At 46.3% G+C, this 288,358-nt stretch overlaps 1 protein-coding gene across 1 annotated transcript; it reads right to left on the bottom strand.

Moving 5' to 3' along the window:
• Positions 1-6,333: 6,333 nt before the first annotated feature.
• RPS6KA4 (ribosomal protein S6 kinase A4) lies at positions 6,334-200,080 on the bottom strand. The gene is made up of 17 exons (XM_086938128.1): positions 199,247-200,080; positions 110,015-110,086; positions 109,003-109,221; positions 107,819-107,934; positions 106,946-107,053; positions 106,363-106,443; positions 90,009-90,112; positions 89,475-89,625; positions 86,908-87,069; positions 85,339-85,461; positions 84,242-84,375; positions 70,778-70,871; positions 61,027-61,197; positions 60,229-60,420; positions 59,889-60,048; positions 59,549-59,712; positions 6,334-7,860 (listed from the first exon to the last, which is right to left on the bottom strand). The coding sequence occupies exons 1-17, from the start codon at positions 199,302-199,304 to the stop codon at positions 7,627-7,629; spliced, it is 2,343 nt and encodes a 780-aa protein (XP_086794254.1). The 5' UTR covers positions 199,305-200,080; the 3' UTR covers positions 6,334-7,626.
• Between the last annotated feature and the right edge of the window lie 88,278 nt (positions 200,081-288,358).

Genomic DNA, 288,358 nt, shown 5'->3' on the forward strand with positions numbered 1-288,358 from the left:
AGCACAAAATGAATATCACTAAATCTTTATTGCCCACAAAATGCCTTTACATTTAGCACAAAGTTTCTGTTTGTCTGTAAAATCTGTCAGTCTTCTAGAAAATGTCAGCCCATCTTCTGAAAATATCTAGGGAAGTACTCTACTAGAACATGAACAGGCCAGACCACAAGAGATACTCTCTGTGATGCCACTAGATAAGGGGTTCATTCAGTGCTTAATCTCAACCGGTGGTTTTCGGGACTCGGCATCGGCACTTAATCACAAACACCAGCACTTTTTATGAGCACCAGTTAAGGACACATTCATTTACAGGGAAATTAAGTGATTTGCCCAGAATCACAGGATGTTGAGCCAGCGGCGAGACTCGAGCCTTGTTCCCCAGCTCCGAAAGGGGCAGCTCTCTCCCCTCTTTCATGGTTAGTAGTTGGTTCTGTTTTAGACGGCGAGAGCCCCAGCACTTATTGTTTTCACAAATGAACCACTGTGGCCCCAGGTTCTCATCAAGAACCCGCAAAACAAAAACATCCTGTCCACACACAACACTATTAGAATATTCATGAATAAATATAAAAGGGCCTTGCCCTGCATCTATTTTACATACCGGCCCCACGCACTTGTCTCCCTACCTACAAATACGGCTTTTATGCACAAAACCCAAGCATTCACAAGTAAAAAAGTAAGACCACTCTTGCTTACAAGATATCGTCTTTCTACTGCTTTTGGGGTGCTCAGGTAGAGCTCCCTCTTGCCCTTCAGTTTTCTCCTATTTTGAAACCCAACAAGCCAGACAGCACTCTCTCTCTAAATGCAAGCCCTACATCCCTTTCCCAGAAACCTGTCCACGTCAACAGTGACTGTCCTGGGTGACAACATTTCTGCTTACTAGATGTACCCTGAGTGGCTTGAAAAGCCAGACCTAAAGCTTTTGTTCAGCCCTTTAAAAAAACAACAAAAAACTATGAGCTATTTTAGAAGGAAATTAATTTAGAGCACATTCTCAGAACACTAAGGGCCTGATTATGACTGGTGGAGCGGCTCCCTTGGGCGGGATGCTGAGCGGTACCCTTGGGTGGGATGCTGAGCGGTACCCTTGGGTGGGATGCTGAGCGGTACCCTTGGGTGGGATGCTGCTCTGCTGGATTACGACTGGCCCAGTGTTTCCACACCTGCAACTCTATAATGTGGCGACACCAACCAGATTTTACTGGCCAGGAAATCTGGCTGGCAAAATCACATGTCGATTGAGCGGCAAGTGTACCCGGTCCCTTCCAAGAGCATGGAGAGCATAGAATGTTCCCCCTGCACACTGACACCATCACTACAACGCACGGATGTCTCACTCGTAAACGAGGCCTAAGAGTGATATTGAACCTCTCAAAACTTGATTGGGACACAGCTACATTGCGGTCTGCTTTTTATGGGGCGTTTCAAGATCATCTCTTGTGTCTTTGAAACCATACTGAGTAACTCCATATCAGAGGGAGGTGCAGACTACTATATATTAAAGTAGTATGCAGTCACGCTGTAGGACTAAGCATCTCTTAATACATTATTGGCTAGGTTAGGCTTTCAATATTTGGAATGTTGTTCTATGTAACCTCTCAGTTGTCAAAGTTGAATTTGTTTGTTTGCTCGGAGTTTTGCATTTTCATTACCAAATGTTTTGTCCTTGGGTACGTCAACAAAGAGATTTAAACTGGGTAGGTCAACACCTGTTTGCCTCAGGAAAAGGGTCTGCCCTACGAGCTTTGCCAAGGCCTTAACCGGGGAGATCACAGACCAGAATCAAGACAAGATAACCCGTTACAGGCACTGTAGGCAAATGGTAGCCAGATCAAACATTTAATTTGAAGTGGTACTAGCTCTCTGAAGATGAAACATATAACATGAACTGGTACAAGCTCTCTGGAGATCAAACATATAATATGAACTGGCACAAGCTCTCAGAAGATCAAACCTTTAATATGAACTGGTACATACATGATGAAAAGCCTGGTAGAACCTTATCGGGCAGAACTGACCTGTGTTTTTATTTGAACTGAGAGGGCACAGAATACATGTCAAGTACTGAGGTGAGAACAAAGATGTTAACTGAGCAAAAGGCAAGTTGGCCAGTTTTGCTTCACCCTAATTTACAGGCACATGCATCAAAGGATTTTGCGATCGCAAACGGTGCGAATCGCAAAAATCGTTCGTTTGCGATTCCTTATTTTTCGCAATTAAGGAATTGCCAAAAGCAATATTGATGCATGTACCTGCTAGAGTCTAGCCTTAATTCCGAAAGGGTAATCTTGATGTGGTAATGCGATAAGTGCATTGGATTTTCACAGTAGCCCTGGCATTTAAAAGTTATCATATAGGCAGTGGTAAAACAAACAGGAGTGATGTGGTATTACAGCAGGTTTTAGAATGGATTTTGGCGCTGCCCATTGGTGCACCCCAGCAATAAAAACAGTACAAAAACATGCACAAGGATGTCCTAGTACTTATCGGCACTGTGTGACACAATATTAAGAGTGCTTCCGCTATGGATACTGACCTACAGAGTTGACCAAAAACAGTTTAATGCACAATCATGTAAATAAAGACAACCCCAGTGCTATGTTCATTAAGATGACCTCTGCAGTGAGATTGCGAGCTGGCAAGCTCCCCCCCCCCCCACATTTTTATTAAATATTTTTATTGTCATCATATCAGTAAACACAGAAAGCCTCTGGTCATGCAGCAGCATTTTCAACAGCAAAGCGATCTTGTTAGTGATCGTGAATTAGGTTGCTTACCGTTGGTTTTAATGAAGACATCAAGTGGTTTCTGCCTGCTTCTGAGTAGTGTTGTTTTATGGGTTTATGTTTTGCACTAGTAGTTGTGGCACAGCCTTAAGTCTGGTGGAATTACCACAAGCAGTCTAACAGTTGGGGAACAACAACATATGGCAAATTAAAGCAACATGGTAAACACCACCTAAAGTTTACTATGTGCATGCATCAATGCCTTGTGATGATTCAAGAACTTCAAAATTAGCAAAGTACTTTAAACAAGGGGCAGGGTGTGCAGTGTCTGTAGTTCATAGGATTGTTCTCCTGATTGTAGGCATCACAATTACCCTAGATTGGCTGAGGTGTCAGAATCACATGAATGCGAACGTGCACACGCCAGACTTCTCCTGCAGGTCCAGGCAGAGGAGACTGTCCTGGTCCTGTATCTAATTTATCTTGTTTGTGGCCACTGACAATCTGTTTTTGTTTAGGATTAGGGCTGGGCGTAGGCTGACTCATTGGGGAGAGGATTAGCCCATGTCTCAATCCAAAGTCATTCCTTTACTCTGATCACTACCACTTGTACAAGGAAGCAGAAGGGAATATTCTTACCTACATCTTTAAAACAAATTGCATGGAAAAAGTACATGGCACCCCCTGCACAGAGAGTGGCCTCTTAAGGCTTCATGTTATTATCAGCCAACTCAAGGATATTCATTTCATGTAGCTCAGAAGGATAAAAGGTGTAGTTAGCCTTGAGGGATTTAAACCCGTGAAGTTCATGTTGCATGCACAACTCTATACAGTGAACACATTAACCCCTCCCAGGCGCTCAGTACGAGCTCAGCTCGTCATGAGCCACGGTGGCCGTGTGCTCATGACAAGCTGAGCTCATCATAAAGGTCAGAACTCTCGCACGCGGGCTAATTCTCCCGCTGTGCTGAACATTCTAAAGAAACGGGTGTGGTCGTGACGAGCTCAGCTAGTCGTGAGCACACGGCCACAGTCGCTCATGATGAGCTGAGCTTGTCACGAGCATCGGGGCGCCGTGCGGGCCCACCGCCCCCCCAGCACAGCGGGGGAATTACCCCCGCAGCCAACGGGTTAAACCAGTGAACTATCATACCGGCTTTCAGTGGGTCACCAAAGTTGTTCTGTGCCCATACATCCCCTTGGTTACTCACAGGAGCAGCCACCATCGCCTTTTGACTACACTAATTGGTATATCGCTTGGCAATACAGATGAGCTCCCTTGGATGGCACAACGTCCACTGTACCATGTTATGTCACATCTCTGAGACCTGTCATTCATGGTGACCAGAAGATCTCAAAAAAGTGCTACTCAAAGGAAAGCTATCTTCTTCTTGGTGTTCTCTGCAATTACAGTTTGAATGACCATAAACATCCTTCCTCTTGGCCCTCCATTTACATTCTGCCAGTAACCAGGCGCTTTGGCCAGTGTTCAGCCTCCATTGACATGTTTGATGCCCATTGCTCGGCTTTCCAGATCGAGCAGAAATCTGAAAAAGGAGTAGCATGTGCCCAAGACAAACATTTTTCATCAGGTTCCAGTGACGGGCATAATAGTTCCTGAGCCTCAAGTGTTGTAGGCAGAAATCATTCACCTATTCTCTAGGGGTAGGTGACAATTCCCTCAAATTAAATAGTGATAAAAACAGAGATCTTTAAGTGTTCTACAGGTAGCCCGCCAACTCCATTACCTTGTGATATCTGGCCACTACCTAGCAATCCTACTCCACCCATTCACCGGCAGTCCAGAATCATGCCTTATACTTAGATGCAAATGTTTCACTCAATGTGCATGTAAACAAGCTATCCTCTACAGGTTTCCCCTGATGCGTCTTCTATGTAAAATCTCCCATTACTTCCACCTCGCTGCTGCCCGCTAGTAGTTGAATCCTCTATACTCGGCTGCCTGGATTATAGCACCGCCCTGTTTCTTGGGGCACACCCTGTTATTTGCTGACATGGCTACAATTCATTCAAACTGCGGCTACCAAGCTAGCTTAATTTCGTCCTAGGTTTTTCCCATCTTCTGACACACTGAACGTCTTTCAATGGCTTCTTATGCCCAAAAAGGTAAGCTTCAAATTGTTGTGCATGGTTCATAAAGTGATCCACCAGGCAGGATCAAAGTTCCTTCAAACTTTTTAAAGATAAACAGCAGTGTGCTAATTGAGCTCTAACACAAACTTCCTTGTCATACCTAAATTTAACAAAGTGCAGGTAGGCAGCAGAGTATTCCCAGTCCAGCCAGTTACACTGTAGAACTCCCTTCCTTCTGAGCTTGGCTGTACACTCTTTAATTGACTTGCACACTTTTTTCCTTCAAATTTGAATCAATAGGTTTACCCTTGGCACCAGGACCCATTTTTAAGGAAATGGTGTGGTTTACAAATGTCAATATTAGGGTCTGGGCAAACCAAGACTGCGGGTCAGCCATTCAGTAAATTGTCTTGCGAAGAAGGCTCCGGTGAACGCAAGTCCCATGACACAAAGGGTAACAGCACCATATGAAGCATTTTTTATCTGCTACTATTTCATCAGCAGATCTTTTAATCCACCCACTCATAATATTTTCCAATTGGCTCCATGTAAACCAAAGATCTTAAGTCTTATAAATGTGAGTGGTCTCACTTATTCATCAGCGTCTGTTTCAATATCTGCAAACTAAATACGCCAGAAAAAAGCAGGGGGGTTCGTCCTCCAGAAGTTCTCAACTTACATCTGCAGTGCCTTGACTCAATGAAATGCCTTCTCTAATGTGGAGATCATATTAAAGAGCCTGCAGGGACGTAATGCGAATTAATCTAATTTTCCCTCCCATACAGCTGCTTATCTGGGCCATTCAACATAGTATCCATTTATGGAAATGAAAGCAGAGATGGAAATCTCTTAAACTATTGATTGAACACATACAGTGAGGCTTGCGTTTTGTCTAAATTAAAGAATAGGGCAAGACAGGTCGGTATTGTCAGAGAGACACGGTTTCAGAAAACCGGTAGACAGTCTAGCTCTCAAGAGGAATAACATCGGTTTCGGAGGGCTTACTAATCAAGATGGGATTCCAGCATGTTAAAAGTCTTTGGAGCTTCAAGCTGCTTCCTCCAGAAATCCCAGCCTCTGAATCAACCCCAAATATCAAGAGAAAAATATATATGAAGCAAAGAAATGTGAATTTTGAGAAGAAGTGAATATTCTAAGTCTGTTCTTTGGTAGATTGAGGGAAAGCCCTTTTAAATCCTACGAGTGGGGTCTGACCATACCTTATTCTGTGTCAAACACAAGTGGTCTAATTACCAGCATCCTGCATGCCTCCCCAGCAAGTTATGGATCCTCAGAGTCCCCTGGCCCCGCTTGCAAATCAAAAATGATAACTACCTCCTGATTCCGGACTCTTCAGTTCTAAAACAGCCATTAAGCTCATGGAGAGCATTGAGGAGCTGGACCAGTCTTTGCCACACATACTGTTCTTCCCATAGACTATAATATGCATGGAACACCACAACCCTAGTCACACTAGCAAATGAATGCGCTGATATTTTTAACTGTAGCATTTTTTTTTGTTTCTTCGAACGTTCACAAAAAGCACCCTTTCCCGCATAAAAGGAAAGCAACAGTCTCTTTTACTAACTAAAATCAAACATTTACAGTGAACAATAAATAAGAAAACAGCAATGCCAACAGCATAACATTGAAGCTTAGGCAATGCAGGAAACTGCCTCCTGCTTGAACCTTAACTTCTCCACTGAGGTGATCAGATCCGTGGTAGCCAAAGCACCATCTTTGCTATTTGTTGCTGCCCGATCTTAAGCGATCCTTTGATATAAAAAACATTTTAATTTATGTGAATTGCCAATGGCATAAAAGTAAGCGTTACAATTAAAAAAACATTATTTTGAAATTAAAATATATTTTTACGTCTCTAAAAAATACGGCAGTTGAGAATTATATTGTTTTTACTCCCTTAAAAATCACTTACTCCTGGCTTTCACAAGAAAGACAGAAAGAGCTCACACTTCAAAAATATATCGGGGACCCTTACACCCCTGGGCCCTCCTTGCCGGCTCCCAACCCACATTGTTCATCAGCTATGTCTTCACCTGTAGCATTACTCCAGCACCATGACATGGTTAGGGGATGTGACACAACATGATTAATGTGGCACCACTGACATGGTGGTTTGGGGTGATGTGTAGGCTGAAAGGGGGGGGGTCAACCGTTATTTATTATCTACAAACTGGAAAAAGATGTTGGGAATTTGAAAAAACTGTAGACCCGGTGACACCGAATGCGATAATCAGCCAAACGTAACTTGACGTCAGAGCAGCTAGAAAAACACAAGACATTAGATAGACTTTCCTTGGCATCACATCCGAAGTCAGAGTTCTGTTGAAAGGCCAGGCCAGCAAGACCTAAAAGTACCTAAACAGCAAACCTCCTTTAAGCCTCCAATTGTTGGAGTATAACAGCCTCACCCAGACCCTTTTATAGCTTGGTCAGACCATATTAACTTAAAATGGCTCCTGACTTCCCACTCCTGGGTCTCTCACTTTGTTGGGCGAGAGATGTGTGAGCAGGGTGAGGAAGCTCATACAAAAAATAAAATTACCCCAATTCTATAACAAACTGCTGGCTGCAATTTACCCCTGCACCACACCAGCTCTCCCCACCCTCCCCCCCAAAAATGCAGCTTACTTTAAAACATCAAATTAAAAATAACAATACCAATAATTGTTCATGTCGGCAAGCAGCAGCTGCCATGGACGGCCTGTTCCTACCCGCCTCAAACAAAATGTCTGCTGGAGGAGGATAAACCAAAATAAATAGTGTTCAACAGAGGAAGCCGCTAGGAGGGTGGGAAGAGGCTTTCAGTCTTTTTCGGTAGTGCCTTGGACTTTGGTGAGCGAGTGGGTACGGGCTTGGAAGAGGAGGATGATGAGGAAGTAGAAGAAGAGCTGCCACTGGAACTGCGTCGAGTTTCCACGCCAGTGCTGGACATTTTTAACTTTCGGCGTTTGGCCAAGGGCGCGTTGTCCACACTCTTCAGAAAGAACCCTTCACGCTTCCCCTTGTTGAAGGCCTGCAGAGAGAGAAGATGAGACTGAGTGAGAGTGTTCAAGGAGAATGAACGTGGGAGAGGGAGTCAATGAGTATGAGAGCGAGCGGAAGACAGCATGGGGTGGAAAGTAATAGGAGTGTGCACCAGGAGGAAGAGCAGAGGAGTGTTGCACATGGAACATTAAGAGTGAAACAAAACATGGTAAATGAAGTTTATGTGGGTACATACAAGCAAGTGGGGACATAGAGATGTGAGTATGCACGTGTGAGTGTGTTAAACTAGGCACTTTGGAAGAGAAAATGACAGTTTTTGCACTGGTGGGCACAAGGCGGATGGAGAAAGCAAGCTTACTTATGCGGAGAGCACAGATCTAGAAAGCGAGGAGAGAACACAGGGAAAAAAAAGGGAAAGGGTATGCTAGGGATTATTGGATCAGCCCAGCCAACATGTTTTGCCCATTACTAGGATTTCATCAGGGATAAACTCCAGAAGAGTATCATTCAAAAATCATAATCCCTATGAATCCTCTAAATATCCAGAATTTAAAGTCATATTTTCTCTCCTTCAGAAAGTACCACCCGCTAATCCAACCAAAGGTATAGCATTTGCTACTTCCGGAGATGGTTGTTCAGTTTCAGAGAATATGTTTTGGATTTCAAATTTTAAAAACAATTGCAATTTCCTTAAGTAATCTTACATGCTACTTAAAGTATTATCAATATTTTTTAAAGAGGTTATCATTTTTAAAAGGGATATAAAAATATATAACTTTGGAAACCATCTTAGATAAGAATTTAGGATATAGCATTAAAATAACTGCATACATTTTTTAAAAGAAAGGTACGTTATTTTAGGAAAATGAGCATTTTAAAAAAGGATTTCGTGATGCACTTAAAAATAATGTAACATTTCTAAAACAAAAGCTGTGACCTTTAAAAAATATATTATTGTCCAATCTGTTTTAAATACTTGCGCCAATTTTTTTTTTTTTCAAAACCATTTTTATTATGAGTTCAAGCAAGTTTCAGCACAGCCCTCCACAGTCAGGAGGAGACTGTCAACGACAGATATGAAAAGACACAGCATTGACACAGCATTGAACCCAGTGTTATAGAATGAGACAGCCCTAACTACCCCTGCCCACCCAACCCCAAGAACACCATCCAACCCCTCCCGCAGCTACCCACCCCTTATCCCACCCTAACCCAGTGCACGTGATCACAGTTCAGCAACATGAGATGGCATACAAAGGTGGTGCCGGCCAGCAGCCTAGGGTGCGGGATCCACATCCAGTGGCAGTGCATCATCAATGTCCATGGGAGGGTCGAGGGTCAGGCCCCTGTAGTCCGCCCATCATTTCCAAATTTTGTAATGTTTGCGGGGACACCCCCGGGCTTCGAAAACAGGCTGCTCCAGACCCATGAGGAAGTCCAGGCCCGCCTTCCAGGCACTGAGTGGAGGGGGGGGGCGCTCGCTCTTCCAGGCCTGCGCCAGATCCCTCTTCGCCACCACAAGCCCCAGCAACAACAGATGGCGTTTGTAAATGTTGCCCCCAACGTTTTCTAGAACGTGAAGAAGGCCCAACCTAGGGGTACGAGGCAGGTCCCACCCCAATACCTCGGACAAGCAGTCCCAAACCCCCGCCCAGAATCGAGTCAGTCTCTCACAGGACCACACAGTAGGAAAAAGGGTGCCCCTTTCGGAACCACATCTCAGGCACTCCGGAGTTGCTATAAGGCCCGCCCGCCATAGACGGTCTCTAGTGTAATAAGCTCGGTGGAGGTATTTGAACTGGATGAAGCGGAGGCGGATAGCTATAGCAGCACCACGGGGAGATTCAAGGGCCTCGCGCCAGTCGTCTTCATCCAGGGCACCAACATCATTCTCCCACGAGGCCTTCAATGTCGAGAGGGAAGGGGAGCAGTGTGTGACAAGAGAACGGTATATCTGAGAGACCTTCTTGTCACCCAGGTCTCCCATAAAAAGTTTTGCCTCGATGGGACTAAAGTCAGGGAGTTGCTCCAAGCCCACCAGGCTAGGAGTAAGAGCGTGGCGAAATTGGAGGTAACGGAAGAACTGGGACCTGGGCATGTTAAATTCAGAACTGAGGTCCTGAAAGGACTTAAGGGTAGTGCCAGAGAGGACATGCCCGAGGGATGAGATCCCGATCGCGTCCCAGCCGTCGAACCCGGACCAAGACGCCAACGCCGGTAGCAGGCCATTACGCCACAACGGAGTCTCGGCCGTCAGCCTACCCCACCAACCCATACGGTGCAGGGCCCGCCGCCAGACCTCGAAAACCACCTGGGTGACCCGGGGAAGCAGTCGCCTCCGCCTGGCCGAGTACAGCAAGGTGTGGAGGGAGGCGTCACCCATCAGAGAGTGCTCCAGGGCATAGGCCGGATCACTGCGGTCCCCATACCACCACTCGTTAAGCACAAGGAGATGGGAGGCCTGATAGTAGGACAAAATGTCCGCGGTCGCCAAGCCGCCGCAGTATGTAGAGAGGAAGCATGTGCGTAGCGCCACCCTGGAGGCACCCCCAGCCCACAGAAACCGGCCCAGCACAGAGTCAACACTACGGAACCACTGCGGGTCAATCTTAAATGGATGATTCTGTAGTTGGTAGAGGAGACGGGGCAAGGCCACCGTCTTAAAGATGGCCGACCGGCCGTAGATGTTAAGAGGCATACGCGTCCATGTCTTGACGTCCATCTGGACCCGATCCCACACTGGCTGGACGTTCCGGTCCCATGCTACTGTGGGCGAGGCAGAGAGGAAAACACCCAGGTACTTCACACCCTCCACAGCCACCTGAAGGGATGCAGCCCAAGGACAGTTCACCGCGTCACCCCCCAGCACCCATAGGGTCGACTTGCGCGGGTTAAGGAAGAGCCCTGACGCCCGACCAAACTCTTGCATCAGTTCCAGGACACGAGGGCCCGTACGCTGCAGGTCGGTCAAGAAGAACAGCACGTCATCCGCATATAGAGCTATGCGGTCCGAATGATCCGCACCCCACACAAAGCCACGATAGAGCACATCATGGCATACCCTGGCGGCCAACGGCTCCATGGCCAGCGCGAAGAGGTAGGGGGAGAGCGGACACCCTTGACGCGTGCCCCTGGTCACCGGGAACCGAGCCGAAGCCGCCCCCGAGATACGCACCGAGGCAGTGACCTCAGTATAAAGCAACCTGACATAGGAGATGAAGACCGGGCCGAGGTTCAGCAGCGGTAAAAGAGTAAAAAGAAAGGTCCAGCTGACCGAATCAAAGGCACTGTCTATATCGGCCAACAGTAGCGCCGCCTGATCCTCCGAAGATCCGATCGCTTCTATCGCAGCCTGCACCCGCCGAATATTGTGCCTCGTTGCCCGGCGCGGCATAAAGCCTGCCTGATCTGGGTGAACAAGGGCCGAAATGTGTGGAAGCAAGCGGTTCGCGAGCGCCTTGGCCAGGAGCTTGGCTTCGAAGTTAATGAGGGATATGGGGCGATAAGATTCATGGCGATCAGGGGGCCTACCCGGCTTCTGGAACACCACGATTTCGGCATGGCGCCAATCCGGTGGGAGGCGGCCATGTTCTCGCGCCTGCTCCAGGGCCCGCAGGTAATGCGGCCCGAGCTGCAGATGGAATTTCTTATAGAATTCGCTGGGGAATCCGCTCGGCCCCGGCGCCTTGCCCACATTCAGTTGACCCAACGCGTCACCCAGCTCCTCAGCCGTCAGGGGAAGGACCAGGGCATCGCGCACTTCATCGGACACAGCAGGTGGGGGAACGGACGCGAGATAATCCGCGATATCGGCAGGGGAGAGAGTCTCCCGGGAGGCATATTGACGCCCATAATAGTGCGCAAAGCTCGTTGCAAGAGTTGCCGGGTCCGTGATCGCCACTCCTGCGTCATCAACAAGTCCCGGCAGTGTAAGAGGCTGCAAATTCTGTTGGCAAAGCCTATGGAGCATAGTGCAAGACTTGTCGCCCCACTGGTACACTCTGCTACGGGTGGCTAACCACGCCTGGCGAGCCTCGTCTAATAAGACCGAGGAGTAAGACTGCTGCGCCTGCAGGAGCAGCCGCAGCGCGACATCATCAGCCGCCTCTCTGTGGCGAGCCGCAAGGTCCTCTACCCGCGCTGCAGCAGCAACAATACTTTCTAGCCGAGACCGGCGAGCAGATGCACACCAAGCAATATCTATTCCCCGCAGGGTGGGCTTCATGGCCTCCCAGACGGTCACCGCGTCCACCCCCCCGGTAAGGTTGTCCTGCCAATAGTGGGCGATCGCGCCACGGAGATGCTGGGAGTAATCAGGGCGCTGCAGGTGCCACGTGGACATCCACCATCTGAAAGGTTGGCGTGCTTTGCACAAATCAATTTGGACTGCCACAGGGGAATGATCAGATAGCCCGCGAGGCCGGATCGCCGCCCCCCTCACCCTATCAAGGAAGGCCCTCGGTACAAACACACAATCCAGGCGCGAAAGGGAGCCATGGACAGCCGAAACATAGGTGTCTCTCGCCGCTCCGCATGCAAGTGCCTCCACACATCCACCCATCCCAGACCATCAATCATAGCCCCCAACCGTGTAGGGGAGGACACAGGCGCCACCCCGGGCCTCCTCTGCCGGTCCAAAGCCAAAGCCACGTCCACTACATCGTTCCAGTCACCACCAATCAGTGGCGTCACTAGGGGGGTGCGGGGGGTGCGGACCGCACCGGGTGACACCCTCAGATGGGGGTGACACCATCTGGTAACACAGCTCAGCTCGAAGGTCAGGGCGAGTGTGTCTTTCGTGTGTAATTAATTTAAACGTATCTTGTGTCGCACGCACAAATCATGCAGGGGCGTAACACAGGCGCCTCTGCGCGGGGGAGGGGGGGGCTGGGAGGGGGCTACACTCCATGGGCCCCTCTGCGACAGTGCGGCCCCGCAGCCAGTGGCGTGATATGAGCGCGGTCATGTTAAAAAAGAACCGGCGGAAGAAGCACCACCACCAGGGGCGCAGTGTAACACAGGGCCCACGCGCTCCAGGGGCACCTCCGCGGCTGCGCAGCCAGTGGCGCGAGTGAGCGCGCTGGTCGCATTCAAAAACAACGGCGGGAGGAGCACCACTGAACTGGATGCAAGAGCGTGCAGCAGCGGGTGCTGAGCGCGCTGCACGTGATGAGAGCCAGAAATAGGGTCGGCATGAATACGAGCTCTATGCTCGCTGTAGGAAAGATGCGGTCGTGCTGGATGGCAGCCTGGAGGATTGCCCCTTCGGGAGTTCAGGGAGCCGATCGGGCGAGGCCATGATCCCCCTCTACCCGCAAGGCTGAACGGAAAGATCATCAGGATCACACAAGTTTGAATTCATCAGTACGGTAATGCTCAGTAGAAAATAGCAAGAACAAAAAAAATGCCGGCAGATTACAAACAGGGAGAATCTAGCTTGGTATTGTTTAAACCTCCAAGTGGCTGAGAGTGGACGTTTTCGGTCGGTCAATTTAACTTTGCCAATCACTCAATGTGTGTTTCTTATATTAGGTTAAATGTGCACAAATGGGGGATAAAACTGCAGTATCAGTTTAATGCACCTTATTATCCCAAACCCAAATGACTCGCTAGACTCTGCTAGTGTCCCACATTATTTTAACTAACAGAGGAGATTCTGATGCTAGTCTGCCTTTTATACGATTTTCAGTCATGTGTTGTAGACATTTGATATTGTGTGATCGAAGGTAATTGAACAATTAAGGGAAGATTTTTATGTTGGCCATTTAGTACGACTTGGAGATTTCTAAAGACAGACGGCCAGTGAATGATGATTTATTGTTTGAACTTGCTATTGGTGATGTCAGGGCGCACTGATCACATATTTTGTTGTGCTTCTCCATTCCTACAAATCTGTGCTTGGGGACAGCGTGGGAAGCGAAACAGAGAGGGGGTTACACGATGATCTCTGTGCAGATAAACAAACCATTTCTTGGGGTGACGTATGGTTTACTGAGCTCAGTGACGTCTGCAGCCAACTGACCACATTTTCTGTCTGATACCTCTAGTAGCCCTGGATTTATAGCCAACAGCTCTCTGTATTTTCTGATTAGCAGTTTAACGTCTGTCATTGTAGCAGGTGACTGCAAGCCCTAGACCTTTTGGATAAAAGAAAAACAAACTGGCTGCAGGTGTTGTACTGGACATGAGGCCACGTGGCAGCTCTGATTTTCACAATTATGCAGCACCTCTGGCTGGTAGCTAACTTTGCTCACAACATAGCTACGTCGACCATCAACAAGCTGTCAGGGTGGAGATGGGGTGAATAATGCTGGCAAGGATGTGAAACCGAAAGGAACATGCGGTAGGGAAGTGTGACATCTCAGAGTAGGAGGGGAGAGTATCCATGCTATGTGTGATTGGGTGTTCTTGTGGCCCCGGGGTCCCAGAGTTACTTGAGCAAGAGGTGGTGTTGTTTCCAATGGGAGGATATGCACTGGTAAACCGGTGGTGATTAGTTTTAAAAAATCGAAGCTGGGGTCAGACTGGGAAAGGTAAGGAAATGGTGAGGAGGATTTTGTCTGCCCATGTATGCCTCTTAGGAGGTATGTGTGGCTGGGGCTGGAGGCTGCATTTTTATGTTAGGAATTTAAACTGCCTCAAAAAAATTATTTTCTATTGTGCAGTCGAAAGGCCTTAGGAAATGTGCCAAAAGGCAGCACTTTGTAAAGTCGAATGGGTTTAATATTCAGAGAGTGCAAGCGCTTCGGTGAACAACTGTAATTCAAGTTTGTTATTTGCCTACTATTACTGAGCGGCTTAAGTATTTCACCTTAGAAATACACAATTTGTCTCCTTGACTCTGAATGGTGTTGCTTTAACAAATGAAAACGGATTTGAGAGAAATTAAGGTGATGGGTCCCATGGATTAGTGGGCACATGCATCTACTCTAAAAGCCAGTGTTTGACATACTCTATGAGTTTGTGTTTGTCCTCATGGTCACACGTTTTAACTTCAGTGAGTCCACTCAGCCTTCATCCTTCTGAGGTTGATAAAATAAATACTGCTGAGCTGCATAACAATAAATGTTTGGGCACAGATTTGCTATTCTTTGAGACAATGCAACAGTGCATCAAAGTTGTTTCAATGTCTTGTTTCAAAGGGAGAGTAAAAGAATGTACTGTATCTACTACGATATGGTGTATGTTTTCTCTCTACCAGTGCTGGTGCACCTTAGAAAGCAGCCCAGCTTCCATTGGTGTTACAGGTACAGTGGCACGGGCCCACTGATCTCCGAGGAGCCACTGAACCCTGATTATTGTAGTATTTTATAATTCAATCAGTAGCCAGAGGGACATTTCCTTACTTGCACCAAGGCCCATGACACACTGGCGATACTACTCCTTATAGCAGCCATTTGTCAACGCACAAACCCTTAAGCCTTAGTGCAAGGGTGTGCGTTTTCTGAAACATAGGTTTTGTACTGGAAGGAAGGCTTCCAATACAAAAACAATGCTTTTAGGCTTGTTCCACTATGTATGTGTGCTGTACAATGCAGCTCACATGTAAAATAGGACAAATGAGGAGAATTTAAAAACCTTTCTCCTCGTTACACCTGTCTTGAGGAGGTGTAACATTTTGCCACAAACCCCTCTCTACCAATGATTTAGATAGGGATTTGCATCAAAGCCCATCAGTGGTCACATGGCAACGCCCCTGCACTAAACACAGAATGCCCCGTAGACGGAAAGTAACTCAAAGCAGCGCATTGCTCAACTTTGAGTTACTTTGGGATAGTATCCAATGCAAATTATGGATAGTTAATCACATTCTAATACTTTGTGAGGTTTGTGTCACAACCCCTATACATAGCATTATTAAATGTGGGCCCCTGTGGGTGGTGAACGATTAGCTTAAAAAAGATGTTATATTTAATAAAAGGACCCTTGTGCAAGGACATATTTGTTATTTACTAAACTGGCTCCTAATAGAGTTTGGATGGGAGCTTTCAGGCCTGCGGCATGAAGCAAGGCCAAGAAGGCTGCCAACTGCAAAATAAGGGTATTTTATGAGTTGGAAAGGACTCGCCGAATTCATAGGGTGGTTGAATTTGAGGACTATGTGTTATTTATTGACAATGATGCCTGCATGTATTTTTGGGGGAATGCGTACTACTTGCTGGAGTTTTTAGTATGAATTATACTTTATTTTATTTCTGGACTGCCAGGCCAGTTCGGAGAGGGGTGGGCATAAAAATTGATAAGCCCACGTCAAAAGGTAATTAAGGAGTTAACTGGAGATCAGATGGGAATGGGGCGACCGATAGGTACTGAGGGGCAGGCTGAGGACAAAGGAGGCATAGGTGGAGAGGACATTTTATGGAGGTGGACAGATAGGCTTGAAAGGACAAGGGTGGCTGTAGGTCCAAGTGGGTGGGTCTGCTCTATTAGTGAGGCAATGAGATTAGGCTGAAGGCAATATGTGTGGTGTGCAATTTCGTGAGCGTGCACCTGCCAAAGCATTATTTTACACATCAGACCCATCATTTCGAGTTACTCAGAACTCGCAGTTTCGGCAGAAAGAAAACATGATCATCTGACTAGGGAATTTGTTCTGATGGGGTAACCCCACCTTTGGTTGTTCTGGGGACGTATTCACCAGATCAAACATGGAGGAATATGTCTTCAGAAAAAGGCCAGAAATTGGTGAATTAGTGATGGAAACAGGTGTGGCAACCCCAGTTTTGATGTGAACTCTTCATTCTTTAGGGGCTATCTCGAAATCCATAGGTGATTTGGCAGCACAAAATTACCAATACTCATGCTTCCTGTACTTTCACGGTCAAAATGATCCCATCAGGATTTCCAATATTCTAGGAATTAGGGCCTAAGGAGAAAGTCTGTTGTGACTGAGGCATCTCCCCAAAGGCACAATAGACCTCATCTACAATATTTTGACACACAGCAGCGCAGCAAGCCCTCCTGCTGCTCTGTCGTGCATCAAAATAAAATGGCAGGAATGCTCTGTAACTACAAGATATGGCCCATTCCTGTCCTTCTCCCCTGCACCAGCGCACTACAGCAGGCATGCATCAGAGCAGACACCCTTACCTCATTTTGCAAGGGTGCCAGTGCTGAGGAGATATTTTTTTTTGTGCAGGAATGGACAACTTTGTGCACAAAAACAATCAACACGCATAGAAAGAGAAAACATACATATGTTCTCCTTGTTGTGCCTCCTTAGGCCTCTCCTGGGGAGGTGTAGGATTCTGACGCATTCCCAGCTTTACAAAATGTTGTAATTCTAGGAATGCATCAAGTTCCATGGATGTTGCGTGGGAACACGCAACATCCATGGAATGCCCCTTTCACGCAGACTTATGCGTGAAAGGTTAAACATATATACAAAGCCATGAAAGTCATGCAGGATGTCTTTACATGGCCTTGTAAATATGGGGAAGATGGTGCAGGCAGAGAGGGAGATGGTGCAGGCAGAGGGGAGAGAAGGTGCAGGCGGAGGGGAGATGATGCAGACAGAGGGAGAGATGATGCAGACAGAGGGAGAGATGGTGCAGGCAGAGGGGAGATGGTGCCGACAGAGGGGAGAGATGGTGCAGGCGGAGGGGAGATGGTGTAGGCAGAGGGAGAGATGGTGCAGGCGGAGGGGAGAGGGTGCAGGCAGAGGGAGAGATGGTGCAGGCAGAGGGGGAGATGGTGCAGGCGGAGGGTAGAGATGGTGCAGGCGGAGGGTAGAGATGGTGCAGGCGGAGGGAAGGATGGTGCAGACAGAGAGGGAGATGGTGCAGACAGAGAGGGAGATGGTGCAGACAGAGAGGGAGATGGTGCAGGCAGAGGGAGAGATGGTACAGGCAGAGGGAGAGATGGTACAGGCAGAGGGAGAGATGGTACAGGCAGAGGGAGAGATGGTGCAGGCAGAGGGTGAGATGGTGCAGGCGGAGGGGAGAGGGTGCAGGCAGAGGGAGAGATGGTGCAGGCTAAGGGAGAGATGGTGCAGGAAGGGGGTGAGATGGTGCAGGCGGAGGGGAGATGGTGCAGGCAGAGGGGAAATGGTGCAGGCAGAGGGTGAGATGGTCCATCCGGTAAGTTGTGAGGGGGTGACACCATGAGTTACCCGCACCGGGTGACACCAACCCTAGTGACGCCACTGCCACCAATCACAGCCAAGGAGTGGGGGAGTTCAGTCCATAAGGCAAACAATCGTTCAGCTAAGGCCCATTGCAGGGGGGGGGGGGGGCATACACACAGCCAAACACCACAGGCTCCGCACCAACCTTCCCTTGAACAAATACAAAACGTCCCTGGGGGTCGAGCCATTGACGCTCGTGAGTGTACGCCAGCCGTCTATGAATAAGAATGGCCACCCCCCTGGAGCCCCTAGTAAACCCGGCATGAAACACCTGATGAAAGCCAAAGCGCTGCAGACTCAGGGCCTTTGTACCTAGCATGTGCGTTTCTTGAAGAAGGAGCACATCCGCCAGGTCCCTCTTAGCCCAGCGAAGCACTGCCCCCCGTTTAATCTTGTCCAAGAGTCCCCGGACATTCCAGCTAAGAACATGCATGGAAGCGCCAGAAGACGCTAAGTGAGGGACATCAACCATTATCACAATGCACCCAACCCCACAATCCCCGGCCCCCGGCCCAGGCCCCAGACCCCACAGTTGCAAGATTCACGAGGACCACGTGCACCCCATAAAACAGGACCCCAAAACCCACAACCCCCGAAAAACAGACCCCCCTAACTAGCCACCCAACAGCCCAAGACCCCCAGTCCCCCACCCCTATACCTCAAGAAACAATGAAGTATCTGTCGCGGCATACGGTACTTCAGGCCCAAAACATAGCGCCGAAAGTCAGACATGCCAAAGGATCCCAAACAGCCCCCCTACCACCAACCAAGTACACTCCCAAAACCACCCCCCCAGACCCAACAGGAGGAGGCAGCCCTCAGAACATGCCCCAACCCCCCCCCCCCCCCAGCATAAGTCACAATCAAAAGCAGAGCATGATAAAGAGCATCAGTTCACATGAATCCCAAATATAAGCCAAAGAGCCAGGTAATACTGCACCAAGTCATGTCTGTACCGCCAACTGGCAGGCGGTCGCCGCAGCGGACGGCCACAGAAGAAAAGCAAGGATCAAAAAGTCGGTGAACAGTAGTCAGGGCCCCTTGCCAGAGTGATCCGTCTCCGGCTGTGTGTTCCCCAAGAGGGGGTCGCGGGACAAGGACCTCCGCCTCGAACGAGACTTGCGATGCCGCTTCCCATTGTTCGGTCGGTCGCTCCATTCCCGAGAAGAACTGCGTGAGGAACCGGAGTGCAGCCCCGGCTGGACATGTGGTCGAAGCCTGACTGTCTCGTCAGTCCAGGCGAAGACGGCCTCCGGGGAATCGAAAAAGTGGGTCTTCGAGTTGAAGATCACGCGGAGGCGGGCCGGGTAGAGCAGCGAGTATTGGATCTTCAGGCCCCGTAGCTTGGCCTTGGCCGCCAGAAAGGAATGTCTCTGCTGCTGGACCAGCTTGGTATAGTCCGGGAAGATCATAATTTTACAGTTATCAAACAGCAGGGTGTCTTTGAGCCGGGCCTCCCGGAGGATGACGTCCCTATCATGGTAGTTGAGGATCCGAGCAATGATCGGGCGAGGCCGCTCCCCAGCCGGCGGCTTTTGTGTCAAGGCGCGGTGGGCCATCGAGTGTTGGGCTTGGCAGTCTGCAAGTTGTTTTTCTTCAAAGAATTATTTCGAGTCATTAGATTTGATGTGACTTCTCTTGGTATATATTGCACTTGGGCACAGACTCTATCTTAGGTGTTTTTTTTCGCACAGTGAGTAAGAGTATGTATGAGGTGTGAACGAAAGATATGGTACAACAAGCTCAATGTACATTGACACAGTGGTAAGGAAGGAGATCTGCACAAGGCACACACTTCCGGTAAGGAGTGCCTGCACATGAGAATCTACAGCATTACAAGCTACAATTAGATGCTTATAGTTAAGTAGCATTTTCCATTCATAGCATGTCTGGCTATAGATAGACATGCTAAACACTATCTAGCAGTACTCTCCAGAAAGCAATGGCTAGTGTGTGGATGATATAGATTTTTGAAATAATGTTCTTAACACCATTTGGCAAATAAAAACCTGTTGACAGGCTACAATGTCCACCCAAAAGTACTTGGTATATATGTGTGAACTTCATTAGGTGGCTGCCTTAAAGATATCCTAGTGGGATGTTCCTTAGGAAGGCCACATGTAGGTGGAGTGCGCCCTATGTGGAGCGTGTAGAACCCAATTTGCCTTGTGGAACTAATCTGAACAACAATAGATAATCCACCTGGTTATGCCAGCCTTGGAGATGAGATGAACCCTGTGAGGCTTTGCAAAGGAGACAAAGAGCTGTTCTGACTTAACAAATTATTTGGTCCTGTCCATGTAGTAGATAAGGGTCTTCCAGACATCTAATTTGTGCAGGGGTCTTTCTGCAACAGAATCCGTCTGGAGTAAGAAGACCTGTAGCTCTATTGTTTGGTTAAGGGGGAGGGAAGGGTGGCAACACTTTAGGGAGGAACCTAGAATGAGTTTCAAGAACGGCCTAATCCCTGTGGGCCTCTATAAAGGGATCTTGTAGTGTGAGTGCTTTGCAGCTTGCTGATGCGCCTATGTGAAGTGATAGCTAAAAGGAAGGCTACCTTCCAAGAGAGGAACTGCAGTGGGCATGAATGCATAGGTTCCAAGGGTGGAAGCATGAGTCTTGTGAGGACTATGTTAAGGATCAAGACAGCAGCAGGAGGAGGTACTAGGGGGGTTTGAACCTTTGATGCCCTCCATACCAGTCCTGACCAATGGGATCCTGAACATGTGTTCTTTGTTCTGCATATAGGCCACTGTTGGACCCGGCCCATTAGGCAGGTTCACCCCTAGACTTTTTGCGTTTTCCTAGCCTATTTATGGAACCTGGTGTTGGTGATTTTAGGCCTCTGCGCACTTTTTCACTGTGGTACAGTGTAAAGTGCATGAGCTCTCTGTATGTGTGGTGAGTGACCTGCCCTCCCATAGGAATGAATGGGGAATATGTATGCCCATGGTAGTTCCTGATGCGTGGGGAGTGCAGGGGCGAGTTTGGTATGAGAGAACTCGTGAGAATGAATGCTGCAAAATGATGTATGCAGCATGACTGTGTCTAGTCTAGAAGTACTACTTTTGGAAGTTGGCATATTTGTGTAGGTTGTTGCTAGCGTGTGATTGGCTGGTGAGCCTGGCCCAGAGTGCATGGGCCTGCTTGTGGATTGACTGTCTGGTTTGAGGATGACAGGGGCTGGAGAGCCCAGGAGGTTGTCTGAAGTCAGCCCATGGATGAAAGGCAGCATCTGCTGCCAGGGAAGTGGGAGGAGATGGCACCTGATAGTGAAGGGCTCTTCCTGTGTAACTACAAAGCTGGCTCCACCTCCCGCTGGGCGACTGACACCTCTGTCCCTGATACTGAAGGGGACTTCCCTCTAAACCAGTCCAGCTGGTTCTCACACTGCCTGCTTCAAAGGACTTCAAAGAACTTCAAAGGTTTTGCACTGTATAAAAAGGGGTTGTATCCCCTTCCAAATTGTTCTTGTTTTCAACTTGAATCTGCCAGGGGCTGCTGCTGCTTGAGCTAAGGGGAATCCCTGGCTCTGCCCAGCCCCTGGGCACCTGATGGACTTTCCTGGACTCCTGGGGGACCCCTCTGCCTTGCTGGGCTGATGGGGGGGACTTTGCTTTGCCCCCTGGGACTCTCTGGACCTTTGTGCAGCATGGTGGAGCTGCATTTCTGGAAGGACCCTTTGTACTTTGTGTTCTAGCGCTTTGGGAGCGCTTTATTGCCCATAGCGCTTTCGAGCGCTTTATTTTTGATTATAGCGCTGAGGAGTGCTTTGCCAGCCTGGCGAGTGCCCACCTCGCTTATTTTTAAATTCCATTTAACCTCGGCTGCCCACGCCGTGATTGCTGCTGCCCGGGGGCCTGAAGGTGACCAGAGGCTGCGGGGAGAATCACGAAGGGGCCGCGACCTGATTGGTTGCTGCCTGGAGGCTCGTCGAAGAAGACGCGCTGTGATTGGCCGCTGCTGTGGGCCTGTTCTGGTGAGCTGCGCATCCATTGGAGGAAGTGCCGCCGCGTCATCGAAAGCTGTCCCGGGAGCCGCGCTGTGAGTGGCTGACCCCCGGGTGCTGCTGGAGGCTCGTCCCAGGGCCCGCGATGGGATTGGCTGGCTAGGCAGAAGATGAGGCCGGCCCGGGGAAGAAGGACGAGTGATGGCGGCTGGTCGGCAGGGCTCCTGTGAGCGGAGGGAGCCCTGCAGCGAGAGGAGCGGCCTGCAGACACGAGCGGAGGGGGCGCGAGGCACATTGCCGGTGCCTGCCCCCACCGCGAGGCTTCCCGACTGGAGGGAGAGCCAGAGGAGGAGAACCGGCGAGCGCCTGACCGACCGGTGAGTGGGGCCGGAGAAGGGGAGGGGCGCCGGGACACGTTGTCGGTGTCCGCCCCGCCCCCCGGTAGCGCGAGCTCGCGCTTCATGTCAGAGGGAAGCCATGAGGGCTTCATGGGCGGCCCCAGTTGGCAGTGGGTCGCCCCAACGTGAGTCAAGCCATGAGGGCTTCAAGGGCGGCCCCGGTTGGCAGTGGGTCGCCCCAACGTGTATGAGTCCAGAGAGGCTCTAGGGGGCCATTTCTTTTTGATTTACGAGCCCCGCAAGGCTCGAGGGCCCTTTTGTCGAAAAGACAGAGTCAGGGCGGCCCCAGTTGGCAGCGGGTCGCCCCAACGTTGTCCAGAGCCAGGAGAAGGCTCGAGGGGGCCTGTGTGGCTCCAGCATGGCGCAGTTTGCGCCCACGGGTCAGTAAGGACCCTGTCGCAGTTTATTTTATTGCGATGCCCAGGTGCCCAGCACTTTGTGGGCACCTGCCACGTTTAGGCTTTTTGTACTTTGGACTGGCGCTGCATGGCAGCGCGCCCTGACATTGGACACAGGGCATCCTTGCCCCAACAAGGCCAGTTGGCCTAGGGACTGCCACAGGTAGTGGCTTATGTAGTGTAGGCGCAATGTGATTTCTATGCTTTTAAATAGTAATTGCCTACTGTGTGTTTTTGCGCTATTGATTTATTAGGCACCTCTGAATGTTTATGCATTATGTGTCTTCCTTTCCATGCGCTGCACCTCTGAATGTTTAGTCATCATGTGTCTTCTTGCGCTGCACCCCTGAATGTATTTTATTGCATCATGTGCCCTATTCTTAACACCTCTGAATGTGTTACTGCATCATGTGTCTTCCTTTCCATGCGCTGCACCTCTGAATGGTTAGTCATCATGTGTCTTCTTGCGCTGCACCCCTGAATGTAGTTTATTGCATCATGTGCTCTATTCTTACTCCTCTGAATGTAGGTTATTGCATCATGGGTAATGTGTCCTTTTCCTAGACCCCTAAATGCTGAGTGATACTTAGGTGGTTGTCTTTTCTACTCCTCTGAATGTAGGTTTATTGCATCATGAGTAATGTATTCTTTCTTAGACCCCTAATGCTGTGTGATACTTAGGTGGTTCTTCTTTCTTAGTACAGGTGGTCCTAGTAAGGTCCTGGTTCCTGTTACCAGTGGTTACTGGTTGTTATCTTTGTGATTACCATTTTATGTTTTACTATTTCATTCTAGAAGTGATTTTATATTCTACATTTTATCTAGAAGTGCTATATCTGAATATGACAGTGGCCCTTGTGGCCCTGTCTTGTGTACATAATCCCTGTGAATATTGCCTGTGCCAGTTGGCACAATGTATATGTGTGATTTTATCTGATGTGTTTTTACAATACAAAAGTTATTTTTATAATAACCTTGTGTGGAGTCTCTTTTGTGGTGTGCCTAGTATGTTGTTGCTGTTGTGCGCTGGCGCAAATGCTTTACACATTGCCTCCGAGTTTAGCCTTACTGCTTGTGCCAAGCTACCAAGGGGGTGAGCAGAGGTTATCTTGGCGTGTGACTTCCTTGCCCTGACTAGAATGGTGGTTTCTGCCTGGCTTTGGCGTCAGCCTTAGCCTACCAGAAATAGCCAGTTCTAACATTGTTGGTCAGCGGTGCGGATTTTGGACTTGTGTTTGCGCAGTGCCATAGCGACAACTGGCTACATTACAAAACTCTGCAATTGTTTTTTTCAGATAGTCACATGTTTGGGATTATTGTTTTTGATTTTTTTCCTCAAGAGTGTCATTTTCAAATGTGTTTCTGCGCTTTATGTTTAGTGGCAGATGAGAGAAAGTGACAGGGCGGGACGCCATTAGAGGGGGGAGGTTCCCATAGATTAGGAATCCCTTGCTGGGTCCCGTGTCCAATCCCAAATCCTGTCCCTGTGTGGGTAGATGGAAGAGAGGGAGTGTGAGGAGAAATGACTAGCTCAGGAGGGTGGTTGTTCCCTGAGTGTAGTGTGTGTGTCTGGATTCCCCAGTGTGGTAGGATCCAGTGGTGGCAGCTTTAATGTGTCCAGTGTGTTAATTCCCATTCCCCGCTCCCAGAGTTTGGTACCTGTGTCACGTGTGGTCAGGTTGAGTGATCAGGGGTGGTAGTAACTGCCTTACCAGTCCGAGGGGGGGGGGGGGAGTGTGCGAATGAGTGATGTGCTGAACTGGAGGAGTTGGTGTGAGTTTTCTTTTTGTTAAAGAGCTTGCACGAGAGGTGTACCTCTGGTGGTGTGCAGGAGGTCCTGCAGAGGCACTGGACAGGAAGGTGGATGTCTGGCGGTGTGCTAGATGTCTTGCAGAGGCATTAGGGAGTGGTTCCAAAAGGAGTGGCTTGTGTATCTGATGATCCTGTAAAGGGGAAGAGGTTCATGTGTAACCCAGCTTGGTCCCAGTAGTATGGTAGGGGTGTAGGGGCTCACGCCTGTCTCAGTGGAGGCGGAGTGAGTGTGGGACGGTGTGTCCCACGTTGGCCTGAAACCCTATCTCAGGGCCTGGAGGGTTCCTTAAGGGAGCGCCAGGTCAGGGGCCTAAGCTGTACATAGGTCATTTGAGGAGGATCTTCCTGTGTCTAGAGGACGGGGAGTGTCTGTAACCAGAACTCCGGCGGTCCTAGTGTTGGGCAGTACCGCTCCTAAGTGGAGGGTGCAGAAGTCCTGGCTCGCTGAGCATTTGACCGTCTAGAGTGCTTGACCATTTGTGGGGCCTCTGGAGGTCGTTCCCCGAGGAGGGGGGAAAGCCAGGTTGGGGTGTGGCCTGACCTGGAAGGAGTAATGGAGGAAAATGTGTCGCTGATACGCCGCTGGCGTGTGCTCTGTCTAGCCTGAGACATACTGGAACTGGAAGGGGGTGCAGAGGGACGGTGTCCTTACTTCTGACCCCGGTGTAACCTGAGGGTTTAGATCTTAGGTTGGGAGATTAGGAAACTTCTAGGTCAAGAGGAATCTCTACCAAAGTGGATCAGCTGAAGAGACTGAGGGGGCTGCCCTTGCTGTGTGTTCTGGGGCTCACCTGCAGTTTGTTGTTTCCACCAAGGTAGAGGAAAGGGGGCTTTGCTGTGTGCTGTGTCCCCCCACCTGCTTGAAGAGGGACTGTGCTGTGTGCTTTGTACCTCAGAAGTGAAATAGTTTCCAGGTGGTAGACCAGTGATGGAGTGAGGTCCTGATCTGGTAGGAGAATTGTGTTCTGGTGAGTGCTTCTCTGTGAGGGTGCGGAAACCCAGAAGTAGAGGTAGGGTGGGGCATTCTCTCCCGTGACCTCTGGTCAGCCTGAGGGTATGGTCCCTAGGTTGTTGGATCAGTGGTAGTTGTAGCTACACTGAGAGAGAGAGTGGAGAATGGCTATTGTATGCCAGGGGTTACTACCCCCCACTCTGTGGATTAGTTAGGACCTGTGATTTGGATGGCCTATGGCCTGGTCTTGGCTGTGGATGACTAGTGTGGACTAGTGGGGTACCCTAGTTGAGTCAGAGAGTTATTATTTGGAGGAAACCATGTAGGTTCAGAGTGGCGAAAAACTGGACGGTGTCCCTGCTGTGCGAGGCCGTGTCCGTGGTTTTGTCGCCCAAAGCAGTGAAGCCCATCAGTGGTGTGATTGGTCTACCCTGCGTTTTGGCTGGAAGGGGGTTGTGTTGGACCCGGCCCATTAGGCAGGTTCACCGCTAGACTTTTTGCGTTTTCCTAGCCTATTTATGGAACCTGGTGTTGGTGATTTTAGGCCTCTGCGCACTTTTTCACTGTGGTACAGTGTAAAGTGCATGAGCTCTCTGTATGTGTGGTGAGTGACCTGCCCTCCCATAGGAATGAATGGGGAATATGTATGCCCATGGTAGTTCCTGATGCGTGGGGAGTGCAGGGGCGAGTTTGGTATGAGAGAACTCGTGAGAATGAATGCTGCAAAATGATGTATGCAGCATGACTGTGTCTAGTCTAGAAGTACTACTTTTGGAAGTTGGCATATTTGTGTAGGTTGTTGCTAGCGTGTGATTGGCTGGTGAGCCTGGCCCAGAGTGCATGGGCCTGCTTGTGGATTGACTGTCTGGTTTGAGGATGACAGGGGCTGGAGAGCCCAGGAGGTTGTCTGAAGTCAGCCCATGGATGAAAGGCAGCATCTGCTGCCAGGGAAGTGGGAGGAGATGGCACCTGATAGTGAAGGGCTGTTCCTGTGTTACTACAAAGCTGGCTCCACCTCCCGCTGGGCGACTGACACCTCTGTCCCTGATACTGAAGGGGACTTCCCTCTAAACCAGTCCAGCTGGTTCTCACACTGCCTGCTTCAAAGGACTTCAAAGAACTTCAAAGGTTTTGCACTGTATAAAAAGGGGTTGTATCCCCTTCCAAATTGTTCTTGTTTTCAACTTGAATCTGCCAGGGGCTGCTGCTGCTTGAGCTAAGGGGAATCCCTGGCTCTGCCCAGCCCCTGGGCACCTGATGGACTTTCCTGGACTTCTGGGGGACCCCTCTGCCTTGCTGGGCTGATGGGGGGGACTTTGCTTTGCCCCCTGGGACTCTCTGGACCTTTGTGCAGCATGGTGGAGCTGCATTTCTGGAAGGACCCTTTGTACTTTGTGTTCTAGCGCTTTGGGAGCGCTTTATTGCCCATAGCGCTTTCGAGCGCTTTATTTTTGATTATAGCGCTGAGGAGCGCTTTGCCAGCCTGGCGAGTGCCCACCTCGCTTATTTTTAAATTCCATTTAACCTCGGCTGCCCACGCCGTGATTGCTGCTGCCCGGGGGCCTGAAGGTGACCAGAGGCTGCGGGGAGAATCACGAAGGGGCCGCGACCTGATTGGTTGCTGCCTGGAGGCTCGTCGAAGAAGACGCGCTGTGATTGGCCGCTGCTGTGGGCCTGTTCTGGTGAGCTGCGCATCCATTGGAGGAAGTGCCGCCGCGTCATCGAAAGCTGTCCCGGGAGCCGCGCTGTGAGTGGCTGACCCCCGGGTGCTGCTGGAGGCTCGTCCCAGGGCCCGCGACGGGATTGGCTGGCTAGGCAGAAGATGAGGCCGGCCCGGGGAAGAAGGACGAGTGATGGCGGCTGGTCGGCAGGGCTCCCGTGAGCGGAGGGAGCCCTGCAGCGAGAGGAGCGGCCTGCAGACACGAGCGGAGGGGGCGCGAGGCACATTGCCGTGCCTGCCCCCACCGCGAGGCTTCCCGACTGGAGGGAGAGCCAGAGGAGGAGAACCGGCGAGCGCCTGACCGACCGGTGAGTGGGGCCGGAGAAGGGGAGGGGTGCCGGGACACGTTGTCGGTGTCCGCCCCGCCCCCCGGTAGCGCGAGCTCGCGCTTCATGTCAGAGGGAAGCCATGAGGGCTTCATGGGCGGCCCCAGTTGGCAGTGGGTCGCCCCAACGTGAGTCAAGCCATGAGGGCTTCAAGGGCGGCCCCGGTTGGCAGTGGGTCGCCCCAACGTGTATGAGTCCAGAGAGGCTCTAGGGGGCCATTTCTTTTTGATTTACGAGCCCCGCAAGGCTCGAGGGCCCTTTTGTCGAAAAGACAGAGTCAGGGCGGCCCCAGTTGGCAGCGGGTCGCCCCAACGTTGTCCAGAGCCAGGAGAAGGCTCGAGGGGGCCTGTGTGGCTCCAGCATGGCGCAGTTTGCGCCCACGGGTCAGTAAGGACCCTGTCGCAGTTTATTTTATTGCGATGCCCAGGTGCCCAGCACTTTGTGGGCACCTGCCACGTTTAGGCTTTTTGTACTTTGGACTGGCGCTGCATGGCAGCGCGCCCTGACATTGGACACAGGGCATCCTTGCCCCAACAAGGCCAGTTGGCCTAGGGACTGCCACAGGTAGTGGCTTATGTAGTGTAGGCGCAATGTGATTTCTATGCTTTTAAATAGTAATTGCCTACTGTGTGTTTTTGCGCTATTGATTTATTAGGCACCTCTGAATGTTTATGCATTATGTGTCTTCCTTTCCATGCGCTGCACCTCTGAATGTTTAGTCATCATGTGTCTTCTTGCGCTGCACCCCTGAATGTATTTTATTGCATCATGTGCCCTATTCTTAACACCTCTGAATGTGTTACTGCATCATGTGTCTTCCTTTCCATGCGCTGCACCTCTGAATGGTTAGTCATCATGTGTCTTCTTGCGCTGCACCCCTGAATGTAGTTTATTGCATCATGTGCTCTATTCTTACTCCTCTGAATGTAGGTTATTGCATCATGGGTAATGTGTCCTTTTCCTAGACCCCTAAATGCTGAGTGATACTTAGGTGGTTGTCTTTTCTACTCCTCTGAATGTAGGTTTATTGCATCATGAGTAATGTATTCTTTCTTAGACCCCTAATGCTGTGTGATACTTAGGTGGTTCTTCTTTCTTAGTACAGGTGGTCCTAGTAAGGTCCTGGTTCCTGTTACCAGTGGTTACTGGTTGTTATCTTTGTGATTACCATTTTATGTTTTACTATTTCATTCTAGAAGTGATTTTATATTCTACATTTTATCTAGAAGTGCTATATCTGAATATGACAGTGGCCCTTGTGGCCCTGTCTTGTGTACATAATCCCTGTGAATATTGCCTGTGCCAGTTGGCACAATGTATATGTGTGATTTTATCTGATGTGTTTTTACAATACAAAAGTTATTTTTATAATAACCTTGTGTGGAGTCTCTTTTGTGGTGTGCCTAGTATGTTGTTGCTGTTGTGCGCTGGCGCAAATGCTTTACACATTGCCTCCGAGTTTAGCCTTACTGCTTGTGCCAAGCTACCAAGGGGGTGAGCAGAGGTTATCTTGGCGTGTGACTTCCTTGCCCTGACTAGAATGGTGGTTTCTGCCTGGCTTTGGCGTCAGCCTTAGCCTACCAGAAATAGCCAGTTCTAACAGCCACTACTATGGCTAAATGTAGGTAGAGGTGCACGCAAGTCCCGCCTTTTACAAGTGTGTAAAGTAGGCATCAGGCTCTTGGACCATGGGTTTTAATGGATCAACGTTTTTTTTTTTAAATGCAGGAATGTATGAACCTCTCCCATTTTGCAGCATAACATGCCGATGATGTGGGCCGTTGGCCCTCCGTCAAGATGGACATACAATATTGTGGAAGTTGAAGGTACACAATATCTAGGACCTCAGGTGCAAATGACAAGACTAAGCAACTCAGGTTGACCTTGGTGTGAGGTCTAGCCTGAAGGGAAGCCTCCCATGAGGGTTGAGGGACAATTCTAAGAGTAGGGAGTACTATGGCTGTCTGACACATGCTGGCACTACTAGGATGAGGGTTAGTGACGTTTACCTGACATTCTTCACCACCAAGAGAAACAGCAGGAGGGGCAAAAAGCATAGGAAAATATCCCAGGCCAATTCATTCATAGTGCATTGCTCATGGACTCTGGATGTGGATTCTTGCTGGCGAAGTTTGGGCATTTCGCATTTTCCAGGGTAGCGAACAGGTCTGTCCATCAGGTTCTCGATGCTGAAAATACGTATGAAGGACATGGGGGTGGAGTTCCCACTCATGGATTTGTTGATGCATCTGGCTTACCAGGTCCACACAATCGTTGTTTGCCTCTGTGCCAGATGTAATGTGTAAAGGACATTTCTAAAGAGCTGCTTTCACTCCAGGGAGTATCATGGCGCTCACCCAACCCAGATGGAAGGGTTGGAGGGAAAAAGAATGAATTGCACACTACACCACATATTACACCAACGCCCTACAAGAAGCATCAGGTAGAGAGAAGACCCAGGTTTTTAGTGCCTTCCTGAAATGGATTTCTTGGGACAGTGATCGTAAAAAGGGTGGGAGCTTATTCCAAGCTTTGGAACCTAGCACAAAAAGGGATTTACCACCCCTTGTTACTAGCTTAAAACGAGGAATTGTGAGTAAGTTCTGACCAGCAGACCTCAGACAACGTGTGGGGTGATATCTTTTAAACCCATTGCATAGGTACTTTGGACCTTGCTGATGGAAAGCCCTAAAGGTAATTAAGAGAATCTTAAATAAGATTCTTTTACCTATTGGCAGCCAGTGGAGTGTATTAAGTGCTGCTGAGGCTGAAGGCCTGCGGGGCCAGCGTAGTACAAGGCGGGCCGCGGCATTTTGGACCATTTGTAACCTGTGTAAAACAGTTTTGTTAGCTCCAGCGTATAAGCCGTTGCAGTAGTCCAACCTGGAGTTTATTAAAGCCACTGCAACTGTTTTTCTGGCCGATAGCGGAAGAAGATCGAAGAACTTCCTCAAGGCTTTTATAATCTGGAAGCACGTCCCAGCTACAGCCACTGCTTGATGTTTAAAAGACAGCTGGTCGTCAAATTTGATGCCCAAGTTGCGAGCAGATGTAATTGTGTTGGGAGGGGCTTCTGCATCCACAGGCCAACACATTTTTGGGGAGAACAAATTATGACTCCCGAATGGCAAGATTTCTGTTTTACCAGCATTACATTTTAAATGATTGTTGGTCATCCATTTAAAAGTTGCTGTTAGACATTCCTTGAGATCTTACTCGGCGCCCTGCCGTTCCCTGTCCAACACCAGGATGAGCTGGGTGTCGTCAGCATATGATATTGAACTGATTTGGAATGATGCGATCAGTTCCACTAGGGGTACCATGTACAGGTTAAAAAGTACAGGACTTAAACTCGAGCCCTGAGGGACCCCTGAGCTGACGACCTTTGCTTCAGACTGGTATTGACCCAGCACTGTGACTTGACGTCTATTGCTAAGGAAATTCTTGAGCCAAGCCAAGACCTGTCCCCCTACCCCTGCGGCAGCCAACCGTTCCACTAAGATGTTATGCGAGACCGTATCGAAGGCTGCCGACAGGTCGAGTAGGATTAGGACAGCCTTCTTTCCCTGGTCCATGGCTGCTCGTAGGGTCTCTGCTGTAAAAAGCTGTGATATGAATATTGTAGTGAAGTGCTCTGTGCCAGATCCTCTGAGCAAGATAGAAGAGCTGAGAAGTGTGTAATACATGGCAGTTATGTTGTCTGTCCTGATCAGGAATATCTTGCCCCGAATTATCTGCAGATGCAAGATGGCTGTCCGGGCTCGATGAAAGGCAGGCAGATTCAAGTAGTTGATATAGCAAACTGGGAGGACCACGTTCCTTGGACTGTGAACTGGTTGAGATGCAGACTACATCCAGTGACTTTGGCAGGGAGGTAGTAGCGAGAAAGGTCGGTAGCTGCTGAGTTTGCTTGGGTCAGCTGATAGTTTCTTCAGGAGAGTGTTGACTTCTGCGTGTTTCCAGTTGACCGGGAAGGTTGCGCATTTGATGGATGAGTTGATGATGGATGTAAGCAGGGAGCAGATCGACGAGCCTCTTAAGTTGTAGATGTGGTGGGGGCATAAGGGCTACTTAGTGGTGAACCATGGAAGGGGGCCCCCTCTGGCAGATGCTGTGGGTACAGGGGGTATAGTTGTGGTGATGTGGAAACTTTCTTCTGACTGACACCTTGTCCTGCAGATTCCTCACCGTATCACTCCCAAAGAAGTACTGTCCTAGGAGTTGGGATTCGGAAGAGCCAATTAACTAGGGAGATCGTTTAACACAGCCCTGCCAAAGTACCAATCACTGTGCTCCTGAGGGGGTGAGGTAGTAATGGTTGACAAAAGTGTGTAAGAACGACTATGAAAGCACACAGCAAATATAGGCTACTGCAATGCCTGTGTAGAGAGGTATGGAAGGAGCTGTGGCCCTAGTATAGTGGAAATGAATGCTATACAAGCCAATGGTATAACCAGTACCAGTACAGTCTATACAGAAGGAAATTGAGCCACACAACTGTGCATCGGCTCGATGTGAGACGCCATGAGGGAAGTTTATCACAAGATTCAAATCCCCCTGCGAAACAATGAATGGAGTGGAAAGAACCAAGTACACCAAAACGTTTTACAAACATGCCACAAGATGCAAGCTAAAAAACAGGTAGTCTGGATGACACATGAAGGCTGAGAGAGCAGCCAAATAGTCTTTAATAGTCAATACTGCTAGACCCTACTAGTCAAGCAAGAGAACTAATCGTAGGATGTGAGAAAGGAGCTATTGAAAAGGATTTAGACTTCCCAACTCACACGACAGAACAAATGTGTTATAGAAATGCAATTAAATTGAACTTGTAGTAGGTTTCCTGGCAGTCAAGATGATATTTGCAACTTCAGGCAGAAAACAAAGGGCTCTGTAGGAAAATGGATTATTTGGGTGAACACATGCCCACCTCAAGGGATAAGGCCACAACATGATAAATACTACACAAATTAAATAATATAAACCTGTGTTTAAATCCTTGGTAATGTGACACAAAGCAATCCGGTTTCAAACAAGGGCAATGTGTAAAGTATTTAGGCAGTGCATATGCAATAAAAAATAAAAAAAATCACAAAACACAATAAAACATTTTTTATATAAGGAGAAAATGTTCTATGAGTAAATATGACCACAATGATAAAAATCCAATAAGAGGAACAAGAGATATGATTTTTTAAAGATTTAAGTGAAAATAGCACCAAAAAATGCAAACAACCAATGATAGTCTAAGGTAGGGGTAGACCGGAACCCTAGGTGCGATTTGAGGTCAACAGTGATGGAAACCAGGTTGGCTACAAGTGGTCTGGGCCCGGTGAAAGTCTGGAAGCCAAACAGTTGGAAAAGGTTTTCAAGTCCCAACACAGAAGATTTAGTCACTTTTTGAGCATAAAAATCCTCCTTTAGCATGCCACCTCTGAAGGTAGACACCTCTGTTGAACTGAAAGATAGATAATTGAAGCAGGTTGGTACCACTGGAACTCAGGTGCTTGGGTTATTTCTCAATTAAATCTTTCAAGCCCCAATGCCTAATGGGAACTAGTCATTTTTTCAGCCATGCTGGGAGACTTGAGAGTGACCAGGCTGAAATCAATTTGACGCAGTGAAACTGCCGGTCGGATAGTTTACCGACCTGTCCTCCTAAAGCTCTGGAGAAAAAGCTTTTTTTTTAAATTTCAAAACTTTCTTCTGGTGCCCAAACAACCACAGAAGTATACTTCTTAGTTCCCCGGGACCTCATGGGAGCGCACTTGGAGACTCACATGGTATTAGGCAGAGGCCAACAGCAAAGTCCAGTTCAGATCCAGCTCCCAATGTTCATCTCAGTGCTTCAGGTAAAAGGCCTCCGTCAGCTGGTTGTATTCCTGTAGGCACATAAGAGGTCAGCCAACCGACCCTTAGAGTATACTTCTTTGTTCTGGGTACAAGTGGGGGGCAGGTCAAGACCTTCCGGCTCCTCTCAGCTCACACACAGCAGGTCCATCCCTCTTCTGAACTTCCGCAGGTCCAGAAAGTATTCTGAAGAGTGTTCTGAGGATGCTACATTTATTGACACATGCTGACAAGTGTGCAAGAGGGGAAACCCTCCCTGCTGGTGGGTGCCCGGTTACAAAACCACAAGGTATCAACAGGTTCAAACTGATTTTTCAGAAAATAACACTTTTAAACAAATTATTATCCGGCTCTTGGATGTTTTAATGTTCATTCATTGCATTATAAAGCATGCAATATCCATCATGATTGGCCATCCAAAATTCAATCAATAACATATTTATAAACCCAATGCATTTCGAGTCATGCCTCGACCCTTCATCAGGGGTTACTCAATGGGTTCTAGAAAATTAAATGAAAACTGGTGACTGTACATCATGCAGTCCGGATTACAATAGCCAAAAGAAACTGTCAAAAAAACTCCAAAAGGCTCAGTGGCGAAATTCCGTGTGCCCCGTAAAGTAGAAAAACGTTCAAGTGCTCAGTGAAAACGCCGAAAAGGCTTTGATGCCAGTGCTCGAAAAGTGCATGTGCAACTTTATAGTAAAAACCGCAATTATGTGCAGAGATCATACAGTGGCCTTTAAAAGTGTCTGTTATTAATTAAGGTAGTGTACAGCGAGGCTCTCGAGCTAATATAAAAGCAGAATGAATGAAGTGATCCGTGCTGATACTATGTTGCAGAACGAAACCAGGATAAATGCGGATGTGCTAAACAATAGTACATGTGCGCAACGTTTTCTGCCAGATTGGCATTATAGAACCTGTACATCGTGGTCACGTGCAAACTTGTTAAATGAGCGTAAAAACTACATTAGTAAATCTAGAGCTTACCGGGATCACTCCAGATTTAGAATCGTGAAACACAGTAATGGGTGTATGACGCGGTTACGCGTCCACGTTATAACGTAATTCTGATGCCTTAAAGGCGCAGTACATAGTGGTGCTGTGAACCGAGTGAATGAAATAAAGTTTTTAAAAAAATTAAAAAAAATTAAAAAGAGAAGAAGGTGAGTGTATAGCGTGATACTGAGTTCACGTTATTACGTGATAGGCATGGTGTAAAACAATATAAGTGAGGATACATGGAGAAAAGGTACTTTAAAAAGAATGTGCTTAAGGAAAGACTGCAGAGCAGTTAAATAAAGGTGATTAATTGAGCATGTGAACATGTCGTGAACCTTAGTGATATATACACATTTACAGAGCTGGCATTTTAAGTACTTGCTCAGGATAACCACGGTGTTTGAATTTATCAGTGAATTTTTTCATAAAGACATTGGTTTCTTCAGGATCGGATGTGATTCTTTTCAGTCTAATGAATTGGGAATACGGCAAGTGTTTCTTAAGTGCGCTTTGATGAAAACTTCGAAAATGCAGAGTTATTACTATCAGTTGCTTTTGTGGGGACACTTGTTTTGATTGTACCTGAATCAATTTGGATCAATACATCCAAAAAAGCAATGCTGTTTTTCTCGATCTGATGAGTGAATTTGACATGATCATGGATGAGATTCAGCTCACGAATGTTGTTTTATAAACACCTCCTTTCCAAATGATTAAAATTTAATCTATGTAACGTTTGAATAAAATTAGATGTTCGGTCCATTAATTGTTCTGAAGAATGTGGTCAGATTCCAATTTGGCCATAAAAATGTTGGCGTACGAAGGGGATCCGGCAAAGCCCATCGAAGTTCCATTGTTTTGGGCATAAAATTCACCATTCCATTCGAAGTAGCAATGAACCAGTGTAAAGTGAAGGAGCTCTAGTAGCAGTACTTTTTCTGCTCTGATCTGGTCATGTTTCAATAAAGCCCATTCAATGGCCTCTAAGCCATCTAAATTTGGTATGGAAGTATAGAGAGCAGTGACATCGATGGTACATAAGTGCCAATTTTCAATGCCGTCCGTGTTTAATTCATGTAGTAGATTCAATAATGATGTAGTGTCTTGAATGTAAGTCTCTAATTGATGCACAATCGGTTGTAAAAAGCGGTCCAAATATCTTCCAATAGGTTCTGATAATGATCCACATGACAACACTATGGGACGGAAAGGAGGTTTTTCAATGCTCTTATGAATTTTGGGATGCTACATTTATGAATTTTGGGATGCTACATTTATGCCTGGCAGAAGTAGCCAGCTTGCCTTCCTCAGATTGCCCTGTCCATCCAGCAGGAGGAAAACAAGTACCTAAAACGACTATTATGCCTCCCCGTTTCTGCTTCAACTGAGATTACTCACAGAGAGTTAGGCCTAAATTACGTTACAGATTTGATTGCATTGCGTCCCCTGTCCCTATGGCGGTCCATATGGGCTAAAGAAGAAACCAGGTTTACCCAGGAAGTAATTATGGATTGTATTAAACTTGATCGTCACTCGAAAATCCCCTGGCTAAAACACATTCAATTTTGGTATAAGACCCTCTTTGGTCAGGACATTTTTAAAGATATATTAACAGAATCAGTTTTAACAAAGCGTGACCTCAAATCCACTTACCTGGACCATGTAAAAGGGACCAGAATGAAGGAGTATGCAATGCAAAGTACGTTTAAATTATACATGGAATACAATCTTAGCACAGGTCTCTCCTCCTATCTCACATTTGTCAGTATTAATTCCCATCGCTTTGTTCTAGCTCGCCTGAGGCTGGGAATAGTTCACCATTTAGTGGCTTTCCCTACAGTAAAAAAACCTGGGATATGTCTGTGTCCATGCGATGGGAAATCCAAACAGAGCATCTGCCACTTTTTACTTTTTTGTAATTTTTATACTGGTTTTAGAAAGTTTTATCTGAAGCAATTATTCTTAAATCATAACATGTGCAATACAAGAGCCGCAATGCAATTGATGTTTGACTTGGCTTCCCCGGATGTGTGTTATCGTGTGGCCACTTATATCCTAAAATGTATGTGGCAAAGGAAATCAATTATAATATGACTTCTTTCCCCCCCGAATATTCCCCTGGCTGCTACATTTTATGTCACGAATGTGTCCTATCCTGTCTATGATTTATTGTTCGAGTTACATTGTTTACATATGTATCTATTTGCAATGCACTCTATACTGCATATTTGCACCTGCCGAAAGTACTTTATGGTAATGATTGTCTCCCGGTTTTTGCACTTTGCACTGGCGTTTTGCACAAACCTTTATCGTAAAACAAATTGCTGCTAAAATGTTTAAAGTGATCAAACAGACTTCGCACTTTATTCTTAATTCTGCATATTTGCACATGTCAATAGCACTTTATGCATATGATAGGTCTCTTGAATTTTGCACTTTACATTTGCGTCTTTTGCACTAACTCTTTCTATAATAACTGCTGCTAAAACGTATATAGTGACCAAATTTAACTTTGTACTCAAATGAGACACACCTTGTATTACAATTGAACTAAAACAAGACTGGTGTATGGATTTCGATGTAATTTTAACTGTTTCATTATCTATAACTCACATAAATATGAATTTGAAACTGTATTTATGTATGTTGCTACATGGTTGTACTTGTACAAACCGAATAAAGCATTTTGAAATGAAATGAATAAAATTAGATGTTCGGTCCATTAATTGTTCTGAAGAATGTGGTCAGATTCCAATTTGGCCATAAAAATTTTGGCGTACGAAGGGGATCCGGCAAAGCCCATCGAAGTTCCATTGTTTTGGGCATAAAATTCACCATTCCATTCGAAGTAGCAATGAACCAGTGTAAAGTGAAGGAGCTCTAGTAGCAGTACTTTTTCTGCTCTGATCTGGTCATGTTTCAATAAAGCCCATTCAATGGCCTCTAAGCCATTTAAATTTGGTATGGAAGTATAGAGAGCAGTGACATCAATAGTACATAAGTGCCAATTTTCAATGCCGTCCGTGTTTAATTCATGTAGTAGATTCAATAATGATGTAGTGTCTTGAATGTAAGTCTCTAATTGATGCACAATCGGTTGTAAAAAGCGGTCCAAATATCTTCCAATAGGTTCTGATAATGATCCACATGACAACACTATGGGACGGAAAGGAGGTTTTTCAATGCTCTTATGAATTTTGGGATGCTACATTTATGCCTGGCAGAAGTAGCCAGCTTGCCTTGCCAGCTTGCCTTTTTACAAAAAATCCTACAGTGACCCTCACTCTCTAAATTCAAAATGGGGAACCTCTTCTCCCTTTGAGCAGAGTCTGTTTACTCACCTGGACACCTGGAGGGTCACGGCTTCACAATAGGAAGGGACAGCAGGGTGGGCTAGTTCCCTTGAATTTGGTAAAGCTATCCCAAGACACTGCACCAGCCTTAATGTGGCAGCCATACTGGCAGGGGTCAGTGTACTTGCATCATCTAATGCTGAGAAAGACTGATTGTAGGTCATATATCCGCAATGCAAAAGGTCAGCACGATTGGTCCAAGCAATCAGAAATCAGCCAGGCTCGCCAGAGACATAACAAACAGCTTTAAAGAAGTTTGGGGTAGTCAAATTGTTCCCTGTAATATGCCTGCATGGCCCCAGACCAAAGCTCTTGAAGTAACAAAGCAGGTAAATGCTCTGCTCTCCAACAGAAGACCAAAGTTACAGCCTCCACTACACTCAATCAACACACTCTGCTGGCTAGCTAGAGCCAGCATTCAAAAGAGCGGACATGAGAGTTGTCCAGGACAGGAAATGCTACCTTTTAGCTACTACTGTTTCAGTTCTTTGGCCAGAGGTGAGAGAAGATTAATGGGCGGGAGAGGGATGGAGAAGCACTAGCCCAGACAAAGGAGCTTGGAATGGAAGCTAACTTGAGGAAGGTATATATAAAAGTGTTTTTCACAAGGCTCACAGGTCAGACAAGATTGAACAATTGAGAACTACCATATCAGAGCCATGCTGCGGTCCTAGTCAAAATAATGGGAGCAGGGTTAAGTTTCCTTTAATTAAATTGAATCTTTTTTCCCACCTGGAATGTCATTCACTGCTAATAATGAAAATGGAAGTTCTGGGAGAATATTCTAGAAAGTCAAAAGGATACTGCGTTATATGACCTAGAAAGATCAAGTGACTCTGGGATCCAAAGAAATATAGGGCCTAAATGGGGGTACGAGGGCAGCAAGCCAATTCACTCATGCGCTGTTTAGGCCAAGTGTTTCACTACTCACCCTTGCATGTGGGGGTAGCTACAACCAGATTACGGCTCATCCAAATGGGGCTAGTCTGCCTTTGACAGCCTGAGAGGGACTTATGTATTAACCACAGCTCAAACTTGTCTTGATTGCTCTCCCTCATCCTTCCTCTTTCATAAGGTGCATTTGTTTAGCAGTAGACCACATTAAATAACCAAGATGACATGATGTATGGCTATTGCTTTTGTCACCAATTCCCATTCTTGCCCTATTGCCCGTCTTGCCTGCCTGGCGCATGTTGCTGTATGGATAACTGGGCCTTCTCTGATTACACCCCCTACTTTATTTTGTGAAGAAGAACACAGCATCCCACTGCTCCGGTCACTAAGCTGGTTGGTCTTTATTATAACTGCATGTTTATCTCTCAAATACCCTCACCGATCACACCACCTGGTGCTGTATACCATAGCATGGTAACCGCACCTTGGTGGGCATCACGCATGACATGACAACTCTTCCAAAAACAAACAAAACACACCCTACACTGTGTAACTGGCTATCTGTGCTGGTAAGCGCTACAGCACCCCATGTAAAAGGTAGAAAATTCTATACAAACACTACAATACAATACGATTATGCCCCCTACCTTGTGGGCAGCAAGGTTGACTTTTTGGTGACGTATGGAATATTTAAATCAGGTTTTTCTACCAGTCAAAAGGGTGATTTTTATATGCTCTGTGCATCATGGTTCAAATGGCTACAGTCAAGCTACATAGGGTAGGCCTAAAGCCATGTTTTTACCGCCCCTGTAGTGGATAGCACAATAGCTGCTGCAGTGCAAAAGTGGCATTTAACTTTCCATGCTGTTGGTATGCTTCTGCACTTACTAAGGCCGTGTGGATAGTTAAATGTGCAATCAGGTTTTAAGCCAATTTCGAAATGTTTTAGGGGTTCGAGCACCTCCAATGGGCATAGGATAGCAGTGTCCCAGTAGTACGTGAGTCCCAAATAAAAGTAACGAACTGGGGTTGATCACCCGAAAAGGAGTCACTTTGCAACAGATTCTAGATGAAAATTTTCAATATCCATGCATGCAGATGCAGCATTCAGGAATTATGGTGGAGAGCTAACCATTCTGCTGAAAGAGCAAGCTGACCCTTTGGGGACAGGGAAAATGTAAGTCGCGTGCACTGGATGAAAAGTGGAGCGCTTGGCTGTAGAGATTAAGAGAGTAAAAACGACGGCCCATTGAGAAAAGCCGTTTTTTAGGACGCCCACATAAGAGACAGCGTTCCCGCATCACTAGTATATTGAAAGATGATGTAAGTTTCTATTCGGTTAAAATCAGGAAAAAGACACGGACAATAATAACACTCTAGGAAGGCAATCTGATAAGAACGCGGCAGGATGCGAACAGAATATCGTTTCCAAAAAAGATCGACAAACGCAGCGAGAACATAAAAAGAAATACAGTCAATGTAAGGCTCAAGCAATCAGCGTTGAGTCAAATTTTTAAAAAAGGATTGAAAGATACAGTTCTGTGGGACATAAGAATAGGAGAGAAAAAAATGTTTTGGTCTTGATAAAGATGGGTTTATAAGCATGATACCATCGAAACGCGTCAACGCTGGGTTGGACACAATTCAAGGACTAACCAATCCTAGACGTATGTTGATGGAATTGAAACATCTATTAGGAGGTTTTTAGAATCCGCTTTGAATGTGTATTTGTATTTGACAAGGGGTTAAGTCATACTGTTGTGTTGTCTCTTCTTTTTATGCTGGTCATAATTAGAAATTGTTAAATCAATCATTGTATAAAGAATTATTCTCATTGCGTCACAATAGGAATAGTGGTGGGAAGGAAAATTGTGTTTTTATAAGGAGTGTACTAGGAAATGTTTTTAATTGTGTATAACATGGATTTATAAAAATGTTTCAACTTTTGAATAAATGTATACATAGTTCTACTACATTGAATGAAAGAATTGATTATTGGGTTTTTGTTTGACTATTGTAACCAGATTTCAGTTGGGTCAATGGAATTGTTTTCAGCGACAGGGAAAATGTGCCAGAAAGCCATTAAATTGGCATACCCGATCCTTTGTTCCGAGAGCGATCAGAATCAACGGTATACCTTATCCACCCACCCCTGCAGCTGAAACTTCCACAGAAGCTGGATGGATTGGTAGGAATGTGTGCACAGAACTAGAGACCAGTGGAACCAGAAGGCATCCCCCAGAAAATAATTCAGAGGAATGGTATGGCACAAAACTGGGGACATTGCTGCGCCGTGGCAAACAGATCCATGTATCGACTCCCAAATCTAAAAAGCTCACCACAATCACTTCAGGGTATAGTTCCTACTTGTGGCCCTACAGTGAGAGGTGACCGAGCATCCATTCTCACAGTGAAAAAACCTTCAAGGTGAGCATCTACAAAACAATTCCCCGCTGCTGCGCCCACTGCCAAAGGTGAACTGCCTCCCAACACAGAGTTCACAGCCCCAAACCAACCTGTCTGATGAAAGGCCTTCATAGTACGGCCACCAGTAGCTTCGCAGCTCCAGCGCCATATATGTGCAGGCACTGCTGGGAGTACCACCTAAGACTTCATGCCATCAAAATGGGGACCAATGCCCAGTGAGGTGGTGTCTATAACCATGGTAGCCTGGGCCTGTGGCGGTCTGAAGGGACAACACAACGAAAGATTGAAGGGGTCGATATCCGGATAAGGTGTCTGGAAGATCAGTACCTGATCCAGATGCTCCCCTGATGTTGCAGCCGCAGTGTTCTCAGGCACCACTGAAGGGGTTCTCAGTTACCATCTGGCTTGAATCAGCAATAAGATACACAAGGCTTGAAAACACATCAGACGTAAGACCTTCAGTGCTGGGACCTGCTTCTCAGAGAGAAGAAACAGAATCATCTCCCAAATATCTATCACCCTCTGAGGAGGAGGAAAAACAGGAGGGTCATGCTCAAAACTGCTACCTTGAGGGTTAACCAATGCATTGGGGAGAGGTGATATTTATAATATATGGATTCCTGGCAACTGCAGTTCATATGCCTCAACTGCCAGCACATTTGTAACTATGCGTGATATAATCATCAGTCCAAAACGAGCGGAAAAAGAACTGATTATGCGTGACCCCACTGCAAACTTCGGGTAACGTCTGGGGGTGTGGAGGATTGGCTAATGGAAGTAGGCTCCTTGGAGGTCCAGGGACTCCAGCACTGAGGACCAGCAGAACTTGCCTCAGGGACAGCATCCTCAACTTTTCCTCTTGAATGAACAGTTCATATAGACAAAGGTCTAGGATGGGATCACGCCCTTCTCTGAGATAAGCAGGCAAAGGAAATACAGAAATGGGAGAACTCTGCCCTCCAGTGGAAGATGGAGGCATAAAGCAGGGAGGTGCTTGAGGCAGCAGAGCTGCAAGAATAAATAGGGCACTAGATCTTCTGATGGGTATGGCATCCCCTAGATCCAAACCAACCCCAAAGGCAGGTGCAATATTTCTGTCAAAATAACAGATTATGTTTCAGAAGAGGGCGTTATGAACTCTGTGGTGGACAAGGAGCTTTCTGAAGGAGGACCAGAGGGGTAAGTTATGTCCACGTAAGGTGCGGCATCCAGGGAAGTTGCGTTCTGTAAATCGAGCATTAAGCCAGCATCAATATTTTAAGGAGGTTATCAGCCTTTGAGTCTTCATCTCCTGTGAAACTATATACCTTATCAGGCATAGCAATGGCCTCGGGGTTGGATACAAATAGTTCTTCCATCTATTTGACTTTTCGGGCTCTAGGAAGAGGCGCTGCCAAAGGCAGGTTATCCAAACTTGCTTTCAACTCTTAAACTTAAAAAAGCATTATTCTGGTGGCTTAAATTAGCGGAACCGATGGCTCTGAGACTGGTGTCACGTGTGGCACTGACCAGACAGGTGATTGCACCTTGGGAGGCCTGTTTTTGGATGCCAAAGCAGGAGTCCACAGAGGAGAGGCGTCAGGCACAATTGGAGTCTCCAGAATCACCACTTGATTGGGCTCCTCCTGGGGTTATGGTCAGAGTGAACCAGTGAAGTCCAGCATTGCCAGACAGAAGGCCTCATCCTGCGCCCGCTGGCGGATGGAAACGGAAACTCCTGACACTTTTATAAACATTAGCATTTGAGGGAGGTTCTGAAATCAAGCCTCCGACCACTTGCTTGAGGAAGAGGGTAATTTCTTCTTCTTATGGTGCTTTGTGACAGAAGATCTTATTGGAAATCCTTCCCTATCAGGAGTCTCACCTAAAGGTGAAGCGGACTACTTTGATGTATTCCTGAAGGCGTTGGCCGGAACCAGCACTGCCTCCCACTTCCCGATAACCATTTTGAGCATCAATGAGTTGGAGATATAGACTGCACCTGTGACAATTTTAAAACCTAAAACCTTAGAAGACATTTGATCTAGTCTCTATCTAAGCACTGATAAATAAATGTGGTCAGTAAGCAGCAAGACAGCTTTTTTTTTTTGAGTTCAAATCTTTTTTATTGAGCAAAAAACAAAGATGATAACGGCCATAATGCATCAGTAGATTTACATTCGTATTGGAGTGACGCCGTGGTCAAGCATGGATCAATGCATATAGAACAATACATACAGGAACGGAAAATAAAGCATAATGAAAACAAGAAGGTAACATCAGACCGAATCTGTAAGTGAGATGAGATGAATGAATAAAGAAATGGATAAGCAAATAAATAAATAAATGAGCACGGTAAACAATAGAATATGCCATCATTGCAATCTTCACGGTTGTGCACAGTTCCGTAGAGCTCTCCATCCAAATCTTATCAGATAATACCAGGTATACTTGTCATCCCTGCACATTGTATCTAAGTCTGGTAAGTCCATATGGGCAGGATATAACCAGTACAATTCGTGCGTCTAGCACCCCCACATTTACTAAGTGTTAATCTCATTGATGGTGTATCATGATGGATCGAAGGTAAAGGAGGCCTGGTCTAAAGAAGACCATAGTTTTTTGTTGGTAACCTGCCATGGTGATGAGTGAAGAGCAGGATTGTCAGTGCCCCTAATGCTGGATAGCCATTCCCTCCAGGCATTAAAAGAGACCTCAGATGTTGATTTCCAATTGCATAGGACTGCCTTGCATGCTAGTGTTAGCAGGAGATCCAGGAGCTGACGGTCATGATCACCCTTTAGTAGTGGGTCTAAAGCCCCCAGGATAATGTAGATGAATTCCCTTGTAGGGTGTATGTCAAACGTGTGCCCAATGTAGTCAAAGATTTTAGTCCAATATGTTTGGAGCATGGGGCAGTTAAATAACATGTGTGGAAGGTCCCCAATACCCGAGGAGCAGTTCCAGCAATTCGGTGTATCTCGTAGGCCAACCTTAAATAATCGTTGTGGGGTCCAGAAAGCACTGTTAAGAATCATATATTTGGTCTGTGATAGTATCGGCGAGACCTTATGTGTGAGTGCTGATGCATGTATCCTGACCCAGTCTATGCTTATGCCAGTGTTATTTGGTTCTGATTCCCATTTTGCTTCGTTACGCCTCATCGATTTGTTGGGTGTTGGTGCAAGAAGTTTATATATTTTTGAGACAAAATGTCCAGAGGATTGAAAGTGAGGGAGCATAGATTTCAGCCAAGGCGTCGCTAGTTTGAACGTTCTGCTGGATAAGGCTGACTTTAGCTTCAGGAATGAGTAAAAGTCAATCGGTAATAGGGAGTGTCTAGCCTGCAGAGTCGAGAATGGTAGTGGCATGTTATTTTCGTGTAGGTCTGCAATCACATTAACACCTTTATCAGACCAGTGGTCCCATATTATGGGCGATCCGCCAATTTTGATTGACGGGTTACGCCATAAAGAAGCAGATGATGAATTATGGATTTGTAGACCAGTTTTGTGAGCGCGGTCTAACCGCAAGAGAGCTCTCTTGGTATTAAGTATGATGTATTTAGAATTCGTAAGGTGTGAGAGATCCATTGTGAGCACAGCAGAGAGCGGGGCCTTTCCGATAATGGATCTCTCAATGTCAATCCATAAGGGCGTATAAGTAGGGTCTTCAGTAAACCAGGAAGCTCCTTGTCTGCAGAGAAAGGTGGTTTGGTAGTTTCTGAAATTTGGTAAACCTAAGCCCCCTTTAAGCTTTGGCAATTGCAGTTTCTTCATGGCAATTCTTGGTTTCTTCCCTTTCCACAGGAAGTCCGTTAACGACTTCTCAACTTTATGTAGAAAATCCTCTGAAAAGGTCATGGGGAGCATACATGCCATATAATTTACCAAGGGACTGATCATCATTTTTAATGTTTCCGCCCTACCCCACCATGAGAGAAACTTTGGGGACCAGCCATCTAATAGTTTCTGTATTTATTTTGTAGAGTATCTCCTCATTAATTTTTATGGTGGTTACCAAATCCCTTTCAAATTCCAGACCTAAGTATTTAAAACTCTTCGGCTGCCAGGTCAGCCCGTAATCGCCCAGGATGTTTTTAGCACACAGATTATTTAACGACTTCACCTTAGTTTTATCCTTGTTCAGGGAGTACCCAGATACACTTGAGAATTCTTCGATTGTGGAGAGTAACGCCGGTATAGCCTTATCAGCTCTTTCAATCATGACCAATACGTCATCAGCATAGGCCGTGAGTTTGATTGTACAGTCTGCAAACTGAACTCCTGCAATTTCAGGATTTTCCCTAATATAGTACAAAAAGGGTTCAATTGCCAGGAGGAATAAGGACGGGGACAATGGGCAACCCTGCCTAGTGCCTTGTTCTAGACTAAAGGGGGAGGAAAAGGCGCCACCAGCCCGCACTCTAGCAGAGGGACAGGCGTAGAGGGACATGACTAACCTAGTGAATAGGGGACTCAGGTCGAACTTGTGTAGTACAGCATTTAAATAAGTCCAGTCAACTTTGTCAAACGCTTTTTCAGCGTCTAGTGTGATAGCCACGGTGGGCGTTGATAAGAACTTCGCTTTTTCAATAACGTGAGCCAGAATTCTCGTGTTATCGCTCGAAAGCCTGTTCTTCAGGAATCCCGCTTGCGAGGGATGTATTAGGGTCGGCAGAACCTTCTGGATGCGTTTTGCTAAAATCGATGCCAGGAGCTTACAATCTAAATTTATCAGTGAGATAGGCCTGTAATTTTTGGGTAGTTTATGATCTTTGCCTTCCTTGGGTATTACAGCAATTACGGCTTCAGCCATAGTTCCCTTGACCTCTCCTGTGGTGCTAATTTCTTGAAAAACTTCTAATAGAGGAGTTGCAAGAATATGGGCAAAAGTCTTATAAAATGGTGCAGTTTAGCCATCAGGGCCAGGGGCTTGCCCTTTTTCAAGGCATTTGATCGCGCTAACCACCTCCGATTCAGAGATCGGTTCATTTAAAGCTTCCCTTTCTGCGGTCGTAGGTGTTGGTAGTGTGCAGTTTGAGAGATACTTCTCCATTTTTTCACTGTCAACGTGTACGTTCCTAGCATAGAGTTTTTCATAAACGTCTTTGAAAATGATCGCAATCTTAGTGGGATCAGACTTAGGAGTGCCATCGCCATCGATTAAGTAATGGTGTTCTTCTGAATTTTAAATTTAAGATAAGCCGCTAACCCCTTCCCTGCTTTGTTCGAGTCGCAGATTTTAAAACGCTTCTTCCTGTCCAGCCAAATTCCTGCTTTCTCACTGATAAGTTTATTATAGGTGTATTTTTGAATGGACTGTTCATTTAGGACTGCAGGGTTCCTACTCATCAGGTATTTGTGCTGAAGTTTCGAAATGTCCTCTTCTAACTTCAACAAGGCCGCAGTGCGGTTTTTATTAATAGCAGAGGATATTTTTATAATAAGTCCCCTTATAGTGGATTTCAGTGCCTCCCAACGGATGGTGTCTGAAGTGTCCCCTCTCTAATTGGACAATAAAAAGTCTCTAATGGCGGTATCAAGGGTTTCTTTGTGTTTCGTGTCATTAAGAATAGTATCATTAAATCGCCACATAGATTGACGGGTAGATGGTTTAAGATTAGATCGTGTAAGGGAGACGCATGAGTGGTCAGAGACTAATCTGGGAGCAATGTCCGCGTCCTCAACTCTTGCCACTGCGTTTTTAGATATGAGTATATAGTCGATTCTCGAGAACGAGTCATGTGGCGGGGAGTAGAAGGAGTAGTCTCTGCCATCAGGATGCAGTAAGCGCCACGTGTCCACCATATGGAATCTGTTGCATAGTTTCATGAATGCCTTATGGGCTTTGCCTGGGCGAAAGACGCATTTAGAGTCCCTTTCCAATACAGGGTCATATGGGAGATTGAAATCGCCTGCCAAAATATGGAGTGCTGTGTCAGGAATGGAGATGATCTGCTTCGAGAGGCCTACCCAGAAGGACGGATCATGTGTATTTGGGGCATAAACAGTTGTGATAAAGAACTCAGTGTCATCTTTGCGTAATTTCGCCGAAATCCATCTCCCTTTCGTGTCTGTAGTAGTAGAGACTACGTCCACATTCGCATTCTTGGCCACTAGCATCACCACCCCATTCTTTTTTGAGATTGCTTTAGAGCCTATCACTTCGGTGTAATATTTGTTACGTAATGTGTGAAATAGCTTCGCCTCTAGTTTTGTCTCCTGCAGTAAGGCTATATCTCCACGCTGCCTACGTAGATAATCAAGTACCTTTTGACGTTTAACTGGCTGATTGAGACCTTTCACATTTAACAATAATATTCGAAGATTAGCTATAGTTGTTGTCCCTATTGGAGTGTCCATTACAGGAGCCATCAATTATACAATAAGTGATACCGTCTCATGACCCATGCGTATGCGCAAAAGTTGGATCGAGAAGAGGGTCTCATACCTTTGTCAAAGCCAGTAGAGTCATATCTCGCCTTGAATACAGGGTTAGTACCCTTTGTAGGGGATCGGCGGACAGAGTTTAAGCTCCGACAGTTTCAACCATGATTCAATAAGTTCAAGAAAAACCGGAAAGTTCAAGAAAAACAGGAACTGAGAACAGCACATCAGCTGGCATCTAATATGCTCTGATGACGTCACACCTGGTGTACTGCGTTTGCGACAAACAGCACAGTGTCACCTACATACGCAGGAGAGTTATTGTTGGGCAAAGGTTTACTGCCCAGCCTGACGACAGAGGGATATGTATAAGGTGAGAAATCTGCAAAAAGATTATTCCATCAGACGAATATTTTTCAGACACTTTCAGAAGCATGTGGTACACCTTTCAATACTTAAGCATATTTTTGAAATATGTTTTCCATACATTTCAAAATATACACTGTTTAAAAAAATTAATGTATTGCATTTAAAATAATGGCATGCCATTTAAGTCAACAGGTTTATCAAAAAAGAGGTTACGTCCTTTATGGGGGCAGGGTGAGACTTGGAATAATTGCGACAAAAAAGGTTAACCTGCCACCAGTTTGATAGGCTGTTATTCATTCCAACAGTCTACGTAGCAATGCATTTAGTCATTGTACAATGTTTAACATTTAGCAATTCTACATATGGAAAAATGGTGTGAAACTGAGAAGACAATTCAGGTCCTGCGAAGAGGCATGCAATTGAAGTTGGGAAAATAAGGGTAGCAAATCAATCCCGTTTAACCTAACCCAAACGCTGAGCTCCTCACTCCAGCGCTGAATGTTACGCAAACAATAGTTGAATCTCAAACCACGACAAAGGTTTACACAAATAACAAACCCTTGAATTGGACTACAAACCAGACTAGCTGATGACCAACATAATTGGGAACTATTAAGGACACTGAGTGAATGCAGTAAAATCTTGGTGATAATAGAAGTCTACAAAGAAATTCAAAATGCAATTTTGTACGCTCGTGCAGAGGGAAAGCAAGCTCCATTATTCACAGATTACACCGTGTACTTATCAGCCCTGATGAAAATCCCTAATATCGCTATGGGATTGGAAACGCGCCAGCTTTTGCTTTAAATCCACAAGGGTGTATGAATCAATCCATAGTTCTGGAGAGGGTCTAAGCATTGTATAAACCACCCCACAGAAACCTAGATATTCACCCCTGGATGTTTTCTCTGTTTACATTTTTTGCCAGTAAAAGATGGTTTACAGAGAGCGGTTTTGTCGAACTAAAAATCTAGAATTGTACTGGTTTATTCTTTTTTACGCACTGTATCTTTTTTGTTTGACTTAGTTGTATGTTGGTCACAATTATTTGTACAGTCACATTTATTTGTATACTTTACATGTCACCGCTATTCTATTCAAATGTTGAGAGGTGTATCTTTGAATGCCTTATGTTTTTCAAAAAATGAAATGAGCGCATAAAATTGATATGATTAAATGCTAAACGTTAAGCATGTACAATGACTAAATGCATTGCTATGTAGTCTGTTGGAATAAATAACAGCCTATCAAACTGGTGGCAGGGTAACCTTTTTCGTTGCATTCAAGTCAACAGAGCACAAATAAAAATTATAAAATTGCCCAATAAAAATGTATGTAGTTCCAAACTTCGTCTAAATGGAAACCCTTGAACATAATTTTAATAAATGCCAAAATGTATTGCCTTCTCAGATGTGCAACTGAACTTATTTCCACTCTAGTTTATTCTCCACCGGGAAAATGTACTTCTCTGTAGAGAAAGAAAGTGTTACTTGCCTTGAAGGTATCTGTTTGTAGCGTGTAGATTCACATGCTTTGTATACTCCTGCCATCTAGTGTTGAGCTCCGACATTACACGCTGTTTTTCTTCAATGAGGCTTAGAGTCACGAGATGCAGTGGGACTCCTCCCTTAGTGTTACAATGCACATGGGCACCAATCCACCCTACGATTATGTTATGCTCAGTTGGTGAAAATTGAGTGTTGAAGTATGTGCCTTGCTACATGTCCTGAAAAAAATCATGTAAATTTGTTGTAAGAAACAAGTGCTGTCACTACCAACTCCCCGGGATTGAGAGTTATTGCATATGAATATAGATGCTACGAATAGATGCTTACAGTCTAAGTAACATTATCTGTTGGCAGAATGTGTGGCTGTAGATCTACATGCTTAGCATGGACTATAAAGCAGTTTCCTCTTTGCTGTGGCTAAGGGGCAGATGATGCAGATGTTCGGAACAAAATTCTTATTACAGCCATAGCCTGTTGAAAATAAATATGTCCACACAACGTTTTGTGAATGTGTGTGGAGTGAGCAGGAAGAGGTTTTGCAGATATATGTGAAAGGAAATGTTCCCTAAAAGACCCATAGTGGCTCCCTATTTGTGTAGAGTGAGCCCTAGGAGTACAGGGAATACACCGTCACCCATGCATAAGCGGTCTGAATGCTTTTAGCAACCCACCTTGCAATGCTTGCCTTTGAGACAGTTTGGCCTTTAAAAGGTTTAGCAAATGTTAAGAAGAGTTGATTGGTCCTTCGGAAAGGTTTAGTCCTACCAATGTAGTACAAAAAAGCACTCTTAAAATCTTGGGTATGTAACGCTCTTTCTGCTACGGTATCTGGTTGTGGAAAGAAAACAGGCAGCTCAATAGTTTGATTGATATGAAAAAGTGACATCACCTTGGGGTTTGTCCTAAGGACCACTCTATCCCTGTGAAGTGTATAAATGCCTCTGTGTTAGTAACAGCCTGCAGCTCACTAATTCATCAGAATGAAGTTACTGCTACAAGGAAAGCAGCATTCCATGAAAGGAACTGCAAGGAACATGAGTGAAGTGGTTAAAAAGAGGGCCCCCATCAGTCATGTTAGTACAACATTAAGGTTCCAAGCAGGTGGTGTCCTTGGGGGTATACCCCTCTTAAGTCCCTCCATGAACGCCTTTACTAAAAGATTGCGGAAAAAGTGATACATGTTCCATGTCATCGATGTACGCAGTTATAGCTGCTAAGTGAAGAGGTGCACGCTACACCTGCTATGCTGACGTGGAAAAGGTATGAACATATATCCTGAATGGAAACCATTTATGAACTGTTTCCATTTGGCTGAGTAAGAGGCCATAATAATGGCCTACGTGCTCCTTGTAGGATGGTCATACAATCCTCTGGGAGCTGTAAATATCCATATTTTCAGTCCTTAGGTGCCATATTGCGAGATTGAGAGGTCTGGGTGCTCAATTTGACCAGGTTGCTGAGTGAGAAGGTCCTGCCTGCTTGGGAGTTTGTGTGGGCCGACAGTCCGACCACTCTAAAAGCAAGGAATACTTGTGGGACACCCCCGCGCCGCACGGCCACCAGCTGCTGCGTGTGCCCCCAGTGCCTGCCTCTGCCTCAGCGCCGTCCTCGCTGCTGCCTTGAGCGCTCCCCTTTGGTTTTTGCCCGTTTTGCCGGAAAATTGTGCTTGTTTTATTTCTGTGCCCGAGATCGCGTTTCCACTGTTTTTTCCCCGTTTTGTCCTGTATTATTGCCTGTTTTTTCTGTGACGTTTTTCTCCTCGTGTATTTGACCTCCATTGTGCCTGTCTCCTTCCTGCTTGCCCGCCTACCTCGCCGCTCTCCCTCCCCGCTTCCCGCCACCGCCATTAGCCCCGCCCCTTTTTCTTCTGTACCCTCCCCGCTCCCGCCTCCCAGCTGCTCCGCCCACCCGCGCACTTCGCCTTAAATGGCGACCGTGCGAACGCGCAGCGGTCACGCGCAGCGGGCGCGCCGATTGTGCGCCGAAGGCGCGCCAAAGGTAAGCCCGTCTGCGCCCGTCCGCGACCGGATCGCGTCCAGCGCCAGGACCCCTGGCCCCCGAAGACCCCGACCTACCCGCCTGACGTACTCCGCCGCCACCCTCAACGCACTCAACACCGGCCGACTCCCAGAATGCCACCTAGCCGCTCCACGAGGTACCCACGGACCTTTCAGCTGCCACACCTGCAAGTTCTCCTGCACCCGGACCAGCCTCGCACCAGCACCCGCCAAGTCGAACACCAGCAGCACCCACCTCAAGTGCATCCTGCTCAACACCCGCTCCGTCCACAGACACGCCATCGAACTCTGGAACCTCCTAGACGCCACAGCCCCTGACGTTGCCTTCCTCACGGAGACCTGGATGAACGCCTCTTCAGCTCCCGACATCGCCATCGCTATCCCAGAGGGCTACAAGATCGTTCGGAGGGACCGAAACGCCAACCAGATGGGAGGAGGCATCGCCATCGTCCACAGGAGCACCATCCGTCTCACGACCAGCACCGACAACACCCTGACCAGCGCCGAACACCTGCATTTCCAGATCCACACCAACCCGAACACCACCCTCAGAGGCACCCTGATCTACCGACCCCCGGGACCACGCACCCCATTCAGCGAGGACATCGCCGACTTCGTCAGCCCGCATGCCCTCCCCTCCGCTGACTACATCCTCCTGGGAGACCTCAACTTTCACCTGGAGAACAACAACGACCGCAACACCAGCACCCTGCTCGACAACCTCGCCAACCTGGGACTCAAGCAACTGGTGTCCACCCCCACCCACCTCGCCGGACACACACTCGACGCAGTCTTCTCTTCCAGCACAGACATCGACTTCAGCCACGCCACAGAGCTTCAATGGACGGACCACAGCTGCGTCCACTTCACCTTCAAGAGAACGACGACCCACCACCACCAGAAACAGGCCGCCCGCAGAAGCTGGAACAAGATCACAGCAGACCAGCTCGCCACCTCCCTGAGCCAGCACCCTCCTGCCAGCTCAGCGAACCCCAGCCAGGCCGCAGACAACCTCACGAAGTGGATCAGCAACTGCGCAGACGAACTCGCCCCACTGAGGACCCCGCCTAGCAGACCCGGCAGCAAGAAGGCCCCATGGTTCACCGTCGAACTCAAGAGCTCCAAGAAGAACTGCCGAGCCCTCGAGAAAGTCTGGAAAAGGGAACCGACACCAGACAACAGGACCTCCTTCAAACTTGCCACCCGGAAACACCACCAGCTGATCCGCGCCGCCAAGAAAACAGCTTTCAAGGACCGGTTGGACAACAACGCACACAACTGCAAGGAACTCTTCAACATCGTGAAAGAGCTTTCCAACCCCAGCGCAGGAAACAACGACATCACCCCATCGCAAGACCTCTGCAACTCCCTCGCTTCATACTTCCACAACAAGATCGCGGACATACACAACAGCTTCAACAACCAACCAACGCACACCATGACCGAACAACCACCCCCCACCACCACCCTCCACGCCTGGACCCCGATCAGCACCGAAGACACCATCCGCACGATGAACTCCATCCACTCCGGATCACCGACCGACCCCTGCCCTCACCACGTCTTCAACAAGGCCGACGCTGTCATCGCACCCCACCTGCGAGACATCATCAACACCTCCTTCGACTCCGCCATCTTCCCTGAAAGCTGGAAACACGCCGAGCTCAGCGCTCTTCTCAAGAAACCAACAGCGGACCCCACCGACCTCAAGAATTACCGCCCCATCTCGCTCCTCCCGTTTCCAGCCAAAGTCATCGAGAAGACCGTCAACAAGCAGATGGCCGCCTTCCTCGAGACGAACGGATCCCTCGACCCCTCACAGTCCGGCTTCCGAGCCAACCACAGCACCGAGACCGCCCTCATCGCCGCCACCGATGACATCCGAGCCCTGATGGACAATGGAGAAACAGCGGCCCTCATCCTCCTAGACCTCTCCGCGGCATTCGACACGGTCTGCCACCGCACCCTAGTACGGCGCCTCAGCAACATCGGCATCCAGGACAAGGCGCTGGAATGGATCGTCTCCTTCCTCGACGGAAGAACACAGAGAGTCCGCCTACCACCGTACAAGTCAGAGGCCTCCGAAGTCATCTGCGGCGTCCCCCAAGGATCATCTCTGAGCCCCACCCTCTTCAACGTCTACATGAGCCCCCTCGCGGCCATCGTACGCAAACACAACCTCAGCATAATCTCCTACGCCGACGACACCCAGCTGATCCTCTCCCTGACCAACGACCCCGCCGCCGCCAGAGCCAACCTGCACGAAGGGATGAAAGAGGTAGCCGAGTGGATGACGACCAGCCGCCTGAAACTGAACTCGGACAAGACGGAGGTCCTCATCCTGGGCTCCTCACCCTCCGCCTGGGACGACTCCTGGTGGCCTCCCGCCCTGGGCACCGCACCCAAACCGACAGACCATGCACGAAACCTGGGCGTCATCCTGGACTCCTCCCTCTCCATGACCAGGCAGGTCAACAACGTCTCCTCGGCGTGCTTCAACATCCTACGCATGCTAAGGAAGATCTTCTGGTGGATCCCCACCGAGACCAGAAAGACCGTCACCCAGGCCCTCGTCACCAGCCGACTGGACTACGGCAACGCCCTCTACGCCGGTACCACCGCCAAGCTCCAGAAGAGACTCCAGCGGATCCAGAACGCCTCAGCCAGACTCATCCTCGACATCCCACGAACCAGTCACATCTCCGAACATCTGAGAGACCTTCACTGGCTCCCCGTCAACAAAAGAATCACCTTCCGCCTCCTCACCCACGCACACAAAGCCCTACACGACCAAGGCCCGAGCTACCTCAACAGCCGAGTCAACTTCTACGCTCCCAAACGCCACCTCCGATCAGCCAACCACGCCCTCGCCGCCGTCCCCCGCATCCGTAGAGCGACTACAGGAGGAAGGTCCTTCTCCTACCTGGCCGCCAAGACCTGGAACTCCCTCCCGACCGACCTGCGCCTGACCCAAGACCACCTCTCCTTCAGGAAGAAGCTGAAGACCTGGCTGTTCGAGCAGTAGCGGCACCCCCCCCCCCCCCCCCCCAGCGCCTTGAGACCCTACGGGTATGTAGCGCGCTTTATAAGTGTCAATGATTGATTGATTGATTGATTGAATACCAGGACTGCCTGGACCGAAATGGGGCTACAAGGATAAGGGTGGCTGACACCTCCCTCATGTTATTGATTACATATAGACTGAGTGGGAGAGCTGGAAAAAATAGTCAAATATACCTAACCAATTCATTCATAAATCATTGCCCATGGAGTTTCAGCTTGAGTACCTGGAGGCAAAGCTTTGGCATTTTGCATTTTCTGGGGTGGTGAATAGGTCAGTGAGTGGAGTCCCCCACTAATAGAAGTACTTTCAGAGTACTTTCTGGTGGAGTTCTTACTTGTGGACATGTTGATGTGTCCTGCAAAATTGTTGTTGACTCTTGGGAGGTGTTCTGCCAAAAGATGAACATGACAGCAAGCTTCCCAATGCCAAAACGTGTGTGCCAATACTGAAAGGAGGGCAGAGTGTTTTGCATAACTTATGGATAGAGTACATGGCTATCATGTTGTCTCTGCACACAAGTACCACCTTGGGAGTAGAAGGTCTACTCCATACAACTATAATGACCTGGGCTTGGAAACTGGTCTCACGTCACTAAGCAGAATACTTTTCAGTTCAGATTTAAAATCTCTCTCTTTTAATATATATGTTATTAAAGCATGATGTAGTAGCACACTGTCATTTACAGACAGCACATTTCCCACTGAAATGGCCACAAACATTCCCACTAACATGCAGTTATACTGATAAAACTATATAACGTCAACACAATGGGTGGAAATTGGGTTTCAGCAAAAATATTCATAATTTCTCACATCACTGAGTAACGTGTTCTGATTTGTTTCGATAATAAAATCTTTGTTTCCATCACACAGTATTACAAAACATTTACGGAAATATTTGTACAGTTCACTTACAGGCTATGTAAATATTGTTTTAGAAAAAAACTCTGAAATCCTACAGCCTTTCATTTCCCACTCATTGTACCACATGATTGTCAGACTGTTCACTTTACAAAATCTCCATCTCTGCAGTCAGAGAAAGAAAAGTATACACCAAGCTTCAGGATAAAAGAAGCAGCAAAGCGTACAAGATATAAGCTGGCATTTGACCTCGGTCTTTGAACCACAGCAAATGTGACAAGATAAAAACAAGATAGAAAGGTGTCTTTATTGCTCATTTACTTTTTGACTCGCCAGAATGGGCCAGTAGGCCCCTAAAAATAGCTCACCCTGATCAAATCGAACTCGCGAGCGGGTGAGTATATTTCTCGAGGCCTGAAAAACGAAAAATAGCAAGTAGATTCCCTCTCCTCACTAATGTAGGGGCACTGGTTGTAAGGCACCTTCTGGAGCAAGGCTGAGACTGCTTCTTGCAAGACGGTGTGCTGTGCTTACAAGAGGATGTGTTATGTAGCTGGTATATTGGGTGGGGTGGTATGCAATTTGAGGCAGTAGCCTTGCTAAACTACTGCTACAACTCACTGACCTGTGTGATTTCCATCAAACTGTGTTGGGAATCTGATATTCCACTCCCCCTCGACAGGTATTTTACGTTTTACTCTTGTGAGTATCTTTAAGGAGTAGAAATAAATATATACACAATACAATACCCAATTAGTAGCGTTTCTTTTTAGATATGTATATTGCCACAATTCAGCCTCATGAGCTCATGCGGGGGAAGGGACGCTTATTGCCAGACTTTCTCAAAGCTACTCCCTTGCCAGTGGAGATAGGCTATATCAGATTGGGAATTGTATTGTGTATATATATTTCTACTCATTTAGGATATTCACCTGATAGCCATTCACCAATAGGAGTAGTACTAGGGCTCAGTTGGTGGCCCTGACGAAAAGTCTTGGGTTAATGGCTTGAAACATGTAGACATTTGAAATACATACACAAACAATTGTCTTTCGATTGCTATTTTAACCATACTAGCTAGAGGTCTGACTAAATCATTTTTTCCAGGTATTTTTAACTGTAGTTTCTCAATAGATAAGACGCTCCCACTCTTATACCTCCCGACTCTTCACAGTAGATGATCAAAAGTGCTCTAACATATTAGTCGGTCGCAACATGGCCTGCTCCGCAGCAGGACAGGAAGACCCTATAATGAAACATGCCACCAAGGGAAATCTCGGTGGGTAAGGGTTATTTTAAGATAACGTTCTGCTTTCTATCTAAAAAAAAAAAAGAGAGTGGAAAGACAGTCAAAACTACACGAACGGAATCTCGTAGTTTGTTACAGTACGCATAGGAGGCAGCGTCCTCTGTTTCCTGACCTCTGCCGCCACCTAATCGTGATTAATGTTTATTGAGGACCACCATTTTCTCCCAGCAATTCATGTTGTAGTGAGAGAGCAAACCTACGAAGTTGGCTATTCGCGACTGGGTAATTCGACCTACTACAGACTCTCTTTCCCTCAGCGTTTCCTTGTCTGGGGTGCGGTGAGGAAGACATCCCCGGTTGCCTGGACGGACACCAGCTTCCTTGCTGTATTAACAACTAGAGTGTAAGGGAGGGCTTGGCCTCTAGTTTACAGAGTCACTAGGAGAAGCCTGATCTGGCCCTTCCACACTGAGTGTACCTAACTTTGCCCAAACTGAGTTCTTAGAATTCTGACGCCCTTTTAAGCAACCCCTTAAGCATTGGTAAATACTAGATTTTGTGCTCAGTTAGTGAAATGGTTTCCATAGGAAGTCATTCTCCTTTTGTTTGGTGTGCATCTCCATCTTATGGTGATGAGCCGCCCTATAAAGTACTGAATGATTCACAGTAGAATCATCAGGGGTGAAGGCTTGATGGCAAAGGGTTCAAGGTCTGGGCCATCTGGTGGATTACATTATAGTCTATCCCACTCCTGCCTCCACAGGATGGTCATATGGGGCTCCCTCCCCACTGTGGATGCTGAAGTCATAATAAGAGCGGGCTGACCCTTCTGGAGAATGTGGAGTTAGTGGAGAATAGGAATGTAGTGGAGGAAAGTGACTGGGTGAAAGCGGCAATGCCATAGGGCTTGTGGCCTGGGCATGTGCTTTTCCAGGACCGGGCACTGAGGTTCCAGGACGGTAATTTCTTCCTCGAAGGAGAGTCTTCACTTTTTGGGCATTGGGAGCAATGTGCTGGAGATTTTCCCCAGGGGCTTTGAAGAAATCATGCCAGTGGCAGGATGAATGAAAATATTCTGTTTTGCATCCAGTTTCGCTTCCAGCCTTTCAAGGATTGGTGCTTTGGAAACACCCCATATCGCCATTTAAGGTCTGGTCATGGGCGTCGATTGTTGTTTTGGCAGCAACTTCGGCATGAAGCTAGGTCCCTGTGGACCTTAATAGGTGGGGAGGCATGAGAATCCTTCACTCTGTACCCCCTCAGAGGTTCTGGCAGGCAGTCTGTGGGATGTTCATTGGCTGGAACCCTGAAAGACCCTGCCTCTTCTGTCTCTGCATCAAGGGGATCTGGTTCAGCAAAAACATCCAGCACCTCAGCAGTTGACTACTGATGCATTCGAGGTGAGCCCTAGAAGACGCTAGGTGCAAAACCATGGATCTTCTTCCACCTAAGTAAGGGACAGGACTCACATGCTCAAGTGAGAGGAAAAGACTGCAAACGCCTTGGTTGTCAGTTTAAGGATACTTGGTACTTCACTATTGGCAAAAACAGAAGGTCGTTCATTTTATTACTCTGTATTTGCCCCCATCCCCCAAGTTTCTACGTCTAACTGAAGGAGTCCATGACAGAGGCCTTGATTCTGAATTCTGTTTCTGTAAAACAGAACTCTAGCGATGGTCTCAACCCTTTCAGTGCCCTGGAAAGTCCACTATCCACCCCTGGGTGTAGATTTGCTCACCAGAAAATATATGTGCGGTTACATCTATCTATTGTTGTAAAACTACCTTTTATGCAATTCAAAAGTGGAGTTACACTTAAGTAAAAAAAAGGTTATTTACATCTGCACGTTAAACTTTCACTCAGAAATAGCTTTGAGACGTTAGACTAATATTATGATAATATTAACATTTGCAGAGGTGCTGGTAATTCTGGTTCTAGAATCCAAATTCCAAAAAGGAGTAGCTTTAGGATTCCAGGGCATGAGTTCATCATAAACAAAACTAGTTCTCACAAGAGCTCTAGAGGGAGCTACTGAGGGACATTCGCCCACTCACAAAAGAAGGCATGATCTACATTGGAACCTAGAGTCCAGCGATACAGAGTGACTATTCACAGGTGCTCATTAATGAGCATGCCGTTTTCATGGAGTCCTCAGTATCAAATTTTCATTTACTATTTTCACTTTTGAGCATACTTGCTTCCTTTTTGGAGGCAGTCCTCGTAACACTGTCTTACTCATTATTTTTCCCTTCTTGCTAGGAAGTTCTTAACACTGACCCACATTTCTCTCGGTTTGACCACTCTCCTCGTGCTCTACTGAAGTAAGCATGCTGTCCCCTGCCCTCGATGCTTGGGCCTCATTCACTATTTCACTCCGACCCCTTCGCTCACTGTGCTCTTTACATCAGTTCCCCATAGGCTTTGGTTGTCTGTTTACAATGTATCCATTGTGTCATGGCTGTTCCGACGATAAACCTACTACTCTCTTCTACCATAAATATAGTGAGGAGCTCCAAGTCACTAAGCTTTAGCTAGGAATCTTTTCTGCCTCACTTTTAGTTTTTCCTTTGTTTGACCATTTTGTTTACACACAAGGTTTTTTGTGTGCAGACCTTTAAGTGCTAAAGAAGAGTTGGTCTGGTCCTAAGTGCAGCCAGCCCCAATGGTGCGGAGGATAAGACCATGTCGTCCTTACAGCTCAAGGGGTTAAAAACCTACAACTTACTCCAGATTTTGGAACACACTTGTGGTGGGACCGCTCCACACTATGGTGGATTGAGGATATTAGTTCAATGTTCATATAACTCTTATGTCACATATGTACCGAAGGTTCAAACTCATTGACCAAGTGACCAAACCCCACAAACGAGGACATGATTCAGACGAGTGCGGGATGAGAGGGTAGGAGCAGATAAGAGTACATGAGGCAAAGGGCAGAAGCTAGTTGTAGGTAAAGATTTGTATAATGGTCAGTGGGGTTGGGAAGGTTGAGAAAGGAGTACAAAGTAAGTTGGGAGAAGGAACAGAATGTGGGTCATGTATGCAGATTGCATTAAAGCTCCTAGCTTACCATGAAGGTTGCATTGACGAAGCTGCGAACGGTGGGACCTGTGGACTCCAAGACGTCCGGGGTCATGAGGGGGGTCGAGGACAGAGTGCTGCCGTCCTGCAGCCACTCATTGTAGCGCAGGCTTGACATCTTGAGCCTCTTGGAGGGGTCTACCGTGAGCAGTCCTAGTGAGGGAAGAGAGGAAGCTGGTGAGAAATTATATGGTTGATGGTGGGACAGCAGAAGACAGGAATGAGAGAAATGAGGAGACAGAAACATGGACACTCGAATGGAAAGTGCTTATGAGACACAGAGGAGAATGCAGAGAGAAGAATCCGCTGAGCACAAATTTCCATCACACCTCGCACTAGCTCCTTGGCAGCATCAGACACATGTTTCCACGCCTCGCCTTCCAGTGAGAACTCGCCTTCCCGGATCTTTTTCATGATGTCAGAGGCATGGATGAGCAGCGTGCCCTTCTGGGTGCTCTGGAAAGGGACTTGCCCTGAAAGCATGGTGTACTAAGGAAAGAGAAAGAAATAACATTATAACCCGTTGTTGATGGAGTCGATTTGACCAAGCCTTGTGCCAACAGTTGCCTAAGACGGCCTCATCAACCCACCATGACCTTCCCGCTCCATAACTGTCTCTCAGGTCCACTGCCCGCAAACAAGACCCGCCCTAACAACGGAGCTGCGTACCAGTATGACCCCTAAGCTCCAGAGGTCGCAGGACTCGTCATACCCCTCCTCCTTCAGCAGCTCCGGGGCAGCATACTGCAGAGTAAAGCATGGCGTCTGCATGGGCTGACTGTTCTGAGGCCTCAGACGGGCAAATCCAAAATCAATTACTTTCACAGGGGACTCTTCGCTCTCATCTGCAAACAGAACGTTCTGAAAGGCAAAGCACAGCAATTATATATACAACCTGGGCAGCTATAATTTGCATAGTAGATTCTTGGCTCTCACTGGGAAACAGAACACCTGACAAGCAAAAACCTGAATCACATAAAACAATAGGTCTTTATCCCAGCCTCTCTCAGGTTTACAATACGGAATGGCCAGTCTGACGAGCTGCCAATATAACCCTCACTGCTCCTTAGGATAATGCTCTATACCCTTCATTTTAAACAATGTTTTAATATGTAAAAATTTATATTATAGATCATTCCAACACTTATTTGATAGATGAAATATGTAAAATTCTGAGATGCCCCTAGGAGCATTGTCTCGTAAAAACAAAACAAACAAAATACAACAATAGTAAAAAATAAAAATAGAGATAAGTGTTTCGCAAGGGCAAGCACAATCACAAGTGAAAGAACCAGCAAGTTATCTTCTACATGTAGGTACCTTCCTGGAGATTCCATAGCCTTTGTTCCTAGACACTCTTCCAGTAAGTATTGTTTGGCATAGAATACAGAATCCACCATGAAGTTGTTTGAAGTGCAATGGGAACCTCTACACATGACACTGCCATGACCGCACGTGCTCTCTTACCTCTGGCTTCAAGTCCCGGTGTACAACCCCAGCGTCATGCATGAAGCTGACCGCAGACACCAGACTGCGCATGATCCCGCTCGCCTCCGACTCGCTGAAATGCTTCTTCTTTTTGATTCGATCCAGGAGCTCGCCACCCCTTAGCAGCTCCATCACAAGGTAGGTGTGAAACTGGAGGAGTGGTGGAGGGCAGAAGAGCCAGGATGAAATAGTTTGGAAAGAAGAAGGCCAAATGAAGAGGAAGAGAGGGAGTAAGCGGAGGGGAGGGCAGTAGGAGGAGATGCAGACAGAGAACACTAGAGTGAATATTTATTGGTCATTACAGTGATGATAAATGCTGTCTGGTCATAACAGTCTGAATTTTGCCTGATTGTTACACAAAATGTAAATATTGCCCAGTCAAGAAGCAATGCCTCAACATGAATGTATACTGCAGAATATGACAAATACCAGGTTGTTCAAATCAAAGAGTAAAGATTGTAGAATATCTTAGCAGACAAATGCTAAAAAGAAGATTCATCATAGAAACAAAACATGGGAGACACACCATACAAGCATTTGATCAAAAATCACAAACATTCCACACTAGCATAAAATTCCACGATGTCATCCGAATGACGCGGGATGGTTAGCATGTAGCTACGGTGTTAGGAAAGGTTGAAGTTACTTCTGAGGGGATTGAAAGATGGAGGTCCAGGATGGAAAGATGGGAGGACCAGGATGGAAAGATGGGAGGACCAGGATGGAAAGATGGGAGGACCAGGGTGGAAAGATGGGAGGACCAGGACGGAAAGATGGGAGGACCAGGACGGAAAGATGGGAGGACCAGGACGGAAAGATGGGAGGACCAGGACGGAAAGATGGGAGGACCAGGACGAAAAGATGGGAGGACCAGGACGAAAAGATGGGAGGACCAGGACGAAAAGATGGGAGGACCAGGACGAAAAGATGGGAGGACCAGGACGAAAAGATGGGAGGACCAGCATGGAAAGATGGGAGGACCAGCATGGAAAGATGGGAGGACCAGCATGGAAAGATGGGAGGACCAGCATGGAAAGATGGGAGGACCAGCATGGAAAGATGGGAGGACCAGCATGGAAAGATGGGAGGTCCAGCATGGAAAGATGGGAGGTCCAGCATGGAAAGATGGGAGGTCCAGCATGGAAAGATGGGAGGACCAGCATGGAAAGATGGGAGGACCAGCATGGAAAGATGGGAGGACCAGGATGGAAAGATGGAGGACCAGGATGGAAAGATGGAGGACCAGGATGGAACGGTGGAGGACCAGGATGGAACGGTGGAGGACCAGGATGGAACGGTGGAGGACCAGGATGGAACGGTGGAGGACCAGGATGGAACGGTGGAGGACCAGGATGGAAAGATGGAGGACCAGGATGGAAAGATGGAGGACCAGTATTGGAAGATGGAAGACCAGGAATGAAAGATGGAGGATCAGGAACGAAAGATGGAGACCAGGATTGACAGACGGAGGACCATGCAGATTAAGTAGACTCAGAGCTCAAAGGCACATGGAAATGCAAAATAACATGAGGTGCACAATGCTCTCTCAGATGCAAGATTGAAATGCTTGACAGTACTAGGAGGGCGGTATATGTTAGGGCCTTGTTGTTCCGTCTGAAACTTCTAGAGAAATCAGTCACTGGGGCAATGCAGTCTTTCTTTGAAGAACATTCCCTACACGCCAAAGGACAGGGAGCAGTAGGAATGGGAGAGTACAGGCTCTTCTCCTGGGCCTCTAATCACAATCTAATCACATCTGCAGCCACAACGGAAAAGTCTAGCTACCCCTGCCATTGGCTTCTGCCTACTATGCTTTTCTCTCTTTTCATCCGAAAGACTCAAATGCGTAACAGCTGCTTACCAGGACAGTTCAGACAACACTGCCTTCATAGGCAGCTTCTATGTTGCCATGAAAACATTCTATCGTTGCCATGTATACATTCAATCGAGAGGGAAAAACACACATGTAACTGTGCTAAGGACACACAAAGCAGAGGTTTTTCTCGGCTAGAGAGTGGGATTTAACCTTATTATTGTGTACACGGATAAGAGTGCATACACATAGGACATCGAGATGTTATATAGCAACAAATAAGCTTTCATAAAAAATATTAATGCCATAAAACCTATATTGTCTTACTGATAATAAAAGTAATTTATCTTTTATGATGCAACAACACTGCATGGACATCTTATTTACGGTGAGTAATACATGTACAATCTGAACTTTATATTGTACTCCACTTTACTTTCCATGTTCAGGCCATGACCATTTGACTTTGTACACCTCTGAAAGTCAAATCCTAAAGAGATGGCTCTTGGCACCTCAGCGAGTTCACAGCAGTACCTAGTTACTTTTTTGTAAGGACTGCAGCAAGACTGTTGACACAGATGATCTAATTGCCTTTAAGTCACACTGTGCTTAGGACTTAGCCTCACAACTTACCTTGTCAATCCTACCGCACAACTTTAATTCCTTAAACGTAACCTCAGAGCCCAGCTTCAGCGAACAGTACCATTCCTATACCCTTCTCTTGGTAATAACTCTTCTCAAAGTCTATCACTGGCAAAATAAATGAACTATTAGCTCTTACTTTACTAGGTAGAAACAACTTCTCTTCATGCAGCAAGCAGCAGACACGAATGGTTCTCTTCATTTTGATCTGCTTGAGAAATTTCAGAAACTACCTTCTCACGTAGTCAAACCACATGGATGTACTTTTCACAACTAGCAATGCATCATCGCTAGCTAATCTCTTATGTCAACAATTGCACCATCCCAGTATTCACCACTGCCATCGAGCTGTCCACCACACCATCAAAATCTTTACCCCTTCCTCTTCTACTGGTACTACCACATTAGACATAAAGAAATATCATTCTGTACATGGGTTAACCATCTAGCTACCCTGTATGTGGCCCGATATGGTAACAAATGTATTAGTGGTTTATGATCTCTTTTCCCTCAAAAAGGCTACCCCCCATGTCTCCGTAAATGTACCAAGGTTCAATGTACCGTCAACGCCTTTCTCACCACAAATGAAGGCCTACATTTCATCCTCTTCAAAATCTTACATGTGAAATGATATTCACATTCTTGCACCGCAGCACTTCACCAAACCAACGGGCATTGCCCTGCGCCAAATGTATAACAATTTTTAATGCCCAAGGTGCACATGATGACAATGTTATTAAAATCACCATCAATGCCATCAAATTCATGCCAGCACACTCCATACCACTCAGATGTCAACCATTTCTTTGACAATCCACCCTTTCTTTACCTGGCAGTAAAACAGGATATACATTTTATGCAGTGCTCATTCATGCCTAGATGAACAGCTGACCTTCATCGAATAGGGGCAAAGTATACAGAATGGACTCAACCATTTTCCACATTACTGGTGGGATCTACTTCCTACTTTCATCTGGCACTTCCCTCCACAATTTTCAAGCTTCAAGCACTAAATGCACTCTTGCAGGATCACAGTGCAAGATGATATCCCAAAGTAACTCACGCCCATCATGCCTTCAAAGATGTTATGCAAGGTGTTTCTGAAGTCCTCAGAGGCCAATGCGATCCAAATGGTACGAGCCTGAACAGGTACTCCGTGATCAAGTCACAAAGGACGAAACACACCCAAACAAAAACCATCTGGCTTATGTGCACTACAATTAAGGGGGGCAACTTTTCTGAAGCCTCTATTGCCTCCACCAGCCCTTCATTGCTCAGTCTACCAATACCAAACCATAAATGGTACTACCCACTTATTGAGATGTTCTTAACTTTATATGCCTTAGGTAAATTGGTTGCCAAATTTTCAGTGAACACATTTTGGAATAAACTTTCCACACCAACTAAAGTCATGCCATGTCCCAATAAATTAGTTGTTCTTTAACTCCTGAACACAATTCCAACTTCAATTATGCCTGATGTACGCATCCTGAACATGCTATCTACATTATTCTAGCCTTACATATAGTTTTATACCAAATACGGGAGGAAAAAACGATACCCGCCTTTTGATAGGTGTCACCAAACACCTCTGAGCCTTACCATCAAGAGGGCTAATGTCACATGCAACCTCCTTCAACCAGCAATCTTGTTGAGATATTTTTATGTGTCTCCACTAGCACTGTTGTCCCTCACCACCTTGCACCAGGGATGCTTCACGGCTTTCCCAACATCCACATGCAGGAACTACCCTTGATCGGCTCTCATCATTCCAACCCTTCACCCATCACACACTGCTCTTGCCAACGCTTGTTACCACCTTCCTTACACCATCAGCAAACTACCATAATCGGTGAATCATCATTTAGACACTCCCAGCCATACCAAGCTTACAAGTATTATTTAGTATTTGTATTTACAATTGACGAAATTACCTTTGGGGTTAACAGACTGCATATTTTGCTTCTCTACCCGTGTTATCATTGATCTATTTTCCTCCAACCTGTACTGACCCCAACCGGTTTTAGCTTCCTTCTTGCTTGTTGAGGAACATGCTGTTGGGAGATCGTGGTGACTGCTGCAGTGCTGACTCGCTCTTGCACTGCTCAGCTAGAAGAAACCCTAGTTTAGGGGGCTCCTCATAGAGACAGGCACAGGACAAATTCCCATAGACTCAGCACTCGGAAATTCCTGCTTAAAAAGAAGAGTGGATGTACCCTGCAAGCAAGCAGGTGGTTTAGTCAGGCAGCCTTCCAGAGCAGTAGAAATTCTTAGCTGCTGAAGGTTCCTAAATAGTAACGTTTGGTCGAACCCTGATAGAGTATCTAACACAGGTCTGTCTGTGCACAGGAGCTGAGGTGCAGGTCAACGTTCGAAGTGATGACTGCTTCAAGTTGGCACGAGGAGATGCGTTGATCTGTGACCTGGTGCCAGAGGACACTGGATGTCCTTGTGTAAACAAAAACTTTATATTGGTATACAAGACACTCTCTGTGGTCCAGCTGGAAGGTGAGAGGTCTACCAAACCATTATGCAGCAGTATACCCTGTTCCACGGGTCTAACATGGAAGTAGACACAGATGTTTTACTTAACACGGCCGTACTGCCTGTATAGTGGATATTAAGGAGGGCAGGCAGACTCCACTTCACCACAACAAGTGAATGCAGCTCCCAGATCATGCACATTGAGACAGATGGTCCCCTTGGAACTCCGTACAATTTCAAGCAACTTACATATTTCTTGTTGTGGTTTATGGCATGAGATACCCTGAGGGAGTGTCTTTGCGAACACCATTGACCCTCATAGGGATCTTCTTTCCTGCTGGATTATCTAGCACTGAGATAGCCAACAGAGGAATCTCCTTCAAATACACATATATGAAGGCAGTGTCAACAAACGTTATGCAACCCACCCTACCTCCACACCCTATCTTGCCAATACCTAGGGAACGGATACAAAGTTTTGCCAAACCCTTGAAGAACGCAATAGCTACTTTAGGTAAGCCCTTCAAGAAGGAGAGGGGATCCTGTCAAATCTTCTCTATGCCCACAGAAAGGTGTTTCAGGAGGTAAAAGTTATTGTTCTGCCCTTTTCAACTCTTCTCCTGGCACCCAATTTACAGCTAACTTATTTTGCTGAGAGACTACGGAAAAGAAAAACTTAGGTTCACAGCTCATTATGTGGCGTGCCATGTGAAGTCCTCAGGAACTAGGTGGCCCATATGCACAACGTGCAGGATAAAATGCATGTGGGTCACTGACTCATTGGTCTGACCAGACGGCAACCCTTACTGGTTATTAAGAGGATCAGGGAATTCCGATGCAGTTCCGGCCACAAGCCGGGTTGGCATCAACATACCCATGAAGACAGGCCAGACGTAGCAGAAAGAAGAGAGCTCACTCTGAGAATTCTTATGGCTAAGAGTGTCTGGTTTCAGGGTCAAATCTTTAATATGCAGTTTTGCACCGTATGGAAAACGAGAAAGATCTACCAGAGAGATTCAAAGCTTGTTGTTTACAAATGATTGCTAAGTAATAATGCAGAGCAGATTGCTTTAACTGAATGACTGTCTAATTTGCACTGTTCAAACCTCTCAATGGCAACTGACGGATCTTTCAGGCTGTAGAGAGGTTTGCAGCTAAGAGGAGATGCCAAATGATGAAGCATGCCACCTTGGTGGCTGTAGAGAGGTACATACAGTAACGAAAACTATTTTTGCATTTGGTGAGTTTGAAAACACTGCAGGGGTTGTAGTCACTGCCTTCAAATGCTCCTCTGAACTTACAGAAACACCTCTCTACGTTTCCTCTCCCGGTTACACCACCCATCAAAATACACTGTGCTCACTTGCTCATGTTTTAAACCTTCACATGGTCACTTCTCCCTAGAAGTCCAAGTTCCAGAAACCTCAAGCAAAAACAAGGAAGGACCTGCACCCTGCAGACTTCGGAGACAACCTAACATGTTCAAAACGTTCCCAAACACTACTCTATGTTCTCCTCGAGCAAAGGTTAAAGAGGCTCCAACAGAGCAGCCATCTTGGCACACTAGGTATACATCCCACACTCTAGTAGCCAGTCCAGGTTACCTTAAGGTAGTTGTGACCAGCGCCTGACAATTCTGCCCATTAAGAATTCAATGCTCCTGGGTAAACAAAGGAGTGTGCACCTGCCTACCTCCCACCTTCTCATTTTTAAGATTTGGGCCCCACAAGTTAATTTATTGATTAGGGTTAGGCAGCAGGCCGTGGTCAGAGTGCAGACACTACCAAAGTGGGAGGAAGTGACAGCCTCCTGTTCCACTGGGAGTTTATTAACTCCACTATGCTTCTAACAATCAGACAGGCCCAGATTCCATCACTAGCCAGAAAGATTCATATTTGTGTTAAATCCACATCTGACACCTAGATTATCTACACCACTGTGAACCCTGAAGCACAGCAAGCATTCAATGTAGGTTATTAAAAGTGATATGTTTTAAAGGACTTATGAAAGGCTATGTTGGCAGCAATTCTTCGAAGGTCAAATTAAAAGAATTTCCAGAGTCTAAGCCCCAATTTACTTACAAAGAATCAACCACATTTTTTAAAAACTAAGCACAGATAACAGCACTTGTGATGTCATCAAAGGGGTCTATGCCATCAATCACTGCTCGGAAGTACACAACACCTTACAAAGAAGTGTTGCTGAACAGGCAGCCAATGCAAGGGACAGCTGGCCTTAGTGACATGACCAAAAGTCCTGGTTTACTAATTACATTTTTGATATGTTTTGGTCTTCTTTAACTTCTTACCCAGAAGATCCAAGTACAATGCATGACCATTCTCGAGAGAAGAAAGAAGGCAGGCTCTTACCAAAGTGGCATGCAAAGAACTATGAATAAAAGGCAGGCTTCATTTTACAGCCGAGAATGGAGGGAACAGGATGAAGTTATGTTTTTAATGTAGGGGTCCAAGAGAGAGCTTGGTCTAAAAAAAACTAAAAGTTGCTCACTTTCATGACAGGAGAAATGTGCTCTCCCAATCATGTCGACCAAAGGCAAGATACACAAATAATGATCCTCCATTTTATTGGCATTTAACTTTAAAAGTTACTTGCCATCCATTATGGTTTATAACTCGGCGGTCAAAACTAATGACGAATTGAGTGTCATCACCAGAGACCATTGGGTATTTCTTCAGATCTGAGCTGCAGGTCTTGCTTACACGTGTATGCCAATGACACCAGCCAATCCTGTCGGTCCTTTTCCTAGTCACAGTTGTTGTTCTTAAACCCACATATAAGCTAGCACACAAGCTCACTAGGCTGCATCCAGTTGAAGCTAACTACAGTGGCTTCCCACAAGGTGCAGTACAATCTCCTTCAAGTAGACTTAGTTATATTTGGTTTCTGACAATGCGCCAAATGAGGGTTGTGCTGGAACCATCACCACAGACCAGAAAGGGGGCAGAATTGCATGCCTTCCGGACACACAACTCATAGCCCAGGAAGGTTAGTCTTTGCTAAAGCTCCCTCCCTATAGACTGCACATATATACTGCATCGCCAAATCACTCCAGGAACTCCAAGCGACTGTAAAATGCAACCTCGTTTGCCTGAAGTCAATGCCCACACTGGCACTGCAGCTGGAAACGTCATCTGTCTAAGTGCAGTACGGGGCATTTAAAAACTATGGGGCAGTGTGCCTTCATGGAGTCGGTGTCCTCGCTCCATGTGAAAGCTTGGGTGCCAGGAGTCTCTTACCTCACTGCTACATGTAATAAGCAATTGCAAAAACAACAGTTGTTGGACAGAATGCAGAACAATGTCATACATTCACCCCAGTACAGAGATCTGGGCCTAAATCCATCGTTTTTTGCACCCCACACCACCCCAGTTCAGACATAACCATATGCAAATCAGCCTTGACCCTGTGCCTCATGGGAACAGTCCAGCCCGAACTGCCAAGCCATGTCTTTCCTGGACCGGAATCAAGAATCCTAGGACCAGTTTCTGGCTATCAGCCATCTTCAGCCAGGATAGCTTGACTCCAGTGGTGTGGAAAGCATGGGACTCTCGTCTGAGCATACCCATCCCACTCGGGGTGACAAATGCAAAAACAACAGTTGATGGACAGAATGCAGAACAATGTCATACATTCAATCCAGTACAGAGATCTGGGCCTAAATCCATCGTTTTTTTCAACCCACACCACCCCACTTCAGACATAGCCATATGCAAATCAACCTTGACCCTGTGCCTCATGGGAACAGTCCAGCCCGAACTGCCAAGCCATGTCTTTCCTGGACCCGAATCAAGCATCCTAGGACCGGTCTCTGGCTATCGGCCGTCTTCAGCCAGGATAGCTTGACTCCAGTGGTGTGGAAAGCATGGGAATCTCGTCTGAGCATACCCATCCCACTCGGGGTGACAAATGCAAAAACAACAGTTGATGGACAGAATGCAGAACAATGTCATACATTCACCCCAGTACAGAGATCTGGGCCTAAATCCATCGTTTTTTTGCACCCCACACCACATTTGCATATGGCCATGTCTGAACTGGGATGGCAGAGTGGGCTAAAGAACGGTGATGAATTAAACCCAGATCTCTGGACTTGGTGTGAGTGTTTGATTGGTTCAGATGCTCGGTCCATCACCACCCCCTTTTGTACCGCTTTGTTCGCCATAAGTTGGCAGGGTATGCTCATACGTGAGTCCCTTGCTCACTTTGCCACTGGATTCAAGCAAGCCGGGCTGAAGACGGCTGAAATGCCAGAAACCGCTCCTCGGAAGCTTGTTTCCGGTCCAGGGAAGGCATGGCTTGGCAGTTCGGGCTGGACTGGTCCCATGAGGCACAGGGTCAGACTGATTTGCATATGGCCATGTCTGAATTGGGGTGGCAGAGTGGGCTAAAGAACGGTGATGGATTAAACCCAGATCTCTTGAATGGGTGTGAGTGTTTGATTGGTTCAGATGCTCCGTCCATCACCACCCCCTTTTGTACCACATGAAATAAGCAGGCAAGTGAAAGGCAAGTGCAAGCTTTATTGTAGAAAAGGAAGCAATCTTCTGCAAGCGGCTCCATGGAAAAGCTTCTGCAGACCAACTTACGATATCGTATACCAGCACTGAACGCCAAAATGACAGAATAATCAGATCCCTGCCACCAAGGAAGCAGGCTTCACAGCACACTGCCTAATCATTAGACAGATCATGAATGCTAGCTAGTCAGTCACTCATTACAGAACACGAGCATCACCTGGTCAGTAACATGCTGCAAGAGTGCAAGTCTTACCTGGTCTTTGTGCACCTCATGAAGTTTGACCACATTGGGATGCGCCTCACACAGCTTCAGGGCTGTAATTTCACGCTGCACATTCAGCTCCTTTCTGCAGAAGAGATAAAGAATTTAAGTGACCTAGAGACAATGCAGTATTCACCTTTCGACAACTGACTAACTCAAAATGTAAAGTTTTAGGCATCAAGAGTAGATGTGGTCACGGTGATACCAACCCGAAAACACCAGGATCCCCAACTTCCGACATCACCTTCAGATGATAGTTTCCCTTACACTCTGTAGTAACTCGGACAATGAATGTAAAAACATGACTGTTTACAATCCAATGTTTCCCTGCCTTCAGCTGGGAGGGGTTAGAGTCCAGGCTTACGGGTTAATCTACAAGAGGTGGAAGCTACATAACTGTTGTTAGAGGCAAGTAACCTTTGACTTTCACAGCTTCAAACATTATTAGATTCACATGAATTGCACCGACTTCAAAGCAATACACCCCTCTATGAAGATGGCTAAATTAAGAGTGGTAGCAAAGAGTTTATTTACCATAGCCTGGCCCAATATTGTCTCCTACCCTCCAGTACTTGCAAAGTAATGTTTAGTGGCTATAGGAACATGTGCCGGCTGTGCACACGTAGAGCAATCACAGCAATGAAACCAATGCAACTGTTTTCTTACAGGAGAATGAGTTCAGTCTTATGCATGTGATTTGGCAAACATAACTGAATGCAGTAAACAAGGCATCAGACTATACTTCTCTTGCTTGAAACACTGCTCATAAGTTGGGTGTAGGAGAGTAGGGTCTGCTATCCTATGGTCACCCCAATTTTTGCTTTTTGCTTCACTGGTTTTCGACTTACTGAGGCTGTGGGCCTGCTAATCAGACCCCCAGCCTGCTGCTCTCTCTCTAAATTTGTAATACATGTGCTATAGGTACATACCACAATTGGAAATGGACTCCTTGTCAGCCCCTGTACCATGCACTATAGGTGCTCAGGGCATAGGTGCCACCAAGGCCTACCAGGGGCTGAAGCATAGCTTTTGCCACCCCTGGCTGGTTCTTAAATTGACACAACTGGCTGATCACTCAGCTGGGGCCAGTGGGTGTAATCACCCCTTGCTTAGATATAGTATACCTATATCTAAACCTATATCTGGACACATATAAACCTGTGAGTCACTCCTATGGAAGGCCTTATCAATCCTGGAGGCAGAGTGCGTGGTTTTATGTGAGATGGAGCTCTGGCATGAGCTGAGCCTGTCTGCAGCTGTCGGGAACAACTCCCTAAGCTGATCCGGGATAATGCCATACCATCTACTATTAAGTGCCTTGTAGTCCTCGCGGTTATATAGCAACTTTGGTTTGGCTTTATCAAAGCATGTCGTGTAAGGTGTCATACGAATTGGAATACTACCCCCTCGCCAGTTCTGGCGACGGGGGTAGCATTCCACCCTTCTAGAGAGATAAGACATGTTACTTTACTGAAACGCGGTTGATTTAAAATGAGCCTCAGATCCACAAAATGGATGCCTCTGCCACAGACACGGGTCTGGCCTCCTGCTGCTAACCGAAACTCAGCAAATGGTGGCCTGGACAAAGGGTTTCCTGTCGCAGGGCGGTGTCAAACCACCCCAGACAGGAGATAGTGGATTGTAGCAGGGAGGTTTCAAAGAAACCAGACACTGCCTGGGGAGCACAAGGCTGCCCCTTGCATAATCCGGCCAAACCGGTTCTGGGGCATCCCAGCCCCAGTCCCAGCGCGGCCTGGATCAAAGGAAAGGGGTGTAACCACCCCCTTCCTGGGTCCCACCCATAGGAGGGGACCTAGCAGGATATCCAGCCCACCAGATTCGAATAAGAGTGGGATCAGTGCCAATGCAACTCAGATCATCCTGAAGAAACATAAGAAACGAATTCTGGACCCTTCGACCTACTACTCAACGTAGAAGACTGAAGAATCTCCCTTGTGGTCAAGGAGTGACCACCCTGTGCAAACAGGCAACATCCAGCCCTCGACTCTTGCTTTGTTGCAGTTCCCGCCGGAACTCGAGCGACAGAGATCGACGAGATCAAGCTTGCCTGCCTTCTCCCAGCCCGATCCACAGTCCCTGCAGAGCTGAGACCAGTGGAGGCGACCGGAAGCGTGGGGCACGCCATCTTGAAAAGGCCATGAGACGCTGACCGTGCAGCCCACGAGTGACCCTCGAAGCTGTACACCGGGGTTTGAGAAGCCCCAACTCTGAGCTACACTTGCACCAAAGCTACCCCCTCCACACTCGACGAGTGCTGCGTGGGGCCCTTCTGCTTGTGTTGGCTCGACGCGTTGGCCCGGTCACTTGCCAGCTGGCTTGTGGCCCCTGTGCCGACGAAAACTTGAAAACGACTTGCTTTCCTGGTTGCTCCAGGTCTGCACCAGCTCCTGTGAAAAGGAGCCCCCACTCTGACCCTCCTGGTCTGAGTGAGAAGCAATCTCCCAGTTCCGCGTGGATTGCTTTTGCCAAGTGCTGTTTGCTGCAATCTTGAAGCCGACGGTGCTGACGGCGAGAGCCTGCGTGGGACAGATCGTGACCTGCTCCTGGACGTCGCAGATGCCCCAGAGCCCACGTGACAACGGCGAGAAGCCTCTCGACAACCATCTGATTGCGCCCGACATTGCCTGGTTCCGTCCTGGTTCCACCCTGGTCACTGCTGAGTGACCCAGACTCTGTCCCCTCTGCTTTCAGATTCATCTCGACTTCAATCCACCCTTGGATCACACCGGAGACTTCTGCTTCCCATCGCCTGCAGCTTCTCCAGCTCCAAGCACCAAGATCCTGCGTGTCAAAACCCGACGCCACTTCGACCCTGTGCACCCACTTCCTGTGGGTGAGGTAACATTGCAACGCCGGTGTGCCCATGCTGGTACACACCTCTAGGGTCTGTGTCTTAAGTTTTGTTCCTCTAGGTTCAGCGGAAGTATCTTTAAACTAACTTTGTGTAACTTTTACGCACCATTGACTTTACATTGGTGCAAGCCGCACTTTACGTGCTGCACTCGAATTCCGTGGGCTACTCCCGACTTCAGCATTGCTAGTCCGGACTGCTCCCAGCGATTCTCTAGGCCCTAGGCCTAACCACTGTTCGATTGGTATCTCTTATACCACTTTCTTAATATATGGTTTGAGTGGCCACCCGCCCTCATCCATAATTGTGCAACTTTGTATGTTATACTGTGCTTTTGATTTAGCGCTTGTGCCCCTTTCCTCATAAAGAGTACTGGGGATTAATTTAGAAATAAACACATATATTTTTATAATATATACTTGTGTGGTGTCCTTTCATTTGGTATTACAGGATTGTATGTGGTAAAACAGCTCGCTTAACACGACCTCTTAAGTTAAGCCTTTAAGGCTGCTTAGTCCATGCTACCCCTAGGATAGCTTGTCTACAAGGTTGACTTACAACCAGACACCATAAGGGATTGTTTGGACTGATACAAAGTGGTTCCAGAATTGGAAACACTACATATCAGGCCAACTTACCACATTGGTGCGCAGCGGTGCGGATTTGAGCTTGCTGTTTGTTTTACCATTGCAATCTTTATATCAAATTGAAAGATCACATCAAGTACCTTAGGTACATATAAAATCAAAAGCTTAGCATATTAAGTTCTACTGAACTTAGTAGTTGTAGATTAAAGGGATTAGCACACCCTGACTACAACTCACTAGCAAGGTACAGTAGGAAAACACTTAGTGTAGGTAAGTGCACCACTTACACCTCACTAGCAGTCATGTCTGATACAGGTGGAGCCTCAGGCTCTGCCACTGTGATAGTTGACCCTACCAAGGGAACTTCCAGATATGACAACCTTAGCCACAAAGACTTGGGTGCCTTGTGCACAGCAAGGGGGCTAAAAAAGGGCAGAGGCCCTACCATTCCTTCCCTGATAGCTATCCTGGAAAAGGATGACTTAGATAAGGTGAGTCAGGCTCCCTTAGAGTCAGGAGAGGGACAGAATTCCCCTGAGAATAAGAATCTTCCAGAAGATGAAGAGGAGGAGGAAGAGGAAGGCTCAGATGTAGAAGAGCCCGAAGATCAGGATCAGAGGGTGACCCAGGTACAGATTGGCAGGCTTAACCAGGCCAACCTAGACCTACATGGGGGTGGAGAGGGCCAGCACCTCCCCAGATCCCATAACCTAATTCTCCCAGGCAACAGGAGGGTGAGATCTCCATCAGGGGACTCTCATATTTCTAGTGTCTCAAGAGAATCTCAAAGGGGAATGACTTCCCCCCAGAGGAAAGAGCATAGGGCCAGGATGAGGGCTGTCCAACTCCAGATAGAGAGGGAAGAGATGGCCTTGGCTCAAGCTAAACTTGCTTTAGCAAGAGAAAGAAAATTGCGTGGCTTAGATGCCACTGGTGGCAGCAAAGTTCCTAAAGAGAAAGACAGGGCCTATGATAATAGAACCCGGACAAAAATTGTGCCCCCCTACAAGGAAGGGGATGACATCCACAAATGGATGACTGCTCTTGAGAGGGCCTGCATGGTACAGCAGGTCCCTGAGGATCAGTGGGCAGCAATTTTATGGTACTCCTTTTCTGAGAAAGGGAGGGATAGGCTCCTCACTGTTAGACCTGAGGATGCCAAAACTACTCTGTCCTGAAGAGTGCTCTTATTGAAGGGTTTGGCCTAACCACTGAGCAATACAGGTTGTTGTTCAGAGACACCCAAAAAGCACAGACTCAGGACTGGACTGATTTTGTTGATTGTGCCACTAAGGCTCTGGAGGGTTGGCTGCAGGGAAGTAAAGTCTCAGACTATACAGGACTGTACAATCTTATAATGAGAGAGCAGATCCTTAATAACTGTCAGAACCAGCTGTTGCATCAATACCTTATTGACTCTGATTTGACCTCTCCCCAAGAATTGGGAAAGAAGGCAGACAAATGGGTCAGAACAAGGATTAAGCAGAAACCCCAGAACCATGGTGACCAGAAGAAAACAGACCAGAAGGGTGGGAATCAGAAAGATAAAGAAAAGGACCAGAAGTCTTCAGGCCCCCAAACTAGTAATAAGGAGGGGGGTTCCCAAAATGACAAAAAGAAAAAGAAGAATGATGGCCCAAAGAAACCTTGGTGTAATACCTGCAAATCAGTTTCACACTGGGGCAGTGAATGCACTAAGAAAAATCCAGTCCCCACCACTGCAGCTCCTAAAGCACCTGCACCCCCTAGTACAGTTAGCAGTGGTGGTACACAGCCAAAGGGTTTAGTAGGGTTGACCCTGGGTACTGAGGTGGAATCTGGCCTAGTCAGAATCCCCACACAGGCAGTTCTCCTATATGATGTGGACTTATCTTTGACCACTGCAGTGAGCCCCAGTAACCTGGGCAAATATAGGCAGACTCCCTTAATCAATGAGAAACTGGCTCAGGCCTACAGGGACACTTGTGCCAGTGTCACTATGGTGACACCGGACTTTGTGGACCCTGGTCAGATTGTACTAGGTGAAAGTTACCTAGTGACCAATGCAAGCAACTCCACTACTTCACATAGTGTGGCTGTTGTGAACTTCTCCTGGGGAGGGGTAGATGGCCTAAAGAAAGTTGTTGTAAGTGCAGACCTCCCAGTAGACTGTCTGTTAGGCAATGATCTTGAAAGCTCAGTTTGGTCAGAAGTGGAGTACAGGACTCATGCAGAAATGCTAGGGATTTCAGCTCATGTCCTTGCAGTGACAAGGTCTCAGGCTAAGAAGTGCCTTCCCGAACCAGTGGTGGATCTTGAAACATTAGACCAACCACAACCCAAGAGAAGGAACAAGAGGGTTAAGGCTGTGCCTTCCCACTTGCCCCAGGTTGAGGATCAGGTTTCACAGGAAACTGATTCTGCAGTCCAAGAGGAGACTGTCTCTGAGGAGCTTGAACCTGACCAGGTTGAGTTTCTGGGGACAGGGGGACCCTCAAGGGCCGACCTGGGGCAGGCCCAATTAGATTGCCCTTCACTTGAACCCCTCAGACAGCAAGCTGCTGCTGAGGCTGCAGGGAATGTTCAAGGTGCCCATAAAGTTTATTGGGATGAAGGACTCCTTTATTCAGAGGCTAGAGACCCCAAGCCTGGCACAACCAGGAGGTTGGTTATACCTTTGAAGTTTAGGGGTTTCCTTCTCACCTTGGCCCATGATATTCCCCTTGCAGGACACTTAGGCCAGAACAAGACTTGGGACAGGCTTGTTCCACACTTTCACTGGCCTCACATGTCAGAAAATGTCAAGGAGTTTTGTCGCTCCTGTTTCACTTGCCAAGCCAGTGGTAAGTCAGGTGGCACAACAAAGGCCCCCCCGATACCACTACCTGTGGTGGGGGTACCCTTTGAAAGAGTTGGAATAGATATTGTGGGTCCCATGGATCCTCGCACAGCATCTGGGCACATATTTATACTGGTGGTAGTGGATCATGCCACCAGGTACCCAGAGGCAATTCCCCTGAGGACCACCACAGCACCTGTGGTGGCAAAAGTCCTCATTGCAGTTTTCTCAAGAGTGGGCTTTCCAAAGGAGGTTCTTTCAGACAGAGGTACCAACTTCATGTCTGGATACTTAAAAGCAATGTGGAAAGAGTGTGGAGTAAACTATAAGTTTACCACACCCTACCATCCACAGTGCAATGGGCTTGTTGAAAGGTTCAACAAGACCCTAAAGGGAATGATAAAAGGTTTACCAGAGAAGCTTAATCGGAAATGGGACATCCTTTTACCCTGCTTGCTCTTTGCTTACAGAGAGGTCCCACAGAAGGGGGTTGGCTACAGCCCTTTTGAACTTTTGTTTGGCCACCCTGTGAGGGGTCCATTGTGTTTGGTGAAGGAAGGATGGGAGTTACCTCTCAAAAAGCCTAAGCTAGATATTGTGGACTATGTACTTGGTCTCCGCTCCAGGATGGCTGAGTATATGGAGAGAGCATCCAAAAACCTGGAGGCCAGTCAAGAATTACAGAAAGCTTGGCATGACCAAAAGGCTGTTCTGGTTGAGTTCCAGCCAGGGCAGAAGGTGTGGGTGTTGGACCCAGTGGGGCCAGCAGCTCTCCAGGACAAATGGACTGGACCCTACCCTATCATTGACAAAAAGGGAGAAGTCACCTATGTGGTTGACTTTGGCACCCCTAGGAGCCCCCACAGGGTGCTCCATGTAAACCGTTTGAAAGCATTTGTTGACAGGGAGGACATGAGTCTCCTCTTGGCCACAGATGGGGAACAGGAGGAAGAGAGTGACCCTCTCCCAGACCTGCTTTCCCAGAACCCTGATGATGGTTCAGTTGATGGAGTATCATTGCCAGGCAGCCTCACTGAGCAGCAACAGGTGGACTGCAGACAGGTGTTGCAGGCCCACAGGCATATGTTTTCACTCACACCCAGCCAGACTAATTGGTGCACCCATGAGGTGGACACTGGTGACAGTCTGCCTGTGAAGAATAAGATCTACAGGCAACCTGACCATGTCAGGGATTGTATAAAGGCTGAGGTGCAAAAGATGTTGGAGCTTGGAGTGATTGAGCCATCCGAGAGCCCATGGGCTAGCCCAGTGGTCCTTGTGCCAAAACCTCATACCAAAGATGGAAAGAGAGAAATGAGGTTTTGTGTGGACTACAGAGGTCTCAATGCTGTCACTAGGACAGATGCACATCCCATTCCAAGAGCAGATGAGCTCACTGATAAATTGGCTTCTGCCAAGTTTCTGAGCACATTTGATTTGACAGCTGGCTACTGGCAAATCAGACTAGCTGAAGAGTCAAAAGCTAAAACAGCATTCTCTACCCCTAGTGGACATTATCAGTTTGTGGTAATGCCCTTTGGTTTGAAGAATGCACCTGCCACCTTCCAAAGGATGGTGAACCAAGTCCTTGCTGGGTTGGATGACTTTTGCGCAGCATATCTAGATGATATTGCTGTCTTTAGCTCCACCTGGGTGGATCACCTGATCCACCTGAAGAAGGTTCTGGAGGCCCTGCAAAAGGCAGGCCTGACTATCAAGGCTACTAAGTGCCAGATAGGGCAGAGTAAGGTTGTGTACCTGGGCCACCTAGTAGGTGGGGGTCAGGTTCAACCATTGGAGAGCAAGATCCAGACCATACAGGACTGGGCTCCTCCAACTACCCAGACACAAGTCAGAGCCTTCTTGGGCCTGACTGGGTATTACAGAAAATTTGTAAAGAACTATGGGTCCATTGTGACACCATTGAATGACTTGACATCCAAGAAGATGCCCAAAAAGGTTCAGTGGACAGTTAGCTGTCAAAAGGCATTTGATGACCTGAAGAAGGCCATGTGCTCTGCACCTATCCTGAAGAGTCCTGACTACTCCAAACAGTTCATTGTACAGACAGATGCTTCTGAGTTGGGGGTGGGAGCTGTGCTTTCACAACTTAATCAAGATGGTCAAGACCAGCCCATTGCTTTTATTAGCAGAAGGCTGGCCCCCAGGGAGAAGCGTTGGTCAGCTATTGAGAGGGAGGCCTTTGCTGTGGTTTGGGCCCTGAAGAAGTTGAGGCCATACTTGTTTGGTACTCACTTCCTAATTCAGACAGACCATAAGCCCCTCTTGTGGCTAAATCAGATGAAGGGTGAAAATCCCAAACTGCTCAGGTGGTCCATTTCCCTACAGGGGATGGACTTTACAGTGGAGCACCGCCCAGGGACTGACCATGGTAATGCAGATGGTCTCTCCAGGTACTTCCACTTAGAACATGAAGACTTATCTGGTTAACCTCTTAAGTTAAGCCTTTAAGGCTGCTTAGTCCATGCTACCCCTAGGATAGCTTGTCTACAAGGTTGACTTACAACCAGACACCATAAGGGATTGTTTGGACTGATACAAAGTGGTTCCAGAATTGGAAACACTACATATCAGGCCAACTTCTCACATTGGGCTTCAAAATACACAAAACGCTGGGTGTCTTCCTGAACCCATTGGTCCTGGCAATGTAGTGGATACAGTGCTCCTTTTTTCTCACGACTGGATACAGTGCTCCTTTTTTCTCACGACTGGGGAATAATTTAGGAGGGTGGCAATGGGATGGGTTTGCATGACTAACCAATTTATATATGTTCTGTGTGTTGCCTTTTATGAGTGTCTTTTTGGCTTTTGAATAAAGAATTGAACTTGACTAACCGGTCTTCATACACCACGAAATAAGGCTGCTGCACTGCAAGAGCACAGAATCCCCTAAAGCTATGCAATTTGGACCTGCACATTAAATATCAGATGTTTGGGTGAGTACCTGATGGCCAAAGACAGTTGAGTCATTCTTGCACTGGTTTCATTTGTAGCTACATGTGGTAGGAAATTAGTACAAAATGTCATTATTGGAAATAAATGTATCACTATTCTTACTGATGAAGACTGTAATGTCAGGTAGAGATAAACCGCTTTTTCTAAAATTCTCTTCATCATTTGACCGATCAGTGCTTTATAGTAGGCCTGGATGGTGAACTCTGCTATGTTCGCAGAGTTTTAGCACTCCGCGGAGCTCGCTGAGTTCTGAAAAACATCCCTCTGCTGATTTTTTTGCTCGCTTGTGCCCGTCAACAGTAAGTTGGCGAGCACAAGTGAGGAAAATCCAACTCTAGATCGCTTCCCAGCGAGATTTCTCTATGCAGGTTGTCACGGCAGGTCACTACCGCTCGCATTGAGAAACCTTCCGTTCACGTTGAGGAAGCTGCTGCTCAAGTACAACTTCTATTTAGGCGGCAGAAAAAAGCAGCGCCCTCTTGCGCTGCGGGTGATGCCCTTCAGTCTGATTTTACAGCGTGGGACAAACACCCAGTGCTAAAAATCAACGTGAACGGCTCTAGGTAACACACTACGCCGCTCACGGTACTTTGCGTAGCTTGGCAGAGTTTTTTTGTAACTTCACAGAGTTCCGCTAACTCCACCGCTTACTTTATAGTGCCTGCGTTCCCTTTATTTTGTGGGGAAAAGGGGATGGGCGTAACAGAAGTCTTGATGATAATTCTGTTATGTACATCATGGTGGATACCAAAAAGCTGTAGCCATGTATGGAGCCCCAGCACCAGGCATGCAGTGATTAGTCTTTGGGCAATCTAGAACGTTGTGGGAAGCCTTGATGCATGGATTGAAAGTGAGGTGCAGCGAGACCTAAATTGCTCACCGTTTTGCTATTTTTGTGCCTGAAACACATTCTCGTAGGGATTATCAAGAGCTGTCACCAGCATGTGATAACTGTCAATGGTCAGTTTATTTGTTCAGACACACAACTTCAGGATGAAACTTCTTTAGTCAGCGAAATGGGCTTCCATAATTGAGGAAAAAAATGTAAAGTACTTTTCAGCCCATAAAAACGTTCTGTTGGTGCTGCAACCATCACAGTTGTGAAATGTAAAATAAACGACACTGCTCTTCATTTCAGCACTGGCATTGATTTGATGCAATATGCCCCAAAAGAAACAGCCAGTCAACTACTCTCATGGACATCTTTAAGACTTCTCAAGTTCTAAATGCCACTAAACAATGACTGATATGTAAATAAGTTATTGGACCTATACAATGCCACATCAGGATGTGAAATAACATCTAAAGTAACACAGACCGCAGTGTCAGAGTTGTGGTGTGCTGCACACAGAGGGTGATGAGGAATTATAGGCTTTATTCTTTATATCTTTAGATGTACAGGAATTATTTTTGAGGAGAACTGGAACTCAGTCCTTACTTTCAAATTCTGTGTAATTTGTTTTTCTGTGACTCAACAATACAGCAACATGGTAAACTCAAGTAAGGTATTTTTTGATATAACAATGGAGTTTTAGTGCAGTTCATTTTGAATGTATTAATTTAAAAGGTGCCAATACCATCTCGTTTAAACATCAATTTCAGATGTGCACTAATAGATACTGTACAGTTAAAATCAATGTTTACAGTACCTTTAGCTGTGTGTTGCAGGCATTGATCATGTTTTTTACAGTGTTCATAAACTGACAGCTTATATGTCTAGCACTCGTTTGTGCAGTGCCTAGGGTTGTGGTTATGTGATAATTTCGGAGTCACTAATTTGTGAGTCTTTGGGTGCATGCAACCAAGATCTTGAAGTGCCAGGAACAGCATTTCAGTTTACGCTTTAAATATGTGATGGCTCCTGGTCAATGCAGAAAACCTGAGACCCTGGTGCACAAATCTCTGTTTCGACCCCTGTTGATGCATGCGTCAAAAACACACCCATCCTCTGTCTCAATAGCCGTTACTCTTATCTGTGGCTTTTTAGGTAAATGCTGTAGGCTAGTCAATGTTTCTCCATTGCTGACAGGCACACCTCTTAAACAGGTCAACTGAATTAGCAATAACCTAAGGCCTGGCTGCTTCAGCCTCAAACCTTTTTCTTGACATCAGCAATCTTTTGCTCTTCTGTTCTAGAGGGAAGCTTGTGGATACACTACAGTTCACTGACTTTGTATGAGCTGGGTAATTGGTTGAAACCAGCACCCCTATCACCGAATGGAGGTGTGATCCTCAGATGAAAGGCAAAACCTATGCTTAACCTCAGCTATAACGACTTTGATATGGGTACAATCTTGATCAAGTCACCGCCTTTTTTGTAGAGGCTTTTGATGGTATAGTGTGAAGGGTGAAAGTGTCATACAAGAAACAGGAGCCCTCGGCACAGGCGTGCTATCTTGTGAATAGTAGAACAGTGTGAGCTTTTTCATTCCTGTAGGGTTATATCAAGAAACCGAAAAGCTGAACCTCAGTAGAGTCCGCCTCCTCTGAAGATACTTTGTGGTTCATGTCCTGGGAACATGGTTGGACCAAAAGATTATTTATTTTCTAAAGTTGAATTCTTGAGGTAAATTTTCAACACCAGCTGATCCTGCCCTCCACTCCCATTTGAGGGTGGAAGAAGGATCCTTTTTGAAGAAGAAAATCAGCTTTCCGCAGTGCAGTCATTTTGAGATCCATTTTTCAGCATGACTGAGATTCTAATCTAGCACACCGGACTTTCAGAATCAAACGCGCCCAGTCACTATGTCAGCCTCAAGGCCAATAGTTTTTATACAATATCAGCTTTTCAATCCTACACTGAATATATTTATCCCGTGAGGCTATCAGCACAGGAATTTGGCTTCATGGGTTTACTGGGTTCAAACCGAACTAGGAAACAGTTGTAATTTATCCGAGCAGACTCTGCTTCTTGAAATATGTCTGAATTCTCTGCTTTATATTTGGTGGTTGTTTCCTGTTGTATAGTTTAAAATCATTGCATAAAATGTCCAGCGGTGTTCTCTCTACATTTAGAGAGTCTGAACATAATAGAAACCGGACAACTGAGAATCATGGTGGACTATTGGATTATACAATTTACACATCTTTTAAATGTATTACTCCACAATTGAGGATAGCTCAATTTCAGAAAAAATCATAAAAAGGTATTTTGTTCCCCCTCGAAGTAGACAAAAGCAAAAAAATAAGCAACTGTCGACGACCTGTGCTACTGAGTCCGGAAGTTCAAAAGTTAAATCTTAGGAACTTTGGTCACTTCTCTGATGCATCTTCTCTGTCTCCCAGACCTTCTCATGCTTTCGAACCAGAAGCTAGGAAGATGGCGTGGTGAGCTATGGCTTTTGGATCAAGGTTATCTAGAGTCACTTCAACACTGATGAGCAACATAGAAAATATATGTTTAATAGCAAGATGCTATTCTGAGCAGGATAATGGCGAGCATTATTTTTGATAATTAAAGATAAGAAAAATACTGCAGATCAAACTCAGCAGTCGAATGACCAACTAATCCATGCTGTCAACAGCCCCAAAAGTGGGAATGCAAATGGTCTTCTGGCATACTTACAATTCTTCAAAATGTGTTGTTTAAAAAATAAAACCATGGACATGATTTCAAAGAGATGAGTTTCTATTGAAATGGGTATCTACTAAAAATTAAAGTGATACAGGAATCTCGACAACACACTGTAGGCAAAAAGATGATAATTTAGTAAGATTTAGCCTGCAAGGGAGTTGAGGGGGCCTTCATCCCTTAATTAGTATGTGCAACCCTTCTAGACAAAAGTCTTCGTTTGTTAGCTCAACCAATTATCACAGACAGTGAATAGCTATATATCGGTGCAAACTATTTATACATGTGGGGAAGATTTTAAGTCTCAGTAAAAAAAAAAAAAATGGCAGGGTGTGATTTCACAAAAAACTGTTTCCACTTTAAAGGTACACTGGAGCTTTATGAACAGACGAGAAAAGTAATACAAAAATTCTCTCTAAAGTAGAGCATGGGCTGTAACAGTAGGGACCTTCGAGCACTGAAGAGACCCTCAATGAAGTGATGATCACACTGGAACAGACCTCATTGCTACCATAGAGGCAGGGTGGAACAAGCGGCAAAAGCAGCAACCACACCCATCAGCATTCACGCTCACCGGTCAATCTGGGCCACCTGCTTGTGAATGCTCTTTCCACTGGTGTTGCACACTCACCTATTGCTGAGGATCTTGACAGCATACTCAGTGCCTGTAGAGCGATGCCGACACTTCCTGCAGACGGAGAAGCTGCCCTCACCCAGCGCAGGTTCCTTCATGTCCAGGTCATATTGCTGGAAAAAGGCAGAGTCCTGGGAGACAAACATTTAAAAGTCATCTGAGTAGTCCTCGTCATTTTGGGCCATATGGGGCAGGCGACCCAAGTGTAGCTATATTTTCTCTTCCTGCCTTTGAGCTCTTTTCCACCTTTGACAACATTTCTTGTGTGCATGGAAAGTCCCTGAAAAAATTGCTGAAGCGTGCTCTGCATAAGCACCAATGATTCCAAAATGGCTAATGTGATTCCAATTGGGATGAAGGACTACAGAAGAACCAGTCATTTAAGGCGGTAAATCAGATAAGTAATAGGAAAGTCAACCAATCATTCAGACTCCAATAACCATGGTAAAAGCCAGCCTCTCATAGGGAAGAGGCTTGTTGACAATCAAGAAAAGGAAGTGTCCTTTCTTATACTCAGTGGTGGAATACTCACCCTGATATATTACGGCACTCTGAAGCCTACTCCCCTGGCATTTATTCAAAGAGCCGCACACAGAGCCAATCAATGCTCAGTCTTTTTTCTAGCACACTTTCCAGCCACATAGTCCTGAGCTGCCATTTAGGCAAGCAGTTTTTTTGCATTAAGTGGAAAGACCCAGATGGTCACATTAGCCATTTTGGAATCATGGTGCTTATGGAAAGCCAGCTTCAGGTTTGCTTACAAAAGAAACCTTCCCCACCTTCACTGTGCTGGACTGTGGCACACTACAATGACAGGGTTCAAGTTCACTGATCAGGGACTATTTCCAAGTTGGATGCTACCAAAATGTAACTGCTTCTAACCTGGCCGATTTGAAACAGGATTGCTTCACCACTTTCTATGCATTTCTCTTTTTTCTAAATTCCTTTACTAACAACCTTTCACACACCCCGCGGTCTCATTTCAAATCCCTCACACATATGTCCCATTACCACCTCTCCTCATCCGATTCCCATGTCAACATTCTCTTTTCTTCCCTCTCAAGACTTTGTGGTCCCCTGATATGCTCAAATACCTTCATCATGGCGCTGCGAGCCACTGCCGCGCTGCCGGGGCGCTCAGAGTTCATCAGATCCATAATGTCAGTCATAACAGCATTGCAGGTGAAGAGCACAGAGGGGGCGATGAAGGAGTATCCCTGGAAGAGAAAGGGAGAGCTAATGAGCATTACAGGCAAACCTTTGTGTAGTTAAGAGCAAGCAGAGCGCAGTGCTAGGTGGGGGAGATACCTAAAGGAGTAGCATTGTTTAACAATTTGTTACTTGTTATCTTCCAATTTTTCTTCTAATGCCTAATATTTTGCCATAAATGCTTCCTGAACCTAAGACAGATTATTTGTATTTATGTAGTTGGGTGCATTATTGCTGAGCCCTGGAGGCTGTTGCGGTAAGGCGATTGCCCAAGGTCTGGCCTGCAATCAGAACTTTCACACCATTTCCTGGGCATTGCAATGGTGGCCCGTGAGATTTGGTGCCAGATTTCCATGTAGAGGACTTGTTTCATGTTGGCCCATGATAACATAGGTGGCGCCAACTCTGCAGTCGACTTCTTAATGTGGCGCTATTGTGTCATACTTTGTATACTCACTGAAGACTCATTTAAACGATTGTGCTTCTGAACCTATAGATTCTCGGTCTTGAAAAGTTATCACAGAAATATCTTCGGCTTGAAGTAGTTCTGGTTTAAAAGCGAAAAGCACAGACTGGATTTTATAAATGAAGGAGGAACCATTCTACATGAAATTAACGCATGAAGAATTGCCAATAAAGATATTATTTTTCAACACTCCTGCAAAAGGCATTACAGGGACTGAACACTTGAATGACACCAGACTGTGCGACTTACTTACACAATAGTTGGATGTTTCCTCTGTCATCTTGGTCTTATTTATGCTGGTCTTAATTTTTGTGATTAGCTTAAAAGTACATGGGAAGCGAACTCAGGGACTGCACCAGTTCATTTGACTGTGGAGTACACTGGGGATGTGATGCTGTAACCATTTTTGCCCATTTATACTATTGTGGAGTGCAAAATATACCAGCAGGAGTCACTGTACAAGGTTAGTTTGCATAATGTTAACAAACAGAGCACATCAAGGTTATTAAAGAGAGGCTCAGATCATTCTTGCAGTTAGTGCTCCATGCCTAAAATTTTCCTCAGTGGACATGATCGATACTGGAGCTGGAAGCCGGATATTTCGTACCTCACTTGGGTGCTAGATTTGTGGTGGTTTACAGTATTTTGAAGCCTCCTAGTCAAGCACCGATACATAGTAGGCATGAAAAAGAATATTTTTAGTGTTGGTGGCAACCATAGAAAGCCTGAGAGGGTTTTGCAGTTGACATCTCAAGAAGAGACACTGCAGTAGTAGACCCAGCTAAGGCAGTGTGTGCAGGGTAAAGGAGAAGTTCAAAACAAGTCTTTCTAGACGTAAAAGGAAATTAAGCAACTAGGAGGCCGATCAGGATGGCTATGGTCTTGGATCTCTAGGTTTGAGACGATAAACACAGATCACTCACTGTGACATTACTGTATATTCAATGCGAGACGATCTGCTCCATAATAAATGCACTGAAAATCTGACCTGGAAGACTCTGTCCATATTCGGGGGCGTCCCCGCAGGAGAGTAGATGGGGTCGAGGTTAGTAAATTCCTCTGCAAAGTTGCTAACATCCATCTCGCTACGAATTGCAGGTTTGAATGGCGCAGCCACTTTCTTTGCGGCCAGATCACTCCAGCTGAGTCCCTGCCAGTCACCAGAGGGTAGGAAAAAGACAATATTGCAATGTCTTCTTTGTAAGTGAGATAACACTTTAAGGTAGGTAAAACATCTTGGCATGAAATGAAAAACAGAAAGGGACAGTAGACAGATTACAATAATACTGGTGGTCGCGCAAATGAGTGAAAGAAAGTGAAAAGTATGATCGTAGAAAAAACAAAGAAATCAGAGTAAGTAAGAAAATAAGCAAAGAGCAGCCAAAAATTCATAAGAGAGACTGAAGCTGTAGAAGCCTGCCAAGAAACAAATGGCAACCAAAAACAAGAACTTCAGGCCAAAATTGAAAGCCTAGACAATAATATCAAATATGACTCCACCACCATGATAAAGGGTAGGCAAATATTGCCTAGGTTTGCAAAAGAAAGATAAGAATTTTGGAATGATGTCTTGTCCTTGGCAGCTTTACTCTGTATCAAAAGATTACATAAGTGGTAATGTTGGTACTTCATAAGCCAAGATATAGCATTCTCCTTCCTTCCTAGACATTAGCTCTTAACATCAGCACAGAACACGTCTTTGAGAGGACTACCAGAAATAACTTCACCAAATGTCTGCAGGAGATTCACAAAATAACTTGATAAGTGAGCAGACGTTATCTGTGGCTGAATGGCTAAAGTTGTCCTGCCAGCATACTGCATAATACAGGATTAACTTATAAATATTGCATCTGGTATGCAATAATGGGCTAATCGACTAAGTCAACGGATCGCCCCGGTCCTGACATAATCCAGATTCTAGCAGCTCCCATTCCCCTAAAACCAGTCCCAGCAACTTACCAAGTTAACAGCATGGCATCTGGCAACCAATTATGAATATATTCACTTGGAAATGCAGCCCTTCGTTGCAAAGAACAAAGCAAAGTGATTAAGAGGAACATATCTTAATTAGAGGGTGGCAGTACTATAACGCCATCAATTAAGTATGGGGCTGAATGGAAGACTGTTAAAAATTGTAACAGTTTAAGAATGGTTGCGGTATGAGAAAGAAGTAGCTGGAAATAAAAAAAACACAATGTGACATCCCAACTGAAAAAATAAGTGCTGGTGCAAGCACTAAATTTAGAGAAACCTATACAGTTCAATAGTGCACAAAGGTCACTTGGCTGTAACTGCAAAACTGCCCATGCCAACAGGTAAAAACAAGATCTTCCTAAGCTGTTTTTTTTTTTTTACAGATAAGGTAGGGCACAAACCCTCAGACATTGGTGTACTTTGCAAGGATCGAAGTCACAAATATTTCCAGGCAAGAGAGCCAGTCAAACTAGGAATGCATTACATTTTGTCGGGCAGAACAGCCGCAAACACTGAAACTTAAACCGTCTATTCTACCAATCGCTACAATACAGTTAAGGGTGGTGGAGAGGATGAAGGATAAAATAATGGAAGAAGAAAAAACATGCAGACAGAAACTGAGAGTTAAGAGGAAAGACATGGCTGAAAGAGAGGATGAAGGACATACATAGGAGAAAGAAAAGGGATATAAGAAATAGGGGAGGGGCAAAGAAGAGACAAAGAGAAATATAAAGAAACGGGCATACAAAGAGGAGAAAATAAGACCAAGGAAGGTTGATGGAAAGAGCAGAAATGTGAAAGACATAAAGACATGTGTGTAGAGGGCTGATAGAGCGGTAGATAGATACATGAAGAACATTTTTTCATAACTTCCACATACAGGATCTTGGCAACATTTCTTGGATAAAAGCATATTTTAAGTATAATATTGATTACGGCACATAGTAAATACAATATCTGTAAGACCTCAGCACCTTTGAAATCTGTAGAGCTCTAAGGCTCTGCGATATAAATAACAACAAGGAATAACAAATGTTTCGCTCTCTTTCAAGTCTACTTTTTTTGGCTGGAGTAGAGCATTTTTTGGAAAACAATTTACTGCGCTCGAGAAGCTGTGTAAATGCTCCTATAGACGAGAAGAGGGAACCGAAGAATTCAGAAACTCTGCCTCCCCAACTTTGCACAACAACTTGGTGAAACGGACACGAGTTTAAAGTGAGATATGAGAGCGAGGAACCTTGAGCAACTATCACACCACCCCACAAGACTAAGACCTTAACCCGACACAGAGCCATGTAGACACCTTCCCTTCTCAACTTTACTTAGAACAATAATTTCTACTATCCTAGTCTAGCACTTTCAACAACCCGCTTATGCTCAGAAAGAGGAAGGTACTTGTAATAATGTGCCCCTCAGGACTGTATTCTTCCTGGATTCAGTCTGCAAAACATTGCCCGTTGGTACAGATTATTTACTAGGAAGTGTGTCACACTGGAGAACTGAAGTGCTTCAAAGGGTTCATCATTTTACAACTTAACTCGATCATTCATCCCACCTCGCCTCCACCCCTACCATCCTCACCTTGAAAAAGGGATGATTCTTGATGTCTTCGGCCCCCCGAGGTCCCGATCCCAGCCGCTTCTTGGGGTCCTTGTTCAGCAGTTTTTGCAAGAGGTCCCGCGCAACAAGGCCAATCATGGAAGGGAATGGCGGATTACTCTTGAGGATGCGTCTGCATAGAGCAGAGAAACATAGGCTTAACTCTATGTCGGTTGGCAGCCGTCACAATAATACGAGAAACATAGTCCAGCTCAAAACTGGTTCTCAAAATTTGCAAGAAATCGTAATTTCTAGTGACTATGGGCTAAAGAGATATTAATGTTATATTGTACAAGTAATGAACCTTTTATACTAGACACTATAATCTATTGCAAGGTGAATAATTTAGTCCCTTACAGTGCAATCTACTGGGAGATGAAACCTTTATTGTCAGAGATTACATGCTATTGCTAGATGAGGTCTTTATTCCTTAGGACTTCGAAAAAAACTGGGAGACGCATAATTTGTTACTGGAGACAATTAAATAGAACAGACCCCTCTTTCTGCTTGCCTCACCTGGACACCTCGCTCTGCGTGTTCTTCTCGCCTTCCAACGTGAACGGGGATGCTCCTGTCAGCAGCTCAAACATCAGGATTCCCAAACTCCACCAATCTACAGACTTTAGACAAAGAAGACAGGAGTGTGAGGAAGGTATCTTCTCACCGGTACCACCCTACAGAGCATCCCTCAGCTGGTGGCAGCACACCAGTATAGGTTTTTATGTAATTACTAAAGTTGCACGGTCCCCTAGAGGATTAGATGGATCTAAGGCAAAGAGGGGAAGATGGTGCGCTACTTAGTTATTCAGAGTGCCGATATGCCATGGAAACTAGAGCACTTAGGGCTGTGTGACTATAATGAGAAGGTTTGTGATTTTCTGTGGTTCAGGGTGAGATAAACCGCTCTCCATTTCTCTGTGTACTTGTTCCTTCACCAAGTCACCCCCTTTGCATGCTTCTAGTCTGCTCCGTGGGCACGCTCAGTTTTGTATGCAATTCTTCTTGAGCAACTGACGTCATACAGTTATGCAAGGTCAGAGGAACTGGGCAGGGGGAAAAACAAGCAGGCCAAACCATTGGTTGGCATGGAAATACTTCTTCTGTCACTGGAGAGGGGGCTTTCCTTCCTTAAGTTGGCCTCCTGTCAAGTCACTGAAGGGAGATATAGGGATTTTGATTTTTAGCTCAATGAACGCGACAATTACAAATGGTCTCGGAGGATCTCCACGTTTACATGGATTGTGACCCTAGAGATGGACTCTGAGGTCAAGGAGTCGTGCAAAGTGCCATTCTCTTATACAGAGAGTGGTTTCTGCACTCTCTCTACTCAGGCTGTGGCAGACAGATAAAGGTGGCAGCATTAATCTATAGTTGGGTGTGCCTGTAACCTTCGGAGGGGGTGCTTACCGGCTTCCTACTTGTAAAGTGTGTTTAGTCTCCCCTACATGGGTACTTTTGGCCTCCATCATATCTGGGTTAACTTCACTGAATAAGAATGGATTGGTGAGCAATTGTGTTCAATGTAAACTGAGCTGGTATCTGCTCTGCCAGATATTCTAGCCCCCATGTGTACCTCCACAGTCCCTACTAAAGCTTAACGGGTTGGGGTAGGAACTAGCTCCTACATGTGTGCGCAGACTTTCCCTGCCCTGAGTGATTCTCCTGCAGCCAGGCCCCCCTTGCCTGGAGTTAGTAAACATTTTTTTCTGGGAATAGCAAACACAGGTACCAAGAGACAGGCCGGGAGAGCGGCAGGGTCTCCCCATCCAGCAATCACAGCGTGAATATGCAGGCAACATACCTTGGTTATTTTTAGGGGCACACAGGATTCAAAAGTAGCAGGTCCTCCTGACTGGATCAGACGGTCTATTGTGGAATCATAAAAAAATGGCCTCCTTGACAATGGGCTGTTCAATGTTTCACTCATCTCCTGAGAAGGGCCACACATAAGCACGGGTGAGGGAGCAGATACAGAAATGGAATCCCTTTAGACTCTAATTTTCCCAGTGAATAGGTTCTGGGATGGGAATCAAAATCTGTTTCTGTGGCAGATTTCCAAGTGAAAGGAATTTTCCAGTCTTCACAGAAGGAGCTGTGCTTCAGCTCACCAGCCAAAGTACTTTGCGGCATCCCAGCAAACAACCAGATATCTGCGAGGACATGTGGGAGGCGGCTGTGGAAGAGCAACCACCTTGAAGCACAGGGAGACTCAAGCTGCAGCTCAAGATAAGGAAACTTGCTGCACAGCAATGAGGGAAACAGAGGAAGCTCCTTATTGACAATGACCGTGAGATTGCTTCACCCGGACCCTTCCCTGGTGCATTGGGTGCCAGTGCTGCCTTCCAGTAACCATCTGTAGCTGCAGAGGTTTGCCCTGTTGCAGAATTTATCATTTGCCCCTGACCCCAAATTTGCAGTCTCCAGCTCTGCCCTTGCTTGTCCTATACCAGTAGCAAGCAGCACCGTTCCCGTGGGTGCCCTCCTATCAGAAACTCTTGACTTTAACCAGTGAGATCTAAGGTACGAGCTCCCACTCCTTTTGTGTGCCGTCTGACAGTATCAGGGTTTATTTGCACCGGACTGACCAGAGAACATTTGACATCAAATGCTGAAGCTAAATCACTGCAATACAATGAGTGTTACCATTTCTTTGGCTTCGAAAAGTCCGTCTATTCCAATGTCAACCTTTTTTTTTAGTGCTTAGTGTCTTGGCATCCTGCTCTAGGTCTTTGGGACTAGAACTCTGGTGCATAGGGTCATAGAGATTTTTGGTTTTCAGTGTTTCCCTGTGTAACTGGCAGAAGGTATTCTTCTTGTGGTTATTAAGTACTTTTCTTTTATAAAGTAAAGTACCGACTGGATATTGATTTTATTAGCTGGAATTACAGTATGCACTACATTCTGGGCGAGTAGTCCACCTCACGTCTGACTAAGCATTGCTATCCCAAGAAAGTCCAATGCAGAAGGAGAGGCAAGTTATCCAGTTTGGGGTTCAACAGTACTGTGGTCCCAAGACACGAGTGGTGAATGACTCCAACGGAGGCAGCTTAGCAAAGTACCCCTCGACTGCCCTGGGAACAGGGGCAGGCTTTCTGACATGGAGCACCACCATCTTTACACTTTTCGAAACGTTCACCACAAGTTTAACATAACTGTAAGATCTCAGAGTTTGGAATGTCTCTAAAGTGAAGAGGGTGGAGCTAGATGGAGGGTCCTGTCTGGAGTCGACCAAACAACCGAGTGCAGAGGTCACCTACTCTTTGCATCAAAGAGTGACCCATTTTTGACCAATGGGCAGAACAGTATCAGTGAAGTAAGATGTCAGACCACAATTCATCATTCAAACGTAGCAAAGTTCCTCTTTTGTGGGAGTAGGGAGAACTCTGGCTGTAGTAAGTACATTTTAATGTATGAGCATAAGAAAACTCTGACTTCACTAAAGGCTGACTTTGGTACCATAGAAGGTGCTTGGGAACTTTGAGACTCAACGGTTTTCCCTGGAAATATTCAGTCTAAGCACCTCTCCTTTTGTTTCTCATATATTAGCCTTTTGTATTCTGCTCTTGAAAGTAAGAAGATGCTCTGAAATTGTAATTATGGTGGATAGTTGTGTTCTATTAAAATATAAGATGAATTCCACATTACAAGTAGATAATTGGCTAAAGATTTACAGATATTTTTCATACTATTGCTCATCTTTTTAAGATCTGCACAGGAAAGCACAACCTCTTCAAGTTGGCTAAACAGTATACATGGCTCAAATCCTGCATATTCATATAAATGGTTCCATTTCCTGTATCTGCAAATAATCATCAAGATCGCAAAGTTGTTGTAATGCCACCAAATATGTATCTCTCAGAATCACAAAGAGTAGATTTGTTAGAAAAAATGGTCATTGGTTTTGAGGTTTGTTTCATCAGCTGGGGTTAGAAACTAAACGAAGAAAAACTAAAATAAATCAAAGCAGTTTAAAAAAGTGTAAAAAGAAACACAGAGTAGCATGTCCTGAATCTCAGAAGATAATATAAAAAGTCCAAAGAAAAATAAATATTTTAAAATGATCAAACGAAAAAGAAGTATATAAAGTTCTAGGGCAGATGTCAGGACTATGAGGCAGATGCACAAAGTCATTCCGCGGTCGCAAACCCGGTGATTTGCAAAATCACAGGGTTGTGACCACAACATTTTCTTGCTATGGATCACACCCATTTTGAGAGTCTCAAAAGCATTTCCGAATCACAAAAGGAGTTTACCGACCCATTTCAAATTGCACTTAGGAAATAGTATTAAACGGGTGTTCTGTTCTAATTATGATTTTGAATGGTATGTGTCAGCGAATTGCGATTAGAATTACGGTTGTAATCCATTGCAATGTTACAGACTCCTCAAAGGAGGTGATGACACATTTAGCAAAGGGAAGATGTCCACTGCCTACTCCTCCCGATGTGGTCTCAAACTGGATTGGCTTTTTAAAGCATTACCAGTTCTTTAAAGGACCATGGGCTGCTTTACAAAAATAAGTTTCCCATTTGGAAATGCAAACACAGGATGCTGGTCTGTTGTTCATTGCAGGCCACCATCACGGTGTTTGGAGAAAATCACAGTGGGTCCACAAATAGCAACCTGCAAAATTATTACTCATGTCATAGGTTGTTCTTTGACCCACTATGACTGGAGATTTTGTGATGTGACCATTTACTACATAAGTCACACTGTAAATATGAAGGCTGGTTGTAGAATGTCGATGTGCATTCTGAGACCACTTTCTGCATCCATTCCTTTTTACATTAAGCCCTACACTGCTAAGAGGAAAGAAAACGGTCACAATGTTCAGCCTTTTTTTTTTTAAATCATAAAGTATACTGAATACACTCCTTAGCCTTTTAGTTTGTGTACCGGTACAACCTCTGTGGTACTTTATTTTAAAACGACTTTATTCACATTTTTCAAACCGAGACTACAGCCGTACCACAGCACAGTATTTTTGTGAAAATGTGGGTGCTATTCAAACAGTTCCTCATTATTGATAAATGGTGCCATTTTTAGATTTTTCTCTCCACATACACCCTTTAGCTTAAACTAGCCCTATTGGACACCTTTCAAACAATTTACACTTCCAGTGAGATCTATAGATATTGCACCCAAGGTTCCCAAACGTGTTTGCAATTGTGAGGACAGCCTGGAGCTTTACATCGGATATCTCTATGGACCTAAACCTTTTCATACATCTAAGCAACATGGGTAGAATCAGGAACCAAGTTACATGTGAACCTGGCACTTGTGATTCTTTACATCCTTATGACGCGCTCTAATAATTGTCACCTATCCTTCCTGCACTGAAATATCTCAGCAGACAGTCATGCCCAAGAGTCTACCAGATAACCTACTATGTGCATTACCTGAGGTACAGAACAGCAGGGTTCCAAAACTAGGCAAACAGGAGTAGAACAATGGGCAATCCGGTCTTATGGGGGATAACCCAAGCCAGGCATTTGTTCACTTTTTAGGTGGGTCAAGAAGTCATTATAGAGTGTGTTGGTGCTCTTTAAAAACTAAGGCCAGGGTCCTCTTTTGCCTAGAATCCTATCCCTGTATTGCCCCCATAGTAAGTCAAGGGGCATAGGCACCAGCTACCCCTTGATCAACCCTGCCATTGCTAGTATACTGTGTGGTCTTCTTAAACTCAGCTTGGTCTTCAGGTAGTGACAAAAGGGGTCCAATCAGGCCCAGAATTACTTCAAGCCAAACAAGATGAAGTCCACTTGCCAATATGTTTGCCCTTTTCAATGTTAATGACATCATTCAGAATTGTAGTGTTTAATGCCCCACCCAAAAATCTCTTTTGCCTTATTCTTAATCCCCATTTCCCATAAACCAGTCTGTTTGGACATCCACATTTCTGTTGCTTCACTGTGCATGTGCTGCTCTAGCTATTCGCTTGGTCATTCCAATTTTCAGAGTGTCCTCTGCTGAGTCTATGTAGTACCTGTATTTCAACCACATTCACAGTTCCCATTTTCACCAGATCCTTCCTTCCCTCACCTCTCTCCTTTCTTCAGGGATACCATCACCTAGTCCCCAATGCTTACTTAAATGCTTCCTAGAAAGTGGCTTGCTGGCCCATGTTCAGGATGAAATAGTCTTAGGGCCTCATTACGAGTTCGACCTCCGTGGTGATGGTCCAACAACAACCACACTGCGGGCCAGCCCGCAGGATTACATGTGTGTCAGTCGAACCGCCACAGAACCACTGTGACTGCCAGGGATCCAGTCAGGCTGAGTAATATGCTGGCGGTGCCGCTGCTGCACTGCCAAGCAGATTACAAGTTGCCTCACCGCCACCCTTCCCATGGAAGTGAGCGCCATGAAAAGGGCGGTGGTGAGGCAACTAAGGGGGCCTTGTCAGGGCCCCCTGCCACTCCAGGGCCAGGGGGTGCATGCAGGGGGCACATGTTATGCCCCCTTGGAAATGCACCCCCAGTTCCTGCATGGTATGGAGTGCACAACATGGTGCATTCCATACCGTGCAGGAACATGCTGCAGAGATGTCACATCGGTGACTGTGTAAGGCTCTCCCATGAGTCTTAGACAGGCACTGCCATAACACCAAACAGCACCGCTCGCCCACCAAGGATTACCATTGTAATCTGGTGGGCAGTCGCACTACGGGCTTGGTGGTCCTCCTGTGTCAATCATGTGTTGTGCATTTAGTTTTTTTTTAAATTAGGGATCTCGTTAGTCCCTACTGCTCGAAGAACTCAAGATACATTCCGTTTTGAAATATTATAAAGAATGTTCTCCTCTACCATTATATAGCGCCATGTATCTGGGGAGATTTCAGAGTTTATCCTCCAGTCCCTCAGGAATGCCCACTACCCTCAACTCATTCTGCCTCTCGATGGCCCGCTCTCTGCCTTTGCTCCTCCTTCTCCAAAGAGAATATAGGAGGATGGAAGCTAGGTTAGTTTGTTTCACTTTCTCAGATTGTGTTCTCCAGCTGGCAAGCTTGCCATGCCGACACTGTCGTACTGACACCTTTATTAAGTCTTGATGAAAGAGGGCCACATTCATCCCAATCTCCAGCCTTTTCACCCATGGAGGTAGCGGTTTAGTTGATGGGTTTCAGAATCATATTTTAGAGCTACACAAACAAGCCAATGATGCACTTTATCTTCCCTTCACATATTAAAATTAAAATTCCAGATATTTTTCCTAGGTGTGGCCCGACTGAGATTAAGTATTCTTTCAGGCTAAAGTAGTGCGAGGTTTGGGAGCTCTGTGGTCTCACATCTTGGTATCTTTGCGACTAAACCCTGTCTTGACAACACACTTCTTGAGCAGTACCACTGCCTCCTTCTGTAGGACTTGTCAAAAGCCTTTTGTGGCTTGCTGAACTTAGATTTCGACACAAACTTTAAGCAAAGTTACAATTTATAGCACCCTCTTGTTTCAGGTAATCTTGTGCTGCTTTTGATGAAATAACCTAATTCTAGGTCAGGACTGGAGGCGAGGATTATGCCTTCTTTCTTCGCTTTATTCCATACAGCAGCCAACGAAGAGAAACAAGACTACTTTTCCCATGAACCACCGGGAAAAAGGTAGTCAACAAAAAACAACCAATTACAACCAAGCAAATGTCTCTGAGACCAATAAGGGCGCAGTAGGCCCAACATAGTCTGCTCTCAGTGTCCCCTTGTCCTCTTCGCTGCTGCGCTGCCGAGATGAGCGCTTTCTTTTTTTTCTTCACATTGGTTGTTGTTTAACTGTTTTTTTACTTAGCTTTTACTATTAGGTTGTTGTGGCGCCGCCGCGCGCTTGTATATTTGATTGATATACAATACTGTTATCGCCGCTGCGCTACTCGCGCTAGTCATTTTGCTTTGGTGGGTGTAATTTTTATATTTCAGCTTGTGGGTATAGGTGCCGTTCCGCTGTGTCGGCAGTCGTTGCTTGGTTTCGCCGCTATGGCGGTTTCTCTTGTTGCTGATGAGACGAGTGCATCTCTGTCAGGGGCCTCGGGAGCGTTCTCGCTCCTACGCGGCCGTCTGGTGGCTTGCGACCCTCCCGCCGGTAGGGGGTGTGGAAAGGTCTGGCTTACGGGGCGCGCATTCATTCCCTGAAGGGTTTGTGCGGGCTCCCGTAGCGAGCGCTGGCCTGAGGCAGAACACCTCGTTGGTGTCAATAGCACAACCGTTGCTCAGGTTATTGGCGGTCTGCGTCTACGCTCCGTGGCACTCAATGGAGTCCTGTATGGTGACATCGCTCGTGAGAGCCTTTAACTTCAGCGTGTTAACGCCTGTGGGCACTGGGCCCAGGCTTATTGTGCATTGCAAATATATCTTGTTTTTCACCAGACTCAGTGTGCCCAAGGGATTACCACCCCATTTCTAGAGCTTTGCTCTCCTTGTTTGGCTGACACCCAGCTCTGTTTAGCTGCTTTGTGACAGTCCGGTCTGACACCCAGGCTTGCTACTCTGCATCATGGAGTATGGATATGAGGATGACGAGTACCAGGGAGGTGACAACGCCCTGTCCGACCTAAAGTGGGACGATGAGTTTTAGGATGCTGTTGACCAGTCCATCTACAGGGCGGTGGGGGAGGCTATGTCCCCCCTAGAAGAGCGCCTTATGCAGAAGATTAATCAGGTGCTGGCGCGCCTTACTATGCCCCCTCTGGCGCCTATACCACATGGTCCGGTCCCAGCTCCACAAGTGCCGGTTCCAGATAACATTTCCCCCCCCCCCCCCCTCCTCCCCCGGCCTGGGATGGATGCGAACACATTCGAGAGTCTTGAGAAGGCCTTTTTGGCATCTCAGCCACCTCCTAAAGTTCCGGTACCGGCCTCCCAGGACACATCGGGCTCAGACGGCGCGACGCCGGGCCCTTCCCAACCCATTCCTGCTACCCCTCCTCCTGTTTCGGATATGTTTGATCCTGATCAAATCATACATCCACGTTCGTCTGAATGGTCCCCCGCGGATAGAGTATGTGGCGCTATGCATCCGTAAGCCTCTGGAAAAAGACACGTGTAATTGAATCAGGGTGGAGTGTCCCCGCCCCTCTTTAGATGACAAGGTCGCGCAAACCCCGGACATTGACCCTAGAATGGCAACATTTTTATAGAAACTTATCCATGATCCCAAGAAAGGGATCGACAGGTCATGGAGGGCCTGTCGAGATAAGCTCCTGGACGTGCTAGTCCCATTAACGAAGATTCTGGATAAGCTGAGGAGGCTAAATCTTCAGGCTCGCTCATCTCTCCTGATTGTCTTTCTGGCTGGGCTCAGCGAGCCATTGTGTTCTTAGGGAACGCGAACTGTGCATTATCCACCGAGCGCCGTCGCTCATTACTGATTAAAGTGGATCCCAAGTTGGGGGACTTGGCAGAATCAGAGGGAGGCCGTGTTGCTCAGGAGGGTCTCTTTGGTGACCCTGTCATAAAAGAGTTGGGCAAATTTGTCAACACCTTTACTTCTCTGGACAGGGCTCAGTCCACCATAAAGAAAGTCTTTCCCCGGGTTTTCAGAGGGGATGGTCGAGGTAGGGGCCTCTCGGCCGGCCGTGGTTCCAACCAACAATCAAGAGGTCAAGGCTCCTCCAGAGGTCAATACCAGGACCAAAGTCGATTAGGAAACTTTTATCCCACCAGGGGTCAAAGAGGAAAAGGATGAGGATACCGTGCAGCAGCGGCCTCTTCCTCTGGTGAGTGTTCTTCCTTCTTCCCTCTTAAAAATCGAGGGGCGGCTGCTGAATTTTTCCCAGGCATGGGCTTCAGTCACGGGGGATCAGTGGGTGCTTCAGACTGTCCGGGGATTCCACATAGAGTATCTGGATGCCCCCAAACAGCGAACCATATCCACCCCATAGTTTTTTCCTAACAAGATGCCATTCTGGTGGACGGGGAGGTCTCCTCTTCTGGAGAAAGGTGCTATAGTGCCTACTTCTCTGCACCCCCGGGGTTTTGTCAGCAATCTGTTTCTGGTGCACAAACCGGACAGGGGCAAACGCCCAGTCATCAATGTAGGAAGGTGGATACCCGACTATGGTTACCCCAGATTATTTTGCCTAGTGTTTAGCTGGTTTTTCGACTTAGTTGGCCTGGGATCCTGCTAATCAGGGCCCCAGGCTATCTGCTCTCACTTTAAAATGGACTCCATGTACCCTAGGTACATCTCCAAATGGATACTGGGTCACCTTATGAGCCCCTGTACAGTGTACTCTAGGTACCCAGGGCATAGGTGCATCCAAGGCCTACCAGGAGCTGCAGCATGTATTTGCCACCCCTGGCTGGCCACCCAAATTGACACAACTGGCTGATCACTCAGCTGGGGCAAGGTGGTGTAATCACCCCTTGCTTAGATATAGTATCCCTATATCTACCCTTATATCTAGACACATATACACCTATAAGTCACTCCTATGGCAGGCCTTAACAATCCTGGAGGCAGAGTGCTTGGTTTAATGTGAGCTGAGCCTGTCTGCAGCTTTCGGAACCATGTCCTTATAGCGGTTCTAGGATATTGCCATACAATATACTCTTAAGTGCATTATGAACCTTGCGGTTAAATGCTAACTCTGGTTTGGCTTTATCAAAACCTATCGAGTAAGGTGTCATACGATTTGGAATACTACCCCCTCGTCAGTTCTGGTGACGGGGGTAGCATTTCACCCTTCTCGAGGGAGAAAACATGTTGTTCCTACAATTCCCGGTTAAAGTTAACCAGAGCCTCAGCATCACAAAATGGATGCTGCTGCCACAGACACAAGTCTGACCTCCTGCTGCTGGGAGTCCTTCCAGCGAGGGAGGCTTGGACAATAGGTTTCCTGTCTTGGGAGGTGCTAGCACCACCCCAGACAGGCTCTTGTGTATTGGGGCAGGGGGGCTGAAAGAAATGAGACACTGCCTGGGGCACACAAGGTGTCCCATGCATGGTCCAGTTCAAAACGGTGCTGGGGCACTCCAGCCACAGCTCTGGCGCAAAACTGGACAAAGGGAAAGGAGGGACCTAGCAGGTAATCCAGCCCCTAGATTTGGTATATAGGTAGGAGCTGAGTCCCAAGACTTTAGATTTATCCTAACTGAAACTCTGAAACGAAACTCTGGACCTTCGACGATCTACTTTGCAAGAAGACGACTGAAGAATCTCCTTTGTGGTCAAGGAGTGACCACCCTGCACAAGCAGGCACCATCCAGCGATCAACGGCTTGCTTTGTCGACGCTCCCGCCGGACTTCCAGACATCCAACAGCCCCATCCACAGTCCCAGCAGAGCGGAGACCCGTGGAGGCGACGAGAGACGTGGGACCCGCCATCTTGAAAAGTCTGCGACTTGATAATTATGCAGCACCCGAGGCACCCTCGAAGCTGTGCATTGGGGATTGAGAAGCCCCAGCCCGAGCATCATCTGCACCGAAGATCAGCCCTGCACACTCCACAAGTTCTGCGTGGGGCCCTTCTGCATTTTTCTGCTCGACGCGTCTGCCCGGTCACTTGCTCGTTGGCTAGTGGCCATCTTGGCGACAAACCTTTGAATTTACACTGCTGGTCTGGTTGCTCCAGATTGGCCCTTCCTTCCCTCAAAAGAAGCAGCCCCTTAGACCTTGCTGGTCTGAGTAAGAAGCCAACTTCGTTTCCTGCGTGGGTTGCCTTTGCCAAGGCTTGTTGACTCCAATCCTGAAGCCGACACCGCCGACAGCGAGAGTCTTCGTGGGACAGTCCGTGCCTGACTCCTGGTCATCGCCGACGCCTCCTGGTCCACGTGGCTGCAGAGACAAGCTTCACGACAGCACCTGATTGCTTCACGACATCGCCTGGTTCCTTCCTGGTCACTGGCTAGTGACCCAGACTCTGTCCCCTCTGCTTTCAGGTCCTCTTCATCTTCGATCCACCCTTGGATCCACCCGGACACTTCTCTCCTGGTCGCCTGCAGCATCTTTCTTCCAGGCTCCATAGGATTAGACGACGAAACCCGACACACTTTGACACCCATGCACCCGCTTCCTGTGGGTGAGGTAACGCGAGTACTCCGGTGCTCCTGTGGGTATCAACTATCCAACTGTCTAGGTTTCAAGTAACTTTCACCGAGTCCAGTCAGAAGTGCCCTAAAAGAACTAGTTTCCATATTTTACGTTCCCATTCATTCTCTATGGTAACACGCATGTGTGTTTAGACACAGCACACGCATCCTGTGGGCCTCCTGCTTCCTAACTCTTGGTAGCTCAGTGTAGCCCCAGCGATTCCCTAGGCCTATTCTCTTTCCTTGTAGTGGTCCTTATACCACTATTTTAGTATATGGTTTAGCGTGCCCCTAGGGCCCTACTGTAATTTGTGCAACTTATTGTATTTTAATTGAATATCTTGTATTGTGCTTGTGCCTCTGACCTCATAAAGAGTTCAGAGGGTTTGTCTAGAAATAAATAACATATATATTTTATATATATCCTGTGTGGTGTCCTTTTATTTGGTATTAAATGGGTTACATATGGTAAAACAGCTGGCTTCAAATGCCCTCTTGAGTTTAGCCTAAGACTGCTTTGTCCATGCTACCACTAGGATAGCTGGTCTATAAGGTTGACTTTACAACCATCACCATAAGGGTTGTTTGGACTGGTGCAAGGTGCTCACTAGAATAGTGAACATCATATACCAGGCCAACTTCTCACAATCAACTTGAGCGAATTCAACGAGTGGCTCGTCTATCGCCACTTCAAGATGGAGGGTACTCCCCTCCTTCGAGACGTTCTTCGTCCAGCGGATTGGATGGTTCGCCTGGACTTGAAGGATGCTTATCTTGTAGTTCCTGTGTTTCCCCCCATCGGCGTTTCCTTCAGTTTCTTTGGTGCGGTCAACCGTACGAGTTCGCCTCGCTTCCGTTCGGCCTGTCTTCCGCCCCTTGATGTTTTACCAAGGTTCTCAAGCCGGTGGTAGAATGGCTCAGCGCGCGGGGAGTTCGGATGATTGTCTACCTCGACGATCTCCTCCTCATGGATGCATGCCCCAGGCAGCTTCTACATCATCTTCAGATGGTGGTGAATCTTCTTCAGAATCTGGGCTTTGTGATAAACGAGCCCAAGTCTATGCTCTCCCCTTCTCAGTGCATCATGTTTCTTGGTTTCGAGATCGACTCAAAGTCCTCCACTCTCAGCCTCCCGGCTCAGAAGATGGCGAAGATTTGTCACGAGCTTCGGAGGACGCTCTCTAAGGGTCAAGTCTCTCTCAGGGACTTCACGAGGGTAGTCGGCTTGCTGTCAGCATCTATTCAGGCGTTTTTACGGGGGCCCCTTCATTATCGGGCTCTGCAGCGTCTCAAGGCCCAGCATCTCTGGCCCGGCCGTCCCTATTCTCACAAGGTGTCCCTTTCTGTGGACGCTCAGGAAGAGATTTACTGGTGGCTTCAGCACATTGGAGGCCTGGAACGGCCGGGCTATTTTCGGGTCGGCTCCCAATTTAGTCATAGAATCGGACACGAGCACTCTGGGATGGGGGGCCAGGTGCGGCAATTTTTCTACCGGAGGACTCTGGTCTCCAGACGAACGCAGGTTACATATCAACTGCCTGGAGCTCATGGGGGGCTCATTCGCAGTTCTTTGTTAGACAAGAGATTCCATTCATTCTTCAGTCCTATTGAAAATAGACAACATTTCCGCGGTCTGTTACATCAACCACCTGGGTGGAACGCGGTCCAAGCCCCCTTCCGACCTCGCGGACAGTTTTTGGCAGTACTGCCTAGACCACCAGGTTTCCGTGACAGAGGAATACCTTCCGGGGAAAGACAACCAGGTGGCAGACTTCCAGTCATGTCGTTTTGCGGACTCCAGTCCGGGGAAACTCGACACAACAGTTTATCATTCACTGACCGAGCTTTAGGGTCCCTTTTCTGTAAACCTCTTTGCCTCCCGGCTGGACTTCTAGGTCCCCCGGTTCTTCAGTTGGAGGCCAGATCCCTTGGCGGAAGCGAATGATACGTTGCTGCAGGATTGGAGCCGGGAGGATGGTTATGCGTTCCCTCCCTTTGCAATGATCACTCTGGTAACTGCCCAGGTGCAGAGGCAGGAGGCGGACATTGTTCTCCTGTCCCCTCTTTGGAGGTCTCAAGTCTGGTTTCCGGTTCTTCTGGAACTTTCTTGGGATTCTCCAATCTTACTCCCCCTCTTTCCGACTCTCCTCCTCAATCAAGACGGGGTAGCTCATCCTCTAGTTCTGCAGAACTCCTTGCAGCTCATTGCATGGAGGATTTTCGGCACCGCTGGGAAATCCCTGCCATTTCGGCGAAGGCTGGCGAGCATATGTCGGGAGCATGGGCAGATAGCACAGTCAAGCGCTTCAGATGTGCTTGGGGCCCCTGGTCTCGTTGGTGTGTGCTAAGGGGTGTCAACCCTGTGGAAGCTGATGCAGTTTACATCCTGAATTTTTTGGCCCATTTAAAGGACAAAGGTTTGGCTTACAGATCAATCAATTCCTTTCGTTCTGCTATCTCTGCGGGCCACTTGTCCCTGGAAGGCTCTTCTGTTGGCGAGCATCCCCTGGTTTGCAAGCTTCTTTGGGGCATCCGATTGTCCTTACCACCGGAACTGCGTTATTCAGCGCTCTGGAATGTGAATCAGGTCCTCAATTTGTTCCTTTCCTGGAAACCAACCAGATTTTTGTCACGAAAACAGCTTTCGGCTAAGCTGGCAATGCTTTTGTGCCTAATTTCATGTCGACGAGTGACGGACATCAGGTCGTTGGACATTACGTCCAGGATGTTCTCCCCCTCTGGAGTTACTTTTACTCTCCATAGGCGTACTAAATGTAACACCAGGACCATTTCTTACCTGGAGTTTCCAGATGCTCCTAAGTTGTGTGTGGTAAGATGTTTGAAGGCTTATGAGGAGATGACGGAAGAGTTCAGCCCTCCTGGTGAGCAGCAATTGCTCATTGCTCTCAGGAAGCCCTTTAAAGCGGTCTCCTTTCCCACCATAGTCTGCTGGGTCAGGTGGGTCATGAGGAAGTGGGCATTAGTCTAAAGGACTTTGGCACCCATTCAGCTCGAGGAGCAATGGCCTCAAAAGCTTTTGGCTTGGGTGCGCGCCTGGAGGATATCCTAAACGCTGCTGATTGGTCTTCCGACTCCACTTTCAAGAGGTACTATTTTAAGCCTGTGCTAGACATGGCTCACCTCGTGGTGAGCAAGCTTTGAACTAGCATAATCCTCGCCTCCAGTCCAGACATAAAATGAAAAATTTCCTAGCTATCGTAACGGAAAGTTTCAATTCTTTTAAGGACTCAGAGGCGAGGATTATCCCGCCCTACGGATTGCTAGATGATTTCCCGCCCGTATGAAAGTAAGTAAGATATTGTGCTTCTTGGTTGGGTTTTGTTTCACCATTGTGCCTTGCACTGTGGTGTTTGGTTGTTTCATGACCCGTTTCTCATGTGTCATTTGCATATGCTGCGTTGTTGCCTATGCTTTATCAGCATTGGCATATGTTACCTTGTTGCCTATGATTTATCTCGGTCTTATGATAGCATACGATATGTCATGGGTGTTATCTGTATTTGACGTTCCTCTATTGTTACTCCTAGGTTCAGATGTGGGTAAACAAGACGCTTGAATTTGGATCTCTGATTGGCTGGGTGCTCAGAAAGAGGACAAGGGGGCGATTGCATGGTTTGGCTTCTAGAGTGGCTGGGTGTCAAGGACACTCAGCCATCATCATAAAAATAACTTTTTCTTGGCTCAAGGCCTAACCTCCTGTCTCAATGACAGCTCCACTGATTTTTCAAATTGAGGATGTAGAGCAGTTTCCCGCAATGTACCAGGAGGACCTTCTACATCAGGACACAAATGCGTTGTGTGCAGACATGACAATCTTGTATAGCCCTTGAAGCAGATGGCATTAGCGCATTTAGGGCATGCTATGGAGAACTTTGTGTTCCAGTGGTCTCTCAGTCAGGGTGAATTCATGCTTCAAGTATTTGCATGCAATTAAACTGACCTTGTCTAGTGCAAGTCTAAAGATAGACCCGGCTCTTGAAAATGATTCTGATTTAAATTAGAAATTTGATACGTTTGTGCAGACTTTTCTTCTGATGTTTACGGCTAAGGGTCAGTCCTATTGGTCAGTTAGAGATCTCTTCATCAGAAGGTTTCGGTCCCTTTGCCATTATCTAAAATATGTCCCAGTGTTTGCTCCGTGTTTTCAAGGTCTTAGAAATGAATTGAACATAAACATGGGACTGAGTTATTATGGTGTCATAAAACATAGGTTAAAACCCAGTGTAAATAGATCTAAGAGTATCGATTCTTTCGATTTCCAACCAAGAAAAGAAAGGAAGGAAGTAGTTTAAATAAAATGTGTGAACCCTTTTATAGGACGTGTTACTGCCAAGGTTTGATACAGAAAAATCTTTTGAGAATCAGACAATTTGAGACAAATACGGTATGTATGCACGCCTAGCTTGGAATGTGTAAATAAAGAGTTTATATTGTAACTAGTTTTATGTTGCTGTGGAACCTTCCCCATCATATTGAAACACAAGCCTCTGATATGTGCACAGAGAATTACTTTGCCTTCGGTTTTCTCTGAGGGCCATGTTGAGCAACGGGTTTGGGGTGTCTCCTAGAAGCTCAACAGTGGAGTGGGCTTAAAGGCTTCTGTGGTGAGAGTGGAACATTGTGAAAGGTGGACTTTGTGACTGTGAAGGCAGAGAGATAAACTGGGTACAAAAAAGTATAACTAGTCTCCATTCTACCTGTTCTTCGGCATAGTGTTGCAGGCGCTAGGGTACTTTATGAAATATGTTTGCATAGGGCTTTCCTGGGACCGCTCCTGCAACTGTGAAAACCAGAGCACTTCCCCCAGCCAAACCCTTCCTACTAGTACTCACCTTGCCATGCCCGGATCTGCCTCGGATGATCTCTGGGGCCATATATTCAATGGTGCCGCAGAAGGAGTACGTCCGTTCTTTCTGGAGAGACAAAGTTAGATAAAAGGGGGTCACGCTGTAGATTTAAGTATAGAACCCTGTATAGTTCACCCTCTAGAGAATGCCCTACTCTACAGACCATCTCCACTATGTTATTTTCACACTGACATTTGGTTGCATAGTACAGGCTGGGTGGGGCCTTACACTTTTCCTCATTCCTCACATCACTGGCCAGTAGCACTGCAAATAATTATTTACTGTTTATAGGCTTATAGGCTTACGGTTGCATTGGTCCCCCGGTGTCAAGAGCCTGTGTGCAACATTTGCCCCTAACACATGAGCAAACCAGATATGTTTTGTAAGAAATTATATCACTCTCTTTGCTCAACCCATTGGCCTTACAAACCTTAATAGTAACTTCACCCATTCACAAATGTCATTGACCTTACGGATATCTCACTCATTTCCTGTCTGCCTCTCAACTGTCTCCCCGAGTGCTCTGCTCACTGGTAAGCGTCAAGTGCTACTCCAGACAAACCCTCACCTCTTCGGTGATGAACTCTTTGCTGAGGCCGAAGTCAGTCAGCACGATGTGGCCATCGCTGTCCAGCAGAATGTTCTCCAGTTTGATGTCTCTGTAGATGATGCCAAGCTGAGGGGCGAATGAATACAGTCAGTATGATCTCAAAGAACCTCATATATACAGGAGTACTATCAACAAAGTCTGAGGGCTCTATCATTTGTTTCTTTAGTTGGGTTTGGTGTGGTGGTACCAGGTGCCCCAAGTGCTTGCATCTTGGTCTCTCATGGGTTTCCCAACACCCAGTTCCCCAATGTCTGTCGGTGCAAATTCCCCTACATGCCATAGTAGGTGGCTGAATGAGTGGGATCTGCGGGTCAGTCAGAGACAGGTTAAGACAGGATGACAAACCGGAGCCTACACACGAGCCCCCGCCTTCCACAACATCTTCCTGTGCCCAGAGACGCATCTTGTGAACCTGAAGCAATTCGAAAATGAATGCCACTTACAAATGGTTTGCGTGAGCTGATCACCTCAATACCACTATAGTCTCATTACAAATTAATATTATGGGGTTGTAAAGCCCAGAAGCCTTAGACAAGAGTCTGTAGTATTCAGCAAGAGAGTATAGGCAGAACTTGCTAACGTCTCCATCTCTGCAGCTCTCACTATAGACACTACCTGATGAACCTCTGAGCAAGGGCCTTCCCTCACAGCATTGCACAGGCATCAACGTGGCTATGGCGACTTAAGAGCATATAGTACAGACACCTCCAAATCTGAGACTGCTAGTTACACGTCCTAGCGTTTGCTGTTGCTCACACTTCCTATTGTCAAGGCTGTGTTCACACTTCTGGGAACGCTGCCCCCCCCCCCCCCAATCAGTCCTCTCCTCACCTTGTGCAGGAGTTCCAGTGCCAGGATGATCTCCCCGATATATATGCGGACCTCTTCCTCCGAGAAATGATCCCTCTGGTACAAGTGGGTGAACATCTCTCCCCCACTGACATAATCTGCAGGAGAAATAGAAGGGGGTGAGACAAGGTGTAACAGGAAAACTCGAAAACAACATTCTCCCCCATTGCACCCCTCAGCCCAATTACTCTCCAGAACCCCTTCTCTTATGTCAGCTCACTCATTTTCCGCAAACCCGGCATTCCGTCTGCCACAGTACTATGGAGCGCACTATTCTCTCCGTACCCTCTCTCTCCCCAAAAACCAACTCAATTATTTTAGATTTCAATTTCCAGCTCTTCTCTACTTCAACTGACTCTTTGCACATCGGAAAACCCGTTTTGCCCTTTGGCCCATCAAGCCACTTACAGAACTACTTCAATTCTTTCGTTTCCTTGCTCTCCAGATTTTCAAGAACTTCTTCCACTCTTCAGAACCCCATCTTCACTTTCAGCCTTTATTCCTTCTCTCAAAAACCCTCTTTACTTCCTCTGCTCTGTCAGCTCTCCAGTTTCCCTTCTAGTCCCCTGCACAACGATCTCCATAACCCACTTGATTCCTTCAGACTCTTCTAAATCAGATTCCCTTCTATTCTTTCCACCCATTGCTCTCAAAATCATGCTTTTTTATCCTCTGCTCTCCAGAAATCCTCCTTTCAATCTGCCCCATCCTGCCATCCATAATACCTCTTACACCCTGTGCCACACCATTCTCCAGAGTCCGTATTATTCAACAAATCCGCCTCCACATTAGCTCTGCAGAATCGATTTCACACTCTAGCCTCTAATATTCTCTAGAGATCACTCTTTGCCTTCTGCATCTCTCACTATCCAGAACCCAACTTATTCCCTCTGTTTCCTCCGCTTCCCAAGATCACTTGCATTTCAACTTCCTCAAGCTCTTTAGAGTCTTTTAGTTTCTCTTTCCCTCCGGCTTTCTAGAACCGCTTTCTATACTCTTCCCCGCTCATCCAAACCTGCAGAACACTTTTCCCTTTACTGCAGTCCATCTTCTACGACCCACCTTGATTGATCCTACCAATTGTTTTTCAGAAACCCCCTCTATTTGTCCACCCTTTTCCTGATCTTCAAATCCCACTCCATTTTTGTGTGCTCTTTTTGGCTCACCGAGGATGAGGTGCAGTTTGGAGTCTGTCTGGAAGGCATAGTGCAGTGTCACAAGGAAGGGAGAGGTGCGGATGTGCTCCAGCACAGCACGCTCCGTGCGGGTGTGCTCGGTGGTCTTGGCCTTCTGCACGATGGCTGCCTTCTTCAGCACCTTCATGGCATACAGCTTGCCTTGGTCATGACCACTAGTCTTCCTCACGAGAAACACCTTACCATAAGCTACAGAGAGTGGGGAACGGGGAAAATTAGGCAGAAAACCAAAAACACAACGGTGAAACTGCTTAAATTAAACTCAGTTATTAAAACTTTTTAAAATTTATTCTAAAAGAAGTACTGGGATTAGTTTCATAATGAAAGTCATGCATTGTAAGAATGTTAAGTTGATATATATTTTGTTGATCTCTGAAGAGGTCTAAATCAAAATCAAACTTTGTTGTTATCGGAAACTCAGCCACTTCTAATTACTCTGGCCCGCATGAGGGTCCATCTTTTGTGTGTCTAATCCTACACTACGAACAAGGACCAACCATATGCAAACCAGTTTGGGCTCGATCCCTAAAGGTTCAATTCAGCCCAAACTTCCAGAGAGCGTTCCTGCAGAATAGAAACCACAGACATATTTCGGCCTTACTAAGCTCATCAGTAGGACACCTCTTGTGTTCTTCTGGAAGTGGAAAATTAAAACACATACATGCCACGAGTCACACACCCCACACTCAAATACCACAAATTTGCTAGCGCCAGTGTCAATTGTGTCTGAAAAGACTGAACATAAAAAGCAACAATTCGATTCAAAGTGGACGTGAGGTATTCTTGGTGTTAAAGTTAGTTTAAATATTTACAGTGCAAATCGCCCATCTTTTACATAAAAGTGGTAAACACTAGTATAAACTAACTAAAAATAGCTAGAGAAAATCAGATACTCCAGGAGGGTTAAGTAAATGGAGCGTAAGCAAAAAGATCAACGAATGACGAGCACAATTGTACCCCTACATTACATTACAACACTCACCTCCGGTGCCCAGGATCTTCAGAAGCTCGAAGTTCTCCATGCCCACCTTCTCCTCATGCCCGGTGAGGTTTTCTAATGAGAGACAGAGAAATACAATTTAATGGCCAAGTGAGAGCCAGCAGGGCTGTGCCCCAGCACAGGGATGGCAACTGTCAATAAAAAGATAATACTGCAGATCAGACTGCAGTACTACTTAACCGGTCTTATCACAGCTCTCATAGACACTTCAGGGCACCAGGACCCCCCCACCCCACACTTAGCATGCATCCCGCAAATAACACACTAGACACCAGTGTTACATTGGGAAGAAACTGTCGCAGGTTTATTTTATTACATACAACCTTATGTAATCCAGACAGTCTTGTTACATTAAACTGCATCACTCATCAGGGGTTTTATGGCCCTTGATCACTTGTTGTATGTTACCACACTGTCCCACCAGGGCTTTAAGTGGGCCGGGTTCTGCCGGTGCTCAGCGCCGTCAGTTCTGAAAAGCATGTGCTGAGACTGGCCCCTATCGGGCTCTCCATTTTTGCCCTCACCCACAGGATGAAGAAAAAAACCAACTCTGCAGCAGTACCACTGCTTAAAGCCTCTGATGTAACTTCAAAGAGACTCGGTGTAGTTCTTTCAAGGACTCATTTCAGAACAGAAGCATTTTCAATATGCTATACTACGAAGCCATGGTCGTTGCTTATTTAAGTTATGCATCAAACAACCATTGACAAAGCCAATAGTACTGTTTTGTTGTAGGTGTACTGTTACTTATTGTATTTTATATCTGGAAACAATGACAGAAGCAGCAAATTACCTCTCAGCAGCAAACTATGCTAAGCATAGATTTTCAGCTTACTTTTTAAGCCACGCCCTAATTAGATCGGCCCCGCCCCTTTGAGAGACATCCAGTTGTTTTACCCATGCAACTTTCTTCTGCATCCCCCGTCAGAACAGATATGTTTTAAGATGTTCTGTTTTTTTAAAGAATTTTTAAATGTATATTAGAAAGTCTAGAAGTAGGGGGAACAGTGGTTCATGTAGTACCTTGTATAACTTCCCTTGTCTTAGCACTTTTCAAGCACTTTAAGAATTTTAATACTTGCAACATCGGATAAGTATCATTGTTTAGTAGTGTGTTTTAACAATTTTGTTTGCTACTTAAATTTTTCGGTTCTTTGTTCCGAGTTAATTCGGCTAAATTGTTGCTAGATAATCATCCTGAGTTCTGTCCTGGATTAGTGTGTCGATGCACTAGCACTTTATCTTGATATATTTGCACTTTTAGTATCATCTTGCATAAATCATCTGCTGTTAACACTGTTCTCTGTCCTCGACATAAGAAATATTTTAATTGCTTTTGTTAACTACTGCCTGTATATTGGATAATAATTGCACAAATGTATATGATTTTAGAAATCTTGGGTTAAGCTAAAAGGGTTGATTGAGGTATTAGGCCTGGATTAGGATTATGGTTTCTTCACGTCTGCATATTGTAGATGGCATGTGCACTTTATACGGCACTTTATAAAAATCCTGCCGCTGCTTTCATTTAATATTTATCCCCCATAGATAAGATTTTAGGGGTGTAACTCTTCGTGCTTTTTAATACTGTTTTTTATGAATCATGTTTTATAGTAATGTTATGTGGAATTCCTTGGAATTCCAAATCATAATAAAATGAATTGAATTGAATTGCATACATTCCTGATGAACAACCCTGGTGCAATAAAAAAAATTCATCCTACTTAAAGCCCTGAGTACCCCAGCACACATCTCATTACACAGCTTCAGCCTTCGGCATATCACTTTACTAGCTCACCTTTCGTATCTGTCTTGTTAAAGCAATATATTACCTGCTTCGTTTACATAATACATACATCATCTGTCTTATTACAGCCATGCATTACCTGTCTAGTTACTGCAATGTACTACCGGTCTTATTACAGCAGTGTAATTACGCCTTACAACAATTGTGCATGCCCGCCGTCTTATAGAAGTGCATAAACTGTCTCACTACAGAATTTCAAAACCGGTCTCATTAAAGAAGTTCAGACCTTGCGCAGTGCAGCACAGCATCTTTCTTCTTACACAGTAGTACACTGCTTCACCACACCATAGCACCAACAGCCGAATTACACAGCACTCGAAAGCTTGCCTCTGGAAACAGCAATCCACAAGTTCTCGTGTAACGCTCCTTGTTTCATTACAGCAAGTGTATCCCCTGTCTCCTTAAAACAGTACATCACCGGTTTCAGAAAGTGCTGTGTCACCTTTTTTTTCCAATTACATTTTTTTTTATATAGTGCGAACTTGAGCGGAGGGTACCAGTTGCGTTACACAAAGACGCACTCATTTTTAGGTCCAGCCTAGAGCAGCCCATGCGCCGCTTGCTCGACTTTTAGTAAGGGGGTTTCAAAGTGCTACCCACAAGCTTTTTCTGGCCAGAAGGTTGAGTGCATGCTCGCGTGCACGTGCTCAGCCGCCATCTGCCTTTCTCATCTTCTCATTAAGCCTTGTTTTACAGTTATGAGCCGTCATGGTTCATTAAGTGCTTTCGCCCCCAGCGCGCGCACACAACTCTCTCAGCCTGCTGCAGCCCCCATCTATGCATTCCACACGACCAATGCTTGTTTTTACAGTTACGAGCCGTCATGGCTTGGTAAGTGCTTTCGCGTGCAGCGCGCGCGCACACAACTCCCTCCGCCTCTCTCTCCCTCTGCAGCCCCCATCTGTGCATTCCGAGCAGCCAATGCTTATTTTCGGGGTTTTTTTTGTCACTGAATGCCCTAGACATAAATTAAATTATCGCCCCTGTCTAATTAAACTCATTGCAGATAAGACGCTTTCATGAGATCCCACGCTCCAGCTGATTTATTAACCTGGACAATGCTAATTTTGGATATGCATGCTCGTGGCTTTCGTCTCCTAAAGTAAAAATACTGGCGTGCTGCACGTGGGACTTGTAGCATGTTCTTGCACCATGGCCGGGTTATGGTCACAAAGGAGTTACTCGTGCGTTTTGTAAGTGGTGTGTCCAATTGTTCGACACTGTGATATAATACACCGTGTAGACTGCAAAACAGGCTCCAAAGAGCCACAAGACCTCCTCGCCAGTCTTCACAGAAACCCCCGGGTCTTACCGTCTCATAAAGCAGGAACAGGAACGTTTTGGTCGACTACTTGCCTGGGGCGAGCCAGCCACAAACACCCTCTCTTCACCAGGGGAATGCAGCCCATTAAATGGTTCACGTATTTTGCATGCTGAAAAGTCATGTCTTGTCTTGGTCTTCGCTTCTGTTCTGAATTAGAATGCAATCGTTTTCAGCTCACAGGTTTGAACTCTGACTTCATGCTGGTGTGTTTTACTGTCACACGCAGGCACTATGCATGAACAAGGACACCAGGGAGTCATAAAGAAAATTCTTATGATAAGGGGAATATCATTTTCCTCTTGGATTTTTTGATTTACAAAATGTGCCACCTGGAAAGCGCAGCCCCGCCTTTCCTACTCTCAGTGTGGAAAGAGAACACTGGGAGAGGGCATGTTGGCCCATATGGGACGGAAATTAATTCAGCTATACATACTGTACAGCGAAATATTAGATGCGATGTCACTGTCTTCTATCAGGGAATTTTTATAACGTGAATGTTAGCCAGGGCATGCCGGAAGCACAATTCTTGCCAGCTCTGCAACATGTAAATTGGATTGACACATTAGAGCACACTAGTGTGTCAATGCCACGCTGGGATGCTTGAAAAACTTTGTTTCCCCGCCGCAGCACAAGGCTTGAGTTGACTGGGTCTATAGCAGCCAGCTTAAACAGGCAGCCCCAGTATCTTGTCCGCATATGGCTTTTGGCAGACATTTCCAAGTAGGTTTAGGGTCCATCATTTCTACGAGAAAGCATGGGGTGGGCACATTCATTCCAGAAAGAGTACAGCCCTCATGGAGACACAGACACACACACACACACACACACACACACACACACACACATTTGGTGTGCACTGTAAACATGTTTTCAATCTACTTCACGCCGTACCCATGTATCCCTTTTGGCAGTGAAGAGGCAGTGCATCTTTCACAGTGGTCCTCCACTCTCTCTTGTGTGTATAGACTGCCAAAATGAAATTAAGCCCAGCAATACACGTTTTGTCAAACAAGCATATTAATTTACATTTACACATTTATTAAAACACTGCCTATACTAAAAGCAATATTCCCTTACAGCCATTTTAACGACTTGGGAAAATTAGACACAATTGCTTTTTCGGACTTACAAAGTACGTTAGAATAAAAAGTACATAATAAACTGGGGTCAAACTTACAAAGCCTAAAGAATGCATTTGTATATGTTATTTCTACCTACTTGCTATTCTTGTGGGTGCAAAGGGAAACAAGCATTGGCATAGCCAATATGTCTAGCTTTTGGGACCATAGAAGTATTTAATTATGCAGCACAATATCCTTGGTGCAACAACATCAACTGTTGCATGGCTAAACACTTATAAGGTCCCAAAGGCGAGACCTATTGGCTATGCCAATGCTTGTTAAGATTAAGTGATTTGCCAGGAATCACAGGATGTTGAGCGTCGTTGCCAAAAGTCAAACCTAGTTCCCCAGATTTGAGGGCAACCATCCTAACCGTTATGCCACATCCTGTGTCTACCACTGTACTGCAATACTAGCAATGTAATCCAGTAACGGATAACATAGGGAAAAGAGGGCCGAGGCAGCAACCAATCGCACGGACGACCTTCTGCAGCTCTTGTGGTAAATTACATAGTAGGCAAACTTAAATAACTTACTAACAATATGCACAGATTTAACGCCTAAAGCGTGCTCTAGTTCTGCAGCATGACCTATGATGTCCACGCGCAATCTAAACCCACAGACACGGTCAGAGAAACCCCCAAACACGTCATTTAGTACCGCCTATTTCATTATTATACAATACGCAGTATTTTGTAATCTTAAAAAAGGTAAACCTCTCTTGCAACTGTTAATAATAGGAAATTGTGTATTAAAAGTAGAAGTATGCACTGAAAACAATTACTATACTGGAGCGGAAAAAGCAAAATGAACAATTTACATTAATTAAAAAATCTGCAGACCTGAATCCATATTAACAGGTAGTACAGGGAGTCTCCATTGTTACATAATGAAAACTAGGTAAGGAGCTTTTTTTAAAAAAAAAAAAGTTGTATATCAATCTTTCACCAGTATTGTCGCAACAGTTCGCAACTCCTATTGTAAATAAGCAGCTGCACTGTAACAAGTGCTCAAGGTCGTAGCACCAGGGGAGGTGTTTGGGGGTGGGGCGGGGTTACACCCCCCAATAAATACATTTTCTGATAAATAGTTGTGTATAGGTGCTTTCAGTAGGGTACTGTGAGATGTCAGCCGGATTTCCCCGGGGGATTTTTACATACACACAGACATAAACGCCCCCACACACTCTGACTCTGTTTTGAATGTCCTCAGACGACTGGTTATTTGACAAAATATTGTGTTTACTCTTAGCACTCCAACCATTCCGCATTCCTCCCCCTTTCCACTGCCACTTAGGCCCCTCTTGTGCACCCTGTTTGTCCTATAATTGATTTAAACATTATATGAAAGTCTGACTGTCAGAAAATCTGAATCTCCCCCTCCCCCTGCCCCTCCCTCCCTCCCTCTCCCCTCCATCTTACTGACACACAGGGGCGGGTCTTCCGCTAAAGCGGTGGAGGCGGAGCGTTGCCCTACTGCTTTCGGAGCGGTGCAGAGGAAAAATAAAATAATACTGTGGCGTAATCATTTTATTTTTCCTGTTCCTAGGTGCGGTGAGGGCGGGGCTGGCCAGAGCAGGGGCAGGGAGGTGAGCACACTTAGTGGACAGGACTGTTTGGCCAGCTGTCTTGGCCGACCAAACAGCCCTGTGCACTTTACATCTTCCCCACCAGGCTTCATTACACAGCCTGGTGGGGGAACATACCAACACTTCCTGTCCCCGTCTGAGCGCCAAACTATGGCGCTCAAACCAATCACAACGCTGCATGCAGTGTTGTGATTGCTGGGGAGCCTGTGTGTTTCCTTCTGCGACGGGGAGAGGCAGCGGCTGGTGGCACAAGGAGAAGGTAAGTTTTCTTTTATTTATTTATTTTCTACCCAACCCCCCCCCCCCCACACCCCCCCTTCCCTCCCTCCCACCCCTCCTCCCTCCCCCCGCCACCGTTCCCTACCGGCCGCCACTGCTGACACAGCTATACTATACCGCTGCAAATGCCGCAGTATGATCGGTATCGGGCCAGTCGATATCTACTCAGGAGATTCACAGCTAGTACCACACATCAATGTGTCAGCCCACATATCACTAGGCCATCTTCCCCCAGCAGCTGCCTGGAGAGATCACAGCACGCTAATAATGAACTAGTGTTCCCTCAGCTCAAAGAAGCTGCCTGCAATGGCCGACAGGCTGCCACAAAAGCCACATTTAAGACCATGAACCCCCTCAATGCTTATTTACTTCATTCTGATCCACAGGAAATGATTTAATTTCAAAACGCTCTTATTCCAGCAACACGGTATGCAAAGAGTGCCTTATGTTCCTGATGAATATAGAATGCTTGAACTCTGCTCGTTAATTAGAACTCTGTTCTGAAGCTAGTGTCAAACTCTGGGGAATCAACTGACAGGCTGCTGAAGGTAGCACGTGAGGCTTGTTTCCTCATATAATAAAGAATGAGGTTTGAGAATTCGTAGCAAATGTGTTCTCATTTTAGGTTTCTGGGGCAATACCTGTAAACCCCTCCCTTTGTACATTTACCACTGCCGCCTCTATGCTTCAAAAGCTCATATCCCAGCAACATGGCATTTAGGTGTACCTTGCATTTCTCAAGATATAGAATTCTGGTACTTTAGCTATTCATTAGAACTCTGTGGTGAAGTTAAAATAGAGGAAACACCTCAGGGACTTCGGCTGCTGCTGGAAGCAGGTTTCACTCAGTAAGTCAGAATTTTTCTCAAATGAATGAAAAAGAGATGTGTTAATTTATGGAACATGTGCCCTTGTTTTAGCCCCCAGAGCACTAACCATAATTTTCAGGAGTTAATTCTGAGAAAAAACCTTTGTCAAAGAAAGTTTATCCGTTCCCAGCAGAGGGTTAGCATTTTCCAGGAAGAAGTATTCTTAGAGCTCATCACAATACCTAGAATTAGTGTGGTGCTGCCAATAAATAGTTTATATTGTGACTGAAATCTGACATCATTCTTTTCCATGTGCACTGGGATCCTCAGAACCAGACATTCCTAAAATGTCAGAGCGTTGTTACAAAAAAATAAATCAATCAAAACAGATATGCTCCTTATAAACGTCTACCTAAATAGTACCACACAAACATTACCTGATAATAAAGGGAATCCTCCCTAACATTTTAATGGTCTTGTTTACATTAGCAATATTATCCAAGAAGGAGGGCACTCCTAGGTTGTCATTGACTTTGCAGGAAGATGGCCCTCTGCGGTGCCTCTGGCGTCTTGCTCCACCCAAGTCAAGAAGTACCTAGGAGTGCTCGCCTAAGTGGTTACAATTCGAATCCAATTGAGGGAGAGCACACTCCAAAGGAAAACAAAGTAGAAAAAGTGCCAATTAAAATTTGTTTCTAATTTTATGTGACACTTTCTGAACTTTTCTGTTTTCCTTTTGTGTGTGCTCTTCCCCATTTGAATTTGTGGTTTGCTTCTGCTAGGTTTGCAGAGTGCTTTAGGCAGTTGAGTACCGGAAGAATGAGAGCTTCCTTTTGGCCACAGCTGTCCACATTGTATATCCCTTGGATAGTGTTGCTCTGCTGTGGCCCGCGCAGTGAAGTGCGGTGGGAGGGAGGGGAGGGAGGGGGGGGGGTTCTATGGATGCCGATGAGAGCAAATTAATGTAATTTTCCCTCACCATTGACCGTCGAAAAAATGTATAGGCAGTCAATATATCGATTATAAGCAAATGTTTAGGATGTCCTTATATTTAATGTGCAATAAATTAACTTTGAAGCCAGAACAGGTTAACACAGGTAGAGGTACCTAACGAAAGAAACAAAAGTTAGTAGGAGAAATAAAACGAAAAATGTAACGTCTACGGGCAACTTTTTGAGAAGAATGTCTTACTACTCAAGGGATCAAATATATATTTATTTAAAATATTAGATTGTCTGCAAACAGTTTCCAGCATCTTGCTTAAAACATCTATTTCATTTAAATGAAAGATCCAAATATCTATATGTATCAAAATGGTAATTCAAAAGTAAGGCGGTATGGGGGTGTGACAGGGAGGTGAGATGCGTTGGCCATCATTCCCTTGAGCCCGACCGTTTGCCCCTGCTTCCATACCCAAGCAAGGGCAGAAAATGTCATCAAAAACACCCCCTGCGAGTGCAGGATCCTCCCCTGAGGGCCAGCAGCATGATGATCCAGAGTGCTTTATTCAGTCGACAGCGCAGACTTCAGCAGCAGCAGGCCACTGGCCGGAGGGCTACGAGGGGAGCCATGGGGCTGGCCAAGGTGACATTACCTCCGGAGAGAGGGGAGAGGCAACCGGCTGCACAGCGATCCTCAAAGAAGAACTGGGGATTTCTGCAACAGCTGAGGTGGTCGCTGGATTCAGAGTACCCAGGCCACGAGGAAAATGCGAGAGGAGACATGATGGCCTATAGCCGGCCGCCTAAATCTGGTACAGAGGGTAACTTTGTACTGACTTTGCTGCCCTGCAGGAACTGTGGGGGATACTGTGAAGCCGTGGGAGCATTGAGGGGTTGAGGAGTGGCTCTAAGAGCACAGCAGGCCTACTTTTCATAGACCGTTAGAGTGTGTGAATGTCCATGGTGGATTACACCCCAAAGAACAGGCCTGTAGCCTACAGAAAACATGGCACTGACCTAACAGACAGTCTACAAACATTTTAAACAGAACTGCTGAATGAGCTTCGACAGGACTTCGCTGCTGACTTTACCGCGAAAATGACGGAGCTGCTCATGGAAATGGATGCATGTGGGCCAGCAAATACTAAACACAGAAAGTCACTTGGAGACCGTGCCAACAACCCAAACTGATATGGCGGACAGATGCGCAGCAGTGGAGACCAATCTAACACTAGCAGTTAAACTTGAGGACTTGGAGAATCGCTTCAGACAAGAGAACCTATGGCTCTGGGGACTCAGTGAAGAAATTCCAGATGCGAACCTAGAAACATTTGTGATGGGCATGTTATCCTCGCTGCTAGGTGACTGACATTACAAGTTCATCATATGGGACCTAAAATGAACTCTCAGCAACAGAGACGTGCTGATTAAATTCGGTTACTTCTCGGAAAAAGAGGAAATCCTTCAACATGCCAGGAAAGGAGAACAGCTGAGCATAAAAAGAATACTTGTGTGATCTATCAAGATATCTCGCAGTTCACACTTCAGCATCAAGAAGAGTTCCTCCTGAACACATAAAAGCTCTGGGAAGATGGTGTCCGCTATCGATGGACCTACCATAGCCTCTTATTTGAAATTAGTGGCCAGTGACATACTTGTACAGAGGTACGGAAAGTGTTGGCCCAGCGGGGTCTCCACCTGGATAATATGCCGGACACTGCACCGGTATGGGCCGCAGCACGAGGGGAGGCTCTCTGGAAACTGAGAGCCCCTTGCGATGGCCGCGGCCCTTGCTTGTGAGACAGACAAAATAACCAACAGGAGTGACTGTATTATACTATCCTGTGCCTTGTGCTGCCTAAGGGGTCGGCTTCAAGAATGCATATGTTGACCCAGGGGATCAAGAACAGCTCCAACGTCCTTGTTGTCTGAAGGCCCACCTCATGGACCTGAATTAGACCTTTTGCTGGGAAGATGGCAGTGACTGCACTGCTACATGAGAACCTAGAGTTGCCCAAAAGGTCAACTTGTCACAGTCATACTGGCCCAGGGGGTCCAATAGCTGCTCAGACGACACAACTATAAGGTGTATGGGGTCTGGAGGGGGAACCCCTCCAAGCCTTGACAGGAGGTGGCAGTTGTGCCCTAGTGGATAGCTTTAGAGTGTAATCATCAAAGCCAACCAGGTTGAGTTGACAATGGGGCTTGATGGGAATGGTTGGGAAGCCCTGGTCCTCTCTGGTGGGCCGACTGGGTCTTTAGTGTGTAACCACTGAAGCTAACTGAGTAAGTGGACGATGAGGCTTGAAGGGTGAGGGGTGGAACCGGGTACTCCCGTTGGTGGACTGACTGATCTGGGCGGCCCAGACAGATACCGAGCATGGAAGCTGGCACGAGGAGGGGGACCTTTCTGCCCCCATATCGATCTGTGGATCAGGAAATTTACTTCAGTCTAGTTCTGACACAGTTCTAGTTTACTGCTCATCTAAATCTCTGTTCTTGTAAGTGGGGGGAGGGGTAATAGTGTCCATTACACCACTACACACACCTACCAAGTTGGGTGCCATATGGTAAACACTTAGAACCTGTGCTCCAGATATAATCTGACTACAGGAGACCCAGCACCTTTGGAACACCAAGGGAAGTTTAAACATACTATATATCCCATATCATACCACTCATTAGCATCCACTAAGCACAGAGAGGCATAGTGATCGATGTACAGCACAATCTATCAAAGACGGCCAAGTTGCAATACTGGTTCGTGCCTTAGAAGAAAGTCCCATTACGATGGCAATGGTGTACGCCCTCAACACAGCACAAGACTCCTTTCACTGAAGTAGTTCTTATGGGGGACTTTAACATTGTTTAGGAACCCCTGCAGAGACCTAGACATACAGGTGCCTTCTCCAAATGCCTACAGCAAGCCTTGGAGGATCTGGAGAGAGAAACACTAGGAGTCACCTGGCTTTACATTTTACTCCCTTGTCCACCGGACTTAGTTCGTAGTGATTATATACTTTTAAGTAACCAAGCCGCACCAGGACACACCCATGGACCCTTCACCTGCCAATCCTGCAAGTTCTGCTGCATCAGGACCCACACAAAATCCACAAACTAAAAAACAGAGCTCCAACACTAACCACCTAAAGTGCATCCTGCTCAACACCCGCTCAGTCCACAGACAATCCATTGAACTCTGGAACCTACTCGACACCACATCGCCGGACGTCGCCTTCCTTACAGAAACATGGATGAACGCCTCATCAGCACCAGACATCGCCATAGCCATCCCGGACGCCTACAAGATCATCCGAAAAGATCGCACCAACCAAACAGGAGGAGGCATCGCCATCGTCCATAAGAACACCATCCGCATCACGACCAGTTCCGACGATAAACTCGCTTCCGCCGAACACCTTCACTTCCAGATTCACACCAACCCCAAAACCACACTCAGAGGCACCCTCATCTACAGACCACCAGGACCCCGCACACAATTCAGCGAAGACATCACTGACTTCATCAGCCCACATGCCCTCCCCTTCGAGAACTACATTCTACTGGGAGACCTCAACTTCCACCTGGAAAAGAAAAACAACAGCAACACCACCACCCTCCTAGACTACCTGGCCAATCTCGGACTCAAACAACTTGTTGACACCCCCACCCACCTTGCCGGACACACGCTCGACCCTATCTTCACCTCCAGCAAGCATATCTCCTTCGATCACACCACAGCTCTCCATTGGACGGACCACAGCTGCGTTCACTTCAACTACAATAAGACCACGACCCACAACCCCCCACAACCTATTCCTCGAAGAAACTGGAACAAAATCACCACCGACCAGCTCTTCACATCGCTTCACCAAAACCCCCCTGCCAAATCATTGGACCCAAACCAAGCAGCCACCAACCTCACACAATGGATCACCCACAGCGCCGACGAACTAGCACCCCTGAAAAACCATCTAAATCAAGCAAGGTAGCAAAAAAGCCCCCTGGTTCAACGATGACCTTAAGAAATCCATGAAGCACTGCCGTACTCTCGAGAAAACCTGGAGAAAAAACCCAACCACTGACAACTTAGCCACCTTCAAGAACGCCACCCGCAAACACCACCAACTGATCCGATCCACCAAGAAATCAGCATTCAAGGATCGACTTGACAACAATGCCCAAAACAGCAAGGAACTATTCAACATAGTCAAAGAATTTACTAACCCCACCGCCGGCACCAACGACATCACTCCCTCCCAAGACCTCTGCGACTCTCTATCCTCATTCTTCCACAACAAAATTGCCGAAATACATAACAGCTTTGAAAACCAGTCCGAAGACCAGCCCACTCCACCCACCCCGAACCAAAACCGCACTCTAACAACCTTTGCGACTGGAACCCAATCACCACCGAAGACACCATCCGCCTGATGAACTCCATCCACTCAGGATCGGCAACCGACCCATGTCCCCACCACATTTTCAACAAAGCAGACTCCATCATCGCTCCCCACCTCCGCGATGTCATCAACTGCTCCTTCAACTCCGCTACCTTCCCGGAAAACTGGAACCATGCCGAACTCAGCGCCCTTCTGAAGAAACCCATAGCAGACCCCACCGAACTTAAGAACTACCGCCCCATCTCGCTTCTCCCATTCCCCGCCAAAGTCATTGAGAAAGCCGTCAATAGTCAACTCGCCGCCTTCCTTGAATCCAACAAATCCCTCGACCCTTCACAGTCCAGCTTCCGAGCCAAACACAGCACCGAAACCACCCTCATCGCAGCAGACGACATCCGAACACTACTGGACAACGGAGAAACAGTTGCCCTCATCCTACTTGACCTCTCCGCAGCCTTCGACACAGTCTGTCATATCACCCTCATATAACGCCTTAGCAATGTCGGAATACAAGGAAAAGCATTGGACTGGATCATCTCGTTCCTCGCCGGAAGAACCCAGAGAGTCCACCTCCCCCTTTTAAATCAGAGGCCACCGAAGTCATCTGCGGCGTACCACAAGGTTCATCACTCAGTCCCACCCTCTTCAACGTGTACATGAGTCCCCTCACATCAATCGCGAGCCAACACAACCTCAACATCATCTCTTACGCAGACGACACCCAGCTGATCCTCTCCCTCGCCAAAGACCCAAACACCGCCAAAACCAATTTACACGAAGGAATGAAAGAAGTAGCCGAGTGGATGAAGAACAGCCGTCTAAAACTAAACTCGGACAAAACGGAAGTCCTCATCTTAGGGTCATCCCCCTCTGCCTGGGACGACTCATGGTTTCCACCGGCCCTGGGAACCGCACCCATACCTACGGACCACGCACTTAACCTGGGCTTCATCCTGGACTCCTCCCTCTCAATGACAAGACAAGTCAACGCCGTCTCATCATCATGCTTCAACATCCTACGCATGCTCAAAAAAATATTCAGTTGGATCCCCACCGAAAGAAGAAAGACGGTCACCCACGCACTGGTCACAAGCCGACTGGATTACGGAAACACCCTCTACGCCGGAACCACAACCAAACTACAGAAAAAACTCCAACGCATCCAAAACGCCTCAGCCAGACTCATTTTGGACATCCCTCGGCAAGCTCACATTTCCGACCACCTGAAAGACCTCCATTGGCTCCCTGTCAACAAGAGAATAGCGTTTCGTCTCCTTACCCACGCACACAAAGCCCTCTACGACCTAGGACCCAAATGCCTCAACACGCGACTTTCCTTCTACACCCCCTCCCGCCAACTACGATCGTCCAATCAAGCCCTCGCCGCAATTCCGCGCATCCACAGATCCACCATGGGGGGTAGATCCTTCTCCTACTTAGCGGCCAAAACCTGGAATTCCCTCCCCACCCACCTCTGCCTTACACAGAACCACCTCTCCTTCAGAAAGCAACTAAAAACTTGGATATTCGATAAGTAAAGCACCTCCCTCCCTCAAGCGGCTTGAGACCCTCTGGGTGAGTAGTGCGCTATACAAATTTTGGAACTTGAACTTTGGAACTTGAACTCTAATTGGGCGTCTTCGACAACCAGAGACCAGGTCAATTGCAGTCTACGACCACACCCCCGTCCTAATTGAACAGGATATGGAACAGCAAAAACGCCCTTGGACTTGGCAGCTCCACCCCATCTTACTGAGAGGTCCTACTATATGGAAAGACGTTAGTTAATGCATTGATGAATATTTTGAATTTAACAAGGGAGGGGAGGTCACCACATCTGGAGCTAGGGATACCTTTAAGGCAGTCATTCGAGGCCACCTCATTGCTGCAGCAATTGAACACACTAGACTCCGCAAGCTCAAGGTCCAGCAATTAGAAAGTGATATCCAGAGGCTGGAGTAGGAGTGTCCGACAGCTATCTTATCATGCCACCGCGCGCTTATTATGTCTCGAGGACAACTCTGAATGCATCACACGAATAAGGAGGAGCTTTCCTATTTAAACCTTAGAAAATGTGCATGTCTCTTGGAAGAAGGTGGACACCCAACTAATGTGCCTTCTTTGCTGCAAGAGGGAGAAGGAATAAGTGAAAGAAATCGTTGATGACGCCGGGAATCACTCAGAGGAAGTCTAAGAAGTTGACGAATGCTGAACCTTCTATGAGGTGGCTCTAAAGGGGCAGCTTCCCCCTTTCCTCAGCACAGTGAGATGCACTTCTGGACCGGGTGCAACTGCTGACACTCACGGAGTCCCAGTGGAAATCCGTGGAGAGGCGTATCTCACTGGATACAACACGGGGCCCAACGGCCTCTCAGCACAATTTTATAAAATATAAAAAGGCTTCATGACAGTTATACCAATACCTGGCAAAGACCCAATGTGATGTACCTCCTACCACCCGATAGCCCTCTTTAACCTAGACTCAAAGTGCTTTACGAAAATCCTAGCTACGCACCTGAACTATGCTATTCTCTACCTAGTGCATCTGGGCCAGAGTGGGTTCATTCCAGAGCAGCAAACACACAACAATATTAGATCAGCTATCCATCTACTTGAGAAATCTTCTCCTAAAAACATCCCTGCGATCTTCCAGTCCCTTTATACTGAGAAGGCATTTGACAGGGTTGATTGAACCTTATTATTATTATTATTATTATTATTATTATTATTCCTCCACCTAACCTTTCGGAGTATGGGTTTGGGTCCTCAATTTGTATAGATGATATTTGCCAGCTACGCAAACAGCACGGCCAAAAGTAGCGTTGAACGGACACCTCTCCCAACCATTCCGCCTCTCCAGAGACACGAGGTAGGGCTGGCCACTCTCTCCCATTATTTGGTTTATCAAAGCGCTGGGGTGCCTGATTTGTAAACTTGGGAAATAATGGGGATAAAGATTGGCTCTCAAGAATTTATAATATTGCTTTGTTCCGATGACGTTCTTTTGACACCGAATTCTTCTGAAACCTCCCTACCAGTAGTGGTGCAGCTACTTGGGACATTTTAATAGGTCTCAAGCTAGAAGATTAACTTTGACAAGTCAGAAATACTCAATCTTACACCACGACATATTTCACTATAAATATATGCTTTCCTGGCTGGGCAGAATCAATGCTGGTAAAATGAATACTCTCCCCACTTAATGTACCTTTTTTTGGTCTTCACAATTTGGCTGGACCCCACATATTCGAAGGATATCCAACACCATCTGATGTCTTATTTGGATAGACAGAGCCCTAGTCTATCACACAAATTGAGACATAACCCTGAGAGATGAGCAGACTTCGGGCCAGAGCATCCCACACCAATACGCTGCGACCCAACTTTGGATAGTGGCAGAATGGTTCATGACAGAAACAGAAAAGAACTGGTTGGGCCTGGACCATGCGATAGTACGGAGGCTTCTTTGGGGCTTAGTGTGGTTACACAGTTGCAGTCGGCTACCCATCGCCTATATCAGTAAACCAGTGTCCACAACCATTGAGGCGTGGGACCTACTTATTGAATCCCGAGGGCAGGTGACCTACCCTTCCCCTTACACACCAATACACTAGAACACTGCCTTTACCTCGGCATTGCAGGGCTGCGACTTCCACAGCTGGTGAGGCGGGGATGCATAATGATCTTGAACATGTATGAAAACACATCCAAGACATTTTCCCAATGCAAAACTACATTCCAACTTTCGGAGTCCAAGAGACTTTGCTATGTCCACCTTTGCATTGACACACCCAGACATCCGCACTGAAGCTACCAGAGCCAAAACGCTTTTTGAGCTGATGTTCCCCAAACTTATAGACACAAGAGGGACGATCTACACTCCACAAACTTCTGATCAGACAAGACACGCCCCTTCCTGTCCTGGAGCCACAACAAAGGGAGGGAACAAACGCTGGGACTGTATAGTACCAGCAAACAGTGGGCTAGATTGAGTAGGGATATCCACTCCTCTTCCATGTACATCGTGGGGAGGGAAATCCATTACAGAGTCTAGTATGAATGGCACTACACCCACACAGATTACATGTAATGAGCCACAATGTAATGTAATGTAATGATATCTTGTAAAGCGCATGAATCACCCCACATGGGGTATCTCCGCGCTGTAGATCTATGGGGAACCCGTCCTGGCTTTCCCTGTGAGATGGTCCCTACTGGGTATCTCCAAGGTGAAACCAGGCATCCCCGGCGTATGTGGGGGCCGTTGTGGAGATGAGGCAAGCTAATGCCCAGAGTTGCAGGGTGTGATCCCTGGTTAGAGTAGGCACCGAGGCAAGACTTATCGAGTCCGCTGACCCTGGTCCACGACCCTGCCGCGTCGGGAATTGAACCCTGGTCCCGGGCCGTCCTCTGCTTCCGGGTCCGCCGCCTCTAACCAGTGAGCCACACCACTCCACCAATGCGTCCCCTCAATGCTGGAAGGGGTGTGGATCATTCTCTGAAGCACCCCATATTAGGTGCACTTGCCCATAGAATCAGTAATTCTGGAGGGCGTTTTCCAAATTCCTAAGTGAGCTACTAACGCACGATCCGTCATACACCTGAAGTGATGCTCCTGGGACTAAAGCCCACAAACCCGAAAGCAATGACAGGGTGTGATTGGTATATGTTCCTCCAGTGCCTGGGAGCTGCGAAACTAACGATAGCTTACAACTGGAAGAAGGCGGAAAGATCAGCACCGGCCCATGCTATCAGAGACTGTGGACAATAGTCGCCATGGAACGCCTGACCAGCAATATGAATGACACCAATCTTATGTTCGGTCTCAAATGGAAACCACTCTATGGGCGACTTAGTGGGCGTCCCTCTAATGCAGCTCTCTCACCGCACTAGAGAGCCCCATTTCATTAATATCACCTTAGGGGCTCATGCCCTCGCACACCGAACACCCGCTTTTGTGGACAAAGGCTAGATGACACACTCCTGGAGATTTGCAGGCCTGACAGTTACCAGAATCTCAGAGAGGGACATTGTAAGGCAGGGACATATCCTTCGCAAGTTTGGGTGAGCAGAGGAAGGGGGAGTGTCTTTATGGAGGGACACGTCTACTGTATTTGTTTATTGTGAAGGCTATGTTGTGATAATGTTAACGCGACCTCTGTGCACACAATGTGCAAACTGCCCAAGCTTGTACCCACCCTGGGAGACAGGGTGAGCCTGAGGCCTGTGCTCCTCTTTGTTGTAATAACCAATAAAAAAATTGCACAAAAATAGTAAGGAAGTATTTAGCAACAGAAGGGATGGCTAGCCTGAGGAAACAGATGTACAAAGGGAACACTGAACGTAGGGAGGGGTCTCTCTCCTCAACTATTTAATGTCGGTGTTCGGAGTTAAGGACTAAAAAAAGAACAATACTTTCTCACATTTTTTGAAACTGCTGTTTATCTGCATATCTTCTAAATGCTAATTTACTTCAGCTTGTTCCATAAAAAGGCTTTTATTTCAACAGCTCTCCCATTTCAGCCACATGGCAATCCAGCAATGTCTCACTGATGTCGGGAATATAGAATGCTAGCAACCAGGTTTTTCATTTAGAACTCTGTGGTGAAGCTGCAGTAGACCACTGGGGTATCAACTGACAGGCTTTTGCTGTTAGAATTACATGCACCAGGCAGCATGGCAGCATTTTTTTCAAATATGAATGTGGAAGATATTTGGGGGTTTATGTAAAATGTGTGCTTAGTTTTGTACATGTACCACTAACCATAATTTCCAAGAGAAAATTATGAGTGTTGCCTTAAAATTCACCACAATTCCTAAAGATAGTGTGGTGCAAACTATGAATGATTAATATTGTGACTACAATCTGCTTTAGTCATTTCTCTATGTACCATTTAAAACGATTCACAGAACCTTCAAAGCAAAGTCCAACAAGTATGCTTCTTGTAACTTTCAACTAAAACAGTACTATGAAAAACACACCTTCTATCAAACAGATTTGTGCTTTTCAGCCCACACTTTAAAGGTCTGATTTACTATAGACATACTATCCAAGGGGGAGGGCACTCGTGTAGTAATTGATCATGCTATTGACCCTAGTCAATACCTAACAGGGGGCTCCCTCCTTGGATAATATTTGTTGATCAACACATTGGAACAAAGCTTGAAAAATAAACTCTCAATATTGAAAGTAGAATCTTTAACTACACAGACATTCTAGCTCATTATTGCTCCATTCAAGAACCATACCTTACAGTAATGTATGGCCTAGCTTAATCGTTTCACAGCTCTAACGCAATTCTATGACCTGCAAATATTACTAGGATGAAAAACATATGGACTGGTGCTATACCATCCGTGAGCACCCGCAATCTGAAGGTGGTGCCTGCGACTTTCTGCCCCATTGGCCTCCTGGTTGGGGATACAGCGGCTGGTGTCAGGCACAGAAGGTGACTAAGGGGGAAAGGATGCTGAAAACCCAGGCAGACATAACCCTATAACGTGCTTCTGGCTCCCTCTGCTTCAATAATGGGTGCCAAAGAAGAAACACTCCTCTGCACAATATCAAGGAGAGCAAAAAACACCACCATTGCTTTGCAGCCCTAGAAATTCCAGTGACACAGGTGCCCTTCCCTGCGTACCCAGCTTAAAAATGATTTTGGTTAGGGAGGGGTTAGTGTTGGTGGGGAAGGCGGGGGGGGGGGGGGGGGGGGAGCTGGTGCCTGTACTGCCATTTTCTGCTGAATACACAGATAAATTCTCCCTGATGTCTACATTGTATGCACATTTGGGAAATTTTGAAATGAAGATAAGCATGGCTGGGATGAACAAGGTGATACCACTGTGGCATCTTCTAACAAAGATCGATAAGAGGGCAACACTGACTGCAATACTCCTTAAATGTATTCACAGTTTAGCTGGATTTGTTTGCTGGTCTGACAGTAAGCACCAACACAGCAACAACCACTGCTGCCGTACATACCCATTCACCACCAAAGGACAGTTCTCCTGCCGACCCTGCCACCCCACCATGACCACCAAAGCAACCAACTGGAGAGAGGAGTTGGCCTAACGGCTAGGGAGGTCGACCTCAAATCGGGGGAACTGTGTTCGATTCTCGGCAATGGCGCTGAACATCCTGTGATTCTTGGCAAATCACTTAATCTCCCCGTGCCTAACAAAAATAAATATGTCCTCGTGTAATGTAACTGGTGCGATGTGAAGCGCCCGTATACCTGAATCGGGTCACGTTTGCGCTATATAAAACTCTTTTTAAAAAAAAAAACTTAACTAGACACACCGCAAATGCGACTGCATCCAACATGTTGACCGAGACCACCACAGGGGAAACTCCAGTGGATTCTACTCCATGAATGATCACTCAGCAAACAATCCATGGAGGTCTGGAACACAATTTCATCCCTCACCCTGGATGTCCTCTTTCTCACCGAAACTGGCTAAACACCACCTCCACACCAGACATCGCCATCGCCATCCCTGAAGACTGCAAGATAATACACCGGGACCTAACCAACAAACAGGGAGGTGGAATCTCCATCATCTACAGGGACACCATCTGCTACAAGACATCCCCAGAGGATCAGACGATGGAACATCTCAACTTCCAACTCCACATAGATGGAAAAAGCTCCATCAGAGGTACCTTTGCCTACAGACCACAAGGACCACGCCCCAGCTTCAGTAACGACATCCCGGACTTCATTGCCGCGATCGCAACAACTCCGCACACTACATCTTTCCAGGGGACCTCAACTTTCCCCGACGACCCCAGCAAGGCCAACACCACCGACCTTCTGGAGAAGTTAAGGCAACATCTGCCTCAAGCAGCTTGTCCCCGACCGTACACACATCGCAGAGCACATGCTGAACCCCATCTTAAACTCCAGTGACAGAGTCGGATACAACCATGCCACATAACTCACCTAGTCCGACCACTGAAGGAACAACTTCACCATCTCAGGACAAACCAAACCTTGCATTGTGCTCCCCAGATCCATGGGCAGAGACTGCAAAACGTTATCAGAAGACCAGTGGAACTATGCCCTCTGCTCCCACTACCCAGACAATACACCTGACCCCGAACAAGCCGCAAATAACTTCTCCCAGTGGATCGCAGAATGCGTCAACACTATCGCCCCCGCCAAGGCCAAAAGACCAACCAAATGAGCCAGCGGGTTCATCGAGGAGCTGCAATCTACCAAGCGCAATATGCAGCAACTAGAAAGGAAGCGGCGCATCAGCAAAAAGATGGAAGACCGCACCGCCTCCAGGACAACTCTCAACCAGTACCACCGTCTCCTGAAAGAAACCAAGAAGAAAATCCTAGTAGACCGCATTGAAGCCAGCTCAAACCACAGCAAATAACTCTTCATCATCGTGAAGGAGTTCTCCAGTCCCTCAGCCACCGAAAATTACATTACATCCTCACAGGAACTGTGAGACAGCCTTGCTGTTTTCTTCCATGACAAGATCTTTGCCATCTACGAAAACCCTCCACCGCCAACTGCATCAACCACCTCACACCCACAGACACAAACCCCGAACACCTGCTCACCCACAGGGACCCCTCACCATGCAAGACACTATCTCTATCATGAACTGTCATGAGCCCCAGCGGACCCCTACCACCAACACGTCTTCAACCTCAGAAGGAAGACAGTAGACGATGAGCTCAGGAAAGTCCTGAACACTTCAGTCATCTTGGCCTCTTTCCCAGAGGACTGGAAACATGCTGAAATGAGGCCTCTCATTAAAAAAAACATCAGCAGACCCAGCCGAACCAAAGAATTACTGGCCCATCTCTCTGCTCCCTGATCCAGCAAAGGTCCTCTAGAAAGCGATCAACCAGCACTGATCCAATACTTAGAACATTACACCCCCCTGGACCCCTCCCAATCTGGATTTCGAGGTTACTATAGAAAGAGACAGCCCTGATCGCAGTCAGGGCCGGACTGGCCATAGTGGGCACAAGGCGTTTCCCCGTTAACCCGCCAGGGTGGGGGGCGGTTTTGGGCCCCTAGGGGGCCATTTATGTTACCAAGGATTGGCAATATCTCCCCCTGTAACAAAATAGGCCGAACCGGCCCTCGCAAACTGCTCGGCTGCACTCCCCCGCACCCGAGGGGGGGGGGGCGGCTGAGCAGTTTGCCAGGGCCGGGGTCTCTCCCCAGTTCGTCCCTGATCGCAGCCACTGACAGAGCCATCATGGAAGGCAGTGAAATGGCAGGCCTCATCCTCCTGGACCGGTCAGCCATGTTTGACACCCTCTGCCACCACATCCTGATCAACAGACTCCATTACACTTGGATCCTGCAAGATGCCCTCAAATGCATCGCCTCATACCTCACGTGTAGAACTCAGAGGATCGGCCTTCCACTGTTCACCTCGGATTGCAAGAAGATCATCTGCGGAGTCCCCCATGGATTGTCCCTCAGCCCCATCCTCTTCAACACCTAAATGACCCCTCTGGCTGACACCGTCGTGTCGCATGGACTTAATATCATCTCCTATGGCGAGGACACCCAGCTCATCTTCTCACTATCTGAAGACCCCTCCACCACCAAAGCCAACTGATACAGATGCATGATGAACGTCACAGACTAGATGAAGGACAACTGTCTCAACCTCAAGACGGAAGTAATCATCTTTGGGAACAAACCGTCACCATGGAACGATATATCGTGGTCCACGGAACTCGGCCCACCCCCCGCCCAGACAGACCATGCCCACAACCTCGCAATCATCCTGGATAGAAAGATATCTACGAAGAAACAAGTCAATGCAGTTTCGTCCACCTGCTTCTACACTCTTCGGATGCTCCACAAGATCTTCAGATGGCTGCCAGTCAACACCAGAAGGATCGTCATGCAGGCACTCATCACCGGCAGACTGGACTACAGAAACTCACTCCATGTAGGAATCACTGCTAGCCTCCAGAAGAGACTCCAGACAATGCCAAACTCAGCTGCAAGACTCATCCTCGACCTCCGCAGAAGGACCCTCAACACACCCATCTCAAGAAACTATACTGGGTCCCTATCCAGAGGAGATGCCAGTGCAAGATGCTGACCCACACCTAAAGGCCCTGCATAAAGAAGAACCAGCATACATCAACATATGCCTGACCTTTCACCAACCGTCAAAACCCCTTCAATCCGCTATCCTCGTCCTTGCAGACGCCCCATAAACCTGCCAAACCAACAGCAGAGGAAGCTCCTTCCCGCACCTGGCAGCCAAGGCATGGAACAACCTCTACCTGCAACTCAGGACCACACCGTTGCTCCAGCATTTCAGGAAAGAACTCAAGACCTGGTCGAAGAAACAAGCCACCACGCGTCAGCCAAACTCTCCAGCACCTCGAGACCCTCACAGGTGATTTGCTGCGCGTTATAAATGTTTGATTGATTGATAATGTGTTCTTGCCTATACCAAAATAGAGCAAACATGTTGATGGGTTTGGGAAAGTATGGAATGTTGAGGACAGTCCACTGTGGGGCAGTATATATTGTCAGAGATGGTTCCAATTTGTTGGGATGAACAGGGTGAACCTGAAATCGTTTTAGACCCAAATCCTCCAGACATGGGGTTGTCATATCAGAAAATATGGCACAGCACAACACACTGATTGCAATCAGATGTGTCATTGGAGTGCTGATGAGTGGGTTAGTGAATATCCAGACGTTTTTACTGAGTAGTTTCAAAAATTGAAGAGTTTTCATCACTGTATTGTTTGAAAAGGCAATGATGAAGTCGTATCTCTCAAACAACGTAAAGTACTCTTGAGTTTGCAGAATGAATTGAAATTTGAATTGGAAAGGTCTTGTCCCATGGGAGTTATGAAGACCAATGAAGTGGCGGAGTGGCTTGTTCCTGCAGTTATAGCACCGAAGGCTGATTAATCTGTGAGACTGTTTTGATTTGAGGGATCTATATGGATTGCTTGCCAATCCTTGCCCAATATGAGATGCTGTCAACATGAAGTGGGGCTGATTTTTACACTTTTTCGGATAATTCAGCAGCTTCCATCAGGTTTAGTTAATTATTGACTCTAAACATCTTACATCTTTTCTAAAACCTTATGGGTCATATCGCTATATTTGCATGCATTTTGAATTGCATTGTCTTTATTTCAGAGATTGATGAATAATTTGGTTAATAACAATAAAGGGGTCAAATATTTCCAGGACAACATTTTAGTTTATGGCGAGAGTGAGGCCGAGCATGACCGCAGGTTGAGGAGTGTTTTAGAAATCATCCAGTCCAGTGGATTGACATTAAGGAAAGATAAGTGCAAGTTTTCCAGGAGGGCGTAGATTGATTGGGCCTCATGTATCTAGCAGGGGTGTTGAACCTAAAATTAGGATTTTGGAAGCAATTGAGAATGCGCCTAAACCTAGCCTAAGGATCAGCTTTGTTCCTTCCTAGGTCTAGCGCAGTACTACGCCACGTGTGTAGGAAAATTTGCTTACAAGATGCATTTTGAGTAAAGTTAAAATATATATATATATATATATATATATATATATATATATATATATATATATATATACACACACATTACAAAGTTACCCTTGTGAAGACGCCAAACACTCTGGGGAGCTTTCACCATTCTTTATTAAGGATCGCTGGTTGATTGCAAGTGCCTCCTCTCACCACGAGAAAGCCTGACGCGTTTCGAACGGCAATCGTTCTTTTTCAAAGGCTCCATTGTCCGTTCACCTGCAAGCCTGTGTTATTAAATGTTCGCATCACAGCTTGAGCCCCGGCAAAGCAAGTGCCGCTGGTCCTTGTAGTTTCTTCAGTGAGTGCTGCAGGCGAATGTAATGTTCAGTGTTGCCCAAGTGGGCTGGGGATGAGGCGACACGAAGCAACTACTCGCTTTTACAAGTCCTCCGAGTTCCAGAGTTAAGGACTTGTAAAAGCAAGTAGTTGCTTCGTGTCGCCTCATCCCCAGCCCACTTGGGCAACACTGAACATTACATTCGCCTGCAGCACTCACTGGAGAAACTACAAGGACCAGCGGCACTTGCTTTGCCGACGCCCCTCGGGGCGGGGCTCAAGCTGTGATGCGAACATTTAATAACACAGGCTTGCAGGTGAACGGACAATGAAGCCTTTGAAAAAGAACGATTGCCGTTCGAAACGCGTCAGGCTTTCTCGTGGTGAGAGGAGGCACTTGCAATCAACCAGCGATCCTTAATAAAGAATGGTGAAAGCTCCCCAGAGTGTTTGGCGTCTTCACAAGGGTAACTTTGTAATGTGTGGATTTTAGCGGCCAGCCCGGTCGCGAAGACGCCCCACTGCCACAGCGGTTCTAGCAGTGACTTTCACGGGTTACTGTTACTTGAACTGGGGAGTTCCAGAGTTAAGGACTTGTAAAAGCAAGTAGTTGCTTCGTGTCGCCTCATCCCCAGCCCACTTGGGCAACACTGGAGAAACTACAAGGACCAGCGGCACTTGCTTTGCCGACGCCCCTCGGGGCGGGGCTCAAGCTGTGATGCGAACATTTAATAACACAGGCTTGCAGGTGAACGGACAATGGAGCCTTTGAAAAAGAACGATTGCCGTTCGAAACGCGTCAGGCTTTCTCGTGGTGAGAGGAGGCACTTGCAATCAACCAGCGATCCTTAATAAAGAATGGTGAAAGCTCCCCAGAGTGTTTGGAGTCTTCACAAGGGTAACTTTGTAATGTGTGGATATATACCACACTGACGAAGGCAGCACGCCGAAACGCGTTTGTGGAGGGTGCCTGCAAGAAATAAATAAACCTGCACTGTTTCGATAAGTAACCCCCGAGTGCTGTCATCTTTCTCGTATGTGAGGAGGTGTTGGAGCGTGATATATATATATATATATATGAATAGGGATGTGAGGTAAATTTTTAATTGATCAAAAATGTGACTGTACATGCTCGTCTTCTCAAAGCTTTTGATACCAATGATTTATGCATTATTTCCACCAATGCAAGCAATGTAGGATTGGGTGCAGCAGTTACGCAACGAAAAAGCATTGGTAGTGATATTATTGCATTTGCTGCAAGAACGCTGAGAGATGCACATGTTACATACTCTACTATAGAAATGGAAGCTCTGGGTTAGTGGTGGGCTGTCCAGTATTTTAAAAATGTTGCGATGGGCAGCAAGTTCTTTTTAAGGATAGATTATAAACTATTCGTGAATTTGTTCAGCACTAAAAACAGAAGAGCTGCTCTCCACACCGCTGAGTGATAATATAGATTACAAGAGGTCCACTACAAACTGGAGTAAGTAGCGAGTGTCATGAATTGTGTGGCGGATTGTTTGTCTAGGTTGTCATTGAAGAAGCGTGAAAATATACAAGAACTGAAGAATGATCTGGAAATGGTCTGTGCGGCAGGTTCAGTTGAGGGTGCCATAAATGGAGGTTTGTCTTATCAGGAATGGCTGAGGGCATTATCCAATGATAAGGTTACACAGGAAGTGTTTGAATTAACACTGATGGTTGGCTTGACAATAAGAACATTTCTGAAACATTCATTTTTAAAATAGGTTTATTGAGTATTCAATATAGATGATAGTATACACTGAAATACCAAGGTGAGGTAAAACAGGACTTGCAGAAATCGAACCCCTTACCCCCATCCCCCCGGCACATCAAGTACCATTACATTATTCATGTATTGAATCATGGCATTATGGACACAAAAAGGTGGTACATAAAAAAGGAATAGAGTCTCAGTTCAGGCGAGCAATGTCTCTACAGATAGTAGCACATAAACACAAAGGCCATTAAAGGTCATGATGACTCAATAGAAATACAGTAAGTGGGGCCCAAAAGACTTTGGGTCGCGAGGCCTCAGGCAGCTCCTCCGCATAGATCTCCAGCTGGTCCCTGCAGTAAACCGAGTCGCGGATCCATTTTTTGATTGTGGGAGTGGCTTCGGACCCCCAGCACTGCACCACCGCCCGTTTAGCCAATAGATTTGAGACAGCTACAGTACAGCGACTGCAAGTATTTAGGCTCCCCACACTACCCAGGAGGCATATCTCCGGAACACAGTGCACAGGTTCAAATAAAACATCCTTTAGCACATTCGCCACCCTGGACCAACATGCAAATATCCCTGCACACAGCCACGCCAGATGCATGAAGTTTGCGCTTGCCCGAGGCCACGCAGTGGCCATCAAGAGGGCGGGCTCCTAGTCACGGAGGGCTGCCCCCGCCCACCTTGTGGCCAGCCACTCCTCACCTGGGCAGGTATCGCCCAGTAGAGGTAGGCGGGTCGCTGACGCACGTCCGGGGCGGCTGGGAGGAGCCTCAGGGGGTTTATCACTCGCTTGCACCATCGTGGAGGCCTCTTTGCCGCTCCGGACGTCGCGCTGCAGCGTCGGGACACTCTCGATTGCTTTTCCGGTCCTGTACGCGGGCTGCGCCTTCCGCCCTCTTCCCCCGCGGTGCTGCCGTGCATTCGTTGCGGGTCGACGCTGCGTATCTTCGACACACATTTATGTGTGCCTCGTTCTTGCCCCCCGCCCCCCGGCCCTGTCCCTGGTATTGTTCCAGGTTGTACGGGCCCTGTGGTGGATACCATGGGGGGGGCGCCTGCGAGAACCTCGTTGGTGTTGTGTCGGTGGCGGCACTGCGTTTCAGGGGACTTGGGCGAGGGGTGGTGCGGCATGCGTTGGGGCCGCTGTGGGGTGTGGCGTGGCCGGGCAGGCGGAGGCCTTTGTTTGGGATTGCCACTTAGGATCGGGGTGCCGCATGGCTGGGCGGGCGGAGGCCATTTAGTTTGAAGATGGCCACTCGGGATGCCCGTCGGACGGTCGGGTCCGCAGGCTGCTTCCTCCGCATTTGGTGTTGGGGGAGTCTTGTGCCGGCGGATGGCGGGCCGTGCACCGGGGCCCGTGCGGCTGCGTCGGTGGAGTTGGAGCGGGGGGCAGGGGGTCCGAGGTTTGATTCTCGGTTGTCCAGTGGTTGCGGGCCTGTAGTGAGCACGTGTCTTTCCGGGCCGCGGGAGGTGGGGCCCCGGGCGGCTGTTGTCCTGCGTGTTCGGGCGCTTTGGGTGTCCTCCTTGGATGTGGCTAGCACAGCGCTGTACCCCCCAGACTCGGGCCTGTAGGACAGAAATCCAAGAACTGGTGACGGTCTCGATGGGTAATTAAAGTACAATTTCCGTGGTTCAGAACACCACAAGCTTAGGCGGCGCCCAGCGACCAGGGAAAGATAAGGGTAAGCGGGGCTTGCATATCCTTTTTCAATTCGTAATGCTTAGACAGGCATACTGAAACGTACGTTTCCTCGGCTGGCCGCATTTTTTACATTTCTCGGTTATGTTTGATTAACGTAATGTAACCCGGGTAGCTTTTCAGCACGTTTGTTATCATTGCTTTGTTGCGCAATCGGTGGGCGGCTGCCGTGCTTCTGTAACTTGCAAAGTGCCCTGATGCCAGTCTCCCAGTGTGTATGTGCCTCGGCTGGCCGCTTTTACCTAGCTCGGTTACGATTAATTATTGTATATGTACCCATTGTAGCATTGCAGCACGTTTTATTGCTTTGGTGTAATCGGTGGGCGGCTGCCGTGCTTACATGACTTTCCAAGCGCACGGACGCCAGTTTCCCAGTGTGGCCCGAGATCGCTCACTCTTCCGTTTTCGTTACCCCCGAGGTCCTAGGACCATCCGCGAGCAGATTATTCTCGTTTCTGGCATGTACTTTAGTTGAATAGGTATGGGTACACAGTAGGTCAACCTTATGTGAGCCTTAGTCGTGTTTAGTAGTAGTCTGCCTGTTGCCCAGTAGGCCACCAGAACGTTTGGCACTGAGGCTGGGGGGGGGACGTGTCCATCAATATGAATAGCTCCGAGTCCTACTCCTATGTTGGTTGCGAGGTACCCTACCTCCCCATCAGGCATCGCTAGGGGACTCGATGTATGTGCTGGGACTCGACCTTAGGACCCATGTGTCACCCTGCTAGGTGTTACGGGTCATTACTACATGCGTAGTCCCACTAGATTTCTAGCACCATGGGTCATCCTGTATAGGAACAGTACTCCCACTGTGGCCCGGAGGGCCACCTCTTGAGTTTGTGCCCCCCCCCCCGGCCGAGCGCTGAATGTCTCTTGGAGTCAGATTGGGTAGAATCCTCGGTATCAGTTCTGCTCCTTTGGTGAAGCGCTCTGACGGCTGCGGGTAAGGTCTGCGTAACGTAATAAGGGACGCCTTATTCTGCTCCGCTCGGTATGGTTTAACGTGGGTTGTGTGTGGGTCATTTACCGACGCATGTGGGTATTGGCGGCCGCGTTGGCCTCTACTTGGGGCAGCTTGTTTTCAAGTATGGCGCACGTGGTCTATGGCGCCAGGGTGCGGCAATCTCCTTTGCCAACAGTTTCCATCGGTCCATAGGGTCGCCATACCTGACACTAGGCAGCCTTGCCCTTCTTGCCGTTAATCGGATGATGACACGGCCCGTTTGTAATGTGGGGCTGCCCTCATGGACTGTACACCCAGACCTGGTGTGCCGCGCATCACAGACTCACCGGGAGCGGGGTCAGACGCGTGCGCTCTCGAATTTCTTGCCGGCCATGCTTTCTGTGTTGCTGGTTTTCGTGCCACTATCTGCGACTCCGCCCTTGGGCCAATTTTCCAGCTTCCTCTCCCGCTGTGCACGGAGCGGCTTTCTTCCCTCGCATCTCTGGGTCTACCAACTCACCCCCCCATTAACGTTGGCCTTCAAGTATGGGCTAGAGGTTTGTCTTATTTAGACATACGTCCCGACCCGGGGTGGGGGGGGATTATTCGGATGTGCACATGTATCTTTGTAATCGTTCGCTAACTCCTGGGTAGGCCGGAGTATCGCATGTCCATCCAATGGGTTGTTTCTCCTGCCATTTCTTTAACCAGCACTGTATGATATATTTGAACTTCCTCTCCGTGTAGTGTCTTGTTTCCCAGGCACGTTTAACTGTATGTGAATCGGGCCGGCTCGTAGCGTACACGTCTCCCGGTTTCGGTGCGACGGGCTACTTTGCTACGGGCCTGTTAGTCCCTCCGTATTTTACGCGTAGGGGACTCCTTGTGGGGTCCCCCGATTCCCTCCTGCTACTGCATCCGTCCGGGGCTGTGCCTGTGCCAGCGTCGGGGGCCGGGTTAGAGGTACCGCGGGTGTTTATGCCTCCGGTTTAGACACGGCAGGCGCTAGAGTCGTCTGCTTTCTCCACGATAGTGTAGTAGGTAATAGGCGGCGTGTCCTCGTATAGTCTGGATGCGCTTTGGAGTAGTACGGTATTTGCTACTACTTTCGGATCAGCAGGGTTGTTTTGTGAGGCCCTATAGTGCTGTCGGTCAGCATGCGCCGTGCGGCGGCTTAGCTGAGGGTGCCATGCTATCACTACTTGTATTGTCGCGCCTCCAGAATTTGGATATTGTGTTTTCAGGGTTGGCACGATTCCTTTGTTTCCGTTTGTTCCAGAGGCGAAAGTCCTTTAATTTGTTTCGGCCTAGTTACCTGCAGTTTCGTCGGGGAAGGAGCTTAGGTGGTAGTTGTGTCTCGTCCTGTGTTTCATTGGGGCTTCAGTCACGTTGGGTTTAAGCTATGAGCGAAGTCTCCACCCCTTCAGTTACGCGGACCTGCGGAACAAGAGATTTTGAGGTCGCCCGAGTTTATAGAATGCCCAGCCTAGATGTATCGGTCAGATGTGTGCCACTTTGTAACTGTAGTGTACAAAAAGTGATGGATCGAATGTTAGAATGAATCCCAGCCGCTGGTAATCTCTCTGGCCGCATCCCAAACCATTGTTGTTTGGCGCAGTATGCCTCCTCAGTTTGAACCCAGCTATGTGCAAATTAGTCTTCTCCCTGTGCCAGTCAGCACAGTTCAGCTCGAACTGCTAGGCCTGGCTCTCTCAGATCCAGAACACAAGCAACCTAGGACGGGTTTCATCCTAATTGGGGGTCTTCAGTCAGGTGGATCCTAGTTCCCGTGGCTCAGCCAGAATGAAACCTTCGCCTGGACATGTCTGCCGCACCAAGGGCTGCGCACTGAAGTATGCCAAAATGATGGGTGGGCATCCCATGAGTCTGGCTCTTTCTTCAGAAGTTTTGTACTTCTTGTAGGTTTATCTATTCAAGGAAAACTACAGTAGTCCATTTGCTGCTGTCTGTCAGTCTTTAGTGTGTCAACTAGCCGCGTCGTACCGGTTCCAGGTATGACCGAGAATAGTGTTGTGTTCTTTCTGCTATTATCAGGAATAAAAATGGTAAGTAACCCTCTAACCATACGGGAACTGGGTAAGTCACAATATTTGAACAATAAGTGTTCCCTTGGTGGATCCGCATTTACCTGCTCGGAAGATATTTTACTTGACCCAATCAATTTCACTCCACATACCAGCGTCTCTTATTCAGACCTTATGCCCATCATACTTAGACTTTACTCACCCCCTTGGTATAAGTAGAACCACCTAATTTTTAAATGCTTTCTGCTACTAGCGCCTGTCCTATTCTTTGTAGTAGGGAAGGTTTCCCTGCTGCAGCAATGTGCAAAAAGTCTTGGTTTGCCTTTGCTAGAAAATACTCTAGGGCCCTTATCATCCCAGTGTTGCATTCTGGTATAAAGTGACACTATGTCCAGAGACATTAAACGGTACCCATCTTTCCATTCAAAATTGTTCATTTTGTCAAGAAGTCGCTGGTGTCTCTAATTTAAGGTGACTGTTTTGTGCAGAAATGACTGGACGGCCGGGTGGGTTTACAATCTTGGTGGGGGGCTCCTCTATGCTTCCCTCACTATCATAAATCAACAGTGCAGTGCCTCTCACCTTTCCATAGCCCTTCTCTCAAATGTATTTTATTTGTTTGAGGGTTCCTCTCATACATGTGTAGGGTGTCGGGGCATTTTACTCCACAGGTGGGGGTAGGCACTGCCAAACTGTGCGTTTTGTACAGTCACTTGAGGATTCGGATACCCTGCACCCACTATTCTAAAGTCCACCAGTTTGGGCCGCTGTTTTGAGCTATGTGCAGACCTGTTTCCCTGAGCATACATCAGGAGTGAGTTTTGGGGCCCTTACAGGAGGAAAGGGTCTGGTATGCATGCTGCATGAGTATACTATGTGCAGGTAGTGGGGTGTTTTAAGAGTGAAGTGCGCAGTTTCTGTAGTGGCCCAAACTCAGAGAGAAGGTAACATGCTGCTTAACAGGTTGTTGGGGCAGACTTCCATACCATCTGAACTCCCTGGGAGGACCTTCCTGAGCCAGGGGAATTTAATATCCTGTATTAGAGGCTCCTTTTCAAACAATAGCAAGGGCATGTCAATTCGGAAGAAAAGTAACAGTGCAGCAGTCATCCTGACTTACTCTTTGAATAAGTAATTTAGTTTTCACCTGTCCCTCTTATTTGTGAATGTAGGTGGCCGACCTGCTTCTAGTCACTGTCATCAGACTCTACCTTGGTTGTATGCGGCATTTAGGGCCTTGTCCCATCACAGGAACGCATATTTCATGTGGGGGGGGACTGGCCATTGGGAGCGTTGTCGGGACTCCATTTATCGTTAGCACAAAATAAGATAGTGTTGCGACGGGCAGAACAGTAGGTATGTAGACCTCTACAGTGTGGAATCAGTGTGCAAAAGGTGTTAATTCTCAGTCACTTTTCATGTATTTGACGTCTTTTGGTCTGTTCTAACACAGTAGAATAGGCACTGCATAGAATCACACGTCTTGTGTGCTATGGGGGAGCCCGAGCCGCGTCATGTGCCCCTTTATTGGCTGTGTGGAAATTTGTGTTGGCACCTTTTTATCATACACATTACAGTTTTGCTGCTGTGCTTTCTCCTGTGGCGCTCTATTGGGAAGGGCCCTCACATCTGGGTTTCTATCTGACTGTCTGTCATGGCAAGGTTTGTCTGCATGGAAGAAAGTCTAGGATGCGCCAAAGTAGGATTATTAGCAAGTTCTAGGCCCAGCCCTAAACTAATGGGAATATCCCCTGGCGCATATCATCTCCTGGGGCCTTAACCAAGAGGTATAGCTAGTCCTGTTACCTGTACTATCCTGGGACCGGTACTGGGTTAATTTTACCTATGAGTAGGAAAGGTCACATGTCAATAGTCATTTCGCCTCTTCCATAATTCTGCTGTTGTCTGTCTGTTCATCCAAGGCTCGGGAATCCGAAGGCAGCCCACCCGCGGCGCCATCAGTTCGGGAGCTCCTGCTGCTTCTCAGTAGAATAGTTGGGTCTGCAGCCTGCAGTGTAACACTCATTTCATGTATTAGTGGAGCAACTGTGGCAACCTGAGCCTGGACTGCCAATAACCCCTAAGAAGTGGGCCCTTAGAAGACTTATATAGAACAATCCATCTGGTATCTTAACCCCCCCTTTTGCTCGTTTTCTCTTTTATGGGTGGTGGTTTTGCACGTTGGGCTCCTTTCAGGGTGGACACACTGCTTCTCTATCACGGTTTGTATGGAGGGGCTCCCTTGGCTTGCGTTTAACAGCCGCGTGAAGGAACCTGAGTAACCTTTTAACTTCGTTATGCCCCTCCCAAAGTGAGAAGCTGGCCTGACGTTTTATGTCGCCAACCTTCTTATGCTTAGTGTGAGGTGTGGGTTTGAGTTCCAGTGGCATGTGCTGGACAGCCTATTTATGATACGAAGGGCATTCAGCAGTAGGGGCCCCTCCTCTCCCTTGGTCTTTTCCTGGTGGTAGGGCCCCACGAACTGGGGGTGGCTACTCTGATTTGGTGAAAGGACCCGGGGGGATCTGCAGATTAGTGGCAGAGGGGCCTTTCACTCCTTCAGGCATGTAAGGGTCATGTCAGGAGAATTGGCTCTTTATGGGGGAAAGGGTCCCCGCACCTGTCGTTGGGTCTTGTTCTTGGACTGACGAGAAGCTCTGCTGAGCTAAGGTTGGAGGTCAGGGGTTATTTGTGGCAGATGGTGTTCATCTCACGCCTGTAGACTTATACCTGGTCCTCCTCTATCTGAAGGAAGCACTTCTGAGCAAAGGTTGCAGGTAAAGAGTAGTAGCAGTGGTGGGGGGCCCGTGCGGCAGCGGGAACCACCGCACGGGCTGCGGCGGAGTTACTGGGCGATCCGGAAGAAGAGAGGTGCAAAAACTGTACTTCGGCAGGCACATAGGGGTGCCAGAGCCTAACCTCAGAGCCTAACCTGTAACCTCATGGGAGGTGCAGGAACTCGTGTCGGCGCCCCAGTAGTCCTTCGGGCGGTTGTGGGCCTGTGCAGCCGGTGGTTTGCCTAGTCACGCCCTGCAAGGGGCGTGTGTAGTATAATTATAATAATTATAATAATTGTGCAGCAGTTGGGTGGTTCGCCACTGTGCTGATTGGCTCAACAGGCAGGCAGGTGGCGAGAATGCGGCCTGCCCTTGGATCGCCCGTAAGTTAACCCACCATCATTACATATGTTGTATGTAATAAACCTGCAGCAAATGTTCCCAAACTTAACACTTGTGTCCGTGTGTTATTTGCGGGTTTGGGCATCACGGGGGCGGGGGGCCCTGATGTGACTAGGCGTCCACCTGCCCATAACTCATGCAGTAAACAGTATCACGCAAATCAAACCTACACAATTGCAGTGGGATATTAAATAACTGGTGTAGATACTTAAAGTGAATTATGCGTAGATTACAAAGTGCTGTGAGGTGGCCCGTTAATGCACATCAAGACCTCCACTGCTCAAGCGTAAGGGTAGACCCCAGTACAGCATTCCATTTAAGATACGAAGGGTGTTCCCCTGGTCCCCTCTCCCGTAGTGAAGCATTGTATAGTTTGGCGATCGGGCCCTTTAGCTCAGCCCCTGCCAGCACTGCCTGCAGTGCCAGCAATTTTTTAGGTTCCGTGTGATAGTTTGGGTAGATGGCTCTCACTGCCTGCGTACTCTCACATAAAATCCTGATTCCGATTTCCCCTGTACATCTTGTAAAGAGAGGAACTGACCATTTTTATACAGATCCCCGAGCAAAATGATTGATACTGCCGCCAACGCTCGCAACGCAGACTGTTCTCGTGCCGCCAAAATATCAGGGTGCGTGGTCTAAGGCAACTTCGGGGCATGTAAATAAGTGAGCTGTGACCTTTTGGCCAGAGCCCTCCAGGCACAGACACACTACAGTTCACAGGGTTGATTTCAGTCCTGGGACCACCCGCGCCCCCGAAAGGGGTGCTGCCTCCAGCGGCACTGGGAGAAACGCATCGGACTGTATGGCAGTGTGGGCAGAAACCGCTGCGGAAAGTGCCAATAGTGCGCAAACTGCACCTGCGCGCAAAGATAAATTAACCTAATATCGGGCGCATCAAATATCCCCCCCCCCGGTCAAATGGTTGCACAAGAACAGCCCAACTGTATCTGGGCTTCTTACTACCCCATACAAATGCGAGTGAAGCTGACTGGAGTGTCTGAAACAATGAAATGTTTAACCTGATGGCAATATTTACAAAGAGATAGAGAAGTTTGGGCAAAATATCCATTTTGATAACCGCAATACGATCAGCTAGCGAGAGGGGCAGCCTGGCCCACCGCTCCGCCTGCTTGGTGATCCGCATGATAACTTGCCCATAGTTCATAGAGATGACCTGCTCCAGGTCCCAGGGCTCGACAAATCCACTTGACCGCTCGCATTTGCGAGGTAAATTTTATGAGGTTGAGCTACTTTTAGGTCCTACTCGCCCTTTCTGGCGAGTAGGAAAATATACTAACTTTTGTCCTCAGTCTTTGAAAACGGAGCAAATGTGACAAGATAACAAGATTTAAAGGTCTTTTTATTGCTCACACAGCAAATGAGCACTAAAGATGCCTTTAAATTTGGTTATCTTGTCACATTTGCTCCACTTTCGGAGACGGAGGTCAAGTAGGTTACTGTTAGGTCGAGGAGATTTTTCAAGGTACTGGACCTGCAGGACTAATACCATTTTTCAGATTTGTCGAGCCCTGGGTCCATATGCAACCATATCCCCAAGTACTTCACCGGGTCCCGAATCCACATCAGCGAGAAATCCAGCGCGACCTCCCGGGTACCAGCAGTCAGCGGGAAAACCATTGATTTAGCCCAGTTAGTCCTGAGTTTCTCTCAAATCTAACATATTCTCGAAGCAATTCTGGTAAGAAAGTGTCAGGTTCACGCACATACTGTAACATATCGTCAGTTTACAGTGAGACCACAAGTGGCCTCTGCCAAAACCGCAGTGCTGCCGTGCATGCTGCAGCTTCAAGCCAGGGGCTCCAGAGCCAACGTGAAAAGCATCAGCGACAGGGGGCACCCCTGCCGCGTAACCCTCTCAATGGGAAAAGCCGACGACACCCAGCCATTGGCGCGCACTTGTGCTACCGACTCTGTGTACAGCACCTTGATCCACTGCAGGAAGAACTGGGAAAGATTCATCCTAGTCAGTACTGTAAACATGTAATCCAATTGAAGACCTTTGCTGCATCAAGCAGCACTGCCACTGCCTGAAAGTTTGGTTCGAAGTAGTGTGGAGTGGAGAACACGTACGCAGGTTGTGTGGTGGACCTACCAGTTACAAAACCTCACTGGTCCGGGAGGACCAGAATGGGAACCAGCGGCTGGAGCGTGTTAACAGTCATCTTTGCCACTATCTTGGCATCAATATTGATAATTGAGAGAGGCCTGTAAGAGTAGCACCGATTGGCAGACTTGTCAGGTTTCTGAAACGTCAACAGAAGGGCCTCCTTGAGACGGCCCTCCTCATACGCCTTTGCATATACTTCCAAGAGTCTAGGGGCCAGGTCATCCAAGTATGCCTTATAAAATTCACTTTGGAGCCCGTCAAGTCCCGCAGCTTTACAAGTGGGAAGTGACATTATGGCAATTTTTACGTCCTCAACATCAAATGGTTGTGTAATGTATTCCCTTTGTTCCTGAGACAGCCACCCAAGTTCGTTGTCATCGAGATAGGTATGTATATCTGCTGCCGGCACTGCGGCCCCATTCGCATATAGTTTAGTGTAGAAGTTGAGGAAATCTCACTAATCTTGGGTGTGGAATAATGAGCTACCCCACCCTCATCCAGAAACTCAGTGATGCACACCTGACAGCGTGGCAAGGCCAACTTTTGAGCCAGAGAGCGGCCCGGGCACCCCCCTCTCCGTAGTGGCGCGCCTTACAGAGTCGGGATCTATGTAGCAACTCTTGATCCGCCGTTTCATTATGCTCTATAACAAGATCCCGTATTGCAGATAACATTGTCAGGGAAGGGTTCTTCTCATACTCGCGCTCTAGCATAGAGAGGTCAGCAGCTAACTTCTGTATTCTGTGTCGTAGATCCCTCAACAATCCAGCTTGTGCGCCCATGCATATTCCCCTTATGGTCACTTAAAAAGCACCCCAGCACTCTCAACCGATCCTGCATTTTGAAGAAAGAAATTACGAATCCCCTCCCCAATAGTATGTTTAAAAACAGGGTCGGCTAGCGAGGAGTACTGCAATCGCCACGCAAAAGGCGGTCTCTCGCACGTAGGGACCTGCAGCTCAAGAACCACTGGAGAGTGATTAGAGAGCGTCCAGGTCAAATGGCCGACCTTCACCATCCACGTACATATGACTTCAGTTACCAGTGAGTAATCAATACGGGGCCACGTACCATGTACAGATGATATGAAGGTGCCCTCCCTCACCCCAGGATGCTGGATGCGCCAGACATATTGTAGATTCCCCACATTCAATATACCCAGTAGAGCCTCAGAAGCCTGCTTGAGCCGCACAGCTCCACTGCTCAATCAATCAAGGGCTACATCCAAACACACATTAAGGTCCCCTCCCCACAGTATTTCAGCAGCAGGAAACTCTGAGATGAGATGCCAGACATCTGCAAAAAACGATGGATCATCAGTGTTTGATCCATAAATATAGACCAGCATAACGTTCATACCACCAAGTTGGCCATGAACCATCGCCACTCGACCACATTTGTCAGTTTCAGCCCGAACAACTGTAAAGGGAACCCCCTCCTTAACAAGGATCATCACATCCCATAAATAAGTAGAGGAAGAGGACACAATTCTGACAGCTGCCCAGCGTGCACCTACATTCTGTTCAGAGGCTTTAGTGAAGTGTGTCTCCTGAAGAAAGGCAACCTGCGCATCTAGCCTGTCCAAGTACGCCAATACAGATCGGATTTTCTTGGGGGTGTTCAGTCCCCGTACATTCCAAGTCAAACACTTTACCTTGCCACTAATTCAGTCAGAGCTCTGGTAATCTTAGAACATATATGGGGACTCCTACCACACATATCCAGACATGCATGAAATGACTCAGATGCTGAATCACCCACCCAATCCCAACCCCCTCAACCCCCACCCACTTCAGCATCCCTAACTCGCCAAAGCCATCCAGTCTTAACATGACCATTCCCCCAACATAGAGAACGAACAAAGAATTGCACATGGGGTACATCCATTTAGGGGGCGTCAGAGTGCTCCTATCCTCCCATAGGTGGGAGGTGGCTGAGCAGGTCTATTACCTGTGCCAACAAGTATACATATGGCCGCACTGGCGCATATCAAGATAAAGGCTCATGTGCGCCGGGGAACACAAAAATTCCAACCTAGAGTAAAGCATAGAGAGAGCAAATCCTCATACGGGGCAGATAATGACAGTGTATATCGGAGTAACATAATTCAGCCACAGGCTGTGCCAACCCCCTACAGCTCCTCCCAGCCTACTGCAGCACTTGACTCATGCCACCTACGTTTCAGTTGTTTGGTATGTTCCAGGGCCGCTTTAGGTGTGGAGAAAATCTTTGAGTCTTCATCAGGGCCAATCCGCAAGCAAGCAGGATACAGCATAGCATAAGGGACCCCTTCTGACTGCAGGAACTTTTTCACAGCACCAAATTCCCTTCTGGCGGCTTGAACAGTGACCGTAAAGTCAGGAAAAAAGGCAATTGTGCTACCCTGGTGTATAACAGTACCCTTGTCCCTGGCCATCCGCAAAATGGTGTCACGGTCCCTGTAATTTAACAATCTCGCTATTATTGGGCGAGGAGGGGCACCCGGGACAGGCCTCGCCACAAGGGAGCAGTGGGAGCACTCAATATTAAACATAGTGGACAATTGTTCAGTACCAATAATATCCTTGATTAGATGTTCCACATACGTCTCCATCATGCCCACATTGGTTGACTCCGGCTGCCCAGTGATTCTGATGTTGTTTCCCTGGGATCGTGCTTCTAAGTCCTCATTCTTGGCCTGAATGAGAGCTAGAATCTTTTCCATGTTGTGCACCTTACCAGCTACCTCACTAAGGCAGTCCTCCGCCGCAGACACATGTTGTTCGACCTCCCCTATTCGCGTTTTATTTTTCCAGTTGCATAGACATATGATCCAGGCGGTGATTCACCACTGCCATTGTACCCTCAATGGACTGGAGGCTACGCTGCATTGCCAACATCGTGGGTTCAAGTGAGGGAGGGACATCGCTCTGAGCATCTGCCTCAGAGTCCGAAGCCGTCTTCTGCAGGGTTTTCGTAGTCTGGCTCGCCTCAAACGTGAGGGGAGGTTGGGATTTATCATTTCTCCCCATATCCGCAACCTTAATGAGCCAAGCGGACTACGTTGGTGAGAAAGGTATAGAGAGCACCTCGAGGCACACGTAACACAGTCCCGCACCAACTGTGCAACAAGTGTAGGTGTTTCACTGAGCAACAAACTTCCTCTGGCAAAGGAGTCAAGAGGCAGACCGTCCGAATAGGTGTCACCAGTAGGGACCAATGCAGCTCGCTTCAGGGACTTCCAAAGGCTCACAAGAAAATAAGGCCAGGCCACAGGAGCCCCACAGAGTCCTTTCCTTGCAGCGCACAGCCACGCACTCCCAGCGCAGCAAGAGGAACCAGGGAGCACAGTCTTTAAGCCTACCAAACTTAGGGGACCAGGCACTGCAGATCACCAAGCACTGCAATTAGGATGTCGCTGCTCACAGATCACAAGGCACCTCAGCCTCCGGGTGACTCACAGCATATGACGCACCAACCGATATTGGCGGCGATCTGAAATTATGACTCCTGTTAGTCAGCCCCAGCAGTCAGCAGCATACAGCTGGTAGATTAGGCCTTTAGCAGGGGAGAATCACAAATGTTCCATGTGGCGTAGGGCCCTGTGCCGTGCGGGCCCCGCCACCGACAGCGATCAAGAACATGGGGCCCAGTCCCCCTCTGTGCAACAGTCAGCGCCCGCATCTCCCTTCACTCATATGCCCTCCTCCCGATGCCCACCACAGTCAGCAGAGCGCTCCACTCACCCAGGGCCCGCACCCACCTCTGCAGCCGCGAGCCCGGGCAGGCTTCGCTCCACCCACCGCCGTCGGCAGCAGGAATTGAAAGCAGTCATCAGGCACCCTCCACAGCAGCTCAGGGCCAGTACATCACAGTCGGGCCGCTGCTACTATCCGCATTCACCTCACAACTTCGCATCCTGCAGATCCGGTCCCCAGTGCGCTCACGCTTATCACTACTGAATCAGGGCAACACCAGCACAGAAGGTGTCACATTGCACCAGCTCACACTGCCAGGCCAGGACCGCAGCCTCCCGGGGCACCGCACCTCTCCAGCAGCCTGAATTGTGACGGGGGGCTCCGCTTCAGGGCCGCTCCTCAGGCGCCGCCATTTTGCAAGCGCGCGCCTAGGCCACTGCAAGCAGGATTCCCAACGATATAGCAGCGCCAGGCACTCAGCAATACCCCAGAATGAAGCAGGGGGGTGTCATCATGCTGTCCGTGTGCTGTAAAGTTGTGGATGCGACATTTTTAAGGCAGATAATTGACGGATGGTGACTCAGCTGGGCAGAGCTACACTAGGGTGCAGCCATCTTGCTGCGCGCCCTCTGATACATTCATTCCAAATTGAAGAATTTCTGAAGAGACGCTGGAGGCATTGCGCACAGGTGTGGGCAACTGGTAGTTTCACAGTGAATTCGGAGTAGAGGTTTGGATTTAGCTCATGAGGGTCGTATTGAAATGCATGCCATGATGCACAGGATGAGAGAAGATTTTTACGGCCCGGATTGGATTTAGCTGAAGAACATTAAGTTTGTGGGTGTTGTGCATGTATCCTCAGTGACAACTCGCAAGTGACGTGACCTTGCCAGGTCACTCCTGTTGTGGTCAACAACTCACCATGGCAAAAGGTAGCATTGGATGTATTGATGTCTTTTGGAGTTTTGGGCAGTACACCTAAGTTTGCCCTTGTTTTGAAGGATTATTTGTCTAAATGGCCAGATGTGAAGTTCCATGAAAGTATAAGTTGCAGTGTTGTCAAAAATAGTTTCAAAGTATTTGTAAGAGAGGGGCTTCATGAAGAATTAATAACGGATAATGGCACCCAGTTAGTGTTTAAAGAAATAAAAGAATATCTGGAATTTTCTGGCATAAAGCAAGCAAGAACATCTCTATACCATCCCGCAGTAATTGATTAATAGAAAGAGTCAACTGTATCATTAAAAATCAATTACAACTGGCACTGATTAATGGTCTACAATGGAGATCTGTGGTCAATGACATGTTATGGGCCAAGAGAACAACTCTTAACATCAGCACAGGGATTCTCCTTTCACTTTATTTAGAGGGAGAATTGCTTGATCCAAACTGAATAAGGAGTGGATGTGCAGGAAGACTGTAGATACATCAAAACTGGTGAATGTGCTGGATGTGAGAGCTGCTGTACAAAAGAAATACAGTAATGTGGATGGTCAACACAGGCGTATGATGGCTCGAGTGGGAGACTGGGTAAGGATCAAGAAACCAAGTCACATTCATAAAGAGATTTTGCATTTTTCAGTACCCATTCGAGTGAGGGAAGTGAAAGATCATGTGGTTGTACTGGAGAATGGGAACTTGTGGAATAAGTGCTTTGTGTCAATTGTACCTGAATCGAAAGCTAAGTATGTATGCAACAATATGGGAGCGTACATCAATAATAGGGAGAATTATGATTTAGGTAAAGATCGGCCTAGGAGGTTTTCTGGTAGAACGAGTCCTGCCAGATTGAAAGATTATGCCACATTCTAAGTGATTTGGTTATGTGAATGTTCTGTTTATTGTGGTTCTGTGTAATTCAAGTCTGTCAACACGTCTTTACATTGTGTACCTTGTAGGCTCGTAGAAGGTATTTTTATTTCTTGATGCTGTAACATTTTTAAAAACAACAGGTGATGGACAGAAAGCAGAACAATGTCATACATTCACCCCAGTACAGAGATCTGGGCCTAAATCCATTGTTTTGTTGCTCACCATGCCATTCTAGTTTGAACCCAGCCATATGCAAATCAGTCTTGACCCTGTGCCCCATGGGATCCGTCCAGCCCGAACTGCCAAGCCAGGTCCTCCCTGGACTGGAAACAAGCATCCAAGGACCAGTTTCGGGCTTTCAGCCCTCATCAGCCTGGATAGCTGGATTCCAGTGGCATGGAGAGCATGGGACTCACGTCTGAGCATACCCCTCCCACTCGGGGGGACAAATGCAAAAACAACAGGTGATGGACAGAATGCAGAATGTCACTGGAGTCAAGCTATCCTGGCTGAAGACGGCTGATAGCCAGAAACCGGTCCCAGGATGCTGGATTCCGGTCCAGGGAAGACCTGGCTTGGCAGTTCGGGCTGGACTGTTCCCATGAGGCACAGGGTCAAAACTGATTTGCATATGGCCATGTCTGAACTGAGGTGGCTTGGTGAGCAAAATAACAAAGGATTAAACCCAGATCTGTGACTGGGGGTAAATGTTTTGCCATTGTGCAACATTCCGTCCATCATCTTGTGTGTTTTGCCGTAACATATTTTTAGCCATCTTCTATTCTTTTTGACTTATTTATAACCTTATTTGTTGTTCATATATTATTGTCTTATGGAACTATGATTATCTCTTTCAGCGTTTTGTGAAGGAAGAAGAGTATGATGGACATGGGAAAGTTTTGTTAATTTGAGGATTGGAGTGTTTGGGGTGAATTAATTCCCTGCGTGGAACATTGGTGTGGGAGACGATTCTAAGGCGGCATGCTGCCAGGCAATTATGGCACATTAAACTAGCTTTCCTACCGTTATGGAGAGTGTGTCCCCTTTTCACATGTGCACGCTCTTAGGTGTACAAACAAGCAAATGGGTGAAAGTGGTTGATGGCATCAAAGCACAAAATGTCTGCTGAAAGTGTGTACCAAAGAGATTGTGGCTTGCAAAATCAACAAATTTCGATTGGAGCCACATGTCTAGTAACTTAAGTTACCCAACTTTCAGGTCTCCAGTTGACAGTAGATGAGAAAATTTTAGGTACTGGCTTATTTATTTTTCAAAACTATTGCATATTCAATTTTCATAGAGTAACTAGCTTACCCGTCGCGCGTTGCTGCGATCTCAGAAGAAAGGAAACTTGTTATGATAACATTCAATTTACATTGTGTCATTTTTATTGAAACTTATTAATTTTAATGTGGAAAACATTTTAAAGTGTTGTTTTAATTCGGTTTATTTATTCAAGTGCTTGTGGATACACGGTATTTTTAGTTTTTCCGCCCGTCGCGTACACGAATAAATGAGAAGGTTTTCCGACGCGTGAGCTGGCCACACAGTTGTCCATGTGAGAAGCACGGATTCTCCAAATCTAGTCCACACACTTGCAGCGATTGTCCTTGTGCTTTGTTGATGGTCATTGCAAAAGCGAGTCGCACCGGAAACTGTAAACGTTCAGTATTGGAAAGATTATGAAGGCCCTGGGGGCCGATATTTAACAATTTTTTTTTTTGCCAGAAACCTTCGCGGGAGTGTACTCAACAACTTCCCAAAGTTTCATGTCGAATGGATGAATGGTGTAGGAATGCATAAAGGACAAACGGACATACTTTCGTTTTTATATATATAGATGCACTATCGTTGGGGCAGAGTCAAATATATGATGACCGTTTCAGATGCAAGACTGAAACTGTATTTGATTGTTCGACAGCCCATCCAGCTTTTCAGAAGTGATCTTGCTTATACGCTTTTATGTGACCCTTACTAATCTTACAGTCACTGCTCCAATATGTGACTAAACCTTAACCATCTCTACCTGCCTCAAAGAAGCACTCCTAGCATGTGAATGACTATTACTCAATCCTGCCAGCGGAAATGCCGAAAGAGATATAACCTGCTTAAACTCTGCCCGAGTTTGAGGTGATCCTGACAGGTGATTGCAATGCTGACAAATTGCCTGATGTAATGCAACACCATCAGTTAGTACCGGCTTTGACTATGGCTTCTGGGATGTGAAGATTCAGTTTTTCCATCAGAAGTGTGGGCAGATAATAAGTCAGACTGGCCTCTGGTATCACACTTTGCACTGAGCCTCTTAGCAGATATCTGACCGACTGATTCCGTGCCAAATTTTAAAGGGCAAATTAGGAAGAGACAATAATAATACATGCAAAAAATCCAAATTATGTTATTAGCAATTCGCATTAAGTACATAGTGCCTTTTCACATACACTCAGCTTTTTTCGCTCAGTCATATCTAAAGTCTTCAAAATCACCCAACCAAGATACTGGAACTCTGACAGAAGGGTCGATTGTCTGGTGGTGGCTAGCCAATTTCTTGAAGTTAAATACATTAAAGTCATGGTTTCCTGCACTAACAACAGATGGGATGCAACTAACCCTATGGCCAGAAATCATGGGCCGTCTACCTGTACCCCTCTGAAGTGGTACGTATTGTTGGGGTTCTCCTGGATCCCCCTCACGCCTTTAGAGGCCCAGGCTACTAAGGCTGCACACCTTATGCATCCTTATGAACGTCCAGTCAGCCACTGGATCCGAGCCCACATATTATGTAGATCAATGCTATCGTCCAATCAAAACGAAACCATTCTAACTCGATCTAACTTCACCTGGAAAACTCTTCCATTGGCTTCGCACATGTTGAAAATCTAGCTGCCTGTTTCATGACCGAGGACACCTCACAACGTCAAATTTAAGCACTGCACATTGGCTGCCCATCTATTCCAGAGCGAAGAGTTAACCATTTCTTCACAAAGCCTTCATGAAAACTCCCTTGCCTTTTTGGCCTCTAAATTTGCCCCTTCACCGCTCTATGCACACGGCCGTTCTACCAGCCTCTTCTGATTGAATGAACGACTAATAATTTATTGAATAGTTATTTTTTTTTTAACTCAATACACTCATAAAAATAACATTTCAAAAATCATCAAAGCTGATGAAAAATACTACTTTCAATTTACTAATAAAGTGCAGAATACAATAAAAGTAAATTGTTTTAAGAATGCTCTAAAACTCATTTTCCTTGTTTCAACTCTCAGGGCCTCAAAACAACACTAAATCAGGGTAAATTATAGGAGAGTGCAAGCATCAGTAAAACACCACACAACGTTCACTGGCATATCAATTTCCTTAAATACCATACTCGCACTCAGAGCAAAAGCACGATTCTCAGCAAATCTACCAACTATTAAATTTGACACACCAAAGCAAAACATAATGTTGACCTCCGCCGGAAATTTAGTGAAACCACATAAAAGCTTCATGGCATTACAACCATGGCATGCTATATTTGCTTGAGAACAGATCTGAATTTGTAGTCTAAGAAACTAAGGTTTCAATTAAACTCTCCGTTCCTTTTCAGAAGCTGGGCAGCAGCAAAGTACATGGGCGCTAGATTCAGGTTTATAATTAAGGCTTCCAGTTGTCAGTTTTTACTGATTTTGACAGATAAATACAGACAGAAAACAATGTGTTTCCTGTCTATTTATTTTTAAAAGCGGAACAATACTGAAAATGGTGCTTCTTGGGAGACTCTCAATGCTGTCTTTCATGAATTCGAGGAAACAGCTGAGCAGATAGACTGTATGGAGAGTTAAAAACGCATGTATAATGTAGGATGAGATTTCCTTAACTACACGCATATGTCAACATTTATTTGTAGTATAGAGTTGATATGTACCTGTGAGTGTAGTGTTTTGTTATACGGGATGGCCTAATTTGCCAAAACATGTATGAGTGCACATCTAAGAGTCTAATAAACGTGAAAATATCACATTTTACAGCTCCATTTCTTCTCAAAACACAAAATAAATATGGATAAATACCAATAACATGTCAAAAAAATAAATATGGATAAATACAGACGGGAATGTCACAAAAATACCATAAAACCGGGAGCACTATTTAGAATTACAGAATTTAACCACGGATTAGGATGGGATATTTCCAAGGCTGGTGCTGTTCTCCGCTAGAAAAGTGTCCCATTCTTAGACCAAGATAGCTCATTTTACCAGACAGTGCAATGGACTCAAGAAAATAATTTTTAAACTGGCTATCGGAATGTGAAAAACTAAATCTGGAGTGTCTACCAGCGGGAAATACTGCTAAATCAGTTTCTTTCATGTATTAATTCAGTCGTTTCCCCAGCACTTTTTAAAGGCCGCCTGTAGCAGGTTTTGATTCCAGGCCTCCATAAAGAAACTTCCTAGCTCAAAAAGGCCTATCTGTTGAGATCCTTGTTTTTACACAGCAGCCTAACTTTGAAACTCTTTAGTCATACAACCCAGCACTGAGCCCAATATATTGAGGTTTAGGTGACACCTAAAAACCTGGCTTTTATAAACTTTAGTTCCATCCCCTACAGTTCCTGGCCAAATCTAAGAGCTGTGTTCCTTTAGAGACAATAAGCTTCTGCGATTGAGTGCTATACAAATAAATAAACCTAAAATAAAATTATAAACCAGAGAATACATTAAAAATTTCTTTTTCATACTTTTCATCCATGGATTAATTGAAATCTTTAATAGCTGAAGAAAACTAAATACACACAGTACAGGTCAAAACCAGTAGTGCGATAATGAGCCCCCGAGCTCCAGAGTTTCTAGATATTTAAAAGAACATTGCCTGAGGCAAAGTAATTGACTCCCACTTCGGTGGAGTAAAGAGGATAAGCACGTCTATCTGTACTTCTAGTCATTGACGAAAGGGACAGAGATTGCCATTGATCTATGAAACATCGATATGATTTTACACCATCCTTTGTGCTGATTTGTTAAATTTCTTCCTACAAGTTTCACCTTTTTCTGCGGAAATTAAAAAACAAAACAAAACAAAAAAAAACACCTTTTCCTCAGTTTTCGTTCTTTTTTTACCGTTTTCGCTTTCTTTGACTCCAGAGCATACCATTAGACAGCTTGAAGCCATACGAACGAAACTGGTATACGCAGGTCAGCAGAGGTCACCTTTTGCCCTGGCTCCTTTTCAGTGCATCTCTGACCCCGCTCCTGGCTCTGAACAGCCATTATTGGCCACGACAATGGGAAGGTCTCCTTGAACCAAGGTCTACGCTTAATGCATATCTGAATGAACGAAGAGCTCTCAGGTTTCCCAGGTCCCTGAGGGAGAAGCACATGCAGTACATTGCATTTCGAATATCATATTGGGATAACCACCAGTATGAGAATCCATTGAAAATACCTGAACTACATAAACTACTCATGCATAGCCCTGGAAGACTGGAGAGGTCCGATTAACTAAAGCTCGTGTCATCTGAAAGAAGCCAAAAGAAGAGGCATGCCATGTTTCTTCCGGACAGGTTCAACAACAAATAACTCACTGTGCTACTAACAAACTCGACAAAAGTTGACTAGAAGTGGTAATACATGCTTATACCTGAAAAATCAGATAGGCGCAACCATTAAGGTTTTCTCAGATATTTAACCAAATAAGCATTGACAAAAGAAAACCGTTTTTATTTTTGTACTGGGCATAAACATAACATACTGGAACATACGCATATATTAAAACAGAAAAAGGTCAGTTCCAAGCTTCCATATGCACATATACCAACAGAAATGCAAACAACTATGTACATACAAAATATATATCTGCACTTATGGATAGACACATGGTTACATTTTTATTTATTTGTCATCCTTTTAGCCTGACCTGGATTTTTTAGGACAAGCAGAGACAGGTTCGGCTACTCGCCAGCTTTACATAATCAAAATAATCCATAAACATAAAAATCTTTAAAATGTACATATATACAAGGGTAGCTCTTTTCATCCTTTGGCCTGTTCAATAGTTAGCCACATGTTCCTTTTGCTCATCAAAGCATGTAGCATGGGGAGCACAGTCAGCCCACTTCAGCCATTGGCTGTCTTGCATTGTGCGCGACGCAATTTTACCTGACCGCTTATGAAAAACTGCCTAAAAAAAAAAAGAATACTACAGTGTGAGAGTTGATTAATCAATTCTTTACTTTGATAATGTTTTTCTATTTACATTATTCATTTTTGAGTCATCCTCTGTTTAAACCATGTCTTCGGGTTACAATTCTGTACAAATTGGAAGTCAATAGTAACTTTTATATGTACGATCAAAACTAAAAAAATGCCTTAATTACCTGCTTTAGGTTCACCTGCCTGCCAAACGTGCCCCTACAGTTCTATTAAAATGCATGCCGTAGTTATTGTTGGGCTTGGCCTTTTCTGCATGATCATTCCCAAACTATTTGCCTTCACCCTCCTGTTTTCTGAACCCGTTTTTGCTTTGTTTTAGTACTCTGTGCACTTTACCACCATTTACCTGTGCTAAGGTTCTTGTGCTCACTCCTTTAAACGTGATATAATTGGCTTACACCCAATGCACATATTTAATTTACTTGAACAGTACCCAGTAAAGTGGTACTACATGTGCCCAGGGCTTGTAAATTAAACGCTACTAGTGGGCCTGCAGCACTGATTGTACCACCCATTTCAATAGCCCTTTAAACATGTATCATGCCTGCCATTGCAGCCTGTGTGTACAGTTTTTAGACTGCCATTTAGCAAACCGCCCTTTCCAACACATATAAGCCACCCCTAGGGTATGTCCTGAACAGCCCAGAGGGCAGGGTGCTGTGTATTCAAAAGGTAGGACATGTACTTTTAAGTTGTACGTCCTGATATTCAAGAACTCTTAATGTCGTTTTTCACTACTACAAAGCTTACCCCTCCCATAAGATAACATTGGAGTTACCTTATTACATATAATAAGCTGTAACGTCCAATTGGGAGAAGGTAGCCTGGTTGAGTTTGGAGTCTCAAGAGTGGTTATTAAAAGTCCTCTTTAATGGTAAAGTAGGATTTTTAATCACAATTCTGAAAATGCCACTTTTAGAAAGTTGTAAAAACAATAGTTGATGGACAGAATGCAGAACAATGTCATACATTCACCCCAGTACAGAGATCTGGGCCTAAATCCATCTTTTTTTTGCTCACCATGCCATTCCAGTTCGAACCCAGCCATATGCAAATCAGTCTTGACCCTGTGCCTCATGGGAACAGTCCAGCCCGAACTGCCAAGCCACGTCCTCCCTGGACTGGAAACAAGCATCCTATGACCGGCTACGGGGTTTCACCCCTCTTCAGCCCGGATAGTTTGAATCCAGTCGCATGAAGAGCACGGAACCCACATCTGGGCATACCCTTCCACACTCGGGGTGACAAATGCAAAAACAACAGTTGATGGACAGAATGCAGAACAATGTCATACATTCACCCCAGTACAGAGATCTGGGCCTAAATCCATCGCTTTTTTGCTCACCGTGCCGTTCCAGTTTGAACCCAGCCATATGCGAATCAGTCTTGACCCTGTGCCTCATGGGAACAGTCCAGCCCGAACTGCTAGCCAGGTTTTCCCTGGACTGGAAACAAGCATCCTAGGACCGGTTTCGGGGTTTCACCTCTGTACTGGGGTGAATGTATGACATTGCTCTGCATTCTGTCCATCAATTGTTCTTCTTGCACTTTTAGAAAGTTGGCATTTTTTGGTCTTAACCCTATAGTGCCTACAGCCTGATCCTGGGTCACATGACTAGGTGTAGTTGGCACACAGTCTTAATATATTGCTCCAAGACAGTGAGATAAAGGGAAGACAGGTGTTGACAGAATGCAACATTCTGAGTTAACGAGGGGGAGGAGCGGTCACCTACTCCACTTGTACATCACAAAGGCTCTGCCGGAGCACTCTCACAAAGGGTTGGTCACTAGTATATTGTGATCCCAGACAAGCAGGGATGAAGGGGATGCCCAACACCCCGGGGTTGGGGGGGGGGGTGGAAACCTCTAGAAGCTTTCTCCATTTCAAAGTGCACACCGGGTATAAATGTTGGACCTCACACCCGAACTCTTTAGTGCACTTCTGTGGGCCCTGCCAGGAATGACTGCTGTGCTGCTGAACGAACTGCCACACTGCTGTACTGCTGCTCTGAAGGATTGCTGCCTTGCTGACCTGCTGCCTAGGTAAGGACTGGAACTGCATCTATAAACTCCGGACCCCAGAGTGACTCCAAAGGCTAGTTTGCTGGCCTGCTAATCAGAAGCCTCAGAGACATAATAGGCTTCCAACAAGCTTCAACCCAGCACCTGAACTCTGCAATCTGTGAATTCTACCATGCCAAATGGTGCCACCACAGTCATGGATCCTTTGAAGAGGACCTGAAGGTGCTCTGCCAGCCCATCTAGGGAACCAGCAGGACCGACACATCTCTGTTGGGCAGCGCAAGCCCAAGCAGAACAGACATCACCTCTGCTGCATGGACTTTCCTGCCGCAAGTACTTCGCATTGCAGCCCACAGCTCAATTGGAACAGACACAGGCTCTAACATCACAAGACTTTCGAGGACTTCGCAAGACTCCACATCGTAAACCCCAAAGTGTCTTCGGAACCAGCAGGAGCGAGACGTATTCTCAATGGAGGACTTCACATCACAATGCCTCTCGATAGCCACCTCAATGGAGGACCTGGCACCTCGGAACCAAAGCTACACATCGGATCTCCGACCAGGAACTTGAATCACCTCGGCTGCGCAACGCATCCCCGAAACAGAACTCAGCAACTCTTCACAACCAGGATTTAAAGTACTTTTGTTCAGCGGGCCTAACTAGTTCCCTACAGCTGGCCCAGACTCCATAGCGGCCAGCCTGAACTTGTGACTTTGTCCCGATCTAGTGCGACCAGATATCCACAGTTCACACTTGGAGGCCCTATTTTCACTTAAATCTTTAAAATTGCATATTGCCGATTCGACTTATTGGGTTTTTGTCATGTTGGTCTTGTTTTATTTATTAAAAATTACTCTATTTTTATAATCTGGCATGGGATCCTTTTTGTGGTGTGTTTTCACTTCATTATTGTATGAAGTGTTGCACAAATACTTTACACATCGCCTCCAAGTTAAGTCTGCCTGCTCGGTGTGGCAAGCGAGAAGAGGGTTGAGCACAGATTAATTTGGGGGTTTGCTTGTGTCTCACCCAGACAAAGATTGTGGTTCCTGCTTGAGTAGCGTTCACCCTCCTCAACCAGTAACTACATTTCTTAAGTCTTGTTTTTAATTTTACGTTTTTAAAATCCATGACTTGAAGCAAAAACTATTGTGGATGCCAATGGTAAAGCATTACACAGATGAATGGTACACGGAGAATAAGACACACTGGTAAGTTACGGAAGTGGTCAGCTTGAATAATAGAGGTGGAAACATTGCCACCCATTTGGACTTGAGGGAATCTTACTGGATAGACGTACTGGAAATCACCACTAAAGGTCTGAATGATGCGAGTGATTTCCACAGATTATCTGTTCTAAACATGTGGAGAAAAAAAATTCAACTATTTCTGGCTGTGACCTTGATGCAATTTATCATCTTAGTTATGGATCCAGGGGCGCCGTAGGTTTGGAGACCCATATTGTATCTTGCATGGACATGTTGGACCACTGTGCCAGTTTGTCATATGAAAGAGCCTGGGATTCTTAACATACATCATAATTAAAAGGGTCTAGCATGGTGGTATGGCCTGGTTAACCCAATATCAAGTGATTCTATGGTATTTGATACTCTCCCGGTGGCACAGTCCTGCACCTCTGTGGGTGTACTTTTCGTCAATTCATTGGACTGGCCTGGCTTTTATATCCCTGTGCTCCTCATCCAATATGGCATAGATGGGTTATTGATTTAGTTAGTAGGACACTGACGACATTTAGGTGGGAACTTCCACTGCTCCGGCTTCATTGCTAAATGCGACGGCACTCCCACCCTCTGCAAACACACATAGCACTACAAGGCTGTAGTTAAGGCAGGCAGTTGCTATTCAATGGATAAGAAATCCACCATTCACCACTTTTTTTCTAAATGCAGCGAACAATGTCAAGAATATTACCTCCAAATGGTATACCTATTGAACTTTATAAAAGAACTGCAACTACTATTACTCCACACTTACTAAATATGTATGTAGAGCTCCTGAGGGACCAACGAATAGCTATGATAGTGACGATTCATAAACCCTCGAAACCCGCCTTGAATGCGCGTCCTACAGACCCATATCATTAATTAATGCAGAGGCCAAGATTCTAGCTAAACTACTGACAGCTAAAACAACGCCCCATATCACACTGCGTTAGTGCACCCAGACCAATCAGTGTTCATGCCGGGTAGAAATACGGCCCTTAACCTGAGACGCCTCCATGGCGTCATGGTACGTATACCCACAATCCAGGAGTCAGCTGTTATCCTTTCACTGGATGTGCAAATGGGCTTTGATATGGTAGAATGACCTTTTCTCTTTGCGGTTCTTACACATCTAGGATTTGGCCCCAAGTTCTGTGCCTGGATACAACTTCTATACACAAAATCTCTGGCCCAAATAACTGTAAATGGCCACATTTCAGCAAATTTCCCTCGGAGGAGCGAGACACGTCAGGGCTGCCCCTTATCGCTACTCCTTTTTGCCGTGGTACTAGAGGCATTGGCAGCCTGGGTTAGACGAGACCCGATTATTCGGGGGCTCCGCTGGGCAGAGGGGTGGGAGGACTGCATATTCCTTTATGCGGATGATGTGCTGATTTATGTGGCATCCCCCAAACAATCCATTACCAGACTCTTAGACATCTGTAAACAAGATGGCCAATTCTCTGGTTACACCATTAACTGGGCCAAATCGATCCTATATGTCCTAGATGTCCCCCTACCACAGCTCCCGAAAGAATGCAAGTTACAAGTAACAAGAGGTAGTTTTAAGTACCTGGGAATCCATATCACACCATTCCCGAGGAATTCATGGACAAAAATCTAAGGCCACCTCTGAAGAGATTGAAACGAGATGCACAACACTGGCGGTCCCTACCATTGACGCTGCTTGGAAGAGCTGCACTTTTCAAAATGATGGCACTTCCCAGGTTCCTTTATGCCCTGCAGAAAGCCCTGTAAAGAGTTGGTATGATAGGGGGATAGCTCTTCCCAACACACAGATATATTTTTGGGCTTCCCGTAATCAATCAATGGCTCCACCCCCCACAATATGACCCAGCGTTTAGTTCGGACAGACATGGGATGAGGGAGGTAGGAATAATGAGGGCATTATACACAAAAAAGTGTGATATTCAATTGATAGGAAAAGATTCCACTGTGTAACTTGAAATGAGACGCAAAAAATAAGACTAAGTCAGACTGGTGCGAAAGTGTGCAACAAGACAGCACTCAATTCCTGAATTTGGAAAAAAGTGCCCATCAGTTCCCGCACGGTACCGCCCTATTCATCATCTGGGCTCTCCTTAACCCAGGAGAAAGTGTAGTCTGTCACTGATGTTATTATGACAGACAATCAACTCAAAGCTAAGTAAAGAGTTGTGTAATAGGTGGGACCGAAAAACCAGTTTTGTAATCGGGGTAACTGAATTGCAGTGCATCAATGTGTAGTGAAACGGTGATGTGAAATTGTAAAATTGGGTAGAGATTGAGTAGAGAAAACAATTTAATAATTTCTCTCAACTCTAGTCTTATTTTTTGCGTCTCATTTCAAGTTACACAGTGGAATCTTAGTTTATGTTTGACCCTCAGACACTTTTTTTGACAGTTCGCGCTATATAAAACTTTATAAATAAATAAATAAATTTAATGTAGCATTAGGGCACCTGCTTGGGTCGTTAATCTTGCCCTTGGACCCTCCTTTTCTAACGTTTATTTATTGTTGATTCAATTGATAGGACCTACAGCACACACGGTCCAAATTTGGCACCTAGTACTGAAAAACCAAGGATTGGAGGGTAAAATAACCCAACTTACCCCACTTTGGGAGACGCAAAAAATGGGCAGACTTAGCACCAGCAAAGGATTCAAACAGTGGGATTCCATCGGGATATCCACAGTTGGAGATCTATGGGTCAAGGGAGCTGTGGCTACCTTTGCCCACCGCCAGGATCAATACGAACTGGCACCCTCTGAAATATTCTGATACACACAGATCAAGCATGCGCTCATGACAGCTATACCTGCCGGCACTACACTACCTGAGGCCTCCCCATTAGAAGACAGACTACTGACTGAATATAAGGAAGAGAAGGCCATTTCCCTCACTTATCGCAAAATTGTGAATAATCAACCAGATCCCACGAAACCTCTCAGCAAAAAATGGTCAAGGGACATTGGGGACTTAGATGACACAGACTGGCAGGAGGCTCTCTCTTCCCCTCGTGAAGGGGCAATACCTTCAAAATTAAGATTAATAACGTTGAAAATACTTAATTGTAGCTACTACACCAGAGGGACCCTACAGAAGATGGGGAGGGCGGACAATGAACTTTGCCTAAGACAGCGTGGGGAGATGGGAACCTTTTATCACACACTATGGGAGTGCCTGAGGATATCATCCTATTGGGCAACAGTTATGCGAACCATTACACAGGTTGATGGCGTGACTGTCTTACCAGACCCCAGAAGATGTCTCTTGAATATCTGGGAGCAGACTTACTTTAACCATGCAACACAAGACTGGGCAATGCTAGGTATGATATTTGCCAAACGTAATATAGCTAAATACTGGGGCTCTCAAATCTCCCCGACGCACCGGGACTGGTGTAGTGATATGGACGGTACTATGGTGGCAGAAAAGGCAGTATATATACACATCGAGGATGCCCTAAAAAGTGGGAACAAGTATGGGGGCATGGAACGCTTATAGAGGGTACATTTGTGATCCGCCTCGGATCGAGTCAGACACGAACTCTGAATAATCCAGATAAGTAGGAAATGTTTGCATTCAATACTGCAAGTTTGACAGAATCTGACAGTAAAGTTCTCATGAGAATAATAATGCTGTGCAAGATGTGAAAGGAGTATGATGATATACCTTGTAACCGTGATTTTTCAACGTTATTTTAAACTTAATAAAAAGAATTAAAAAAAAAAAAAGGATATTACCTCACCCTCCCCATCACCGCATCACTTCACATATGTGAGTTGCTTTCCTGCACATAAATATCAAATGGCCACTTGGCTCACGGTAAAATGATGATCAAACTTCAACTTAATTTTGAAGAGCATTATTAAGCAGAAGGGATCATTTGGAAGATTAAAGTTGGAAGTAAGATTTGTTTTATTGCCAACGTGTAAAATGGCATTCAGGATCAGCATTTTGTTCTTTGTTTTCTTTAAAATGTACTCTTTATCTGCTGTGACCCGAGTCCCCCAATTATCACTTAACTATAATCCATTCCAGTATCATAGAATTCTAAGCGATTTTCATTAAAAATGAGTGCCACTTGCTCGTCTGATCCTCCAAGGACAGCAGCATTTTGCAAACAGTTTTTTTAATTTACCGGATTGTCACCGTGCACCGGCAAATTGAGAAAAAAGAAAAAGAACATTCAGCGTGTTAGGCCTACCACACAACCCATTGCTAGGGGAGCTGAAACGTGTATCCTTCCGCTCACAAAGCAAGTGGTCCTTGTGCTGCAACACCTGCTCTGTCTGTCCAGGGGCCTGCAGTTGTGGAGGGAATCACATCTCCTCCAAAAGTTCCTGCCTATAATGCTGCTCCTAAAGTGCCAGATTAAACCCTGTGGAGGCCCCTAGGCAGTCGAAATTCCGTGCCTTCCTCGCAAATTATCTCCTAATACCCAATACATCGGATTGTTTTACAGCGGAGCTTTTAAAAAGAGACAAACTGTTGTGTGAATCTGATGTCTCTGGTTTATGTACTTTAAGTTGTTAATGCATTAACGCAGTATTTTCTCTATAGAGTCTTTAATGTAAAGTTTTTGTTCCTTTGAGTTGATTCATATTTTGTTCTATTTTTTGGAAACAATATTTAAGAAAGCTTGATTGTAATTTTCTTTCAAGATCAAATCAATATTGTTTTGATCCGTTGATGCGGGCCCCTAAAAGGATTGGGCCCATTGGCCAGTACCTACTTTGTCTATTTGGTAACCTGGAACTGTGCCCCTGCCCCTCATGGGAGTGCCCATCAGTATCTGCATGAGCCAAGGACAGGAAAGAACAGGCTAAACCATCAGAGCAGCAGGAGGGGTCTTTCAGAGGACAAACAAAAAAAATATTACTGCACTGTGTGCGCGCGCACCTAAGTACAATGTGTGTATGTGCCAGTAAGTGCATGTGTCGATTTTTGCTCGTAAGGTCGTGTGTACACAAATGCATATCTGTGTGTTTGTATGTGTGCACGTTTTTGTTTTGCGTGTGCATAGGAATGTGTGTTGGTGCTGGTGAGGAGTGAGTGTGCTGCCCATTGTAAGACCCGTGAAATGCCAGATCTGCCAAAATGGTGCCAATCCCTGGCAACGTGCTGGGCCTATCACAAATTTGGTAATCTCTATCAACATGCTGGTCCTGGCACAGAGATAAATTTGTTAAAATGCCAGCTCAGGCACAATGGTTGTAATCCCTGGCAACGTGCTGGCATTTCTTGGTAAATGTTGGTCCTGACACCTGGTGGTAACTTCTGCCAGCATGCTAGTCTTGTTATAAAGGTGGTAAAAACTTAGCGAAATGGGAGCTCTGGAACTATAGTGGTAATTTCTGGTCAAATCCCTTCACACGATGGCCCTGGCACAATGGTGGTAATCCCCGGCAACATGCCCACTGTGGCAATGCATGGCATATTGTGGCCAGCCATAGAAGGATAGAGCCAAAGCACAGATGTAAATCAGTTTGAATACATTATAGTTCAGGCGGGCTGTGAGAGGAAAACCAACATTACAATGGAACTTTTTTAACAGGTATGCTGGTGTACGCTTTTAGCTAACCTCCACAAAACCCATGACAAATGACCTGCCATTACTAAGGGCCAGATGTAGGAGCCCTAATACTGGTCGGAAACGGCCGATTTTGTCCGTTTCCGACCGGTATTAGGGTTTTCAGATGTAGGGCATGCATTTACAGAATCGGTATTTTACCGATTCTGTATTTACCGATTCGGTAAAATTACCGAATCGGTAAATACAGACTCGGTAAAATACCGATTCTGTAAATGCAGATGTAGCTGGCACATGTCAGAGTGCCACAGGGCTTTAAGAATCGGTATTTTACCACCCAATCCAATTGGGTGGTAAAATACCGATTTGAGGTGTGCATGCACATCTGTGCCATGTGACACACAGACATGCCCATAGGGCATGTATGTGTGCCACATGGCACACAAGCCTGTAATTGGGGTGCCAGAGGGTGTCAAAGTGACACCCCCTGCACCCTTGCAAGAATAGGTAATTACCGAATCGGTAAATACCGATTCGGTATTCCACATTGATTTCTATGGGCTTCAAGGCCTATAGGAATCAATGGGGGGATACCGATTCGGTATTTACAGAATCGGTAAATACCGAATCTTACAGATTCGGTATTTACCGAATCAGAATTACCTACATTTCCCCCCCTCTAATTTATCACTTCTTAAATACCGAATCGGTATGATTCGGTATTTTAGAAGTGGTAAATTAGATTTACCTACATCGGGCCCTAAGTTTTCAGAATACGGATGGACAAGGAAAGACCTAACGCTTTTGTAAATGATTGTTATTATGCGCATATGGCTCCCTTGTTTAAGCAGCTCCACGTTTTCTTTTTTCATTTTTCGGTCGAGCCTGGGCAACACATGCGCTGCGAGGCATGCTGTATTCAGGTATGGACTTGAAGCTCTGTCCTCTCTCCGCCCATATTTTTCATTGGCTTGTGTCATTGTCCTTTGTAAACTGTGGCTTTTCATTGGTCAATAGGCATAGTAGTACCTCCTTAGTACCGACTGGTCTCCTTTTCTAACCTCCCATCAGCACAACCCCTGTTAGATGTGTTGTTTCTCAGTAGGCTTTACTTACAGCCTCCGAGCACTATTTGGTTAAATGGTTTTCTCCTGCCTGCTGTTACACGCTCTCCCCTAACAATTTCTTTTTTCCTAGCACAGCACGCCACGATGATACAGTGGTGGCTTGCATTTAGTTTGCTGATTGCAGGCCAAATGCGGCTGCATATTTATTTTTTTGCTTACTATTTGTTCCGTTTTTGGTTTACAAGATCCCCATACGGCGCTTTCACTTTAATGGCAGCTGCGCCCCTTTCTTTAGACCAGGCTCGTCTAAAGAAAGGGGCGCAGCCGCCATTAAAGTGAAACCACGGCATTGGGCGCTTTCACCAAAAAAAGCACGTCTGCTAACTTGACAAACAGATGCTTTTTTTAATAAAAGCACCCCATACCGCGTTTTCACTTTAATTGCGACTGCACCCCTTTCTTTAGACGCGCTGGGTATAAAGAAAGGGGCTCAGCCACTACTAACGTAAAAGTGCAGCATGTGGCGCTTTAACAGAAATAGCATTTGCAATGCAATATATCTCGCACTTGCGAGAGTTTAAGCTATGGGCATTGTCATTTACAATGCCAATAGCTCAAACTCTCGTAAATGCGAGACCTATTGCATTGCAAATGCTTGTTATTTCAATGGCACATTCTTGCACGAAAAATAAAATACAAAATTACCAATGGAACCAGCTCGCCAAGACCAGACCTACTGGGTTTGCAAATGTATGTTACTAAAAGTATTTGGCATGCTCGAATATTTAACAGCTTAAGTGGCCTGAAGAAAGAAAAAAACACAGGACTCTGAATGCAATGTCTTGATGGCTAAAAAGTCAGAAATGGCGTACGATGTCCCACATTCCTTGGATCACAAACCAGCTTTATTGAGGTACAAATGCTCATAACAATGGATAGTAAAAAAAATGTTTTTAATACATTTGGTTTTTGCGAGGCAATGTATCTTTTTGTTTCACTGCTTGCTGTGGAACAAATACATTTAGGCAATGCGCAACAAAGTACCTGAAACATTTCTATCACTTCTCTGTTGGGCTTTCAAGCATCCTCATCAGCCTTGTTTACATTTCACAAGAGATAAGTGTCTGCATATTTTAAATTACTTTAGTGGGAGATTAGAGAATCTTGTTACTGTTCAAGTACAGAAGAATGCAGATACTGAAAAGACCTAAGTTGATGTAACTGAGTGCAGTGCTCAAATGTGAAGATCTCTTTCTTTTTTACACACCATCACTAGTAAAAACACCCTTTGCAATCTAGAACTTGAAATTGGTTTGCTTTTGGATCCTAGGTGTGAGCTTACAAATGGGAGTACGAAGAGCTCAAATGGCAACAAGCTACGAGTTCTAGAAGGTTCCACACCTGAAACTGTCATATTTTAAGTGTGAGAAGTTTCTAATTCATAACAGGACTCTATTTAGTATAGAAGCATGGTTCACTGGTTAGAACCGGCAGACCCTGAAGCAGAGGTCAGGCCCGAGACCAGGGTTCAATTCCTGACGCGGCAGGGTCTTGGGCTCAATGTCTGCGGACTCGATAATTCTCGCCTTGGTGCCTACTCTAATCATGGGTCCCACTCTGCAACTCTGGGCAATAGCTTGCTTAATCTCCACAATGGCCCCAACGGTGCTGGGATGCCTGGCTTCACCTTGAGGGTGCCCTGGAGGGGGCATCTCACAGGGAAAGCCAGGATGGGTTCCACAGCTGTATACAGCGCCAGGATGCCCCGAGATGGGGCGGCAGTGCGCTTTACAAGTATACACACATTTACATTTACATTATCACGTCACATGACGGCCCTACGTGCCATTTGTTTCATATTACCGGAAACTATTACCCTTCTCAAATTACGGAGCTGCACAATCTAACTCCTTACAGCACCAAATCACCCACAGAATAACAAAGGACAGCCTTCTCATGTTACAGCATTGTGCAACCTTTCTCACCTTACAGTACTGGTACCTTCCTCACATTACAGCACTGCACCAGGTCTCCTATTAAAGCACCGAGTCAGCCTCTGCCTTAATGAAGCACCACACTACCCGTCATGTACTACAGTACAGTCATCTTATGCTACAGCACTGCATTATCTGCTTCCTATTACAGCACAAGACACACAAATGATGGTCGGAATGTGGAACAAATCAAACATTCACCCCCAGTCAGGAGATCTAGGTTAAATCCATTGTTCTTTTGCACACCATACCACCCCAGTTTAGACCCAGCCATATTACAATCAGTCTTGACCCTACACCTCTTGGGGTCAGCCCAGCCTGAACTGCCAGGCCCTCCCTGGACCAGAAAAAAGCATCCTGGGACTGGTTTCAGGGTATCACCCCATATCAGCCAGGCTAGCTTAAATCCAGTATCAAAGTGAGCCCGGGACCCACGTCTGGGCATACCCAACGCACTTAAGGTGGGAATGCAAAAGACACACAAATGATGGACGAAATGCGTAACAAATCAAACATTCCCTCCCAGTCAAGAGGGTTGGGTTAAATCCATTGTTTTTTTCTCACCGTGCCACCACAGGATGCTTGTTTCCGGTCCAGGGAGGACTCGGCTGGCAGTTGAGGCTGGGCTCTTCCCATGGGGAGCAGGGTTAAGGCTGATTTGCATATGGCTGGGGTGAAACTGGAATTACATGGTGGGCATAAAAACTGGATTTAGGGGGAGGAGCTACGCGCGGATCCAAGATGGACGCGTGAGCACAGGGCTCCCGAGACCCCTCCCGCATCTATCCTGCTAAATATCCTGATTCGGACGACGGCGCCTTCGAACTTTTGGGGCCTACACCGACGGACCTCCGTGGCCTTGAGTCTCTGAAGTACCCAGGTGGCAATTTAACAACAGCGGCTGCTGGCATTCATCTATCGCCCCTGCGGTACTTTCGGTTTCGCTTTTGATTCATCATCCACTGTGATTCACCGACTGCTGCGACTGTTGACCTCGCTCTGCGGATGGGCCTACGCCTCTCTCCTTTTGCCCTCATTCCTGCCTTTGTTGGTTGGTGTTTTGGGGAGACATTCTCACCAGATCTCGAACAGCCCAGATGGGCTCGCTCACCGGTATGACGGGCAGGCCGGATAGTGAGAAGAGAGCCACCAGGGGCTCATTCCGAGGAAGTGCAGCCCAGTCTAACACTATCAACCGTTTTGCCCGCCCGAAGGGATCCCCAGGTGGGGTGGGCAAGGTTTCGGATGAGACTGGAGATGGCTCTCCTGGAATGGAGGACTTGACACTGCGGGATGTCATGGGCGCCATTGCCGGCGTTAAGACTTCAACGTGCCAGCAATATGAGACCCTGGTTTCAAAAATAGATACGGTTGCGATTGAAGTCAACCTTATCAGAACGGACCTCGCGAGCGGGTCAAGTCGCTGGACATTAAAACTGCAAGCCTCACAACGGATGTATCGGATCTACAAGCGGAGGTTCGTACTCTTCGATCATCAAACGACTTGTTTGCTCGCCGGCTGGACGATTTTGAAAGCTGTGACAGGCGTAACAACGTTCGTATCAATGGTGTTCCAGAAAGTTCCTCAGAGCTCTCTATGGACCTTTTGGTGGAGGATCTTGTGTTGAACCATCTCGCGCCTAAGGGACTAAGCAACTTTTTCACTGTGGAGCGTGCTCACAGAGTCCCGGGTGGTAGGCCTAAACTGGGCGCCGCGCCGAGGCCTATTATTGCCAGGATTTTCAATTTTCGTGATAGGGATGCTATCCTGCAAGCCTCGCGTACCAACGGACCTACGAAATTTGATAACGCATCGATTAACTTCTACCCGGATTTCACGCAGGCGGTGCAGAAACAGCGTATGAGCTTCACTGGTGTTAAAAGGCGCCTCGGGGACATGGGACTAAAATATGCCATGCTCTTCCCAGCTCGCTTGAGGATCCAGTACGAGGAGCGTGTGCTCTTCTTTGACCGCCCTGAGGTTGCAAGTGACTGGCTAGATACTTTGCCGACACATTGTGATGGACAAGATCGGTCGACGGGAGCAGAAGGCGGCCCGGAGGAACGGGCGGAGTGAGCCCTTACCGGCGGGCCATCTATCTAGACTTTCAGCGGGGGTTTGATTATTATTTTCGTATGACCTAGTGATTGCTAGGGGGCGGGAGGGCTCGGGATTCTTCCTCCTCTAAGGGGTCTTTTCTCTCTTTCCGTAGATTAGTTTAATGGGGCGACAGGCACACTGCAAGTTGGGGTGGCTTTCGGGTCTAACGCAAGGGTGCAGGGTGGGGGGGGGTGTTTTGCTGGTTTTCCGGGGGTGGGGGGGGGTTGTTTATTTGTTTATCCTGAGAGACTGTTTTGCTGCATATTTCGATCACTGTGTCTGTTTCCTTGGGGGGGGGGGGGGGGCATTGCTCATGCTCTGGGAATGGGGGGTAGGGGGCTACGGGTAACTGAGCTGGAATGTTAGCGGTCTGGGTGACAGGATTAAGCGGGGGATCATTTTACAGTATCTGAAACGTCTTTCACCTGATGTAGTACTATTGCAGGAGACACATCTTATAGGAAATGCTTGCCAAGCAATGAACAGAAGGGGATACCGCTTGATGGCGCATTCAGGATTCACCACTGGATCGAGGGGGGCGGGTGTTATGATTCGGAGTTCCCTCCCCTTGGAGATAGATGATACTGTGTTAGATGAAAGAGGCCGGTATGCGGCCATTACAGGTCGCTGGGAAGGGAAGACGATCACTATTCTTTCTGTATATGTCCCACCGGGTTTACAGTCTGTCACCTTTGCTGATCTGGGTAGAGTGATGTTGAATTTCCCATTGGGTATGATGGTGGTTGGTGGGGATTTTAACTCGGTTGTTTGTGGTAGCGAAGATCGTCACCCACCCCGTACTCTTTTGAGGTCGCAGTTATGGATGAGCGATTTCCTGAATGCATCGGTTTGGTAGATTGCTGGAGGCACTTACACCCTGGGCAGGCACAATATACTTTCTACTCGGGGGCACACAGAAGTCTCTCTAGGCTTGATTATATCCTATTGCCAGTGGCGCAGATGGTCTCTGTGAGGGAAATTCGCCATCTTGCTCGGGGGATCTCGGATCACTCGCCTCTCTGGCTTACGGTAGATGTACAATTGGAAGCCGGAGGCCGGGTTGCCCCAATTAACCCCTGGCATTTACGCCATCCAAAAACAAGGGCTGAGGTAGTGAAATGTGTAGACCATTACTTTGTGGAGAATGCTGGGTCGGTGTCCTCTTCGGTTTCCCTGTGGGAGGCCTTTAAGACTGTTGTCCGGGGTCAAGCCCTTTCTCTGATTGCTAGCGCGAGAAAGTGCAAGAATGAAGAGGTGGTGAGATTGGAGACTGAAATTGCGTCGTTGGAAGAGGAGTTGGGATCTGAAGTTACACCCGAGGGTTTGCATGTTTTGGCCCTTAAACAGGCCGATTACAAGGCGCTGGTGACAGATGCGGCGAGGATGATGAGTCGTGAGCAACAGGGGCGATTGTATGACGTCGGAGATAAGGCTGGGAAGTTGATTGCGTGGCTGGATAAGAGAGAAAGGCTGAACTGTGTGGTGCCTGTGGTGGTGAATGAGGACGGTGAACGAATCGTGGACCCGGAGGGTATAGTCGTGGTGTTTGCTCAGCACTTTCAGAAGGTTTACTCGCCGGTTTCCGACAGGCCTGAGGAGGATTCACACTTGCTACTGAGAGATATCGCGTTGCCTAGCCTCTCGGAATCTGATAGAGAGCTTATGGAGGTAGATTTTTCTACTGATGAAATAGCGCTCGCTATTCGCTCCCTTCGTTCAGGGAAGGCCTCCGGTCCGAACGGTCTCCCGATAGAGCTGTATAAATTGTGTCCGGATAAAATGGCGCCATACCTTCGCCAAATGTTTTTGGAATCGCGCGGTCTTGGGCTTTTTCCCCCCGAGACCAGAGATTGGCTTCTATTGTCGCTATTCATAAGGATGGGAAGCCTTGTGATCAATGTTCTTCATATCGACCGATCTCACTCCTGATTGTTGAACCCAAGATTCTGGCGAAACTCCTGTCGAATCGTCTGATTACGGTTATTGGCGATCTGATACACCCGGATCAATCCGGGTTTATTCCTCACCGGAATACGGCTCTCAATTTACTCCGCCTCCATGGTGTGCTTGCTAGGGCGGGGTCGCTTCGCGAGTCGGCCAATTTTGGTTTCGTTGGATGCCTCGATGGCTTTCGACACGATCGAATGGCCGTATTTGTGGGCGGCACTTGCTAAATTCGGTTTCGGGCCTCAGTTTATCGGCTGGGTTAAACTCCTATACGAAAATGGCCCAAGTGGTAGTCAACGGCAGGGCTTCGGAGCCTTTCGTTCTTGGCAGAGGCACACGACAGGGATGTCCATTGTCACTGCTCCTTTTCGCGCTTGCTCTTGAGCCCCTGGCAGCGTGGCTTCGGTGGGAACCGTCGCTAAAGGACATTAGGTGGTCCCCTGATTTTGAGGACCGTATATCCCTATATGCGGATGACATCCTGCTATATCTTACTTCCCCTCGTAAGTCCCTGGGAGTGCTGTTTGACGTCTTGCGCTCCTTTGGAAGAAATTCGGGTTTAGCCATCAATTGGTCTAAATCCTGTATTTACCCACTCACCGCGGAGATACCACTGTTGCCCCGTTACTGTCCGATACCAATATCGCGTGACGGCTTTAAATACTTAGGGATATATATCTCCCTGGACTCAGCCGTACGATATGAGAAGAATCTGCTCCCGCCACTCCTCCGGCTCCGACCTGACGTAGTGGCATGGTGCGGATTGCCGTTGTCCCCGGTTGGGAGAGCGGCCTTGTTTAAAATGATGTCCCTCCCTCGCTTTTTGTATGCCCTTCAGAACACGCTTGACCTGGTGCCTGCAAGTTACTTCCGGGAGATTGAGGGCCTTCAGAGGAAACTGATATGGGGTGGGCGACCCCGCATTGCGTTGGCGAAACTGACCCTACCCTGGTACGACGGTGGTATCGGGCTGCCTGATATCAAGAGGTATTACTAGGCGTCGCAACTCAGTGCCATCAATTACGCAATGTATGGCCCGGTTCCTAACCCGGCATTTGAGATGGATAGATGGCAGCTCCCAGGAGGAGATTATAACAGGGCGTTGTACTCTAGGTCGGCGGGAAAGTTTTTAACCGGACCTACCAGGGTTGCGGTACGAGTGTGGGGCGCGGCGACAGCTGTCACGGGATGGGCAGATCGGCTGACCAGAGCTACTCCGCTTTATGCGGCTGAGCGACTGGGCTGTCTTTGGAGAACGAAGGGGTTTGACAAGTAGGATCTCATAGGGATTAGCAAGGTTGGGGACGTCTGGGTCAAGGAGAGGATTAAATCTTTTATGGAACTCCAACAAGAATATAGACTGGGCGATAGGGAGCACTTCCGCTACTTGCAGGTTCGCCACGCACTCGTATCCGTCTTTCCGGTCGGTACTGATATCCCGGAGTCCTCTCCCTTGGAAGACAGGGTGCTTGACGGGCATGTTCCGGATAGCACCATCTCCCTTATTTATAAAAAACGGATTAATAATCGCTCAGATCTTCTGGTGTGGCTTCGTGAGGCTTGGACCGGTGATGGGCTGGAGCTGGACGATGAAGATTGGCAGGCTGCGATGTCCTCTCCTAAGGAAGTGGCGATCCCAGCGCGTCTCCGACTGGTGCAATTGAAGATTCTACACCACGTGTATGTCACGGGTCCACGTTTGCTGCTTATGGGTTATTCTTTGGATGGATTGTGTAGGCGTGGCTGTGGTATGCTTGCTACTTTTCTTCACATTCTGTGGGAATGTCCGGAAGTGGTGGAATATTGGAAACGAGTGCATGAGGTTATGGATGAAGTCACAGGTGTTTCGCTTTTACCAGAGGCCAGGAGATGTCTGTTGAATGTCTGGGAGCCAAATGACTATAGCATAGCGCAGACTCAATGGGCCTCCCTTGGCAACATGATTGCGAAGAGAGACATCGCCCAGCTGTGGGGGTCTCCACGTGCGCCTCTGGTTTCCGCGTGGGAAGACAACATGGATTGGTGCATGTTCCGAGAGAAAACTGTGTACATCGCCCGTGGACGACCTAAGAAATGGGGAAGGATATGGGGTCAGTGGAACTCGTATCGTGGGGAAATCTGTACCCCCCCCCTTTGTAGAAACGAATGTCATCCCTCAGTCCCCGTGACCGAACATTCCATACGTCTCTGTCCTGCTGTTTCTCACTTGGTTGTCTGACCCTGACCCCCTCATTCCCCCCCCCTTCTGTTTTCATATCCTTTTATAGTTGTCATCTTGAGTCGCTCCCCCTGCTATCTGGGACAGTCACACACCTTATACATCACCTCGGGATTAGGTTGTTTTGTTTTGGTTTTTGTTTTAAAATAAAAAATGTGAAACCTTTCAATTATCCTCTTTCCACTTCAAGGATATCGTCTGGGAGTATTTTATCGCTGCTGGACCCCCGGGTTGCCGGCTGATGAGCTGTGTAATACTGACAGAAATTGATGCTTGCTGTTACTGACCGGCCCCTGTGGTTGTAGGTCTGTATTTGTATTGCTTTCTCGAAATAAAGGTTTTCACAAAAAAAAAATAATAATAAACTGGATTTAGGTCCAAATCTCTGTCCTGGGGTGAATGTTTGTCATTGTTGGACATTCCATCCATCAATTGGGTTTTTTTGCATTTGTCACCCAGAATGGGACGGGTATGCCCAGACGTGGGTCCCATGCTCACCATGCCACTGGATTCAAGTTAGCCTGGCTGATGAGAGGTGACACTCGAAACCGGTCCCACTACGCTAGTTTCCGGTCCAGAGAGGACCTGGCCTGGCAGTCTGGGCAGGACAGTTCCCTTTTGTTGAAGGGTCAAGACTGATTTGCACATGGTTGGGTCCAAACTGGAATGGCAAGGTAGGCAAAAAACGATCGATGGATTTAGGTCAAGAGCTCTGTACTGGGGTGATTGTTTGACATTGTTCCGCATTCTGTCCATTAATTGTTCTTTTTCCAATTACAGCGCTGCACCATCGTTCACATATTACAGAGCATCACTCATCTTATGATACAGATAGCACTGCATTACTTCCTCGTCCCTCCCTTGCTTCCCTTTATTACATATACAAGGCATCCCTGCTTCACCAGACACCCATACCACGTGACCTGAAACGTGGAGCATATATTGCCCCCACCCCCCTCCAACCTCCTGGTTTTTTCTGCCTCTCACCTGATGAGATGCAAGTACCACGCGCAGGCCATTTGAGATTCTGTGGTCTTTTCCTGACGTTTGTGCTTTTTTACTTCTTGGAGGTGTTGCCTCCGTTCTCAGTCTGCTGGGCATGGCGGCCGGCCTGGAAGTGTGGTGCCCTCCCTCACTGCGTCTGGAGTCGTGGTGCGCTCCTGGCGACAGATCAGGCGGGGTCCGGCTGACTGAGTCACCGGCTCTGCGTGGCTCGGGCTGTCTTTTCAGGTTGGATGCGGGAAAGGGAAGCAGCAGAGGTGGTGGGGACTGCAGGGTTCCTCGGCTGGCTGTTTCAGATTCCTGTACACAGTAAGGGCCTCGAAAAAGGCTGTTTTTTTATCATCTCTCTACTCTGTTCTTTTTTGGATTGGGTTTTCTATTTTTGCACTACTTCTGGTACATTTTTACTTGGAAGTCCGGGGTTTCCTCCCGGTTTTTGTCAACTATTCTGGTTGGTCATTTTTGTTGGGAAGGGCGCCTATATATGGGTGTCTATCTGCTGTACTTCTGTCTGTGTGTCATTATGGTGGGGAAATGTACAACCAAGCGCAAGCATGAGCTGTCCTCCTCTTCTGACTATGATGAGCCAATTCTGGCTTGCTGGAGTAGGTCCAAGGGTCCGGGGGAAACCTGCTGCCCTACTGTCGGCTTGTGAGGTGTAGGATATGATGGAGGCTGCTGTAACTCGTGCTCTGGAACCCAGGGTTCCATCTAAACGCAGGGTCTCTCGTTCTGCAGTGGGTCTGGTGGATTCACCCTCTGAGGACTCCTCGGCTTCGGAGAATAGCCGGCTTCTACCTCTTCTGGGAAGTTTGTTCGTAGGGAGGAGGTCCCGGTTATTCTTCAACACATCCGGAAGAATGTGGGATTTTCACCTGGTTTTTCTCCCAAGGGGTCAGAGGACATATTTCCCCTATATATTAAACCCCCTGTTTTTGCGATGCCTTTTCATGGTCACTTCAAAGACTTCATATCTGGTGAATGGTGCGATCTGGTGCGCTCCTTGGTTCCATGCTTTTTGCAGATACTACTCTCTGGAGGAGGGGGCGGGGGGACTATCTTCCACACTCTGTGAAGGTGGATTCCATGTTGGCCACTATGATTGGCCGTACAGCGATCAATCCGGAGGATTGTTCCGCTACGGATGCGACTGACAACAAAGTGGATCGGGCTCTGAAGAAGGCTTTCTCTGCTGAGAATTTGACTTTGAGGGCTGGCATATACTCTTCGTATGCTGCTCAGTCCTTGGTGTTTGACTTTGAGAAGTTAGCCATGGCTATTCAGGAGCAGACTGACTGCTACGACTTACTTTTCCACATGGAGCACCAGCCCAAATTATTGGATGATATCTCTTCTGATGTTCTTGAATCTTCTGTGGATTTGCGTTTGTCTTTTGAGACATTCTTTTTGGTGGCTATTTCCTCTGCTCGCCGCCTGAGTGAACTGGGTGCTCTGTCTTCCAAACATACTTTTTGTAGGGTTTTGATGACGGGATCATTTTGAGGACGTCAGGAAAAGACCACAGCATCGCAAATGGCCTGCGCGTGGTACGCGCGTCTCATCAGGTGAGATGCAGAAAAAACCAGGCGGTTGGAGGGGGATGGGGACGATATATGCTCCACGTGGAATGGGTGTCTGGTGAGGCATCGTATATGTAATGAATAGAATCGAGGGAGTAGGACTCAGAGTAATGCAATTAACGGTAAGTAATTGATGCATTACCTGCTTCCTATCACAGAACTGCATCGTCTAGAGAACATCTTTACAGTGTCTTCAAAGCAGGGGTTGGTCACAGTCCCAAATATTATAGCGGTTCTTCACCGGTGTTACACACACACTGCCATTAGGGAATCAAGCAAGGCACAGAGGGTTGCACAAACCAGTTTTAGGCGCAAGAGTCGCAATAGGAGACGGATCCGGATGCTGGGCGCAAAGCTGTGGAATACTTACCATTATTAGCTCAGGAAACACAAACATATTCAAAGAGGTCTACCCATCCTTCCATGAAGCTGTGGCTGCCACCCATCCCCGCTTCCAAGACATGAGTCTAAATGACCACAGATGCAGCTTAACGGCTAGGACGGCCGACTTTGAAGCTGGCTGAGGCTCAAACATCCTGTGATTCTGGGTAAATCACTTACTCTCCCTGTGCCTAAAAATGACTGTGTCCGTCTGTGATGCAACTGGTGCTCATGTAAAGCGCTCAGATACCTTCGGGTCAAGTTCGCGCTACATAACACTGCAAAAAAAAATGTAAGGCCTCAAAGGAGTAGGGGGTCAAGCGCCCCTCAAATCGCCTCCTCTTACGGCCTCTCCTCTGACGAGGAACGCCACACAGTTCCCCTAAGTTTCTCGCCTTTTCTCAACAGCGCTACGGAGCGGCCCGCGTCACAAATCACCGAATCCATAGATAAATCTGACAGGACTCCTCGTACGTCAGAACGCAGCGTAGGCCAACATTGGCTACAGGAGCGCACCCCATGCAGCGCCGGGCCAAGCGGGAACTCCGTAGGACATGGCGTGCGCAGGTGTCCGCAGGAGGGTGGGGCAGCCCCGGCGCCTCGCAGGCGCAGCACCGTGGGCCAGTGCGGGTCACGGTCCGACCCGCCCGCTGAGTCAGGCCCAGAGGTAGTACCTGATACTCCGGTCTGCACCCTGGGCCAGCTCAGAACCGCGCCAGGCTTTTTTAATAGATTAATCAGCACAGAGCATGTACAAAGATTGCCCGGAGCTGGATTACTCACTTTGCTGAGGAAATGTTAGCCCAAAAAGTGTTGCGTGTTGAAATCAGAAAGAACACCTCACTCACGGCGCCAAACCCTTCAGCAACAAGGGAACCGTACGTACTAAACCATCCTTCAAAAACTGTTGCACAATATGGACTTCTTAATAGGAGCCTTCCTTACTACTTAAACGTCAAGGCAACAACACACTCGCTAGCGTTTGTATAAAACCATTTACAGACCCTATTACAAGGTGATGGGGGAAGCAATCCCACGTATAATTCTGCTAAATCAGGGATTTTAGTGGGAAGAAAAACGTTAAAACAAGGGGGGGGGGGGGTAATAGGGTCAGAAAGGGCCTATGTAATTAAGGGCTTAGCTTAAACATGTAAACTACATTTCTGTGATTCCCCACTGCATTTTCTTTTGCATGGTCTATATTTTGGAAACTGCATACCTTCTCCGTATAATCACAACTGCTGAATGTGGGAGCAATACCCTGTGTGCTCTGCAGAGAGGCCGAGGTTTGGATGAGCATGTATTCTGAAAACATTTTTTAAAGCACTGCGAGAAACTCGCACTGCCTTCCATCTCCACCCCAGAGCGCTCTATAGTGGAGGCAACTCAGTTCCAAGTATGCACTATACACAGGGCCATTGGAAATACCCAATTCTGCAGATTCTGCTTTCCTGCGTAATTATGAATTTGTTGTATTTGTCACTTAATTATCATCTGCTGCATAATCTACAGATTTTAACAAAACAGTTTTTTCTAGCTCTAACAATTAATAAATTACTAAAAAGGTCGTGACACGTGTTGCTGCACAGTGGAAGTTCCTTCACAAAGGTTAATTGATCTACAGTGGTGAAATGTTTGACCTGACAGTGTTAACCTACGTAAAAATGGCACATACATGAAGCAATATTATCAAAAATGTAGCACATTATGCAGCATAATTTGCCTTTCCTTGTTGCATAATTTAATCAGCACTTCCACATATTTCCAGCCCTCCATTGCCACATAATTCCAGTGGCCCTGAGTATACAAGAGAAATAAGCAACACAAAAAAGAAATACAGAAACTACAGCCTGGAAAAATCCTATACTCTTAGGGAATGCAAGATTAAGTAAAATATGCAACAGGAACTAAATTGCGGACATGACTAACTTTAACTATCTTTACGTTCATTGTCTAGAAACTGATCAATACTTTTACAATTAAAGTTAATGACATGATTAGGGGGCCTGCTAGGGACCCGTTTCAATGTATGTTTTTCATTTGTACTGGATAGGAGACCCTCACCCAGCAAACTTAAAGCCCTGTACCCAATCATGAGTATGCTGTTGTTCATGCACATGTATTTCTGGTGCCGCAACAATGGACTTAATTTTACTGGCCAGGAAAATTGAGCAGTAAAATCAAGTAGGGAATGGGTATAGTGCGGTCAGACACAATTCCCCTGCCAATTCCAGATCCTCTTCCAAGGCCCAGACAAGCAAAGTCCTTCCCTCTCCCACCCACCTCTTCCCATTACTACATGCAGTGCTATCCCTCTCTAATTCCCCTACTTAGGATTTTAGCTATTTGTTTACCAATAACCTGAGAGTGGCACAGGAGAACCAGAGCGAAGGCAAATTCTTCCTTTGTCTTTCTTGGCAAATTCAATTTGGTAAGATAGCTCAAAGCGTCAAAGTGCCTTCTAGTGAGAGTTCCCTGAAGAGTGCAGGTGGAGCTTTGAAGAGCCGAAGAGAAGTTTACATTTTTTCCTTTTTTAATTGGATAACTCTGCTTTTTTAAGTAAGTTAGAAGTAATGTCTGGAATCACACTACCACCATAAAATCTGAGCCAAGAAGCACCATGTGAAACATACTTTTTTAGAATGCAGATGATCCACATCTTTACCTGAAATTCTCCTCTGCTCCAGACATCCAACACCTCAAATACTGCATTTGTGATCCAGTTTTATTAATGTTTTATTTGTTGGTGGTGGCGGAGGGTGGCGCTCCTCCGCTCTAATGGAGCAGCTGCCGTTTTTCTATACTGTTTGAAGATTATACTGAAGTTTTCTTCCTCAGAGGATACATTCTCCTCTTCTTGTAGGTGGTTCATGCCATTTTGTTAAACACAAGTTTCTACTCCTTACACCCAACATTTCCTTCTCTAATGGCCTTTGCAATGTTTTAAAAAGCTTTCTTTTTTCTAAGCTAGGCTTTTCTAGTTTTAGCTCTCCCTGGTGCCATCAAAACATTCTTGATGAACTTCCACTTTACAAGCAAATATCAAAATAACTCCTAACGCGGTCATTTGTTCTGATATGAAGGTTAATTCCACATGCCCAGTGACTAGCACTGGTGCTGCTACTCAAGGAGTACATATTGGCACTATGCAGGTTTTTATTATCAAATGTTACATTAGGTGCTGCAAGCTGTGGTTAAGAGGCACTCCACACCAGTGCATACGTTTTAATAAAAAGCACATACATTAAATACGGGTGTCTGCATTTTTGTCCTGATTAAATTATTTTTAAAATAGCCCATTGCAACAAAAAAAACACAAAACAGAAATGTTATTTACAAATGGGGGTGGGGGCACACTACTCACACACCGGCGGTGTTGCCCCTAAGGACTTTGGTCAATGTAGTAAAGTGTTTGCGATGCATCATCTTTCGATCTTCTGCTATCTTCGCCATCCCTGGACACGTGTTTCGGGGTTTCACCCCTCGTCAGCAGGGATAGGCAGTGTTCTGGGGTTGCCGATGGCTGCCAATATTTGCCAGGTATAGTACCACTCCGGCGCGTAGGTGCGGGATCCCAGGCTCGTCAGCCCGCTGCTCAAGGGAGCTTTAAAGTTACAAATGGGGGTGGGGTCGCACACTACTCACACACCGGCGGTGTTGCCCCTAAGGACTTTGGTCAATGTAGTAAAGTGTTCGCGATGCATCATCTCTCGATCTTCTGCTATCTTCGCTGTCTTCGCCATCCCTGGACACGTGTTTCGGGGTTTCACCCCTCGTCAGCAGGGATAGGCAGTGTTCTGGGGTTGCCGATGGCTGCCAATATCTGCCAGACTGCATCTACCATGATGCTTAGGGGCGACCCTGCTGGGAGGTGAAGCAGTGTGCTCCCACACCAATTTTCTACTTGAAGGCTCCCTCGAGCCGCTGTGGGCTGACGAGCTCGTGGAGAGGCACCTGCGCGCCTGGAGAGATACTACGTTCCAAGGATACGGCAGCCTGCTCAGCAACCCCAAATAATGCCTAATCTCTGCTGATGACAGATAATCTAGAAACACGTGTCCAGAGATGGCCAGCACTGATCTGCACCCACCTAGTGAAACACTATAAAGACTTTGCAAGTGTACTCGCTTGTCAGACTGCATCTACCATGATGCTTAGGGGCGACCCTGCTGGGAGGTGAAGGAGTGTGCTCCCACACCAATTTTCTACAGAAATGTTATTTGTCTATGATAAATCTATGAGTTAAAGAATGTAATGTAGGATTAGTCCCTAATCCATTTCAATTGAAGATGGAATGAGGCACCACATAGCCAATAATTTGAGGTGAAACGGTAAGGCTCCTGTAGAATGGAGCAAATGTCAACCTAAGTGCATGTTAAAGAATTGGTAACTGTGTGCCTTTCAGACTGCTGCCCTGTCGAGCCAAACCTAAAAATAAATGGTGGGCTAATTACCATAAGTGATGCACACTGACATCACGGGATGTGATATCACAAAGCCAGAATACTGCAAATGTTAATGCCAACGGCAGTCATTTCTACAACAAGCCAATTCTTATTCACCAAGGGAGTAGTGGGCCTGGTCACCTAAATAGAAATGTTTATATGCCTTTAACACCATTTTTATGAAGGTCTCATATTTATTAGCACATAGCATTGAAAATGTATGAATATTTTAATAAAACTCCACTGCTGTGGTCTTGGCATCGACTAGGCATTCTGCAGGGTCATCCTCCATTGGGTTTAACCCCTTCTGTGCTCATGACTAGCTCAGCTCGTCATGAGGCACAGTGCTCCTGTGCTCATGACGAGCTGAGCTTGTCATGACCACACCCATTTCTATTATGGCCCAGCACAGCAGAATATCGGCTCAAGCAGCCAAGGTGTTAAACCTCCTGCTTTAACAACTCACTTTTGTTGGCTTTAGGACTCTGAGCACTTTACTGCTGCTAACCATTGCTAAATAGCTTGTTCTCTCTCCTTCAAACATTGTGAAACTGGCTTACACCCAAGTGGCACATTTAATTTCCCTTAAAGTCCCTATTTAAGTGGTACTATATGTACACAGGGCCTGTAAATTAAATTCTGCTATTGGGCCTGCAGCACTCATTGTGGCCACCACATAAGTAGTCATCTAAACATGTCTCATGCCTGCCACTGCAGCTTGGGAGTGCAGTTTTAACTGCCATTTCTACCAGGTAAAGGAAATCTTTTCCCAGGCACTCCTCGGGTAGGCAGTAAACCGGCCATAGGGTGCACAGGGTGCAGTGTATTTAAAAAGTTGGACATGTGTTTTTAACCTTTACATGTTCTGGTAGTAGAAAAACTCTTACATTTGTTTCTCACTACTGCAAAGCCTCCCTCTTTGATAAAATAACATTGAGTTACCTTATTGCATTTAATAATTGATAACTTCCAATTAGGAGCAGTTAGGAATTTAGTGTTTGGGGTCTAAGAATTGCAATTTAAAACCCTCTTGATGCTAAAGTCGGATTTTAAGTCACCATCCTGAAAATGAACTTACTCGCAAGATATACAAACAGTACTCCTCACCTTTCCATCTAAATTGAAATTAGCCATTATTAACATCTACTCCCGCCCGGTTACACTTGCAAAGGAATCCAAAACCTTAGAGGAACTAAACCTCCTTATCCCGAAGATGCCAACTAGCTCCGTTAGAAATTGCGATTCCTTAAATGCAATCTAAGTAGCACAAAAGAAAGTGCACTTTAGCCTTAAGGAATCGCTAATTACCACCAACTTCAAGTTGGTGGTAATTAGCAATTTCCTTTGAAAAATCACTTTTTTGCTTTTTTTTTTTTGAAGTGCCATGTGGCACACATTCATGCCCTTAGGGCATATATGTGCACCACATGTGCACACATGCACATTTCAGGGGTGCAACAGGGTGTCCATTTGGAACCCTGGCACCCTTGAAATTGCGCCTGCAATTTGCGAGTGCCTCTTGGTGACTCGCAAATTGCGGGAGCAATTCCTATTAATTCCTATGGGCCTTTTGGCCCATAGGAATGAATGGGAAGGTATTCCTTAATTGCGAATCGCAATTTGCGATTCACAAATAAGGAATATTAAGGAATCGAAAAAAATATTGCGATACCCATCTACATGGCATTTTGCGATTCCTTAATAGCGATTCCCTAAAAAAAAAATCGCAATTAAGGAAAAGCAAACATTCATTTACCTACATCTGGCCCCTAGTTTATATTTCCTTTTGTTTCTCCACTCGTTCATTATAGAATATTTTTAATAGGTGCCGCTCTTGAAAAGGATCAAGGCGAAACCAGTGGCCAAACCCCTCAGAAAAGGCAACAATGAAACTAGTCGAACTTGAGAGAGTTGGCAGAAAACAGAAACGTAAGTGAGGCCATTAAATGACAGAGAGGAACATGATCATGTTCAAAATACACAGGAGGATTTACTACAAAGGTATGAAACTTATTGAAAAAACATAATATTCAAGGTATATTAAAGAGACTTCAAACCAGTGCAGAGAAATTTTTAAATCATTCATGAACTCACCAACCCTGAGTTACTTAAAAAAGGTAATTGTTGGAGCAAACCTAGAAAAACGTAAGGATTAACGCTCAGAGTCTTAAAATTGGACAAACCAAAAATATATTATCAAACACCTTCTCCACCACGTCCACCCACTCGGCAAGCGCATTAGATGCATTAGCTGTTGCCGAACTAGCACTCATGATGAGGAAAAAAAAACGAACATTCCAGGGAAACCGTGTTGAGCATCAGACATAAAAGAATTCCTCCCAGCACTGGCTACTTCTTACAACCCCAATTGTTTAAAACTGTGGTTATTACCCTGTGATCTGGGGACCCCTGGAGGTCCGCAACTGGTTAGAAAATTAATTATTATTAACAGATTAATAAAGTGTATACAAATAAATAAGCAAAAAATGTGTACATTTAAATTTTAAAATGTTCTGTATATGTGAAGGAATTTGAGATTGGGGACTAAAAGTTCAATTAATATCTTTAGATTGATCGTGGGAGCAGTACAAGTGCATAAAAGAAAATACAGCATGGATGATGAGTGACCTCATTTGAATTTAGAAAAGCTCCAACCTTCCTTTCAAAATTATGATTTTCAAAAACAAAATTATACGTGAATTATATAAAGATGTGTCACCATTTGTGTACTTGTTTGTTTGATGATGTTTCTTTCTGTATTTTTTGTGTATTGTATTGCGGTTCAAATAATCTAAAATGCTTAGGCCCGGGATACCGGCTTCCAATGATGACTCTGTTGGGGCCCCCGAATTCCAATATTTCTGTGGGGGTCCCCAGATTAGAGTATTGATTAAGTGGGGGACCACAGAAGTCTAAAGGTTAAGACCCACTGGTTGAAAACATAGCTCTAAGGCCCCTGACAAGTGCACCTCTCACCCAGATCATGAGGTAAAGGATCTAAAGTGACTGAAGGCAAAGATAAATGCTTATAAAGGCTAAATTATCTTTCACGAATAGCCAGCCAACCTAAAATGATGTTAAAAACAAGAAAACGGACATGAAAAATGAAAACCCGAGGAGGCCATTTCGTGTGACCTGAAAGATCGTCTATACACCAGTGCTTATTTTGAACTGGTGGTTTCTGGTGCTCAGCACCGGCACTTAATCATCAACACCAGAGCTTTTCATGAGCACCAGTTAAGGATACATTCATTTATGTTAGGCATGGGGAGATCAAGTGATTTATGTGGAGCCGACGCAGAGACTCAAACCTGGTTCCTCAGCTCTGAAGTCGGCAGCTCTGACCATTATGCCACATCATCTCCCCACTTTCATGGTTAGTAATTGGTTCTGTTTCAGGTGGCGCAAACAGGAGAAATGGCCTGGTGCAGGCGGACTCCTGACTAGAGCCCCGGCAGGTATTTTTTCTTTTTACAAATTAGCCACTGCTGTAACACTGCATTTATGCACATCAAACATTATTTACTCGCAGCAGCAGAAGGCAGCAGAACATCTCCTTCTGTTTCAGGCTGCATTTTAAGTGCCAGGGAAAGTCAAGATGGCTCATTTACTCAATCGCCAATCTTTACAAAGCGTCCCAATTTCCACTCAACCCTGTCCCTGGGAAAGATTGTTTACAAGTAAGAGACTTCTACAAAGAAGCATGGGAGGCGACTCTTGAAAGGAATGTATTAAGGTCATATGCAATTTACATGCTGTAATTGGGTCAGTGGCATAACTGGAAAGTGACATACCGGCATGTTACAAAACCCCTGCAATAATACATTTGATCCAATTATTTTATTTGGTACATAGAGAATATGAGGTAAACTAAAAAACATTTTTGATCTTAAATAGTGTTTTTGCTCAGTACAATAGCTGGTTCACAAGAATCCCTCTAGTAAAGTGGGCATTGCATATCTGGACATGTGGCAACAGATACCATGCCATAGTCACTTAGTGAATGTTGGAAAGGCAGTTTCAATGAAAAGTTTGTTGGAGCCATGTGCATGAGATTTTGTAGTTGCAGTATGGCAACATTCTCCACATACTGTAACAGTGTGTAATGCCAATATACACAGCGATCAAGTTGCCACGGTTAATTAGCCAACACCGCCTTGAATGCTGTGCATTTTAAACTCATACTTACAAAGTTAAAAGCGAACAACAAGTACAAGGCTGGATTTAAAATCAGGATTGGCTAAAGATACCCACTTGAAATCCGCCACATGGCAGCTATAAACATTCACACAATAGCATCGCTTCCCTGCAGGCGTGAGAAGGAAGCAGAAATGCAGTGGGGAGGAAGTTGTAATAAAGTTACAAGCATTAAAGAAGGGAGGGTACAATTTCTTTGGCAGAATTTGTTAGGCTAACAGATCCCCAAAACGCTGCTTAGGCTCTGAACTAAAAAAACACCACAACTTTTGTGTATGTTTGAAGAAATGCACAAACGCCGCCAATATCTGCGAAAAATAAATGCTGAGAACATGAATCTATATACTTGAAGATGCAGGAAAAACACAGCCCCGGAGACATTGTAGGATTTATCAAATTAGCTCTTCCAATCAGTGAAAGAGTCTGTGTGTCAGTCACTAAACACTTTCTTTAATATCTTCTACAGCGGAAAGAAACAGACTAGTACATGAGCGAATTAGGTGCAAATGATAAATTACAGCTACAGTCAGTATACAAAAATGCAAATTTTAAGTTTATATGTATATGCAAATGTGACACATTTCATAGCGCATCTGCTGAATGAGCTAGCTAAGATGCATTTAATTTTTCAGGTGTAAAATGTAAAATACACCTGGATGGGATTTAAGCTTGGGGTTAACTAGACCCTGGGGGAATTTGGAACAGTTTAAATGATTTAACAAAAAGGCAGAGAAAAGGACTTATTTGTTATTGTTTTTATCACAAGAAAGAGAGAAAAATCGAAAAACAATAAAAATATATTTTTAAAAAGGCAGAGAAAAGGACTTGGTCTTATTGTATGCTGGCATTTGTAATGTAATCATTGATTACAGTGTTGTATCAAGTTGTATAATGATCATATATTTCATTTCAACAACAAGCAAAAAAAATAGGATTGAAGGAGATCGAGCCAATATCAACATATTTAAGTGAGGTAACAATCAAGGCTGATCCTCAGATAGGGTTCTGGGATAGAGTCGAGAGGCGTGTGGTCCACAGTCAGACAGCCCCATAGGGCGTTTTGATTGTACCAGACAGGCCTGGCTGACAGGTCAATGTGTGGGCCGGTTTTGTGCCAATGTGTTGGTCAGTATTGTGACCGTTTGTGGTTTGATGATGTAAACATGTTTGAATAAAGACTAGGTGACAGTAACAAGCAGCACTGTTAAGGCTGTAGATGCTATTATCTCATTACATACAGCGTAGTAGATCACTAACTACACTTGTGTACAGAAGAGCAGAGACCGGTCAATGGTTTGCAAGATTTATTCACTGGCTCAAACGTCTCTATACTGTCCTAAGGGCGTGAGTGCATACTGGCAGAGTGGTATCGGAACCCTATGATGTGGGACGCAGGACTAGAAAGGGGTGTTCAATGTCCCACTTATTATTTGCGATCGCAATGGAGCCTCTGAAAAGTTGTCACGTCCAGGAATTTTTATCATGGATTTGAGGTCCGTGGGCAAACCCACTGTGCAGTAGTATATGATAGTGATATGCTGCTCTTTCTCCGAGGTGTTGTGGTGGATTTGCCTGGTTGAATAAACATATTAAACCGGTTTGGTATAGTATCTGGGCTACGTATTAAATGGCAAAAATCTTACTTATTTCCACTTTGCCGAGATGCCACACAGCACCTGAATTTACAATTGGAGCCATACCTGCATTAAATATTTAGGTGTTAAAATATATCATAGCCAGCAAGATTTATCACATGGGAATATTGGAGCAGCTGTTAGAACACTTAGAACAAGTATTCATTTTTGGACAAACTTACCATTATCTGTGGCTGGCAGAATAGCAGTAGCTAACAAGATTGTTTTATTTCTTTAACACATTGCCATTGGTGGTGCATCGGCAATTATTTAGGGGATCTGAACCTCTACTACTGGAATTAGGGAACATGTAGGTGCAGAGTAGCACTAATAAAACTACAGCGCCCTGTAATGGAAGGAGGATTGGCGTCTCCTGACTTTTAATCTTATTATCTGGCGGCTGAACTGCAATGGTTAAATAAGTGGGTTTACTGTCAAATGAACCCTGGGGAGGGTGTTACTGGCCCACTGCCTGATTTGCAGGACTAATTGAAAGTCTTCTTGCTTCCTCGGTGGAGACTGCCTGCAATTTATCTTGAGCTGCTAATGATACAGCAGTGCTGCCAATGTTCCCTGCAGCGATCCTGGGTCCAGGTACCCTATTACCCTGATATGGCATTAAAATGGATGAAAATAGTGGCCCAGGTAGGAGCGTTAGCAGGGATTGAAAGATACCGTTGGGGTTAATCATGTTGGGAACCTATATTAGGATGGAGTATTGCTTAGGTTTGAAGACTTGACTGAAGAATTCCATATACCTAGAGGACAATTTTTAGTACACAGGGCATTGGTGTCAACAATGATGAATTTTTGGAGAAATGGAGATATGAACCTGCCACACATAAGGTGCGTCAACAGCTCTGTACATCAACAGGGTATGCAAGAGGGGTCTTGTATCTATATTGTGTGATTCTTTGAAATATTATTTCTCCTCTTGCGGATTTGAATAAAAGGTAGAGAGACTTAGAGCTCCAAATTAATGATTTGGACTGGGGTAGGATTGTAGCACATACACCAGAAAAGCTAGGTTCAAATTAATTTCTATATCCTGCATAGAGCTTATTTTACACCTGGCAGGATTAACAAGTTCTACGCAACTGCTGCTACAAAATGCCCTAGATGTGGGGAGTTGGGGGCAGGAATGTTCCACATGGTAAGGTCCTGCCCTTCCTTGGCCGGAAGGAAGTAATAGAATATATTAATGGAAAAATCTTGCAAGATATTCCTTGTACATTCTTGGTCTGCCTTCTAGGGGGACACACTCGCACTATAAATAAGAAAATTACTAATAGATTTACTGACTTAGGTTTGATTTTGGCAAAACAAAATGTAAATGTAAATTGATACTTGTATAGCGCACTACTCACCCGCAAGGGTCTCAAGGCGCTTGTACGAATACCGCTGTGGAACCCATCCTGGCTTTCCCTGTGAGGCGTCCACTCCTGGGCACCCCCAAGGTGGAGGCCAGGCATCCTTAGCGTTGTGGGGGCCGTTGTGGAGATTAAGCAAGCTATTGCCCAGAGTTGCAGAGTGGGACTCCATGATTGGAATAGGCACCGAGGTGAGAATTATCAGGTCCGTGGAATTTTTGAGCCCAAGACCCGCCGAGGCGGGGAATTGAACCCTGGTCCTGGGCTAGACCTCTGCATCAGGGTCTGCCGCTCTAACCATTGAGCCACACTTCTCCACAAAACAAGACTTGACTATGCACTTGAAATCGGCACACCGCCCTCAAATTACTAGCTGGCATAAAGAAATGGTTAAATGAGCAAATTTGGAGAGTGCTGTGTTGGTTCATGAAATAAAAAGAGGACAAGGGAAAATTGAAAAGATCAAATTGTGGGAACACCTGGTGGATAGTTTGTTGGCCCCGTAAGCAGACAAAGATTCGTCAAATAGCTCCCCGAGTCCTAGAGGGTGAAAGAAGGGATATCTAGTTTAATTCTGTGAAAATGGGGACTACTGTGATATACTGGTCCATGTGGATAGTTTGACACTTTATTTATGACTGCTTTACTTGATAAGGGATACCTTAAGGTGGAGGGGATTGATGTTATAGTTTTATTGTACTCATTTTAGTGGACCCAAGATATGTACGAAATTTACAGTAGTTGTAATATGCTTGAATGCCTGGATGCATGCCCTATAAAATATACGGATTATCACTTTTAAATCTGTAAATTATAGTTATCTAGGTATTTCTCTTTTTTAATCTAGATTTTAATATATTTATTATAATTATTGTGTACCTTTTTGAACCAAATTACTGCATATGTAGTGCTCATCATTTATGATCTGTGTTCTATGCCCGTCACTATTGCACTAAGGTCTATAAAATGAAAATTATTTAAACTTGACTTCTTGATAAAGGAACATTGTGAATTTCACAGCCACATTTCTTTAATATTAGTGAAGCAGCACGGACTCCTGTGTTTCCCCACCCCTTTGAGAAAACCTAGACAGGAGGTCTTAAAAAGTCCAGAGTCGCTCGATTTAATAATTCAGGCCACTTTTGTTTTGTTTTAGTAACAAGTTCATAAATGTGGGCTACTTTTACTGTGGTGTCTGCGCCTACCAGTCCTAGCTTGCTGCAGGCGACCGAGGATGGAGATAAGAACAATGCATCATCGTGTACCTAAGCTGGCCAAGCATGATGATAAAATGATGAGATATGAGGAAATGCCAATGGAGAAAAGAGGCAGATAGCTGAAAACCATTTTCAAAGTTGTATGTAAATTAATAAATAAATAAATCCGAATGACAGATAGGAAAGCTAACACAAAGGGTTGGCGGGCTGTCAGCTTGGTCAGTATGAAAGATCCTGGATAGAAAGGGTGATGCTTGTAAAACCTGGGCGATGGGCTCTGTCAGAGGGTGGTTAGCTATGTCACGATGCCTCGGAAGATAGGCTACTGAAAGAGGTTGTCCGATGAAAGGTTAGTGACAAGGCAATCAGACTGAGAGGAACCGCTCATTAATGGCTAACCCATCAGAAACAAGCCAATGGCAGGACCATGCAAGAGAGTACAGGATTGGACAGATAGGGCGGTGGAAGCAGGACTGAGCAGAGGCAATCGGATAGGCCAGTGGGCAGAGAGTGCAGATCTATAAAAGGATTGTAGGGCACGGCATTAGGACAGCTAAAAAAACTACGAAGCCGAAAGTGGAGGAGGTAGGTTGTGGGAGGTGGAGGTCTAGTTAAGACAGGGTGGATAGGAGGGGTTTCAAGTTGTTAGTGACATGCCCGCAAGGATCTGTGGTTGAACAGATCTACTCTCTCTGAATGAGCATTACCATCTATTCAATACACATCCAGGGCTATCTATTACATGTAAACCACTATGATTACACTAACATTCAGCAGTAATGACTCCTTGTCTTATATAATTACTCCATATACTGGTGTCCTCTTTTAACCCGCATAGTCATTGTTAAACTTCCACAAAAATGTTTTTACAATCAGGGTTGGTCATATTTCGAATAAATACTACTCTTAGCTCTCCTTGTACCAATCTACCTATCTCCTTATCCGATGTTAATCTTAAATTATCCCGCCACGGTTAAATAAAAAAGTTAAAAAATATGGTTTTGATTTTACTCCCATTTTTTTATACATTGTAATGACCACGTGATAACAATTGGCAGTATATTTATGTACCCCCTTCAAACTGTTACAGTCAGCACACCTTTTACTCTTATATTGAAACATTTTGTACAGCGCTGTAAAACTTGGGACTAATGGAGATGGCTTTATAGAAATCAATAGGTAAAGAAAAATAGGATTCCTAGCATGCTAAAAAAGAAATATCTCAGACTGCAGAGACGAGATCTGAACCAAAGGGAGGTTTCTGCACAATAAATATTAGCGTGCTCAATTTGTATGAGTGAAAAACAATAATTCTCCCAGAGTCAGCAGGCGGCAATGCACATAATCTTGTAACAAGCATTGGCAACTGTAGTAGATCCGATGACAACTGAAAGTGCATTTTCTGGGATTTACTTTAGGCACTTAATAACCGATCATGCTGCACTCCGTCACTCATCCACCAAGTGAATCATGCTTGCATTCACGAACCTATCCACAGACAATAAGATATATAAGCTCAACAAGCACATGCAAGACATAGTGAAAAAAGAAAGTAATAAAAATACTGCAATGCTTGCAATTAAATATACAGAATTAAAAATTACTTAATTTCGCACACTTCTAAAAACTATGCATACCACTACAAATAAGTACAAAATTACAGTTATAAAAGCAGTTTGCAACCCCTTCTAAGAAGGTCTAAGAAGAAGAAGAATCATAGTGCAATCTTCTCGCTCCAGCATTTGCTAAAGGGGTTAACGAACACCAGACCTTGCCTACTAGAGAATTTGTCTGCATGTTTTAGTGTAGTGTAATAATTAACACTAAAAGGCCGTGGCTGTAAACATATGTTTTCCAAATAACTATGTCAACAATAGTGTCTTTGTTGTAACTTTTCAGAATAAACAAAATCAGAAGCATCTACAAAAACTCTTCTCAATGAACCAAACCGGATTATAGCCTTGAATCACTGCATCGTCGCCATATTGAGGATAGGCTTTGGAAGAAGGCCGAAAGTGCAATAGAAGCACTCCTTTAGCCGCAGCTCACACCTTCCGCCCCACCAAATGCTTGCAGAGAAGAACCTCAACATGTTGGTGGGGCCCAATTGCAACTCTCAATACCGCCTTCTAAAGTTCTTTTTCTGGTGCTCACATAAGGCCCCTCCACAGCTGCAATGTCAAGCCAGACCTAAAAGGACATGGGAATACTGATCTAGCCAACTGGTGTTGCATTAGCAAAGATCATGGATGCAAGCATCCAGAATTCCTGAAATGCTGCCTCCCCACAGGTTTAAGGGATAGGGTAGTTGTTCTGAGAGTACCAACTGTGCAGTGGCGGCTCCTACCTCGTGTTACGGGTTGGGATGAGGGCTTCATTTTGGCAAGACTAAGAGTCAAAGGAATCGACACAGGAAGAAATAGAGCCTCTGGCTCAAGTTCAACCTAGCATGGCAGGAAAATATTTTACTCAGTGCTTAATTTGGAATGAAATTAGTGCCAGGGCGCTCGTCAGGAGGCCATCACAGCTTCCACCACCCATTGCCACTGCCAGTTGCACCAAAGACAGTACCAACACAGCTAATAACCATCATACTCCTCCTACAAGTGTGACAATTCGAGGCTCCAAGGCTATAAAAATAGCTCATGTGGCAGGTGTTTTTTTTTAATGTATATTGATTTAATAAACAACTGTTGTTTAGCACAGCTCTAAGTTGCACAAACAGCCCCTCCATGTTGCAGCAGTCATAAGTACCAGTGTGGACAATTAAGTGCCTGTGCCAAGCACCGGAAACCACTGGAAGAACTGATTTTACTCCAATTTAGAATGGGTGCTTATCTTCGCAAGGTTACTACTGGATTGCAAGGGTGTGTTCTTGAACGATAGCTGAAAGACAGGATAATTTGCTTTCCATACGGTGTTTGTAACGCATTTTGAAAATGTCCACCAGGTCACCTTGTATGGACAGTAGTCCCCTTTGTGGTTTGGCAAAATTAGGCCGCCTACTGCATCATTTGTTTTTAGCCTGCATAATGTTTTCCCACCAGTGGACTCAACAATCTACAAACCCACGGGCCCTTCTATACATTTCATGAATAAGTGCTCTACATCAGGGCCTTGTTTTGATGCAGCGCAGTGTACTCACAATATACCCTTAGGCACAGAGAGTGAGAGAAAAGCGTGTTTCGAATGTGTGTGGCTGGGGACCCATCCACTGGCGCAGATGTCCATTTGGGATAGGGTGTGGGAGTAAGACAAGACCGTGGTTCCAACTGGGGCTTGCCTTGACCATAGTGAATGCTACAGGCAGTATGTCCCTTTGCTTAGAATTATAACTGTCAGGTGAGCTCTAGAGAACTGTCATCCATTCATTTGTAGAGCATGATTTTATGCTCGCACCTCAAACATGCCTTTCCCTATGTCAATGCAGAGTCAATAAGCAACTAGGTACTGAGGCTAAACCAGACAATCTCTAGTTTAAAATGCCCTCCAACAGTTCCAACCAGCCCGACGAATACCCCCTCAAGGGCATTATTAAGGACAAGTGAAAGGACAGATAATGGAGTACGAGAGGAGGGAGAGAGGTGACAGAGACAGAACGGGTGAGGAAGGAGATCAGTGAGAGAGGAAGGTGTATATATATATTATAAAAATCACACAAGGTTGCTATTGTAGTTATAGCTAGGACCGAGTTTCTATAAAATATTAATGTTTAGTTCTGTTATTAACGTTGGTGCCGTTTGACGAATCTTCAAGAAACTTTCAAGAATAAGGCTCACACACCTCAGTTCCTTGCTAGACAGTTTCGGGGTGATACTTTAAGCAGGGACGAGGAAAATGGGAGTCATAAAACTCATTTTCCCAATGTAATTTCCCATAGGAACTTTACACAATGCGACAGCCAAAACAGCTGAGAGGAATTACATCAAACGTGGCAAAATATATATCTTTACCCAGAAACTTTAGGTCTGATTAGGAGTGCAGCGATCTTCGGATTGCCGCACTCGCGGTGGTGGTCCACCGTACTACGACTTTCAAAGTCATACCGCCGGTTGCCCGTTGGCTGCGCCAGGGAACTGCAGTTCCCTGGCGGTGGCGTAGCTGCGCCATAATGCAACATGCTGAGTGGGACTGGTGCAGTCCAGCTCAGCCTATTACAAGTTCCATGGCAGAAAGTATGCATATCAGCGCCAAAATTGTATTTCAAGATATAACATTCAGAGCAACGATATCTGAATTATCAGAATAATGGGGTCAATACACTCCATAAAGGCACATATAAGGTGCTGCTAATATCAAAGAGGAGCCGACGTCCAACATTGAATGGATTGTTGATCATTGCTCTGAATGTCATACCTTGAAATACAATTTTGGCGCTGATATGCATACTTTCTGTCATGTATAGGACATCTCATCGCCTGTAGCTGTCAGAAGATTATTGGTCAACTGAAGCGTATATCCGTACCCTTTTGAACGAAGAAGGGGCCCAAAGATGCACTGACTGACAATATGTCCCTCTTCTTCTTCTTCCATCCTGAAGAAGTCCAGTGTGTCAGACGAAACGCGTTGGCTACTATTTGCTATCCAAACTTTTATGGAAAATTTTGGATCAACATAAGAATAAAGCGAATATCTGTACATACCCTGAAAGTTTATATTTGGATTCCTTATTGAAACCTATCATTTGGTGTACCTTTACTGTGTATATAAAAAATATATGTCAGAGTTTGTATATATGAGTGTAGGGAAAAGTAACTATAATGCAAGGTATAACAATATATTTTAATTTAAAAAAACAAAGTGTAATGTATATATACAGTCTTTGTGTATGCACAACTTACATGGGCATGTCTAAACATGTAAGTATTAAATGCAGGTACATATGGATGCAGATCTATAGTGATTATTCCTTGTACACCAATATTAATTATATTGAATATATGTGTGTATGCTATATATATTTGCATAAACATGGTTGGATCTAGATGAGAGGGTCTGTCTGTATATATGAATATACTTATTTTTTTGTCATAAACTGAAAAAAACAGCGAATGCTTTTTAAAATCAATATATAAATATATAAAAACAAATGTATTTTCATTACATTATATTTATGTCATAGTACATAGTAAATACATGTAATTCATATAACATAATAATACTGATGAAGAACGTGTGCACACAGCTTTATGCTTCTTTCAATTCTTGTTTCTTTAATAACTCCAAAACTACTGAATAGATTTACACCAAATTACAAAAAGCTCTCTTTCTGGACCAAGATCTACCTATCTGCCAAATTAATTCCATTAAGCGGATCGTATTGTAGTTGTGTCTAAAATAGGGTATTCTCCTTCACGCACGTGGTGAATGGGACCTGAAACAGAAACCTTTTCCAAAACACACGTTCCCTGAAGAAGGCTTTAAATAGCCGAAATGCATTGGACCAAGTAACAACATGTATTTGGATAATGAAATAATTTAAAATTGGAGTGAATGTCAACTCGAATTATGAAAACAAGTGAATAAAACCACTGATTTAAAGCAATGAAACAGCGGGTGACTATCTTAATTTTTCTAGTAGAAACTAAGGATTGAACTAAAGAACCCCAACTGGGGACACAGCAGTGACCAGGGGACGTTCCCCAATCCACTGGTACGCTTTTCAATAATATAATTAAGTGCACGACGAAGTGCACACCCAAGGAGCACGCAACAAACACAAAACTGGTATCAAACTGGTGTGTACACCTAAATATTAGTTGTGTCTAAAATGCCATGGGGAAACAAGTTTTGGGACCCCAACTTTTTTCTCAGCCCCAGCTTGATAATCACCCCAAAATATTACAGACAGCAGCTGAAGTGAGTGGCAAACTGTCTTAAAAATGTGGTTAAGATTCGTCAAAAGGCACCAATTTTTTTTCGCAAACCAAAAACACTCTTCCTATAGAACTAGCTGCTAACTACAACTACCTACTGGTGACTGCCAGTAGGAGATGGAGATATATATCAAACAATATGGATGTCAAAGTATGGAGAAGAGGTTGTCGTCATACATGTGTCTGGTACATGGAACTACGCTTCTCTTTATGATCTCATAAAATTCCATGGGGAATTGCACATTTAACCACAACGTACATGAACATACCAGACCATGTAAATATTGTTGCTTCTAGGTAAATATATAGAGGAACTTACACCTGGCAATAGAACTTTACTAGATGTCATGTAATATGTATGTCTGTACATGCATACCACTACATATTTATATGTGTAGGCGTGTCTCTCGCGTATATGTTAATTTTAGATCTTTATTGAGAAAAAAATAAAATTCCTTCTACCTTTGTCCCATCCCTCCGTTTCCGACTCCTACCAAACCTTTCGGATTACTTTGAAGTACCAATCATCCTTCTCAAACATCCACCCCCATTTTATCCAATTCACACAGCTAGCAGGTGCACGTCTCCCGTACTCCCAATAACAATTCACAACTTTCCTTTTCTAATCCACTTCCCTTCCTCAATCTCCACTCAAAACACCACTAAACGCATGAGACACAAACCTACCACAACCAATCCACAAGGAAAAAAGTAAGCGCATATTACTGATCAACTAACTATTTAACACAAACTTGGGTTCCGAAGTAGGGTGCTACTTTTCACAAAGTGCTTCAACGCCTGGTCAGAGGTGGTAAGGGCTATATAAAAGCAGGTTACAATGGGTACGCTAAAGTATATCTTTCGACTTGGCAAGGCCCTGTGTTCTTGTATGGGCGATGGCTTTCTGGGGAAAGGCAATTTTGGAAAAGCTTTCCTGGAAACTGTACTTCACGGTCTGACATCTGACAGGCTTTGCAGGCGCAGTCAGGCACACCACTGCAGAGAACGACCGACACAGAGCTGCGTATCTCTCTTTCTGGCACTCTGTCACCCTGGCGGAGTTGGTTTGCAAACATGTATCTTCTGTTCTAGACATTGAATCCCATGTAAAATATTGTCAAAGTAGCATAGAGACGGAGTGACGAAAAGGGCAGCGATTTAACTTGAAGTAGGTTACCAAGAGACTGTCATCAGGGACAACATGTTCCAGCCCTGGCTTTTATTTTGCATATCATGCTTTCATGCATGTTCTCTCGATTCAGCATTACATGAACCGAGAGACACTACACATCCTTAAATGCATCCGGGTTCTCTAAGGGCTGGAAATGCTGCCCTGGTGACATGGGGTTATCTGGTAACTTTACATTTGGAGCGATTCTGCCGAGGAGGGTCGCTGTAATGACATCCCACCCACGCGCTGTGTGGGCGCCTGGAAGTGTGTTACCAGCACACGCCTCCCTCCTGCGCGCTTTTAAATCGTGACTGGCTGACTCAAGAGGTGGATACAATGAAAATGAACAGTTGAGTAATAGTGTCAGCTGTGATTTACACCGCCTGCTTACCACAGAGGGCTTTTCAGAGTTAAAACTCTTATAATGGCGCAGCTGTCAAGTTGCCCCGGGAGGAGGGGGGCAGGAGAGAAGACTTCAGCCATCCACGGTTTTTCACTGAACAGCACCTGTCATGCTGGTACTTGTAGCCTACAAGTCCCAGCATGCACATGGGCTGGCAACTGAATCCAAGCTGGCTTAAAGTAACCCCTATGACAAGAAGCCATTTCATAACTAGGTGCACGAATCACACTCTCCCGACACCACCAACTAAATTGCCCCACCCGCCCCCCCACCCAAAAAGCATCTTGACCCGTGCCTCAGCCAGGTGGGACACCCGCCTCCTCAGTACCGTTAGTCAGCTCCAGCTCCACGGTGCACAAGTCTTCCTCAGGGGCGTCGTCGTCCATCACGGGTCCGAGGTTGAGGGGGGCCGAGGGGGATTTCTTCCGGTCCTCTCCGAACCGAGGCTTGATTTTCGGCACTTCCTCAATTTCAGGGATTCGGACAGAAAGGAAGCCCGTGCGCCGCGGCTTCCTCTATCTGGTGAGCATTTTGCCTGGGCCTGTCATTGTGCCGGGACCCCAGTGCCCACCACACTCACAGGCACCCCCTTCACCAGCTGCCGCCACTTCTGCACGCACCGACTACACTCTTAAATGAACTGCTGCGGGCACCTCTGCATGCCCCCCCCCTCCCCTCTGTGCACCAGATAATCCAGTCTACGCTAGCCAGGCCCCCTGCACCAGCTACCCTCTGGGGTACCCACTCCCCACGCAGCAGCTGCCCTCTCTGCAGTAGTTAGCCCCTTTCACGTCTAGGGTTTTCCTCTCCTACCTGGACTCTACCTGTCAATCGTGGTCTTTTCCTGTGACACCCTTCCCCACCTCGGCTATCCCACCATATTCCCCCCCCCCCTCTACCCTAATACTCAACTGTTCCTCTTCTGCCCCTTTCCCATTCGTTGTTTTCCTTCTTCCTGTCTCTGAGTCCTGGCTTGTCCTCTCCCCTTTAACCCTGCTTTTCCTCTTCCTGACCCTTATCCCGGCTTCGCCACTTCTTCCTCTTGCCCCCGTTTCCTGAATTGTCCCCCTTCTTCTCCTCCTTCCCGGATGTCCTGCTCAGCCTCCAGGAATGCCAAAAAGCAGGAAAAGTGGGGGAAACCTAAGGCAAGGCAACCCGGGGCAGGGCTACGGCGGCCTGGAGGAGCCTTGACAGCAGGGAGGGCTGGGAGGAGATACCTGGTAGGCGGAGTCTATGGAAGGGGAGGAGATAATGGGGGTAGAGGAGGAGCGGGAGGTACGGGTGCATGAGCGAGAGGGAGGGGTAACGGAAGAGAGGAGAACGGAGAGGAAAGAATTGGTGGTGAGAGGACAGAGGGAAAGGAAAACGGGAGAGAGTCACATGGAAGGAGATACGCGGAGGGAGGAATGAAAGTGATGTCGAGGGAGAGACAAGCGAGTGAGAAGTGTGCTTAAGGGAGGAGTTAGGGGAGGGGGCATGGGAAAAATAGTAACTGGGTAGACTTTCCCACTGCCTCTTTCTGATACAGTGATCTGAGAGGAATAGATAGGCGCGCTCCAGTTCAGAGAAGGAATATGATTTTTCGACAAAAGGAAAGGTAGATAGATGCGTGTCAGAGGACAATACCATTCAGCAGGGATGGCAAGTCCGTGCTAGGCAGGGGATGCAAATCATTCACCCCCCCCCCCCCCCCCCCGACCCCAGCTCTTCAGAGCGCCTCTATTCAGCTCAAGGCCAATGACTATCTGTGAGATATGGAAGACCCAAGACCCCTTCGTCACATTTTACGGGTGTTCGGGCATGCTGCGTTACCCCACTGAGAGATGGCTGCATTGACACTGAAGTACTGTTCATCGTGGAGACACATCAAAAATATACTGAGGTTCACAACAACGGTCAACACACGAGATGAGATGATGTAGTGTTACAACCAGAACTGCCGACTTTGGAACTGGGCAACAAGGAACGAGTCCTGGCCTGCGATTCTAGGCAATTCAATTAATCTCTCTTAACTGATTTTGTATTAATTGATCTGCCCTGGCCCATGTGATTCTCTCTCCCATCATTCTTTTTGTGCCTTAAAAAACATGAATCTGAGTTAGTGTCAGGCAGGGCTCGAGTCGGGGTACCACGTGGGTGGATGGCGTCCCCACGCTTATTTTACTGGGTGGACGCCCTCCCCCCTGCCAAACAGCTGGACTTCACTCTTTGGCCTCTCTGGGACAAGGAGCTCGGATCTCACAGCACGCTGCTCGCGCGCTGACTTCTCAGATGCAATCGCATCTAAGGGGTGAGCGAGGGGAGGCAATGAGCCCGATGGTGCAAGCCACCTTTCGTGACGTCACTTCCTGTGACAGCGTCCCCCCCCCACTTCTTTTTTTTAGGACTTGTGCCCTGGTGTCAGGTAATTTGATGCTCACTTAAAGGTCCCCAATGCCCTTCTGCTTAGTGCCAATATCGGCCACACTCATCAGCCCTCCCGCAGCAGCATACATGTCACACAAATAAGCAGACAAGACAACTTTTTAATTTTGAAATTCAGGTGAGCATTATCTTATTATTTTTTGGTATTATTCAGAATTATAATTTATTATCCTGAGAAGTTAATAAGTTGTCGTTATACTTAATCTTACTCGCTCGCAGAGAAATATGTAAATGTTGGCTAAAGGGCACCGCACCGACCTACCTAGACTGGGTAAATGCGATTCAATTTACACTAAATCTAGATAAGGTGAATTGGAAAAAGAAAAAACATTTTTGGCTGCCCTGCATAGCCTGACTAGATAAGCTGTGACAGCAGAGACCTATTTTGTACAATGATTATGCCTTTTTGCAGATTTATATACCCCTCGGATCAGTTCCATGGCCGGCAAGTTAGAAGAACTGAACTGACTAACGGTGAGGGTATCTGTGGAAAGTGCATTCATTAAGATCATCAGAGTCTAATTATTGCCGGTCCTACTCACTTCGATGCGGAGGTCGCAGAATGAATATAGAAAATTCCAGGCACATCTTTTGGCGTATGAGGACTTAAAAAAAGAAAAGACAACTTTTTGATGGGAAAAATTACTGCAGGTTTATTAGAATACCAAATATGCAAACATGGTGGGTTATCTTACAGAAGATCCAAAGGCAAACCGCCCCTCGCGGCCTACCACCTGATGGGCCAACTTGCATCGTGACCTTAGCCAATCAGTGCTTAGCGGTTGTGGTGAGGGGATAGCCCCTCCCACCTCCGGTGAACCATTGGTTCACTCTATTAGTCACGCCCCCACGAGGGGTGGAGCGTTCAAGCGACCCCAGGTTGTACAGGTTTCCAACCGCCCGTAGGACAGGCGGGCAGCCGTCGCACCCCAGGGTCCACCGCACAGACTTCCTGGGGATATTAGGCCTCAGCACCCTTGGGCTCCTGAAGAGGATACCCCTGAGTACCTTTCTGCCTTTGGATCGCCCTGTAACTTCGCCACAGCCCTGGGTGTGGCAACCGTCGCAGCCAGGGCCCCCTACCAAGGCCGCCACTCCTACTTACATCCCGCTACTTCCAGGGCCTCCCCTAGATCTAGGAGGAACAAATCCATGCCTACTCTGGAGAGATGTACTCCATTGTCCTCAAAACACCCTGTGGATTTTGCATGAAGCAGCCTTGTCTTATAAAGCCAAACCCCATTTGTTCGGTGAATTTACGCATTGCGCTGTTAACTCTCCTGCGCGCAGCCTCCATTGCTTGCCCAGATCTATATTCCAATAGCCCTTGAGGTTAGCCAGGGTAAGCTAATGTCTGATGAAACAAAAAGGCCCTTTTGGCCTGTGAAGTTGTGCCAAGAACTATTCACCCTCATGCAGGAAACTTACACTGCATCACATGCCTTAGCCCCGTGCCAATTCTGGGCAGGTCGAATGCAGATACCATGGCTCACCTTGCCCCATCTATTTGCTGATCTCACCTAGCTGCCGTTCTTCTAGCACAGTGTGTGCCTGTACACCTGCTTGCCCCATCTATGGGACAGTAACCCACTTGCTAGGTGACCACTCCCCCACCCGGCTGCCTACTTTGGCTATTATGGCAAGAAGGATTATACTTAACCTTTAAACAGCCCCTTTGCTTGCTAAATCATATGACACAGGAGTGTTCAGAACTAGAAGTGTGTGACAATGGGCAAGGGGCCCTCCTGCCCTTACCATGTATCCCTTAATCCTTATGGGACTTTTGCCCATTCAGTTCCCTCTGTGGTGGAACCCCCTAGGCATACCAGCTTAGATGAATCTGTCTGATTTAAGCAGTGCGCCCTTGATGTTAGCTTGAATCAGCTAGTGTCTGATGAAACACAAGGCCCTTTTGGCCTGTGAAGTTGTGGCAAGAACTATTCACCCCACGCGATAAAGTTCCACTGCATCACATGAACCGCCCACACCAACTCTGGGTGGGACGGTTTCAGACACCCTGGCTCACAATGCCCCACCTATTTGCTAATCACACTAGCTACCGCCCTTCTAGCACTGTGTGTGTCTGGACACATGTGTCTCCCATCTCTGGGACAGCAGCTCACTTGTTAGGAGACCGCTCCTACCCCTGCTTGCCTGCGTAGGCTGATAGGGCGAGAATGATTACATTTAACCTTGGCACAGTCCCTTTACCTGCTAACCCATGGCGCACAGGAATGTCCATAACTAGGCGTATGAGACCATGAGCAAGGCTGCCCCCAGCACTTGCCCTGCATCCCTTATTCCTTATGGGAATTTCACCTGCTCAGCTCCCTCCTGGTGAAGCCCCCTAGGCATACCTGCTTAGAGAATCTGTCTGATTCGATACAGGGCACCCTGTCTGTAATATGGTGCCTAACATTTGTTGTGGGAGATGCCACACACTGCATAGGTCATGGGAACCTTAAGGAGCACGCCATTGTCCACCGGGCATACCTCTAAATGGGACTGGCTCCACCCAGCTGTAACACCAGAGACACACATATCTTAAACCTCTTTACTGTGTATTTGTGAAGCGCGCATGCCCCCGGGGCATGCGGTCACTGAATAGCAATGTATGTTACCCACTCGCTAATACTTATCTATTGCTAACTGCCCTTACTTGGTTTGAAGGATTGCTGGATGCTACCTAAGGACTGTAGACTTGCTGCTCAAACCCAGATTGACCCCAAAACTTTGGGACAACCTAAGTAGTAACCATGCCCTTCATGGTACATCTACCCCAGCGTTTACTATGAACGTGCTAAAAACACGGGTCGCAGAAGATGCCCCTTCCAGTCTCTGGTTCAAGCCCATAGAAGGATAACCCGGGGCAGGCAAGTCTGTGGGAACCAGAGGGGAACATTATGTGCAAACACCTACCCTTTCCAGAATATTGGGAATGCCACATGGTCGCACACTAAGGTGACAACTACCACCCACCCGCCTGCTGCCCTGGGTAAAGTACGGGTGAATATGTCTTAACTGAAGTGACCTGTACCCTGCCCTTGTTTGCAGAGGGCACCTTTTGGCTGCATCGATCAGACCTAGCAAGATGACTGCGAGCCCCACTCCGCCATACCTACAATTAAACATAGTCCATCTGGGCTGAGGCTTTGCCTTCGCACTACCTCTTTTTGCTTTGTAATTGCCCAGAGTAAGTGTAAAATTGTACGTTCTCATCATTGGGCTGGTAACTGAAGGCAAAGAAAGACAGATCTTGGGCATAAGATCCCCGCTCCCTAGAGTAAAACAATAATTATCCTGCACCATTATCAAATGTGCATCAAACACCCAATGGGCTATCCACCTGTTTCTATGCAGATGTCTTCCAACTTAATGGCATAGACGATATATCACACTGTTCTGCCTTTGTGGTCAACAAAATACTATCTGCCGGGATTTCTCCTCTAATCCTATGATGCCAAGCCAGATTTGTAAGGTGCATGTGAGGTTTGGCAATCGTCCCAATACCAGATGCTATGTATCCAACTTATCAATATCGTCCACTAGTGAGGGCCCTACGAGGACTCGTGGGACGGAGTAGAGGTCTAAAGCATTAATGCCAATGAAAAACCGCCAGGAAACCTCTGCATCATGCATGAACTAGCCAAATAAGGCCACTTCCACGAAAATCGGCCACAAACCAGTAAACCCCATGATATTGCAATCCAGACATACACCCGGGAGGCAAACAGGTGACCCTGGCATCATACTAAGTTAGAACCCCACATTGATATAATGCAAACAAGCGGACAGCCGGACACAGTCGTGCTGCAATAAGAAGAACCCGCTACGGTTTAAAGCCCCCTGAGGATAGAAGTACAGTTCCTGCCTACTTCAAAACCAACAAAACTAAAGAGAAGGTGGACCTCTCTGGAGCGCCTAGCCATGGCCCACCGACATGCACGAGTGCTAGTGGGTGGGGGAGGGCAGGGAAACAATGACCACTCACAACACTGATTGTGTTGATTGCCCAGACAGAACTGATATTGAGACTATTGAAACCTACATGGTCCACGATTTAACTCTGGCGTCATGAGACAGTCTTGAACAAGGACCGGTGGACAGCGAGTCACCAGATAGTCAATGAAATATTGAAGGTACCATCCAAACTACTGAATTATAACTGGCAAATATAGTTCTATGATAGTAAAGCATTGAATGAATCGCTCATCAAAGTCAAAGGACATGTCGACCCGCTTTGGTCTACCTTGCTGAGAAGGGTGGAGCAATGCCCATTGTCGCTATTAGTGAGTGAAGAGATTATTCCTTCATGTTCAGCTAAATTTGAGAGACACTACCCCCAAGTGGTCTTCCAACTTTATGGCACCCTGGCAGTACAAATTGGTTTAATGCACCAATAATCAACCCCAAGCTGATATACTGTTTTGCCCCAACCAGGGCACCCTGTCCAGTTACCCCCAAGGCAGACGCACTGCAATGCCAACTGAAGGCAGAGTAAAACAGAATTTCTGACCTAGAACTGTTCACAGCAACACATACATTGAGACGCCCAGTATTGCATGAAACTAGAATCAGCATACGCCCGAGCTACATACAGCAAGGCAGTTCTACGGAACACCTGACAATTGTGCCACTATATGCCAGGACTCACGTCAGGCAGTCACTTCCTTTTGCACCACACCTTGCTCCTGCCGTGCTGCCAATCATAGTAACACCACAACTACTAACCCTGACACTCTTGCAAGAATGATAATTCTGCCTATTCCAAGCCCTCTAAACTATAAGAATGGCTTGGGTAGCAGGCATTAGTGATTCTAATGCCAATTGAATTAATCCATGCCTGTTGGGTCATCTCTAAAATAGACAGACCGCGCCAACTCATGGCAGACTGTCACAAGCGCCAGTGAGACAATTAAGTCACAAGTTAATACCCCTCCGCCGTTGTAGGGCACCCCCTTTCTGGAATTGTAAAACATGCGTCAATGGTGTAACTCAGAAAACGGTGCCCGCACAATTATCAACTGACACTCCGGTCCTCGGACACTAGGTTGTTCAGTGTGCCATCTTGTGGCACTAAAGGGGCCGTCCTCTTATGAGGGTCCCCTGCGGGGACGTGTCGGTCAGCCTGCAGAGTTTGCGTGCATATACAGGTACCGGTGTATAGAGGTTTCACTTTTCAAAGGCAACAGTCAACCCTTTGCCATTGCCAGTGACTGTTGCTGATGTTGAACAGCATTGGCAACAAAATTAGGCAAAATGCCCATCGCAACATGGTGTCCTATTCCCTTATCCGGTAATTTTCATTACTCGGAGTCCAGGTCTTTATCATCACAGTCATTACAGGTTGAGCAAATGCTCCTGTGAACGGAAACGCCAAGTCACTTGTTTTCCATCCCTCCAATATGGCTTACTTCCTTATATTTCCCAGATTTGTTTTAAAAAGAAGTTAGCCGACTTCACTTCCTTTAAAACCAAGCTAAATAGATAAATAAAGCCCAAAATCACAACAGGATTGGAGGGATTGGAAACTTTGACTGGGATGACCTGGACTCGGCTGTAACAAAGATTATTGCTGAGTAACTAGGGCATTTCCTCCTCGCCAATCTTCTTCTCCACAGCCTCCACATCCTAAGGGTATATCGAAGCAAATTATCAGCTTCATGCAATATTCTTACTACATAATTACTAAGTGCTCTAAATTTACCAGAATTAGAAAAAGTATTAAATATAGTCCCTTCCCCTCTAATGGAACTGGTGCTATTGCTTTCTCCAACAGCAGCTTTTGAATCCCATTTTGTAACATCCTTTTTTTCAGCGGGTTGGCTGGGAGAGGAATATAGAAAACCACATTGGGAAGGGTAGTCTAAATTATTATTAGGTATCCTTCTCAGAAGATCTGCAAACCCCATTGATCTGAGATTAAATTTGCCCAATGTTCTAAGGAGAACTCGAGTCGACCTTCTACTGGATGTTGATCCAATGTTATGGCAGAGTCATAATTCTGAAGCTGACTGCCCTGAGTGATGTGGTGGTGTCACAGAGTGATGTGGTGGTGTCCCAGAGTGATGTGGTGGTGTCTGGTGGTGTTCCTGAGTGATGTGGTGGTGTCCCTGAGTGATGTGGTGGTGTCCCCGAGTGATGTGGTGGTGTCCCCGAGTGATGTGGTGGGGTTCCCGAGTGATGGGGTGGTGTTCCCGAGGGATGTGGTGGTGTCCCCGAGTGATGTTGTGGTGCCCCCGAGTGATGTGGTGGTGCCCCCGAGTAATGTGGTGGTGCCTCCGAGTAATGTGGTGGTGCCCCTGAGTAATGTGGTGGTGCCCCTTAGTGATGTGGTGGTGCCCCTGAGTGATGTGGTGGTGTTCCTGAGTGATGGAAGGTGGAGTTTTAGGGTGGAGTGTGGAGTTGGAGTGTGAAGTTGGAGTGTGGAGTTGGAGTTGGAGGGTGGAGTTGGAGGTTGGAATTGGAGGGTGGAGTTGGAGGTTGGAATTGGAGGGTGGAGTTGGAGGGTGGAGTTGGAGGGTGGAGTTGGAGTTGGAGGGTGGAGTTGAAGTAAAAGGGTGGAGTTGGAGGGTGGAGTTGGAGGGTGGAGTTGGAGGGTGAAGTTGGAAGGTGGAGTTGGAGGGTGGAGTTGGAGGGTGGAGGTGGAGTTGGAGGGTGGAGGTGGAGTTGGAGGGTGGAGTTGGAGGGTGGAAGTGGAGTTGGACTTGGAGGGTGGACTTGGAGGGTGGAGTTGGAGGGTGGAGTTGGAGTTGGAGTTAAAGGGTGGAGTTGGAGTTAAAGGGTGGAGTTGGAGTTAAAGGGTGGAGTTAAAGGGTGGAGTTGGAGGGTGGAGTTGGAGTTGGAGGGTGGAGTTGGAAATTGGAGGGTGGAGTTGGAGGGTGGAGTTGGAGTTGGAGGGTGGAGTTGGAGTTGGAGGGTGGACTTGGAGGGTGGAGGTGGAGTTGGAGGGTGGAGTTGGAGGGTGGAGTTGGAGTTGGAGGGTGGACTTGGAGGGTGGACTTGGAGGGTGGAGTTGGAGATGGAGGGTGGGGTTGGAGGGTGGAGTTGGAGGGTGGAGTCGGAGTTGGAGGGTGGAGTTGAAGGGTGGAGTTGGAGGGTGGAGTTGGAGGGTGGAGTCGGAGTTGGAGGGTGGAGTTGGAGGGTGGAGTTGGAGTTAAAGGGTGGAGTTGGAGTTGGAGGGTGGAGTTGGAGTTAAAGGGTGGAGTTGGAGGTTGGAGTTGGAGGTTGGAGTTGGAGGGTGAAGTTGAAAGTTGGAGGGTGGAGGTGGAGTTGGAGGGTGGAGTTGGACTTGGAGAGTGGACTTGGAGGGTGAACTTGGAGGGTGGACTTGGAGGGTGGAGTTGGAGGGTGGAGTTGGAGTTGGAGGGTGGAGTTGGAGGGTGGAGTTGGAGGGTGGAGTTGGGGGGTGGAGTTGGGGGCTGGAGTTGGAGGGTGGAGTTGGAGGGTGGAGTTGGAGTTAAAAGGTGGAGTTGGAGTTAAAGGATGGAGTTAAAGGGTGGAGTTGGAGGGTGGAGTTGGAGTTGGAGGGAGGAGTTAAAGGGTGGAGTTGGAGGGTGGAGTTGGAGAGTGGAGTTGGAGGGTGGAGTTGGAGGGTAGAGTTGGAGGTTGGAGTTGGAGGGTGGAGTTGGAGTTGGAGGGTGGAGTTGGAGGGTGGAGTTGGAGGAGTCGGAGGATGGAGTTGGGGTTGGAGGGTGGAGTTGGAGGGTGGACTTGGAGTTGGAGGGTGAAGTTGGAGGGTAGAGTTGGAGTTGAAGGGTGGAGTTGGAGTTTGGAGTTGGAGGGTGGAGTTGGAGGGTGGAGTCGGAGGGGGAGTCGGAGGGTGGAGTCAGAGGGTGGAGTCGGAGGGTGGAGTTGGTGGGTGGAGTTGGAGGGTGGAGTTGGAGTTAAAGGGTGGAGTTGGAGTGTGGAGTTGGATGGTGGAGTTGGAGTTGGAGGGTGAAGTTGGAGGGTGGAGTTGGAGTTGGAGGGTAGAGTTGGAGTTGAAGGGTGGAGTTGGAGGGTGGAGGGTGGAGTCGGAGGGTGGAGTCGGAGGGGGGAGTCGGAGGGTTGAGTCGGAGGGTGGAGTCGGAGTCGGAGGGTGGAGTCAGAGGTTGGAGTTGGAGTTGAAGGGTGGAGTGGAGTTGGAGGGTGGAGTTGGAGGGTGGAGTTGGAGGGTGCAGTTGGAGGGTGGAGTTGGAAGTTGGAGTTGGAGGGTGGAGTTGGAGGGTGGAGTTGGAGGGTGGAGTTGGAGTTGGAGGGTGGAGTTGGAGGGTGGAGTTGGAGTTGGAGGGTGGAGTTGGAGTTGGAGGGTGGAGTTAAAGTGTGGAGTTGTAGTTGGAGGGTGGAGTTAAAGGGTGGAGTTGGAGTTGGAGGGTGGAGTTGGTGGGTGGAGTTGGAGGGTGGAGTCGGAGGGTGGAGTTGGAGACGGAGGGTGGAGTTGGAGTCGGAGGGTGGAGTTGGAGTCGGAGGGTTGAGTTGGAGGGTTGAGTTGGAGAGTTGAGTTGGAGGGTTGAGTTGGAGGGTTGAGTTGGAGGGTGGAGTTGGAGGGTGGAGTTGGAGTTAAAAGTTGGAATTAAAAGTTGGAGTTGGAGGGTGGAGTTGGAGTTGGAGGGTGGAGTTGGAGTTGGAGGGTGGAGTTGGAGTCGGAGGGTGGAGTTGGAGTTAAAGGGTGGAGTTGGAGGGTGGAGTTGGAGTCGGAGGGTGGAGTTAGAGGGTGGAGTCGGAGGGTGGAGTCGGAGGGTGGAGTCGGAGGGTGGAGTTGGAGGGTTGAGTTGGAGAGTTGAGTTGGGGGGTGGAGTTGGAGGGTGGAGTTGGAGTTGGAGGGAGGAGTTAAAGGGTGGAGTTGGAGGGTGGAGTTGGAGGGTGGAGTTGGAGTTGAAGGGTGGAGTTGGAGTTGGAGGGTGGAGTTGGAGGGTGGAGTTGGAGGGTGGAGTTGGAGGGTGGAGTTGGAGGAGTTGGAGGGTGGAGTTGGAGTTGGAGGGTGAAGTTGGAGGGTGGAGTTGGAGGGTGGAGTTGGAGGGTGGAGTTGGAGGGTGGACTTGGAGTTGGAGGGTGAAGTTGGAGGGTAGAGTTGGAGTTGAAGGGTGGAGTTGGAGGGTGGAGTTGGAGGGTGGAGTCGGAGGGTGGAGTCGGAGGGTGGAGTCGGAGGGTGGAGTTGGAGGGTAGAGGGTGGAGTCGGAGGGTGGAGTCGGAGGGTGGAGTCGGAGTCGGAGGGTGGAGTCGGAGGGTGGAGTTGGAGTTGAAGGGTGGAGTGGAGTTGGAGGGTGGAGTTGGAGGGTGGAGTTGGAGGGTGGAGTTGGAAGTTGGAGTTGGAGGGTGGAGTTGGAGTCGGAGGGTGGAGTCGGAGGGTAGAGTCGGAGGGTGGAGTCGGAGGGTGGATTCGGAGTCGGAGGGTGGAGTCGGAGTCGGAGGGTGGAGTTGGAGTTGAAGGGTGGAGTGGAGTTGGAGGGTGGAGTTGGAGGGTGGAGTTGGAGGGTGGAGTTGGAGGGTGGAGTTGGAGGGTGGAGTTGGAAGTTGGAGTAGGAGGGTGGAGTTGGAGGGTGGAGGTGGAGGGTGGAGTTGGAGGGTGGAGTTGGAGGGTGGAGTCGGAGGGTGGAGTCGGAGGGTGGAGTTGGAGGGTGGAGTCGGAGGGTGGAGTCGGAGGGTGGAGTCGGAGGGTGGAGTCGGAGGGTGGAGTTGGAGTTGAAGGGTGGAGTTGGAGTTGAAGGGTGGAGTGGAGTTGGAGGGTGGAGTTGGAGGGTGGAGTTGGAAGTTGGAGTTGGAGGGTGGAGTAGGAGTCGGAGGTTGGAGTCGGAGGGTGGAGTCGGAGGGGGGAGTCGGAGGGTGGAGTCGGAGTCGGAGGGTGGAGTCGGAGTCGGAGGGTGGAGTTGGAGTTGAAGGGTGGAGTGGAGTTGGAGGGTGGAGTTGGAGGGTGGAGTTGGAGGGTGGAGTTGGAGGGTGGAAGTGGAAGTTGGAGTAGGAGGGTGGAGTTGGAGGGTGGAGTTGGAGGGTGGAGTTGGAGTTGGAGGGTGGAGTTGGAGTTGGAGGGTGGAGTTAGAGTCGGAGGTTGGAGTTGGAGGGTGGAGTTGGAGTTGGAGGGTGGAGTTGGAGGGTGGAGTTGGAGGGTGGAGTTGGAGGGTGGAGTTGGTGGGTGGAGTTGGAGGGTGGAGTTGGAGTCGGAGGGTGGAGTTGGAGTCGGAGGGTGGAGTTGGAGGGTTGAGTCGGAGGGTTGAGTCGGAGGGTTGAGTCGGAGGGTTGAGTCGGAGGGTTGAGTCGGAGGGTGGGGTTGGAGGGTGGAGTTGGAGGGTGGAGTTGGAGGGTGCAGTTGGAGTTAAAAGTTGGAGTTAAAAGTTGGAGTCGGAGGGTGGAGTTGGAGTCGGAGGGTTGAGTCGGAGGGTTGAGTCGGAGGGTTGAGTCGGAGGGTTGAGTCGGAGGGTTGAGTTGGAGGGTTGAGTTGGAGGGTGGAGTTGGAGGGTGGAGTTGGAGGGTGGAGTTGGAGTTAAAAGTTGGAGTTAAAAGTTGGAGTTAAAAGTTGGAGTTGGAGGGTGGAGTTGGAGTTGGAGGGTGGAGTTGGAGGGTGGAGTTGGAGGGTGGAGTTGGAGTTGGAGGGTGGAGTTGAAGTAAAAGGGTGGAGTTGGAGGGTGGAGTTGGAGGGTGGAGTTGGAGGGTGAAGTTGGAAGGTGGAGTTGGAGGGTGGAGTTGGAGGGTGGAGGTGGAGTTGGAGGGTGGAGGTGGAGTTGGAGGGTGGAGTTGGAGGGTGGAAGTGGAGTTGGACTTGGAGGGTGGAGTTGGAGGGTGCAGTTGGAGTTAAAAGTTGGAGTTAAAAGTTGGAGTCGGAGGGTGGAGTTGGAGTCGGAGGGTTGAGTCGGAGGGTTGAGTCGGAGGGTTGAGTCGGAGGGTTGAGTCGGAGGGTTGAGTTGGAGGGTTGAGTTGGAGGGTGGAGTTGGAGGGTGGAGTTGGAGGGTGGAGTTGGAGTTAAAAGTTGGAGTTAAAAGTTGGAGTTAAAAGTTGGAGTTGGAGGGTGGAGTTGGAGTTGGAGGGTGGAGTTGGAGGGTGGAGTTGGAGGGTGGAGTTGGAGTTGGAGGGTGGAGTTGAAGTAAAAGGGTGGAGTTGGAGGGTGGAGTTGGAGGGTGGAGTTGGAGGGTGAAGTTGGAAGGTGGAGTTGGAGGGTGGAGTTGGAGGGTGGAGGTGGAGTTGGAGGGTGGAGGTGGAGTTGGAGGGTGGAGTTGGAGGGTGGAAGTGGAGTTGGACTTGGAGGGTGGAGTTGGAGGGTGGAGTTGGATGGTGCAGTTGGAGTTAAAAGTTGGAGTTAAAAGTTGGAGTCGGAGGGTGGAGTTGGAGTCGGAGGGTTGAGTCGGAGGGTTGAGTCGGAGGGTTGAGTCGGAGGGTTGAGTCGGAGGGTTGAGTTGGAGGGTTGAGTTGGAGGGTGGAGTTGGAGGGTGGAGTTGGAGGGTGGAGTTGGAGTTAAAAGTTGGAGTTAAAAGTTGGAGTTAAAAGTTGGAGTTGGAGGGTGGAGTTGGAGTTGGAGGGTGGAGTTGGAGGGTGGAGTTGGAGGGTGGAGTTGGAGTTGGAGGGTGGAGTTGAAGTAAAAGGGTGGAGTTGGAGGGTGGAGTTGGAGGGTGGAGTTGGAGGGTGAAGTTGGAAGGTGGAGTTGGAGGGTGGAGTTGGAGGGTGGAGGTGGAGTTGGAGGGTGGAGGTGGAGTTGGAGGGTGGAGTTGGAGGGTGGAAGTGGAGTTGGACTTGGAGGGTGGACTTGGAGGGTGGAGTTGGAGGGTGGAGTTGGAGTTGGAGTTAAAGGGTGGAGTTGGAGTTAAAGGGTGGAGTTGGAGTTAAAGGGTGGAGTTAAAGGGTGGAGTTGGAGGGTGGAGTTGGAGGGTGGAGTTGGAGTTGGAGGGTGGAGTTGGAAATTGGAGGGTGGAGTTGGAGGGTGGAGTTGGAGTTGGAGGGTGGAGTTGGAGTTGGAGGGTGGACTTGGAGGGTGGAGGTGGAGTTGGAGGGTGGAGTTGGAGGGTGGAGTTGGAGTTGGAGGGTGGACTTGGAGGGTGGACTTGGAGGGTGGAGTTGGAGATGGAGGGTGGAGTTGGAGGGTGGAGTTGGAGGGTGGAGTCGGAGTTGGAGGGTGGAGTTGAAGGGTGGAGTTGGAGGGTGGAGTTGGAGGGTGGAGTCGGAGTTGGAGGGTGGAGTTGGAGGGTGGAGTTGGAGTTAAAGGGTGGAGTTGGAGTTTGAGGGTGGAGTTGGAGTTAAAGGGTGGAGTTGGAGGTTGGAGTTGGAGGTTGGAGTTGGAGGGTGAAGTTGAAAGTTGGAGGGTGGAGGTGGAGTTGGAGGGTGGAGTTGGACTTGGAGAGTGGACTTGGAGGGTGAACTTGGAGGGTGGACTTGGAGGGTGGAGTTGGAGGGTGGAGTTGGAGTTGGAGGGTGGAGTTGGAGGGTGGAGTTGGAGGGTGGAGTTGGGGGGTGGAGTTGGGGGCTGGAGTTGGAGGGTGGAGTTGGAGGGTGGAGTTGGAGTTAAAAGGTGGAGTTGGAGTTAAAGGATGGAGTTAAAGGGTGGAGTTGGAGGGTGGAGTTGGAGTTGGAGGGAGGAGTTAAAGGGTGGAGTTGGAGGGTGGAGTTGGAGAGTGGAGTTGGAGGGTGGAGTTGGAGGGTAGAGTTGGAGGTTGGAGTTGGAGGGTGGAGTTGGAGTTGGAGGGTGGAGTTGGAGGGTGGAGTTGGAGGAGTCGGAGGATGGAGTTGGGGTTGGAGGGTGGAGTTGGAGGGTGGACTTGGAGTTGGAGGGTGAAGTTGGAGGGTAGAGTTGGAGTTGAAGGGTGGAGTTGGAGTTTGGAGTTGGAGGGTGGAGTTGGAGGGTGGAGTCGGAGGGGGAGTCGGAGGGTGGAGTCAGAGGGTGGAGTCGGAGGGTGGAGTTGGTGGGTGGAGTTGGAGGGTGGAGTTGGAGTTAAAGGGTGGAGTTGGAGTGTGGAGTTGGATGGTGGAGTTGGAGTTGGAGGGTGAAGTTGGAGGGTGGAGTTGGAGTTGGAGGGTAGAGTTGGAGTTGAAGGGTGGAGTTGGAGGGTGGAGGGTGGAGTCAGAGGGTGGAGTCGGAGGGGGGAGTCGGAGGGTTGAGTCGGAGGGTGGAGTCGGAGTCGGAGGGTGGAGTCAGAGGTTGGAGTTGGAGTTGAAGGGTGGAGTGGAGTTGGAGGGTGGAGTTGGAGGGTGGAGTTGGAGGGTGCAGTTGGAGGGTGGAGTTGGAAGTTGGAGTTGGAGGGTGGAGTTGGAGTTGGAGGGTGGAGTTGGAGGGTGGAGTTGGAGTTGGAGGGTGGAGTTGGAGGGTGGAGTTGGAGTTGGAGGGTGGAGTTGGAGTTGGAGGGTGGAGTTAAAGTGTGGAGTTGTAGTTGGAGGGTGGAGTTAAAGGGTGGAGTTGGAGTTGGAGGGTGGAGTTGGTGGGTGGAGTTGGAGGGTGGAGTCGGAGGGTGGAGTTGGAGACGGAGGGTGGAGTTGGAGTCGGAGGGTGGAGTTGGAGTCGGAGGGTTGAGTTGGAGGGTTGAGTTAGAGAGTTGAGTTGGAGGGTTGAGTTGGAGGGTTGAGTTGGAGGGTGGAGTTGGAGGGTGGAGTTGGAGTTAAAAGTTGGAATTAAAAGTTGGAGTTGGAGGGTGGAGTTGGAGTTGGAGGGTGGAGTTGGAGTTGGAGGGTGGAGTTGGAGTCGGAGGGTGGAGTTGGAGTTAAAGGGTGGAGTTGGAGTCGGAGGGTGGAGTTGGAGTCGGAGGGTTGAGTTGGAGGGTTGAGTTAGAGAGTTGAGTTGGAGGGTTGAGTTGGAGGGTTGAGTTGGAGGGTGGAGTTGGAGGGTGGAGTTGGAGTTAAAAGTTGGAATTAAAAGTTGGAGTTGGAGGGTGGAGTTGGAGTTGGAGGGTGGAGTTGGAGTTGGAGGGTGGAGTTGGAGTCGGAGGGTGGAGTTAGAGGGTGGAGTCGGAGGGTGGAGTCGGAGGGTGGAGTCGGAGGGTGGAGTTGGAGGGTTGAGTTGGAGAGTTGAGTTGGGGGGTGGAGTTGGAGGGTGGAGTTGGAGTTGGAGGGAGGAGTTAAAGGGTGGAGTTGGAGGGTGGAGTTGGAGGGTGGAGTTGGAGTTGAAGGGTGGAGTTGGAGTTGGAGGGTGGAGTTGGAGGGTGGAGTTGGAGGGTGGAGTTGGAGGGTGGAGTTGGAGGGTGGAGTTGGAGGAGTTGGAGGGTGGAGTTGGAGTTGGAGGGTGAAGTTGGAGGGTGGAGTTGGAGGGTGGAGTTGGAGGGTGGAGTTGGAGGGTGGACTTGGAGTTGGAGGGTGAAGTTGGAGGGTAGAGTTGGAGTTGAAGGGTGGAGTTGGAGGGTGGAGTTGGAGGGTGGAGTCGGAGGGTGGAGTCGGAGGGTGGAGTCGGAGGGTGGAGTTGGAGGGTAGAGGGTGGAGTCGGAGGGTGGAGTCGGAGGGTGGAGTCGGAGGGTGGAGTCGGAGTCGGAGGGTGGAGTCGGAGGGTGGAGTTGGAGTTGAAGGGTGGAGTAGAGTTGGAGGGTGGAGTTGGAGGGTGGAGTTGGAGGGTGGAGTTGGAAGTTGGAGTTGGAGGGTGGAGTTGGAGTCGGAGGGTGGAGTCGGAGGGTAGAGTCGGAGGGTGGAGTCGGAGGGTGGATTCGGAGTCGGAGGGTGGAGTCGGAGTCGGAGGGTGGAGTTGGAGTTGAAGGGTGGAGTGGAGTTGGAGGGTGGAGTTGGAGGGTGGAGTTGGAGGGTGGAGTTGGAGGGTGGAGTTGGAGGGTGGAGTTGGAAGTTGGAGTAGGAGGGTGGAGTTGGAGGGTGGAGGTGGAGGGTGGAGTTGGAGGGTGGAGTTGGAGGGTGGAGTCGGAGGGTGGAGTTGGAGGGTGGAGTCGGAGGGTGGAGTCGGAGGGTGGAGTCGGAGGGTGGAGTCGGAGGGTGGAGTCGGAGGGTGGAGTTGGAGTTGAAGGGTGGAGTTGGAGTTGAAGGGTGGAGTGGAGTTGGAGGGTGGAGTTGGAGGGTGGAGTTGGAAGTTGGAGTTGGAGGGTGGAGTAGGAGTCGGAGGTTGGAGTCGGAGGGTGGAGTCGGAGGGGGGAGTCGGAGGGTGGAGTCGGAGTCGGAGGGTGGAGTCGGAGTCGGAGGGTGGAGTTGGAGTTGAAGGGTGGAGTGGAGTTGGAGGGTGGAGTTGGAGGGTGGAGTTGGAGGGTGGAGTTGGAGGGTGGAAGTGGAAGTTGGAGTAGGAGGGTGGAGTTGGAGGGTGGAGTTGGAGGGTGGAGTTGGAGTTGGAGGGTGGAGTTGGAGTTGGAGGGTGGAGTTAGAGTCGGAGGTTGGAGTTGGAGGGTGGAGTTGGAGTTGGAGGGTGGAGTTGGAGGGTGGAGTTGGAGGGTGGAGTTGGAGGGTGGAGTTGGTGGGTGGAGTTGGAGGGTGGAGTTGGAGTCGGAGGGTGGAGTTGGAGTCGGAGGGTGGAGTTGGAGGGTTGAGTCGGAGGGTTGAGTCGGAGGGTTGAGTCGGAGGGTTGAGTCGGAGGGTTGAGTCGGAGGGTGGGGTTGGAGGGTGGAGTTGGAGGGTGGAGTTGGAGGGTGCAGTTGGAGTTAAAAGTTGGAGTTAAAAGTTGGAGTCGGAGGGTGGAGTTGGAGTCGGAGGGTTGAGTCGGAGGGTTGAGTCGGAGGGTTGAGTCGGAGGGTTGAGTCGGAGGGTTGAGTTGGAGGGTTGAGTTGGAGGGTGGAGTTGGAGGGTGGAGTTGGAGGGTGGAGTTGGAGTTAAAAGTTGGAGTTAAAAGTTGGAGTTAAAAGTTGGAGTTGGAGGGTGGAGTTGGAGTTGGAGGATGGAGTTGGAGGGTGGAGTTGGAGTTAAAAGTTGGAGTTAAAAGTTGGAGTTAAAAGTTGGAGTTAAAAGTTGGAGTTGGAGGGTGGAGTTGGAGTTGGAGGGTGGAGTTAGAGGGTGGAGTTGGAGTTAAAGGGTGGAGTTGGAGTTGGAGGGTGGAGTTGGAGTCGGTGGGTGTAGTTGCAGTCGGAGGGTGGAGTTGGAGTCGGAGGGTGGAGTTGGAGGGTGGAGTTGGAGTCGGAGGGTGGAGTTGGAGTCGGAGGGTGGAGTTGGAGTCGGAGGGTGGAGTTGGAGTTGGAGGGTGGAGTCGGAGGGTGGAGTCGGAGGGTGGAGTCGGAGGGTTGAGTTGGAGGGTTGAGTTGGAGGGTTGAGTTGGAGGGTTGAGTTGGAGGGTGGAGTTGGAGTTAAAAATTGGAGTTGGAGGGTGGAGTTGGAGTTGGAGGGTGGAGTTGGAGTCGTAGGGTGGAGTTGGAGGGTGGAGTTGGAGGGTGGAGTTGGAGTTAAAGGGTGGAGTTGGAGTCGGAGGGTAGAGTTGGAGTCGGAGGGTAGAGTTGGAGGGTGGAGTTGGAGTCGGAGGGTGGAGTTGGAGTCGGATGATGGAGTTGGAGTCGGAGGGTGGAGTTGGAGTCAGAGGGTGGAGTTGGAGTCGGAGGGTGGAGTCGGAGGGTGGAGTCGGAGGGTAGAGTCGGAGGGTGGAGTCAGAGGGTGGAGTCGGAGGGTTGAGTTGGAGGGTTGAGTTGGAGGGTGGAGTTGGAGTTAAAAGTTGGAGTTGGAGGGTGGAGTTGGAGTCGGAGGGTGGAGTTGGAGTCGGAGGGTGGAGTTTGAGGGTGGAGTTGGAGTTAAAGGGTGGATTTGGAGTTGGAGGGTGGAGTTGGAGGGTGGAGTTGGAGGGTGGAGTTGGTGGGTGGAGTCGGAGGGTGGAGTTGGAGGGTGGAGTTGGAGGGTGGAGTTGGAGTTAAAAGTTGAAGTTAAAAGTTGGAGTTGGAGGTTGGAGTTGGAGGTTGGAGTTGGAGGGTGGAGTTGGGGGGTGGAGTTGGAGGGTGGAGTTGGAGGGTGGAGTTGGAGGGTGGCGTTGAAAGTTGGAGGTTAGAGTTGGAGGGTGGACTTGGAGGGTGGACTTGGAGGGTGGACTTGGAGGGTGGAGTCGGAGGGTGGAGTGGGAGGGTGGAGTCGGAGGGTGGAGTCGGAGGGTGGAGTTGGAGTTAAAGGGTGGAGTTGGAGTTGGAGGGTGGAGTTGGAGGGTAGAGTTGGTGGGTGGAGTCAGAGGGTGGAGTTGGAGTCAGAGGGTGGAGTTGGAGTCGGAGGGTGGAGTTGGAGTCGGAGGGTTGAGTTGGAGTCGGAGGGTGGAGTTGGAGTCGGAGGGTGGAGTTGGAGGCTGGAGTTGGAGGCTGGAGTTGGAGGCTGGAGTTTGAGGGTGGAGTTTGAGGGTGGAGTTGGAGGGTGGAGTTGGAGAGTGGAGTTGGAGTTGGAGGCTGGAGTTGGAGGGTGGAGTTGGAGGGTGGAGTTGGAGTTGGAGGGTGGAGTTGGAGTTGGAGGGTGGAGTTAGAGTTGGAGGGTGGAGGTGGAGTTGGAGGGTGGAGGTGGAGTTGGAGGGTGGAGGTGGAGTTGGAGGGTGGAGGTGGAGTTGGAGGGTGGAGGTGGGGTTGGAGGGTGGAGTTGGAGGGTGGAGTTGGAGTTAAAGGGTGGAGTTGGAGTTGGAGGGTGGAGTTGGAGGGTGGAGTTGGAGGGTGGAGTTGGAGGGTGGAGTTGGAGTTGGAGGGTGGAGTTGGAGGGTGGAGGGTGGAGGTGGAGTTGGAGAGTGGAGGTGGAGTTGGAGGGTGGAGGTGGGGTTGGAGGGTGGAGTTGGAGGGTGGAGTTGGAGTTAAAGGGTGGAGTTGGAGTTGGAGGGTGGAGTTGGAGGGTGGAGTTGGAGGCTGGAGTTGGAGGGTGGAGTTGGAGGGTGGAGTTGGAGTTAAAGAGCGGAGTTGGAGTTGGAGGGTGGAGTTGGAGTTGGAGGATGGAGTTGGAGTTGGAGGGTGGAGTTGGAGTTGGAGTTGGAGGGTGGAGGTGGAGTTGGAGGTGGAGGTGGAGTTGGAGGGTGGAGGTGGAGTTTGAGGGTGGAGTTGGGGTTGGAGGGTGGAGTTGGAGTTGGAGGGTGGAGTTGGAGTTGGAGGGTGGAGGTGGAGTTGGAGGGTGGAGGTGGAGTTGGAGGGTGGAGGTGGAGTTGGAGGGTGGAGGTGGGGTTGGAGGGTGGAGTTGGAGGGTGGAGTTGGAGTTGGAGGGTGGAGTTGGAGTTGGAGGGTGGACGTGGAGTTGGAGGGTGGAGGTGGAGTTGGAGGGTGGAGTTGGAGTTGGAGTTGGAGGGTGGAGGTGGGGTTGGAGGGTGGAGGTGGAGGTGGAGTTGGAGGGTGGAGGTGGAGTTTGAGGGTGGAGTTGGGGTTGGAGGGTGGAGTTGGAGTTGGAGTATGGAGTTGGAGGGTGGAGTTGGAGGGTGGAGTTGGAGTTGGAGGGTGGAGTTGGAGGGTGGAGTTGGAAGTTGGAGTTGGAGGGTGGAGTTGAAGGGTGGAGTTGGAGGGTGGAGTTGAAGGGTGGAGTTGGAGGGTGGAGTTGGAGGGTGGAGTTGGAGGGTGGAGTTGGAGGGTGGAGGGTGGAGTTGGAGGGTGAGGGTGAGGGTGGAGTTGGAGTTGGAGTTGGAGGGAGGAGTTGGAGGGAGAGCACTGACAGATCTTTTGACTGGGTGTGAGTGTTTGATTGGTTTAGATGTTCTGTCCATTATCACCCCCTTTTGCACTGCTTTTGGCCGCCATAAGTGTGGCAGGGTATGCTCAGACGTGAGTACCTTGCTCACTTTGCCACTGGATTCAAGCAAACCGGGCTGAAGACGGCTGGAATGCCAGAAACCGGTCCTCGGAAGCTTGTTTCCGGTCCAGGGAAGGCATGGCTTGGCAGTTCGGGCTGGACTGTTCCCATGAGGCACAGGGTCAGACTGATTTGCATATAGCCATGTCTGAACTGGGGTGGCAGAGTGGGCTAAAGAACGGTGATGGATCAAACCCAGATCTTTTGACTGGGTGTCAGTGTTTGATTGGTTCAGATGCTCTGTCCATTACCACCCCCTTTTGCACTGCTTTTGGCCGCCATAAGTGTGACAGGGTATGCTCAGACGTGAGTCCCTTGCTCACTTTGACACTGTATTCAAGCAAACCGGGCTGAAGACGGCTGGAATTCCAGAAACCGGTCCTCGGAAGCTTGTTTCCGGTCCAGGGAAGGCATGGCTTGGCAGTTCGGGCTGGACTGTTCCCATGAGGCACAGGGTCAGACTGATTTGAATATAGCCATGTCTGAACTGGGGTGGCAGAGTGGGCTAAAGAACGGTGATGGATCAAACCCAGATCTTCTGACTGGGTGTGAGTGTTTGATTGGTTCAGATGCTCTGTCCATTACCACCCCGTTTTGCACCGGGAGAGCACTGAGTCACAACAAGAGTGTGGGTGCGAGAGCAAGAAAGAGACATAGAGAGAGTGGTAGGAGGAGAAAAAAATAACACAAAAAATTGAGTTATAAACACCTGACGAGTGCTTATATTTTTCAATTTTCAGCATTGAAAGGGAAAGTAGGTTAGCGAGAGGGATGTTACGGGGAGAGTGAGGGAGAGCCCGAGAATGAGAGAGAACTACAGGGGAGGAATGGCGATAAAAAAAACAAGGAGTAACAGAAAGATCGTGGGTGCGAGAGCGAGAAAAAGAGATGAGGAGAGGAGCTTTTTTTGAGGGTCAAAAGGCCCACTGGTGAGCTTTAGCTAATGCATGGCGAGTGTAGTGCTAAAAGAACAAGGTAGCGGGGAGTGCATTCCTTTGAAGTCTGATGGGGGGTGGGCAGGGGAGCAGCAGCCTTTGAAGTCTGATGGGGGCGGGGGAGAAAATGGTGAGGCACATGCACTGGCCATAATCCGCATTCCAAAGCCCTCTGGCATCAAAGGAAGGGTGGGAGGGAACGAGCATATGGGGTGTGAGCGATAACGAAAGTAAGAGGGAGAGGAGGAAGGGAGGCCGAGCGCGCAGTGGTGAAAGCAGGCCAGATGCCAGCTTCGCGCTTGAATGCCTCACATGCACTGGCCATAATCCGCATTCCAAAGCCCTCTTGTTAGGCTTTCCTGGAGCCCCCAAATAATTTCTCGCAGAAGCAATGCGCAAGCGTATTGGCTACAGCGAGACCTAAAAAGCCCAATATGAACTTGCTAAACAGACTCTCTCGCCGTAATAAATTCATTACTCAGAATAATTATATTTAAAATAATGCAGAAGCGAAAAAACAACATGTACAGGTGGGTACACATCATGTAACATATAAGGAAGATGGCCACACAGGAGCAATGAGAAACAAGTGTGTTTTTATGCTTAGAAATTTTCTACCTGACCCCCCCCCTTATGATCACTGACATTCTTCCCCCAAAAGCCTTCCACAATTTAACCCCCGTGCATCGAGAACTGGCATGTGGCCGGATCGTAATTGTATCCACTAGAGTGCAGGTTTCTAAAGCCCCCAGCTGACATAGTCGATTGCTATGTGCGCCAACGTGTAAAATCATAAACAAAACATGCTGCATGGTTAACATTGAGTACAGGTGAAAGCTTTACCATGCAATACAATGGACTTTACTTTGAAGCTGAAAATGACCATCATATTTGCTATCTAGTGATTGCGGTCAAGGCAGGCTTCTGTTTCCCTAGACCAGTGGTTCCCAAACTTTTTTAACCCCATGCTCCCTTGATCTAATTGGCATTTGGCCGTGGCTCCCCACCATTTCTTTACCGGTGGGCGGGTGGGGGGATGTAAGCAAGACCTCAGGAATACTTCCTGTTGGCTTCCTCAAATTAATTGGGATGCAATGAAGGTATTAGGGATACAAATGATAGCAGCTGCTAGCTATTCACAAACTACCAGCAGACCATTAGTCATTCTCAGAAGTGTTGTAAGCACATCAAGTAGTACCCGAATAGCATCACATCGCAAATTTAGGAACACTGGACAGATGATTTTTTACCTTTTCTTTAAATTAAAGGTGACGAGTAGCATATTGGCAAGACCTGAGGTGCACATCTACAGCACTTTATTCATTTCGAAAGTAAACACAAAAAATATTCTTTTATAGATGCACATTGGGGAGGGCGAGTTACAGGATGTACTCAAATATTGCCGTGATTCACGTTGTTATTGGGTTGACGTGACATGATGGCCCACCCAGAGCCCACGCTCCCACCTCATGCCATTGGCATTTCACCTTCTATTATGGAGTTTGTGAACTGGAATGCAGGAGGGATCATTTTAATACCCCACAGCACACAGATTAATAATCTGTACTTCATACATGCATTTTGTAGTCAAAGCAATCCTTTTTGTTTTTCCATCCTCAATGCAGCAAGTTTCTTTTTTTATGTTTTATTCAGGATTTGAATTTTACTGCTGGACCATGCCAAAGACTGATAAATATTGGCAGAGCCCACTGGTCTAATCATTTCCAACCTTTCACGCATGAGAGGCGAGCCTGGCTACTAGTTGTAACAAATAAATGCAATAGCAGAGGGCCGTCGGTGGAAGCTACAGATGTGGGGGTATGACCACTGACTCATTGTTAGTGAAATTGCTCTCCCTCCCAGCTCCACCATTAAGTGAGGCCTTTCCCCACCCAAGCCCCTGCACTCTTGAGTGTTGGTGGCCCTCCTCCACCTGCAGGTTTCACTTGCGCCTCATCCCTGGTAGCCCAGTGGACCTCTGTCTTCATTCTCTTGCTCCGCTTTTTCTTTCCTTTTTTACTTGTTTTTTTCCTCACTTCTATCTCCCCCTTCACTCTCCTTCTGGGTCTTTTCTCCACTTTCTATCATTCCCCCCTCATTTCAAGCTCCCCCTTTCACCCCTCTGTGTCTTTCCTCCACTCTTTCATGCACTGTTTCTGTCGTTTCTCCCTCATTTCAAGCTCCCTCCTTCACTCTCCTTCTATGTCTTTTCTGTTTTTTACCCTCATCTCAATCTCCCCCTTTCACTCTCCTGTGTCCTCTGTGTCTTTCCTTTTTTCCCTTGCACTTTTTCTGTTGTTTCCCCCTCATTTCAAGCATCTCTTTCACAGCTCATCAGCAACTGAAAGAGTTGATTGCCTTTTTAAAGGGTTAGAACTGCCAGGCGCCAAAATGCGGGATTATGAGCATCAGGTTTTGCCTTTGAGTAAGAAGTGTCTGGATCTTCATTCGCAGGCCAAACGCAGGCGGGCCTCACAGCTATGTCTAGGGCTTTAAGGCCCCAGGGAAGAAGAGGCCCCTCCCCAGGGTTTAGCAGCCACAGTGGAAGTGGGCCACTTCCCCTAATCCTCGCAGCGCTACACATGCCTTTGAGGCCCAGGGGAGAGAATCCCTTACCCGGGCCTCGCAGTGCAGCAGCATTGGTGTGAGGCCGAAGACGGGGAAATACTTTAGTGGGACCCATGTTGGTGGGCTGAGTGCGGGGTCCTGGGCAGCTGCCCAGGCTGCCCTTACCTAGGACAGGCCCGGCAGCTAGTAACTATTTATTAACAAATACAGACAACACCCTTCTCCCCACCGCTTACCTCTTGTCCTGCTGATCGCATTCCTGGCCCTGCTAGGCTGGAAATCCAATCCCAGTCACAGGTACTGAAATTTCTCCCCACGGGATCAGGAAGGAGGGTTAGGACAAGGAGGTGACCTGGGCGTAGAGCTGTTCACCGAGCTAATGAGGTATCTCACTGCCCTAAGATTGTGGCCAGGCAGAGGAAAATAAAGTGGCCAAGTTCAATGTTGCCTTAAAATATACCTCAGTAGAGGCCGAGGCTCAGGGTTAACATGCACAAAGAGCCCGTGCTGAGTAACAAGGCCCAAGGGGAGGGGGAACATTATGGTGAGAAAATCTCAGCTCTACTGGGTTGCAGCTACTTGAAAATGTATCATTCCAAATTGTCCAGAATTAGGGCAATAGGTGTAAGCAAACAGCAGTACCACTGAGGCCGAAACCCGCTCATCAGGCGCAGGTGCGTGTGATATTGACAAAGAGATGGAACCTGTTCCTTGCGCTCTGGCTGCACGCAAAATTGGGGCTTTTGAATTTCTTAATCCTGAGCCTTGGCCTCTACTGAGGTATATTTTAAGGCAACATTGAACTTGGTCACTTTATTTTCCTCTGCCTGGCCACAATCTTAGGGCAGTGAGATACCGCATTAGCTCTGTGAAAAGCTCTACGCCCAGGTCACCTCCTTGTCCTAACCCTCCTTCCTGACCCCGTGGGGAGAAATTGCAGTACCTGGCTCCTGATAACGGCGCACCAGGGCGCCACGGTGCACAGTTTGGGAACCACTGCCCTAGACCTTCGTCTATGCCTTTGTTTCAGCCAGTAGCCGCACACTTCCTGTTATACATAGTGCCAATACCGGCAACACACCCAACCTGAAAACACAGCAATACCATAATAAAGAACACACAAGACACATTGGTTGTTGGAGAAAGCATTGGTGCAGGTTTATTTTGCATAAGAAATATGCCAACCTGGTGGGTCAACTTACTGGCGATCCAAAGGCAGGCAGGCCCTATGCTAACAGAGAGAGAGCAGAGCATTTGGTATTCATAATTTGGTCTTTCTTTATTAAGTCTTGGACTGGAAGAATGTGGCGCCTTTCACCGCCATGTGGACATCTGTTGGTTTCCCTTTTTTCTCTTCATTAATTATGTTGGTTTTGTTGAGATTTTACTTTAGCTACTGTGTAGTAGTAGAACTAACTAAAGGAAGGGGAGAGGATGTGGCCTAACAGGCTAGGGCCTAACGGGCTAGGCCGGTCGATCTCAAATCTGGGGATCCGGATTCGAGTCTCGGCAATGCCACTGAACATCCTGTGATTCTGGGCAAATCACTTATTCTCCCAGTGCTCATCAAAAATTAATGGGACCTTGTGTAACACAACTGGTGCTCATGCAAAGCCCTCTGATACCTTCGGGTGAAGTTCACGTTGTATAAAACTCCCCCCAAAAAAGGAACATCTTTCTAGGGTCAGGTTAAGCATTTTTCATTAAGAGCCAAAGGTGGAAATAAAGCAGTGAGAGCTATAAGCAGTGGAAAACTAGTTATTTTGTGGTGTCTCCCCGCTTCAGAAGTCCATGTACACTTTACAATTACTAGAATGCCTACACCAAGGCTCAGCAGTTGTATTAAGCGCACTTTTATGAAAATTGGGAGTTGTAGGTCACCTGCACTCAAAATGTGTTTATATATGATTCTCTGATGTCTTGTAGCTTTAGGTTGATAGGGAAATGGGAATGCCTACTGTTTTCGTATCATAAAATAGCATCCTTCACAGGTCTGTTTCGGTATGCAGCAGACTTGCTTCCGAGTTAAAGGAACTAATTTATTCTTCCTTCAGCACTGAGCAGTGGGCACGGCTAAAGTGCATAATGGTCTCTTGAGTATTGATAGAGCGCGCAAGTCACCCGACTCAGATTACCATACTCACCTGGGCCCATAAACAACATATGATGAGATTTAATCAGGTAACCTGTGCACTTACTCTAATTAGTGATTTATACATTTAATTTAGGACCTATACCATTGAATTACCAATCTTCGTCATCGGTACCTAGAGTCCTAAGAGATCAAAGGTGTTAGAATAATAGGTAGAAAAAGAACATACACACTCATAAAATAACCACAACTCGGGAAAGGTTTAAACTCGTTATCTAAAATGTTTAAACGTCATAATCCTAGCATTGAAGAATAGAAAATTCTCAATTAGGAAAATAACTATTAGAATGAAAATATGCAGAGTTTTTATAAAGCAGTCTTTACGCATTTGACATAAGGGTGGGAAGAGAGAAGGAAACAGTACAATGACATACCCACATTGAATATTTACCTAGAACTAACCCTGGCGACGGGTCAGTTTAAAGGACAGAACCCCGAAAGTGCAGGCACCATAAAGGCAGGCAGGTGCAGATCGGAATCAGGACAGGTAAAGCCAAATTGGATCAGGACAGGACCACCAAGGGCTAAGACCAGCACCCGCAGTTAAAGTTGCAACGCCTGCGTTACTCCCGCTCTGCAGCTAACAGTCAGAACCCAGTAAAAGTTATCGATTTCTCCGACAAAGTGCTTCGCCAGCACTTCAGCTGTCAAACCCCGATCTGGGTTTCGAACCTTCTGACAGAGGGCTCCCCCAGCACCTATGCTCCCGATCACCTATTGAGTGCGTTGGGTCAGTGACAGGTCAGCTATTCGGACAAGTCGGAAAAATTAACTAGCTAATTATTTAATAACCTAGTTATACTATTTTCCAGGTCAGTGTACCACCCCCAATGTTGCAAGTGTAAGGATCCCCAATTTTGATTGGGTAAAAGAATGAGGAGAGGTCATTACACCATACCAAAATGAAACTTTCAGAATGAAAATTAATGTTTGCGTTCCCGCCCATCAATTTATTTTTCTATGTATGTTTTATTCCACCCAGCAATGAATGTTCCAATATTGGTTACATTTAAGTTCATATTTTGAATCAGCTTCCTTCTCAGGGGTCAGGAGTTGAAGTTCCCAGGCGCATCTTGGTCAAGACTGTCCCTGGCACTCATTCAATGCCATGACTCAATGGTTTTCAGACTCTGGTGCGCAGGCTCAAAGGTTACAATATGGAGTGCAGTGGGTTTCAAAAAGGAGTATCCGGTACATTTCAGGCTCAGAAGCGTGATTACATGAAAGAATAGAAAAGAAACAGTTTTAGAACAAGACTAAATGAATGCACTGTATACCACTTATCTCTACTCTATTCCCATTACTTTATATTTAACGATTGCGTTAGAGTTAAGCAGAACGAACAGCTTAGCAAAAGCAGCAGTGCAAGCTTCTTGCATATGAGGACATAGAGCAGCCATCTTAGTTCTAGTGCGCAGAAGCAAAAGATTCCCTCCAAAGCAAAGAGTATGTCATGTCACGTGAGTGTGACAGACGCATGCGCAGTAAGAAATCCCGCGTAGCAGCGGCCATTTTATTGCAAGCGGATTAACATTAGTAAAAGCATATATGCAAGCTTCTTCTAGATACCCAATGTTTTGTGAAATGCAATATTAATAAGACAAACATATTGGTTAGCACATTAACGTTATGTCGAGAGGACTGAATTCAAGCAAGAATCGTTGCTCCATCAATCCCCTCTTTGATGATATTTTATATCATCACTAATTAATGAAACAGATGCCAACTTTTCACATTTCACCCAGCTCAATTTCTTCAAACTTTCTATTTTGTTTCTTTTCATTGTTTGTGTGAACGTTTTTCACTTTCTTGTATATATTTCCATTGAACTCTCCTAATTCAAGTTCATCAATATTTCTCTTTTTCCCTCTCTTATTTACTGCATATGTCTTTTTTTGTGCTTCCGACATTTGCAACAAATTATTATCCCTAAAATCAGTAGGCCTATTCCCACCATTGGCAGCAGTATTCTACCTACAAAACTTTTTCCTACATTAGAAAGCCAACTACCTATAGAGGAGAGACCATCAGTAAGTCTCTTCCATGCACTATCAACCTCCAGTGGTTTGAGCTCTTTTTCCAAATGTGTAATATTTCTTGCATACCCTTTAATTTCAACACTTTTGTCAGGTATGTAAGTGCAACAATGTTGCGCTTTCAAGGGAAAGCCAGGACGGGTTCCCCAGCGGTCTACAGCGCGGAGATACCCCATGTGGGGTGATTCATGCGCTTTACAAGACATCATTACATTACATTCTACACTCCGCCCTCTTTTGCTAATAATGTATGAAGAGCAAGTCGATTTTGTAAAACCATTGATCTGATCGCAACCAATTCGGTATTGACCATTAAGAACCCTCCAGCAGTATCAGTCGATAAATGATCCACTACTGTTGACAATTTGCAAATTCTTTGCGTATTGAGAGCCACTCCCCCTGTAGGTATCAATGCACTAAATATATCACCTACTATTTCTCCAAAACTAGCTCTTTTGCTATGTATGAATCCATTAGTTTCTTCATTGTTTCCAGTGATTTTGTTTACATGATATATCTTTGGGAATGCTATTCCAAAATAACAGTTCCCATACCAATGGTCTGGCAGTTTGTAATAAGCCTTGTTTCCGCATATAAAATAAATTCCAGGAAACACAGGTTCAGATCCATCTTTGAAACCCCAACCCCCAATTACCTTATAATTGTGTTCACATTCACTAGAACCAATGAATATATTGTTATAATAACTAGTTCTTTCCCTGTGGAGACAGAGTTTCCCCTTCTTTTCGAAATCCAGCAACATAGCAGCATGAGTCTTGCCATATGGGGTGAACCCTATATTTTCAGCCCATTTAGGAATTTTATGGTTCTTATCATTTGCCTTTCTTTGGAAATTCTCTCCTTTTCTCAACCATGTTCAAAAATATTTTCTCTTTCTCTCGTAGTAAACATGTTAAATTATTCTTGTGTGCTTCAGCTAAATCTTTTGTACCTATAGTTAGAAAATATTCTCCAATGTAACGTGTTACATCACTTTTAGTATGTACAGGATTCAGGTTACTACGTTTAGAAAGTTCAGAAAATATCACATCTGAATTAGAATAATAATACTGCAAAGGTCCTTTCTTATAGAATAAACTAGCTAAAATACTACATGAAATACCAAATGTTAGTAGTAAATGATGTTAAGTCGCACCTTCGGCTACTGAAGTAGGTAACTTCATACAAACATAGCAATCTTCTATTTCCATAGCTTCTACATAGTGTACTAATAGGTTTGCAAGTACATTTAAGTGAGTTCTGTTTTTAATTCCAGTATAATATAGCCCTTCCTCATCTGATGCTTCTAAATCTACCTTCTATTGTTTAATGCTAAGTGCTTTCTCTTGTGTATCTATTCTTCTAGGTGTAGCTATCGTTTGTAGCTCATTAGTATCATTCTTCATGTCTCTACTCATTATGTAAGGAATGGCTAATGTCAGTCCTAACCATACTATGAGTACTATCGCTATACTACATGTGCATATTCTACAGCATGTTTTTAAACAGTTTCTTTTCGGTCTTCCATTAACAGTATGATCAGCCATTTCTGACCCAGGAGACTTAACCCCTCTTTGTAGCTTTTACACAGTCTTTTACCCTGTGAAATTTTCAAGTGGGTCTCACTTCTCCGCCAGTCTCATCAGCAATCAATTCGTCATCACTTTCCTCACTTATTTCTAAGGTTTCGAAATCTACAAGAACGATGTAAGTCCATTCAGGGCCTCTGAATTTATTATTTAGTCTCTTTAAACGTGGACTGCTCCTTCTTGGTTGTACTGTAGACTGTTCAGTTTGACTTGTTATTTCATTTAGTTGTTCTGGTCCTTAATTTATTGTCTTTAGACGAAACCTAGACCACTTGTCTCCTTTTCTGAGTCTTTTAGCTGGCACTGTGCTCTGGCCTTCTTCCAGTGCTCTTTTATTTTCATTCAGTTGTGGCACATCTATTTCAATGCTGTCTTCTGTATCCCTCTCTATCTGACTAGGCCCAGGTCTTATTGCTGTTTCTTCTGCCTGGTTACTAATCTGGCCTTGTTCAGGTATCTGCTGAATTTGACTTTGATTTGGATTTGTTTTGCCTTCTTCTTCCTGAACACTTTTTTCTACTTTTATCTGGTCCTGCTCAAGCTCTTCGAACCCTTGATTTTCTTCTGCCTGAGCTCTCGCCCTATTACCTATCTGTCCACTCCTCAGTCTCAGGAGTTCTTGATGTAGTGTCATTTGTCTGAGTATTCTGTTCTTTGCTTCTTTGTTCCTCCTCAGGATTGCTACTGGCTTGTATTTCTGTAATCTGAGTACGTTCTTCTAGACCTATCTCGTCCTCACTATCACTCTGACTGTCTAGATAAATCTGACTTCTGGTTCTCACGTATTCTGCAAGTATCTCAACTACTGAAATCCAATCATCTTGACTGGCGCTTTGTTGTTCCTCTTCAGCTACTTCAGGATCGATATCTTGAGACCCCTCAGCTGCACAACCTTCAGCTTCAGTTTCATCAGGTTCAGGCACTCTTTTTGTGTGACTGGCATGGATCCAGTGTTGAACTCCTTTGCACTTTACAGCTGTGGTGGTAACCAGAATTACTTGTCGTGGTTTTCCCTACCTCGGTGCAAGGCAAGATTTTCGAGTATGTTTCTTTAACACTACCCAGTCACCTGGGTTCAGGTCATGTGCTGGAGTTGCTTGTATGGCGACAGCGTCTTCCCCAACCTGGTGAGAGATAGAACGCACTTGGTCAGCCAGTTCTTTGCAGTACTCCAGTACTAAATCATTAAATATATTTATCAGCTTGTGTCCTGGCACCCATGCTTGCCTCATTGCTCTTCCCATTAGTATTTCATGAGGACTCAAGCCTGTGTTCCAGTCTGGAATACTTCTGAGTTCCATCAGAAAAAGAGGTAAAGCATCTGGCCACTCTAATTGGGTAGATTCATACATCTTTCCCAATCTCGACTTGATTGTGCCATTCAGTTGTTCTACCACTCCAGAATCATCTGGGCGGTATACACAGTGTAGCTTTTGTTTAACATTGAATGCTTCACAAATTAGGCCAATTATTTCATTATTAAAATGGCAGCCTCGGTCTGATTCAATAGTTTCTGGAAAAACGAAACGTGGTATGAGTTCTCTGAGTAGGAGTTTGGCTACAGTGATGCTATCATTCCTACGTGTGGGGTAAGCTTCCAACCATTTTGAAAATAGGCAGACAATGACAAGAATGTATTTTAGTCCTCGACAAGGGGGTAACTGAATGAAATCAATCTGCAATCGTATGAAGGGACCCTCTGCCTTCCCAATCTTTTCTGGTAACACTACAGTTTTCTTTCCAGGATTCATTTGTTGACAAATTAAACATCTATGCCAAAGTGCTTCTGCTATGTTCCTGAATCTCGCATTGAACCACTACTGTCTGAACAGACGTATCATGGCATCTCTCCCCAAATGGGAATCTCCGTGGAACATCCTAGCCATAGGAGCAAGCAAACAGTCTGCTAACATAGGCCTACCAGCAACGTAAACAATGACACCATCTTCAACCCTTCTTTGACAACCTATCTTTCTCCACTCTTCCTTTTCTTTTGGTTCTGCTTCATTTTGCAAGTCTCTCACTTCTTCCCACGTTCTCACACCTTCAAGCAACATAAGTTGGCAGCTTTTCCACCTACTCCGATTTTCTTATTTACAGCCATTTAAAATGTTGTGCAATGTTGGGCTAACTGGTCAGCATATCGGTTACCAGCTGTCACTTTGTCATTTCCAGATTGGTGAGCAGCACACTTGACCACAGCCACTTCTTTTAGCAATTGGATTGCTTCAAGCAATTCTTTTACATAATGACCATTTTTAATAGGAGTACCTGAAGAAGTCAGAAACTCCCTTTGCATCCATAATTGGCCATAGTTGTGCCCAACCCCATAACCATACTGGCTCTCAGTGTATATGGTTACTTTTCGATTTTTCCCAAATTTGCAGGCTTTTGTCAATGCAATCAATTCGGCTGCTTGTGCAGACTTGACTCCAGGTAAATAGGATGCTTCAATTGGACCCCCTAACGTGCACACTGCATAGACAGCACTCAAACCTCCTTCCTCATGTCTCATACATGAGCCATATACAATAGCTCATATTCCGAATCAATTAAAGGCTCTTCTCTTATGTCAGGACATGGTTTTGCACTATATTCAGTCAAGTCGATACAATCATGTTCGACTTCTCCCTTCACTTCTGCAAAGTGTAAATCAGGTAGGAGTGTTGCTGGGTTCAGAATATTACACCTGGCAATGGTGACGTTTCCTGCACCTGCAATAATTTTCTCATATTTAGTCAGCCGACTAGGAGTGAGGTACTGAGTCTTGGTCCTTGTTAACAAAATCACAACTGCGTGTGGAACATACACCGTCACTGGATGTCCCATAACAATGAACTCACTTTGCTCAAGGCTCATGCAGGTTGCAGCTACTGCTTTCAGGCATCCGGGCAATGCAGATGCCATTGGATCTAGTGTGGAAGAAAAATATGCCACAGGACATCTCATCAGACAGTGAGTTTGGGTCAAGACTGAAAGTGCACAATTATTTCGTGTGTCACAGAATAGTGCAAAATCTTATGAATAGTCAGGCATTCCTAATGCTGGAGCTGTACACAGACATTCTCGTAATTTAAAAAAAGCAGTCAGGCTTTCATCATCCCATTCCACCGGGTCTTTGGCTCTTTTCTTTGCCATTTGTATCAATGGTTTTGCTAGGACTGCAAATCCCACAATCCATTGCCTGCAGTATCCTACAACTCCGAGAAACATTCTGATCTCCTTTTGAGTTTGAGGTAGATTCATGTTTTTGATTATTCTGTTCCTTTCTGAGGTAACCCTTCTGATACCTCTTTCTATCTGGTGCCCCAGATATTTCACTGATGTGGTACAAAACTGTAATTTCTCAGGTGACACTTTATGCCCTCCTTCACCCAAATGATTCAGCAATGCAATGGTATCTACAACACAGTCATTTCGAGTTTTAGACGCCACCAATAGGTCGTCTATATACTGGACCAGTACTGACTGTCCAGGCAGCACCAAAGACTCAAGGCACTTTTTCAAAATCTGATTAAAAATCGATGGACTCTCTGTATACCCCTGAGGAACGCGGTTCCAGACGTACACATGACTGTCAAATTCAAAAGAAAAAAGAAATTTGCTATCTGGATGCAATGGAATCGAGAAAAATGCGTGCCACAGATCGATTACGGTGAACCATCCAGCTTCTCACGGTATCTGATACAGAATCACTGCAGGATTTGGCACAACTAGACAGCACGGGACAACAATTTTATTGATTTTTCGTAGGTCTTGTACGACCCTATACTTGCCACTTGGCTTCTTTATGCCAATTATGGGCGGATTACATGGACTGCTCATTATTTCTTGTAAAATGCCTGCTTCAACCAAACGCTTTATTTTTGCTGCAACACCTGCTTTTATTTCTGGGCTCATTTTGTACTGTTGAGTATTTGGGTAAACTGCACCTTCTTTTACTGTCACTTTTATTGGATCGACATTTGCCATTAATCCTACATCTTTTCCGGTAAAATCCCATACATTAGGATTTACAGTCTGTTGTAATTCTTCTGGTATGTCTTTTATAGTTAACTTTTGGTTTACTATAGTAACCTCTTTTCTCATTGTAGAATTTTTCTTTCCCCCCCCAGCCTTGTCAGCCAACCGATGACTGTAGGCCGGCTAGCCTAGATAAAACATCGACAACACTTTGTAGAATGGTATCGTTATGTATGATTTTTCTCCTTAATGCACTCTTTTCCACTTTTCTGCAAACATCCTACATTTCCCGTATCTTTTTCAAACCCCTATACTTTTATTTTCATATTTTCCTTTACCTATGAGATACATTATGATTAGTATTATGCTAACCTAAACTATGGGTCTGAATCAACCACAAAAATGTTGGTATTATAAAATAGTCAGGGCACGTAACATACACTTCTATATACATCTAAGGAGTGTGACTGACCTTAGATGCTTATCTCGGATTATTATATCTTGTTTCCACCCAAAAGATATACAATGTGACACGTACTTCTCTGAACAATTCAATGGAAATGATCGATCCACAAATGTTAAACTCTTTTGGGGTGATCAAAAACAATATCTATAGATCGCTCCAAACTTACATTACAAATTGATCTCTGCTAAAGAGGAGTACAAAGCTTACAAACAAATGGCACACCCTATACAACTCGTTATGATATAATTAGCGAAAAATAAATTGAGCTGCTTCTTAAAAGATCGTTAACAATGTGTACAATTTATGTATCAACTTCACGATATACTGAATACTACCACCTTATTCTTATTATAGCGAAAAACACCACTCTAAAATGGCGCCTACTCATAGACCTGTTTTACGGCGGACGGCGCTATGTGTGTAGGACTCAGAAAACGTCTCTTACAGAGATAAAGGAACTTAAGATAGCGGGGAACTAATCGAATCTATCCTCAAATTGATAATGCGGTGATATGCTTTATATAGTATTTACGCGACAATTTGCCTTTTCCAATATGGCGCCCATCGTAGCGCGTACACTGCGCAGAACGTACCGCCCAACTTCCGGGGGGAGGGTCGCGACCTAATTAGTGCCCAGTGCATTCGAATATAAGGTGCTTCTCGACATGGCGGCCCCAGCTTGGGACCATCCATGCCGCTACGGTGAAACGACCACAGTTACTTGTAGAGGTGAGGAGCCGGGTAGGGCCACCGCCCGGGGTCAATGGGAACTTATCTTGCCTCTCCTAGGATCTCCTATTGTGTATCATGGGGAACTAGCATAAGGGGAAACTTCTTAAATTACTTGGCAAGTTATGCTTTCGATTTTAGTTTAAAACTGAGTGTTTTGCATGGACGTGTTAAGCGTCACCAGTAGTCTATTGATGTTTATGTAGGGGTAAGACCAAATTTTTTTATAAAATGACGGGACATAAGCTCCCTCTGAAACCATTACCTTATGATAATAGTCGCATTAGCAATGCCTAACGTTATGGTGTTATAACCTGGTAGTGTTTCATACTCTGAACCCACAACCCTAGAGAATGCCGCGTTGTTCCATAAGAACACCACAGGGCTTTCTAGTATACTGGTACGACAATTTGGCAAAAGTAAATATTTCTACGAAATATTTGGATACAAACTTTTTTGGTTACCCGATGATAATACTCGTAAATGGAAATGCCCAACGTTATGGGGCTAGAGCCTGATAGTGCTATGTACTCCGAAATTACAATCTGCGAGAAAACAACGGCAATGGATTTTTAGCATGGTAATAATCTGTTGGTTGTGAGGGTGTTCTGTTAAGCCAACTAGGCTAAATTATCTGCCGGGCACAAGGTATGCTGGAGGTTACAGTCTAGTGTAGAATCTGAAAACATGGTTTAAAGTTCAAAGCCAGAAGATGTTCCTTTTGTCTAAATACATTCTAATTATTCGGAGACTATCTAAATCGATACCGTTGGTCTTTTCATATTAGGCTCACGACGACAGAACCTTTACACACGGTCAGGAAGAGGAAGTGACTCGACTTCCCTGATTAAAAAATTTCTCGACACCGGAAAAGTCAGACACAAGTGGGGAAGACTACACTGCCCCTCACACCAGGTATGCATGAGAACCTATAAATAATCTAAATAATCTAGGAACTTTTGAAAATGTATTTGGAGGGACCTAACAGTACCCTCTCTTCTTGTATAGACTAACATAAGAACCACTTGATGGACAGGAAAAAGGGATATCAACTAAAAACAAGAATTTGAAGGACCCAACCATATGGTTCCGGTGAAGTATTTATTTGGTAAAAACAGTTACTCACATAATATTATACTATATATATATATATATATATATATATATATATATATATATATATATATATATATATATATATATATATATATATATATATATATATACACACATATATATATATATATATATATATATATATATATATATATATACATATATATTATATATATAACTTAGATACCTTGAGGCGCGCTGTGGGCCAATATTGAGGGCCGTCAAGTTGAAATTGTACCAAAATAGACACTATTCCCCGTTTTGGAGAATGGTAACTTTCACAAACCCTCGCAAATGACTTCTCCCTATAACTTAGTTTCTACTTTCTCTCTTCCCTCTTTTTCGATTCCCACTTTTTACTTTACTTTTTTTCTTTCAAAATTCAAAATTTAACTCAGGTTGAGACAACGCTCTCTCATTGACAACAAATGTGAACTCTTTAATCAACGAGACAGTGATGCGGTGGAAAATCATGTCATGTATGAAATCCATAGATGTTATGTTATGAAATTGTAAAGGTGCCTTGAGACAAAATAGATAATAATGTGCTACTAGTGATAATACAGCATGCCAATTGAAACCTATCTTGTTCAAAAGCATGTCAATTGAACCCTATTTTGTTCGGCTCCTTGGTTTTGCATTTGCTTCTGGACTTTCCATTTCTTTTTGTGGGTTGCCGCGTAATCTGATCCTATTCCCCCTTCCGCGGCCGCTCATTGAAGGACAGGGATTGTCGGGAACCATATTGTGCTTGCTTGAATTGTATATATCATGAAAGATCCATGAATCCTTGAAACTTACAAAGACACTGTCTAACATATTTGAGAAACATGATTAGGAAATGTAAGAAGACCAAACAATAAGAGTTGTATTGATAAATACTGGGACTGTAAAACCCTGTATTGAGGTTATAGCTGTTTGTTCTTTATGATACCCTGTATCTTGGTTTTAGTAGCCTTTTAAAAAAACTGGACACTGCGCCTTTTCTTGAAATGTTAGTTACTAGTTGTCATATGTCTTCTTTTTTAACTTAGATAGAATGTGAAACAGGTATGAAAAAATGTATAAGAACTATGACATATGAAACTCATGGTAGCTTTCTTTTACTTATTTTGTTTTCAGCCCTGAAAAAACTCCCTGGAAGGGAGTGAAACGCGTTGGCTGATCTTTTTTGTAAAGTGCCTGGTGATTTGTTTTTTAAAAGAACGGCTAAAAATAAATAAAGAACTTTTCTACATACACAAGCAATATTCTCTTTGGACTTCTTTTTGGTGCGCCCCGGCAAAAAATTGAGCAAAGTATCCTTTTGATCTGGAAAGCACAGCAACGTCAAACAGCAGCTGACGTTGGGGTTGGCAGCATAAAGCTTTAAAGACTAATTCTGGAACTGGATTTTAGGTGCGGCGCCGTAGGGTCCGCTGCTACATTCTTTGTGATCATTAACTTTTTATTCTCTGTTTCTTGTTTTGCTAACATTAGTTTATAAACTCCGTCTTCATCTGGCGTTTGAATTTCAACACCACTTGGGGTGCAAAAAATGGTGCAATTCATTTTGCACAACAAGTCTCTACCTAACAGGTTTACTGGACTTGAATCACCCACGACAAATCTATGCATTTCTTTAAAATTGCCCATTCTAACTTCCATAGGTTCTGTGACTGGGGTACTAATTTGTTTATTTAAAACGCCCACTACTTGGATTGCTTCTCCCAAGAGGGGTAGGTTTGGAACGTCTGCTGTTCTTTCAGTAGAACAGGTAGCACCAGTGTCCAATAGAAAGGAGACATAATTTCCTTCAACCTTTCCTTCAATGTATGGACCTGACTGATCTACCGGCAAGGAGGCGCCAAGTACGCACTCCTCGTCCTCCCCTCTCAGGCACCGTCAGTATGTTTCCTCACTGAAAAACGTATGTCTCTCCTCACACTTTCTTCCCAATTTGTGGTATCCACACTCTGATGTGCTTTGCTCCTAAAATTTGGCATAGGTGCAAGGGGTAACTGGTTTTGTATTACCTGCTGCTGTTGTTTCTGTTGCACCTCATTCTGCGTCTGTGGATTTAAATCATTATTTTGCATCTTACCGTTTTGCACAGCCTTACACTCATTCTTCCAGTGCCCCAACTTGCCACACCAGTGACAGGGAAACTTCTTTTTGGCTTCTTCTCTATTGAATTTTCCCCTTGGCTTACCCCCATTACCATCACTTTGAGTCTGGTTATTGTTTATTTGGCTCAATTGAAGCTCCTGTTGCTCTGCTAATTTCACTTGTGCCCACATTACTTTTTCCTTTAATTCTTTTTGTTTATTGTCAAGTTCATCTTCGCAATATTTTGCATATTTGAGGATTTCATCAATCCGCTTGGCCTGCCAGCAAATTTTGTGGTTCTTTATCCATTGTGAAATTTCTGGCCTTAATCCTGACACAAACCAATAGATGAAATGCGTCCTGTCTTTCATATCGATATTATCCAATCCACTATACTGTTTGAATACTTGTAACAGACGTTCATAATATGCATGCACAGATTCATCTTTATTCTGAGTGGTTCTATCTATCCTAGTCCAATCTGTCTCTTTTGCAGGCACCTTCCCTTTGGGGTACAGTATTACTTGATTGTACTTTTTCATAACCTCATTAGAAGGTGCCCCTGTCTTTGGATCTCTAGCGTATTTATCACTAGGCCAATCAATAGCAATTTTACATTCTGTCTACAAATCTACAGGAACAACAATGTCAAATAATCCATCGAAATCTTTCAAAAGACATTTTGAAACCTTCATAAATCTCTCGAATTGTCTGTACCATTCTACAGGTTTCTCGCGAAGTTTTGGGAAGTCATTTGTAAATGACAAAATATCATGTCGGAACCATGGGACATGTACATAACCTCCACCTGGTACCTCTCTCATGGGTCATAACCTTTCCACCTTGTCTGCTTCTTTTTTTTTTTGATAATCACATTTTTATTGAAGTTTTCAACACAAAGAAGTTCATTTGCAGCAAGTCACATAGTCCATTAAAATACCCATGTCCCTACCCCATGACAACACAGAGCATATCAACATTTGCAGAATAAGGTGCTGGTACCCACTGAGCACGACGATGTATCAAGGTAGGGCCCATCAAGATGGTAACAAGCCAAACCATTTGCCCCATACTTTATGAAAGAGCTCTGGGCAGCCCCGGGAATGTCTGCTTCTTTTAACACATATTCGGATGCAGTTTGTTTTGATCGGGTCTCTTTGCCCACCTAGTTTTCCATTTTTCTATGTCACCCCATTTTTGCAATAATGTCATAAGCTCCCTGATCTGTACCTTTCTACCTGACACATTCATATTTTCGAAATTTTTGTCAGAAAATTCAGCTCAATATGGTTTCTGTAACACTTTAGATTTGCCAATGTCAATTCCCATGTTAGCTGCCATATCCATTAACTTTTCATGAAACACTCTAGTATTTCTAGTAATACTTTTGCATATGAACAATAATTCATCTTTGCTGATTATATTTAATCTGTCTAATCCCACATTTCCAGCCATCATTTCTTCTAATTCGATTCTTAATTTGTATATGTCCAATACCTTTGCTGTGACTTTGGTTTCTCTATTTCTCGTGTCCATCTCGTTATTTCTTCTGAGGTAACTACTGTAGCATTCATAGTACCTGAGGGTGTCTTCATCTGTACTTCTCTAGAACTTCCAGGAGTACTCTTCCTGACTGAACTTCTTTCAGGCTCTGTTATAGGTAAATCCATGAGGGAAATTACTGATTCACATTTACTTGCCTGGTCATCAACTATTAAAGGTTCTTTTCTGTGCTGTACTACAGGTGTAGTTAGATCGGGAGTTTTAGGACTAGCCTGCTTATCTCCGTACATAGGAACAACTGGGCCAATAGTTACCAGAATTGTTAGGGCTTCAGGACTTGTATTTAATTGGGAAATTTTCTGAATCAACTCACTTCACAGTTTATTTAATGCTTCTCTTTCCCTGTCTTGCAGTACTTTTTCTAACAAAGTCTCATGTACCACTTGCGGAATTAGAGGTGGTTTCAGAAACGGAGCATTTAGATTAACTGTGCTTGGTTCCTCATTATAAGGTGGTGGATTTTTCAATAACAATTCCTCCAAATAATTATCATCCAATTCACCACTAGTCATTAAATGTTTCGTTTTCTCAGTCCTTTTACTTCCAGTGGGTTCTTCTAAAGTTAATACAGGATACAACCCTTCCACTAACATAGACTGTCTCTCTTGTTTCATTAATTTATCTCTTGTCTCTTTTGGAAATCTGGGATAAAACTTACTCCAATTACCATTACTTCTAGGTTTATCTAGCTCAAAAGCCTCAGTTTCCCATTCCTCCAATGCCTCATACTGCGTTAATCTAGGTCTGGGATCTAATTCATTCATGCGAGTTCTCAAATTGTACAAAATTCTGCCATTGAATGTACCATTTTCTGGAAAAGCTAACACACCATCATCTTTTGTGTACTCCATCCAATTTGCTAACCACACACAAGTGTGATAGCACCTTTCTACCATCATATATGATGCAGGCGTATTTGGTGGTGGAATAATAATCCCTTCTCTTGTTTTAATTGCTTTATCTTTCTTGAAATAATTCTTAATTCTTTTAATGAATGACATTTTCCTCTTTCCTCCGTACATGATAAAAGGTCTTCCTCTTATATTCTGTTCTTGTGGAAACCCTAAATATCTCCTATCAGGTCTATTTCCTACAAGAGGACCTATATGCCACATATATTTTGAACCTAAATCTTCTGGATATTCTCAATTTGTTTACAAATGACTTCCAATACCAGCGCGTCTTTTATTTTTAAGTGGCCAATCAAAATTTAGAATTCAAATAAATCCGACCAATAGTTGTGCAGCTTTTCTGGTGAGACTAGTTCTCACGCTTCTGTACTCACCCCTCCTTTATAATTATTACCTAGCTACACATCCTCTGTCTCAACCAATACCAGCGTGGCTCTGAGTGATGTCAGCGCAGTTCCGCGACTGACTCCCTCCTTTGCAAGGTAATATAAGAACTTAATTTCCTTCACTTTTAAAGCAGATTTTATTATTCAACAACGTAAAAACATTCGCCACTGTACCTGAGTGACTAATTCAAAGGAAACATAAATTTCCCTCACTACGAATAAATCCCTTTCGCTTACTCTTTATACACTACGAGTAGATCCCTTCCGTCTACCCTTCACATAAGCATTAGAGAACCTGTTACTTCTTCAGACTCATCCCTTCTGGGATATACTAAGGCCAAAGTTTCACCAGCGAACCCCTTTGCTATCAATCAAGCTCAGACGAACCTGCTACTCCTTCCGTGTGACCCTTTCTAGGTGATATCACACAAAAAGTTTTGCTAGCGAACTCTTTGCAAAAATGTATTCACACATTCATACAGAAAATCCCTAAATTGTGCTTCCGGTTTTATCTAACCATGCACTTATTTCCTACAGGTAAGTGACCTCACTGCAGTGTGGCTTCCATTTACCACCCGCTATTCTGCCCCTTGGGATTCCAGACAAAACATATAACCGGTACAAACAATTTTGGTAAATACATAAATCAATACAATCAATAATACGATTTCAAATATGCAAAAATATTTTTCATTAATCAGCTAACTATAACTACCTACCTATCTTAACTAAACCCTAACCTTACCTCTGCTACCAAAATAAATACTGATAGAGCGCGCAGGTCACCCTACTCATATTACCATACTCACCTGGGCCCATAAACAACATATGATGAGATTTAATCAGGTAACCTGTGCACTTACTCTAATCAGTGATTTATGAATTTCATTTAGGACCTATATGATTGACTTACCAATCTTCATCATCGGTACCTAGAGTCCTATGGAATTAAAGGTGTTAGAATAATAGGTAGAAAAAGAACATATGCACTCATAAAATAACCACAACTCGGGAAAGGTTTAAACTCTTTATCTAAAATCTTTAAATGTCATAATCCAAGCACTGAACAATAGAAAATTCTCAATTAGGAAAATAACAATTAGATTGAAATATGCAGAGTTTTTATAAAGCAGTCTTTACGCATTTGACATAAGGGTGGGAAGAGAGAAGGAAACAGTACAATGACATAACCACATCGAATATTTACCTAGAATGGTGTGAAGAACTAACCCTGGCGACGGGTCAGTTTAAAGGACAGAACCCCGAAAGTGCAGGCACCATAAAGGCAGGCAGGTGCAGATCGGAATCAGGACAAGTAAAGCTAAATTGGATCAGGACAGGACCACCAAGGGCTAAGACCAGCACCCGCAGTTAAAGTTGCAACGCCTGCATTACTCCCTTTCTGCAGCTAACAGCTAGAACCCAGTAAAAGTTATCGATTTCTCCGACAATGTGCTTCGCCAGCACTTCAGCTCTCAAACCCCGATCTGGGTTTTGAACCTTCTGACAGAGGGCTCCGCCAGCACCTCTGCTCCCGATCACCTATTGAGTGCGTTGGGTCAGTGACAGGTCAGCTATTCGGACAAGTCGGACAAATTAACTAGCTAAGCCTACCCTAGTTACACTATTTTCCAGGTCAGTGTGCCACCCCCCAATGTTGCAAGTGTAAGGATCCCCAATTTTGATTGGGCAAAAGAATGAGGAGAGGTCATTACACCATACCAAAATGAAACTTTCAGAATGAATATTAATGTTTGCGTTCCTGCCAATCAATTTATTTCCCCATGTATGTTTTAATCCACCCAGCAATGAATGTTCCAATATTGGTTACATTTTAGTTCATATTTTAGAACAGCTTCCTTCTCAGGGGTCAGGAGTTGAAGTTCCCAGCGCATGTTGGTCAAGACTGTCCCTGGCACTCATTCAATGCCATGACTCAATGGTTTTCAGACTCTGGAGCGCAGGCTCAAAGGTTTCAATATGGAGTGCAGTGGGTTTCAAAATGGAGTATCGGGTACATTTCAGGTTCAGAAGCGTGATTACATGAAAGAATAGAAAATAAACAGTTTTAGAACAAGACTAAATGAATGCACTGTATACCACTTATCTCTACTCTATTCCCATTACTTTATATTTAACTATTGCGTTAGAGTTAAGCAGAACGAACAGCTTAGCAAAAGCAGCAGTGCAAGCTTCTTGCATGTGAGGACATAGAGCAGCCATCTTAGTTCTAGTGCACAGAAGCAAAAGATTCCCTCCAAAGCAAAGAGTACGTCATGTCACGTGAGTGTGACAGACGCATGCGCAGTAAGAAATCCCGCGTAGCAGCGGCCATTTTATTGCAAGCGGATTAACATTAGTAAAAGCACATATGCAAGCTTCTTCTAGATACCCAATGTTTTGTGAAATGCAATATTAATAAGACAAACATATTGGTTAGCGACTTAACGTTATGTCGAGAGGACTGAATTCAAGCAAGTCGCGTTACGTGCGAATCCTTGCTCCATCAGTATATGGAATGTTAAACTGGATTTGTACAGCATGCCGATCTTATGGCTTTTTGTTGTTGCAAATTAAATTTCAAGTGCTGGTTTTTGTATATGCTGTTTCGGATTCCACTTACACAGAATGGCTGAATACTAAATATATCTTTTAATTAAAGGCAGAGCAAGCAAGAACTTGTGTCCATTCATGTTACACTTTTTTGTTTAACATAAACACAAACCTATAATAAGAGTTGTTCACTGCAAACATTTGGAAATATAATGGGAAGGACCCCTGCAGGCCTCGTTTTCCTACATGTATTGAACTTACTAGCTAACTTCAGATCATGCTCTTTTTAATCTAAAGGGTCGGCTGATGAATATAATAGTGGTTGATTGTGTTAAAAAGTGTGCTTGTGTTATGCACTTTTACAAGGCCAGCAATTATTACCCTCGCTACCGGCGGGTGTAAATAGTGTACTGGAAAAGTAAAGACAGCTCATTTCATGCACTGTGGAGTGGAACAGCATACATGTCTTTCTTCTTTCACTACACACCGCATAATTCCACCCCACACAATTTCACAACTAATCATTCCAAATCAAACCACTTAATTCCACTACAAACAACAAACATCCACTCCACAGCAAACAAAAAAAACTTAAGTAAAACAACGTTGTCATTTACAACGCCAAAAGCTCTAACTTTCACAAATGTGAGACCGATTGCATTGCAATTGAGTGTTTTTCTGGGCCTTTCCTCCTAATACATTTCAGCAGGTTTGGCCTGTAAACATGTTTGCACAGGGTTCGTAATGATGGCCTAACTGTTCACATTGCAGTATTCAGTTCTAAAGACAAAAGTGACCTCTCTCTCTCTCTCTCTCTCCTCTCTCCTCCCTTCTCCCTTCTCTCTTCTTTCTTCTCTCTTCTCTCTTCTCTCTTCTTTCTTCTCTCTTCTCTCTCCTCTCCCTACCCCCTTCAGCAGAGCAGTCCGTGCATGGTGTATAGTATCACTTCATCTGCGGAGGAGAAATGATGAGCAAACATACCACTTCCATTTAGTGTGTGAGATTTCACCATCAGCTGGATTCTGATGCTTCAGGCCTGCTGCTCCTTCAATCTGTTGATCTGTTTGTTTTAGTCATGTTTACCGCCCCCATAACAATCCTTCTTTAGCAACCCTCTCTCTGCCATCTCACAATGAGCCTGCCTTTAATTTCTCATCTGCTGTTTCCTCAACAAGCTTTGCTACAGTTTAGCTACAATGCCCATGTAAAGTGCTGCTGTATGTACGCACTGCATGAAAGCCAACTGTGATGGCATTAGAAACATAATAACATGTATGTGTCTGTTTCAGTCAATCAATCTGTGATCTTATAAAGCATGACTATTCACCTGCGAGAGTCTCAAGGCACTGAGTGGGGGAGGGGTCTGCGGTTCAGTCGAAGAGCCAGGTTTTGATGTCCTTCCTGAATTGCAGCAGCGATGGTGATTGCCTGAAGTGCAGAGGCAGGGAGTTTCAGGTCTTCACAGCAAGGTAGGAGAAAATCTTCCTCCAGCCGTGGTTTTGCGAATCCATGGGATGGTGGCCCTGGCCAGTTGGGTGGAGCGAAGCTGTCTGGTGGGGGTGTAGAAGGTGAGATGGTGGGTGAGGTATGAAGTTCCAGCATTGTGGAGGGCTTTGTAAGCGTGCGTGAAAGCTTGAAGGTGATTCTTTTGTTGACAGGTAGGCTGGTGATGTGGTTGTGACGTGAGAGCTTCAGGATGAGTCTGGCGTTCTGCAGTTTATTTAGCTTTTGGGTGGTGCCAGAGTAGAGTGCGTTGCCGTAGTTCAGTCTGCTGCTGACAATCACATGGGTGACCTTTTTCCTGGACTCGGTGGGGAGCCACTTGAAGATCTCACGAAGGATGCAGAGTTTGTAGAAGCAGGAGTACGAAACGGTGTTGATTTGGTGGTTAATTGAGAGTGAGGAGTCCAGGATGATGCCAATGGTTCGTGCATGGTCCTTGGGGGGATTCCGAGCAATGCAGGCAACAAAGAATCATCCCAAGTGGAGGAGAAGGAGCCCAGAATGAGGACTTCAGTCTTGTCTGTGTTAAGCTTGAGGTAGCTGTCTTTCATCCAGGTGACGACTGCCCTTTTCCCATTGTGGAAGTTGCTCTTGGCGGCTGTGTGTTCGTCTGTGAAGGAGAGAATCAGCTGGGTGTCATCGGTGTAGGAAACGACGTTGAGTCCGTGGCTTCTGACGATGGCTGCAAGCGGGGCCAGGTAGATGTTGAAGAGGTTGGGGCTCAGGGAGGATCCCCGAGGCACTCTGCAGCTGATCTCTGTGGGTTCTGAGTTGAGCGGTGGAAGTCTGACTCTTGGCCGGTGAGGAACGAGCAGATCCATTCTAGGACTTTCTCGTGGATGCCAGCGTTGTGGAGTCTTGCGCAGAGGGTGTGGTGGGAGACAGTGTTGAAGGTGGTCGGGAGGTCTAGGAGGATGAGGGCAGCAGTCTTGCCTCATTTGATGAGGGTGCTTATGTCATCTGTAGCATGGAGGAGAGCGGTCTTGGTGCTGTGGTTGCTTCTGAAGCCCAATTGGGCGAGGTCCAGGATTTTGTTTGTTTTGATGAACTCGGAGAGTTGGGCGTTAATGGCTTTCTCGATTACTTTTGCTGGGAAGGAGATCATAGAGATAGGTCTGTAGTTCTTGAGGTCAGTCGGGTCGGCAGAAGGGTTGACATCTGTGTGTTTCTAGTCTTCCAAGAAGGTTGCAGACTTGATGGAGCAGTTGATTGTGCGGCAGAGTTCGGGGGCGATGGAGGTGCCGGTTCTGTTGAAGATGTGGTGAGGCCAGGCATCCGAGGGGGCTCCAAAGTGGATGCTCTTCATGATCCTGAGGGTGTTGTCAGAGGTGAGGGTAGTCCAGTTGGACACGTTCTGCTGAGAGCTGGAGCCATTGGGTGCAGTGGTTTGGGTGGGATGGGTGAGTCTTGGGTTGTGAAGCTGTCGTAAATTTTGATCTTGCGGTGGAAGAAGGTGGTGAGGTTGTCACATTTTAAGTTTCTAATAATTTGTATTCAGACAAGTTTTAAGTGCTCTTGCTGTCTTACACTGTGACATGAAATAAGACAACGTGCTTAACTGCCTTTCCACTGGGCAGAAACTTAATCTTCTTGAGTGCGATACTGCAGGCGCTACTGTGTGAATGTGTGTAAAAACGCTACATGTCACAGTAACGGAAAGGTCCAGTTAACACTTACTGCTTTGTATTTGTTTGCAGTTTTTTTATAGCACAAACGGTGCTGAAGGTATCAGGGCGCTTTACATCAGCACCAAGCGCCTTACAGGCAGACACATTAATTTTTAGGCACAGGGAGATTAGGTGAATTGCCCAGAATCACAGGATGTTTGAGCCTCCCACCAGGCTCCAACATGGTTGGCAGCTCTGGCCGTTAAGCCACAATATGTAAAATGCATTACCATGTTGAAAAAAATGAATGTGTTTAGCAAAGACGCTGACAGCCTGATAACAAATTAAATGTACTCAGTGCTTGCAGACAGTTTTAGAAGCAGCCAATTAAGGTGTTTTTTTCTCTCTCTCGCTTGGTACTTAGATGAGATTGTTCAGATGCTGATGGAGTGGTGAAAGGAAAGATGATGAAAAACAAAAAAACACAATAAAAAAGCAAAGCGGGTATGAGGAGCAATGGGCATGCTGAGGAAGAGGGTTTCAGGGGGATTGGGGAACACACAAAGCGTAGGGGGAAAACAGCACTTGTGGGAGAGTGCAAGAAGAGGGAGGAAAACCATTTAATCAGAAGCAACCAAATTAGATTGACAATAAAGCCAACCAGTGGCAAGCCATAGGTAGGCTGTAAGCCCCTGTTAGTTCTTAGTGAGCCCACAATAGGTATTTTGCAATCAGACAACTTGCGCTGTTTGGTAGACTTGACCCAAAAACACAACAAAGCGCCTTCGAACCTGACAACCGCTGAGCCACATTCCGTGCCTGTGCAAAGAACACCTATGAATATGTAGCAGACTCTATTTTCTTGCTGCTCACATCTCAAGATAAATACAGTTTCATAGCTATCAAGTTTTGACATGTTACCTAATTATAATTTGTTTCAGTGTTGTTTCATTACTGTTCTATAAATTTCTAATGGATAAGTCTTCCCGCAGATTTCTCATAAAAGTAATATCTTCCTGGTGCTGGATTGGATCCATGAAAATGGCCCACCCCAATCAATAGTCCTATGGCACCACCAGGCTCCAGTGGCAGCTCCGTTAGCCAGGCTGTGACAACATCGGACTATGTATGACGCTCACTGGTGTGCTGGCGCAAATCTTTCTTTTTCTTGAGCTCCTCTTTAGTGTTACTGATGTCAACAGTGACTAAGTCAAAGGTCACCTCCTAAGGTCTAAGGATTTAAACCCTGTATAAAGTATTGGAAGAAGATGGCTTCATCGTTTCCCATGACATCTCCTTGTAATGTCTGTGACCCAAACACTGACCCTCGGCCTGCGACTCCTGCACCTCCATGTATTTCAAGATCATAAGAGAGCTGGAGTTCAAGCTGTTCTTGGTGCAGACCCATAAGAAGATACTTCAACAGTCCCTCTCCCACATTCAGATATGTCTCCTGGCATGCAGCAATCCCACAAGGGGTGGCCCTGCAAAAATCACAAAAAATGCCATAGGAAGGAGATGTCCTGTTCTTTCTCAAGAAAGATTCAACAAAATGGAGGATTTCATGGCTCAGATTCCGATGCCTTTGACATGCCTTGAGGAGAATATTACCACATGAATAAAGAGGTTTCAGAGGCCGCCAACCTCATCCCTCCTTACCCTACACATGCTGGCCTTTACGCGGTCCTCCAAATCTCTAGTGATCTTGATGCATCTCCAGAAGTAATCACCTTTATTAACTGTAGAGTCTAAATCCAACATCATAAGTGAAATCCTACTGTGGTCCAGACCATCTTTTGCCATTAAACAAAGCCTTGCTGAAACCCATATTGACTACCCGAGAAACTCTTCTCATGCCTGGCAATTCATAAATAGTTTCCTCGGGCCACAAGCCCGCGCCTTCTGATACCAAGTTCTTACTAACACATCCTTCTCCTGAAAATGTGTTGCTTCTCGTATCATGGGTGAAGGCAAACCCCATCACTTTCCCTTTTTTTTTTTTATTTTTTTTTTTTTTTTTTATTTTTTTTTTTTCAAATTGCAAAGTAAGTATACATACAAATTAACATTGAGGGTCTGTGGCCCCCCTCCCCCCTCCCCCCACCCTCCTATGACAGAGAAGAAAAAAAGGTTACAACGGGAATTGGAATAATGGGCACAAAATACACCAAAAGAAAAAAAAGAAGGAAGAGAAAAAAAATGAAAAAAAAAGCTAAGAAAGAAAAAGAAAGAGGGAATAGAGAGAAGCGGACATAGAAAGATGCAGAGAAAACTATCTGGGATGACTGGCACCGAATAGTATAAAAAAGGAACAGAAATACACGAGCTAATCGGGCAGAGTCAGCCAGTTGGTTAGATTTTCCCACACCTCAGTGCCCTTTCTACGGCCCTTGCGTCCTTTTTTTGCATATACAGCTATTTCCAAGTGGTATGTTGCCATAAATCTGGCAAGCCATTGAGAAAAAGAAGGGGGTTCTGGGTCTAACCAGGCTGTAGCAACACAGATCCTCCAGACGGCCATTGCTATAAATGTTAGGCCCTCCCTTTTCAGATGTGGGGCTTCTGTTTGTGTCCCGAGCATGATGGTAGTGTGGTTCAGAGTTATTGGCTGGGAGGTGACTCCTCTTAGAAACCCCTGTATTCGATTTAAAGTAGGCGCGAGCTTGGTGCAAGAAGCAAATATATGTATGGAGTTGGCCCCGAATTCAGCACATCTGGGACAGAGAGTACCTTGGCCGGCCCCCCATTTTGCTATTTTGCTAGGAGTGATATATAAGAAAAAAATTTTTTAAAGTGCTGAGCTTGTAGTTTAGCGGACAGTAAAATATTTTGTGAAAGAGTAAGTGAGTTATAGAAAACGTTTCTATTAGAATCAAGTTTGGTAGACCATTTGCCTGCGATACTTTGCAAGTCGTCAGGAGTCTGTCTATTTAGGATGCAGTATAGGAGGCCAATTCGGGGAGTCAGGGGTTTCCGTAGGACATTAAGGAGTTCTACCTCCATAAAACCTGAGGTTCCCCCTACCTTTCTAGAGAGAAAGTCGTAGATAGACATATATTTAAAAGCGTCCTCTTTCTTGAGGCTGAATTTATCAATAAGGTCGGGAAAGGGGATAACTCCCTCGTTGGTAATTAAGTCACCTAATTTTCTAATACCAGCCCTGTACCAATCAGATAAATAGGCCCTTCCAAAGATGTCAGGAAGATTACTATTATTTAAAATAGGAGAATAGTGATTGTATCTGCCTATACCAAGGTATCTACGAATGCTTTGAAATACCTTAAATGAGTTGAGCAGGGTCTTAAATCTAACCCGTTTAAAGTATCCAAAGGGAGTTTCTCGTAGCAGACACCCCCAGTGGTGTTCCCCCACCAATAGTTGAAAGGGAGAGGGCAACATTGTAGGAAACACATCCGGACGTTCTTTAGTTAGCTCAGTACTATATTGCATGACCGTGGCCCAGTAGTACAAAGTGATGTTTGGGAAAGACCAGCCGCCTCGATCTTTAGGCAGGCATAGTTGTTTGAATGCCCTCCTAGGTTGTGAATATGCCCAAATAAACTGTGTGTAGATTTGTTGGAATTTCGTGAGGTTGGCTTTACTAAATTCTAGAGGTATGGTCCGGAAAAAATATAAAAGTTTGGGAAAATAGGTCATTTTTACGACATTGCATCTACCAACTAAAGTGAGGTGAAGGTTATTTATTTGTTTCAGTGCTTTCTTGGTTTGTACTACGAGCGGGAGCAGATTATTGGAAACAACTTCGTCCAAATTAGAAGAAATGCATACTCCTAAATATTTGGCTTTACCTACCACCCTCTGATCGATCCAGGAGATTTTACTGTTAGTGATTATCTGAGTCTTATTCTTATTAAGAGTGTAGCCAGAGATCTTTCCAAATTTTTCTGCCTCATGTTCTAATTCCGTTATAGCTTTTAGAGGGTCTGGTGATGTAATGGCCAAGTCGTCTGCGTATGCTAAAATTTTTGTATTGAAGCCTTGGAAACTTATCGGTGGAATGTTGTGATTGTTTTCAATTTGTTTAATAAAAGGGTCCAGGTACAGGGCAAACAGCAGAGGGGAGCAGGGGCAACCCTGTCTGGTGCCTCGGGATATCTTCAGTTGCTCGGTTAGTTGACCGTTTATGGAAACACAGGCTGAGGGGTTAAGGTAGAGCGCTTTCACGGCCTGTATGAGCTTCGGCCCAAAGCCCATCCTCTTCATGACTGCCCACAAGTATCTCCAGGAAACCCGATCAAAGGCCTTCTCGGCGTCAAGTAGTGTTAATGACATCGGGTCTCCTGCTGCCTGTGCGGCGTCAAATAGAGTAATGGCTCGCCTAACGTGTTCTGTGGTGCCCTTTTTTGGGATAAACCCATGTTGCCATTCTGATACCAGGGATTCCACCACAGAAGAAATTCGGTTTGCCAGTACTTTGGAATAAATCTTAGAGTCGCAGTTGATAAGTGTTATTGGCCTGTATGAACTCATCTCGAGTGGAGACTTATCTTTTTTGGGAAAAATAGCTATCCTAGCATTAGACCAGGAATCTGGAGGAGGAGAGGCCCCACTGAAAATAGATGTTATTAAATCAGTTAAAATTTTCTGAATTTGGGGTGCAAAGACTTTATAAAATTCCATGGGGATCCCGTCCAGGCCTGCAGCTTTACAGTCGGGGAGGGACTTAAGAGATTTCTGTATCTCTTCCCAAGTAGGAATAAGTTCTAATATGTCGGCAGAATTTGTAGAAAGTGTTTCAAGATTAATCTCATTCAAGTAACTGGAGATATCGTTCTCAATTATGTCAATCAAATCTTTATTCTCCTCAGTGTACAGTTTAGCGTAAAAATCCTGAAAGCCCTTGCGTATTAAGTTAAAATCTTTGGTCTCCTCTCCTGACTGGAGTTTAATGGTGTGTATTTCGCTGTTCGACACCTGTAGTCGGGTCTTGACCGCCAAGTGGTGCCCTATACTGTCGCTGCATTCGTAATTTTCTTGTCGTGTAGCGGCCCACTTAGCAGCGGTTTTTTCAGAAAAAATTGCTCCAATTTTAGCTCTGATCAAAACAACCTCGTCTTGGATAGCCTCGGTATTTAACCCTGCTTGAATGGCTTGTGTTAATTTAGTTTCGGCAGTCTTAAGCTTCTCCTGGAGATCAGAGGTAGCAAGTCTCTCCTTTTTGTTTTTACCCACTGAAAAACCAAGAGTTTCGCCCCTAATGCCTGCTTTAAGTGTGTCCCAAACTATGGTCAGGGGTGCTGTCCCCATATTTATTTCTAGAAAATCCTGTATCCATCCCTGCATATGTGTCTGATATGTTAAATCTTGCAGTAGGGCTTTCTCAAAACTCCAAGTAGCGGGAGGTCTAGGTTTTGACAACCCCTTGATGTTGAGAATAAGGGGGTTGTGATCGGACATAAAACGCGGGACTATCTCAATAGTACTGTTGTTAATAAGACAGGATGAAACAAAGAAATAATCTAGCCTGACAAGAGTGTGGTGAGGGGCAGAGTAGAAAGTATAGCAGGGGTTGGAGGGTTTCAAGCTGGCCCAAACATCTTTCAGGCCATGCGTCTCTACCAGATTGGTCAGGGCCTGAAAGACGAGTGGTTTTCTGCCCTTATACTTCCAGGTACTATCGGTAGCCCAATCATTGGGTAAGTGTAGGTTGAGGTCGCCACAGAGAATTATTGGGATAGGCCAATGTGCTAATTCCCCTGACACTAAGTTGAGGACCCCTGGGTCATCCGTATTACTACCATAAATAGAACAGAGTGTAAAAGAGGGACTGCCAGGAAGAAGACATTCCGTTATGACCCACCTGCCGAGAGGGTCTGCTTTGGACCTGGGAGTGTTCAGAAGAAGTCTTTTTTCAGCAAGGATTCCCACCCCCCTGGTTTTTGATCCTTGAGAGGTAGCCCCCAGGATTTTGAATCCTAAAGAATCAAGCAGGTATTTCTGTGAGCCTTCGACATGTGTTTCCTGTAAACAGTAGATGTCTCCCCTCAAGGTTCTGAGGCCCTGCGAGACACTTTGTCTTTTGGAACGGTCATTTAGCCCACAGATGTTTAAGCTAATGATTCTTAGAGTATCAAGGTTAGCCATTTAATAAAAAAAAAAAAAGAGTGTTGTTCGTCATTCGGTGCCATGAAGTATCCAGTCTGCTTGTGTGTGTCTTCAATGATTGAGTAATGAATTAAGTTAAACAAAGTATAGTTCCCATTCTTCCAATAAAAGTGCAAGTGCAAGTACCTCCCTCTTCCCCCCCTCCCCCCTCCCCCCCTTCCTGAGCAATCAGGTAAACCCTGAATGATGGTAATCTACATGAGCCCCAGCCGCTAGCCACGCCGGAAAGACAGAAAAAAAACCAAAGCACAAATAAGCTGTCTCCTCTTGAGGGTCAGATACCAGGAATCCTTATCCTTATACAGTTGCTATGTGTGGGTTGACAAATATAGGAAAAAGAAACTAAAGAAAAAGATAAGATTATAGCTTAAGGGCTTAAGGTATAAAGGCATCACTATGTGTGGCAGGAGGACCAGACATGATCAATAGTCAATAGTCAATAGTCAATAGACCACAGTCAGTGATGACTTATAATAGGTGCCTTGCCAGGATTCTTGTCGGGTGGATAGCGTTGGGTGAAGATAGAACTAGAGCTAGAGCTAAAGCTATAGTTTGATTCATCCATTGTTTTTCTTGGACTTCAATTCTTCTAGGTATTCCCCGGCTTTTATTTCAGATAAAAAGATTTTGGTTGTTCCATTGCGTATAACCTTTAGTCTGGCGGGATTCATGAGAAACACGTCTGCCCCCTGTTGTTGAAAAGGCTGGATTAATTGTCTTAAGCGCCATCTGCGCTCGACTGTCTGATGGCAAAAGTCTGGCTTTGCGAAAAAGTTTATCCCATTGACCCCCTTTTTAGAGTTGAAACGGGCTTTATCATAGATCATCTCTCTAAGAAGAAAGTTTCCGAAATAGACCAGGAACACCCTCGGGTGCCCTCCAGCTGAATTATGTTGTCGTTTTAGATGAAAGGGGAAACGGTGCGCCCTCTGTACCTCACGATCCCAGTCCCAGCCGGATTCTTCAGGGAAGGATTCTTGAAGTAGCTTGACGATGAAGCGTCTTGGATCTTCCCCCTCCTTCCCTTCGGGAATACCAAGTAAGCGTAGGTTGTTTCGACGCTGGCGATTTTCCTGGTCCTCCATCTTTGTCATTAAATCGATCATGCAGGCTGTATTGGACTCCCCCTGTTGTTTAGTGGTTAGTGCCTCTGTTTCCAGGTGTTCCGTTCGGGCTTCCACCATGGCGACCCGTTCGCTGATATCGGAGCAGGTCTTATTCAATCGCCTTAGCCCGCCCTGCAACTTTTTAGCAGTATTCTTAGCAACGCGATTATCTGCCCGCACTTCTTCATGAAAGTCCTTAATGGAGGCCAGAATGGCTGCTAAAGAAGGCTCGGAGGGGTCTGTTTGCGGGTTCTTTGTGTTTCCCCACTGAGTAGAACTTGAATCTTCTTCATCCAGGGGGTAGGACACTTGAGAATCTGAATAGTCCCATTTAAGCTGACTACGGCGCTTATTTTTGTTAATGGGTTTTTTGGGACGCTGGACTGTGCCTGTGTCTTTGTTTGAGACCTCACTGTCCCTTTCGCTGTCTTCCTCGGAGCCATCCTCTACAGAAGAGGTTGGGGTACTGTCTGACACTGAGTAAAAATCTTCAGCTCCTGCTTCAGGGGTCCAGGGTATTTGGGATCCGGAAGGCACCACCAGGCTTTGAATGACTTTGCAGGTCCCTGCATTGTCAAACTCGCAGGAATTCAGCGGTCTTTCAAGTACTTCAGGTACTTCAAGTACTTCAGGGCTGTTCTCTTCTCTATTCTCCTCAGGAGTGTTCTTGATGGCTAGAGATTGTGGGGTAGGCTGGTTTAAAGAGACCGGGGTGTCATCTCCTGGATGTATTAGGGCTTGGGGGGTCGCGTTTTGGCTTTTCACGGACTCAGTTAATACTGCCAAGCTGGTTTCCGGAGTGGTGGGCTGACAGTCAGTTTTAACAACGTTCCCTGCTTGTAGAACACTAGTGGTTACAGTTCCGGCTGGTGGGTTGCTAATGGGGAAGAGGGGGGTTTTATTGTTGTTATTTGGCAGGGTTTTTTTGTTTCCCAGGAATATTTTTGCGGGGGGGGGGTGTACAGTCTCAGTGATTTTTATGTCTCTGGGAGGAGCCCCTCCACCTGGTTTGCCCTGCGGTACTCCTCCCCCCCCGGTTTTCTTATCCCCACTGACCTCAGGTTTAGTTTTAGGTGCTCCTTCAATGGCAGTAGAAGCAGCACGACCGGTAGCGTCCTGGGCAGTTGGTGTTTTCATTTTGGCACCTCTGCGAGCCCCTCGGGCGCTCATGATGACCCAGCCAAGTTCAAGAGGTCCTTCCACGGAGCAGATCCAAAGGGCCGTAAATCCGCTGTCTTTCCCTCCGTTAACAGCTGTACGCGATGCGGAGTAAAGATATGCTGCAGCCGAGGCGGATTTTAAAAGGGACCGTGTTCGAAGCAGGACAACCCCTTGAGTCCTCTGTATGATGCGGGCACCATGTGTGGGCTTGGGGCTTCCAGTCACCTCTGCAGAGAAGCCCCCTCCCGAGAAGAGCTGCCTCGAGTCTCCTGTTGCGCTGTGGAGCTGGCGTGAAAAAAGAATCAGCATCCCGATGACAGGCGCAGGACAGCTAGTCGATTGATTACGCTTCCGGCGTGAGCAGCCAGGCAGCGTGAGCTCAGGCAGATTCCATCTTGCTCACTTTCCCTAATGTTCCTCTGGATGGTGAGTCCATAGGCTGTAAAATGTTGGCTTTCATGGATTTTAGCCGTGAGCATCCCAAACACTTGTGCCTTCTTAGGCGCTATGTTCAGGATTTGTGAGAATCAATAAACTCATGAATGATGAACAATACAAAAAGCATTACTTATTTATAACAATTGGTTTGCAGCTTGGAGTGCAGAAGATACATAATATGCTGAGCCCCCCTACTGCCATCTAGTGTTGATCTCATTATAGTATAAATATCCTTTGGAGAAGCACCTTCAAATTCTACGTGACTTGTGATACCTCACCGAAACCTATAATGCACCAGGACACAGACTCCACCCACCTCAGACTGTTATAACGCCAAGCGGGTGTATGTGTTGAGTTGCAAGCCATTTTTAAGTCTGTTTCTTAGGAAGGAAATGTGGTGTAGGCCAACACAGGTTGAAACAACTGTTAAAGTACTGGTAGGGTGTACAAAATCTGCTGCACTTCTAACTGCACACCTATAGTTACAGGGAAGTAATATTGAAGCATGTGCTTCTGTAGAGGAAAACAGAATGAAAATCAATCCCCACACCACTAAAGCAGTGGATTTGAGAGGAGAGGCTAGATGACTGGAACAAAGTATACAGTGTTTCCAACCTGAGCTTTGGGTAGGTTTGGTGAATGTGTGAACCTAAGAGCAAATTTACATATACAAGCTAAACAGATGTTGCCCAAGAAAGCCATTCTGGTCCCTTTCTATTGAGTGGAATGTGCTATAGGAATGGTGTGCAGTGTGCAATTAGCTTTAGCATAAAATAGCGTAATGCACTTAACAATACAACTTGTGAGGAGGAGCTACACTGGCAAACAAGATGGCTGTTTAGGATCCCGGCTCCGCCGACCTCGGTACCCCGCCACAAGATCCTGTACATTATCCTGATTTTACGCCTAGCCTCTGTGTGAATTAACTGTTCCGCACTCCGATGGTGAAATCCGGAAACTTTTATCGGCTGGTTTGACGAAGTTGCATCGAGTTGAAGATTGTGGCCTACTCCAGCGGGGAAGCCGGGGCCTCGAGTACTTGCACGGCCGGGCTGCAGTGCAACAACATCGGCCGGGAGACCCAGGCAGGGTCCGGTCAATCGGAGTGGAGGCTTCTTTTATGCCTGAATTTGGCGGCGATCGTTTCCACTGCTCAGTATTGATGGAGGAGTGACTTTGCCTGCTGTTGACTGTGGGTGGGAGTCCCTGTCCCGCAGACCCTTTGTTGGTCCCCGGCGGGGTTCGGTGGGTCAGGGTCCCGGCCTGTGGTATTAAACGGGGTGACCGCGGCCGCAGATAAAGACTGGTCACCCTCTGCACCTGCCCGTTCGTGATCCTGTTTGTCCTCCCTGGAGACACAAGATTCACCGGGGGAGGTGATTGTGATTGGTGTCGGCGTGAGACTGTGGTTCGAACGGTGTTTGAGCCAATGCTGAGGTCAATATTGGCAGAGATTTGGGCGTTTCATTCACATGTGGAAGTCTTATTGAACAAATTGGATGCAAGCCTATCTGAGATGCTGCTTGTGGAACCGGACCCTGCCTCACTGCTGGAACAGCAATCTGCAGCCATTCAAGCCGTGGCCATTTTGACTCCGTGCGGGGACCCCGTGAGGAAGCAAGTATTGAAACCATCGGATGGTGCCCTGGAGGACGGTGTTCCCGAGGTCGTGAGTGTTCCGCCGAACCTTCCATCACTATTGACTTTGGAGGTATCGAAAGGCGTTCCCCTCCCGGAGACTTTTGTTGTTGACTTTTCTTTCATTTGGTGGTCGTCTTCTCCCTTCTTGGTGATTTTACGACTCCGAGGCAAGATACATTGGGACTGTCCATCTAGGAGAGAGAGTTTTTTTGCGTCTGAAGTTCTCGTGGACTCACCGTCTACGTGTTGGAACGGATTGATTCTTGATGACTTCCTTCTCCTCCATGACTCCTTTGTGTACCTTTGGGTCTCGCCGGGGGGGGGGGGGGGGGGGGTTTGTCTGCTGGCTCGGAAGGGTCAAGGTTAAGATCAATTGATCCGGACGGTTTGGAGTGGCTTTTATGGGTGTTCGACCTGCAACTGTTTGATTTACGGGGCTGGGTGGTGTATCACGATGCCCCCTAATTTCTTTAATAAGGGTTGTCATACATTGGTCTTTTTGCAATAGGGGGTGTCTGTTTCTGGCGGGGGGACTAAGGGGTCTGGGAGCCCATACGGATATGCCCTCCTCCATTCTTTTTCCTACTTTTAGGGTTTTACTTATTTGGGGCGACAGGCACGCTGCTAGTGGGGTTAGGCTGTAGCCATCTGCAGGGGTGCAGGGTGGGGGGGGGGTTATTTTGCCTTTCTTTATTTCTATGGCCTTTTTCTTTCTTCCTTTTTCTTCCTTTCAGGATCAGTATAGTTTGCGAATCATTCTGATTTTTATCATGTACTTGTATTTAGTGCTCATGCTTCTTACGTTATCCTGATTCCCAGGTGGGCAGGCCCTGAGTACTGGTGCTTACCGTAGAATGTATATTGTGTTGCTGTTTACACCGATTCATATGCTTTGGCGCCAGCATTCCAATTAAAGCTGTTCCTATGTGCATTTCCTGTCTCTTGGCCTGCCTCTTCTGTTTGATTGCATGGCACCTGATCCATTTATTTAGACAATATAAAATGGAACCTTTGTCTCATCCTGTGACTTAGTGGTGCGTTTTAATACAAGTTCTATCCTGAATCTCTGCCGGACCTCAGGGCTGTCGGCTGATGAGCTGTGTCGTACCGTGATATAGCGGGTCTTAATTTTGTTTAGCGGCCGGCCCCTGCGGTTGTAGGCCCATGCTTGTATTTTTATTGAATGCTACAATAAAGGTTTTAAAAAAAAATAATAATTAAAAAAAAAAACAATACAACTTGTCAGGCTTGTGGGGCATATGCAACAAATAGTTGTGGAGTTTTTCTGTTGACACAAGTATGATCTATTTACATAATAGCCCTACTCAAATCTACATTGTGTAAAGTGCATTCAGCGAGAGACTGTGGCTTTAGGGAAAAAACCTGACAATTCAATGGATTAATGGAAATTGAAAGGTTACAGCACATTTAGCAAAAACAGGGTACGCACTTAGTCCAACTCTTTTTTGGGGACTTGCAAGAATGGTTCTTCCAATGAAAGAGTCTTTGGTTCGCTCACTCTTCGCAGTGAAGTGATATTGACAAGGTAGACCACCTTCCCGGGGAGGAGCTGGTAGGTACACAAGTAAACCTGTTCATAAAGTGCCCCCTTTAACCTAGCAAGGACTATATTGAGGTCTCAAGAGTTAATGAGCAAATCAGAAATACATCTTGACAGCAGAACCCTTCTTCTTAGAGAGTTTTATTCAGCTAAACGGCTTCTCAAGCTCAACAGCTTCAGTAATGTCTAACGCAAAAACGCTAAGCACAGATAGATATAACCTCCCTCAGTAAGGAAAATGTACACAACATTGATTCTCAATCAATGAAACCAGTTGTGCATTCAATAAATGCAAAAACACTCCTTCCTGGTACAACTAATAACATTAGCTAAATATTGCATTCCTCCCACTATAGATACGACCTTGAAGAAACATTTGCCAAGGCTAGGACTAGAACCTTAAACCTCATTCCTCAGTCTTCCCAGGCCATCAATAGCTTAGCTCTGCAAAATACCATTTTGATTGGCGGTTGGTGAGGTCTATGCACGCAATAGTGCTGTGGCAATTCTTTCACATGATTTAGGCAAGATGAGGTTGGTTACGTTTCATGATTCCGGCCTAAGGGCTCACACCAGTAGGACTGGTGCACTCTAAGAAGGATTACTGTTTTAACCCTACAATGAAACTCTTATGGCTAGGGTCTCTCTGTTTTGGAGATATACAGCAAATTGCTGCCAGCTAGACAGGTATCAATGAATTAGTTAAACCTGTTTTGATTTGTAAATGCAGCAGGTTGCAGACAACAGTAACTGCTTCGGAATCTCTTTTGAGTAGTGCAGAAGTGACTGAGGGCCACATGTATCAAGAGTTTTTGCATTCGCAAACAGGCCGAATCTCAGTTTCAGCCAATTTGCGAATGCAAAAAATGCTTTTGACATGTATCAAACCCTATTTTGCGATTCAGTAACCTGTTACCGAATTGCAAAATGGCTTTGCAATTCGGTATTTGGAAGGGGCGTGTTTAGGGTGTCCCTTCCAAATACCGAATTGTAACGGTATGTATGAATGTTTTGTGACCGTGATTATTGCGCTCACAAAACATTTGCATTTTACCACTTACTTCAAGTAGGTGGTAACCGATTCGCAAATGGGAATGGGTCCCTGAGGGACCCCTTCCCTTTTGGGAATTTCAGCGAAAACGTTTTTTAGGTCTCGGACTAGCGTCGCACTGCGCAGCAGTGTGGGCAGAGCTCCGAGATTTCATGTTTTCTAGATGTTTTCTACAGTGGGGCTTGAACCCGCCCCTCTTCTCCATTGGCTGGCTTCCTAAACGGAGGCCAGCCATTGGAGGAGAGGGGCGTCACTCCATTCAAGCCCCGTCTTTTCCAGATTCGGGGGCGTTTCTCTCTCGTCTGTTGCTTTTTTAAGCTCCGCTCTTTTTCTAGTGGTAGGCGTTACATCCTCCCTCTCGCCAAGGTCCCAGTCTATTCCTCCTGTAATGTACCTTTTGCTACCTCTTATATTTTGTTTGCTCACAATTGTTACTTTTGCCTCATGTAACTTAACGTCTGCTTTTGTAATTTTTTTCACTCGTAATCTTCTCATGTATCATTACTGTTCCTTTTGTGAAGCTCTCCGATGCACCGCCTGCAGTGACCTGAAGGGGCCACCGCGCTGCCCGCGGCGACCCGGAAGTGCTTCCCCCCTGGACCCGGAAGTACAGGCAGCCAAGCAGGAAGCAGTGGGAGCCTACCCGCGCTCCTGTGCCCAGGCGGAGAGTTGCTGGTGAGCCCGCAGCCCAGGAGAGGAGACGCCGCCTGGAGGAGCAGGCGGGGCTTCGATATCACCAGGAGAGAGAGCCCCGTAGCAACAGCAGCCGCCGCACCAGGAGAGCCGGTGAGTGAGTCCCCGGGATTCATTTCTGTTTGTTTTAGAGAAGGAGGGTGTCGGGGCACATTGCCGGTGCACCCCCCCTCTCCTGCAGGTGCTAGCGTCGCGTGGGCCAGATCGACTTGGAGGGAGTCACAGAGCGGGACTCCGACATTGGGGGAGGCCAGTCCCTGCTCTCCACAGTGCCCACAATTGCTTCAGGGCCCGAGAGGCTCCAATGATGGGGGCAGTTCTTAAGAGCTCAGGGCAAGGCTCAGGGCACATTTATTGATTTCAAGTCCCCAGAGGGGGGACTCCAACGACCGGGCACATGGTTATTTAGAGCCCGAGAGGCTCCTGGGCATTTCCTTGGTTCCCGAGTCCCCAGAGAGGGGACTCCAACGTCGGGGGCATTATTTAGTTGTTTACAGACCGAGAGACTCCCACCTATATCTGGCTCCAATCACAGGCGAGCACTCTCTACTTGTTATCAATAGCAGGTACAAACCAGTCCGGGGTGGCAGGCACTCTTCATGGTAAGTGACAGAATGCAAATGAGGAGTTTCAGAGGCACAGTGTATAAAACATACAACTACCACCTTTTATTTTTCTCTCAGTATTTTATTTCTGTGGTGTGTTTCGAAAATGATTTAGTGGAATACTTTGGGCAACGATATAAATTTGAAAGACGCTCTGACTTCCGTTAGACATAAATACAGAAACGAAACGGCGGCTTATACACAATGTAAAGTGTTAAAAGTATAACTGTCCCAAGTCAGAAATCCATATTTATCAACACTGATAACTTTAATTGGCATAGGGGATCAGGACAGATCTTTAGTTTCTTGTTGACTACTACAGGCGCTTAAAAAAAAAACCAGGAATATTTATTCCTCAACATTTAAGTGACATCAGTACTCGATAGGATTTAAATCTAAACATTTAAAATTTGCATACTTTAAAATAACTTGCCTCTTGGATGTAACGTTCATTTTTTAAAACTTATTTTCTCACTTATGAAATTGCTTGAGTATTCAGCCTTAATTATTACCTGTGAGATACTGTAGTCTTCCAATAATGTGTTGCTGTTCGTTGCCGTTACTCAGTAGGATTTCATTATATTTATAATAGTAGATTACAATCTGCTCCTAGTAAGCCCAGTTGACTGAGCTGTCATTGCATTTCTAGCCATCAGTTGGATCCTTTGTGTCTGCAAGATGTCTCTAGATGCGGATGGCAATTAAAAGCCATAACAAATCTATTTGTATGTATGTTGTAATATACGAGTGCAAATTTTGTTCAGTCTCCAGCTCTCCATTGCTAACTTGAACGCCCCTCGTTTTTTTTAGAATAGCACTTTTACTCTCTAATAGCACATGGCAAATTATTTGGCCACCGCCACACGCTGTGTATGGAAGTCTCGAAATCTTACTATCTTAAGGTGAGTCTGTGTGAGGGTGGCTTTTTGGTGTGTTGGTGGCTCTGTGTGGGTGGCTCTGTGTGTGTGTGGGTGGCTCTATGTGAATGGCTCTGTGTGGGTGGCTCTGTGTGGGTGGCTCTGTGTGGGTGGCTCTGTATGTGGGTGTGGGTGGCTCTGTGTGTGGGTGCAAATGCAATAGGTCTCGCATTTGCGAGAGATTAAGCTATTGGCATTGGTAATGACAATGCCATTTATTTATATGTTTTAAAAACAAAAACATAAATAAAAATAATGTCATGAGCAATGCCAATAGCTCTAACTTTAAGAATGCAGAGACCATTGCATTGTAAATGCTTGTTCAGAGTAGGCAGTGGTCCCACAAACCACTGCTTGCTCTTAAAAAAGGAAAAGAAAACTTTTCATTTTTCTTTTTCAAATGCAACCTGTTTTCTTTTAAGGAAAACGGTCTATATTTTAAGAAAATGTTTGCTTTATTTAAAAGCACTCACGGACATGGTGGTCTGCTGACTTCAGCGGGCTACCATCCCTGTGATTTTTGCAATTCCTAATGGGTTGTAAATTGAGACCTACCTCATTAATATTCATGAGGTAGGCCATTTGTGACCCACTGGGAATCACAGAAAGTGTTCAAAACACTTTCATACATGCCGTTTTGCAATTTCCTAATTGCGAATCGTAAGGATTCGTAATTAGGGGATCGAATCGCAAAATGTTTTCTTCATACATCTGGCACTGAAGGTCGCCCTTTAGTTGCACAACAGGCTCTTGAGGCAACAGCAAATGCACACATTTTTAATTCTAAGGTGCCAAATCGCTAGATTGAGTATTAGGGGTCAGGGTGCAATAGCTGACTTTGGTGTTTATTAAGTCTGGATGCAACAGTAGTTTCTTGTATGGGTGGATGGACATGTCTAAGACAAGAGAGCACCAATATTGATGGGCCTGTGTTAGTGCAATCTGAATGAGTGTCGTTGGGGTTTGCCGCATCTCAAGCACCGCATAAGGGGATCATTGAAATTGGGGCAAAACTATATGTAAAAGTAACATAACAATTTTTACCATAGGGCTTTCCACAGAGACAGGGGGTGCGGATATCTGGATGTGAATGAAGTTTTGGCATTTTTTGTTTGCACGAGTGGCAAACAGATCTAAAGTCAGGGTCTCCCAATGGGGAAAGTACTGGTTGAGAACTCAGGTGTTGATTTCCGCTTTGTGAATGTCTTGATGATGCCTTCTGGGAAGAATAGCAAAATTGTTGTACACTCTTTCTCGGTGCTTTGCAAATAAGTGTATATGACAGCTGAGCAACCAAGGCCACATTGCTTAAGCCGTCTTGAACACCTGCGGTGAATATATCCTCCTTGCCTATTTTTGTATATTTTACACAGCGGTTATATCATCCGTTTGAATTAGTCCCCCCTTGTAGTGACGTCTGGTATGGAACATTGAAAGAGCTAACTGTTCGGCTATGAGCACCAACACACTGATGTGTAAAAGGCACTCGACAGAGGAGACTGACCCTGAATGGTAAGATTCTTCATGTGGGCCCCCTAATCTGTAAAATATGCGTTTGGGTGGATAGTAACCCGTGGGTGGAGAAAGGATGTGCCTACTAACAAGTTTGCTGAAGTTTGTGCTGAAGACTGGGCTTCACCAAGACTAGATACTTGTGGTCGCTGCTGAGTATTGACTTCCAGTAGTGGCATAGCGTTGAGGGCAGGGGGCACAAGGGTGGTTGCCCCGGGCGCAAAATTCGTAGGGGTGCAAAATTGGAGGTACAAATTGCGCTGCGCTATCCTTGCCCCTGGCTCTGGCAACCTACGCTACGCTATAGTTTTCACTGTCAGAGGATGTGATGGCTGTTAAAAAGGAAGCGATCACTGAGATGCCATCAATCATTTCTGCTCATGGAGGCTTTGGCTTTCATTGAGTTTCAGTGTGTCTCCCAAAAATGCATGGGTCGACTAAGGACAAGTGCGACTTTTGCACGTGGGTGGTGAAACAAGATTGATTGAGCCCTTGAAAATGGTTCTGGGTATCGGTGAGCACTAGTTAATTTTTTACTATTTTAGAAAATGTATTGATAAGGAATTTTCCCTCTTTTATCTGCAAAAGTACTTTGCATTGCTGTGAAGCGTTTACTATAGCAGAATCACAAAATAAAATGATGGATGGAGTGTTAAAACTTTTCAAACACTCACCTCCAGTCACAGATCTGGGTTGAATCGATCGTTATTTTGCTCGCCACGTCACCCCAGTTTGGACTCACCCTTATGCCGCATCCTGACCATCTGGTATGGTTTGAGTCAATCTGGCCGAAATTCCTCAGGGACTGCCGGCAAGATCCTCTCTAACCATGTCATATAAAGCATGGGAATATCTCCCCAGCAAACAGCTGCCATTGACTTAGCGGAGGGTTCGGCTGGGCGATTAAAAAATCTCTTTGACACAACCTGGGGTCGTCGCTGGAAACGAATTAGGGTTCCCCTTGCTGGTAGAAGCCTCAACCACCAGACTTTCCAGCATAGGATGCTGTGTCAAGAAGTAAGAGTTTCCTGGTACCAGCTGTTGGTGTCTGGCTCCCTGTCTGATCACTGATGGACAGGAGCAAGGTGTAGACCAGCAGCCCTTTAAGGTGTCTTTCATTCCTTCTTAGAATGACAATAAAGGCTTGGAGGAAGTCTGTCCAGGTTGTAAAACTTCTGTTAACATGTTGGTCTTAACTTCTATAGATGGCATCTGTAAGTTCAGTACCTCGCTGTACGTCTTACCACTACAGCAAAGTAAGCTCTCTCTTCCATTGATGGTTTAAGGGGAGAACACAACTGAGTATCGTGGGAAGTGTCCAACCCACAGGCCTGTTGCCTGCTTCCCGTCGCCATCAGTCACACTTTATCAGTCAGCTTTTTAAAATGTGCCTGTAGGCTTTTTAATTGAATATCTTTCTTTTAAAAATGCTCTGAGCAAAAACGATTTGCACTACTTACTGTTTGGGGACTTGAATTTGATGTTGGTGGATGGTGGGAACCGTTTTGTTTAGGCTCAAATCGAGTCTCCACTCGAGGGAGGATACTGAGCGACAGTATTTTCACTAGGTTCGCGCTCTAGTTCTCCAAAATGGATAAAAAAAGAGGCGCTGCGTGAATGCGCAGTGGACGCACGAAGCGGGCATGCCTAAGGCAAGCCTGTCTGCGCCCGTCAGCGTCCCTTAGGTGTCCGGTACCGGCCATGCTGCCAGTTTTACCACTAATTATGAGCAGGGCATTAAATATGATAGAGCCTCGCTGCTCAGCATCAGTAAGGAGTTTCTTTGCAAGGAAAATATCGCTGTAGGGGGTGAGGGAGGTATCTCCAAATGTGTGCGTTGTAACTGGGAGCTAACCGGCAGGGACTCACGTCGCCCTGCGGAGGCGGTCTATGATGGGATGGGCCAGGCCAAAGTTAATCGGGTGGGAAGTTTAAAGCGCTTCTACTCGATACTCGCTCCCTGCAAAAGCACAAACTCCATGTTTTTGATCTGTTGCAAGACTCACTCCCAGACTTAATGTTTCTCACTGAAACATGGCTCACTCAATCTTCTAACCCCATCATCGCCACCACTATCCCTCCTGGATATAAGATTCTCAGGAAGGATCGCCCAGTAGGTAAAGGAGGGGGTATAGCTATCATTTTTAAGCAGGAATATACCTACACCACTATTCCCATATGGGAACTGGATGATGTAGAATGCCTCGGATTTCACTGTGCCTTATCGAATCACCAGTCCTTGGCGGAGCCCTGATATACAGGACTCCCGGTCCAGCTGGTACATTATTGAAATTCATTAATGAGGTAATCTCCCCCATGGTTCTCAGATATAGCCACTTTTTGGTTTTGGTGGACCTTAATATCCACTTGGACAAACCCACTGAACCCGAGGTTATCTTCCTGACTGAGTCCCTTGCCTTTTTTAACCAGTTCCCTTATGTTTTCCACCCTACGCACAATAAGGGCCACACCCTCGACCAAATTTTCTCGCACTCAGAGCTCGAGGTGGATCTGCCCCTTCCTTGAGTGTGGTCGGATCACTACCTTATTGGTTTCAGGGTCCGCAATTTTTGCAAGGGGCCGTCTGTCCCCGTCTCGAAATGGGTAAATACTCAAAAACCTTTCAATCTGATTACTTCATCTGTTCTGAGTGAAGCGCTGGAAACCCAACCCGCCCCTATGTGGTGAACCTGAGAGTGATGCTCTTGGTCTCGAGACATAGGTGCAGCACTGCACTTATGCTCTCGCCCCTATGCCCACTCACACCCCAAAGAAAGCCAGACTTTCGGCTCCCTGGTTTAATGAGGCATTGAGACTGAGCAAAAGCTCCTGCAAACGCCTTGAAAGGATATGGCGTAAAAACTTTAATTTGGATGATAAACTTGAATGCAAACATGCCTTGAAGGTCTATTACAGTAAAATCCGGGATGCTAAATAAAGCTATTTCGGAAGCTAAATAGAGACAACAAGGGCAAGGATATTTTTAAAAATGTGAGAGCCTTTTCCTCCCTGTCTCCTGTTGCAATGGCTCTACCTCTGTTTTTGGTATGGACTAACCAGCTTGCGTATTTCTTCCTCAACAAAATCAGGAATATTCAGGACTCCTTCTCCAGGTGGGCCCCCTGTGGATTATGACCACGCCGACAATTTAGCTCCTGCGGCGCACCCAGCTTCTATCTGCGCCCGACACTTGTACAGTTTTCTCAGCTCCAACTAGAAGTATCCTTGGATATCAATAAGAGTTTGAAGTCAGGGTCCACTTCTGACCCCTGCCGAGCTACTGTATTGGTCTCAGTGGCCAGGTCTAATAACCCTACAGCAAACAAGGTCCTTAACTCCTCCCTTATGACCGGCCACATGCCTAGTATTTGGAAAAGTGCAAAAATTCTCCTGCTGCTCAAGAAGCCCTCTGCTGACTCCTCAGTGTCAGCAAATCACAGACCTATTTCACTATTGCCTTTCTTCTTCAGGGCCCTTGAGAAATATGTCAACTCTGTGATCTCTGATTATGCAGAAAAATAATCTCCTACACTAGAGCCAGTCGGGTTTTACAAACAACCATAGTACGGCAACAACTCTACTCGAAGTCTCTGAGTTCATTAAGGAAAAGCTGGATCAGGGGGGAAGCCATGTTGATTTTATTAGACCTCTCTGCGGCCTTTGATACAGTGCTACACAACAGACTCCTGAACAGGCTACAGGACTGTGGTTTAGGTGGCACCATTCTGAAGTGGTTTTGCTCCTTCCTGGAGGACAGATGCCAAGAAGTCTGGACCCCCCCTTTCGCAGCTCCAATCCCCATCCTGAAAGTGGGAGTTCCTCAGGGCTCGATAATGAGTCCCATTCTCTTCAACCTTCATATGTCCCCCCTGGCTCCACTGGCAGAAGCGTGCAGCGCTAAAATGATCTTTTACGCAGATGACACACAGCTCCTGTTTACCTGTGACAAGGGAGCTGACTTTGAAGGAGAAAAGATCAACACATGTCTCTCAAAGGTGTTTTCTTGGTTGAGGATGAACCAGCTTAAATGTAATCCAGAGAAATCTGGTCATCAACTTTGGCTCCCATCCCATGGCTGAGTGGAAACTCTGGTGGCCATCGGATATGTCACCTCTCCCTTCCACTCTAAGCACTGTAAAATATCTGGGCATAAAGATGACCAGCACCCTTTTGATGAGATCTCAGGTCCAGTATGTTGCAGGCTCCTGTTTTGGGCTTTTATGGATGCTTAGGAAATTTCTTCTCCTCTTGCCTCTTGATCATAAGAAGACTGAGTCCAGGCATTAATTATTTCCAGACTGGACTACGTTAACGTCCTGTACTTAGGCCTCCCCGAATACCTGCGTAACCGCTTACAGGTGGTCCAGAATGCGGCCGCAAGAGCGGTCCTCTTGTTCAAACCCAGGACTCCTACCTCTCCCCACCTCAAGGCCTTACATTGGCTTCCTTTAAAACAAAAAATCTGTTTTAAGGCCTTGGTACTTTTCTTTAAGGCCCTGCAGGGAAAGGGAGCGCAGTACCTCAGAAGGAGAGTCACGTATTATGTACCTCCAAGAACCCTGAGGTCCTCCACACTGAATTTGGCTTCTGTACCTACAGCAGCCACTCAGGTGGCCGTTCCTTTCAGTCTCAGGGTGCCCGGGCTTGGAACCTCCTACCTTTGACACTCGGGCAGGTAAATAAATAAATAAAACTTTCTACCTTGCGCTCGCTGCATCGCAGAGTTGGCGATGTAGCGAGCGCAAGGTAAATAGTTTTATTTATTAACTTACTTACTTTACTCCTGGCCATCGTATATCCGACTCCACTACCCCCCCACCCTGCCCTTCCCCCGCCTCGCCTCACCACCCCGCAGCACTGCCACTGCAATCCGCCACTGTAGTATGTACGTGGCTGGGAACCAAATTTATAAAAGAAAAAGAGATTGCCTCCCTCTCTTGCCTGTGTTGTCTTTAACATGCGTGGTGGGAGCCAAGCTTCTGCTACCTGCAAAAGTAATTCCCACAGAGAGATAGAGACCTGACGTCTCTGTTGTCCTGCCACTATCTGGCTCTCCACGTGCTGGATCTGAAATGAAGGATTAGCTCCAGATCTTGCTGCTTAAAACAATCCCAAGCTTGAACCAAGCTCTTGTAAAATTATTTTATACTCCGGTGCAGTAACACTATTGTCTACAGACTCATCTAGACCAGCAAGAACAGAGTCAAAGGGAAAGACTTGTCTCTGACCATTGCAGCGTTGATCTGCTCGGATCCCAGCTTACTGCTGGAGCTGATCCATCCTTGGAAGATTATTAACCTCAATAATCTGTCTGCGCAGCGAAACCCCAACATTAGAATTCCCCATTTCCCCTCTGTGATACAGACAGAATTTACACTGATAGAGTTAAAAGCGGGGTGATAAATAAAGCTTACGAGACCTACTATTATGGCTGGTAGTCCTTTAACTGAGAAGGATTGAAACCATCTAGGTCCTTTTGAGCACTAAGAGTTGTGTGGCCTGAGTCATTAGACGTTATTCCTCCTCAGACTAGCCACCAGGATCTCACTATCTCATAATCATATCTTCATAAACAAGATACTGAGGATACTTACACATCCGCAGACAGAAGAAAGGCACCAGGCCAAAAGTGGAACCTCTGAGTCGTTGCCATTCACCCTCACGATTAGGCTTAAGTCTCTGAAGTTTGCAGAGTCATCTTGCTGCTCTGATCAGGCAAGAGAAGTTGGGTTTGGCTGCCAGGAAGCATGAGCTAATGTCTGGGAGCATCAGGTCAGTACCCAACTGAGCCTGCCCAGGAACCACTGTTGAAGCTAAATAAAATAGTCATGGACACAGATGAATTTCAAAGGCAGCTTTATACGTGTACACGGGGAAAGCTGGCATTGTGCCTAAGTGTCCGATTTGCAGAAGTTAAGCACAATCTTTTATTTCTGTAAACCACAAAAAGGCGCTCAGATACATGTCCAATTAAATCATAAGTACAATAGAATTTTTCAGCAACTTTAGACTAATACATAAAATGTCCAGTAGCAGACAGTCCAGGCTACACAATTATTAGATACATAGCCAACCAGAAGAAGCTAAGCCTGGATGCCACCTGCATGTTACAGGGTGGTGGTGTTCGCATCAGGTGTCCTGATTGGGACTGTAGAATTTTTTCCAAGCTTAAGCTATGCAGTAACCAATCATAGGTAGACGCTTTGACTCATCCATATATGGTGTGCTAACAGGGCCTAACGGTGCCTTGTTGCTGGGCTAGAATGCAATTGCAAGTCACGAGTGATGTCTTTGAGCAAGCCTTGCAGTGTGTTGTATTAGAACTGTTTACTTCAGCAGGGTACATTAGTTTATCAAAAGTCATGTATTTGCTGTTCATGTTCTACAGGCCTTATCACCATTGGCTATCACAGAACTAAGCAAAACAAAATGGATTCCATGTATCACAAAAAAAACATGATTCCACACCTTGTGTCACCTACAGACCAGCTGCCCAGCAGGACATCAGACTATCAGACAGGTCGAGGTTCTGCTCCATCATCTTCATCATTGAGAAGGGTAATCTAGCATCACCCAAACCCACCCCCTGCCTGATCGTGCCTGCACTTACCTTTTCTTGCCTTCTAGGGTGCTTATTACTACCATTCTTGATCCCCATTTGACCAGGAGACAGATGGTCCAGGGAGGAGCTGGCTTGGCAGTTCGGACTGGACTGTTCCCATGAGGCACAGGGTCAGACTGATTTGCATATGGCCATGTCTGAACTGGGGTGGCGGAGTAAGCTAAAGAATGATGATGGATTAAACCCGGATCAATTGACTGGGGGTGAGTGCTTGCAATGTTCAACACTCCTTCCATCATCCCCTTTGGTTTTGATAGATGGTCCTAAACCACCTCCAAAATGTGGTTCAGTTCTGAAGACAGTAGAAGGTTGTCCTCATTCCAGAAACTTTTAAACTCTAATTCTAACCTTTACAGCTTCAAAACTATTGCTGGTTAAAATATTAAATGTCCTTTTCTTTGTGCTGACCGGTGTCTATTGTCTACGGTGTCCACCTACACTTGCCGTAGGTACAGCGGGTTCTCGTCACGGAAAAATCTTACTGCGACTGGTAGATGAAAATATATGGAAAAAGCATGCATGGGGCAAATAGTGAGGCCAGGCAGACTGTTTTTTTCTGGACCCAACAAGAGCCAAAGGACCAGCTAGGCCCTTAATTAATCCCTGGACTCCAGTAATTGGATAGATACAGGTGACTGAACTGGGAGTCAAAGAGGACATTAATGGGTGAGTTTTTAGTATTGCCTGTTTTAGATACCCTTCTCCCTTTTATTCTAGAAGTGGAGAAAAGTACTATTTGCTTACCAGTGAAAAACAACAATTGATGGACAGAATGCAGAACAATGTCATACATTCACCCCAGTACAGAGATCTGGGCCTAAATCCATAGTTTTTCTGCTCACCATGCCATTCCAGTTTGAACCCAGCCATAGGCAAATCAGTCCTGACCCTGTGCCCAATGGGAACAGTCCAGCCCGAACTGCCAGGCCAGGCCCTCCCTGACCTCGAACAAGCATCCTATGACCGGTTTCGGGGTTTCACCCCTCTTCAGCCAGGATAGCTTGACTCCAGTGGCATGGAGAGCACAGGACCTACCCACGCGGGTTAAAAAATGCAAAAACAACAATTGATGGACAAAATGCAAAACAATGTAATAGGGAGAACCTGTCTTGGCAGTTCGGTCTGGACTGTTCCCATGAGGTACAAGGTCAAGATTGATTTGCATATGGCTGGGTCCAAACTGGGGTGGCATACTGGGCAAAAGAAAGATGGATTTAACCCAGATCTCTTGACTGGGGGAGAATTGTTTAATCATTCAGCATTCCGTCCATCACTTGTTGCAGTTAAACTTTTCTCCCTAAGTGGGACGGGTATGCCCAGGCGTGGGTCCCTTGCTCACTGTGCCACTGGTTGCAAGTTAGCCTGGCAGATGAAGGGTGGCATATCCCGAAACCGGTCCCAGGATGCTTGTTTCCGGTCCAGGAAGGACCTGGCTTGGCAGTTTGGTCTGGACTGTTCCCATGAAGCACAGGGTCAAGACTGATTTGCATATGGCTGGGTCTAAACTGGGGTGGTGTAGTGGGAAAAAGAACAATGGATTTAACCCAGATCTCTTGACTGGGGAGAATGTTTGAATCATTCAACATTCCATCCATCATTTGTTGCCGTTACACTTTTTGCCCTAAGGGGGACGGGTATGCCCAGACTTGTGTCCCTTGCTCACTGTGTCACTGGTTTCAAACTAGCCTGTCTGATGAAGGAAAACATACCCTGAAACCAGTTCCAGCATGCTTGTTTCTGGTCAAGGGAGGACCTGGCTTGGCAGTTCGGTCTGGACTGTTCCCATGAGGCACAGGGTCAAGACTGATTTGCATATGGCTGGGTCCAAACTGGGGTGGCATAGTGGGCAAAAGAACAATGGATTTAACCCAGATCGCTTGACGGGGGAGAATGTTTGAATCATTCAGCATTCCATCTATCTTTTGCTTACCAGTCAGTGAAAGTCATTTTCATTTTCTAAAACAAAGCTCCAATTGGACATTACATGTATTGTGTGTTATATGTTGTGTCACTGTGAATCTGAATCTCTAAGCCCTTTCAACTCCAGGGGTGAGCCTTAAAAGTTTCCCTCTCTACCTTGAAAGAGGCAAAGGCTTAAATGGAATCTCTTTGCTATTTAGTTTGGATTGAACCTGTACTGTGGCCATTAGACACAAGTGGCCAACATTAATCACTCAGGTTAATGCCAAGTAACCTGTGACTGCCCCCTCGACTCTGTGAAAAGGCCTTGCATGGTTTCATGATCAAAGTCTTCAGGATGACCTCCTTAATTTATAGAGTTGCATAAAGACTTAATACCCCTGTTGTTATCCTCAGTTTGGATATAAAGAGTAAGGTCTGAACGTACTCTTGTTTGCAGGGATTAAGACTACTCTGTGTGTGTTAATAACCTGACTTCCTTAATCTTCTATAGGAAAAAAAGGATGGATGGAATGTTTGAATTACTCTCAGACACTGGTAATTATTCAGGCCACATCACAGACTGTTGCTTTTGCCCAGTATGCTACTCTCTAAGGAGACCAGCCATATGCAAATTAGTGTGATCATTCGCCAATAGGAACACTGCATCCCGAACTGTCATATGGATACTTCGTTACATATATTGCGTTAAGTTAGCATGAGTGTATTACATGTCTAACAGCCATTTTTCCTTCGGCTTCAGTTTTGCACACGACACCTACTTGTTGTTGTCGCTTTCACCCTAGAAGCGGTGATGTGATTTATTTGATAATAATATGTTATTACTTTGCTATCAGTTTTGCTTGGTACACTTGGTACAACTGTCTGCACACTGAGAGCTGCACACTCTAAGAATAAACTAACACAAGGTTGCTGGGAGGCCTGATCCTCGCACCACATTAGACATAATACTAATAATGTTGATGCCAACATTGGGCTCTACGCGGGTTTAAGATAGAGTTACAGGGAATGAATCAACACACTTGGTGCTGCGCATGAAGAGAGCTGGTAGCTGTTGATGTGATCTACTCCTACTGGCATTTAGAGGTATGGGCCCGCCCTGCTAAAACCCGAATGAGACCTTCTTAGATATAATATAATATGCTAAATAGGGTGCGCAAAATATAGGTGATACAGGTTTCTATAGATTTTGCATTGTAACATGCTATCACCTTTTGCTTACTATGGATTAGTGACTACACTGATAACTCTGATTTTTATAATATGCATTTTGGTATTATACAAGATACTGCGTTTGAGAACCTTGCATTGAATAATAAATATTTCAAACTTGCACGTGTGTTCTTTGACTCTCAGTTTTGGTTTGAAATGATTATATAACGAAAGAGTGTTCATGTGTTCCACGATTCCTGAGGTATTCTAAAGATCATGTTCTGGTTTGTCTAAGACATTGATCATTTCATAATGATCCATGAGACACTGTAGCTAGCTAGGTAAGGGGATTTCTGATACTGAGATGAGTTTTGGATCATCCTAACTCACTGAGGTTCTAGATCTCTATGCACAGTTCTGTGAGAGAACGGAAACCCTGCTACATGGCGCCCGTACGTTGTTGGCCTTATATCATGAAACTCGAGTAGTATATCATTCAAACCTTAACCCCTTCATTCCCGTTTCCGGAAAACGGTGGTGTCGGAAAAACCTACCTATTTATACAATAGGTCTTTTCAAGCTTGATTTCTTCTAAAACGGTTTCCTTGATTTACTACCCAGTTGTGCTACAAAGTGTTCTTTGTCATTTTTCTCTTCCTGTGCTAACATGGCCGTGGACATCCCGCAGCATAGCCGCATTGCGGTTCGTGACCACTTGCGGGCATATAATGTCCCTGTGGATGGCTTAGCTGTGGTTCTAGTGGTGAGTGCGGAACATGCGTACCCGTACGAATTGTTTTATTCATGGGTGACATTTCCGGCAGTGGACGCTAATTCTGGTGTGTTCCATTCATACACTGCCTCAGCTGTACCGGTGGCTTATGCTTCGTACAGGGCACTGGAAGTTCCTATAGATGTTTGGCAGCACGGAGTTTGGTTTGGTGGCGCCCTACCCCATTCTTTGACCAATCCGAGGTTAGGTTCTTTGTCCATTCCGGGCACAAATTGGCCCGCTTTGGGTGGATTTACTCCTCACCCTAATCACGCCACTTGTAATGTGGGTGACCTGCGGCGTCTTCATGAAGTCGCGGTTGAAGTGATTAGGGCGCTTGTTCATTACATTGGTCGTAATGTTCATGGCGCAGCCCCTGCGGGTGCGCAGCTTCGAGCGGAACAGGCTGGTTTGAAAATCAGTCCTGTCATGGTGAATTCCGTGATGGGCAAGAAGCCCCAGGATAAGGATGATTTTCCTTTCTGGCTTGCCGAGAAATTCGACCAGCTGGAGGCTGTGTTTCCTAATACGACTCCTGGTGAAAAACACCGGATTCTTACACTTAGTTTACCGAAAGATTTAGCCCCTGAACTTGTTGACTGTGAAACATGGGGTAAGACTTTTGCAGCGGTTTATTCGAGGTGCTATGGCACCCCGACTGTGTCCAACCTTTCTGCGGTCCTTAAACTTGTTCAAGATGATCACGGACCAGAGTCGGCGGTTGAATTGGGTATGCGCCTGAGTGGCTCCTTTGATGTGGTTTGCGAACTAATCCTTGCGAATGTCAAGGGAGATGCAGTGAACTTTCAGGTGGCCAATGCTCTGGCGTTAGTTCCCGATGCCGATAAACCCCGTCAGTTGGCAAGGATTTTTGTGGCGGCTTATAAAATGGTTGGCCGCACTTCTAAGGGTGTAAAGGCTTTTTCTGAAAAGGAGAAGAAACAGCCCCAGGGACAGTCTTCGGAAACGGGTGGACAACCCAAGTCCAAGAAACAAAATTGGCCGAAAAAGCAGAATCAGGGTAAGCAGCAACAACAACAACAGCAGTCACAGGTTTCTAGTCCTGCGCCTTCGCTGCCTGCGCAGTCGGATCGAGTTTATGATTTGCGCGATCGCGCGACGATTAAATCGCCTGGGAGATTTCAGGCTTCTGACCAACGCTCTCCTCGTTCCTTTCAGGACTCATCGGCTCTGTCAACCGGTGGTGGAGGGGGCGGCAGGGGCAGGGGTGGCCAGCAAGGACGTGGTCAGCCCCGCCCGCGAGGTGAAGGGGATCAGCGGGACGACTCTACGCCTAAGAGACCGCAGTTTGCCAAGAAGAAGGTCGCAGCCTTAACGGCGCATCGATATGCCCCAGATAGTGAGAACGCAGCTTCGGAATCTGACGTGGGCTCTGACCTTGCTGGACAGCGCGGCGGAGATTACCATAGTGAGAGAGGCCCTCCGTCCACTGTTGAAGGTGACAGCGACTGACACTTATGTTGTGATTGAAACGGCTGATACACATGTTGCTCCCCCTGAACGTCTTTTTGAAATTGTCCTGTTAATAGAAGGTGACATGCAGCGAACTGTAAAAGGGGTATTTTGGGAAAATCTTTCGTCTACGTATGACATTTTGCTATCGGAGGCTGACTGGCCCCCACCTTTGGTTCTCGCAGCTCCGCGAGGGGAGGAGGTGATCCTCCCCAGTTTCGCGCACACTATATCGAGAGTGGAAGCGCTGCATTTTGCAGAAGAGTGGGCTCTGGCGCTTGCGCCGGCTGTGTACCGAAATCAGTGTGGCTGGGATAAATTGTCCCCTAGCCATGAGATTCCTTTACGGTCTCAGCCGCAGCCACAACCTCAGTATCCCATACGGCGTGAAGCTAAAGCTTCTGTCGCGGCTATCCTTGAACAATTGGAATATCAAGGTGTAATTGAAACGTGTTTGTCACCAATGAATAACCCCCTTTTTACTGTGAACAAGCCGGACGGCTCATATCGTCTGGTTTTGGATTATCGGCATTTGAACTCGCATTGCCGTAACTGTGCAGTACAGAATACTCACGGCTCTGCCCTGGTGAATAGTCTTGAGCGCAAACGGTTCAAAACCACGCTTGACATTTCCAATGGTTTTTATGCACACAGATTAGATGGTCTAAGTTCCCAATGGACCAGTTTTACGTGCGGCGGTGTACAAAAAATGTTTAAACGGCTCCCAATGGGCTATAAGAATAGTCCTGGAGTATTTTCCGCCCGCATAGTCTCTCTTTTGGAGAGCTTCGATCCAGTTGCTTGTTCTTATGTGGATGACATTTATCTCACAGACGACGTACTTTGGGAGCATCTGTGTCGAGTAAACAGCATAATTTGTAACTTTGCAGACATGGGTTACAAGTTTAACTTTGCAAAATCACACATTGCGGAGTACACAGTGTTGTTTCTGGGTTATGAACTTAACCACGAAGGAAAGGGGTTGGCTCCTCACTTCCTGGAGATGTGCGCGCAGTTGCGCTCTCCGACAACGCTGAAAAAATTACAGTCTTTACTGGGTTTTTTAAATTTCGGGAGGACATACATTCCGGAATATGCCCAGCGTATCAAGCCTTTGTATGCTTTGATACAACCATCTTTTTCCAAATCATGCTGGCTGCCTGAGCATTCGGCGATTCTGCAGTCACTGCAGGCGGATTTGCTCGCATCTGACTTCTTACAGACTCGTGATAACCAGACCAACCTTGTGATAAGAATTATCCCTGGGGCGGTGGGTTTCACATACCTGACTTTTAATGAAGGAGATACAGTACCTATTGCTTACAAGTCACACTTGTACACTTCGGCTGAACTGCGTTTTTCCACTGTGGAGAAAGTTTTAACGGCTGTACAGATGGCGATTCTTAAGGAACATGCCCTGTCACAGGGAAAGCGCATGTTGGTTGTTACCCCGTGTCCTGCCTTGGAGGCAGTCACGAAAGCAAGTGTACCAAATTCCAAAGCTTTGCACCCTCGGTGGATTCAGTGGGCTACATCCTTGACATCCCAGGATGTCACGTTTATTTTTGACGCCGCTTTGCGGTTGCAGGAGTATTTACAGTATGAATTTGTTCATCCTGCTCCTTTAGCGATGCGGCCGTTGGAGGATTTCCATTGCATCATTTACACTGATGGTTCGGCGCAGGTTGCGCATGGCTCTAAACATGCCTACGTTTCCGCATGCGCCATTGTGGTCGGTGCAATGGTGAACGATGAGTTCAAGTCCAGTGTAGTGCACACGCAAACACTGGGAGACTGCACCGCACAATTAGCAGAGCTTCTTGCTCTGATGCTCGCATTGGAGTACGCTGATCCTAGTGTGACGACTTTATTCGTAAGTGATTCTTACTACTGTGTCCAGTCTTACAATGAGAACTTGTTCTTTTGGATTCAGAATGATTTTCGTGATTCCAAAGGTAGCACAATAAAACATAAAATGATCTGGGTCCGGGTGGCGGAACTTAAGGAGAAGCTGCCGCTCGTGTTTGTGATTCATACTCTCGGCCATCAGCGCGTGGGGGTCCACGCTGTTGGAAATTCGCTTGCTGATGAGGCAGCGAAGTCTGCGGTATCAAAATACTTAGTTGCAGCAGTCACGAGGTCCAAAAGCAAAATAGATGATGACATCTTGGCGGCTGTTGCTGCCACGGAGAAGGGAGGTAAATATCCTGCGGGGTTCCCTTCGAAGTACACATACCACTTAAGTCCCGATAAGGTTCCTTATGTGAAAATTCTTGAAGTTGGCGAACGTCTAGTTCCCAACTCGGATCGCAGGGCTTCTCTGATTACAGCGGCTCATGAAGGTGTGGCGTCTGCGCAGGCGGGCGTCTCAGCCACTGTAACTCAGCTACAACAAAGGTTCTGGTGGCGGGGACTGTACAAACAGACGCACGATTATGTCCTTCTGTGTGACATTTGCCAGCAGATTAAGCCTTCAACTGCTGCGCGTCCGCCTCAGACACAGTTGTACATCTCTAATAAACCGCTTGGTTGCGTTTATTTGGATCACTGCGGTCCTTTTTCTTCTGATACTGCGTATAAATACATCTTAGTAGCAGTTGACTCATGCACACACTTTGTGTGGGTCTGGCCACATCGGAGCACTGATTCACAGACTGTCATTAAGGATTTGCGAGTCTTTGTGGGAATTTTTGCCTGTGGTACTTTCCATTCGGACCAGGGTCCGGCTTTCGCCTCTAAGGCGTACAAGGATGCTATGGTTTCGTTGGGGGTCCAAGTCAAGTTTTCGAGTCCCTACAAGCCTGAGGGCAATAGTGTAGTTGAACGAATGAACCGTGACTTAAAGCAATCTTTGACAGCTCGAGTTATAGGCACTGGCAGAAACTGGCTGGCCCACCTCTATGGCGTGCAGCATGCGCTTAATAATCTCCCTAGAAGGTCTCTGGGTGGGCGGACCCCATACGAAATGCTCTTTGGTATCAAGATGTACGTCCCTGACCTCGATGGTCTAGACTGCCAGGCCCAGGCCGCGGCCTTTGACGTAGATGAACATTGCAATGTTTTACAGGATCTACAAAAGACCAGAGACAGTCTTGCTAAGGAACACTTGCCCTCCACGTCGGATGATGCGTTGCAGATCCCGGTAGTTGGCTGGCTACCCCAAGTTGGAGAACTGGTTCGTGAGAAGATCGATAACAAGAAAGAGTTTGGTCCCTCATTTCGAGCACCGGTTCGAGTTCTTGGAGTGAAGGGCACAAGAACAGTCATATTACCACCACTTCCAGGTCGTAAGGAAAACAGATTTATTTCTATTGACAATGTCAAGGCACACAGGGTGGCCGATTCTTCATAGCATGACGCCGGCTGTATCCTGTCCTTCCATGGTGAGGCATTCTGTGCTGGCTATTACATCTGGTGCAGAACAGGAGGTGTCCCTCGAGATGTCTGCTATGTCCAGTCCTTTATTAAATACTATTCCTGTTACTAACATTGATGAGCTGACCTATGCATATCCTGCTGATTTATCAATGCCTGATTTACAAGCTCGTTTGGCTAACCAGTCCAGATTCTCTTTTGACTCTGATTCGGAACTTTCAAAGAAACCCTCGACTATTGCGAAATATGCCACGTTATTTAAAAAACATTTTTTAATTCCCCCTTGGACATATGTTTGGCTGATACTATTTTCATTTTATCTTTTTATGTCAATTGGTTTTGTGTTTTATTTTTTCCGCCTGATCGATGGCCATTATGTCAAAGAAAGAACAGGTATTCGGTACCTTAATGGAACATTGGCCCCTCTTTCCTCCTCACATTCAGCGCACAGGCTGAAACGAGACTTAAATACAGTAGAGATTACTGCTTGGCCTGTCCTTGATGGGATTGTGTGGGATGAAGTTAGGTTTCAGATTCATGGCCCCACAGAAGTTATTAATGTTCCTAATGTGCTTAGAGTAAACATGGGAGATGTGATTAAACAAAATATTCGTTCTGATGATTGGGATCTTCAGGCCGTAGAAGCATTGTTCTCTGATTTGAAATATTATGCGGCCTTTGATGCTGAGGATTTGTACTTAGATTCTGTTAATTATGGTGATTTGTTTTGCTTTCAACATTATGGGAATCATTTCTTACACAAAACAAATTCCAGGAGGGTTCCTGTGAATTACACGCAGTGGGAACATTGCCCTGCTCCTTTACAAGGGAGCTCTAGTACGTTTCTGGGAAAATACACTTATTTTACAGACTTTAATCAATCGAATCCTGAGTCGTTTTATTTTAAAGTGACACAGAAATTCATGTCCAAAGTTAGACTTACCGATACAAAATTGCTGTATTCGAAGTCCTTTCTAGACAGGTTAGCTATAGATGGCTATGAGTTATGGAAGGAGGTTATTGATCTTAAATCGGTTTGGGGTACCAAAGATTGGCAGGTACAAGGCACTGAGGCTTTGCATCGTGCATGTCTCATCCCGAATCACATGTTGTTTTTAAATTCTACCATTTCTCAGACAACATGCTTTGGATTGGCTACATCTAAAAAATTAAATGCACCGACTATCCCTGATTTGGAAGAATATTCAGGTTGGAATAATTTCACTACATTATCCATAAGTGAGATACGAGCCCTATTGCACAATTCCTCCTTTAATATTACCAGTTTTGATCCGGAGGGGGGGCTTTTGTGGCAAAGAAGCTCTGATTCTTGCCAACGTCGTTTTTTGGGTTTGTCTGAAGGTTTTACACAAATCAGGCCAGATCCCCGTTTTGAAACAGATCACACTGTTACTACTTATTCAGTGGGCAAATTGTGTCAGAACTGGTTACAACATTCCACATTGGCTGCAGTTAAACTGCATCTGTCCCAGTTGAATGAGAATATAGAGCTGAATGATTTTATAAAAGGCCCGGCTAAGGGTAGGTCTAAACGCTGGATTTATGCTGTGTACAATGAGATTTGGAAATTTTCACAGATTGAGGCAGCTAAACGCCTGAGAGCTATTGATCAAGCAAATTTGGAAAAAGTGCTTGCAGTGGTCGATAACAGTATTAACATGCTTTCTTCCCGAATTTACACGTTGGATAATATTGTTTCTTCTGTTGTTGATATTGTGCATGATGAAGTGTCCACGTTATACCATGGTCAGAATCAATTACGCTCTGTAATGCAGTTTGCATGGACCCTACAGACACTTAAATCTGGTCGAGTTCCCTGGAGCTCATTGAACGTTTCGTCCCTTTTCGCCCCTTTTAATCTGACTGAAAAGCAACGCATGCTTTCAATGCGTGATGCATCATTTTCTATGTTACATATTGAGAGGCTAGAATCCTTACCTTTCTCTGTTGCTGAAACCACTACTGCTACATGGCTTATTCATGGATTAATTACATTACCATTTCCCTTATACAAATTTACTAATTGTATGCGGTATATTGCTATAGGGCGATATGAACCACTAGGCAATGCATTCCTCCATGAGGCGTGGTCGTTACCATACACATACAGATGTCTGAAGGATGGAAAAGAAGTAAATCTTAACGGTGAGGAATGCACACAGTCGCCAGACCATTCATTAATATGCAGACACATCCAGTTACACGGTTCTTGTAATCAGGACCGGCCAAATTTAGCGTGTGTTTTAAAAGGCACGCCAGTTCCAGCAGTAGTTCCCACATTTACATTATTGACAAATGGTAGTTATTTGCTTTTAAATAACGAGGTATGTTGTGGGTTATTAATTGGTGTCGCTTATGTGGTAACTGTATCAGAGCGTGTGGTGTGTTGCAAAAACGTTTTATACCCACCCACGCATGGGTCTTCAGATATCTCCATCTGGCCACGAATACCAACCTTGAAAGCGAAGTTCAATGGTTTAAGCAGAATAAGGGCCCTTTTGTCTCAAAAACAAGTGACCCTGAGTTCGGCCGGGAAAATTATGTCCTTCACATAGCTAACACACGCACAGAGGTGCAGGCACTTTTAAATACTGACTTACCGTTTCATTTCTGTGAGCTGGTGCACCAAATCTTTAATGCATCTTCCACGACTGGGCTCGCACATTTTTTTAAATTGGTTAGCAGTGGCCTCGTGACTACATTTGAGAAGATTTTTGGTGTCATTCCCACTTTTTTCCATTCTATTTTTTCAAGTTTGTTTGGCGGACTACCTGTTTTACTGGCTGTGGCTGCGGGCATTTTGTTATTGTTTTTCTTTATAAAACATGGATGCCCATCCTGCGCAAGAAGCCGTTCAACGCCTCCTGACACTGTGTCGTAATCGGATGCTTAATTACTATGGAACATTGCCGCTTGCAGCGTTGAGCACGGCTTATAGATTATCATTCCGGTTCACCGACTTCACGTGTGTCCAACCTGTGTTTCATTGCCTGAGCTGCGAGTTCGATTGGGCCATTGATTTGTGTTTATGCTTGAAGACCGCTCCTGACGTCGATTTTGATCAGCTAATGTGCCCCGTAGTGGCTCACGAGTTGATTTGTTCTGGCGAAAGAGTTATGGCCTTGGCAGCGATAAATGGACTACTGGGTCAATGGGAGATCTCTGCAGCGGCGCATGCCTTTCGGACACACACCGTTCTGGTGAACCCACCGAGTTGTCCTCTGACGTTACAGGAGGATCCGATGCTGGAGGAGCACGTATGTTCTTTCCCATTGCTGAATTGGATTGCTGAACTATTTTCGGATGATGGCAGTGATTTCATCCTGGAGGCTGTTGCAGCTTACTTTGCATATACTGTCCAATCATGAGTTGAATGGGAGGATTGCTGTGCTATGGAACATGACTTTCCCCTTGCTATATTGGAGTGATGAACTGTGTTAGGATGATGGAGAATTCAATCATGAGATGTCGCAGAGAATGGCATTGATATGGCACATGACTTTGGATATCGGATAAGGGCCTTGTTTTTTCTTACAGACATTTGACTTGATGCGACCTGGTCCTACATTTCATATTTTGGAGACCTGGCGGATAACTTTTGATCTCGAAAGTTTTGTTTTTTTCTTATTTTTGAGGCCACTGTAGGCATTCATACATATTCATTCATACATTTTTTTTAGCTTATTTTAGCTCAAAATTATTGAACTTTGCTTTCATGTTATGTATTTGATTTAGTATTGCCTTTCCCTTATATTTGACGGTGCTCGGATCATTGGGGGGGGGGGGTCATATGGATACTTCGTTACATATATTGCGTTAAGTTAGTATGAGTGTATTACATGTCTAACAGCCATTTTTCCTTCAGCTTCAGTTTTGCACACAACACCTACTTGTTGTTGTCGCTTTCACCCTAGAAGCGGTGATGTGATTTATTTGAGAATAATATGTTATTACTATGCTATCAGTTTTGCTTGGTACACTTGGTACAACTGTCTGCACACTGAGAGCTGCACACTCTAAGAATAACCTAACACAAGGTTGCTGGGAGGCCTGATCCTCGCACCACATTAGACATAACACTAATAATGTTGATGCCAACATTGGGCTCTACGCGGGTTTAAGATAGAGTTACAGGGAATGAATCAACACACTTGGTGCTGCGCATGAAGAGAGCTGGTAGCTGTTGATGTGATCTACTCCTACTGGCATTTAGAGGTATGGGCCCACCCTGCTAAAACCCGAATGAGACCTTCTTAGATATAATATAATATGCTAAATAGGGTGCGCAAAATATAGGTGATACAGGTTTCTATAGATTTTGCATTGTAACATGCTATCACCTTTTGCTTACTATGGATTAGTGACTATGCTGATAACTCTGATTTTTATAATATGCATTTTGGTATTATACAAGATACTGCGTTTGAGAACCTTGCATTGAATAATAAATATTTCAAACTTCCACGTGTGTTCTTTGACTCTCAGTTTTGGTTTGAAATGATTATATAACGAAAGAGTGTTCATGTGTTCCACGATTCCTGAGGTATTCTAAAGATCATGTTCTGGTTTGTCTAAGACATTGATCATTTCATATTGATCCATGAGACACTGTAGCTAGCTAGGTAAGGGGATTTCTGATACTGAGATGAGTTTTGGATCACTGAGGTTCTAGATCTCTATGCACAGTTCTGTGAGAGAACGGAAACCCTGCTACAGAACAGTCAGGCCCTATTATGAAACTTGAGACATGTTATTTACCTTTTAGATTTCTTCAGGGTGGTGCAGCTTGTGTCCAATGGCATAGTGAACATGCAACCCAAATCTGGGCATATCCGGGGCACTTAGAACATTTCACATACAAAACAGTAATAGGTGGAATGCTTGAGCTAATCTCAGACACTGGTAATAATTCGAGGGCTATCCTTCAAAGTCAAAACGTTGTCTGCCAACATCAAAACTAGTTGCTTTGCAAATGCTTGTTTAACTTTGCTTGATGTGCAGTCATTGGTTGCAGGTGGTCCAAAATGAGGCAGGACACAGGGCAACATAAGACCAGAATTTTTATGTCACCATTCATATTCCTTGATCCTTGCATCGGCTCATCATATCTTTAAGAGTCACTTTCAAAATGCTGTGCATTATCCAGAGGGTATACTACGGAAGAGTCACAGGGTCTCAGAGAGACAACCATCACCTCTGACGTCAGGACCTCTTAAGAATTTCTAGATTCTCCAGGCAATAAAAAGGAAAAAGATAATTGTCTGTGCTTTTCTCAGTGATTGGAATGATATAGGCATCTGGCTTTCGACCATATCAGTTCACTTGAGCTTTTGAAAACAGCCCAAGAAAAGACATTTTGAGCTCTGTTTTCAAGAGTACCCGGGTACTGCTGTACTCTTCTCCTTTCCTCCTATTTAGCACCATAAAAACCTTATAGGTGCACCCTTCTGGACAGCCAGAATGCACACTCTGTATCCCCATTATTGTAGCGAAGAACACCACATCATAAAACAGTTAACAGTACACTCTGCTCCCAGAACCCAGCTCCCTCTCCAATCACTTATTGACTATATCTTTGCCCTGAACCCTGTATAGCACTTCCTTATTTTTGGCTCGGCTCGTGTTGCACAAATATCAGATACGTACATACATACATGGAACCTGATTCGCAAAGGTAAACGTACACGTTTGTGTAAGTTTACGATTGTTTTCTATTCAAAACGGGATTTACGAGTAGTATATTTACGAGTACGAAGAATCCACACATAAAAAGATATCTCTTTTTATGTGCAGAAACTCCGCACTCATAAAGATACTACTCGTAAATCCCTTTGTGAATAGCAAACAATCATAAATGTATACAAAAGTGTTAAGTTTTCCTTTGTGAATCATGTTCATACATACATACATACTGTAGGAATCTGGATCTCTGTATAGTGCCCTAAAAAGAAGTACACTGTGTAGAGAGTCCAGTGGGTCCCCAATTGGTTTACAGAGGCTAAAGTAGATTACACTAACACTCTCTTTTGTGGTAAAGTGTGCGAGCAGTTAGGCTTATCAGAGGTTAGTGCTAAGCATTTGTTGTACTCTCAGAGGCAATAAATGAGACGCAAACTCAAAGAATAAATTTGGACCAGATAAGAGAAGTAACACTTCTTTTTATATATGTTGTAAAACCAAGAACTTAATTCAAAAGTAAGTACTGTTTTTGTTATCAATTTTTACAGGTAAGTAAACTTTTCAAAGTTGTGTGCCTTTATGCATGATGCAACCTTATGGGAAGAAAAGTCATATATGCATAATGATAAGTAGTCAGTTTTAGAGGGTTCACCTTCTAGGTTTCCAATTGTAGTGGACCAAGGTCCAAAGTACTGCCAGCAGGTCTTCAGGAACGGCCTAGGTTTATCCGGGAGCAGGATACTTGTGAGGTTGGTAGCTGTGCGCTTACAAGAAAGGGGCCACCTGACAACAGTCTACACACGGGGACTTGTGAACAGGTCTGAGAGCTCCCAAACAGGGGCTTGGGTCACATGGGGTCTTGGAGCAACAGGGCACAGCTGGTTCTTCGGTACCCAGGAAGGGCGGCTCGGGTGCAGAATGGTTATGTCAGCTGGGCTGAATGTTCAAAGATGATCCTCACGAATAGGGAAAACAGCGGGCAGGGGCAAAATCAGGACAGCTGGGCCACTGTCAAAGTGGGTCTCAGTGATGCTGATGCCCTCAATGGCTGCTCGGTCGTGGTGCAGTGAGAATTCAGATTGAACTCTTACTGTTTGGTGCAGGGCGTCCGTTACCCCAGGTATGGGTGCTGCATGGCTCTAATTAATTCTGGTGTATTCATGCTTGGTGGGCATTCAGATCTGACCCTCCAGAGCATGGGTACTTTCTGATGGTCATCTGCGGCTTTGGTCGGGTTGGGGAGCTGCAAGGCGGTGGACCAGACTCTGTTCTTCAGTGCCTGCGAACAGTAGAGGAGTAGCTCTTCTACTCAATAAAAAATGTGCCAATTTTTGTAGTGCTGCAGGCTACCCAAGGCTGTGGTAGATCTCCAGCTTGCTGGATGAGTCACTCTGTTACGATTGTCAAGAGTTGTGAGCAGGCAGGGTTTTGATCCAAAATTCCACAGCTCTTCTGCTGTTCTCACCAGGCAATGAGTCTTTTTCGTCCTCCTTCTCTTGATCCATCTAATCTGAGTTCTTGGGTTTAAAAATGCCCCCTACATGCTCTTTTTAGGGGTCTTATGGGGAGTGACAGGGAGTAGCCAATGGGCTGCCCACCTCTACGGTGTCTACACCCTCCATATGACCACTTCCTGTGGGAAGTGGGCCTAACCCTGACCCTAGAAGGCTAATTCCGTCCAAAACAAGATGGAGGAATCTAAAATGGTGGGGCCCATATGAGCTAGTCCCCCTGAGGGGTGGTGCTGGCTGGGTGTGGGACACACCTCCTAATTTAGCAAATGTTCCTACCTGTCTTGCAGCCAAACAGTGGGGTCTGGACAGAGAGACAGGCATCTCCATTATCTGGAAAGGCCAGGGTTGCATAACAAAGGCGGTGAGGCCTTTGAAGCTTCCGGTTTGGGATGTGGATTTATTAATAAATGCATCACTGACATCAGTGTAGGTTTATTAAAACGAGATGTTTGGTACCAAACATCTGGGGGTACAGTGAAGCTATCATGTAGCTAGGAAACTTGTAATCATGACTGTTCAGCCCATGTAATCATTATGGCTTCCTGTGCACTTGTGTTATCACAAAAGTGACTTAGAGATCACTGGAGCATGTCCACTCACGCAGAGCTGTAAGGCCTGCTGTAGGGGTGACTTACCTATACCATATGTAGTGCTTTGCCGGCATGGCACACAGGAATGTGTGCCTTGTCGACCCTTCACTTTTCTCTGCACCAAGTCACACAGACTGCAATGGCAGTTTGCACTAGCTTAGTGAGCGGTCCCTTAGGGTGGCACAATTCATGGTGCAGCCCTCTGGGACCCACTTTAGTCCCAATGCCCTAGGTACCAGGGGTTCCTTTAACTAGGAACTTACATGAAGCCTAAAGGGGTGCTAATTGTGGAACAATGGTACAGTTGAGGAAAAGAACACTGGTACTGGCGACCTGGTTAACAGGAACCCAGTACACTTTAAGTCAAAGTTGCATCAGATACCAGGAAAAAGTGAAGGGACTACGGCAACAAGATCCAGTTCCCTACACATACACATAGTGCAGTAGTGTGGCTCACTGGTTAGAGGCGGCAGACCCGAGAGCAGAGGACGGCCCGGGACCAGGGTTCGATTCCCGACGCGGCAGGTTTCTGGACCAGGGTCACCGGACTCGATAATTCTCTCGCCTCGGTGCCCACTCTGATCAGCGATCACACTCGGCAACTCTGGGCATAAGCTTGCCTCATCTGCACTAACGGCCCCACCAGACCGCCGGGGATGCCTGGTCTCACCCTGGAGATACCAATTAAGGGACCATCTCTCAGGGAAGCCAGGAAGGGTTTTGCAGCGGTCGAAGCGCGGAGATACTCCTCCGGGAGTCGATCCTAGCGCTATATAAAAAAAAAAAACTTGCAATACATACATGCGTACATACATGTCGCAATAAAGTGAAGAAAATACTTCGAAATTGGATGGCCCTCCTGGGGTCTTGAGAGTCACAATGCTTGACCGCCCATCAATAATTAATGCCTGTCCTCTAACATTCAGTTTATTTAAGGATTGTGAGTTATCCAGTGTATTGATCTTCCCATGTTTAGTCTTCACTTTTACAGACATTGAACATTTTCAGCTCTACTGGGCACACCCTCGAGCACTTTCTCCTTGACTAAAATTTGATGTTTATGCGTTGGGTAGAATCTTAGGCTCCAAACTTTGAAACTTGCGTCCTTGGACGTACTCTGCCAGACTGGAAATGGTTTCTTACATTTCCACCCACTGTGGCATTGAGCAGCAGAAGATGAGAGAGGATGTAATTGCCATTAAGTTTCTGTCACTTTCCCCAAGTCTTTTCACTGGTTGCTGGCCCCGCCAGCCCATGCCTATTCAATTGTTTTTGGCTGCTGATAGAAGGAAGACTTTTGTTGTTGATGTGATTGATATTGTTACCTTTCCCAGGAAGATGTTTGATTCTACTGATGTGCCAAGTCTCATTTTTCTTCTCCCAAACCACTGATTGTTAACATGGCATCTTCCAGATTTAAATATGTGATCTCCACATCCATGCAACTTCTAAAAAGAGCTGTTCCAGACAGATCTTGTAATTTTTGTTGATCATAGAAGCCTTTCACAACTGTCTAAGAGACACCGCTAGCTGGTTGCACCGGAATTCCCTCCAGTTCAACTCCGCGAAAACCGAGGTTTTGTTCTGTCCGGCGAGCCGCATTCCCCGCCCTCTGCCTGCTGAGTTCTGGCCCCCGGAAAACTCTAATAACCCATCACCCGTCACCAGTGTTCGCAATCTGGGCGTCATGCTAAACCACCAGCTGAGCATGGAAACGCAGGTCTCAAGAACAGTTGCTACCTGCTCAGCCCTCATGCGCTCACTGCGCAAGGTTCTGCCTCTTTTACCACCCCCGGCCCGAGCATTGATAGTCAGGTGTACTATTCTTAGTCGCCTTGACTATTGTAATGCTCTCCTGTTTGAATCCCCTGTGACACTACTGGACAGACTCCAACGAGTTCAGTCGGCAGCAGCCAAACTGGCTCTTGGTTGGACCAGAAGATCCTCTGCCACCGCTGCGCTGGCCGAGCTGCACTGGCTACCGCTGAAGCAGCGTATTGCCTTCAAGGCCCTCTGTCTGGTCTTCAAGGCACTACACGGTGCAGGACCTAGACCTCTCCAACGCCTGTTCTCGTGGTACACACCCACCAGAACACTTAGGTCTACAACTGCCTGCCTGGTGAAAGTCCCCAAATATAAGAAGTCCAGGGTCGGAGGCAGATCTTTCAGAGTGGCTGCAGCTAAGCTGTGGAACAGCTTGCCGGCCGATGTCCGCCAAATCACTCATCTCCTACCCTTTAGGAAACGAATCAAAACTTGGCTCTTTCCTTCACCCCTTTAGCCTGCTAGTTAAAGTTCAACCTCCCTGTCTATAAACCCAGGAGTAGCCACCAGCGC

This window comes from Lissotriton vulgaris, chromosome 9, assembly GCF_964263255.1.
Source record: "Lissotriton vulgaris chromosome 9, aLisVul1.2, whole genome shotgun sequence".
Taxonomy (NCBI): Eukaryota; Metazoa; Chordata; class Amphibia; order Caudata; family Salamandridae; genus Lissotriton; species Lissotriton vulgaris.

Bases quoted from the DNA above. Each gene is read 5' to 3' on its own strand.
- RPS6KA4 (XM_086938128.1), bottom strand. From the start codon at position 199,304: ATGGACGACGACGCCCCTGAGGAAGACTTGTGCACCGTGGAGCTGGAG. The intron at 106,444-106,945 runs GTGAGGGTTTGT...TTGTCTCTCCAG, and splicing joins AAGAGTTCATCACCGAAGAG to AAAGAACGGACGTACTCCTT. The intron at 85,462-86,907 runs GTCAGATTTTCA...TTTCTCTTCCAG, and splicing joins ATATGGACAGAGTCTTCCAG to GGATACTCCTTCATCGCCCC.